This window comes from Nesoenas mayeri, assembly GCF_963082525.1.
Source record: "Nesoenas mayeri genome assembly, chromosome: 6".
In the NCBI taxonomy this organism is placed as follows: domain Eukaryota; kingdom Metazoa; phylum Chordata; class Aves; order Columbiformes; family Columbidae; genus Nesoenas; species Nesoenas mayeri.
The window spans coordinates 44135447-44423804 of NC_137545.1; the positions used below are offsets into that span (position 1 = coordinate 44135447).

Consider the following 288358-nt stretch of genomic DNA (forward strand, 5'->3'; position numbering starts at 1 on the left):
TCGCTCCGCGGCAGCGTCAGCCGCTGCAGCCGTGCCCGGGGAGCGCCGTGCGGGCGGCCCCGCGCTGCGTGGCGGGTCTCCGGGGGGCCGCCGCGATCCACCGCCGCCGCGGCCGCGGGCAGCGCCTGGCACCCGGCGGACCTGCCGCACCTGCGGGCTCGGGCGCGCCCGGCCGGGCGTGAGGGGCCCGGGGAGCGTCCCGGGCCGGCCCGGCCCGTCTGCCGGGCAGCACCGGCGGGTCCGTGTAGCCCGAGCGCGGAGCGGCCCGGCCCGCTGCTCCGTGCGCCCAGCACCGTCACCGGACACGGCCCCGCGCTGCCCCGCCGTTACACCGGATCGGACCCGGGTGACACGGGCCGTGGAGCGGGGCCGGCGGGCTGCGCTCTCTGCCACGGGTCCCTACGAGTGGTTATTGCCTGGAGAGCACAAGGCAGAACTTCTCTGCCCCATCGTACCGTAAAACTTGGCTTGGTTCGTCAAAGTTTATTTTTTCAGGCATGCTTTTACATGAATTTGTGATGTAAGTAGTTTTGGCTTCCTTCTCCGCTTTACTTGTCTCTGCCCGTCCCTGGGTTCTTGTGTCTGTGGCAGGGACAGTCGAGTTGGCCCTGGAAGCGCCTTTGAACCACCACAGGTTTTAAACCATCCCACCGGGACACCTTCCCGTGTAACCTCATCTGGGTGTTCCTGCTCCGGGAGTTTGCACTGAGTGAGCTTTCCAGGGCCCTTCAGCCCCTGTCTGGGGGGCTTGCACTGGGTGAGCTTTCCAGGGCCCCTGACATCCTGGGATTCAGCCGGTGTCCTGTGCTGGGACCTGGTTTTCCTGGCTGTGTGTGACAGGAGCCGCGGCCGGTGAGGCTGATCTGTGCCCGCGGGGCGAGCGGCGCTGGCACAAGGGAGAGGTGGTGGGAATAACGTGTTTCAGCTCTTCACTCACCGAACAAGGCAGGTTGGAGGTGGACACCTTTGTTCTGACCATGGTGTCCATAAGTAACCCCAGGATTCAACTGAGCTCAGTGCCGTTGTTTTCCGTTTGGATTGGTTGTTTTTGGGGGAGTGTGTTTGTGTGTCTGAGGGGTTTGTTCGTTTGTTTAGGTGGGGAAGAAGAAGGATATTCCTCCCTTCTTTCTTTAAAAATAGGAAATGTTTTCAATATAGAAATCAGTAAATATTTTGGCAGTTAGCTCTTAGCTATTAACTGTTAGATTACGTGGCTTCCAAGGTGTTTACAATAATCTAAAAACTGGACTCTGTGTTAAAACTTTGACGATCTCTTAGTTGCTTTGGCAGAAGAAACACACACCAGTTTTGTGTTGCGTTGCGAGGAGCGTCCGTGTTCCCGTCCCGCTGCCGCTCTGGCCGCGCGGGGGCGGCTGTTCCCGGCTCCGGGAGGAGGCTGGAACAAGTCCTGCACTGTTCCTAATTATTATAAATGACTTTCTTCTCTGGGCTTGTTGGTAGTAGACACGATTCCCAATGGGCCCGTTAGTGTTTAAATATGTCTTCCCATGTTGTATCTCTCTCTCCTTCCACCCCCAGCACCTCAGCTCCTGCTTTTTATTACACTTTGTAGGTTTAAAATGTCTTTGCCTCATTCTGGGTCTGGATCTCTGCACCCTGCTAAATTAAAACTGTAAAAAATGCTTCCGTTTAGAAATGGACAGTCCTGCGTGTGTGCTTGGTGCAGGTCCCCGCCCCAGAGTCGCGGATCTAGGGTCAGTCAAGGCTTTTTATCCACTTCCAAAACTTTAGGTGTGTTCCTATTTGTGGTTTGAGTCGTTCCTAAAATACTTGGGGTAACTAGTGCTGGTGTTCTGGATGAGCTTGTTCAAAAGAGAACAGAATGTCAAGAAGACACCAGCCTAAGGATCTTGGAATACTCCAGGGTATTTTGTCTCTGTGGTATATGGTGGGTTTTGTTCTGTTGTGGTTTTGGTTGGGTTTTGGTTTTGGTTGGATTTAACCCTTTGTCATTGACGTTTAAAGACACCTGCCATGTTGTCTCCCGCTTCCAGAGGTAAGGAGCGGCGGGTATTTAGAATCTTGTTTCTGCCCACTGGCAGATAATCAGAAATGGTTGATGCTCCCGTTTCAGGGGACACTTTCCCCTGGGCAGTGAGACCCACAGACAGTTTTGCTCAGCCTGGCTCTCTGGTGCATTCAGCGCACAATTGCGGGGACGCAGCGCCGCTCCCGCCGCGGTGCCGTTGACCGTGTGCGCCTGGGGAGCAGAGCCCGGTGCGGGTGCCGCGGGACTGCGGCGCCCTGCGGCTGCTCCGCACACGGCCGGAGGAGAACTCGTCTTCCTCAAACCAAACCCGCAACCAGGAGTGAAGGGTCAGATTTGATAGCAATGGATGTTAGTTACAGATGGACACATCTGCTCCCCCTAAAATGCCCAAATATATTTTGCGTGCTATTTAGCTGAGTAATTCTTGAAACTTTTCTCCTGTACCCAAATATCTGAGTTTGAAAACTCCAGTCTTGGTTATTCAGTATAAGAATAGGAACCTCGCTGTAAGATGAAGCAATTTCTTCAAAATAATCAGGAATGCATACAAAATGTGTTCTAACTTTCAGAGATTTAAAACTTAAAGCCCCCTTGCGAGCAGGAAGGAAGTATTGCTTTCAGCAAGGTGGTTTGGATCATTTTATATGTTCTGTGTTCGGATTTGAATTTTCTGACACGCCTTACAACTTCAATTGTTATTGTTAGGTCACCTGTAGCTTAATTAGTGCTAATTGGTTTTGTGATTGGCAGATATCTTAATAGAATATAATTAAACTTGTTAGAACACAAGTACAAGAAAAGTTTGCAGCTGGTTGTTATCGGCATTATTAGGTTTATTCTAGAATACGTGAGCAGCTGATGAAACGTTTATGGCTATCAGTGGCATTGTGCAACAACCTGAAAGTGATTAGAGGTTGGCTGGTTGGTTTGCTTTTTAAATTCAAAATGGAAGCTGTGACAGCTGAGGTTTGCGGGGGAAGAACGTGTGTAACATCCATGTCAGGGCTGACTGCAGCTGCGGGACCAAGGCCCCCGGCGCCCGGTGCGTGCAGCGGCGCTGAGCCCGCGCCGCGCAGCGCGGTGCTGCCTGCCATGTGCGTGTGCTCAAAGTGAAGCACAGAGCTACAAACTGAAAGATGATTTCTTGTTAACAATTATCTGTGTTTTTCTTCTCTAAGGACACATGATGTAATATGTAATCCTGTAGGTATTTTTACATAGATGTGTTTTCTTCTTGCAGTCAGAGCTGGAGGTATGAGAGTGTCTAAAAAGCAAGAAAATGGACTGATGGAGAAAAACGCTAAAGCTGCAGGAAAAGAAAACGCGAGGTACCGCACTGCAGGGCTCGTTCCCTGCGCCTTGGAAGGTGACGGGGAGCCCCGTGGTAGAACGACAGAGTGTAATGCCTCATGACAAGCAGACACCTGCCTGACAGTTTTCTGACAATACATGACATTTGCTCATAGTTTGGTGTGTTCTTGAGTTTCATTGTTGTTTTGTAATAACTTGTGGGTTCAGGTGAGTGCTGGTGCGTCGGAGGGCGCTGGTCCCGAGGGCCGGCGACGCGGCTGCGCTGGCGCTGCTGTCAGGGCAGTCAGGTGCCCGCTGGCACAGACAGGTCTGGGATGACTCGTGTTTGCCCGTGTGGCAAGTGATCGATTGCCAAAGTGAAATTCCATAGGAAATGCGTCTTGCCCGATCCACAGAATCGTTAACTCAACTAAAGCAGTGTCTGCTTTGCCAAGAGTCACATTTAAGGTTCCTGATTCTGTGTAAGGATCATTATGATTTTTCTTGGCTCCCTTTTAAGCTGTAGCAGTATCAGTGCAAATACTGGTATCATCAGAAAAATGTTCATTCCACAGTTCTTCCTCTTGCTGAACTTAATTATTTCACATCCACAGACCATTTGTTTGTGCAGTACTGGTAACGTGGCTGATCTTCATTGGAATATAAAGAAGTTAATGGGATAGTATTCTTGCTTGACAAATGGCTGCTGTCAAAGGAAACGCTCTCCAAAAGCAAAGGGTGAATTTCTTTCATGGGTCTAGACTGGAATCAAGAAAATTACAAAGCCCGATCTTGCACTTCTGGATATCAGTGCTCAGATTGTGTGACGCTGCTCCACAGCGTACAAAAAAATCCCTTCTGAGATATTTAGGGACATTTTAGATATCAAATTTTTGTATAAAACTATATCTAAATAAAGCAGCCTGCAACGCACATTTTGCACTGTTCTATTCTGAGACAGCGTATCTTCTTAAATATCATATAGTCTTTAACGTGATTGAAGGATTTAGCTCCAAAACCTAAATTTCCATTACAAAATGTTTTGTGTTCGGTGTGGAAATGAACGAGAGGAGTGTTTCTGTGAGCCGGAGGTGCTGAACACCTTTCTCGTTTGCTTTGCAGCGCCGTTGCCAGCGTTGCGAGGACTCGGCCCGTGGGTGTGCTGCTGGCCCAAGTGCTGAGCAAAGTAAGTACAGCTGGAGGGACAGGATACGTGGTAGGTGGGACATCTGCGTACAGCTCAACTAAACAAAAAGATCAAACCCTGAGTTGTCCTTAAACCGCTGGTATCTGACATTTCCGTGTTTGTCATCTACCACTAACTGTTCTTGAGATTCTCTGTTTCTTCAGCAGTTGTGTGGCTAAAACGCTACCCTGTTTCCCTGAAAATAAGACCTACCCTGAAGATAAGCCCTAGTGTGATTTTTCAGCATTTTTGAGGATGCTCGATATATAAGCCCTACTCCAAAAATAAGCCCTAGTTACAGTTCACAAAAAAGTAAATTTAAATAGTGTCCAGACAACTATGCGTGTAAAAAAGTAATACGTTTTGGAGCAAAAATTAATATAAGACCCTGTGTTATTTTTGGGGAAACAGGGTAGATGGTTAAAATGTACCTCACCTTCCCTCCCGGTTCTGCCGCGTTTGGTCCCATTCCCGTTGAACACTAAGTAGCCCAGGGTGGTCGCGTGGCCCTGTTACAGGCGAGTACAGCAGGGTATCAAGGTGGGATTACAACCCAGAGCAACACCTAGTCCCGAGTTCTGTGTCCCGCGGTGGCAGTAGCTGCAGCTCGTGCACGGGTCTGACGCAGGAAGCGGGAGCTGCAGCGGCGGGTGGGCACGGGGCAGGGGCACAGCGTGTTCCCGGGGAGCTGCAGCGGCGGGTGGGCACGGGGCAGCGGCACAGCGTGTTCCCGGGGAGCTGCAGCGGCGGGTGGGCACGGGGCAGCGGCACAGCGTGTTCCCGGGGAGCTGCAGCGGCGGGTGGGCACGGGGCAGTGGCACAGCGTGTTCCTGGGGAGCTGCAGCGGCGGGTGGGCACAGGGCAGGGGCACAGCGTGTTCCCGGGGAGCTGCAGCGGCGGGTGGGCACAGGGCAGGGGCACAGCGTGTTCCCGGGGAGCTGCAGCAGCGGGGCGGCACGGGGCAGCGGTGAGGGCAGCGTCAGGCTGCGGTGATCCCGGGGCAGCGACACAGCGCGTTCCGGGGCAGTGTCAGGCTGCGGTGATCCCAGGGCAGTGTCACAGTGCGTTCCGGGGCAGTGTCACACTGCAGTGATCCCGGGGCAGTGTCAGGCTGCGGTGATCCCGGGGCAGTGTCAGGCTGCGGTGGTCCAGGGGCAGTGTCAGGCTGCGGTGATCCAGGGGCAGTGTCACGCTGCGGTGGTCCCGGGGCAGTGTCACACTGCGGTGGTCCCGGGGCAGTGTCACACTGCAGTGATCCCGGGGCAGTGTCAGGCTGCGGTGATCCAGGGGCAGTGTCACACTGCAGTGATCCCGGGGCAGTGTCACACTGCGGTGATCCCGGGGCAGTGTCAGGCTGCGGTGGTCCCGGGGCAGTGTCACACTGCAGTGGTCCCGGGGCAGTGTCACACTGCGGTGATCCCGGGTAGTGTCACACTGCGGTGGTCCCGGGGCAGTGTCACACTGCAGTGATCCCGGGGCAGTGTCACACTGCGGTGGTCCCAGGGCAGTGTCACACTGCGGTGGTCCCGGGGCAGTGTCACACTGCGGTGATCCCGGGGCAGTGTCACGCTGCGGTGGTCCCGGGGCAGTGTCACACTGCGGTGATCCTGGGGCAGTGTCACACTGCGGTGGTCCCGGCGCAGTGTCACACTGCGGTGGTCCCGGGGCAGTGTCAGGCTGCGGTGATCCCGGGACAGTGTCACGCTGCGGTGGTCCCGGGGCAGTGTCACACTGCAGTGATCCCGGGGCAGTGTCACACTGCGGTGGTCCCGGCGCAGTGTCACACTGCGGTGGTCCCGGGGCAGTGTCACACTGCAGTGATCCCGGGGCAGTGTCACACTGCGGTGGTCCCGGGGCAGTGTCACACTGCAGTGATCCCGGGGCAGTGTCACACTGCGGTGGTCCCGGCGCAGTGTCACACTGCGGTGGTCCCGGGGCAGTGTCACACTGCGGTGGTCCCGAGGCAGTGTCACACTGCGGTGGTCCCGGGGCAGCGGCACAGCGCGTTCCGCGGCTGCTGCGCCTCAGGCCTCACAATACAGAGTCAAGTGTCTTCGTGACTTCTCATTTACAATTTTACGTTGCAAAGCTGTTGATGGACCCTTCTGGTCGTCATTCCAACAGCTACCGTGCAGTGTCTCGCTAGGCTGTGGGTGCAGACTCGTACACCTCTGCTTTGCAAGAGCTGATGGAATGAGCAGCTCTTTAATTTGTGTGCCTATCTGAAGGTCTGACAGTTATTATCTGTTGTTCATACACACGCAGTCTTTAGATTCTGAAGCACACAGGAGTTCCTCATCCGTAGAGCTTGGTAAAGCATCAGTTGCGTCACTTCAACGTCAACCTTTCATCAGCAGGTCAGATTATAGCTTTAGCATGTGGGCCTTGAAGTTTTGCTCAGATCGTCTGCTCAGGAGAGCAGACACAGCTCGTCCGTTCCTCTTGCACTTGCCCCATCTCTGCTCTGACCCACCACTCACTTCTGCTGGTTTCCAGGATCTCAGATGTGAAGCTTCCGCAGTACTTTAGAAAGTGATAATTAGATACTCTAATGATGAAGGTTTGAATCTGGGAAAGTAAGAATTTGAAGCAATTTACTGTTAACTCTGACATACTTTTTACTCTGCTTTCCTTCCTTTGACAGCTCATTCTCTGAACTACTATAAAAAGGGAGGGGAGAAAAATCAGTAGTTCATTGAATGTAGTGAGGCCAATAGCACTTTGAAAACAGAAGTTATAGTCACATGTACAAGTCACCGTGAGTTTTATGTATTGATCATTTGGACTTTTTGTAGTCAGGTTTTACTGCCATTTTTAAACTGCTTTTGTCTGATGGAATTGCGGAAGAGGACAGCACAAAAGCTGTATTCTGTCCCACCTTTCCCCCCCTTTACTGTCACAGATGAGCCACAAAATTCATGCAGCAGCGTTACAAGTAGCTCAGCGGAAGCCGCGGCCTGCCTTGGAGGAGTTCACACTGCCTAGAAGAATTCGCATTATTCAACAGCCATGGAAATGTTAAGATACTTATTAAAATACTCACGTTTACTTAAAATTGAGTTTCTATTCTAACTAGCACTGAGCACACTGGGGTGAAATGATTAAAAGCTGTGCCTTGTATCGTACTATATTTCTGCTACTGACAATAAAATACTTAAGAGGAAGAGTTACTAAATGTGCTTGGGATTTATTAAAATATCATGGCTCCTGTCTAACCTGCTTGTACAGGTGTACAGTAATTACTCAACGCTAAGGAGTCCAACAGCTTCACTTACTGTGTGAATTGTGACTGAAGTACTGGAATCCGTCAGCCCTCTTTATATATTCTTTATATATTTATTTATTTAAATTTAGTGATAGCAGAGCTGAAGCGAACATGACCCCAAGAAAGCAGGTCACAACCGACAGCATGGTTTGTGCTTTAATTGAGGCCGTGTTCCACGCTGGCTGTACGACAGGCTTGCTGCGTAATGACAAACCTCAGGAAGCCCTGGGAGAGATTTCTCTGCAGTGGAGAACACATTTTGTCTGGCGTTCTGTAAGGAGGCGCAGCAGATCCCTCTGCTGGGCTGCGGGCGGCAGGGAGAGCCGGGTGAGCGCAGCCGCTTGCGCGCAGCCTGCGGCGGGAGGGCGCGGGGACGCTGCTGCGCGGGACCTGAACTGCGGGGGGAACGCGGGGTCCTGGGCTGCACAGACACAGCGGGGGGAACGCGGGGTTCCTGCTGCACAGACACAGCGGGGGGAACGCGGGGTTCCTGCTGCACAGACACAGCCGCTGGAGCGCGGGGTTCCTGCTGCACAGACACAGTGGGGGGAACGCGGGGTTCCTGCTGCCCAGACACAGTGGGGGGAACGCGGGGTTCCTGCTGCCCAGACACAGCAGGGGGAACGCGGGGTTCCTGCTGCCCAGACACAGCAGGGGGAACGCGGGGTTCCTGCTGCCCAGACACAGCAGGGGGAACGCGGGGTTCCTGCTGCACAGACACAGCAGGGGGAACGCGGGGTTCCTGCTGCACAGACACAGCGGGGGGAGCGCGGGGTTCCGGGCTGCACAGACACAGCGGGGGGAGCGCGGGGTTCCGGGCTGCACAGACACAGCCGCTGGAACGCAGGGTTCCTGCTGCACAGACACAGCCGCTGGAACGCAGGGTTCCTGCTGCACAGACACAGCCGCTGGAACACGGGGTTCCTGCTGCACAGACACGGCGGGGGGAACGCGGGGTTCCGGGCTGCACAGACACAGCTGCTGGAACGCGGGGTTCCTGCTGCAGACATAGCGAGGGGAACACAGGGTTCCTGCTGCACAGACACAGGCGCTGGAACACGGGGTTCCGGAGCTGGGCTGGCGCAGTTGGCGGTGCTTGGCGCAGTTGGCAGTGCTTGGCGCGGCTGGTGGTGCTTGGCGCGGCTGGCCGGAGCTGGGCAGGTGCAGCTCCGAGCGGCTCCGCAGTGACGTACCAACCAAGGGCCGAAGCCAGCGTGCCATTTCTGACTCGTGTCAAACCGCGGCAGGTGAAACGGCAGAGAGATTACTCGTGGTATCTGGGAAGATACCATGAGAGAACTGTAACAAAATACTGTGTTGCTTAAAGCTTCTATCCCTTCCAAGCTGTACTTGTTTAGCCTGTTTTTCTGTAAGCAGCATGCACAGGTTTGCAAGTCGTTTCAAGTGCAGTGACCTCTCCCTGCTGTACAAAACCCAGAAGCTCTGGTAACAGGTACACACATAACCCAGGTGTTTACTGAGCGTGTCTTTAGTTTCAGTGGTAGAGGAGTATATTTCTAGAATGTACCAACAAAAATTCCTTGATTTAATCAGTGTCATTTGTGCTATTCGTATTGCGATGGCTCCTGTTGTAACTCCCGCGGCAGGTTCGCACTGAAGCCCCTGCTGGCTTTGGCAGCCCTGCTGTCCCTGAGGCCACGGTTTAACGTGCTGCCGTTCCTCCCGGTCCCTCGTGCATCTTCCAGATTATCCTCTCCTGCTTCACACGAGCAGCCGACCAGTTGAGCGGGAGGAACGTGCACTTCGCGCTTTGGACCACTCGTGAGTCAAGTCTTTTCCCGGGTGTGTGTTGGGATTCTGTGCAGCGGCCAGAGTTCTGTTCATGCTGCTCCCGGCCTGTTCCGTGTCCGGCGGTGCCAGTGTCCTGCGCGACCGCACGCGGCTGGACCGGCCGGCGCTGCCCTGCACTCAGCCTGGCTCGGCTGCTGGACCGGCCGGCGCTGCCCTGCGCTCAGCCTGGCTCGGCTGCTGGACCGGCCGGCACTGCCCTGTGCTCAGCCTGGCTCGGCTGCTGGACCAGCCGGCGCTGCCCTGCGCTCAGCCTGGCTCGGCTGCTGGACCGGCCGGCGCTGCCCTGTGCTCAGCCTGGCTCGGCTGCTGGACCAGCCGGCGCTGCCCTGCTCTCAGCCTGGCTCGGCTGCTGGACCGGCCGGCGCTGCCCTGTGCTCAGCCTGGCTCGGCTGCTGGACCGGCCGGCGCTGCCCTGTGCTCAGCCTGGCTCGGCTGCAGGACCGGCCGGCGCTGCCCTGCGCTCAGCCTGGCTCGGCTGCTGGACCGGCCGGCGCTGCCCTGCGCTCAGCCTGGCTCGGCTGCTGGACCGGCCGGCGCTGCCCTGCGCTCAGCCTGGCTCGGCTGCAGGACCGGCCGGCGCTGCCCTGTGCTCAGCCTGGCTCGGCTGCTGGACCGGCCGGCGCTGCCCTGTGCTCAGCCTGGCTCGGCTGCAGGACCGGCCGGCGCTGCCCTGTGCTCAGCCTGGCTCAGCTGCAGGACCGGCCGGCGCTGCCCTGCGCTCAGCCTGGCTCGGCGGCTGGACCGGCCGGCGCTGCCCTGTGCTCAGCCTGGCTCGGCGGCTGGACCGGCCGGCGCTGCCCTGTGCTCAGCCTGGCTCGGCTGCAGGACCGGCCGGCGCTGCCCTGCTCTCAGCCTGGCTCGGCTGCAGGACCGGCCGGCGCTGCCCTGTGCTCAGCCTGGCTCGGCTGCAGGACCGGCCGGCGCTGCCCTGTGCTCAGCCTGGCTCGGCGGCTGGACCGGCCGGCGCTGCCCTGCGCTCAGCCTGGCTCGGCTGCTGCCAGCGGTGAGGGCGCTTCGGCTTCCCTGGAGAAACCAGTCACGCTTGCCCTTTATTCAGCAAAACCACACAGAGAACAATGATTCAACATAATAGCATGTTTATTGTTCTTGCCAAACTTGGCACAGACTCTACTCCCGGCTGTTATTCCACTCTTGATTAATTTTAATGACAAATTTTAGATCATTTTATTAGAAATTTCAGTCTGGCACTTCATTTATAGCAGGCTGCCACTGTTAGCTCATTCTTCATTGAAGAGGACTTAAGATTCAGAAGTCCGAGAATGGCCAACTCTCTAACTCTCCAGCTGTTTGCTAACACTCAAGATTTTATCGAGGTTTGTGGTTGGTATCAAGAGTAGCTTAAGAAACGTCGGTGGTTGTTTATTATTCCGCTCAGCCACAAGAGGCTGCTGCGTGCCCGCAGCCCGCGCAGGCTCTGCCCGCCCAGCTCTCACAACACAGGCTCTTTGCCTACAGGGACCTGTATCGTAATCTGCTCAAACGGTTTCAAAGGAAAAATAATAACTCCTTTATGAAAGCATCATTTGGTGTTTCACAGAGAACATGACTCCCTGGAAGTTGTAAAGATACAAAGGGCATAACCCGATGGTAACAAAAAGTGGTTTCTGATTCCGTGTCCTTCCTGTGTCCTCTGCGTTCACAGCTGTAGGCAATGACCCCTGAGAGCAGCACAAGGAATGGGGAGAAATGCGTACTGTACTGGTACCAGGTGAGTTCAATGAGCTAATTAAGATTGGCTGGTTTTGTAGATGTTTTCTTATTGTGTTTCTAAATGTGGTCTCTTCAGAACGAATTCATTGCTTCATGAGCAGGGAACACTGGAAGCTGGATACAGCATTTCCTACCCAACAGTCGGGTGAGAAGGGATGGGATTTCCCCAGCTGCCTTCAGTTACACACACCGCTTTTCCGCCTGGGTTTACAGCTGGTGATTAAGTCAGAAGTTGTTTTTATATAAAGGAATGATTAAGACTTTTCCTAAGCTACTATTAAACATGTTTTATATCATAGCCATCATTTGAGTTGCACAATATGCATTTAGTGTATACTGAAATAGAACAGTCACTAAAACGAAGATTGACTTTAAAATTTAAATCCAACCTTCTCCTTCCATTGTTGATAACTCTCTTAAATTCCTTCTAGTTTTAATTTTCCGTATCTGGTGTGTGTTCTCAGAGTTAAAGAGCTGGAGCAAACCGAGCTATCCGTAAGCTACAGAAGCCTGTTTGTTCTCACGTTACTATCAAGAAACATCAAAAAGCAGTGAAATGCAAGATTTCTATTGAAAAACACCAGCTGAAACTGAAAGCTTTTAACTTGGTTTATTCTGTGGACCTTAGCCTTCAAAAGTCAAAAAGCCCAGTTTAGAAGGAGCTGGTTTTGTTAGAGCTGTCCCAGGCGGGTGTGCACCTGAGCCCTGTGCACCACGGCGTGCCAGGGGTCCTAGGGACAGCACTGCGGAACGGGTGCGAACTGCAGCTGCCGGTCCTCTGGCGGCAGCGTAGAACTGGCCTTGCTGCCGTGAATTGCAATGAATGAAGAGAAAAACCTGTGTGGGGCGGGAGAGGAGCGGATAGCAGAGTGTGCCAAAGCTCTGTAAGGATTCAGAAATGTGGCTGACAAAACTGGACACACTGCAGGCATCTCCTGGTTTATATGCATACGCTATTCTAAACTAATAAGTTCACACTTCACAAATTGAAGAACCTTAAGGTTGAAGCTGGTAGGGATGATAGAAGGCTCATACCTTTAAATGTTTCATATCTTTAGTCCTAAGTTCTTAGCATCTACATGTATTTGTGCATAGGCCAGGAGTGGCTGCTCACTCGTTTTCGGTCACTGCCTTTAGAGCCACCTCAGTTAAGGGGGCGACGTGAGGAACTCCGAATTAACAAGAATTCTCTCAAGTGACTTCTCACTTGTCCTGTGGTTTCTTGGATTTCAAGCTGGAGGCTACGTGAAGTGCACTCAAATTCCCACATTTTCACTAAAATGCGACAGTGCGGTACTGCCGCAAATCCAGGATTGCGGAACGCCCGCGGGGTTTGGCCGCTCGCGCTGCGGCGCGGAGCTGGCGTGCGGTGAGCAGGGCCCGCGCGCACGGACCCGCGCACCCGCGGGAGGGAGTGACGACACGGACCCGCGCACCCGCGGGAGGGAATGACGACACGGACCCGCACACCTGTGGGAGGGAATAACGACACGGACCCGCACACCTGCGGGAGGGAATGACGACACGGACCCGCACACCTGTGGGATGGAATGACGACACGGACCCGCACACCCACGGGATGGAATAACGACACGGACCCGCACACCTGCGGGATGGAATGACGACACGGATCCGCACACCCGTGGTATGGAATAACGACACGGACCCGCACACCTGCGGGATGGAATGACGAGACAGATCCGCACACCTGCGGGATGGAATGACGACACGGATCCGCAAACCTGTGGGAGGGAATAACGACACGGACCAGCACACCTGCGGGAGGGAATGATGACACGGACCCACACACCTGCGGGAGGGAATGACGACACGGATCCGCACACCTGCGGGAGGGAACGACGACACGGATCCGCAAACCTGTGGGAGGGAATGACGACGCGCACCACCCATCTCTTGTTGGTTTTCTGATTCACCGGAGCAACAGAAGAGGCCTAATCTCCCACACAGCCTCCACAAACCATGCAGAAGTTAAATAAGGAATTAACGCTTATCTGCAGATGAAATAGAAAACTCGTTGGGTAACTTGGATCTACTCTTGCAATGCTTTAGTCTTCCGTGTGTGCTGTCAGTCCAGCTCCTGCAGTGAGGCAGCAGATGTACTAGTTACCTTTTTCTTTCTTCTCTAAGCAACATCTGGTTCAGTGCAGTGAAGCCATGTGGATTTCTCTAAAAAGTAATCCTTAACCAGAAAATGTACACCTTCTCGGACATCTGCACATTCAGCAGTCACAGAGCTATTGAATATAAGGTTGTGTTGATTCTAGTTCTAGAACAAGTTGTTTTCTTAAAATCAGTAAATCAAGGATTTTCTATGAAATTATTATTTTGCATGAGAATGAATCTGACAGGATAAAAGCAGCTGCATTGAAAAGAAGCTCCTAAAATTTACAAAATTATCTTATTTGCAGAAACACTCCAAAAACAAGAATTGAAGTATTAGGCTAAGACTAGAAGTCCAAACTAACATAAACAGCCCTGGAGCTGAGCAGAAGTGACAGGTCTGGTTTCTTATTGCCCTAGTCCCCAGCATTACAGTGAACACTGCTGCCATGGTCTAGGATTCCTGATTTCCCCAAAAAATAAATAAATAAAAAGAAGCTTTAAAAGTATGAGAAGCTTGCATGATAAGTGTGAGACTCTGTGAGAGAAGGAAAAGGAATAGCTGAAGAATTTGAGCGTCTGGGAACGGACAAATCATGTGAACAAATGAGTGGAAGGAGCAGAGGGCAGAACAGTTAAAGTAGAAAAGCAGCTGTGGGCTGAATTCTTCCCTAAAGGAAAGCACTGGTGAGAGCACAAATGTTGCCCTTGCTACTATCAAAAGCCTTGCTCTACTGAGACAGATAGGGAAGCAGCAAAACCATGCCCTAGTTAAAAATACTTTGATTCTGAGGTTTCCTGTGGAACAGCAGGACCCAGATCCAGCTGGCTGTAAATACTGCTTCAGAACTGGGGGTTCATATCCAGAGGGAGGGAGCACTGGGCCTGATGAGGAATAGGTCACGGAACGCTGAAGTCATAGCTCTGGTTTTTGTCTTGGATTTTGGAGACAAAGACAAAATCATAAAATGCTGCCAGAACTAAGACGTTTCCTCCGCGAGAGACAGAATTCCGCTCTGTGCAGACATCCGCCTCGTCACGGGGCAAGATGGGGGGAAGAGAATGTGAAGAAGAGGGTTCTCCCTGGCAGACAGGAAAGCTGCTGGCTGAGCCGCACACGGCTCCTGCCCTTGTTTTGGGACACGGCTTCTGCTCCGAAGCCAGAGCCGGGAGGGGAGGGGAGAGCGGCTCCGGGCGCACCGGGAGCTCGGGCTCCTCCGGCGCCGGGCGAGCCCGCGCTGCCGGAGCTTCTGGGGGGCTCTCCGGGTGAGCCTCTCGCTTCTTCCTGAGCACTTGGGTGGATTCTCTGTCCTGCCGCTCACAGACACGTCGAGAGACGTGTGGGAAATGCCTGCATAGCACAGAAAAGGTGCTGGAATACTGGCACTGTAATCATTATTTTGCACTTAAATTCATTTTTAGTGTTCCATGATGAATTATATATGAAAATAAAGGATGGCTTGCCCAGCAAACTTCAACTATTATTTATAAATGTATTTTGGATTGTCCCTACATTTTCCTTTTTTGGTGTGAGGAGGATTCATTTTTTTGAAATTAATTATGTGAAACTGTACTGCAGAAGTTACAGGTAGGGAAGCTAAGCGCTTCGGCGTCTACGCAAGGAATAGCTGGAGTGCTGGACATCTGGGGCAAGCAGTTTGAGGCTGGAGAGAGAAAAACACATCAGAGGGGTATTTCTGCTACACATTATCAACTGTTGTGCTCATAATGATGGCGTTCAAACCATCACCGCTAAACTTAGTCTTCTTCCTCACCCCCTCACTTTATCACTAAACCCATTAATGTGAGACGGTTATTGACATGTGAAAAGCCAGAGAGGTGCTCCGAGTGGCTGCTTCGGTACAGCTCATCGGGGTTACACAGGTGGTGGTGATCTCAAGCGCACCAAAGTGAAAATACAACTTTCTTTCTCATAAGCCCCCTGTTGAGCCATCTTTTTGAGGAAATAAATACTTTAAGACAGTTACTGCGAGGCATCATCTTGAGCCTTCAGATCACTTTTGCAGTTCTCTTCTGTACCCTTTGTAATTTTTCAGTATCTTGGAAAATATGAATAGAGAGGCTGCAAATAGTTTTACCAAAGCTCTCCTCAGAGGTAATGCCACCTCTCTGCACCCCCTTGCTCACACAAAGAATGAGCTAGCTTTTTTCTGCAGCAGCATTCACGTTGCCTGGCTTTACAGGCCCGAATCCTGCCCAAGGTGCTGCTCTTTAGTGCGTCCCTCTGTGCTGCTGGGGGCTGTGTCCCTCCTGCACAGAGCCATGTCCCTCCTGCACAGAGCCGTGTCCCTCCTGCACAGAGCCGTGTCCCTCCTGCACAGAGCCGTGTCCTGCACAGAGCCATGTCCCTCCTGCACAGAGCCGTGTCCTCCTGCACAGAGCCGTGTCCTGCACAGAGCCGTGTTCCTCCTGCACAGAGCCGTGTCCCTCCTGCACAGAGCTGTGTCCTGCACAGAGCCGTGTCCCTCCTGCACAGAGCCGTGTCCTCCTGCACAGAGCCGTGTCCTGCACAGAGCCGTGTCCTGCACAGAGCTGTGTCCTGCACAGAGCTGTGTCCTCCTGCACAGAGCCGTGTCCTGCACAGAGCTGTGTCCTCCTGCACAGAGCCGTGTCCTGCACAGAGCTGTGTCCTCCTGCACAGAGCCGTGTCCTGCACAGAGCCATGTCCTCCTGCACAGAGCCGTGTCCTTTTGCACAGAGCCGTGTCCTTCTGCACAGAGCCGTGTCCTGCACAGAGCTGTGTCCCTCCTGCACAGAACCATGTCCTGCACAGAGCCGTGTCCTGCACAGAGCCATGTCTTGCACAGAGCAGTGTCCCTTCTGCACAGAGCCGTGTCCTTCTGCACAGAGCCGTGTTCCTTCTCCCTGAAGGTGCCATTTCCAACCTGCCTCCTAAGTGCCTCGCATGGCCCAGTTCAGCAAGTGATGTGGCTGCTCTGAGCGATCTGTTGTCATTTTTATTTATAATTCACCCATCTTTTTGAAGACCTTACAAGCCAGGATGTAGCTAAATTCAGGTTACCGATAAAAAAGGCTGCACTGCTTGAGGTGGGATCACGGCACCTGTGCTGCGTGTGCAGCCCCGGGACCGCCCGTCCCCGGCGGGGCTCACAGCGCCGGCCGGGCTGGGGGCGTTCGCAGCCGGGCTGGGGTCACCGCAGCCCCGCACGCCGCAGCGCACGCGAGCAGGAGGCGCGGGCACGAGCAGGAGCCGCGGGCACGAGCGGGAGCCGCGGGCACGAGCAGATGCCCAGGTGTTCTCGGCAGCCTCGTGGCCCGGGCGCGCGCGGCCCCCGCGGAGTTCCTGAGGTGTAGAAACATTCTGCCCCGCGAAGGCGGCGGCTGCCGGGCCGTGCCGTGCCGGGCCGTGCCGTGCCGGGCCGGGCCGGGCCGTGCCGTGCCGTGCCGCCGTGCCGTGCCGCCGGGCTGGGCCGCCGGGCCGGGCCGCGCGTTCCTCCGCCCGCCGTGCTGCGGGCCGGGAGCCGCGGGGCCGCGCCGAGGGAGCGGCGGGAGCCGCCCCGCCCCGCCGAGCCGTGCCGCGCCGGGCCGTGCCGCGCCGGGCTGTGCCGCGGGGGCGGGGCCTGCCGCCGCTCCTGAGCTCATCCCCGGGCCGCCCGCGGGGGAGCGGAGCGCCGCGCAGCGCCGCCTGGGCCGCCCTGCCTGGGCCGCGCTGCCGGAGCCGCCGAGCGGGGCCGGGCCCCCGGGCCGAGGTGAGTGCGCCTCATGCCCCCCGCTCCTCTCTCCGCCGGGCCGGGCGCGGCCCCTCCGGGCGCTGCGCGGGGTCGGCGGCAGCGGGGGCGCGAGTGAAACTTTCCGGCCGAGGAGCGTGTGCCGGCATGTCGGGCTGGGGCCGCGGGCGGGGGCCGCGGGGCGGCGGAGCCGGGGCGGTGCCTGTCCCTGTCCCTGTCCCCGGGCCGGCGGGGCCTGGGCCGGGAGCGCGGGGAGGCCGGAGGGCCCGGGGCCGGCGGAGCGGGCGGAGGCTCCCGCAGGCCCGGCCCGGAGCCGCCTGCGCCGCGGGATCGCCGCCCCGGCACATACCGTGCGCGTCCGCGACTGGCGCCGTTCCGTGCCCTTATCAGCAGAGACTGGGGGAACCCCGACAAACAAAACTTCCTTTCGGGAAAACTTGATTTCTTTGTGGTTACTGGTTCTTGATGGCAAACGTGAGGAGCCCCGCTGGAGCAGGCAGCGCCGCTCTCGGTGCCGCGCAGCTCAGCGGACGGACGTGGCCCCCGGGCCGCGCTGTGCGGCGGGGCCGTGGGCCGCCCGCGGGTGTTCGGGCCGCGCTGTGCGGCGGGGCCGTGGGCCGCCCGCGGGTGTTCGGGCCGCGCTGTGCGGCGGGGCCGTGGGCCGCCCGCGGGTGTTCGGGCCGCGCTGTGCGGCGGGGCCGTGGGCCGCCCGCTGTAGTGACCTTGTTCTGGTTCACAGAACACGAGGTCCTGCCCTTGTGCTCATCGCTGTTGCCTGCTATGATCTGAATAATACAACAATAATTTGTTTTGTCTTTTAACATGTGAGTCACTGATAATGCATAGTAACTGTGCATTTTGTAACATGCTTCCTAAAGTTTTCTGATTTTGCCAGTGTTATTTTAATGATTTGTTTGTTGTAGCCCCGTAATGCATATTTATTGAACAGAGAGTAAACTGAGTCCTAAGTGGTTGTTTTCAAAACCAGAATGTGACTGAAGGCATCTTTCTGTGAGGATGAGCCTTGGGGGGAATGGGGGTTCGTTTCTGTTTCAGTGTGACACTGAGGGGTCCCCTCAGCCCCGTCCCCGCTCTGCACCCCCCGTGAGCTGGCCCTGGCACCGGCGGGGCTGGGAGCAGGCGCTGCGCCCCGCGTGGGCCGCACGCCGTGCGCGTGGGAGGCTGGCGCTGGGTGCGGGGCAGTCTGCAGGAGCTCTGCTGGGTTACCGTGTGGTAAATGTTGGGCTCATCCAGGCTGCTGCAGAGTTTTGCAGGACTATTCAGAACATGTTAGTTGTTTGTGAGTCCTGTGTTAGCTCGTGTTTGGTAGCTGTTGCTTAAAAATAACCTGATGCTTATAAAACTAAAAATACCAGGAAATAAGGGAAATGAGTGTGATACCTTGGATCCTACAGAATTTCCTTCCACTGTAGTTTGATATGCAGCTGCCCAGAATGAGCCTTCCCCATTTGTTCTGATCTGACAGTTAAGTGCTCGAAAAATAGCATTATTTCATTAAACAATGCTGGTAAATGAGGTAAGCACAAAGACAATAGCTTTTTGCTATTTCTAGGGCAGTGTATTTACAGCTGGGTGTACATGGATGCTCTAAGTGCTGATTGTCTCTCTTTCTCAGTGTAGCTAACCATTGGAATGTCCAAACGGTGAGGAATTATGTCTGCTTTAGAGCCAAAACATATTTGGTTCATGGCCAAAGTTGCTCAGCTTCCCATAGCAGTCTGTAGGAAAAAGACATTTAGTGTGTGTAGCCACAGTCCTGAGGCGGATGCCATAGCAACTGGGTGATGTGAGCGGGCACTGCTAACGCAGCTGAGCGCTCTGAGCAGACCTGGCGTGTTTTCCTGTAGCTGGACTGCTGTCGGCTGGTTTAAGCCTTTCTTTGAGGAGGAAAGATTGATCAGCAAGCCTTCCAGCTCTCGTGTGTGTGGGAACATCAGCCTGATCTGCTGGTTGTTTGTAGTGATACCCATAAAAACATCTGTCAGTCAAAGTTTACATTAATGGTTTTAAAATTGAGGTTTTTCTGTAGAGATGCTGTTTTGACCACAAGTTGGTATTTCAGGCTCTGTTAGGAGGTAGATATTTGTGTTTTGCAGGGAAACAAAGGAAGGTCAGCTTTGGGTTTTGTGGGTGGCTCAGGTTTGAGAAAACTGGGTTAGTTTATGTCTTTTGGTTGCTTAAGGCTCCCAAGACTTAATGTGGAGATTGGAGAGTTTATTTATCACAAAGCTGTGGCAATGGAAGGGAAAAAGTGTGTGGCCTAACAAGTGTCTAAGGTGCTATTTTTCTGAAATACGTTTGCGTGTAGGAGGCACTGCTGTTAGAAAAGGGGCTTCTGGAGAAACAGGACAGTGTAACACCAACCTGAAAAACAAACACACACCAAAAGGCAAGCACTGAAACAGCCTGATCCTCACTGCGTTTGGGTTTGTATTGAACTTCAGTCTCAAAAACTTAATTACATTAAAAAAAAAAGTTTGTTGGAGCCTTAAACTGTCTGATCTTGTCCTGAATGGCAGTGAATAAAAGGATCATTTGCTCATTAATGCAAAATATCTATTGTGTGGCCTAATATTAATGCATCTACTTCCTATGCAATCTCTTACAACCTCTTTCTTTTAAAATTCGTTGCTTAGCATGGCTGATTAAATCCTTTAGCATTCATTGTATGTAGGAAGTTGTGTAAGGATATTTCAGCATGCTCACCTGGTTAGATTGTTTCCCGCAGTGTAAAACAGGCCGGAGGTGGCGAGCTGCCCTCCTCTCTGGTTAGCCTCGCCACGGCCCGCGGGACCCCAGTGCAGCGTACCCGGCCTGCTCACTGAGGACGGGGACAATTTTAAGTAGTCTGAACCAGAACCTGGTGTTTTGCCATCCAGTTCTGTGCCTCGGCAAAGTCTGTGCCTTTGATCTCCTTATCGTAGCTGAAAAATGTGCCGTTGCTTCCCCCCTTTCAGCTTCGTGAAGAGGGTAATGCCCAAGAGTTTGCTTTGTAGTTATTTCGGGTTTCTGTGCTGTATCAGGGACGCACCACTGTATAGACTTCTTTTTTGTCCACTCCTGTGTCTTGAAATACATGCGTTGTGGGTCATGTTAATGCAATGACTTTGACTTTTAAAGTGCTGTTTCTCTTGCCATGTTTTGGCAATTCTGTTTGTATTTCTTCCTCTCACTGAGAGGGGTCCCGTTAAACTACAGGCTATAGGTTTGGTCTGTAAAGGCACTTGGTACTGGAATAGTAAACTTTGTAATATCTTGAGTGTTTGGCTTCCCTGTATAACGTGTGGAGATGCTCCGGTGTGTAAGTAGTTCAAGAGTCGGGAAGCAGAAGGCCAAGTAACAGAAAGTGTCTGTTAGAGTTATTTCTCTGTTTTGTGCCCAGCAGCCGTTGCTGGGATATGTGCTTTATTTCCAATCTAGTTCTTCACTTATTTTGTTTCCTCTTCTTGATCTGGAGCAATAATTTCTGAGGAGGGTTCCTGTTAGGAAGCAGAAGTTCCCCGTGTGTGGGTGCACGCCTTGCAGAGCAGCCAGCCCGCCGGGTTTGCCGTGTCCCCCCGTCGGTGCCGTGTCCCCCCGTCGGTGCCGTGTCCCCCCGTTTGCCGTGTCCCCCGTCGGTGCCATGGGACGCCAGGCCCCACGTGTTCGCAGAGAACACTTCTCTGCACGATGCTTTCAGCACGAGAATCTCGCTGGCTCTCGAACAGGGAACAGTTCCGTGGTATCAGTCAATGAGCTCTTGGTGTAGCCATTAACAGATTTTAGATGTCTTTGAGGTCAAATCAAGAGCTGCCTTTAGGACCTCGATGTTGCTGAAGTTGGTGGCAATGCTCAGCAAGTTATTGCACATTTGACCTTTCTGTGTACATACTGTGAGGCAGCAGGCGCAGGGGCTGCGGCTGCTGGCGGTGCTGCGGCGGGGCGCTGCGCTGCTCTGGGGGTGCTGCTCAGGCACTCTGCCGTCCAGATGGCCAGAGTAGTTTTGCAAATAGGGCCGATTTTGAAGTCACCTACTTCTTCCTCATGTGCCTTGGTGAATTCAGCTGTCTCTAGACGTGTGTGAAACTGGAAAACTGGATGGAGCACAGAGTTGCAGTCATCTTAAATATTGTAACAGCAGGAGGTACAAAGCTGCAGATGTGTATTTTGAATCTCTCTGTGCATTTTTCTTGTCAGCCGCCTTAAATTTATGGTGTTGCTTTAAAATTAGAACTTGTGAAGTATCAATAAATGCAGATTTCCATGTTTTAGATTTCCAAAATACAGAGTGATGCTAAAAGAGAAAAAACTCCATAACCTGCAGTAGAGTTGTTTGCAGTCTCATTTTAGCCCACTGTAGAATTTCCCCTCTGATCAGTGGTCCAACTATTACTGAAATTGAACTGCCGTATTTTTTTGAAGCAGCATCGCCTTGCAGCATGGTAAGGATGGACCGGTCAAGGAGCCGTGTGCGGCGGTACCGGCGGTGCCTGCAGGCGGGCGCTCCAGCGCGGAGCCACCTTCCCTGCTGCCCGCCTGTCCCCACACCTGGCGCTGCCAAATCTGCCCTCAGAATATTCCAGAATTAGCATGTTTGTAACAAAGTCTTAAGACTCGGTAAGGACTCGGCTTGGCTTAGTCCTGCTGCTGCTGCTGCGGTCAGTCCTGCTGTTCAGACAGTAAAGCCGGCCCTGCTGGGAGCCCTGGCTGCTGGCTGACTCCTGCCGTCCCCAGCGGTGTCACCGTTGTGCGCCCACGGCTGACTCCTGCCGTCCCCAGCGGTGTCACCGTTGTGCGCCCACGGCTGACTCCTGCCCTCCCCAGCGGTGTCACCGTTGTGTGCCCACGGCTGACTCCTGCCGTCCCCAGCGGTGTCACCATTGTGCGCCCACGGCTGACTCCTGCCCTCCCCAGCGGTGTCACCGTTGTGTGCCCACGGCTGACTCCTGCCGTCCCCAGCGGTGTCACTGTTGTGTGCCCATGGCTGAGCTGCTGTCCCCAGCGGTGTCACCGTTGTGCGCCGGTGGCTGAGCCCTGGCTGGTGTGCGCGGGCCGTGCCGCAACACACGATGCACGCTCGGGAGCGCGCAGGGCTGAAGGGCTGCTGCTGCTTTGCTGTGTATTTCCTATGTGCCTGCAAAGTGTTTGCTGGGCTGCATTCCAGTTCCATGGCGGGGGGGTGCGTTCTTTAGGGGTTGGGTTTGGGTTTTTTGGTTTGTTGGTGGGGGGTTTTTTGGTTTGCTTTTTTTTGGTTTGGCCTTTGTTTTTTGAGACTCAGTCTCAGTCTTGGTTAAATTTAGATCCAGCGGGAGAGAAGCTGGAACTTGTTAGCAGCGCAGGAAACGCCCTGCGAGCGGGTCTGCGGTGTGTCTGTGTGCCAACGGGAGCGCGGCAGCTGCACGCTGGAGCGGGGCCGTGCGGCGCTCTGCGCGGCTGCGGGCAGCTTTGCACCTTTGAATGTTGTCTTGGGTTCTGGTGGGACTTTGCTGCTATGCTCTTAATGTAATTAAGTATTAAACATACATGACTTGCCAAAAGCCAATAGTTTTAAGTCAGATTCAAAGCTATTGTGCCTAAAATAGCTGAGGTGTTTATTTGCTGAAAAAGCCAGAGTCCACATTAAACTGCTTTGGTTTCTCTGAAAAAATATTAGAATTTGAATAGTCTAAAGACTGTGCTTAGGCTTTGAACAATATACAAATAAGAACAAACAGAAGCAAAATATAACCTTTGCTTTTTGAAAGTCAAATGGGATGGAAGTTTCTGGAGAGTTCAATGTGTGGGGTTGAGTTTGGTTCGGGCTTGGTGTTTTGCCGTTTTTGTTGTGGTGGGTTTTTTGTTGTTGTTTTGATTTGTTTTTGAACAAAAATGAGAAAACTCCAAGTCCTGTCAGTGTGCATTTTGGAGGGGGACGGCTTTGTGGTTTTCGCTAGAAACGCCTTTGGGTTGAGTTGGTTATTTAGCTGATGTGGTTCCCGCTGGTGTCACAAAGGGATCTCTCTGTGTTGGTAAAGGACTGAGCTCCTGGATTTTTGTACAATCTTTGCCACAAACTGGAGGTTTGAAGACAAGAGGGAGGAATGTCAGTGTCACAAAGCGTGGACGTGGTTTTACTGTGACAAAGTGAAGTTTTCAGCACTGCCCAACCCCTGATACAGAATCTCCGTGTGCACGCAGGAACTGCTCTGAAAAGTTCAAAAGGAACAATGAAGAGATATCAGGGCAAACTTTGCATTATCCTCAGATAAGTTACACTTGGCGAAGGCGAGGGCAGTGTAGGAGCACTGTGCCCTCCCGTGTGGTGCGCCAGACTAAGGCGCAGTTTGGGGGTTCACTGGTGCATGTAAAACTGGGAATACAGGGCTGCTGTGCACAGGGCTTTGTTATTCTCTAAGTCGTCATTTGTGCCACTGTTGTATTTTCTGTATTTTCTGTAAGGCTGCGGTAAGTCAGTCGGCGAGTGACGGGTGCACTCTGTGAGGAGTTACACCCAGAGGAACTGGGCCTATTTTGACAGTCTGGGGGAAAAAGATCTAATTAATGGTCGCGTTTTTTGGTGGCCGAAAATTCTAAAGCTTGTCTTTAAAAGCCAGCATGGAAAGGAGGGCAAAAGTGACATTGAGCTATTCTGGAGCTCAGACTCTGTGGAAGCCTGCGCCGGAGGGAGGCAGCGGCAGGTTTGCTGGAGGGGGCTTGCTCCCGCCCCTGTGCCCGCGGGGGCTGCGCGTGTGCCGCCAGAGCGTGTCCTGCGTGGCGCTGGGAACGCGCTTCTGGAGACCTGGCGCGGCGGGGAGGGCGCTCCGGAGCGCGGCAGCGACCGAGGAGCCCGCCGCTGTCCCGCGGCCTGCTGGAAACAGCGCTGGTTTCTTCCTGTGCTCATCTTGTCTGCTAACAGGAAAAACAGGTGCTTTTCTCCTTAGAGTCTTGCCTGAGCCTCCTTTCTTTCTTAGCTTGCTTCGGGAGAAAAATGCAATGTTGTTTCTTTGCAGTTTTTCTTCTCTCTAATGGGTTTTGAGCCAAGTGAATTCTTGTTGGAGTGGTGTCTGTTCTCTTCACAAGTCAGTGAACTTGGCTCGTTTGATTTACATGGGACCTGCGAGCGTCCCATTACCGGATTACGGTGAGGCAGTACATGCTGTCTTGGCAAACCTGTAAAGATTTACACAGAATTAAGATTTTCATTAATTTTTTTTTGAAGGATACAAGTTTGCGTTCCACTGCGAGTTAAATTCTGGTTGTGAAGATTTAAATTTGGGGGTTTTTACACATTTGCCTGTGGATGGAATGTTTTCTGGCATCTGAATTAGAGGCTTTAGTGGTGCTTGGCTGTTTAATTACTGAAAGCAATAGACCAACTGTAAAATTGTAATAAATATGGGCTTGCCAGATATTTCATATTTTTGGTAAGAGCATGTAGGAGCTTGTCTACACCAGGGAGTCAGTGCAGAAGAGGCAGGGTGTGAATGTGAAGCACTCCTCCCCTTGCATAGACAAGCCTTTAGTTTTTCTTCAAGAGCAAACTCCGGGATGTCCTTGTCCCTGGTCCCAGCTCCGTCGGGGACTGACGCTCAAAGGGACCGTACCCACGGTGTGTATCCCTTCCCGTGAACAGCCTTTGGCTCGGCGGCTGCTTGTGTGCAGCGAGCACGCGCCGCGGGCCCGCGGCAGGCGGGGGCGTGTGGTGAGCCTGTTGTGGTGGGCGCTGCTGTCAGTGTTCAGACAGCTCGCTTTAACACCGCCACAAGGTCTCTTGTGCTATGGCATTGTACGTTAAAATGAAAAGTGCTTTAAGGGAAAAACAATTGGAAGAATAGGGATGTTAAGAGTGTTTACTTGTAGTTTACACTATAGAAGAATGCCCAAGTCTTATCCATAGCATAATGAAGTAATTAAAAAGGGAAGGTTTACATTCACAAGAGACAGCCAAAGGTGGCACAGCACGGTGTGAGAAGGGGAGTCGGGAGGGTGGTGTTTCTGCCTGGCCACGTTCCTCTGGGTGAGGGAGGTTTCGGGAGACAGCTGGGACAACCTCACGGTTTGGGGTCAGCCGAGGGAGGGGTTTCGGCCCATGCACCCACCAGGAGACGCTGCTTGTTCTCCTGTGTCACCTGTGCAGCTCTGTGTGTGTCACCTGTGCTGGCCGGCACTGCAGCTCTGTGTGTGTCACCTGTGCAGCTCTGTGTGTGTCACCTGTGCAGCTCTGTGTGTGTCACCTGTGCTGGCCGGCACTGCAGCTCTATGTGTGTCACCTGTGCAGCTCTGTGTGTGTCACCTGTGCAGCTCCGTGTGTGTCAGCTGTGCTGGCCGGCACTGCAGCTCTGTGTGTGTCACCTGTGCAGCTCTGCGTGTGTCACCTGTGCTGGCCGGCACTGCAGCTCTGTGTGTGTCACCTGTGCAGCTCTGTGTGTGTCACCTGTGCTGGCCGGCACTGCAGCTCTGTGTGTGTCACCTGTGCAGCTCTGTGTGTGTCACCTGTGCTGGCCGGCACTGCAGCTCCGTGTGTGTCACCTGTGCAGCTCTGTGTGTGTCAGCTGTGCTGGCCGGCACTGCAGCTCCGTGTGTGTCACCTGTGCAGCTCCGTGTGTGTCACCTGTGCAGCTCCGTGTGTGTCAGCTGTGCTGGCCGGCACTGCAGCTCTGTGTGTGTCACCTGTGCAGCTCTGTGTGTGTCACCTGTGCTGGCCGGCACTGCAGCTCTGTGTGTGTCACCTGTGCAGCTCTGTGTGTGTCACCTGTGCTGGCCGGCACTGCAGCTCAGCACACACGTGGTGTGTCTGAGCTTTGTGTTCCCGCTTGTTTGCACGTTTTAGCATCACTTAGGAGTTGCATCTTGCTCCTGTCTTTCTTTTTTTGGGGGTGGGTAGAGGGATGTGTTTGTCAACAGACCCATGTGGGCAGTTGCATCCTCTGAAGGAGATAACTGTCTGCATTGCATTTTCAGTGCAGGTTTCCAGCGTTTTCTGGTAGGACTTGCCCTCCTGGGGCAGGGCCTGGACCAGACAAGCTCCCGAGGTGCCTCCCAGCCCAGCCGTTCTGTTGCTCTACCCTAATCATGGAAGTCTTAACGAGTGCGGTTACTTTAATTTTAGGCCTGTGAAGCAGGAAGTATCTGATGTGTCCTTTGTACAGAGTTTGGATGGAGCTCTGAATTCGATTTCTTGCTAAAGTGAGGGGTTGTGATTCGCAGCCATTTCAAGATCAGGTGTTTTATGATTAGGGATTATAGGAAACACACTGTCCTAGAATTTCTAGGGATAGCTGACATGGGAGGGGGGGAAATAGACCAGAACATGTTTTTCAACAAATGAAAGAAATGCTGGAAGAAGCCTTCACTTCTAGACACTAAGCATGTATTTTCATAGTACGTCCTACCGCATTCTCCCTGAGTTGTATGCATCTGCTAATCCAATGCTGCCATGTTTCCCTGGTACCGGCTTTGGCTTGGCAGCAAGTGATTTCAGTTAGCGTTTGGGGCAAATCTGTTCTCTGAGGGATCGTCAGTTGGTCTGTTGAAGGCGTTGGAGTTCAGAGGGTGGTGCCACCGTCAGACCAGATGCAGTAGATGCAGGAGGTGACATGTTGGGCGTACAAAAACGTCCCCTCTTTAAAACGGTGACTGCGGACAGCCATGCTCTGTGTTGGTCGGTAGTTTCGGGCACAATCATGTCATTTGAGGTACAGCAAAGATTCTTAAAATCCGGAGCTGCTTAGTGGTTTCTTCCTTTGTTTTTGTTTTGTTTTCTGGTTTGTTATGTGTAGACAAAAGGAACAAATACGGACTTCAGTGTGTTCGTTGGACCACGTGCTATTCTAGTACGTCCAGCAGAGACCTGTGGTGTTGGATCACTTTGAAGTCACTTGGTTTTGATATTGCCTAGAGTTGTGTTTTGAGAGCTGCCTTCGCTTCCCGGTGTGCTCCACCGCCATTCACAAGACATGACTCGTTTTGGTCAGGTCTAGTTTGGGAAAAGATAGTTTGTAATTCCTTTATTTATTTATTTATTTATTTATGTTTAAATATTGAGGCTGGTAAGAGCTTGGTTGTTGTTCTTTGGATTGAAAAAGAATGAAAGTGGCTGCTTTGCAAGAACTGAGTTACAAATATACATCTTAGATGTGAAAACAAGACTCAAGGTTCTGCTTCCCCTCTGCTCTGCCCTGGGGAGACCACACCTGGAATCTTGTGTCCAGTTGTGGCCCCTCAGCTCCAGCAGGACAGGGAACTGCTGCAGAGAGTCCAGCGCAGCCACCAAGATGCTGCAGGGAGTGGAGCATCTCCCGTGTGAGGAAAGGCTGAGGGAGCTGGGGCTCTGGAGCTGGACAAGAGGACACTGAGGGGGGACTCATTCATGGGGATCAATATGGAAAGGGGGAGTGTCAGGAGGATGGAGCCAGGCTCTTCTCGGTGACAACCAGTGACAGGACAAGGGGCAATGGGTGCAAACTGGAACACATGAGGTTCCACTTCAATATGAGAAGCAACTTGTTTGGGGTGAGGGTGTCAGAGCCTGGCCCAGGCTGCCCAGGGGGTTGTGGAGTCTCCTTCTGTGCAGACATTCCAACCCGCCTGGACACCTTCCTGTGTCACCTCATCTGGGTGTTCCTGCTCCGTGGGGGGATTGCGCTGGATGAGCTTTCCAGGGCCCTTCCACCCCTGGCATTCTGTGACTCTGTGATTCTATGCAGGCGTATGACTCGATAGGTTTATGTAGGATTTTTTTACGTATAGGATTTCTCATCTGCAATATTTGGCAAGTTGAAAGTGAAACTTAATAACTTTATCCTCCTTGCTATTGGTTTAGCCTCATATTTCCTTCTAATAAAGTCTTTTATGATATTAAATCCTTCTATGTGGGATAACTTCCTTCCCTTGAAATTTTAAGGTGGTTGAAATAAACAGTGATTTATTTGAGAGCTATGTGAGCTGTAGCTGAAAAGCCACAATGAACAGCAGATGGTGGTTCGCCTGTCTCAGCTGCAGTGGCTCATTTGCTAAGCTTGTGGATTTTAGTGATGTTTAGTAGGTCCAGGAAGGTGAAGTCATTGGCACTCGGCCGCACTGGCAGACCTTGGAGTCCTCTCAGCAGTGACGTGTGAGGGACGTGTGGCACTTGGCTCCTCACCCGTCATGGGACTGGGGGACATGTCCACCCTCAGAGGGGACTCTGAGTAGAAATGGGGTGACTGAAACAAAACTGAGTTCTGGTTGAGACGATTCTGTCCAGGGTTATGATAGCAGATGAATCTTGCCTGTGCTATCTGATGAGGAGGCGCTGATGATCTTCAAAGAATGTTCTATAATAAAAACTGGTAATAATTCAACTGTCATGATGTCATTTTGCTGCCTGCCAGATGAAACTGGGTCTTGTTCTCCTGCGGAGGAGTGTACAAAGATGGCATGTGCAGCTGGAGGAGACAACCGTGCGCTCTAAGGCGTGACGAGTCCCATCTGCCAGGTAGTGCTGTGGCCCAGCGGCGGGCGGCCCCGCCGCGCACGCAGGGAGCTGCCGCCGGGCTCAGGGTCCTCGTGTGCCGCAGGTGCCGCTTCGGTGCCGTAGCAGAAACTCTGCTTGTCCCTCCGCTGCAGCACGGAGGAGATCCCTGGTCAGTGGAGGTGGTGTGGCCGTTTGAAAACCCTGCCCAAAATGGTTACAGATCTGGGGTGTGGCCCATCAGTTTGGTATGTGAAAGTTTTAGTCTGTCTGTAGTAATGTATTTTTGTAAAGTAGGTATTATTTCTGGTTATTGCTTGTCTTTAACACTAAAAATATTTGTTACAGCTAGGTGGATTTCTTCCGCTTTCTTCCCCACTTCACTTTCTAGACCAGGGTGGCTCCTTCGGAGTACCCGCCGTCCAACAGCAGCAGAAGCAGCTGCGTGAATACAGGGAGCGAAGACTGACACAGGCTGCCTGTTGAGCCTTTTTTCGGAGCGGGGAACCCACGACTCCGGTGACGGATGTACTGGAAACCGCATGGTGCCCGGATCGTGCAGAGATCCCATCCCACCTGTGAAGCGTCGTGGTCACTTACAGAGGACGGTGCTATCCTAACCCAACCATACAACTGTGCGGTGAAGTAAGAGTTGATTACTATGAGGGTGAGATTTTGGTGAGCAGGATTTATCTTCATTTTCTGTACACTAGTAAAGCTGAAATGGCAGATTCTGATATAGTTTTCATCTAGTTTTAGGCTCTGGATTTTCTGCCGACAGTGTGTGCAAGGCATTGCTTCTGCCAGCGGAGAAGTGCTGAGTTTTCTTGTCCAGTGTCTTGACCCTTTCATAATCCATTTTAAAGTAGGGGCTTTGTCACTTTTTCTATGTTTAATGTGGGAGGATGGAGAGAGATGGGATGAAAACGGCCGTTACAACAAAGGCAAGAAAAAATACACTTACGGTTATATTTCATTGTCCTGTGGTCGCTCCTGCCTCAGCACAGACTCGTCTGTGGCAGCCCGGCTTTCCTGGGGCTTGCTGGCTGAGGTGCTCGTCATGGGGTTTCCTCAGGACTTTCTTTTAAACCTCGTGACCTTATTTCATTCTAGAACGCCTCTCTAAATAGGGACCTTCCACTTAGAGGAGGGCCAGCTTCTTTTAACCTTTTATCGAGATGCAGATTGTAGCTGCAGACAATAGCGAGTCTTCCTCTCAGCCGCCCCTTGTATTTCTGCTCCCAGCACACCTGCCCACCTCCTGCCCAGGAGCACAAACTGATTGTGTGGCATAATCCATGTACGCTGATCCCTGTCTTGCAGAGCTGGGGAAAGATAATTCATTCAACTGAGAAATAAGAGGCAGTGGGGTGATAGAGGCTTTGCTGGTTGATACCTGAAGCCAGCGGTTGGGTATACTGGCATACCAGTAAACCAGGGCTGGCTTCTGTGACGCCTCCAGATAAAAACTGAGGGGGGGAAGCAGCGCTGTTAGCCACTTAGACAGTCACGCTTGGGGAGGTGGGACTAGGAAAGCACGCGGCAGCTTTTGATCCTCCGAGGAGCTGGGCAGTGCCGTGTAAATGCCGAGAGCTGCCGGGGTGGTGTTCCGAAAGAAGCCTGAATAGAAAGGATACATTCAGTAGGGATGAAGAGCAGGGTGTTTTTTCTGGGTAGTTGTTGGTTGTTTTTTTGAGGGGTTGTTTGTTTTCAGTTTTTGTAAGTCATGAGTGAAGAAAGGGCAGATTCTGTAGAAAATGGTAGAAGGCTGTGGTCTTGGCATTTTCTCTGGAGGGACTTAGCAGAATAGGAAAAGAAGGTGAAAAATAGTCTTGTCTGCACCTCCTCTGTGGTCAGATGTTTTTCTTACGAGAAGCAGGTGTGAATTTTAAGGTTTATGGCTCCTCTGTTGACAGCTGCTGCTCTTTCCTCAGTGTAGGCAGGCGATAGCTCGGCCGATGACTCGTCATCTGCATCACCGCTGAATCGCCAGGTTGGCTCACACGGCTGCTCATGGCCATTGCCGTTAATACTGTGCCTGGCGAGCGCTCTGCACCGCGCGGCGGGAGGGCAGTGTGCAGTGCGGCACGAGGCAGTGTGCAGTGCGGCACAAGGCAGTGTGCAGTGCGGCACGGGGGGGTTGTGCAGCACTGCAGAGGTGTGTGCAGTGCAGGGGAGGTTAGTGCAGCACTGCAGGGGTGTGTGCAGTGCAGGAGGGGTTAGTGCAGTGCTGCAGGGGTGTGTGCAGTGTGGGAGGGGTTAGTGCGGCGCTGCAGGGGTGTGTGCAGTGTGGGAGGGGTTAGTGCAGCGCTGCAGGGGTGTGTGCAGTGCGGGAGGGGTTAGTGCGGCGCTGCAGGGGTGTGTGCAGTGCAGGGGTGTGTGCAGTGCAGGGGTGTGTGCAGTGCAGGGGGGGTTAGTGCAGCGCTGCAGGGGTGTGTGCAGCGCTGCAGGGGTGTGTGCAGCGCTGCAGGGGTGTGTGCAGTGCAGGGGTGTGTGCGGCGCTGCGGGCGGTGGGAGCAGCTGGGAGCAGTAACCCTGCAACTGATGAGCCCTCGTGTGTGCGCTGTCTGGCACCTGAGCGGGAATGGCTGGTCAGCAGGGAGATGAGCAGACCTTCCCTTGCCCCGCGTTAGCTGTGCTTATAGACACGGGTGAAATGATGAGTGACAGGTAAAGGAGCAGAGCGGAGAACAAGGTGGTTCAGGATAGAGCTGGGGAGTCGGGCTTGGAACCAGACCGGTGGGAAAAAGCTCCTGCAGAAGCACATTCTAATAACTAACACGATAATGAGACGTTTCTCACGCTTCCTCATCTTTCACCTCTTTCATTCTATTTTAGTAGTGCTTCAGGGCGTAATTCCGCCGTGGGGAAGCGAGCAGTGAATTGGAGGCTCCGTGTTGGTTCGTAGTCTCCTGTGGCATCGCTGGGTGGCTGTTGGAGTGCCGGATAAGGGGCTTGGGAGTATCTCCTAGGTGAGATTAGTAACAATTAGCTTGTTCAATGAGCAACAAATGAAACAAATGCAGTATAGCTTGTCCGTTTAATCTGTGTTGATCTTCCTGCATAAGAAATACCTACAAAGGGTAAAGGCCACAATTGTTTAGGGTGTTGTAGAAAAATATTTCAGTAATAGCTGTTTAACTTCAGTGAATTTGTTTAGGTTTGGTTAAGTACAGCCCATTGGAAACATACCTGCCATTTATTTTTGTTGTATGAAGTGAGAGAGGCCTCGTCAGTGTGTCTGGTCTACCAGTTTTGTTCATGCGTTTTAACAGTCACATAAACGTATCTCATAAGAAGTGGAACCTTAAAAAAAACAAGCAAACAAACACCATTCTCTTTGTTTCAAATGTTTTTGTTCATTGTTGAATTAGGAGTCTCTTAGAATTAGGAATACTCCCTCTTTATTATAAAATGTTAGATATAGGTGACTCAGTGGAGTAATTGTGAAGGATTTTCACTTACTGTCTTGCCTTGATTTCTGTTACATCAGTAACCTTGCTGCTTGAAGTGTTTTTGTTGTTTTCCTCTTGTTTGGAAAATACACTTAAGCTTAAGGGATTCAAATTTGTCAGAAAAGGGAAATGTTTAAACTTTTCTATGTGTAAAGAACAATATTCTTAATGCATTTAAAGGCAGTGAAAGCAAGTGTGACTAAACGAAGTTTTCTGCAAACCTCGGGACGAAATATTGGGGTATGAACAAAATACACTTTTCAAAATGCTACTTTTGTGAAGTATATGCTTAATAAATCCTACACTGAAAGGCAGTAAGTCCTTAAGTACTTGTGTGCATGGCAGAATGACTGAGGTGTCCCACCCTTTATTTGTTTTCAGGCAGATGAGCTGTTGTTCAGGATTTGTCTGTGCAGGAGGGCACAGCACGGTGCGCGTGGACGTGGAGCTCACGGGCACCATGTCCGTGGTTACACCGTGTGGGGGGGTTGTCTGAGCTGCTGTGGGGGTCTGAGTGACCCACTGCTGGGTAAGGGGTGTGGAACGGGGGGGTCCCTGAGTGACCCACTGCTGGGTAAGGGGTGTGGAACGGGGGGGTCTCTGAGTGACCCACTGCTGGGTAAGGGGTGTGGAACGGGGGTCTCTGAGTGACCCACTGCTGGGTAAGGGGTGTGGAACGGGGGTCTCTGGGTGACCCACTGCTGGGTAAGGGGTATGGAACGGGGGTCTCTGAGTGACCCACTGCTGGGTAAGGGGTGTGGAACGGGGGTCTCTGAGTGACCCACTGCTGGGTAAGGGGTGTGGAATGGGGGGTGTCTGAGTGACCCACTGCTGGGTAAGGGGTGTGGAACAGGCATTCTGCAAACTCTCCGGAACGTGGGACAGAAGTTGGGGATGGGAACAAGCACCGTGAGCCGTCTCGTTGCTGGTGCCCATGTGTATCGGCAGTGGCTGTACACGGAAAGTGTTCTCGTGCCAAGCAGGTGCTCAGTTCTAAGGGAGACTCACAGGCAGAGGGAAGGTGTGGGGAGATCTTTGGTTTTGTCTTTTTGGAGGGGATTCCCTACGTGGTGAAGTACTTAGCTTGTAAAAGATGATGAGTGAAGTAAACTGGTGTGTATGTCTGCCCTCCCAACTCTTTACATAACCTTGCATTTTTGTTTTATGAACCTGATTTTGGAGTTGCTCATTTATAAGAAAGCTAATTGTACACATTCTTAAACCAAGGGACTTTGCGCCCCCTCCCTCCACGCTGTGGAGGTGCGATGTGCGGCGCGATCACGCGGTGCGGTGCGATGTGCGGCGCGATGTGCGGTGCAGAGGGGCAGCACCGCAGGAACGGGCTTCGGTGTGAGCCGGGCTGCGGATCCTGAGCTCCGAGGGCATCAGCAAAGGGTTAGTGAGGGACTTTACTGGCCCTTGGACAACAGGTCCACATCTGGTATCTGTTGTAAAGATGGAAGCAATAGTTAAATGTTTTAGAAGACCTTAAAATCTTAACAAAAAACCCAGAAAACAACAACAAAAATAAAGCCACCAAAAACCACCACAAAAAACCCTCACCGACCAGAAACAGGTGGTTTCAGGGCAGAATTTAAAAATTGGAACCAGGAAAATCTAAAACTGAGTTGTTTATCAAAACAAAACCATTTCAGTGGCTGGAAGCGCTTCTGAAATCGTAGTCGATGAATCATTGTATTCAAACTTGGCGGTGGGGAAGGAGGAAATGCAACGGGCTCAGGAAAGACAAGGCACCAGCATTACTGGAAATATCCTATTAATCTAAATGTTCTCAAAACAAAGCAAGGGCCAATACGCCTTGTCTGTTTCAAGGGATGAGGAAATACAAATGCACAGTATTGCTGTTCAGTTTGATCAGTCTTTTTGAAGTGGGAAGGATGGGTATGATACCTTTTATCTGAAGCTGGAATGCTTTTGGCTATCTGTCAGCTTTACCGTACGTGTAGGCAAGTTTGGGGTTTTTCTAAATAACACATAGTTTATTTGTAAGCAGTATTTCCAAGCAGTAGCATTAGGTTCATTTCCTAAACAGTTCCAATACCCACCTTTGTGGAGTTTGAATGAGGATGGAAAGTAACCGAAGTGTTGGCTTTAGGATTAAGAAAGCTGTATTTTTTGTACCGCTCAGCTTGTGAATGAATAGTGGATTTCACTGTGTGCGTTCCTGCTGGGAGCTTTGCTGGTTGGGTCTCTCCTCGAGTGCAATTTGGGTGGCTGAAAGGTGTGTTTCTTTGGAAGCGATTGTCTTTCGTTTTTGCATATCGTTTATGGGGAGACAGAAGGAGGTGGGTTTTGCTTCCAGGTAACAGCAGCTTTTGTATCTACGCTGGATGTGTGAACAAGCGACCGCCTCGCGTGCTGTGTCTGTGCTAGAATAGATCTGGGAGCACCGAATGCACAGCAGGGAAGTTGCCCTCAGCTCCAAAGAGAGAAAACCTGGGATGGAATTGTCCTTGATTCCCCCTGTTTGATCTCTTGTTGCCCCCTACCTGTATCCTAAAATAAGAATGAAATTTACTGTGGAATTTCAGTTCTGTGTCAAGCTTCTCTGTTCTCATTAATTGAAAATTTATGCTTGTCATGTTTGCAACAGTGCCGTTGCCTTCACTTGCAGTGGCTGCCCCATCATCAGCTCTGTGAAACCAAACTCTTCCACTATTACCCTGGTGTACTTTTGGTTCTGATTGCGTTACACCACTAAACGGTGTCGCTTTTGGAAAAAGAAACAAGGTGCGGTGGTCTGTATAGAGCAGAGCTGGATTAGACACGCTCTGGGAGCCCCGGCAAGGCTTCAGGTGTGCTGTTTCTTCCTTGTTCCTGTGATAACACCAGCTGAATTTTAATAAAGTCACTGCTGCTCTTCAAGACTTATGAGGCTTTTAAATGCTGGTAAGTAAAATTTATCATAGAATATACCAACAATATGCAACACTGCATAATTTTAGAGGTAATATTTACGTTCCAAAGCCAGGCAGAAGTTAGGGAATACCAAATTAGGAATGTGTCTGCAGCTCTAATTAGACTTGTCATTCCTCTACATATGCATTATGTTTCAGCCTTAAATTACATGACTGAACACTGTTTTCTTCACCAAATGCTCTACTGAACCTGTGAACGCCTGCTGGTAACGTTAAAAGCTACAGTTTCCTTGAGTACATTTACCTCAATAGCAATGTGCTGAAATGAGCTGAGAAATGTTTCGTTTCAAGGACCTGTAAACATATAAACATATAAAAATGGATTCCAAAGAGCAGAAGACCTTCAAATTGTAATATTAAGGTGAAATGTACATATCTAGGTTTCTGGAACAAATGACCAGTGTCTGAATAACTCACCACGTCTCTGTGAGTTCCAAGCTCACGTGTGGACCAGTGTCCTGCAGTGTGGAGTGGCTGGGAGGAGTGGAGATGAGTCACAACAGTTGTGTTCAGACTTTTGCTTCTCCCTGGGGGTTTTGTACGGCATCCCAGCAGTGCGGCACAGGACTGCGCCTCCAGAGACCCCGCGCTGCCTGGCCCTGCAGCGGACACCCCTCACTGCAGCACCGCGGTGGCCCGTGTGGCCCTGCAGTGCACGCTGTGCCTCCAGAGACCCCGCGCAGCCTGGCCCTGCAGCAGACACCCCTCACTGCAGCACCGCGGTGGCCCGTGTGGCCCTGCAGTGCACGCTGTGCCTCCAGAGACCCCGCGCAGCCTGGCCCTGCAGCAGACACCCCTCACCGCAGCACCGCGGTGGCCCGTGTGGCCCTGCAGTGCACGCCGCACGAGTGGGCGTTTGCTGCCGCTGCAGCCTACGTGGCATGCACAAGGAGGAAGCTGCTCTGCAAGAATACTTAATGAACTTGGGAAGTGAGTCATGCAGATGGTAGGAAAAAGCACGTTCAGGGTGTTGAGCAGTCGTGCCTCGGGATTGCGACCCGTCCCTCCGGGCCGCCCATGGCTGGTTTGCTCGCGGCCGTCCTCGCCCGCAGCGGCGCACGGGGCTTGCTGAGGTCATTAGAGGTTCTAGCACCGTTTGTGCACAAATTTGGATTGCACGGTCCAGCCTTTGCATTTCTGATTTCCTAATTTTTTGCTGCTTGTCCTCAACAATTTGGCATCATTGATATTTGTTTAAGCCTTTTTGTTTTATCTGCAAATTTTAATCTTTTGGTGTCATAAGTAATATTTTAAAACACTTTTTTTCCATACTAGTAAAGACGAATATTTTATAGGGATTTTGTAGAGGAAAGTTAGCTGCCTGTAACATTAGGGAATATCTGTAATGACTCAAATAATGCTTTTATACAGAATTTTCAATGTAAAGTTACTCTAGCTCGGTGTCTATTTCAAGCTGTGGAAGATGTTCTTAGTCTCTTGATTTGTTAATACTATTGGAAGATGAATTGGATTTCCAAAAATACAAAGTGGTCACATGACTCTTCCTAAAAAAAACCCAGACTCTATTATTTCTCATGGCCTACATTTCGGTAGGAGATACTGGTTGTTAAAAAAAGTGAAACCGCTTACATCTTCAGAGTTGGAACCCTTTTTTTCTTCAGTGTTTTCTGTCTCCCGTGCGTGTGGCAGCGGGCTGGTGAGCGGCCGCCGCTCTGCGCCGCGGGCCGAGCCCTCCCCAGGAGCGCCTCGTCAAACGGACTGTGAGAGAACTGGGGAAAAATAAGCTTTAAAGTTTACAAACTTCTTTTCATGGCAGAAGAAGGAGCTGGTGAGGTTTGTGCTTTGTCTGTGGGTTCTGTGTTGTTCTTGTCCCCGTCGCTGACTCCTGTGTCACACGCGTGGAACCTGTTGCTCCGACACGTCTCGCTCCAGCCGCGACTGCTGGTGTTGGCTCTCGCAGATGGCTCTTCAGAGAGGAATATTGCACTCCTGTATGGGCCAGCAGTTCTCCTGGTGTTCATGTCTACACTATAGGACTAGGAAGCTTTTTCTCAGTGTCTAAGCTAAATTTTGGCTGCTGCAAAGCAGACCCATGTTCCTTGGTCCGTCGAGAGCTGATCTATAGGGTAGATTGTTCCCTTCTGTGTAACAGCCTTAAAATACACACCAGGCTGACGTAGTTAGGCCTGTCCTCAAGTCCGCTTTTCAAAACCAGCCCCGTTTCTGGTCTCTCGGGTTGCAGTGTCTGGGCCGCCGGCCGTGTCTCGCGCCCTGGATTCTGGTGTCCCCAAAGGCACGAGGGCTCCTCCGGGGGCCTCCTTAGTGCCAGATAGATTGGATTGATGACTTTCTTTGTTTAAAGGCAACGTTGGGCTTCATGTGACTTAATAATGTAGTTGGTTGTATCAGCATGTGGGCTGTTTCCAGCTGAGCAGTCTGAGTCTCTCAGAAAAGTTACTCTTCCCTTTTTGCAGCAGTGTGCTGAGGACGGGACTCGTCCTTTTTCCTGGTCACTGCTCTCCTGGAAGCTGTTTGGGGGAGGTGCCGCCTTCTCCCTTAGCGAAGCCAGCAGGCGTGCAGGCGGGGAGGGGCAGCGTGGGGAGCACGCGACGCAGCGGAGATCCAGACTCGCCTCTCGTCCCGCGGGAATCAGCCCCGGGGGAGCACGCGGTATGAGGTATTTCAAAGGAAGTAACCAGGGCTGCCGCTAAATTCTGGCTCAGGCGTTTCCTTCTAAACTTCTTTTTGTACTTGTCAGAGCCGTTAGTGAATCTCAGAACATTCTTTGCTGGATTGACTCTCTCCAGGTCATCCAGACAAGTGAGGAAGGGGAAGTGTCTCCTCATGTTGCGTTTAGTTTTTCCTTCTCATGTTCATGTGGTTGAATTTTAGGAGATATTTTCTTATTTTCAAAAGACAGCGTTGTTCATGGGGGTGTTGTTAACCGTGTTCTTTCAGTCCAGCGTTTTATGCATTGCTGGTCAGATGTGCTGAGAACTGGCCCATTCCCTTTGTCTACAGAACACGATTGGTGCTGAGCCGCTGATTTCACAAGCACATAGAGCGTATGCTTAAAAAAACCCAAAGCTTTCCTCTTCCCAGTTGCCATTCGGCATTGTATTGCAGTACAGCGGTGCTTATTTTCAGAAATCTATTTATGGTGTGTATTCCGCAAATAGTCATAATTTGCTTCCTTGTCATTTATTTGATTTTCCACGTAGGTGGCCCAACTGAGGGGGTGTATTTTGTGGGCTTTTTCAGTCTTTTTTCAGTGCTGAGCTGGAAAGGGCTGCTTAATGTCCATTCTGTGTGAAACACCTGAAGATACCGCGGATCTTGTAGTCCTGCAGCTGGCAGAGGGGCAGGGTTTGCCGTGTGTGCCGTGTGTTTTTCCTCTGGTGACACTCGGCAGATTCCTCCCCGAGCTGCGGAGCCCGGAGGGGGCGCAGTGCTGCCGGCTTACCCCGTGCTGCGGGGGCTCGCGGTGTAATCGTCAGTGCGGCGTGCTCGAGATGTGTGGGGTGCTCGGGGTGTAACCGTCAGTGCGGCGTGCTGGAGACGTGTGGGGCGCTCGGGGTGTAACCGTCAGTACAGCGTGCTGGAGATGCGTGGGGTGCTCGGGGTGTAACCGTCAGTGCGACGTGCTGGAGACGCGTGGGGTGCTCGGGGTGTAACCGTCAGTACAGCGTGCTGGAGACGCGTGGGGTGCTCGGGGTGTAACCGTCAGTGCGACGTGCTGGAGACGCGTGGGGTGCTCAGGGTGTAACCGTCAGTACAGCGTGCTGGAGACGCGTGGGGTGCTCGGGGTGTAACCGTCAGTGCGACGTGCTGGAGACGCGTGGGGTGCTCGGGGTGTAACCGTCAGTGCGACGTGCTGGAGACGCGTGGGGTGCTCAGGGTGTAACCGTCAGTACAGCGTGCTGGAGACGCGTGGGGTGCTCGGGGTGTAACCGTCAGTGCGACGTGCTGGAGACGCGTGGGGTGCTCGGGGTGTAACCGTCAGTATGGCGTGCTGGAGATGTGTGGGGTGCTCGGGGTGTAACTGGTCAGTACAACACGTTAGGGATGTGTGGGATGCTCAGGTTGTAACTGGTCAGTACAACATGTTGGGGGTGTGTGTTGCAGTGTTTCAGGGCATTATCCGTCTCTGGGTGTGGGTGTTGTGGTGGTTCGGGTCATTGTCCGGCTCTGGGTGCGGGTGTTGTGGTGGTTTGGGCGCATTATCCGGCTCTGGGTGCGGGTGTTGTGGTGGTTTGGGCGCATTGTCTGGCTCTGGGTGCGGGTGTTGTGGTGATTCAGGGCATTGTCCGGCTCCAGGTGTGGGTGTTGTGGTGGTTCGGGGCATTGTCTGGCTCCGGGTGTTGTGGCGGTTTGGTGGTTCAGGTCATTGTCCGTCTCTGGGTGCAGGTGTTGTGGTGGTTCGGGGCATTGTCTGGCTCCGGGTGTTTCGGTGTTTCGGGGCATTTTCTGGCGCTGGGTACGGGTGTTGTGGTGGTTCGGGGCATTGTCCGGCTCTGTGTGGGTCAGCGCGTGTCCGTGCGCGGGCGCAGCGGCCGTGCTGGCTCCGTGTCCCTCGTCACCGCGGGGCCGATGGACTGCAGGCGGCAGTTAGACCTTTACTGGGTTTGATTTTCACCAGAGTGTCTCAGTGACTTACTTGGGTTTAGCCTTATAACCTTCATTATATGTGGAATGTGGAGAATGCTGCATTATTTTTCTGTATAAGAAGACAGTGAACTCTAATTGCTTAGTTCAAGTATTAAAACATTCCTTGTGCATCAGGACTTTGCTTATGTTGTAAAAAATGAATGTCACTTCCCAAAGGTTTCTTCTCATTACCTCACTGTTTTATTTGTGTTGATCTTGTCTTTATCTTATTCAGTTTTGTGAGAATGGACATTATTAATGCTATTTTTGTTTCTCTGTTATCCTTTAGGAGCGACACTTAAAATGTTAAAGGCAGTTTTAAAAAAGAGCCGAGAGGGTGGAAAAGGGAACAAGAAAGACTCAGGTAAGACTACTAATGCAATGTTTTATAACGTGGGTGGGTGGTGCGTTATAAATGGGGCAGTTAAGTACATTCTGTTGCAGCAGCGATAAAAATTATTCAGCATAGACGTAGTGAGAAGTTTTTAAGTTGGTTATCAAACTTCTGTCAGAAATTCCTGTGGCGAGGCTTTTGTTGGGACATTTTTCTTTAAAATACTGGATAGAAACTGGTTTGAGCCCAAACGGAAAATGAGGCTGTTTGGAGTGGAGCGTTGACCAGGCTTTGATTAAAATCTGACGCTTGAAAAGCCTTTTCCTATAGGTCGGAAGACATGGGTTTTTATTTTAGGATCTCATTACATCAGCTGCTCATTCTTAACTGGTTAAAAGTGCTTAGGAGGTAGATTTGTGTTAGTATTTCCTGTTGGGTTTCTATGCTGCCAGCTGCTTTGCAGTGTATAATTATGTTTGTTTCTTTAAGTGCCCCAAAGCCAATGACTTGCTGCATCCTGGGAATCTGCCTTTTGTTTTTTACTTACTAAGTGAAAGACCATTCAGTATAAAATACTTGTGTTTCAATTGAAAGAGAAAACGAAGTCCCGTGTATGCAGCTTGCGGAACACGCTGGCTTGTCGGGATGGAGTTTGGTAGAGCGGCCGCTCGTCGGGGTGCAGTTGCAGTTTGGTGCCGGAGCGGCCGCTCGTCGGGGTGCAGTTGCAGTTTGGTGCCGGAGCGGCCGCTCGTTGGGGTGCAGTTGCATTTTGGTGCTGGAGCGGCCGCTCGTCGGGGCGCAGTTGCATTTTGGTGCCGGAGCGGTCACTCATCGGGGTGCAGTTGCAGTTTGGCGCCGGAGCGGCCGCTCGTCGGGGTGCAGTTGCAGTTTGGTGCCGGAGCGGCCGCTCGTTGGGGTGCAGTTGCATTTTGGCGCCGGAGCGGCCGCTCGTCGGGGTGCAGTTGCAGTTTGGTGCCGGAGCGGCCGCTCGTTGGGGTGCAGTTGCAGTTTGGTGCCGGAGCGGCTGCTCGTTGGGGTGCAGTTGCAGTTTGGTGCTGGAGCGGCCGCTCGTGGGGGTGCAGTTGCAGTGTGGCGCCGGAGCGGCCGCTCGTCGGGGTGCAGTTGCAGTGTGGCGCCGGAGCGGTCGCTTGTTGGGGCGCAGTTGCAGTTTGGTGCCGGAGCGGTCGCTCGTCGGGGCGCACTTTGGTGCCGGAGCGGTCGCTCGTCGGGGTGCAGTTTGGCGCCGGAGCACACTGGTGCTCCTGAGCCGGTGCCGGCCGGGCTCAGCGGTCGCGGCATCGTTGCGCTGCCCCAGCCCCAACCTCAATGTCACCTTTCTTGTGTTGTATGTCGTTAAACGTTTCTGCCTGAGGAATGTGCTTGTAAGCAAGCTGAGAGCATCAAGAGCTTCAGGTACCTGTCTGGCAAAGTCACAGGCTAGAAATCATTAAACAAAGTGATTTTGCCTTTTAAAACTAAATATGCAAATTTAGTTGGCTTTTTCTGGCCAAAATCTCGATGATCTAATGATATAATTTGGAGTGTGAAGGGACTTTCTGGTGCATTAAGTGCACACCCGCTAGCTGGATCGCTGGACTTCTACCGGAGGACTCCAGCATCGACTTTTTGTTGTTACTCTAAAAATATCTCGCAACAGCAGCAGCATTGTTTCATGCTTAAAATATGGAGCTGGTTTTGATTATTCTGTGTTGCTTTGCCCAGTTTCTGCGGCTGTTGACAGTTACTTAAGAGTTTAAACTCCTCTTTTTGCTGAGCAGCAAGTATTTAATGTGGTGAGTGTCTTTTCCCAGGAGCTAATTCCAGTGAGACATCCCGTGTACACATAAACAGAAAAAGAAAAAAGGTCCTGCCCTTGAAACACATAAATAGAAGTTACTTCAGTGCTCCTAATAAACCTCTGTTTATCACAGTTTTCTTTAAAAAGTGGTTGTTTTCTTAAGTAAGCACTGCAAGAGAACATTAGTATTTTGTGTACTTAAAAAGCATCCAGAGCTCAGAACTGAATGCCAGAAGGTGAGAAAGCAATGTCAAGTACAGGCGTAGCTGGCAGAGATCGTCCGTCTGGACCCTCCATCCCGATTTTCCGTGCCTGTTCCTCACTCGGTGCCTCCGTGCTCCCTCGCTCAGGCTCTCAGGAACTTTCTCCCCGGGCCAGGCGACTTTCTCCCTTTTTCTGGTCTCCGCAGAGCCTCGAGGAGCGAGAGGGTTGAACGCTGGTGTTCCCGCTGAGCGCGTTGCGGTGGAATGCCTGTCCCGCCGCTGTGCTGCCGGCAGTGCCCAGCCCCGCTGCCGGGCTGAGGGCTGCCCGGGTCGCTGGTCCTGTCCCATCACGCGGGGCCGTGTGCAGGGACGCGCACTCGCGGCGTTCCGCTCGGAAGCACACGCAGCGCTCGGAGGACAGTCATCGACTAAAACAAAGGACCTAGTGCGCAGTGTCTGAGCTGTGCTGCCCGGTCCCGACGGGCGATTCTGTGGAAAAGTAGGACGGGAATGGAATGTAGAAGAAAACTGGGTTTTAAAGTATCACCCCCCTGGTTTTGGTGATCCTGGAAGAGTTTCTTATTACTTAGATACAGTGGTGCCTCCTCCTGGGAGCCGCAGCCCAGCTGCACGGCTCTCCTCATGCCACACACCTCACTGCCTTTTGCCCGTTCACAATTTCCTTCTGAACTCGTTTGTAATATCTCATCCCTTCTTACCGTTTGTTAAGATGAAGCACATTCAGCAATAGCATCCTGCAGTGGTAACACCACTTCTTTGGGTTTTGGTTTTTGTTTTTTTTTCCTTAAATCATCTTATGCAGAAGCACAGAATTTAAGATTTCTTCTGCTATAGCGCAGTTCTTCATCAGTTCTGTTTTTCAAGTGGTTTGAGGATCTCAGCAGTGCACGTTGAGAGCCCGGGAATGCCGTTCCGCGGTTGCGGTCTGCGTTGTCACCGTTCCGCGGTCGCGGTCTGCGTTGTCGTCACGGTTGCGGTCTGCGTTGTCGTCACGGTCTGCGTTGTCGCCGTTCCGCGGTCGTGGTCTGCGTCGCGGCCGTTCCGCGGTTGTGGTCTGCGTCAGGGCTGTTCAGCTTTCGCGGAAGGAACAGGGCCGCAACCTCCAAAGCAGTCTGAATTCCAACATCTGCACCAAACTCCACTTGGTGCATTTTGGTAGTTAGTATTCTTCTGAGTTTTAAGCGACTTGTATTGAGTGAAGTGTTAGATGTGGTTTATTATGTTTCATACTGAAATATACACTATAGAGGTTTTCATTTTAGTTATCCTCACTAAACAGAAGGATTAGTTTAATCTTAACGTTCAAGTTCTCTTTTAAGATATTTGGCTCCACAAATCATTACTTTAGGCAGCCATCCTTGTATCTTTTTGTATTTAAAGGGAACAAAAAACATAGTGTGTTAATCAGATGATGCCTTTCAGTTTCATCCCTAGTGCAACTAAACTGGGATTTGATTTCCGTTCTCAAAGCTTTTTGTGTGTGGTTTTTAAAGCTATTAAGTTGCTTCCATGGTTACTTTGACCGCTGAATGAGAACTCTGGTGCTGACCGATGCTTGTGAGACTTTGCTGTCCAGAGGGTGCTTGACGCTGGAGGTTTTAAAACTAAGAAAGTGATCTCACAGGACCTTTCCTTGTGTTTTAGTTTGACTGTATTAAAAAAGCTTGTGAGATGTCACCTTCCTCCTATTCCAAAACTGATGTTTGTCTGGTTTACATTGGGATAGGGACCAAGAAATGTCATGCAAGTTTAAATAATTGTTCTGGTAGCTACAATATTTGAAAGAACTAACCTTTAGGTTAGGAACAGTTTTGGTTTTTTGCGTGCATCAGTGTGTGCATCCGATTGCACGTGGGCACTGTGACCAGTCGTGTTTTGGCAGCTGTTGCCAGGCGTTCTTCAGGTCGTGTGGGAGCACCGTGTTCTGCTCTGTGGGTCCCACAAGCCGCTGAGTTTGGGTCTGTCTTGTCATGTATGTAGATCCAGATGTCTTATGGGGATTTTGCTCTAGGGTGGATGAAATGTGTACATTTGGTCAACAGCACAGTTAATACAAAATAGCAAATGCAGGGTTAGGTTAAATTAAGTATACAGGCTGGGTTCAGAGACCCAGGAAAGCGTGCTATGGGCATGTGAAATGGAGCTTGCCATCCCACACTGTGCCCGTGGCTGGGACAGTGTCGGGAGGGCTGCGGGGTGTGTTCTGGTGGGCCCCCCTGTTCCTGGGGTGTTGTTGAGGTGTCACCTTTAGCTCACAGTCTTCTGGCGAGGTCCCGGAGGAGGACCTGTGCGGTTTCTGCTCTCCTGGAATGACCCGTGTCTGTGAGCTGGCCTGCTGGTCCATTGTGTCCTAACTGTTTTTCCTTTCTAAGATGCTTTTTCCTGCTTCAGTAGAATACGTGGCTGTTTAACGTGTTCCGACACCACCCAGACCTGGTGTCCTTGTAGGTGACGCCAGCACGGTTGGGCCTCCTCAGGGTGTGATGTGTTTGCTCTAAAGAGCTCTTGTGTCTGAACACCATGCGTACGTGAGTAACAATAGGCAAAAGCTTGTTGTAAGATGAGCAAAACAGGCGATTGAAAAGAAATCAGAGCACTAGCATAAGAGAAATTGCTAAGATACAGTGGCATGTATGTATAGACTCTAAAATACCTTTCAAGTTACTCTCATGAGGAAGTCATGTGAATTTACTGATTAGAGTCGTGCCAGTGGTGTGTTCAGCCCCGTCCAGCTCTGTTCCCTGGTGGAACATTGCATGTGTAAAATATAAGAATAAATTAAAATTAAGTCAGTATTCAAAAGTCTGCTAAGAAGACCATGACTTAGATGGTGATTGCTCGTGTCGCAGCGTCATCTGACGAGGACACCCCGGCAGTTATTTCTGCTGTCTTCAAGTCTTTACTGGGAGCAATGCATTTTTTGGTTGTTTTGAAAAGATATTTGTGATTTAGCTGAAAGTGTTTTTCCTTCAGCAGCAGGAAATGTCTCCATTTTGAGTGCATTTCCCCGTTTTTATATGCCACTTGGTATGTTGTGAACCAGTAGCTTGTTTTTCCCTTAGACAAAACCACTGCTGCTGTCAAACAGCACGTAACTGGATGGACTCAGACTTAGAAAGCGGGAGCTCAGACTGTCCATCTATGGTGTGCTTTTCAGTGACCCGCCTTGTAATTGAGTGGAAGGGGTAACCCAACTAGATTTCTCCTTTAACTAGTTCAGCAAACAACATTTTCTGATGATTTTGATTTTCAGGACATCACAGTGATTGTAAAATACCTTTTCAGCTGTAGAAATACTATTATCTTCATAGGAAACTTTATTTGTAGCTCCAAGGGTGACATCTGAAAAGTACTTTGTTGAAAGTGAGGCTTTTCTTCCCCCTTGCTGTCTCTATTACAGTAAAATCCAATCTCGCTTTCAGTCTGTGTGGATTTTCCTGGGGGTTGTCTGTGTTCTGCCCCGCAGGCTGCGCGGTGGCGCCGGTCATGCTGAGTGGTTGCTGGCAAATAGTTTTTCCTCTGTTGAACACCTGTATTTCAGTGCAGGTCTATGATGTTATGTCGGTGTCTGACGGATGCCCGGTTTTGTTTCCCGCAGGGGAGTGCTGCCCGGAGAGCGCCGCGCAGGTCGCTGCGCCGCCGGTGCCCAGCGCAGAGGTCGCGGTGGGGACGCGGCCGGACCCCGAGGACGCGCGCAGGGCGGCCCTGGCCAGGGGGGTGTCCATGTCGCTGCCGTCCTCGCCGCTGCTGCCGCGCCAGCCCGGGCTGCTGCACAGCAGGGCCTGCGCCAAGTCGCCAGGTGAGTCCCGCGGGGCAGCTCGCGCCTTCGCAGCCCTGCAGCAGCTGCGGCTGCGCTTCGTGTGGAGGTAGCGCGGTTAAACACGGTTAATCCTTTGCAACAAGAAAAAGAGCAGTGAATGCTTTTTGCGTGTTCCCAGGGGAAGAGGCAATTGGTAAATAGGTTAATCCATGTGGCAAATAATTATTGTAAATGGTATCACAAATACCTAGATTGAAATGTCTGAATATGTTTAAAACTGGTTCTTTATGATTAGTATATCAGTTAAGTAGAAGGCAGCCGCAGAGACCTCTGTTTGCACATATGTTAGTGACTGCGAGAGTGGATGTTGTTTGTGGCTTTTATGCTTCATTTATTTTACTCATATCTACATACATAAATGTATTAATAGATAAGTTGTTGCTGAAGTTGTGACAAGAAGCTCGTTCGTTTTCAACAGTTGTGCCCTTACTAATGACCGCTCACTTACGAGCGAGCCTTGCTAAATAAGGTGCTGTGTCTGGTTCCCTCTTTATCAGCATTCTGGACATATAGATCATTCCAACACGCCAGCGTCACTTGGGTTCGTTCAGGTCAGAGCGTGCGTGTCCAGTGAAATTGTCCATGTTCCTGGTACTTGTGGAGGTACTCGACGGTTTTGAGGTTCTTTGTTGTAAAGTTTATAAGGTCCAGGAAGAAAGTGTCAAAAGTCAGGTTTTGTCAGCACCAAGAAATGTCTTGGTTAATGACCCATTTTACAGAAAACTAAAGAAAGAACATTGCTCAAAGAATTGCCACAGCACAGTACATATAATTTGTAAAAAGCATGGTTGGTTTAAGTTGCCCAGCAATATCTACTTTCTCCTTTTGAAATTTAAAAATAATAGTCTTGGTTCATGTTTAAATAATTTGGGGTTGATTTTGACAGTTCACATAAAGATTTTGAGCCAGAGAATGTTATTTTGTTGTTTTATCCCTTACTGCGAGTGGCTTGTGTGCTAAACAGCTCTAGAAGGTAGAGAAGTCCTTGTAGGGAAGAAGGAAATGGGGTTTTTGCCATGGAGCGGAGTGAAGGCCGGGCTCTGACTGGTGGCAGCAGCTGCGCAGGTGTGCGGCAGCGCGGGGAGCCAGAGCAGGGCTGCGGGTGGGCGGCCGCGTGGAAGGGCTCTCGGAGGAGTCGTTTCAATGGATTGCGCTGGTGTTTTTCTGCCTGGGAGAAACACAGTTGGTGGGAAAAGGAGAGAGTACAATTAGTATTTCACGCAACGCTGGGTTGACTTGCAGATAGTGCAGGCACTGGCAGAAAGGCCGGGGTAAGTTCTTGGAAGGAAAACGCATGCAGAGCTGTGGAACAGAAGGTGACCAGCCGGGAAACGGGACCCACCGAGCACAGGTCAGAGCAGGGCCCGGGGAGGAGCGGCTTCCTCAGCTGCGATTCTTCTCCACTCTTTGCTCCCGCCGGATGAACCTTTTTCAGACCCAGTTCAGCCGTCTTACGCTTTAGGAGAAGAGCTGCCGTTGTGCAGACACAGGTCACGTTTCAGTGGGTCCCTTTTCGTCCACGTGTCCTGCTCCAGATTAGTGCATGAAAATAAACTCGCCATGAGTTTTCCTAGTTACTGCAGCGTCAGGTACTGCAGTTGCAAGAACTCTAAGTCACTTTCCCATTATTTTGTGAGGAAGAAAATTCAACAGAGGATCTCCTCCACAGTGTTAAAAATACATGCTGAAGATATTTCCATTCTGATCTGTTTTACAGGACTGCTACGTGTTGTTCTGGTTCTTTTAGAATGGTTGTGTTTTGCCGTTCAGCTTTGGTACATCTAATTGTACTTCTGCTTACAAATGACACATTTGGCTTATTGTCTCCATAAAGAATGTGATTTTGTTTCAAAGGAAGGTATTTTTAGCTGCTTTCACCAAGGCCAATGCCCCTTGTTTTTGCTCTGGAACAGCACTGAAAGAGCACCCTCTGGTGATAGTTGGGAACTGAGCTTCGAGTTTAGAAAATGGGATGAGCTCATAGTTTCCAGACAGGGAGCTGAACAAACGTTCATATATGACGTACATCAGCTGGGCAGCGGCGTTCGTGGTTGTCTCCCGCATACTGGTGTGCTGCTGCCGTTGCCGTGGTAGAGCCGGGGAACCTCGGGGTGCTGAGCAGCACCGCGTGCTCCGTGTTCCACCTTCTGCAGAGTTGGTCAGAGGTGAAAAACATGCACTTTTTGGAGTTCCCAAAATGAAATATTGTTGCCATGTTGTGGTTGCACTTTCTTCTTTCTCTTCTTTTCCCATCTAGCACTTGAGAGAGCCAGTAGAACACAGTGTGTGCGCTGAGCTCCAGCATTTCGGCTTGTCCCGTTTGAATGGGACAGATTTCAGCCTGGAGGTTTTGTTTGTTTGTTTGAAGAATGGAGTGACAGTGTAACTGTAAGTTCAGGATTCTGTGGGGCAGCACAAGAAATGCTCTTCATGAAAGGTGCTGAGTTCTGCATGCTTGCTTTCGAGACTCTGATCTTGTTGTTGTTAATAAAATCATAACAGTAATACACAAAGGTGCAAGATGCACCGGTGGAATGCAGTAGCGTGGTTTCCTCTAGTACTTTGTCACTGTACATGCTTAAGAGTCATTTGACTGAAGCACGTTGGACATACTTTGAAGTGAGGAAACTTTCTTGCTGCTCTCAGGATGATGAGAGGGGGAAGCCGAGACTGCAGCTCGGTGACGTGGCAAGAGGTGGCACTGAAACAGGAAAGGAAGATCGCTGTGGATTGTCAAAGCTGGGGAATCCACAGAAATAACTCTGGCTTTGTATTTTGTTAGCCCAGCCACTGACTCTGTTTCTGGGGAGTTCCAGGCAATATTTAGGTTGTTCTGCATGAAACATTGGAATCACCCACCACACCTCAAGCTCACTAAAACTTTGCAAGTTTGAAGTGGTTTGTTACGCTCATTACAAGGAATTGGGTTTGTCTTAACGGAAATTTAGGACAAGAATTTGTGTTTGTTTTCAGTACCAGTGCTGATGATGTTTCCATTCCCCACGCCATTTAAATATCTTAGCTGTAGAGGCTATAACTTTGCCAGCTTCCCCCTTCATGCTTCTCCACAGCTGCTTGTGTTGCAAGTGCCTTTGTTTGGTCGGCGAGTCCCAGGACGTGGCTGGTGCCCGGCGCAGCCCCAGCCGCGTGGCCCACGTCAGCAGAGCGGCGTGCCGGCGCGACCGCCGCTGCTGCCCCAGGCCCGCGCTGCGCTCTGTGCGCGGTGCGAGCGCGTTTGGATGCAGCAGTACCGTGTACACGCCTTTTCTGGTAGTTAACGGTTCCTCTGGTTGCCACTAAAACGTGTTGAGCAAAGAATAGGATCATAAAAAGCCTGAAACCAAAGCATGAATATAAAAGCAGAAGAGTGAATAGGTTGAATTTTAGAAAAGTATGCGTGTGCATGTGTGAACATACCATTCTTCTTAATACTGAAGTCGATATGTTTGAACCTCGTATGTACGTGAACTGGGAATGCTGCTGTTTAATAAAACCAGAAACCATTAGTAGCTACTAATGCTTCAGTTTGTTGAGCTCATCTTCACCATCCCGTGTGATCAGGCCCGTGTCGTGTGTGGAAAAGTGCGCTGTAATGTGAAGCGTCACGGGTTTGAATTATTCAGCGTGTTGATGCTGCGGGCTGTCTGCCCGTAGTCTCTTTCTCCTGGCGTCAAAGATCCGATAACAACATTGTCTTCCCGTTACGATGGAAGATGAAAGCTCTGAACCAAGGAGGCCCAGGAAGGTTGTCTGAGCTTGAGCACGGAACACGGCACTTGCTGCACATATCAGGAGCCCTTTCAGGTTCGTCACAGCAAGCAGAGGGGTTTGTTTTCCAGCAGGCTCTGCGTTCCGAGGAGCCCAGGGAGAGTATTTGTTTATCACAAGAGGGAAGTGCAGCAGCTTGCTGGTCTTTACAGTAGCAGCTGTGAATGTAAGAAATAGTTCCTCTGCTTGCTTTGTGTCGCAGAGGATAGACACTGTAAATGTGAAACCTGCGGTGCATCTGGAAAGAATTAGATACACTCAGCTCGTTGCCATTGCAGGTCCGGCCAGGAAGCCCAAGTATGTGGAGAGCCCCCGGGTGCCAGGGGAGGCAGCGCTGCCGCCCAGAAAAGGAGCGGAGCACGGAGAGCCCGGCCAGAGCGGTAAGAACCCGCGCTGGGACGCGTTGTGTGTACAGCAGCTGGTCATTCGGACACTGGTACAGAGGAGCCTGCACAGTAAGACAGTAACTCTTTATTTGTGAGAGTGTTTGCAGATTTCAGGTGCCCGTGGTGAGGAGGCGCGTCCCTTCGCCTGCGGGCGACCTGTCCGTTCTGGGGCTGCAGCAGCGCGGGGCCGGTGTGGCGATGGCCACGTGTACCAACGTCCACGTGCACCTGCGGACTGCTGGAATTCCTCTGAACTTGTTTTTAGTGTAAATGGGTTCTGAGTTGGTAGCTCTGCGCTGGGTACAGTGCTTCGTTTCAGAAACATAAGGCTTGCTAAATAAGAAGGCAGTAACTCCTGTGTTGGCGAAGCTGGGAAAATTGCTTTTCTATGGTTAATTGGTATTCTTGGAAAATACAACATTTGTTAAATTTGACTAGTGTGTGACAGTGTGGCTTTGACAGTGAATGTCACGACCAGAGCAAAAAGACCCTTACGTTGCTGTGTGCCTACATGCACTGTAACAGGGATTTCATGTGCCCTGTGTTTTTAGATGAATTTTCAGTTTAGCTGATCTCATTGAAGTAACTGCACGTAACTGATGAGGTTCTACCTGAACAACTCTGTTTCCTTTTGCTTAAATTCTAAAGGAAACTACAGTTTTAAAAGCAAATATCTTCTTTTTTTAAGAAGTGGGGTTTTTATACTTGGTGAAAACAGAGGTCATTGTGGTTTTCCCGGCTGTGCTGCGTGCCCTGTTCAGTGTGCCGTAGTTCCCCGGTCCGGCTCGTGTCTCTGTCTGCTAAAGGTCAAACTCGCCCCGCGGTGTCGAGGGGCTGAGCGGCAGCGGCTGTGCTGAGCGCCTTGCTCTGGGCGTTATCTCTGCTGCGCGGCCGAACGCGGGGCTGCGCCCAGCGTCTGCTCACACGTGGCGAACGTGGACGTTTGAACATAACGATATCCGGGGTTTGTGACTTTGATAGAATGAAGATGTTGATTTCACAAACTCTGTCATTTCCAGGATTGTAACTTGAAAGATTAATTTAATCCTCAAAATGATGATTTTACAAAGAAAATACATTTTCTAGTCCAGTATTCTAAACCCTGTCAGCTTGCAAAATATTCTCGGATGCAAAAGTTTTTACTATCTGCTTTTAAAAAGACACCGTTTCATAGATTTCCTCCTTTTGGGATTAAGTGAGAATCAGATAATTCGCTCTTACAGCATAAAACCCAAATCTGTGCACAAAACTAAGACATATGTGTGTTCAAGTAGGTATTGAGCTTGAGTGGAACGAAGGATTGTTGACCAGTGAATTACTGATGCTTGCAAACCGCGGGGTTTATGCCACTCATAAAACAAAACATTGCTCAAGTAGTGCTTACGGTCCAGATACTCAGTTAAAATCATTGGCAAATGTTTTTCTGTCAGTCTTGGGGAAAATGTGCTATTTATTGCAAATCACAGGGCATGTCAGCTGTGTGTGTGGTTAGAGACTGTGGGTTCTGGGGAGGAGTGGATATAAATACCTATAAACACATGTAAATACTGTCCTGAACTCTGGCTTGGCGGAGCCCCGAAGGAAAGAGCGGAGCGGGGGCTGCCCCGTTCTGCACAGCGGCTCCTCCTCAGGGCCCTGGGGTGATGCTGCTTAATAAGTGACCGTTATACCTGGGGACGGGACAGCCCGACATGCTGTTCCTTTTTGGGTGGACAAAAGAACCAGTACCGTATGAACGCTGGTGCTGGGGAGGGCGCTGTGGGCGGCGGTGACGCGGGCTCTGGCGGCGAGCCCGGCCGAGGGCGGCGGTGACGCGCAGCTCTGCGGCGAGCTGGGGGCTTGGGGACGGTGCGGCCGCAGGACTGTCCTGCGCAGGCCGCGGGCGGCTGGTTTGTCGAGGGTTGCCCCCTTTGGGCCTGGGCACCAGGAGACGTTTGAAAGTGCTGTACTGATAAAATTAAATGTTTTTGCAACCAGAAAAGATGGGACATTTAGAACTGGTGTCACATCCTTTGCATACCAAGCACAACAAAAACGTATGGTATTACTTGTGGTGTTGAATGTGAGACTACAAAACATCTGTATTATTAACCTCTACTTTCCACGTTTTTAGCACTATAGAAAACTTTATAGGAATTACTGGAGCAGAATGCCATTGAACTCTGATAGCACTGAGTTGGATGCTGCTGTTGGAGAACAGCGGTGAACTTGTTCCGCTGCCCCATTGCTGGTTTGACGGGCAGGGTGGCCTTTCTCTGCCCTGGATTTGTGCCGATATGCAGAGAATCCAGGACGCACCAACAACTTAAAGTCTGGGGGACAGAAGGTTTAAATGGCTTTAGCTTCTCTATTTAGATATATTGCTGACAGAAGAACTGGCGTTTGCATTTCATTGTCCTTTTTTCTACGTCTTGTCGCAGTTTCCAGATATAAGACTCTAACCTTCACCAACCTTTTTCCCCCCTCTCCAAAGCAAAATCTGACAAAGACTCGAGCTGTTCTCCTGCGGCACAAGAACTGATGACAAGATTGGGCTTTTTGCTGGGAGAAGGGATCCCGGCTTCTGCTCACATGGAAGAGAAAAGCGAAGTCATGGTAGGATAATGGAAAATAATCTATTTAATGTTCACCCTGTTTGTGAGAGGAGTAATGTTATTTCCTCTATTTGCTAGTTGCAGTCGCTTGATATTGACCAAAATACAATCCATTTTAATAGAGATATGGTAATAGAATTGTACATTAATTATAGCAAGCATGTATTTGTTTTGAAATTGAGAGTTGATCTTGCATTCTTAAGGAAGAATGGACTCATCATTTCTGGAAGTTTAATCTCCTGTGAACGTGTGCAGCTTCTAGGGCTCTCTGCCTTTTCTGAACATTTATGAGGAACGTTGTTTTTTCCTTGTGTTTCCAGTAATTTCTGAGATGGAAGATGTCAGTGGTTTGTTACAATGAGAGCCTGCTTTTGGGGCATGTTGTTAATTTTTTCCGGAGAAGTTGGCTTCCGTTTGACAGCCTTTCTCTGTCGTTCCGGGGTTGGGGAGCAGCGAGCAGCTCCTGCCCATATGGAACTCATCTGCACCGCAGCCACCAGTCTCTCTTTCCTCCCCTTCCCCTCTCCACATTTAGTCCCAGGCCTCGTAAATCTCAGTGCATCGGTGCGGGTTTCATTGATAGCGAGACTGCAGTTCTGGCGGTTCTGACCCAAAGAATGAGTGCTGGGAGTGAAGGGGAGGGGTGTCCACTGAAACGTTTAATGGGGGAGCAATCTGCCACTGCGACCAAACTGTGAAACTCCCTTTGTTCTTCACAGGTCACTTGTTAAGCGCAATCTGAAATCATGTCGCTAAGCTTCCGCTTCTCGAAGGTTTTGCTTGCAAATGGGCTGTTTGCTGTGTTGTGGCTGTGCTCCCCGGGCGCGTGTCGCAGCGGTGCGCCGTCCGTGCAGTAACCGCGCTGTTCTTGCCCCGCAGTGCGCGGTCGCCAGCCGGGGCGTGAGCCCGTGTTCCACGCTGACCAGCAGCACCACGTCCCCCAGCACCGACAGCCCCTGCTCCACGCTGCCCGGCCTGGGCAGGGCCGCGGGCGGCCAGGGCAGCCCCGGCGGGACCCTGGGCAGCCCCGGCGGGACCCTGGGCAGCCCCGGCGGGACCCTCAGCAGCCCCAGCTCCACCCTGGAGAGCCGGGACAGCGGCATCATAGGTGAGTGTCTGCAGGACAGATTGACCTGCTCTTGACAGCACGGCTCTGAATGGCTCTGTTTCACTCCATTTCTTGTTGCCCTCTACCTTCGTCCTTTTCCGTTATATATGTCTCTACAGTACGTTTCAAAATGGTGAAGATCAGCGTACCGTGAAGCTGGTTTAATTGCCAGCTGAGGAAAAAATAATTGATGCTACTTCTTCTGAGAATAACTTAAATAAATCTGTTTAAAAACAGTGCAAACTTCTGAGTAATTGACATGAAAATCAAGCTAAAATGGGGCATCATGGAAAAGGTGAAATTGTGTGATCATCCACCAAATAGATGTCTGAACCGGAGTCCGTTATCCTCAGAGAGGCAGCTACCGTTACATAGCTCCTTTTACCAACTACCTAAATATTTCAGTAAGTCTGATCAATTCTAAAGAAAAGCTCCGAGTTCTTGGCTGCCTTGTTCGTGCCATCTTCCCTCTCTCTGCTCCCTGCCCTAGGGGGTCTCCTGTGAGTATCCCCCCGTTCTAAATGAGGTCAGAACTGGCCTCATGCTTGTGTAAAGTAGTATAAATGGCATGACACCACATCATCCACTGCATAACCTTGTAAATACTAATATTTTTAAACCCACTGATAAAAATTGCTTCTGGAGTCAGTGAAAAGGAAGAAGCTTCCAAAATAGGAGAAACATTATTATACAGGGAGAAGAGCAAATGGTGGAGTTGTGAAGTGGGAAAACTGGGGAAACCCGGGGAAAACCCTAGAGAAGACATGAGGGTGTGTGGGGAGCTCCTGCGTAGCTCCTTCGGTCAGGTTATGTGGTTCAGGGTCGTGGGACCATCAAAACTCACCTGCTGGTTCTGAGCTGTCATTCGTGTCTCGAATTCGGGAAGCACTTGAACACCCCTTGGCAGCCCACGTTGCACCCCTTCCCCTAGAAAGGCCTGGAACCAAGGAGGGAAATCAGAGGCACCTCTGAAAAATGATCCCTGGTTTTGTTTTTTAAATACAAATGTGTCTGTGCATTCAAATTTGTTAGTAGTAGCAAATAAGTGTTTTAAGTTATGTTAAGCAAGTATGTGTTTCTTAACATCTTTGACAGAGTTCATCCAACCATTACAATACCACAGCTTGCTCTTCCAAGCTACTTACACAGGCTTCCAGTGTATTCTGCTCCCACTGTGTTTTCTGGGACACAGACTCTGATGGGAAATCTCTCTTTTCTTCTTTCCTGCTTTTTTACTTACGGTTCGGGTTTCTTCTAGTTTTTTAATACTGTACTGCTGTCGTTGAGTTCTTCTTTGCTTTTACCGAGTGTGACAGAGTAGCAGTAGGGCCAGGTTTTAACCTTGCACAGCGAGCTAAGTAGGAGAAAAGGCTGGGCTGCTGGCCAACGTGTGGGCTGTTCTGGATTCCTACCACCGCTCCAGTTCGGAAATCTGGAGCAGCCAGGTTTCCCGATGCTGCATTTCACTCCAGAACGAATCAGAGTTTAAAATATTTCATACTTCAGGAGGAGGCAGATTCTTTTGGCACTACCATAAAAATGAAATAGATTTGTCATATGGAAGTACGATCTGAGCTGTGTGCAAAGGCCAATGGAATGCCCAAAAAGCTTTTTCTTCTGTTGCCTCTAAAATGTGTGTAGTTATTGGTATTTCTCAGAATGCGCGCTCTTGAGTTCAAGCTCTGGCTCTTGGACCGGGGAGCTGGAGCAGCTGTGCAAGCATCCCAGCTTTGGGAGAACTGTGCAAGGTTTTTCAAATAATGGAATTTTGAGTTATTCTTGTAAAATATTAGTCTTCAAAAATTATCAAGAAGATGCATTTAAATATTTTTCTTGCTCTAGATGCTATTTTTACTTCTTGATGAGATGATGTTGTCTCCATGTTTACTGAATGATTTGGAAATTTGCAGAGCATGTTATAGAATTTTAATTTTTAAAAAAGTTGAGATGTTTTGGTGAAGTAGGTGATTCTTCCTATAAAGTCATACGTGTCCTGGTGGTTTGTCCATTCCACCAGCCCGCAGCACAGATTACACAGATGTAAAGATAAAACTGGATTCTTCAGAACACTTTCTTGCCTCCTTTCTCAGGTGTTTTTCCCAGTCTGAGAAGCTGCGTTGTTTGGCTCATTTAGATAAATAAAACTCCTCAAGTTCAACAAAACATCCAGTGAAGAAATAACTTGAATATCTGATGGCCCAAAATGCCATTTCAGTATGGAAACTGTAACACATATTAACACCCGTGCACCATTTTCCTCTCGTGTGTACTTCAGTTGTTTTTTTCGTCTCTTTTTCAGCCACTATAACAAGTTCATCAGAAAACGATGATCGTAGCGGGTCCAGTTTGGAATGGAGCAAGGACGGGAGCGTGCGAGCGGGGCGGCAGCAGGGGCTCCACGGCCGCCGCGCGGACGGCTGCTCGCCGGTGGCGGAGGAGGACGCGCGTGGCCCCGCGCAGAGCGCGCCCCGCGCCGCCGAGGGGCCCGCCCCGTACGCGCAGGGCTCCGGATCGCTCCTGATGCCGCGGCCAAACTCCGTTGCAGGTAGAGTCCTGAGGCAGGAGAAAGGATGTTCTTAATGATGGCACGTTTCTGTTCAATATCTCTGTTGAAGATTTGTTTTTAGTATGAAAATATTTTTATATGACCAAAAAAGCATAGATTCCAAACGGAGTAGATGAGCATTACCTAAGTTATTTTAAATGTCAAAGAGGGTGTTTTATCGTGGTTTTTAGCAGGTATTGGCCAGGCCAGGACTTGTGGAACGTCAGTCATTCTAGGACTGTATCTGGCATCAGCTAATCCTTGAGGCTGTTGCTTCTGTGTGTGCTCACATTTCCTAGATCTGTAAATTCGACTGACGCCAAGACTGAAATCGTACTTGGAGCTCTGATGAACAAGTGACATGTATAATTTTTTGAAATCTATGTGAAATTCTGCCTTATAGTTGAACCATTCTTCCAGAAAACGTGAGTCTGTCAGTTGTGATAGATACAAATGGGACTTCAGCATGACTTTTTCCAAGCTGTGGGATACAGCAAGTCTCTGAAAAAGCACTTCTGACTTTAAATCTACTTGTAGAGCCCATCAAATCCTGATAGTCATGCCAATTGACTTACATAGGTAAAGCCCTGCAAGGAGGTGTTCTGGCAGTGCTCCGCAGCGTGGGTGCTATAGACGTGGCGGTAGGTTTAGCTAACTGAACATTCAAAGTTAAAAACTTGGTAAATGTGCAGTGAAGAAAACGTCTGTAATGAGGTTCGGGCTTAGGAGCTGGTGGCTCTAGGGGGGAGGATATTACACTTCCTCCCAGCTAGAAAACACCGTCACTGAAAGGGAGTATTTCTAGTATAAAACCACAGAATCACAGAGTGTCAGGGATTGGAAGGGACCTCGAAAGATCCCCCAGTCCAACCCCTGCGGAGCAGGAACAAAGGTTACAGAAAAGTGGATACATGGAATTTCTTAGCATGGTAAGGTGTGTAGGGGAAGCATTGCTAGGAAACCGACTTTGGAAATTCCCAACGGCGAAGGTTTGGCAAAGGTCGTGCCAGCAGTTTTGATGAGAATCTCCAACTCTGACAATACCACGTTAGATTTTGGAGGGTTGTGGATTGTAACATGAGCACCAGTTCTGTGCTTCTGTTGTGAAGATACAAACATGTTGGTTCAGCTGAGGGGAAAACAATGATATGTTCTCCAGTTCATTTCCAAAGGAACTATATAACGTGTTTATTCCAGAAAAGTCCTACGAATTGTCGTATATTGGAATTTCAACAAAAAGGGTACTAACACGCAGCTCAATAAATGTTCTGAAGAACTTAAGACTTGCCACTAATAACCAAAATCCAATGTTTTAAAAAACCCACCAAAACAGTCCTGTATTTAGAATGCTTCATGAAGTGTCATAAAGGTGCTGAAACACACACTGCGGTCTCAATACAGGTAATCTGAGGTTTTAAAATACATGAAAGTTACTTGCACATTGTTTCACAGTGTGCCTATTTTGCAGCCACATGCTGTGCTATGAACACACGGACGCCCGGGCTGTCCCGCTCCTCCACAAGCCCCCGGCACCGCGGCGCCGGGCTCTGCCCCTCGGTAGAGCCGCGCGGCTCAGGAGGGCGAGTGCCGTGCCGCCAGCAGCGCAGACCCTTGCCGTGAATTTGCTTCTCTCTGACTGGTTTCTGTAGTTACAAAATCACAAATGTTAGAAACAGTTCTGAGTCTGCTCCGAAAATGGCTCGATTTACCTGCGGTTTGCCCGTGTTTCCCTGGCGCCGGGCAGGTCCTGCTCTGTGTGAGCTGTCCCATGCAAAGGCAATGGAGCGTCTGATTTACGTGTTCTGCTATCTGACAGTGCCAAGATTTTGGCTACAATTATTTTGTGAAAACTAGTGTGCTTTTAAGCTCTAAATGACTGTTCTCTGGCTTTGGAGTGCCAGTGCTAAGTAGCCCTCTTGAAAAACAAGATACCTGTGCTACACCCGCAAGAAGTTAAATAATTAGCCTGCGATCTCCTTGCAGATAAAGTGACTGAAGAAACTTGTGCACGAAGGTGGGGTTGGACGTTGTCACACCTGTTCCTAACACGTCTGACCTCACCGATGTGGTTGTTCTTGTAGTAGGAAGGAGACTGTATTAACATGGGGACTGTTTGCCACTTGGGGAAGTGAGGCAGACGTGAGGGCCATCTGAATCTTTAGTAAACTTGATCGGAAAGGATTCTGGAAATGTTACAACATGAATGGCTTTAACTTCTGTCATTGTCTAGAAAACTTATCTGTAAGTAGTATGTTTAGGAAAAAAACTGTAATAAATAATCTTATTCTTTGTAACTTATGCTGAGAGAAAAATAAGCTTCTCTCCTTTAATACTGCAGCAACAAGTTCAACCAAACTGGAAGATCTGAGCTATCTGGACGGACAGAGAAACGCTCCCTTGCGCACTTCGATCCGCTTGCCTTGGCACAACACGGCTGGCGGGCGGGCACCGGACAGCAAAGGTACCGTCTGGCCATCTGCTGCGGGGCCCGGCCGGCGCCCCGTCCCAGTCCCGTGACTCCGTGTGCCGAGGTGTTCGCAACACCCCGTCCCACCGCCACAGTAACCGTGCTCCTCATAGATCCCTCACCGTGTCTGAAACCAAGATGTTGCTGGCACTTTTACTGCATAACACTGTGGGTTAGCAGTTGAATGTACGGCTTTGAGTAAGAAATCAGTCTGTTGTTCATCTCAGAGGGCATGGGCAGCGCCGGTCACGGGAATGCCCAGCGTTCAGGAGCTGCTGAACGTTTCCTGGCTGCAGGTTGTATCCCGTGGCGTTCAGATAAGGGCGTGCGGCGCCTGGAGTGCTGCGCCGAGCCTGCAGCTTTGGAGAGTTCTGGTTTAGGAAGAAAACCGACCTAGTACCATTAGGCTTATTTATGACTCTGAACCGAGAAATGTTTGCCACTTCCTCATTTATAGAATTCTTAATGCATTTTCAAGAGAACTTTTGAATTCTGTGACAAATTAACTCAAATTCAATTATAAAAAGCCCTCCAATTATACTTGTATCCTCTCTCCTCTAGAATTTAATCCATTGTAGGAATTATGGAGGAGACCTGAACTGAGAAATCAGTTTTATTGTTTCCATGATGAAAGCTCTGAGGAGTCTGATGATGAACACTATTAACAGTCACTGAATGAAATTCTCTTCTGAAACAATAGTGGTTTATTGCACATCGAGTTTCTTGTAATGAGCTTTTCTCCCTGCCATCTCTTCTCAGCTCATTTCGTCCCCTATAAGCCTCAAGACATTTTGCTGAAGCCGCTATTGTTTGAAGTTCCGAGCATAACAACGGACTCAGTGTTTGTTGGAAGAGAATGGCTGTTCCAGGCGATTGAAGAAAAATTGCAGAGCGCTGATGTAGCGGAGAACAGGGGCGCAGTCATTACGGGGAATGTGGGCTTTGGGAAGACCGCAATTATTTCACGGCTGGTGGCGTTTAGCTGCCATGGAAGTCGCATGAGACAAATAGCTTCAAATAGCCCTAATTCCTCCCCCAAAAGTATGTATATTGTTTGGGTTATTGTACTGATAACAGTAGTCGGGATGTTGTTTGCTTTGCTGGTTTAGGTCAGTTGGGCCTCGTCAGCTCAGCAAATGCTTGTTTCCTGCAGCGAGAGAAGGAAGCTGCTAAACGGTGCGCTTTGATGAACGTGACAGCGCACGGCCCGGCCGGCAAAGGGCGGTACAGCCGCCCTGCGCGGGGTCTCGGCCTCCTGCCGCGCAGGGGTCCCTGCGCTCCGCCCGTGCCGCGGCGCCGGAGCTGCTTCTCCCGCTGGTTTGGAAAGAGAGAAGCGATGGGGTTCCCCTGCCCTGTACCACCCGTGTTCCGTGGGATTGCAGTAGGGGCAAGAGTGAAGCTGTGGAGAAACCCCGTCCGTCTTCTGCTGGGTTCCACAGGCTTCTGTCACCCCGGCAGCCCGGTCCCTTCGGGGACGGGAAGGACGTGAGACCGTCCTCGCTGCTGCTTCCCCTCCTGACGCTTCGAATAATAGTCGTAATAATCACAAATTGTTTATGCTCCTCAAGATTTCAGTCATGCAATAACTATTCGTTGAAATGAGTCATCACACATATAATTTTCATATGGAAACTCTTCATATCAGCATACTTTGATTTCAGTAATTGTGCAGTTTTGGTCTCAAAGACAGTTGAATTGTGTAAGATTGTAACGTGCCTGTATTTCTCAGACTAGTTGCAGGCTTCTTTTAATGCAGTTTCAGATTTTACTCTAGCAGCAGAGATCCCGTGACGTTTTCCTGTAGAACAATCTTCTGTCAGCACATCCAGTCTCTGGTGTCTGTTGTCGTTGCAGCGGGCGGTGACCGCGGCCCGGAGGCCATTCCCTTCAGCCAGCTCCCGGCCGGCGGCGTGGGGGGGCCCGTGCCCGGCCCGGCCGGCCCCGCGTGCCCGCCGCGCTGGGGGGACGCGGCCCGGCGCCTGGCTTCCAAGGTGAGCGCGGCTGCCGGCCCCTGAGCCGCGCGCGGGCCCCTGGTGCCGGCGGGGCACTGCGCGGTGAGAACGGCGCTCGGTGCCGGGGGCTCGGGATCCTCTCCTTGCAAAAGGGGCTGTGTGCTCTGTGCACCTTCCAAAAGATAACATGCTTGGCCTGTGTATAATCTGTATTCTGTGGTACAGGTTGAGTCTGAATGTAGTCTGTTTTCAATACTCTGAGAGTCTGAAATAAGCATTTGAAAGTTATTTTTGCATTAGATTATTACGATAAGTGGAGTTTTTTTTCCTAATTAGTAAAAATAATCAACATCTGTATTGCTTAGTTCATGAAATAGTTGTGAGCAAAACATGAGGTTATTGTTTCAGTCGTTAAGGTGATGGGTGTTACTTGGAAACAACATTTTGAAACCCACTGAAAACCACACTTTATGTACTGCGAACACCGTGTTTTCCGTGTGGTTTGATATAGGTCAGAAGTATTACACACCTTTGCAGTAATCAGAACAGAGCCTGTTGTCTGCTTTCTCTGTTTGCTACATGAGGGTGTCTTTAATAGCTGTTGTTTTACTTTTGCCTGATGTTGATCAAATTAGTCCTTGGGTCCCAACAGTGTGTGACACCATGTTGTTAAATTAGAGCTAATAAGTTGCTTATTCAGAGCTTCAAGTTATTTTTCTCTTGCTCCTTAGTCACCTGGCTGTACCCCTGTATCCAAATGAGCTCAAATCACTGTTTTACTGACAGAATCTGACACTTTTATTTCTTTTCCGTTTTTCATGTCGTCCTTTCTGTGTCTCTGACACGACCAGTTGTGGAGTTGTATAATTACTGTAACACTGAAAAATACCCTGTAGGGGAAATATAGATGTCGTAACGCTTTATCGTAAGTGCACTAACTAATAACCAACTTAGATGGTGAAGGAGTAACGCCTTTATTTTTCGAATTGTGCAGGTCGTTGCTTACCACTACTGCCAGGCTGACAACACGTACACGTGCCTGGTGCCAGAGTTCGTGCACAGCGTGGCGGCGCTGCTGTGCCGCGCGGCGCAGCTGACGGCCTACAGAGACGTGCTGCTGCGGGAGCCGCAGCTGCAGAGCCTGCTGAGCCTGCGCTCCTGCGTGCAGGACCCGGCCGCGGCGCTGGCGCGGGGCGTGCTGGAGCCGCTCGCCCTGCTCAGGAGAGGTACGTGAGCAGCTGACCTGAGCTGCGCAAAGAGATCTCAGAGCGTGTGTCTTAGTGCCCTGAGAGAAAGACAAAAATCAGAACGGTCCTGGAGAAAGGGACTCCTTCATTGTGCTACGTGTTTGTAACAGTTTTGGAACAGATTTGGAACAGTTTTTTCATATTTTTAAATAAAACTCTATGAAACTTATTAAGGATCGTGGAAACTTCACATTTTTTGTTTTGCTAGAAAACTCAAGGATGGTGTTGTATCTTGAAGCTAAGGCTGGCACACCTACATTAAAGGATTTAGGTTTTGGGTGCTTTTGAGTTGTTTCCATTGTTTTCTAACCTTCTGTGCCTAAGCCCCTGCAAGGCGGGCGTGCTTTTTGCTGGCTTTTGAAGCTGGTACGGCAGTTGTCCGAGGACGTGTGTAACAACACGGGTTTCCCGTTCAAAGCCCAGAGCCGGCACGCTGCTCTCGTGGCAGCGGCTCCCGGCGCGTGGCCCGGCCACGGCGCGTGGGAGGCGGTTTGTGCGCGAGCGGAGCGCGTGTCTTCCCGCCAAAACGGGTGGGCAGGTCTTCAGGTGCCATCATGGCTTTTGCAAATTGTGAACGTTTTTTTGTTCAGTATGTACCATAAAGGATAAGTTTTAAGTAAACAGCTAATAATTAAAACCCTGGTTAACTAGTGGCTTAAGCAACCTATACATGCCCTCTTCTCATATTCATGCATCTCTTATCTCTTAATGGCCTTGTTTACTCTTTTTAAGTCAGTTGAGAAATAGATCCATAAGAGCACAGTAAAAGCCACTGTTTTAAGAGCTTGCTTCCACTTCTTAGCATTTCATGGCATTGTTGTTTCGTATCTCCTAAAGTTGTTTTTAATCTCCTAAATAATGCTTAACTGCCATAGAAATGTATTGCTGTGCATAAAGATATGTTTGTATTTCTTGATGTTCAAAATTCAGGGATATGTCACTGAATAGGGGAATTTGTATTCACCCTTTGCTTTTTTATCTTCATCTTTCAGAGAGGAAGATTCCTGAGGAAGACTACATAATTTTGATAGATGGCTTAAATGATGCTGAATTTCATAAACCCGATTATGGTGACACACTTTCTTCGTTTATCACAAACATAATCTCTAAGTTTCCTCCGTGGCTGAAGCTCATTGTGACTGTAAGAACCAACTTACAGGTAAAAACACCTTGCATCGTTTTTGTTACCTCAAGCACTAAGTGATCTTTTATGTTGGTGCAGCTGCATTATTATGAAAAGTAGTAGTTTTAGAGGAATTCCAAGTAAAGCGTCTCAGGTTTTTTTCCTCCCTTCCTTGCGTATTTCTCCACAGTGCACAGGTGTGATATTGGAGGCCTTTTTTGTTCCAAATCACCTTCTTGAGCGTGCTAGCATTCATGATACAGGTGGTGCAATCAGGGTATGTTTCCTTCTCCTTCTAGAGAGAAATGGGCAAATAAATGATTGAAAGCTTCAAAAAAATGGCAGTAATTAGGCGGCCACAGTGAGCACAGCTGGGCGCTGCTGGCAGATGGCGCCAGTGCTGCTGCAGATGTGCTGACACCTGTGCTCACAGCTGGGCACTGCTGGCAGATGGGGCCAGCGCTGCTGCAGATGTGCTGACACCTGTGAGCACAGCCGGGCACTGCTGGCAGATGGCGCCAGTGCTGCTGCAGATGTGCCGACAGCTGTGCTCACAGCTGGGCACTGCTGGCGCCAGTGCTGCTGCAGGTGTGCTGACAGCTGTGCTCACAGCTGGGCACTGCTGGCGCCAGTGCTGCTGCAGGTGTGCTGACAGCTGTGCTCACAACTGGGCACTGCTGGCACCAGTGCTGCTGCAGGTGTGCTGACAGCTGTGCTCACAGCTGGGCACTGCTGGCAGCTGGCTCCAGTGCTGCTGCAAATGTGCTGACAGCTGTGCTCACAGCTGGGCACTGTTGGCAGCTGACTCCACCGCTGCTGCAGATGTGCTGACAGCTGTGCTCACAGCTGGGCAGCGGTGTGGAGCATCCGCAGGGTGCAGGCGCCGCTGTGCAGGTCCGCTCGGCGAGCTCCGGCCCTGCCTCTTGCCCCTGCCTGGACGCTTCTGCTGCCCGGGAGCCGTCGGTTCTCCGGTCCGTTGTTTGTTTGGAAGGATTTCGGAGGCAGGGCCCTTTCCCTCGGGCCGCTGCCGCTGTCATGGGACCCGCGCTAGCCTGGCGCTTCAGCTTGCTGAAATCCAGAGTAGAATAGAAAGGTCTTTTTGTGTGTTGTGGGATTGTTGCGAAGTTTGTTAAACCCTTCTGATGTATGGCTCTATCTAAGAGGTTCTTTTGGATCTTTATTCACATAAACATAAATGTGTTCAGGTGAAGCTGTTGAAGTGTCTGTGCCATGGTTGGTACTTACCTGAAACAAAAGGGGCTGTAGATGTGTGGCTGGTGCCTTTCTGGTACATGGCTACTGGAAGATGTAACAATGAGGTTATTTTCTCTCCTGTCAGTTGCAATATTTCTTAATAAATCATGCCTCCTATAAATCATGACTCCTTCTGCCTCCCCTCTTTCCCGGGCCTGTTTCATGGTCCAATTCTGGCAACTCTTTTCTGTTCCCTTAGCTGTGAAGTTTTCGCTTCTACAGCTCGTTCCCTTCGGTTGCCTTGCTGAGCTTGCTCATTAAAATATTTGAGACCTTCCAATGAAAAATGATGGGATGTAGAAATATTGTTCTGTCCGTTAGCAGGGGACAGTGTCTGTAAAGCTGTTCCATAGGTACTGGATTTCTTCTCAATCTGTCTGGTACTCATTACAGAAGAGAAATCCAGCGAAGATGCATTGTTTTCGGTGCTGGAATGCTGTAATGCCTGTGATGGTGTGTTCTCTCCTTTTTTCCCTCACAGGAGGTAGTAAGTTCGCTGCCCTTTATCGCAGTATCTCTGGACAACTTTCCAGACAACAAAGAAATTCACGATGACTTGAATGCTTATATTCAGTACAGAATAAATAACAGCCAGGAAATTGTGAACAACATATCTTTAAATGGAAAAGCTGATGCAGCTGTTATTGGGAAAGTGAGTAACCACTTGATCACGAGAAGCCTGGGATCTTATCTCTATTTGAAACTCACTCTGGATCTTTTCCAAAAAGGTCACTTAGTAATCAAAAGCGCAAGCTACAAGGTTGTGCCGGTGTCTCTGTCAGAGCTGTACTTACTGCAGTGCAACATGAAGTTCATGACAAACTCTGCTTTTGAGCGAGCCCTGCCCATACTAAACGTGGCGCTGGCGTCCCTGCACCCCTTGACAGATGAGCAGATTTTCCAGGCTATTAACGCAGGGCAGATCCGTGGCGAGCAGCAATGGGACGACTTCAGCCAGCGGATGGAAACCCTCTCGTGTTTCCTGGTCAAAAGACGCGACAAGACACGCATGTTCTGCCACCCGTCCTTCAGGGAATGGCTCGTTTGGAGAGCCGACGGTGAAAACACTGACTTCCTGTGTGAGCCGAGGTGGGTGAAACCTGCAGGAAATCGTGTCCGGATAAGTGCAGTTACGTTCTATAGAACTGGTTGCGACAATTAGTGAGAGGAGAGAGTCGTGTTAAAACACAAGCGCACCTAATTTTCCGAAATGAAAACTTGTGTATATGTAGAGGTTGACTCGACTGGAAGTATCAAAGGTTACAGTGCATAATTAACTTTGTAGAATTTGCAAATTTGCATTTGACTTCATTGCCTTCATGGGGAAGTGAGAGTATTATGTTGTTATTAATACAACAAGATTGTTAAGCATTATGTGCAGCCACACCTTGTCTGTTTAGAGTGCAGGGGCAGAAAACACAGATCGTTTGGGGTCTTCTAAACATAAATGTAGTAAGACATTGTCTTCTGTCATGATATCCATGTAGCCTTGTTTCAATTTGATCCGTCTCACCACCTTTGATTGAGAGACCACGAATTAGTTAAATTGGAGACAATAAACTGTTGTTGTTCATGCACATTCTCGCATTCTCCATCTTCCATTTTTTTCACATTCTTCAGGGTCTTATTTTCCCTGACGGGCAGAAATATTAGCAGTGTGCTTCAGCTTTGAAATTTGCCTGTGCCTTATTTGTTATGGAAAGACTTTAGTTTGTCATGGTGTGTTTCGGTAGCCTGGCAGGCGCGGTGTCGGGGCGTTCCCTCTAGCAGTGTTAACAGCAGACCTCTCTCATCCTTTGCTAGGAGCGGGCATGCTCTCTTGGCTTTCATGTTTTCTCGACAAGAAGGAAAGTTAAACCGCCAACAAACTATGGAACTTGGCCATCATATACTTAAAGCTCACATTTTTAAGGTAAAGCTTACAGCTTAATAGGTTTGATGATCTATTCATATTAATGTGTCCTGAAGATTCTCCTCTGAGTTGCTTTGATAATTTGTTAGAAGCTTACGTGAAATACTTGGTAGTGCTAACAAACACAATCGTTACTTCTCTTTATACTGATGAGATATGGATATAAATGGCATTTCTAATCCTATAGAGAGCCTTCCTGTTGTGTCACTCCTGTAGGGCCTCAGTAAAAGGACTGGGATGTCTTCCAGCCAGCTGCAGGCGCTGTGGGTGGGTTACAGCGCCGAGGGGCTGTCTGCCGCCCTGGCGTCTCTGCGGAACATCTACACGCCCAACGTGAAGGTAGGAGAACGCGCGGTCACCTGCAGCCGCTGCTCCGTCTGCTGTGCCTGTGGCCGCTGATGAACGATGGAGCTCCTGCAACCCTTTAGAAGCAGAAAAGCCACCGCTGTCATCCGTAACGAACCCCTTTAGAGCAAGTCCTCCTGTGCTTTTTCAAGCTGTTGTGAAAAGCCCAGGGCGGCTTCCCTCGCTCGTTCTGACGGAGGGTTCCATCCTGCGCCCGGTGTAGCCGCGCTCGGTGGCGCAGACGGGTGTGCGGCTGCGTTTTCGGGGGCTCAGGTGCACCCCCCGACTGCTGGACAGACTTGTTTTCAGCCGTGTTTTCTGCTATGGGGAAGTATCAAGGGAACTGTAAAAGGGGAAATACTGCGGGAGCAAAGGATGTCAGAACTTGGCACTGTTATTTGAATCCCTGGGTTGTGGATAAGGAAATGGAAGCCGGCAAGTTGCAGTTTCAGCCGACTGCTAAGCCTTGATTGGAGATGGGTGTGTGCGCACACAACTCTGCTCGTTACTGACGGCGTTCTGTGTGCAATCTGGTTCTTTATTAATGGAGTCAGCTCCGTGAATCTGCAGAGCAGTAGCAAGTGACACACATGAAACTGTGGTGAGAGAGCAGCGAATCTGAATTTCAGGGAAGCAGTGAGTCTTCTGTTAGGTGTTCCTAGTTCAGGAATTCAGTAAACTGTTTGCTAACTGATTATTTTAAACTTTCATATTGCTATATATGTGACAAAGTCGATGTCTGCCAATAAAGTCTACATCAAAATTAGAGAGTAATTATGAGTACCTGAGTCAAGATGTTAAAGTCTCTTCATAAATTCAGAAATATCTGAATTTAAAATAGGCTTTTTTACATTAAATTTTAGGTGAGTCGGCTGCTGATCTTGGCAGGAGCAAATGTGAACTACAGGACTGAAGTACTGAATAACGCTCCGGTGCTGTGTGTTCAGTCGCACCTGGGACATGAAGAAGTGGTCACTCTCTTGCTAGAATTTGGAGCTGCTGTAGATGGAGCTTCGGAGAACGGGATGACAGCCCTGAGTTACGCAGCCGCTGCGGGTCACTTGAGCATCGTGTCACTGTTGTGCAAGAAAGGTGCAAAGGTGAGCTGGTGCACAGACGACAGGATGTGCAACCAAAAAATCATGCAAAGGCATAAGAAAACCGCCCTTGATTACATGATTATATAGTTAACATACGTAGACTCGGTCCCCTGATCACAGCCTCTGGCCCATGCGCTCAGCCCGTTTTGGGTGCAGCTCGCTGCACTTACGTAACCTCGCGTAACGTGGAGTGTCGTGGAGCACAGTGCCGGAGGCCTCGCTGAGCCGGGGCAGACCCGCGGCCCTGCCCCGTCGCCACGGCACCGCCTCACCGGGGGCTGCCGGGTCGGTTAGGCGTGATTCCCCGTAAACCTGTGCCGACTGCTCCGAGCTCCTCCGTGTCCTTCGTGCGTTCGGAATTAGCCCAGGACTGATTTCTCCCCCGCCTTCCCAGGGACAAGGGCGGCTCTTTGGCCGCCGTCCCCAGCCCTCCTTGCCCCTGCAGACAGCCGGCCCGATGCTCTCGGGAGCTGCTCTCGGGGCCGTTCCCTGCGCCGCCCGCTAACTCTGCGTTTCTCCCGCTGCAGGCTGACTGCGTGGACAAGAAGGGGCAGTGTGCGCTGGTGCACAGCGCGCTGCGAGGGCACCGCGACGTCCTGCAGTTCCTGCTGGCTCTCTGGGGCGCCGCGGCCCCGCCGGCCCCGCGCAGGCGGCAGGTGCTGCAGCAGGCGCTGACGGCGGCCGCCAGCATGGGACACGGCCAGGTGCGCTGCGCTCCGCTCCGCTCCCTGGGGACCCACCCGAATGGTGCCACAGTGCTTGCAGCTATTGTTAAATAAGTTCTGCTTTTAAAAGCAGAGCTGTTGAAACTTCTGACATTTGAAGTAGTTTACACATTTGTAGCGGCTCTTTTAAATGCTGTACTTAATTATCCAATAACATTATTTGCTTCAGGATTTGTATTATCTGTAACTTTCTGTCTGCCTTTCCCTGTGCGCTCTTGGAAGCTGTCCCAGGCCTCTGTGGCAATGGTGCTGTTCTGTGTCAGCGATCCACCCCAGTGTGTCTGCGTCAGGGTGAACTGGTGTTTCAGAGTATAACAAGTTGCATATTGCACGTGCTGGCACTTCAACCTGATGCACATGTCAGGTTACAGACTTAGCTTAAGGTCACAGCAGAAATGTGGATTGTCTGCATGTTCATGACGAAGTGTTTGCCAGCATTACAAGGTGATTCAGTAAAAGGAACACTGGAAGTAAACATATGCTCAAAATGCTTTAGAGATTTAGGTAATACAAAATATGTCTTGTGTTCATTGGGAAAATAAATCTTAACCTTGATATAAAGTGATCAGTAAGTAAAGATACTTGAGTAGAGATCACACTGCTCAGGCTGGTGGAGTTTCCTGTGTGTGTTATAAGTGATGTACCACAAGGGAAGCTTAAAATCTATTCCATAAAGCCATTTAATAGTTACTGACTCTAGTTCTATTTTTTAATTGCTGTAAGATCAAGAGTCTGATCTTTGAAGTTGTTTACATTATTCAAACACAGAAGTGTCTGTGTGCAGTTAATGTATGGTATGATACATAAGCTGTTACTGTCTCACAATGTAAATTTGAGGATTCTGAACTATTAACTTGAATTTACAGATAATTCCTTCGCTCTCAGAAAAGCCCTTCTGTGATATCCACTGAGTCAATGAAAGCAGTCAGCTCCTGAGTATCAGCAAAATAGGTTAAATTAATCGCAAATACCTGAAAATGTCCATCTTTTTCCATTGTAGGACACTAAGAAGCCTAATTCTTCTCAGTTGGAAAAAAAAGACCTGTCTGTTTAATGAATTTCAAATAAATTATAGCATTTTAACTTTAGGATCTCCATACATTGTACACAACGCTTCTCAGACAGGCAGAAGACGCCTGTGGACTGTGCCCGTTCCTGCCCGCGCTTCTCCCGCGGCACCGCGGGGCTGGCGCGACGCTGCCCCCGCGCCGCAGCCCGGGCACCGCGCCCCCGCGGGAAGCCCCTTCCGAACAGCCCTAGGAGATACTGAATTCAAACATCTCTTGCTAGCAGGCGGTTACAAAGCAGAGGTTTCCTGAACGGAACAGGAGCACAGCAAAGCTTCGTTTTTAACTTGGCTGAAGTTTAAACCTTAGCAGATAACAATGCATGCTTGAACCATTTGGAAAAAGGCTGAGATATAAACCGTGTAAAATGAGAAACACAGCAATGGCCATTTTACAAGATGTATGCGAGCACTGTCTCCTTTTCCCTTTGTTTTAGACGATCTGGAGTGTTCTCGCTGAACTGGGCTGCCTCGGCGCTCAGTTTGGGCTTTGTTTGTGTGGCTGATTCTGGTGTATGTAGGTCACATAGGAGCTCATTAAATCATCGTCATGAAAACACCCTGAACCAATTAACAGAAGGGCACTGGGCTTGTTTTTAAACTATTAATAGTTGCAGTAACATTTTATCAAGTTGTACTAAAATCCTGCTGAACTTGCTTTGATGGAATATGAGCAATGTGGATTTTAACTGATTCACACGCATTGAGAGAGAAACAATCTCCCGTGCTATACGGCTTTTCCTGTGCTGTGGTGACAACGGATGGTTTTGTGACCCTGCATCTCTGGTTTTGACAGGTGGTTTGTTACCTCTTGACAGCTCAGAAGGACCATGGAATAGACATCAATGACACCGATGCCTTGTGGGGAGAAACAGGTATGTATGTTCTCCTGTTTTCTAACTGAGTTGCTCGTTTAAGAAGTAAGAGTATTACATTTTGATTTTTAACATTTTTCTGTCATAATAGTCACGGGAAAATATCAGTTTTAATAATGAAATGCAGTTTGTAAGTACAGAGGTTTTTAACTTATTAAATCTACTCATCTCATATATTGAAGAGTTATTGTGTATTAAAATTACTGTACATTACTGACTTCCTAATTAAATAGAAACCTGTCTGTGGACATACAGTGCTCCGGGCTTCAGTGCAGAGCTCCATAGGGTTACCTGTTGAGAATTTTGTAAATGTCGCTGGTTTCCAGGAAAAGCCGGGCAGGCGGTGCCCCGTCCGTGCTGGGGGGGCGGTGCCCCGTCCGTGCTGGGGGGACGGTGCCCCGTCCGTGCTGGTGGGGCGGTGGTCCCGTCCGTGCTGGTGGGACGGTGGTCCCGTCCGTGCTGGGGGGGCGGTGCCCCGTCCGTGCTGGTGGAGCTGTGCCCAGTCCGTGCCGGTGGAGCAGTGCCCGCAAGCCGTGCCTTTGGACGGATGGGAAATGCCAAGTATTTTTTACAGACAAACTGTAAACGGTGCAGCCTGCAGCTTTTTTACCTGCATCTCGGTTTCACTGAACAGCTGAGATTGCACAAGCAGGAGCAAAAATGGTCTCTTGCAATGATTGTCAGTAGCCCCTTCACATAATGGAGAAGCAGAACTGCCTCCGGCTGGTGGGCTTATCCAAAATATTCATAAAGATTCCTTTGAACCTACAAACTGTGCACATGATACAGTCGTTATCTTTGCGACTCATGTTTTCATTAGCCAGAGAATGCCTGTGGCGTATTGATCCAACTTGGTTCCGACCGATGTGAGTCCCAGAGCAGTTAGGAAAGCCTGGCGCAGCGCAGTTGGAGCGCGGGGTTTGGGTGACGCTGTGTGTGTTCAGCCCTGACAGCCGCGGCGGGCCGGGGGAAGCTGGATGTGTGCGAGCTGCTGCTGGAGCGCGGCGCGGGCGCGGGCAGGAGCAACCGGCGCGGCGTGCCCCCGCTGTGCTGCGCCGTGCGCCACGGACACTGCCAGGTCAGACCCGCGCCTTCGCGAAGCACCCGCGTTCCGCTCGGCCTCTCGCGGGTCCCTGTGCGGTTTCTTACACGCGTTTGCACCAACCTCTAAGGATCGTGTTCAGAAGCTCACTTTGTATCACTTTAAATAAGTTAAAAAGGCTTCGAACGTGCATAGGCCACACGACAACCTTAGTTACAGAGTACCTGAAAAACAATACATGGGAGTTTAAATACTTTCCAAGAGCGAGAGCAGAGGCAGTTCCAGATCCCCCGCACTGCTGTGTTAGCGGAGAACCCGGGCCCGGAGCGCTGCTCGCGCGCCTCCTGCCAGGACGGCCCCGGCTGCCCGCAGTTTAGGCCTGAGCTGCATGGGATTTCCCAGGGGTTGCTCTAAATAACACCTTAGTCCTCCTCCTTAAAAGATCTCGCTACTATGACTGAAATTCAGATGTGCCGGTTTATTTTTAAATGGCCGTTTTCCGTTCCAGATTGCCCAGCTCCTAGTGGAGCACGGGTCTGATGTGAATCTGAGCGACAGGCAAGGCCGAACTCCGCTTATGGTGGCTGCTTGTGAAGGACACCTGAGCACTGTGGAATTTCTGCTTTCTGAAGGTAGGAAATAAGCAGTGGTTCCAGGCAGCACAGCTGTGCTGGAGACTGCGTGAGCTGGGTCATTTTGCCTATTAAACAGGACATCTTCATAACAAAAGTTGTTTTAATTTTGCAGGCGCAGCTCTTTCGTCTGTGGACAAAGAAGGACTGACAGCGTTGAGCTGGGCCTGTCTGAAGGGGCACAGGGACGTGGTTCAGTATTTGGTTGAGAAAGGAGCAACAACTGATCAGACAGACAAAAACGGACGAACGCCCCTAGACCTGGCAGCGTTTTATGGAGATGCCGATATCGTAAGTAGAACCAACAGTAGAAAAACTAAGCATGTATGGAATACAAAACAAAGCTTAGAAAAAATATTGCCAACCAAACAGAAAGGAAATTGGAAGGAGTCAGCACTGTGAGCATCGTGAGTGCAGTGCAGCACTTACTCAGAAAAGCATTTTCTAGATCGGGTTTTAGTACCGAGGTAGTTGTGGTAAAGTCCAGCATGATGCTGTTGTGTTTTACAGTGTGCTGTTGCACTTCATCATGAGTTTTAAATCTCAATAAAAAGTAGCATTTACAATTCCTGTGTTGGATCAAACTGGAATAAAAACACAGCCTGTGGGACATGAAAGGCAAATAAGTGTCTTGTTCGGGCTCCGTAAAGCTGCGCAGGTGACGGAGCTGACAGGGCCCGCCGTGCGGTGCGCCCTGCAACACAGGCCCTGAGGGGGAGATGGAGCAAGAACAGTGCCAGAGGAGATGAAATGCACAAAGATTTTGCTTCCCGGTCCCAAGGCAGCATTACTTGTCTTTAATAGGTATCTTGCGTGCTTTGCATGATGGGGAGAGAACTGTTAGAAATCCTGACGCTTTTTGTCCTGCAGAGATGGCCCTGAGCACGTCCCGGTGTTACTGTCCCCTCTATATACGTGCAAACACGAGACCCGAGGTGTCAATGCATTTTTTCTCAGTTTGTTCCACAGGCCATTTCAGAAATGGGACAACAACTGAAGTTCCTTTGTCAGTCCTGTACCTTTCTCACATACGAACTTCTTCCTCTGTAATAAATGTTACAAGAATTTAAGGCATTTTAGGTGAAATGTTTCTGAATCTGAAATGGACCATGCATGCAACTGACATCAAAAGTATACAATAAGTTTAAAGCCTGTGATTTAGAATTCTCTGTATCTTTAAAATCACAGATATTTTAAGTGACGGAGTGTTTTTGTTCTCCTGGTTCAGAACTGCCGTTGGGCACGGTTCAGAAGCCGGAGCAGACGGGGACGCGGTTCCGCGGGGCGCCTGGAAGGACGCGCTGGGGCGCGCCGGCGCTGCCGGCAGCCGGAGCTCCCGCTCGCGGGGAGAGCAGCGAGCGCGGGCTCTCCGTCGGCGCTGCGTGGAGCCCACGGACACAGCGCCCTGCTGGGAGCAGCAGCTCTTGAGCACACCTGCTGTACAGCACAGCTTTATAGCACGTCAAGTCCCGTTCTCCCTTAGTCAGAATTGACTTGAAGCTGTAAATAAGCCCTTAGATTTGGTGCTGCCTGTAACTGACTTTTGCCAGAAGTCACATCCCGGGGCTGTTCCTGCGGCCGGGGGTGTTTCTGGGTGACACGGGTGTCCAAGCAGGAACGTCTGTCCTGCTGGGGAGCGAGGGACGTCCCGACTCCCGGACACCCATGTCTGCAGTGGTTTTAAAGTGGTGTTAGCGTACTATGGGCTCTGTGCTTCGAGGAAGATGAGGTTGTAGCTTCAGTATTTCACTGTTCTGCCTCCCCTACCAAAACCAGTGTCTCAAGGCTGTCCTGCTTCTTCTCGCAGGTGCAGTATTTGGTAGAGAAAGGAGCAACGATCGAGCACGTCGACCACAGCGGGATGCGGCCGCTGGACAGAGCCATCGGCTGTCGCAACACGGCGGTGGTGGTCACGCTGCTGAGGAAAGGAGCCAAACTGGGTGAGTAAAGCTGCCTGTGCTCGGAGAAACCACGGGGTGCGTGCGCTGCCAGAGCTGCTGCCGCGTCCGCAAAGGAGGTTGAATGTGTCTGGAAACACAGAGCAGGTGTTGCAGGGCGTGTGGACTGCAGGTGCCACCCAGAGCAATCCGTCTCTTTCAACGGCGGGCACTCAGGACTCGCTTCAGAAAGGAGGAGATGCAACCAGTTGTATCCTGTTCCTTTCTCTGATGTGCCAGCGAGGAGGTCTGGAGGAGTCAGTCTTATGTGGTTGCTCTACCATGATATAGTTAAACAAGAAAATGATGTTAGTCATATTTAATTCTGACACTATTAACTATTTAGATTAAGAAGATTTACACTTAAATAAAGTATAAAATTGTACATTTTTGCAAAGGGTCCAAGACCTGTATATATGTCCAAATCATGTGCTATCAGTAGGCAAGTAGATGGTGCAGCTGTGTACATGATAATTATTGAAATTGTAGTACCTTTAAATCATCACTTATTTCTGTTTGGGTGCTACATAAGATCAAATATGGGTCCTGTACTTAGGCCTGAACTTTCCCAGGGCAGCGCTGGCGTCTGTCCCTGGAGGGCTGGACAGACGGACATGGGGTTCTCAGGCACGGGGCAGGGACAGGCTGGGTTATGGGTGGACTCCATGATCGTAAAGGTCTTCTCCAACCACAGCAGTTCTGTGATTCTGTTCTGTCTATACTGGCTTTAGAGCAGGGAGGAAACGAATTGGACCATGTAACATCCGGCTGCTGTCTGTGTGGGGCAGGTATGGATATATATGTATTTTAAATACATGCGCACACACTCATCATAGTTCCATGCAGGTGGAGTATCTACAGCAGTAGGATCGGGCTTTCTAGCGCAAACAGATAGAAGAAACACGCTTGCTTTCCTTTTGTCAGAGATCCTTAAAATTTAATTTGCAGGAAATGCAGCATGGGCAATGGCCACCTCAAAACCCGACATTCTCCTTATTCTGCTGCAGAAGCTGATGGAAGAAGGAAATACGCTGTACAAAGTAGGTAGATTTTTATTTTTTCTAGTATCAGAACATTATAATTGGACTTTTGTCTGCAAGTAGATTTAAGTTCTTTATAGCTCCTGTTCAAACAAGATGTGTCCTTGCATATCCTCTCATGTTGGGGATGAGCCCAAGAAATCTTGAGAACCCGAGGAAAGAATCATTGAAAACTTCTGTGTAAAACAAATAAATAAATAACAATTTAAAGCTGGATAAGTACATTTTCTTCCTGCTGAGCAAGTCGCTCTGAACGTTTGTAGCAGTCAGTTGCATCTGTAGAGCAGCTCCGTACATCAGGTGCCCGTGTGGACGTGCCTTGGTGAACTAAGTGACCTTTGGGCATTTCCTTTTCTTCAGAGTCGTGGCTTTTTGTATCCACACAAACAGTCCACCGGAGGACACGGTCCACCAGAAACAGCTGGGCCTTAGAGTCTCAATCAACTACACCAGCAGATATTTGACTGTTCTGTTTAAAAAGTAGAGACAGATGATACAAATAATTAATTGTATCATGCAGGAATTGTGCATACGTGAATATTTCTGGTGGAAGTACGGTGTATTAATGCAAATGTTATCCTGGTGAAAGGTCCGAGTTTAGAAGCAAACACAGCTCTAGTTAACACGCAGGTTCTCTCGTTTGTGCGTATGGGCGATCCACGCTGTGAGTCCGGCTCTGTCCTGTTTGCAGAGCACCTGTGGGTAGATGTCCAATCTAAATGCATTTTCGCAGCAGTGTGGCAGTGTTGAGTGTGTGAAAGCGTCTCTCTCCCCGCATGTGCAGAAAGGCAAGATGAAGGAGGCGGCGCAGCGCTATCAGTACGCCCTGAGGAAGTTTCCACGGGAAGGATTTGGAGAAGAAATGAAAGCGTTCAATGAGCTCAGAGTTTCATTATACCTGAATTTATCACGGTGTCGCCGAAAAACAAATGTAAGCTCATGCTGTTCACCTGTTGCCCCTCTGGTCTTTGGTTTAACCAACAATTCACTAAACTCGTATTCTGTGTTCTTGTTAAATGAAGAGCAGGTGCATTGCACCTGGTGCAGTTCTCTGGAAGCCTCACATACCTTATCAAAGCGAGCTCTGCTCTAGTCCAGCCCATTCCCCATTTTCTTGCTTTTCTCTGGATTCCTGGGGCTGTAACTGCTCTTGCTGGCTGGTAAAGGTGACTTTGATGCTGCAGAAGCTATCGGTGCCTTTGAAGCAGTGCCGTGGCTAAGGAGCGTGCAGCTTGCTTTTACCGGCACTGTGTACTGAGTACCTTTGTTTAAATTATCAGGACTTTGGTATGGCTGAAGAGTTTGCTACCAAGGCATTGGATCTGAAACCCAAGTCTTACGAAGCCTATTATGCCAGAGCCAGAGCCAAGAGGAACAGCAGGTACCGTTTGATTCTGTGCATCTGCCTGCGCAGATTTTTTATTTAACTTCAAACACTTTGAGTAACTGTTTTTCTTTTCCACTAGTTGTATTTGGAATTTGCAACAGAAGTTGTTTTCCGCGCGCACTTTCCACTTGCATTAGGTCTCTGTATCAGTTAAAGCAAACCAGTCCCAAAAAGCAGTACTGAATACTCGTTTGGATGATTATTAGGCAGTCCAGAAAGTAACTCCCTGCAATGCTGAGAACCAGATTTGCCCTGGGTTTTTATGACATTTATTTTTTGTTTTCCTAACCAGAAAGCTCCTTGCTGCTCTTGCTGATCTACGAGAAGCCACGCAGCTGTGTCCCAGCAATCAAGAGATAAAACGCCTCCTGGCTCGAGTGGAAGAGGAGTGCAAACAGTTCCAGAGAGCACAGCAGCAGAAGCATCAGCCCCCACAGCTACTGCAGCAAATGCACAGCTCCGATAACGAGGAGGAGAGCCCTGCACACGGTGTGAATGACACTTGCAGTCTCCAGGACAGGGAGGAAGAACTGCCCCAGGCTGAGGACCCTGTTTCCTCCCCACAACGGCTGCCGCGCGCCGTAGCGGCTGCGTCGTGCAGCAGGACCCCTCAGGAAGGTGCTCAGCAGAAAGCTGGAACTGCGTCCCCTCAAAGCAGAGCCGGCAAGAAATACCTGAGAGAGCCGGGGTTGATCGTGCAGCCGACAAAGCAGGCACAGATTGTTAAAACAAACCAGCATCTGAGCTCCAGCCAGCCCGGAGCAAGAATGGGAAGCAGTCAATGTCATACAAAGACACAATCGTCCTTCCAGCATCTTCCCCAAAGTCCCTTGCCGGTCCGACACGCTAAAATTCAGCATGTGGAGGGGACAAGCACGCTGTCATCTGGAAGTGTTCCCACAGGTGCTAGTGCTGAACTGTACAACGAGTTTATCCCCAGCCAGTGTTCCTGTTCGCAGCACGATGAGAGTCTCTCCTCTCACTCTTCTAGAACTGCGGACAGGTTAACAGCCCCTACTCAAAAGAATTTCAGCGAAGGGAGGCAGCAAGGTCCAGGAACCATCGCAGTCTCTGCTGCGTCTCCGTCCAGTAGCGTGATTCTTGCCAGCTCAGCCAGCAGCTTAACCTCGGCCGGTAGCTTTCCAGATAGTGTTAAGGGCCCAGATGTTCGACTCAAGGAGAACATTAACCAAGTTCAGGGTTCCATGGCTGAGCACAGACCTCGCAGCACCCCGTTCATGGGGATCATGGACAAGACTGCGCGGTTTCAGCAGCAGAACGCCCAGGCCAGCCGCACGTGGCACTCCCAGGCGGCTGATGGACCGTCAGCAGCTTCTGGGGGCATTCAGTCCTCCGGCTTGGAGCAGCTCTCAGTCAGACAGCACCAAACGAAAACCGCCTCGGCCGGCGCTGCCCCAGGAGGGGGCAGCCAGAACGGTGTGCAGGCCAAAGACCGCGACGCGCTGCCGTGCCAGATCTCTGCCCGCCCCCCCGACAGCACAGCTCCCAAACCAGCTGCACACATACACCCCGATGCTCTGAGTGGTAAGGAAGCCCATCTAAGCCATCTCACGGCTGCAAAACCAAAGCGATCATTCATTGAATCAAATGTATAAGTATATTTTTTGTATATTTACAGGATTGTAAAAAACTTAGCTCATAGCATCATGGCCTGTTATTGTACTTCTATACAAATTCCACCTGGCTGGTCACTGGTTTGGGCAGCAGCCCCTGCCAGCCAGTGCGTATGGGGAACAACCACTTGAAACTGTACCTGCCGTCGCGGGCCAGTTCAGTAACTGGAATGGCAAATCCATGCAGGAGAGTCAGTCGGGATCATCAGGCCACCAGACTGGGACCTCAAGCAGAAAAATGTTACCTTTTACCATTAGGTAAGACTTTCCTTCTCCACAGGGCTTTCATCTTGGCTTTGGCTCTAGTCCGTCTCACCACTTAGATAATCATCGTGCCTCTATAATGCTTGAGTGTTTACTGCTCAAAACAGTGTTCAGGAAGATCTCTGCTGCTTAATACTCAGATCTGTATATGTATGGGCTTTTTTAAAATCAGATATAGAGTATTTTATCACTTTTCTAGTGGGCTCTAATTTGGGTTGCATGATGTACATTTAGGAAGCATAAATAATTTGTGTATGAGTAAATATAAGCAGCCATGTTTTGACATGTAAATATAACTATTTTTCGTAACTAGGAGAAATCAAGTAAAATAAACAGTGACATTTGCATGTGTATTGAAAGGCTTTGACCATATTGGTTATTGCACTGAAGAACACAATATTATGGCATATTAACAATAATCGCACTTTATATAGTTTATCTAATCACCTTTGGGTGCTATCTTAAAGCAAAATGATTTATTTGTGAAAATGTTTATTTGTGAAAAAGGTACAGCAGTGAAACGCTTAGTAAGTGTTTTCATGGGAAAGCCAAGAGGTGGAGGGAGTGAAGATGGAAGTCTGAGGAAAAAGTGTATGTGCGGTTGTATGGCAGGATGAGGTTGTGAAGCTGGTTGGGAGGAAACAGTGTTTTGTATCAGCAAGAACGTTCTGAAAATGGGGCAGTGACATTCCCAGTGCGAGTCGCAGCGGGCACCTGCCAGAGTCACCTCGGGTTTGTATGCAGTGTTTTCTGTGCATTGTAAACAGCCGTACCCGTTTTTACAAATTGAGTTTGCATCATTATGCTTTAGCTTATTTATTGGTTACTGTTTCTTTGATATTTTGTACAAGTCCTATATTAGTCTTGCCCTCTAGTTCTATTTTTGCACAGCTACTGTATTTTTCCCAAACAAAATAAAGATTATTAATATACCTGTGGTATGAGATGCAGTCACTGGTGGTTACAAATCTCTCCCAGTTGTCCCAACTACATGTTCGGTCATGGGGACCAGAGAAAGACACAGTTTTGTTTTTTAAATTAGAAAAAGAAATACAGATGAGATACTTTGCTTATCTTCTGAAAGACTAACTTGGCAAAATCAAGACTCAAAACTCATAAATATAGTGAAAATGTTAAGAAAACTTTACTGGAAAAAGTATGAAGCTGAATACTTCATTTCTTAAACAGAAATAGCACAAAGAAAAATCAGCACTAACTTTAAAAGCTTGTCAGTAATTTTCTAGGCACTTCCACAGGTGGACGTTTTCTTTCCAACAGACGTTTCAGTGACAGCCACAGATCAGAAACACAGTTTTTTCTTTCCAGTTGTTTCCGATAGGGTTATTTCCTGTAGCTACACGTGATCTCATTTCAGCTGATGTTACCACACACCTTCAGTCGTGTTTCTGCTGCGTCTCCAGCCAGCGCCCGATGGCCATTTTCAGAGTCCTGTTGGGCGTGAGCAGCAGCGAGGGCAGCGGCAGGTTCGTCATGGGGCTGGAGCGCCGGCTGGTGCTGATCCAGCTTTCCATCGCCTCCTTCTCGTAGGAGTAGCCATCTGCAAAGCAACCACAGGGGAAGCGCTGAGCTGAGGCTCCGGCGCTGCTCCGCTGTACGGCGTTCAGCTGTTTCAGCTGCAACGGTGAGGGAATCAGCATCTCCAAACAGGAAAGCTGAGATACAGGAACATCAGCCAGCCCTGCCCCTCCCGGGATGGTCACTGATTAACTGCGCTTGTGCGTGACCCAGGTACACAAGTGCTGAACAGCACCACAGTACATCAGTTCTTCCTGGGTCCTTATTTGTCGTTACGGAATTAGTTCATTATGAGGCTGTAAAAAGGCATCATCATGTTGAAGACATGTAGAACAAATTATTCTGAAGACACGGTAATAGCCATTGTCAAGCATCACCAAACATTGGCAAGTAATGTACCCCCTTCCCTGCCTCACAAAAATATATCACAATGTCTAGACCTGCTAGTTAAGGACAACGGGAGAGGAAAGATACAGGATACTGAACCCTTATGGACATAAAACACAGTTGGTAATAAAGTACCAGTTGTTAGTTTTAAAAAAAACCAAATGAACCCCTGTGCTTCACCAAAAATGCATAAAGGGCATATTCGTGTGAGAGTTGCTGCACACCGTAGGTTAATACAATGATTAGCATTTCATCACAATTTCAACACTTCCATTTAGGTGGATCTAAAGTTGTTGAGCAACGTCTTTTAGAAATTTCACTTCAGGAACCCTTTATAGTGAAAAAACGGGCACCGAAAGCTGGCAGTGAACACGAACAGTCCAGGCCACCTTCCCGTCTCCCACTGAAGTACCAACACACTCTGCACACACAGAGGGAAAGTGAAAGATCTTTCTCACCTGGCTGACAGAAATCAGCACCCAGCATTCTACATTCTTTTTTCTTAAATTCTACAGAGCACAGAGCCATAGAAGTTTTACTTACCTCCGATTTAGCTTACTGATCTAATCAAAATACCCAACTCATGTCAGTTAGTTCCTCTCTAATGTCAGAAATACCTGAATTCCTCCACTTTCACTTTGCAGACCTGCCCTCGTGCTGCAGTGCTCTGCGCTGCAGGATCTGTCCTGCGGGCCGCGCAGCAGCTGGGGACCGGGGACAGTTCCAAACACAACTGTGTTCCGTCTGTCTCGCCACACACCCACCATCCTCCTGCTGCAGGCGCTGCCCTGCCTGTCCTCAGCCATCAACGGCCAGCAAAATAAAGCGGTGCGAGGAACTCCCAGACCTGCCCCCTGTGCTGAACGCAGAGCAGGCCCGCGTCCCAGGCCAGCGGCGTGCCGCGCCAGCGCGGGACGGCTCGCTCACGTTCCAGATCAGCGGCGTGCCGCGTCAGCGCGGGACGGCTCGCTCACGTTCCAGGCCAGCGGCGTGCCGCGCCAGCGCGGGACGGCTCGCTCACGTTCCAGGCCAGCGGCGTGCCGCGCCAGCGCGGGACGGCTCGCTCACGTTCCAGGCCAGCGGCGTGCCGCGCCAGCGCGGGACGGCTCGCTCACGTTCCAGGCCAGCGGCGTGCCGCGCCAGCGCGGGACGGCTCGCTCACGTTCCAGGCCAGCGGCGTGCCGCGCCAGCGCGGGACGGCTCGCTCACGTTCCAGGCCAGCGGCGTGCCGCGCCAGCGCGGGACGGCTCGCTCACGTTCCAGGCCAGCGGCGTGCCGCGCCAGCGCGGGACGGCTCGCTCACGTTCCAGGCCAGCGGCGTGCCGCGCCAGCGCGGGACGGCTCGCTCACGTTCCAGACCAGCGGCGTGCCGCGCCAGCACGGGACGGCTCGCTCACGTTCCAGGCCAGCGGCGTGCCGCGCCAGCACAGGACGGCTCGCGGGCAACACTTACGAGATCATAAAAATACTACAGCTGGTCACACACACACACTGTGAACATCTTATTTTAAAAGGTTAACAGTTTCTCTTAAAAAGGCCCATTTGATTGTGTAATCTGCATGTGAACAGCGACCGGCAGTCATTTTCAGATTTTTCAACAAGATTAATCTGCTCTAAAACTATATATCCTTATTTCAAAATTATAAGAAGAGAAAAATACATGCAAAACTGTCCTCCTGCTATTGTTTAGAAGCTCGAGCCCCCTTAAGTGCGATGCTTACCACTCTGACAGTCATCAAATGTTTTCATGTTTGAGTGGTTTTTAATTCCCAACAGCCTGTCCTGGTATGAAGGGGTCAGTCACTGCAGAGCACCAAGAACAGACACTGGTGATGATCTGCCCCCGAGATCAGCACTATAAAACACTAGCTCTGCATAATGTTTCACTACACAGCACCTTCTGCTCCTTGCATATCTCAGTTCCAAGGTCTTGCTGAATTTAAATGCATTTAATTCTGCACAAACCTTTAAGTTCCACATATATGGTGTGCTAAGAGCAGCAATGGGCTTGTTCTTTTGTTCCCATCCCCCAGGTGCACAACTTCACTTTGCACATGCCAAGACAAGTCTGTAATTACACTTGTAATTACATGTGCAAAGGTACATAAACAAAGGAACATTTAAAACAAACAAGGAACACAAAAAACCCAGAAAACACTGTACAGCCTCAGCAGCAGAGCTGACACTGAGCAAATCGCTTGATACAGTATTTTCCTCCATATCAGAGATGTAATTTGACAAATTAAACATTTACCACAGTTCTATTTTGTTTCAACAGCTAATTAGAACAATTTATCTTTCAACAGCTAATAAGATATGCCCATTTTTGTGTTCCTCCACCTATCTTTAAATTACGTTGACTAAAATAAATGACTTAAGTGAAGACGTACCTGCTGCAATGACAGGATCCTTCATAAGCTCCCTTGTTATGGGACATAAGAACTCCTCAGGGACAGCAGCAGAAACAGAGGCCATCTTCATCCTCAGGTCTTCAATCTTCTGGAGGACTTTACTGCGCAGGCCCAGAGACTCTGAGAAGTTATTTGTACATGGAGAACACAGACACATAAGGCACAGAGATTAGTTCTCTCATTAATCAGCAGTTGTGTGACAAGAGACATAGCTCTGTCTCGCCAACCCACCTCATACGGAACAATCTGCAGACATCTGGCCCCCGCTACCAAGAGCTCAATACAGCCGCTCAGGAACAACGGAAACACCGTAACCAGAACACCTACCCCCACAGCGCCCAGGTGAGGCGGCTCAGAATCACAGCATGTCCTGAGGTGGAGGGGACTAACAAGGATCAAGTCCAACTCCTGCTGCCGTGTAGGACAACCCTAAAATTCACTCATCACCCTTGGCCCAGGTTTGCCCTGCAGTCTGGCACAGGGTCCTCTTTATGCCACCATTATGGCCATGCAGTGCTACATTTGCCACACATCCGCAGGGAGGCATTCAGATGCTGCTTCATCTCCCAAGAAGTCTGACTCCAACCAGGCTGTGCACGCAGACCCTGCTGCCGGTGCAGCGTCACGCGGCACGCGCGAGGCACGAGATGTGGCCCTCGAGCCCTTGGACAGCTCACGGCAGGACTGCCCACGCTGCCAGGGGCTGCGCTGCAGCCGCGGCACCACGGCCACGCGGCACCATGGTCACCCCGCACCATAGACACCCGGCACCATGGCCACCCTGCACCACGGCCTCACAGCACCACAGACACGCGGCACCACGGCCACCCGGCACCACGGCCACGTGGCACCACAGACACCCGGCACCATGGCCACCCTGCACCACGGCCTCACAGCACCACAGACACCCGGCACCATGGCCACCCGGCACCACGGCCACGCGGCACCACAGACACGCGGCACCACGGCCTCACAGCACCACAGACACGCGGCACCACGGCCACTCCGCACCACGGCCTCACAGCACCACAGACACGCGGCACCATGGCCTCACAGCACCACAGACACGCGGCACCACGGCCACCTCGCACCACAGACACGCGGCACCACAGACACGCGGCACCACAGACACGCGGCACCACGGCCTCACAGCACCACGGCCACGCGGCACCACGGCCACCCTCCTCACAGCCAAGTCTGTGCAGCAGCCACACTTGCAGTAGAACCTGACACCAAGCAGGACAGGAAGGTGGGCCCCATGAAGGACCACAGGCTTATTTAAGTATCCCCAAACTGATCAGAGTACTTACTATTACTTGTTTATTGAGAATAGACAACAGCTGTGAATCTCAAAAAAGAGGTACCTGTGCTTGAGCCAGCAGCCGTTCTTCCCAACTTAATTGTGAGCACAAGAGGAAAAAAGAAATCTGATAATGGGAAAAGTAATTTTACAGTTCTATAAACTGTCACACTACAATTTTAACCTGTCAAGATTGGAAATGCATCCCAGATACCAGTAATCGTCTTGCAGCAGCACAAAGCATTCCTCCTTTTAAAAACTGCTCTGTGTCAAAAAAACGGCAGTGCGATGTGTCACAATTGTGTCCTCCCCTCCAGCAGTGGTACATACCACTCCGGTTAATCTTCCATGTTCAGTACTACAACAAAAAGTTGGTACAACAGCCTTCCCAGCACTGCCCGGCTCTGCTGCCGGCGGACACGCAGCTGGGCCCAACACCAGCGCCCCGCACCACTGAGCAGCTGCCCCGCAGCAGCCACGCTGGTACACAAACCAGCAAAGACAAATACTTGCAAAGACATTAACCTGCATTTCCTTAATCGGGGTTATGAAATAACGTACGTAAAGATAAAGGCAAGGTAAGAATTGAAATACAGTATTGAAATACAAGTTCGTGCTTGTTCTTAGGAAGGGTTTGCACGGAAATTTTGTAAAAATCTACAAGATCAGTTTGTGATCAAGAAAAATTAAAACTATAACCAAATGGAAGGACGGTAAAAAAGAAACCAAATAATTCTGCAGAGGTAACTGAATTTTGAATTTTTAATCTTCATCACATGGGCAATTTTTCCTAAATTCCCCTCATGCAAACAGATCAAAAATATTGCATCCAGTTTGCACTTCAATTAACTACCTCCTGATTACATCTCTAGTCAGGGATTTAAGAATTATCCGTGACACGTCATCTTTGAAAACTAGTTATAAAGAACACTTAAACTAAGATTTTGCTGATATAGGCAAAGCACGTGCCATTTTCTGTTAATCCATACTGAGCAATCCCCCAAAGCTTACTCCTACCTCAGTATACGTGTAAGGCATGGTGAATCACAAGTGATTCAAATTCTGCCCCAAAATGTTGGTTTGAAGCTCATTCTCAGACCCAGAGTTTCTTGATGAAGATGTGAAACAGGAAAGAACTTACACTTTATGTACGTACCTAGAGCAAAACCTGAGAAGCAAGAGGAAGACAAAAAACCCGCACACCTGCGAGAGCACATCACTGACAAAGACAAACTCAGCCTGATCGGAGACTGCAAAACTCAGCGTATTCATCCCTGGTTTACGTTACGTTCCAAGGACGCCCTGTAGTGAGGAAAGGCCTGAATCTGCTCTTTACTTACCCAACCTAAGTCCGGAGCCACACGGAAAGACGCCTCTCAACGTGCTGCAGAAGGGAAAGCGTTGGGAATGCCTCCAACCTCTTCACAACTTGTGATCTCACGGTACAAATCAACTTTGTTGGGCATTAACCCCTAAACTAAGGGCTGGTTTTACAAGAATTAGAGCTAGCCTTTCCTCCTGCAAACGAACTGCAGCCAAGACTGACCTTGCGCTGACACATCCAGCCCGGCCCGAACAGCGAGGGTGCGGGCACAGAACCACGTACCCGCTGCTACCCTCAAGTGGAACAGGATGCGCGTTGCTCTGTTTTCTGACTCAACTGCATTGCAGAATCGAATGAATGTGAGAAACCCTCAACTTTGCTGAACATACACAAGCTTTTCAGCCAGAATGTACATAATGGTCACTTCACTTTTGCTCAGCATCTCAGAGTTTAATACAGTGTTATTTATATTGTATGACAATTGGGCTGGAAAGAGGCAAGTTTCATTTGCATGGTAATGAAGCATTCTTTCAAAAAGCTGTCAAAAACAATCAAAGAAGCTAATGAAATGTTATGTGAACCACTTCTTGTCGCTTTCCCTTAGATTAAATGCCTTCAAAGGCGAGAATATACCCTTTTTATTAAATGCAAATCAGAGCTGAACCAAAGACTAACAGGACAAGAAATAAGCAGCTAATAAAAATAACAGAGGAAAAAGCTCCTATCCTATCAATCATCAAGTAAAATAGTCTTAAAAAAACCTCTCTTTGCAAAGACTGTAGAAAAACTAAAGAGTTTTTTGGAAAGATCTTATGGAACTGTGAAATATTGGGTTTTTAGAGCGAAGAAAACAGATTACCAAGGAGAGAAAAGACGTGCTCATTCTAGTATTTTTATAGTGATAGATTCCTAAAATTTAGTTAAACTGGAATTTGAATAACACCAAAAAGCACTCAAGTTTTAGGCAGACAGTATTTTCCTATTTTGTAAATGCTCGAGCCATGGCAGATAGAGAGAAATTCCTCAAGTCAAATAGATCAGGCTGCGGTTTCTATCCTGTACCAATTATAGCTGTGGAGTGATACACAAGCAGAATCACAGCATTTACCACTTCAGAGCTGATCGATTTGAATGATCTTATTTGGCAACTTCGAGCAGCATATTTCATTATTTTCTTTTTAAAACATCTTCCATATGACCAGTAAAGTGGAACTCATTGCTTCACATCGTATATATGCTGGCTCGTATTTGTGGAACAGTAAGTGATCTGAGCTAGAGCTTTTTACAAAGTTTCTTACAGCTGCCCGACACCAGTGAAAATCTGTCTCCTTATCCCACAATTTGATGACGGACGTTAAAGCACCCACTGAAGAAAAAGCCTGGCAAAAGACCAAAGTCTGGAGAACACAGGCTGAGCAATGAGCATTTTATCTGATAATGGGAAGAACAAGCTGAAGGTACTTCAGCTCACCCGTACAGTCCATCCTCACCGCATGCCGGCACAGCTCCCCACGAGCTGGAAAGCAGCAGGTCCCCGTGACCAGCCTGTGTTCTACACCTGCTCTGTCTAGGGCCACATCCACTCTGCACCTTCCAGCCTGCCTTACAATGCACAACTCCGGTTTACTTTCTTAATTGACTTTGAAATGGTTCTTGATGGCATCATTACAGATCTACCAGGCAACACATGCTTTTGTTGCTTTTCTTCTCCAAAGAGAATGCTACAGTCAGCAGGTAGTTCTCACCATTGCATTAAACTCTCACATCACTTTCTAGCCAGCACTATTTGATGAGCCTCAGCTGGTGATCACTGCAACAGAGTTTCGGGCTACTCCAAGGAGAAAGAAAATGTGTGCAGAAACAGGTGAGGCCGAATGTCTTTCATGGATGACAATTGCTGACAGATTCCCAGCATCGCTGTTGGTCTCTAGAGTTCAACAAAGCTAGCTGTAACACAGATACTATGAGCTGATACAGACCAATGCCAGACACACACACACAGCAAAAAAGGAAGGGATCGGTCTTCCTAAAATGCAGGATACTAAATTCTCAAAATAAAATCGTGCTTTTTAAAAAGTTTCTTAACTCACTCAGCCTTTTACTATACTTGATCTCACTTTGGCAAACACACCAGCACCTGATTTACACCTAAGTTTTGCCATCAACATGAATAGAGAACTTATACGCAGAAAGTTCCAGTGTAGTTCACCATCCTTAAATTTCTTATTTGAGAATTACCCCTGTGGAATCATTACTAAAAAGGCATTTCCTTGTGATTCCTTCTAAAACATAACCGCAATTCTGCAATAAAGCAACAGGACAGTGTATTCACTGGGACTCCTGATGAATTATGCAGCCTCTGGGCCAGGCAAGCTTTGCTTGATCCTCACTAAATGGCAACATCAGATCCTTCAGCTCCAAGTAAAAACTAAAACCTTGTGGTTTTCTATTACAGTAACAGTACACAGAAGAATTTCACTGCTAAATTCAAGAGAGTTGACCACCCAGTATTATAAACATGCACTTTTGCAGACCGATAGGAAAAACTACCGAGTACCCTATTTACCAAAGCCAGGATCATTAAGTATGCACAAAATATGGAATTCCTTTTCCACAACTTAATGAAAAAATATCTAAAAAGGAAAACAGAAACAAAAGCAGGTAAGACCATTTAATATGGTGTTGTCAGCGGAACTGTATTTTATGTCCTTAGGTATAAGCAAACACAAAAGAGTGTTGTGGATAATGTGGCATTAGGGTTTTTTATCAGCCCTGGTAATAAAGTAAAAACGCATTTCAGAGAAAGAAAATCCATGTATGGAACTTCTAACTCACCGTCATCCCAACATTTCACGTGCACTCTAAAGGTGAAAAACTATTTGGATTTCTATACTCTTACCGATTTTCAATTCATTAGTCAGACTTTCTTTAGTAAGGTTGAGTAGTTCCTTGCCATCAATGTTGTTAGTTTTGAAAAGCCCAACGAAGTCTGGCAAGCCCTGTGCACGAAGCCAGGCTGAAACATCGTCCTCTGACCAGGCCTCGACAGCCGCTTCGGGCTCATCTTCTACTGGAGTTCCTGTGGAGAGGAAAGAGAAAAGACAGTTAAAAACAGACAAACAAAAACACATCCCCAAACAACAGTGAAAAAAAACAGTTGTAAGAGCAATGGCAGTAGCAAACGCTGGTTTTCAAGTGTTCCAAGTACTAAACATTCCCCAACATCTAATAAAACAAATGCTTATTAAACATTACTTCAGTGGGGGGCAATGTGGGTTTGTCTTTTACTTATGGATATTCAAGGTTTAGAGGAATTTAATCTCTCAGATGCCTGCCCTTCTACCAAATTTGAACTGAACCAGAAGAACGCAAAGCGTCAGCAGACAGTGGAACCGAGTCTCAGACTTCCTTCGAAAAGCCGACCAAAGTCCAGGCTTGTGCTATGAACAAATGACCGATGTACTTTTGTTCCACCACTTCAGGTGCTGATATACTTTGTAACACTAATTATCCTGGTTTTCTCCACCTATAACGACTGGTAAGCTCTATTTCTTGGTGACAGTTATGTTTGCAGTTAGCATATTTTCTGTGTAACTCTTCACCAACGATACTTGTCCAAAAAGTCTTCCAGCACTCTGGGAATAACATTGATCTCTTAAAAGCTGTCCAGAGAGTAAGAAATGGTGAATATCGGAAAAGAAGATATAGCAGTAAAAAAGCAAAAATATTTCTAATGTATCTTTACTTTTCTGAAAAAAAAGTACCTCTGTGGGACATTAATAAGATCACTTCACAGAAAACATAAATATCATGCACATAATCCTGAGGTTACAAACTAACTGCATGAAATAAAAAGTGGGATTTTTGCATCTTAAGAAGGTGTTCAACAATATTGCGCTTTAAATTGAAGGAACAGATCACAAATACTTGACACACTAACCTGCACAGGGTTGCTTAAGGTCAAACTGCCATATGTTCACAGTTTTATCCATTGAACCCGTGGCAAGTAGGGGACTATATGGTGCAAAAGCACAAGTTGTAACATATCTACAAATAAAAATACATGTGTGAATATTCACAATAATTTAGGGGTTTTTATTTATTAACAGTAAAACAGAGTAACCATACTGGACTCTTACCTGGTATGCTGAGTCAAAGTCTGAAGGGTATTGCCAGTACTCTGTAAAAGAATTTTTGTCATTTCAAATCTTAAAGAATAACGCATTCATTTCTACACTTTCTTTCAAAATAAGGAATAATATTGTTTCTTGGAAGATGGCAGAGGTTACCAGCAGAGCAGGGACACAACCGTGCCGAGCGGAGCCGCGGCAGAGCCAGCAGCGCCGCCCGTGCTCCCGCCCCGCCGAGCACCGCGCCCTGCACGGCCGGCGCCGATCCCGAGCACAGCACGCCAGCTCCACCGGCGCCCGCCACTGCCGCCCGTGCGGATAAAACACCTCATCTGCAAACCCAGCGTTAGAAACGCACAAAGGTGAGGAGGGAACTGAAATTCACATAGGACCTCATGCTACAGTCCTTCAATTGGGCCAATAAGTAACCGCACCTGTGCTTCTACGTGGCCACCGGATGCTACTAAAAAACAAATTCCTGAAGTTCTGCTAAGTTTTAACTTCTGATTGGAAGTCTTCCTTCTACTGAAAGGTATTGTTTCTTTGACAGGTACAGACAGACTGGAAAGACAAAGAGGACTGACGGGTCTGAAGGACTGATGGGTCAGCACTCCAGTTTTTAGAGCTGTCCCTCATGAGGGAAGTGCCCCATTTTAGCTTGAAATCCTTCTGCCGCCCATGAAGGTTTATTGTTCCCACTTCTTATTTGGTGAAAACCTAAGGCCATGCAGCTTACAAATACTATTAAGAAATACTTATGCTGTGGTTGTCTGCATCTTTCAGTTTTCTGGGGTTCCAAAAATCTCGGGGACTTCTTACGTACCTGTCGAAGCAACAAACTACTAAAATAATTGGACCAAAAATTGAGAAAGTATCAATTAGTGATTTTGGTGAAAAATTTTAACCCTAATGAAAAATTCTATCAGTATAGTATGTGCAGAGCAAGGTGGAGAAGCTTAAAATTTGTTCAGCCTTCATTTTCAACAAAATTAATATAGTTTTTAATACTATAAAGTACTAAAGGTAAACACCACATAAAGGTGAACCATGAAGAATGTAATAACAGTATTATGGAAAATGTCCAAACAATATGTTTAAATAAAAGACAACATATTTAACATAAAAGTTCCTTTAATTTTATTATTATGCTTCTATTTTATGGGTACTTTATTTATAATTAACTGAAGAATTTTACATCAAAAGCTACAGTCCTTCCTGCTTTGGAAGCTAAGATAAATTAAGGGTAACAAAAAATCTACTTCAATATGAAGATAACACGTAAGTGTGGAATTCTTTAGATAATACTTCACTGTAGAGAAATCAAATAACAAACCATTCGAAGAAACATAACTGAAGTGAGAAAGACCGATCAGTTCTCAAGAGATATTTTTCTTCGAACTCCTTCCCCACCCAAGTGCACAGTAAATATTGTGGGCTTACATAGTTCCTGCTCTTTGACATTTCTTTACCCTGGTAAGACACTGCAGAAAGAGTGCTCAGATTTAAAGTCAACAGTCCAATGAACAATCTTGCACTATGCTCTACTTACCGTTTCATATATTATGACACTCTTGTCCACAGACCTGTTAAAAAAACAAACACATACAACACATTGACATTAAAAGAATGCAGAGAGGAAAAACTAAACTATTTTTAATTAAGAAGAGGAAGAAAACAACCTTTTCCACAACGAAAGAAGAGCAAACAGATTTCTTAACATTACTTTATGAAAAGCTTAGATACCTAAATCCCCTCCCCTCATGCTCACCTTGAAACACCACCCCGATGAGCTGTACCTCCAGCGGGAGCAAACGCAGCAGTTAAACGGGAAAAGCGCAGCTCCAGCTGGGCGCACAGCGCCCGCACACCCGGCTCCCACCCGCCTGCCCCGCGCCCGCCCCGCGCCCACCTCGCCAGCCGAGCCTGCGAGGCACTGGCACACCGACCATCCAGATCCACTCAGCACTTCTGTAGCTTTTGCAAACATTTCCGTTTCTAAAGCAAGCAGTGCAATGCAATCAACAACATCCCGTGGTGCAATGCAATCAATACACAAAATATTCCACGAAATACGAATTGCATAGTTATTTACCATGACAGCACTGCTTCTCGAAAGACTTAATGGAAGAGACATTTCACTTATGACAATGCAAGCGCAAACAATCCACGTCTAATGGAAAACAAAATAGCTCTAGATCACAAACACTATTAATGACCTTCAACTACTGAAAAAGACTCCCTTAAAAGTAACAAAACCCGAAATGTGAAAGCAAGCTACTGTCTCCTGATGTTTGTATAGTTTTCAGTTTATTTGCCAGCTATTGTCTTTTCTTCTTCTTTTGCAAGACAGCAGTTTTTCTGTTTCAGATTAGAAAATCTTCATAAAAAAGACAATTAAAATGTAGAGTTGAGTCCCACAGTTACCTCAATCATGCACTTTTTATGGAAAAAAAGGCTTATGTTGCCATATTCTGGGTGTGGATCGGTGAGGAAATTTTCATAGTAACTTCAACCAAATCTATCAAAGACAAAAACCTCGAGATATTTACCTTTCTAAAAAGTTCCTGAAAGTACATAAGTGAGAAGGAATCCTAAATGATGTCCCAAAGAGACTGTAAGATCACAGTGGAGATTTGTATTTTCAGTAGATCCTAGGATCATTTTGGTTGGAAAAGACCTTTAAGATCGAGTCCAACCGTCACCCAACATTGTCACCTCACCTCTCCGCCCTGTCCCTGTGCACCATGGCTACATGTGCTCAACCCCCACTGCCCTGGGCAGCCTCATGCCGGCGCATCCGCAGGAAAGGCCACAGAAATGCCCCAAAACCGGGAAATCAATCTCATGCCAACACTCCAGAGAACTGAGCTTGCATCCTACATTTCAAACTCAATCACCCGCAGGCGCAGACCAACTGGAAAGGGACTTCAATAGTTCTGCAGGTCACACAACTGCTCCTTAAATATTGGAAATATATTTTTAAGTCCCCAACTCTTCTGAACTTCCTGCTTTACAACACTGGAGCCTGAACCCAGACAGCCATCGGCGTGACATTTAAACAAGTAAAAGATACTGCTCACCCTGAAACCAGCAGCTGCCCGTCATAAGAAAATGCACAAGCCAGAACTGGAGCAGAATGTCCACCCAATGTGCATTTATGCTTTAATTCAACACCTGAAAGAAAAAACTAAATTACTACACATGCACATATTTGACAAAGTATAAAACAAGCTGCTTTAGATGAATAAAGCTGCAGCAAAGATCCAACTCTGTGACATACTGCCTACAAAAAAGGGGATAAAAGATCAGAGACAACTTAATTTTAACATCTCCAACTTCCTCACTTTGTAGCCTTAGCAGGTCTAACAATTTTTTAGATCATTAAATGTGTGTCTGTAAACAAAATGTTCACCCTTACAGACTTTTGTATAAAAGAGATTACAAAAAAATACCCGCTGCAGATGTTCTTGGCCACCTGCCTGGTCTCCGCACAGCAGCCACACATCTGCACTGCAGTTTTAGCAGGAGTCAACACTCTTTTCAGTTCTCCAGCTCTTGTACTGAAAGATGAAAGCAAACCTCTCCCTGGAGTGGTAGATTAAGAGGTTTCAACCTATCAACCTGCGCAAAGGCCACAGTAGAAATGCTACTAGTTACCAAAAACTAAAGATGCTGACTAAAATGACATGTTTATCATGACACTAAGTTTGAGAGAACTGGGGGAAATTTAAAAAAAATCTTTTCCAATTGTTGATAAATAGATCACTGAATAAAATCAGCAGGGCGTGGTGTCACAGAGTGCCGCACGCCTTCACCGCTCTCCTGCCAGTTGTTACGAGAAAACTTTCCACTTGCGCTTAGTTTGGCTGTGAATCCATGACAGCAGTACAGATGTGATCTTAGATGTAAACTGTCACTTAAAGACTTAAGACATTGGAACATGAAAGAAACATCACTATACACACCTGAGAAATCTGCAACCAAAAGAAGCCAGAGCTTGATCTGATTATCTTGACCACAAGAAGCCATCTGGAAGTATCTGAACCCATGTTCACCATCTGATAAAGTTCAAATACATTAATGGGGCTTGGAAGTACTGAACATAACAGCACATCAGTGAACCACATCAGCATTCTGACACTGGAAAATGGTACATCTCCTTCATCTCAGGACTAATTTTAAAAGAGTGTTAATTAAAATAATTGCAGAAGTTCTAAAACCATTTAGAAGAAAGAAGTACGTACCACTGCCACACTCTTCCTTGAACCAGTAGATACAAACCAGAACTGGGCTCCTATTTGAAGTTTTCTTGATAGTAAACGTTTGATTCTTCTGTCTACTGAGGGCAACAATATACTCTTTTAACCTAAACTATATGGTTATATCCATTGCTTCTACAGTTCAGCTGTTCTCAAGCTTAACCACTTAAGAATGTATAAAATGTGAGAGTATCTGGCAGGCTGTTTTCATAATTTTAAATGCTCGAGTTTTCATTTTTATAAACTAAGTGATGTTTCATGACTGCACTCCAGCCAACCACTCAAGAAATACTGCATTAAAGATTAAATACAACAGTAACAGTTCTACAGCTTTCCCCTCTCTGTTCAGCGGATATGAACATTTCTGAATTATCATGTTCTATTCTGCATGAGTTGTTTCAGCTTTTTTTTTTTAATTATTATCAAGTCCTGTGCCAAACGATTCCTGCTGTTGTACTCCACTGAGCTGGCACAGCAGCCTGGCACGAGCTACGAACAACCCTTCGTGGCATCACCTCTGCCCGCACCAAGCCTTACCATTCCTACAAGAACCACAGGATTAAAGCTGGAAATCAGAGAATCACAACGGGCATTTTAAGGGCTCCTTTTCCCAGCTCTGTAGTTACCAGGAACATCAAAGTATTTACTGTCACGTGTCTTACAAAATAACCCCAGAGACTTTATCTCTATTTTTCCAACACACAAAGTACATTTTAATTTTACAGGGTTATTACAATAAAATCCTAGCATACATAGACCTGTTTGTTCACAGGAACAATCAGAGCCACGACGACTGTGGCAGATCTCAGGACTTGCCTCAAATCTGTTAAACATTAAAGCATCAAAGTGTATCATTTTTGCACAGTACCGCATGTTTGTGGGTCACAGGAGATTCTGGGCTTACTGCTCCCCCAGATTCCTTCAACTGAGAAAGTCAGGTGCAGGAAAACAGTGTGTTCACATCCCGCAGCTCAAGCATTAGCCTCTGAGGTTTACAGTTCTCTGCACTGCCATAATCCAGCCCTGCTCTTTGGGGAACCAATGCATTGAAGAGCAAAGCGGGAATGGTCACGGAGTGCTGCACCTTGCAGGGCCCCCGGCAGCCTCCGCTCACAGACCCTGCCCAGACCGCTCCCGAACCCCGATAACGAGCGACTGAAAGCTGCCATAAGCATGCTAATCCCCTTGGCTGTGGACCTGGTACATTCCTTGTCATCAACCTGACCACAACTTTTACTGAAGAATATTCAGAATATTGCAAAACGTCAGCTCTTCCCAATGTCATTTGTATCTCAAGCATTGATTACAAAAAAATGTGAAAACAAGAGCTTAAGAGAAAGAAAGTAATTCTTCTTTCCATGCTCCTCCCCTGACAAGTCAAGTAACTAACCAGAAAGTGGCTGTGAAGAAATATCGCAGCAGGTAACACCAAGATCATGTGCTTTTTCATTATGTAGGCATCTCATTTTATCATCCCAAATGGTTAAATCACCACATGATGATCCAGTGACAAAGAAATTTCCATTAGGAGAAAATGCACAGGCCACCAAAGAACCATCTTTAATATTTCCAGATCTGAAAAGCAAAAGTACATCGGATATGAATTTAGAAAAAGTGATGTTCTGAAGAAGCGATCTCTGAAATGCAATCTGATACAACCCGCCAAACTGTTCTGGTTTGCACTTTGGAATCTGGTAACAGAAGGGAGAGAAACTCCCTCTAACAGTGGAAAGAGATGCAAATGAGCACGGCTGCAGGAACCAGGACCCGCTCTGACGGCAGGAGGCACAATGTGAGATGGTGCGCAAAGGCAAGGTTTAGCGGAGAGAGAAAATCACTTTCAAACTAATGACAATCTGCACGGGCTCACGGCTTGAAAAGCACAATGCACTGTTAAAATCCTGTGGCAGGATATATTGTAAAAGTCAAAGATAAATATACAGCTATCATAACACAAACAGGGGAAAATAAGACACCCACAATTTCTCTGTTCTGTTTTGAAAGACAAAACAGAACACCTGCTAACCCATATGATAAGCTGTAGCTGAGTAGAGTACCCTGTAATTTATGATACAGGGTTAATTTTGGACTACTCATACACAAACGAATGCAATGTGAAAAAAGAAATTCTATATTTTAACTAAGTCAGCCAAAGCACTTTGTAAAACTGATCTTAGAAGAAAATTCCTTGCAGATATGGAAGTGTGGTCAATTCTCGGGAAAGAAGTGAGGTCCATCTAACACTCTCCAGGTTACCCGGTAATAACCTAAAGTCAGTTGGAAGTGTCCCACTCCTTTTAATGGACACTAAATCCTCCCTCATCCTGTGCGGAACATCTCACCAGTTCCCTCAAATTCTTAATTTCTTTCCTAACTTTAGACAGATGTTATACAATTGCTGCTCTAAAACCTAAATGATGTCTTGCCTAAGTACAGATTACAACAACCAGACTGAAGACTTTACTGAAAGACTTTGAAGATCACCCTGTGGTTTATGCCTTTAACTGTGCAACATAACTAAAAATGCTCATCTGCTTTGTTTCAAATGTTTATTGGACACCCACGTGAAATGTTGACTCTCACACTTAACCCACTCAGCTCCAATACTCCTCTCTGTCACCGTTATATCTTAAACTATACGGTTTCAGGATACGTCAGCAGCTCCCAAACTCTTTGACTGCTAAATTACTATTAAGCTTCTAAAACCTCCCTGGACTCCAAATAGCCTTGTAACTAAGTATTTAATTAAAACCCACTACGTATAGTCCAATATGAGGTACACAGCACAGTCAGGGTACACTAACAAACTGCATATTACGCATCATAGTTTGCTGACCCACTGCATGCAATGCATAATGCATCCTGATTTCACGTTAAATCAACAAAAACATTTCCATGAACTTAAAAAAGACGCAGGATTTCGATGAAAGACAGCTTAGTAAAAATCAAAGCTTGAGTTTGCATTGTTTGACTTTCAAAAAAGCAAACTCATCACTTCTCCCTCTCCTATTGAACATCTTTTGGTCTTCTAAATCCTATTCCTGTTTCTCCACGACACCAGTTCAGTGGTGTAAGTCTGCAAGCCTCACACGCAGAACAACAAACTACTCGCATGATATCCCTGTCACTGTAAACAAGGCTGTTAAAAACTATCTGGCACTCACCTGTGCAGTTTCAACGAGCGGGTGTTCCAGAGAGCCACGGTCCCGTCCGCCGCCCCTGACACCAGGTACGCGGCCCCGGGGGAAAAGCAGCAGACGCGGACGGGGCTGCCGCCCGGCTGCTCCAGCACCGCCAGCCGCCGGCCATCGCCAGCGTCCCAAACCGCCGTCGTGCCGTCTGTGGAACACGAAGCCAGCACGTGGCCTGACGGAGAGAAGCAGCAGCAGTGGACAGCATAGGCGTGACCTTTTAAAGGTGAGTACGGAAGCTCAGTGAAGTTGTTTAAAGAATAAACGCGAACTGTTTTGTCCAAGGAACACGTAGCCAAGCACGATGATGAGAAGGCACAGCAGTTGATGTCATCACTATGATCTGCTAAAGTGTGAATTAAGGTTGCCATTTTATCTACTTTCAATGAAAATATCTGAAAAAAAGGTTAACGGTTAGACTTATCTCTTTTATTTCATAAATGAAACATACTACCTTAGCAAGACAAATTATCCAGGAAAAACATAATAATAATATTTGCAGAGGCAGATATTTCATCTAAGCGTTGTTTTATATTCAATTTAAATCAGCAATTAATCACAGCAACAACATGGGGAGTTTGTGACTTGATGAGAATTAACGTATCTAAACATTTAATGTCAACTTGCAATTCTGCAGCGTAACAAGCAAGATGACATTGTAATGACTTGCTCTTGGATCACCAGCAAAACAAGTTATTCTAGCTACTTAATTTATGCTAAAAAGCTCGCTGTTCAAATTTGTTATTATTTGCATCCACGCTAGACCCAATGGAGCAAATGGCCCCTACAGAAGGCAGTCACAGCATTAATTACGTGACACTAGGAATACAGAATGACAGCATGGTTTGGGTTCACAGAGCACCCAGACCAACCCCTGCCCCGGCTGCTCAGAGCCCCGGCCCCGAGCTCTGCGGGATGGGGACCCGCAGCTGCGCCGTTTCAGGGTCTCACCACCCTCGTGGTAAAGAATTTCTTCCTCACACCCATTTTAAACCTACTGTCTTTCAGTTTAAAACCATCTCCTCCTGCCCTGTCACTGCAGGCTCTGGTAACAAGTTCCTCTACATCTTTCTTATGGTCCCCCTTTATACACTGAAAGGCCACAATCAGCCAAGCTCTGTCATTTTCATCTTCTGTATTCCTGAACTACCACAGAGGATGCAAGCAGGAGGAGGCCTCGTTGGCTTGAACATAATACAGAAAAAAGGTAAGCCTTGTACTAGCCAGCTTACAAAGTTACCTAAAAAGCAGCAGCAGAGATAACAAAAATAGAATAACTGAGCACAGAATCAAGGGATGCCTGTTCAGAATGTTTCATAGTAAAATGTAAATATTAGGAGAGCCCAACAGAAGTAAACAAAGATACTGTTCGCTCTTTAACTGCCTTAATTCATTATTAGGAGACCTGTCTTCAACTATCCTTTCACAGAAAACACTCTGTGGTTCTGTGAATAGGGAAGCATAAAGCAAAGGGAATTGCCTACAGCTCTTACAAGTTGTTTGTGCTGAACGACAGCAGCAATGCTATTTATATTGAGTTAACACATCCAAGACAGTCAGCTATTACTATAGCGCCTCATTATGAACAATAATTTCAGAGCTAAGAGGCAATCACAAAAAGGTTTGGTTTTGTATATATACATACACACATTTGTCTTTACATGTAAATATATACACACACGTTTATATATATGTGGACACATAAATGTGTATGCATAAACGTATGCACACATGCACAAATATATATGTATACATACAGACACAAAGGTATATTAAGGGCAAAACAGCTGTTCCTTTCAGGCAGTATAAGGCATACCAATTTAGTTAAAGATCAGATCTTTGGATACTGTTTTAGTGTCAAGATTCTCACAGTTTTACTGCTATTGTCTTTAAAACCATTAAACCGATTAAGAAAAATCAACGTACTTCTCTCGACTACGAGAAATTAAGAGTCAGGCAAAGCTGGACACCTGGCAAGACGAGGCTGAAAACGGTGCCGTAATCTCGGAGTTACGAGACTTCCAGGAGCTCATTGCAGAGAAGCAAACTTCAGAACAGGGGGTTTCGGCATCATTAGTCTGAACCGGCCGAAGGGTGATCCGGAGTGCCTGTCCCCAGAGCCGCTCAGCTCCACGCCGTTCCCTTCTCTCGCAAGGGCAGTTTCCTCCTGACCCCCGGGCCAGCCGCAGCCGCTGCGGGAAGGGCCGCAGCCGCTCCGGGAAGGGCCGCAGCCGCTCCGGGCCCCGTCCCGGCAGCACCAACGCCCCCGCCCGGAGGCGCGGTCAGGGGGCTCGGGATGCGGCCGTACCTCACCGGTCCAGCGGCGGCTGTCGGGACGGCCGGGAGGACCCGGCCCGGCTGCCCGGCGCGGCCGGAACCGCAGCCGTTCCGCACCGGCGGCGCCCAGGGCACCGCGGCGGCCGCAGGAACAGCGGCTCGCCGCCTCTCGAGCCGCCGCTCCCGGCAGCGCCGCGGACACGCCCGGAAGCGGAACGGACCGCCGCCGCCCAGCCCCGCGGGGCCCTCAGAGCCCCTCAGAGCCCTCAGAACCCTCAGAGCCCTCAGAGCCCTCAGAACCCCTCAGAGCCCTCAGAGCCCCTCAGCGCCCTCAGAGCCCCTCAGGGCCCTCAGAGCCCCTCAGAGCCCTCAGAGCCCCTCAGAGCCCCTCAGCGCCCTCAGAGCCCCTCAGAGCCCCTCAGAGCCCTCAGAGCCCTCAGGGCCCCTCAGAGCCCCTCAGAGCCCCTCAGAGCCCTCAGAGCCCCTCAGAACCCCTCAGAGCCCTCAGAGCCCCTCAGCGCCCTCAGAGCCCCTCAGAGCCCCTCAGCGCCCTCAGAGCCCCTCAGAGCCCTCAGGGCCCCTCAGAGCCCCTCAGAGTCCCCCGTCGCGCGACCTAGGCACAGCGGCCAGCGCCGCTGCGCACGCGCAATGCCCCCGGCCCCCCCCGCCTCCCCGCGTGGTGCGGTCCGAGCTGGCGGCCGCGCGCTGGGCTGCACCACGGCGCGAGGGCGCGGGGGTGTTGCTGCGTTAACCGCTCAGTGCCCGGCAGCCGCGGCGGGTGCGTCACCTTTACCGCGCCCGGTGCGCCGCCTTTACCGCGCCCGGTGCGTCGCCGTTACCGCGCCCGGTGCGCCGCCTTTACCGCGGCGGGTGGTGCGCCGCCTTTACCGCGCCCGGTGCGCCGCCTTTACCGCGCCCGAGCGCCGTGCGCTTTGCAGACAGGGCGGCCCGGGCCGGCGTGCGGCCGCCGTCGCTGTGCGGGCCGCGGGGCGCTGCGCTGCGGGCCGGGCCGGGCCGGGCCGGGCCGGGGAACTGGTGCAGAGTTCTCCCAGCGAACGGTGGTGAGGGGGCCAGGGCACGCGTACGGGTACCTGCTATTGACAGTGTAACTGAAGTAGCTTCAAACAGTAACTTCCCCAACCCCATCATCGCTCAGGTAGTTTGCATCGTTTTTCACATCCAGATACATGCTTCGCAAGTCAAGCGAAACAAAGGGTTTATCACGGCACCTACCTTTTTGAGGAAAACAGTCGCCTTCTTGAGTCGCCCTGTGCCCAGGAAGCGCTCCGTTCGGTGTAAAGGGTCTGCCTCCCACGTGCGAATCAGGATGATCCCGCGTTGTTGTACCATACGTTACCCAGCTGCACACCCCCAGCTGATGACTGCTGCTGATGATCCTGAACCCGGCGGTGGCGGGGACTCTGTCCCTCTCACCTGTGCGGCACTGATTTAGCAATCCAGCGGTGGCTGGGACTCTGTCCCTCTCACCTGTGCGGCACTGATTTAGCAATCCAGCGGTGGCTGGGACTCTGTCCCTCTCACCTGTGCGGCACTGATTTAGCAATCCAGCGGTGGCTGGGACTCTGTCCCTCTCACCTGTGCGGCACTGATTTAGCAATCCAGCGGTGGCTGGGACTCTGTCCCTCTCACCTGTGCAGCACTGATTTAGCAATCCAGCGGTGGCTGGGACTCTGTCCCTCTCACCTGTGCGGCACTGATTTAGCAATTCAGCGGTGGCTGGGACTCTGTCCCTCTCACCTGTGCGGCACTGATTTAGCAATTCAGCGGTGGCTGGGACTCTGTCCCTCTCACCTGTGCGGCACTGATTTAGCAATTCAGCGGTGGCTGGGACTCTGTCCCTCTCACCTGTGCGGCACTGATTTAGCAATCCAGCAGTGGCTGGGACTCTGTCCCTCTCACCTGTGCGGCACTGATTTAGCAATCCAGCGGTGGCTGGGACTCTATCCCTCTCACCTGTGCGGCACTGATTTAGCAATCCAGCAGAGCAGGCATTACAAAACAAAAAACACCTGCCTTACACGAACCTTGTACCAGTTCTTAGAGACTTCCTTACTGAAGAGGGCAGACAGTTAATTGTGAATACCAGACATCAAATTCTGTGGATTATGAATACCACACCAATACACTTAAAAACTCAAAATTACTTGCTAAGTTGTCATGAATCAGTAACATGCCCAGAAATTTAGCCACTATCAGTTAGTGATGACGGTTTGGACAAGCAACAAAGATAACACATTCATTTATCTAAATAAACATACCAGTTATAAAAATGTCTGGTTAACTTTGAAGCGGTAACCTCAAGGTAGTTCAAAAATAGTTACATAATCAAATAGCATAACTGTGGTGTTCCCGATTTCAGCCTTTAGCCCTCTGTTTGCAGGCATGTTTTCATAAATCCAAGACAGCTAAGAATGATACAAGTTTAATAAAACAAGTCCCCTAGGCCACCCATTCAGCATATTATATAAAGTGATTGTCCCTCAGATGTCTGTGCCCATTCTCAGGTAACAGAGCACCTCTACCCTTCTAATTGTCATTAGGGAACTGCAGAAACCATATACAAACATTAAAGGAAAAGCTTTAGACATCTTCCCAAAGACAGATCTTTCGTCCAAGACAACTACAGCCTTCTGACTTTTTGTTCAACAAAACCTTTGTTAAAAAACAGGCACCGACAGTTCCTGCTCAGCAGAGACAAGACACATAATGGCGAGTATATAAAACAAGGCTCTAAGACTAAAACATGGCAGGCCTAGCTTAAAAACAAAAACCAGCACCCCACCCCCCAAAGAAACCCCAAAACATTATGTGATGAGGGAGCTATGGGTATCGGGGTTCCACAACATTAATTTGTAATTTCCTTCCGTCAGAGCAAAGATTAAGACTTCCGCCCCTCCCCAGACCGGAGGAGGACAGACCCTTGCACGGACAGCGCTTCCGCGGAACAGCACACGTGCCGTGTATTTACATGTATTTACATTACCATACGCATCCACACCGGAACAGCTGTGAGCAGGACTAGCAGAAACGGGTCACACAGTCGGCAGCCCAGTGTTCCACCTCACGCTATTTACGCTCACTCAGTTATTAACAGGTGGCTGAACTGCGGTCTGACTGCTCGGCAATCGCTTCTTTTCGAACTACCGTTAACGGGCCAGGAGAATTAGATGCATCATCATTAGAACTGAATGTTAAATGCAAGACTCCCAAGATCCTATTAAAAAAATTCCTGCAGACACAGGATCTGAGGTATTAAAATCGCCAAGAAAATCTGGTTTGCAAAACAGTCTTTTATTGTATCCGTGCCACACATACTAGTGAAAAATAACACTCCTAAAAAGGCAAAGGAAAAGAATGCTACCTTTCCACAACATTTCTTTTAAATAAAACTTCAAGTACTCTTACATCAGTACAAAAAGAATCTGATCTATCTGCCCCAGCAGGCCACCACAACACACAGCAGAGACACAGTGGTTACAAACGGGTCGTTACTCCTGTGGCAAGGCAAATGGAGGGAAATGTTTCTATGAAAAAATACTGTGTGCGTAGGAAATTGTCACAATTTTCTTCCACATGGATACAAATGATTATACTTGAATTTGAGGCCGTGGTGGCTTGAAATTATATAACAAAATAGAAAAATGGAAAACTAATATCCCCTACACCCTGTTTTGAAGGCAGGCACTACCAAGATTAAGGAGACTCCACAGTGTCGGTAGAGGATAATTACTGTACAAGCCATAGAGCTATAATTACCTTAAGACTAAAATAAAATGCTACCGCCCTCCTAAGGCATAAACAATAATGTCTGCAAACAATATGTACACATCATACATATTTAAAACAAGACTTAATATAAACAATAATGAACAGTATATACATGTCTCAATTTTTCTTCACTGTCTTGAAATACAATTTAACTACACAAGTGATGCAGCAACATATATATATAAACGTACTTGTAACTCTACAGTAAAGTTTAATTTTTAGTGCTTTTACAGCACATCAGTGTAAACAGTTTTACTTGGCTTTGTTTTATATTTTAAAACATTCCTTGTTGTATTTTCAAGATTTAAAGCAATTTTCTAATTCTTCCTTTTCACAGAAAACGAAGATTCTGAATGCTGTATAATCATAAATAATTCATAAAATTAAATACATTCACTAAAAAATGAACTACAAAGTAAAAAAAAAGAAAAATAGATATTTATTGAAAGGGAAAAGTGAACCATTTCCCCAAGTAGAGCTCTGGTGGTTGAATATTCAGTGCGATTTGATATATTTTAAATTGCTATTGCACTATAACACCCCTTTCTTTGAAATTCTTTGGGTGTGCTTCCCTGTTCTACCTAAATTAGTTTGTTAAAACACACAAACCAATAACCAAGGGGCCACGGTTGCTGTAGGAGTGAAGCCTTTCGAACTAGTATCACAACTCTGTGACGTTTTAAAGGAGAGAACAGTCACTAGTTACGCGTGTGCCTCGCACTTCCACGGAAATACAGTTCACATTGCTGGTCTCATCAGTCCTCGTTTAATGACAGAAAAGACAGACAGGGGGGTTTGGTAGCTTCAGCTCACTTTGAGAACCTCAGTCCATTTCCTCTCGAAGTACCGCCGCATGCTGTGCCCGGCCCTGCCGATGTCCGAGTCGTCTTCGTTGAAGGTTTCGCAGTTGTCGAAAACAAGCCTGACATCCAGCGAAAACGCTTCCAGGTTAGGATACCTGAAAGAAGAAAAGGGTGAGCCATTTTGGAACACGGGGAGTCAAAGGGGACATGACAAAACCGCCTCAACATCGGCGAATTTACAACCAGCCACAGAATACTCAATGAATGCTCTACATGCTGTAACGTCTCTGGAAGGAAACACCCTCGTCACTGTATTTGTCACTTCCCTCAAGAACTCCGTAAGGCAGAATTTCAAGCCTGTGCTGGAAACAAACCTTTTATAAACCAACCTCCCCTTCAGTTGATTGCTAGTTAAAATGCTATGACTATTTTCCATTTATTCATGCATTCTTGAGCTCAAGACCTTTCAAAGTAAGTGCTGAGTACAACTGCATTTACCTACAAGAGGAACAATCAGGTACAAAATAGGCTGCCCAGATCAATCCTGTGACATCGCCTTTGTCATCCTGTTTCTTGTCCTTACAGGTGGCCCAAATAGTGCTCCAGTATTCACAGGAATTATTAAAAAGAAAGACAGCAAAAGTTCCAAGTCTGTCAGTACCAATGAGCGTGTGTGGCATTTAAACCAAAGATTCACGGGACAAAAAGCCCCTTTGTTATCCTGGGAACCGTCCTGTTGTGGAGCTGACAGACACTGGCCAGGGTTGATCTTTACGGATGACGGGTTCTCTTTGGTGGCGGGGAGTCCTTAGAGCACGGGGGTGGAAACAAGGAGGCGAACACAGCCATGCAGTGTCTTTTCTAAGAAGTTGTGCAGTCTAATTCTAATGTCTCAATGAGAAAAGATGAGGAAATACAGCTTTCCTGTTGGTCAATGTTGTGCATTTGGCCTGGCAGTTCCACTGGTTTTAGCCGGTTCCACAGGCTCTGCCGCCTGATGTGCCACTGAACTTAGACATGGCAAAGACAAAATTGTACACTTCAGAATGTTTATCTTCACTGTAGAAGTAATCACAGATAAAAATACTGTAACTGATTTTTAAATGTGCTGCATTTCAATGTTTAAATGTTTTTAAAATGTAAAGTAAAATTCACAATAGGTTTACTTACTGTCCACTACTTAGCTTGTCTCTAATGGTGGAAAAGTCCATAGGTTTTTTAATAACTTTCTTATAACCAGGAACAAGTTTCAAGTTCACAGGGAGCAGGAAAGGCCAGGCATCTTCATGCGTTTCCAATTCCGAGAGAATCATGCTGAATAAAATAAGGTGTTAAATCAATATTTTTAACATGTTCATATATTCACAGAGGTTTTTCACTGTTCCATGAATTCATCATGTACTGCCAAGCTGTTCCCTTTATAAAAGGAAAGCACTTTATTCTGTGCCCTGTGCAAGGCTGAGAACAATGTCGATAAAGACAGATGTCTTAACTGAGTATTTAAAAGAGCTTTACGTTCTCTCCAGGCAACCTATGGAAGATGAAATTCCAGCAATCAACATTCTAAAAGAAAAACACGGCCCTGCAATTTCAGTACTTTGAACGTCAATGCAAACGGATCACACGGGTGCGAATACTGGCTCTGCAGAACTGTGAGAGACTAAACGATGTCACTTCTGCCTGACCAGCAATACTACACAAGCAGATACATCCCTATCACTGTCTCCTCTGCAATTCGACACCTTCTGGACACAGTGGATTATCATCCTTGCTGTGAGGGAGCGCGGCCGGTGGGGCCGCAGGGAGCGGAGCCGGCGGGGGGAGCGGGGCCGGAGAGGGGGGGGGAGCGGGGCCGGCGGGAGCGGGGCCGGGGGGAGCGGGGCCGGGGGGGGGGAGCGGGGCCGGGGGGGCTCCTTCCCCGCACCCTGAGAAGGGCAGGAGGGACGGTCGCACAGACCAGTGTCACACCGGGTACGGCCGTCCTGGGCTCTGCCAGCACGCAGCAGCCACTCGAGCACACACTAAACCTCCATCTAGACTCAGTTGCCACCACCTCTGTGGCACAGCCGACAAACAACAGGGTTCTTGTTTTGCAGACCCCACTTGTTTCAACAGCACCTAAGTTTAGAGTTTGTCACGTTACCTGCATATAGCCAAGTCCTTGGAGTCATCTCTTCGGGGTTTCTTAACAGCTGTGAAATTTTCTTGCTTTAACTGGCTTACAGAAACATTTTCATCCATTTTTCGTTTTTTAGGGTCTGTTTTTCCTCTTTTTAAGGAGGCGCTCGTGGTTGCAGAGTCTTCATCCTCTGTATCACCTGCTAATTTCCTGCTTCTCTTTTGTTCGTTGCTTCTTTTCCCTTTGATTTGAAGTTTTTTTATTTTCAGAGTCTGACCACTTGCCTAAAACAGACAGAACTGAAATAAGCAATAACCGAGAAACTGCAGAGTTTCTCTGTTACACTGTTACACTGTTACTCTGTTACACTGTTACACTGACAGACAGCAATGCACATCAGACAAGCAGAAGGACCAAAACAACTGAAATACTTCATATCTGAGATTATTCGCTTTTTAATTTTCTCTAAAGGCAAATAAGGCTGTAGAAACTCCTGTTACTAGTGACTTCGGTTCTCAACTTCTGACAGTATAAAACCTTCCGACTGGTGAAACAGCACCTGCCGGCAACCCAGGCCTGGCGGCTTTGGACATGTGTTTGTCTGCTCCGAAAAGACCGACACAGCCACGCCTGGAATGGTATACTCGTTTTCAAGCAAGATGTGGAAAACTGGAAAAGAGGTTTTAAAAGCCAGAGAGGGAATCAACTGTTGGGTGGACAAGGAACTGGCTGGATGGTCCCATCCAGAGGGTCCTGGTCAATGGCTCCGTGTCTGGATGGACACCAGGGACAAGTGGTGTCCTCGGGGTTCCGGACTGGAACCAGTGCTGTTTGATGTATGTTGTGCATAGAATTCCTTTTGCTTACTACAGAACACTAACAAGATTTGTAAATACTTGCACTCTCAACACTGCTCTGTACTTGACTGTTCCTGGTCCAAGGATACAAAACCAGTCAAGTGTATCAGTTCACATGGCAATTGAAGAGGAATGTGGATTTTCAGCCATTAGGTTAAAATCACAACTAAGGCAGTGAAACAGATGAACTGTCGTCACCTCAGGCCTGACTGAGACATTCTGTGAATGTTCATTGTAAGCAGGTGGGAATGGCCGCTAATTCACTTACTGAACAGAACTGTCCCAAAGTTCTACTTAGAATATTTTTCTTGGGAGTGCACAAAAATAAGCCTCACGCAGGAAACATAAATTGCTTCTCTCTCAAATGTACTGTGTAGCAAACAAATGAAACTGAAGTATGCTACAAAAATGACAAGAAATATTTATCAGGTGTTTTCTCCAATTTTTCTTTTCAAATGGAATCTAAGACATTGGTCTGTCAACAATGAACAACGAAGCTCAACAGACAAATACTGAAAAAATTCTAGAAGAGAAAAAACTATGGCACTGAATCAGCAAGAAAATTCTGTGCCCGCTTACATTAAAAAATCCAGTTTAAAACAAATAAAATTAGACTTCACTGCCACTACAATCCAAGTTAAATAAACCCATTGACCTCATTACTTAACGGAAGCCCAGCAGGAACCGTTTCCATTGCACAAAGCACCGGTAGGCCTGTCCTCCTCCCACCCCCGCGAGGTCCCCATCAGTCCCCTCGGCTCCGGCCCGCGTCACCTTTGCTATGCAGGCGGGACAGAACCAGTCCCCGTCCGGAATGGTGCTGATCCTGGGCCGGTGGCAGTAGGTGTGACAGCCCTTGTCACAGCCATCACACAGGAGCAGCAGCTCCTCGTTATCTCCCTTCCGACAAATTTGGCAGTACTGGAATACATGAGAAACGGCTTTAATTCAGGTGTAAAAATTTGAAACACAGGAATGGTACCTAAGTTACCCTTCCCCTCCAAACACACTAATTCACTCTCAAAATTGTCCTCCTTTCATTTTACCACAAGCAGAGTCTGCTAATGATCACACTTGTAAAAGATTACATGTAGAAGGTGAGGAACTCACCTGCAGGCTACATTTGCGAACACACTGGAAAAGCAATTCACTATAAGAAAGATGCTCTACAGCGCACAAAACTATGAACAGTTCTTATATTTCATTAGTGTCCATGAAAAGTAAAGGTATTTTATGTACCCATCAAAATCAGTTGGCCCACACATACCATCTCAGGAGCCCTCTCTTCATTTATGCCCAAAATGCATAGATAAGTTACTATTTCATAAAAATAACCTGTATTTTGTTATAGGATTTTCAAATAATAATTAGTAAGGATCTTATCCGAAGGCCACCATTAACAAATTCAGTAGGGAAAACCAAACGACCCCAGCACTTCCTAAAATTCACACTCACCTAAAAGTATCTATTGTACTACTGATTTTCTGACACACATGGTGTGATTCTGATACTCTCCTAGATCTGCACTTCTTTTTCAGGAACTTCAAGATCTCCATATGTTTTTACCAAATACTTACTATTTCATTAAATGTATAGAACATTTCAATTAAACGGAGAATGATACTACACATTTTTTCTGGATAATAAATTACTACACCTTGAAACATTCAAATGCCTTTTCAGGTGCTTCTACTAAATTAATACACTTTTTGCTCTAAAGATACAGCTTTAACCTTACAACCACACAAACTTAAAGGTACAGCCTTACACTATAGTTTTATTAAAATCATCCTTTAATTGTGCAGATGTAATTAGAATCTGTATAGGACTGGTGGAAATGAAAACACGAGGGAAAACACCGCTAGTGGAAGAATCACTTTTGCCACCCACTACGTAGCACTGGCCGTACTAACTCCCACCATCACCATCACTACTGCTGCAGCAGCCGTTTCCCAAAATTTGAGGGTTGAAGGTCGGTGCAGTTTTGACACCCACTTTTGACGCCTGCTCTGTACAGGCGGTTCACACAGATCTACTTGTCAGCTGTACAAGGGAACAGGGATTTCAGCCCAGTTTGCACGTTCGGCTGTGAGAAGCATGCAAAGAAGCATCTCCACTTTCTGACAATGACGTCCTTAATTGGGACACGTGATGCTGAACCTCCATAAAGCTTATGTCAGAGGTGGCATCACAAATACTTCATCAGAGAGCGTATCTTACATCAGAGGGAGCCAGAAATCACTCTTTCTAACCAAAATGTTAACCATAAAGAGTAATTACCATCTTAAATAAAGCAACCAGTTACATTTCAGGGGCTTTTTATCTCAGAAAGTTCAGGATGTTGAATTTGGCAAGAAAGGAACAACGTTTTCCATCAGGCTTATATGTATCTATGCACAATGTACGGTTTAACCATATTAAGTTTTACACACAGTAATAAGAAATGCATTATTAACCACGGTATCTCAAAACGTCTAAAGTGGGAAAATAGGACATAGCAAAAACAGTTTAGCTACAGTATTTAAAAATCCCGCCATACTTACAACTTTCATAATGGATTTCTCCCAGGCTATGGCTTTCTGTAGCTGCTGAATGCACAGCGCCAGCTGCGCGGCGCTGCGCGCCTCCGACAGCGCCCTCCTCCACACGCGCAGCCCCGGAGCCAGGTCCTCTTCGGTTCTGCATTGAAACACGGAGAATTCAGGACGTCACTTCCTTTTGCCGATGTTCAAATGTGGAACAATCATCGTCACATTGAAAGCCAAGCAATGACAAAACGCACACAGTCAATAAGTATAAGGTTTAAGCAACTAAATTTCATGTAGTGCACAGACTGTGGCTACGTGCCTCAAAGCTTAGTCACAACCAGTTAAATGTAAGATAACTTCGCAAGATTATCAAACGGAACAAAAAATATCTTTACAAAGCACCATGCAGAACAGCATGATCCATATGGATCACAGACATACAAGAAAGTACATAGATAACAGGCAATAAGAAAATAGGCTCCAATTAGCAAAGAAGCACAATAATTTTTCAAGTTAATCTCAATAACCTACCCGTCACCATCACCACTAACGGATGGTGCAGGAGCAGGGACAGTAACTGTGCCCACATTATCCAGTTTGATCTGAATGGTGGTACTTAAGGGGCTCTTCAGATACCTTCGCTCTATGTTCCGCTCCAAGTCAGCCAGCCTGGTTACAGCTATATCTAGAGGGTTGTCACTCCTCCGCTCTAGAGAGCTGGCACTGCCTTCTCCGCCTCCAGCACAATCGCCATCGTGCTTCTTGTGCAATCTAGTAATTGACTTATGCTCGCGATATACCAAGTCGTCTCTCTCTGACGCAGGCTCAGGACACAGCCAACCCTATGTCAATAGAAAGGTTTGTGCATTTATTGGTTGCTGTTCACTTAGTGTGGAAACAGACGAACTGCTTTATGGAATCAAACTAAGCAACTGAAGTGCTCTTTCCAGTAGATCTTGGTTACTTGTAATCCATCTGTAGAGACAGTTTCCAAAATATCCAGAGAACTAAAATAATTAATCAAAAAATACAAGCATTACCAGACTTTCTGAAGGGACCTTTCTGCAACAGTCTGCATTCTTATCTCCTTTTGAAGTGCCTATTTTATTCGTCAAAATGTCACAAACAGGCCTGTCTGTCCAACAGGCTCAGGAGACAGTATCAATTGGTCACACAGAAATAACATCCACCTCTAAAACTAGATCCCAAATATTACATCTGTACTACAACCAAACATAGGCAATTTGACATCCCTACACCCACCTTGCAATATCCCAAATTGTCATGGGAGCCATTGAATTCTTAACCTTTTCACACGCACAGCACCACGTGTTCTCCATGACTCTACAACACTCGAGCAAAGCATTATGATGTACACGCAGGCTCTTCCCAAAGCATCAACAGCGACAATCACCCAACCAGGCACAGCTGTGGCAAAACCCACTACAATTAAGCAGGGTATACGCAACAAAACGTATGTATTTGTGGAAGGTTAACAAAACGCGCGTGGAACTGCACACTGTGCAGGAACACTCTTCAGGAACTGCCATTCTGAGCATCTTCAGCTGAAGATTTAACTGCAATAAAGTGTTTCAAACACAAATATCCATTACGTTCCTGCAGAGATCTATTTGCAGACAATCAGAGATGGAATAAGAAGGCACTTACCAACAGCAAAAAGACTGCTACCATCTACTTTAAATTCTTACCACTTAAAGAGACATTTTACTAAAAGTGGGTTTTACCTTAACTTGTAAACTAGCTGATGCAACTCTCCTCTCTAGATCTTCCACCTGCTGAAGAATGGCAAGATCCACCTCCATTGCTTGTTCTTCTACTGACCAGTTTTCCACAACATCTCGAGTTACCTGGTTATCTTCATTTTCATTGATATCAATAATTGCAACTGTATTTGAGAATCACATTTTAATTATTTTAATTAGTATCATAACTTCTCTGAGTAAATTCAAGCTGATTTACCTGTCCACTGACCAATGCTGGAGAACTGCTGTAAAGTGTACTACTCTTAAGATACCCAATACAGACAACAAATTCTGCAGATTTTCAAACTTGCAATGTAAAGGCAACAAGAGGAACGAGGGGCTGAGCCAGAGCGTTACAGGGGTGGGAAAAGCTTCACGGTTACCCGCACTTACACCACTAGAGCCACTTATATTAAATGGGATTTCTCCAGTCCTCTAGTTCTCCAGAACAAGGCTGGTGAAAAAGCAACTACAGACAAGAAAATCTTTACCTTTTTTCTCCTTTTCTTGCTCTGTATCTGAACACATCTCAAAGAGCTCTATGCCAGCCATCTTATGCCCCCACACCACGTGTAACATAAATATCGATTACATACCATCCTTGTTTTTTATGCAAGCCAGAGTGATATAATCCATGTGTTTCTGTATCTGCTTCTGTAAGGCCTTTTCTCTTATTCCCCTGAGATGCAGCACTTTGAGCAAAGATTTTAGGTCCTCTGGATCAGTAATCCTCCACCACCCATACTGCATTTCTAAATCGGGACAAGCACAGAAACACATTGCAGGCATTTTTTATGTGACCACACACGATCAGATTACAGAAATCACCTAGCCGAGTTCAACAGGCAAATTATTAAAAAAAATTGTAACATCGTAGCAGGACTGTCAAAATGATCCTTCACATCGCTCTGTCTTATTGCTGCATTCCGCTTACCTTCCGGTATAGGCTTTGGGCTGGGATAATCCACCGGCTTGGCTACTTCGACTGCCGCAGGAGGGGCAGGGGCTGTTCTCTCACTCTGTACCGCTGGCGCTTCGCTTTTACCCGCAGGAGCACCAGATGCCAAGAACGAGTTCCCATTCACTTCTGACAGTGCCAACGCGGACCCAAGGGCGGGTAAGGGAGATGAAAATGGAACGTTTGAAGCCAGAACTCCTGTAGGCCATCCACAGAACTGAAGTCCCATTATAGGCAGGCCAGTCTTCATCGGCTACACAGAACAGATTGTTAACACAACTACCATCAGTAATGATCACCGAGAAACATGGACCATGATTAGAATATTGTTTGTCAAGCAATAAACAAAACATAAATGAGGCTTTTACTCAGTAGAAAAACTAACATAACACTAACATGTAAGACTCCTTATTAGGGCCCTGTTAATGCTTAAAAAATAATAGCTTTTAAAGGGAGGGTGTGGTATGTCACATTTCTGAAAACTAGTTTTTACTCATTTATTTGTTTTTCATTTAATACTGGTGGCCAACCTCCTAAAAGCCTAATTGAATTATTAAAATACACATACAAAATAGCATACATTGGCTTACCTAATTTCACCTTAAACATTTTATCAAAAACCTTCTAGTATCACAAAACTTCTATAATGTGGAATTAGTTATTAACATTATAGAAAAGAAATGATAACAGTTCTGTGAAACAATTGACCTAACCAGCAATTCTGCCCCAACTCGCCCAGCAGCCCGAGCGCAGGACCCCGGCCCACCTGCAGCGGCGGCAGCGCGAAGGGGCCCAGCGGCACCGGGCTCTGCGCGGGGGCCGCGCCCACCTGAGGCGACGGCACCGGTGACGGCGACTTCGACGGGGGCTGCGACGGGGGCGTCAGCGCCGCCGCGGCGCCGGCTGCGTCTGCGTGGGTCACCGACAGGTCGTCACAGGGCGTTCTCGGCAAGAGGCTGAACCACTGCCGGCTCTTCTCGGTCAGAGTCTTCAACAGCTGATCGTTCGGAACGAGCGGGGCGCTGTAAAACTTCCCCGGCCCGCCGGCACTGGGGCCGAAAGGGTGGCCGGCATCGGGCTGCTCGGCGGCACCCTGCGCCGCGGGCTGCAGGCTGCATAGGGACGGCCTGGAGCTCCCCGGGCACGCCGAGCCGCAGCCGTTCGCCGCGCTGCCGTTGGGCTTCGCGGGCGCCACGTCCGACTCGGGCGGCATTTTCGCTACCTCTAACAGTTTGCTCAGTTTGGAAAACGACCCAGGCTTTTGTAAAAATAAATTAGTGTTGTCCTTTTCTTTCAGATCTTCCTTTTGCTCACAGTGAGTTGTATTTGAACAGTGCAATTTTTCTTCTGTCTCAAATTCTTCTTCTTTGATGTGCATGCTTTCTACTTTTTTTAACTTCTCTTTTTCTTTTGCAATTTCTTCTAGGCCTAGAAGTGTACAAGAAATACAGATGAAATATAACAGACCAACTAATTTAGACCATTTTTATCATCACAGTTAAATAAAAAGTTACTTCACTTTTGGCTCAACACATGCTAGATCACAACGTCTTTTTTCACCTTACAGAACACTTGGCACAAGGAAATGGGCTCCAAGGCACACACAGATTTAAACCCTGCTGAATACCTGGAGGAAGAACCTCCGCGTAGTTAATGCAGCTATAGTATCCTCCCTTACCATGCACGTACGTTTGAGGTCGTTTGCTAGTGCAAAGTCTGAAAAGGAAAATCTTTTAGCAGCCTTCTTTTTGCAAGACTCTCCGCGCTCGACTGAAAACCTCCGTTTGTATCAAGAAGGTAAAATGCTTATAGCCTTAAAGCTTACGTTTATAAAAGACCATTTCATTAAACTCACAGCCAACTACAGAAAGGACCACAATTCCTGTTGTGAAATCAGATATTGCCCTGATATCGAAACACAACATTAAACACGTCACCTCTTCCAATAAAACTCATGAACCGATGGCAACGCTCTTGACAGTTTAAGCCGCCCCCCGGGACCCTGCGGAACGCCCGGGACCCTGCGGAACGCCCGGGACCCTGCGGAACGCCTGGGACCCTGCGCTCCCTGAGCGGACGCGGCAGCCCCGGGAGGCGCAAGGAGCAGGAGCTGTGGCCATCGCCGGCCTCCTCAGGCTCCTTTTACGAACAGGAAGAACTTTCTTCTCTTTTCTTTGCTCTTAGTCGTTCTTAACCATTTCTCCTCCACCCTGTTTCGGATGCGTCAGCTTAGACTGACAGTCTTGAAAGTTTAGGGTGGAATGGAAAAACACCAGGAGAAAGGGAAGTAGGTAGAAAATCCCACATTCCAACCTCTTAAGTTATTTCATCAGATACTGCAATCACAAAGAAGCCAAGGTCCTGCTTGTGGTTCATGGCCCGACCATCCACTACAGCTTACTTGCTCGTTCCGGAAAATCATCATTTTTGCAAAGATAATTCATTAAATAAATGAATATCCCTTCCCAATAAAACTTAAAAATTTGTCCACAGTTATGGCATATGTCAAGACATATAGAACTTGAGTTCAGCATAGGAACCGACACGACTACAGGAGAGGGAAGGAGAAGTATTTCTAAATGGACAGATCATGCTGCAGTTCACAACTCGTAATTCCTGTGTCTAGAGAAAGGAATTAGGAATGGATAAACTGTGGAATTTACTTAAAACGGGGCAAAGTAAGAGCTGAGGGGAAGAGGAAGCAGTTGAGAACTTTAGAGCATGTCTGTTGCTATTCAGGGATATTAAACTGCCATTAAAATCTATTAAATATATATATTTATTTATATAAAAATATATCTATTTTAATATCTATTTAATAATCTATTTAATGATATTTTATATTTATATTTAGTAATATAATATTTAGTACTATATAATGTATATATTTTAATATATAATGTTTAATATATAAATATATTAAAAACCACGGGTTGGCCCTACAGCTCTTGGCCAAAAACTTCCATGTGTGTGTTTGCCTGTCTGAAGACAGGCAGGTGCATTCCACTGCTTTTCACTGAATTTCCGAAGTGTGTGGGGATTCACCTGGTGACCAAGCGGAGGCGAGCGGTGCAGCACGGGCACTGCACCTCCTGCACCCACTGCTCCTGCAAAGCGGTTCCCGCGGCACAGCACAAGCCAGTGCAGAACGGACGCGCAAGAAATGCTTCCCATGTTAGAAAGATAACGTGAAGACCACGATCAGATCCAGGAAACGTTTTACAGCCGACCAGGGGGGCCAAGACGGGGCTCTGCTTTCATACCATGCCGTAGCGCGACAGCTGTTTTATGCAAACAGCTCTCTAGAATGACGCGGCTCTCGTGAGATCACGCGATTCTAACGCAGAGCAGAGATCATTTTTTATTTTGGGGGGAAAACTGTGAGAGTAATGGGGTTTAACTTCATCTACATTAGAATTACAAAGGATTTCTCTGTGACCAAAACGGAGGCTTATGTTTAAAAATTCTCATATCTACAAAGAGGCCAGACTAATATATGTTTTCTATATCTATGCAATTTAAAGTGTGTGTAAAATTCAATCACAGTTAGTATGCAGCTGTCACAACCACAAAATGACATCTTAATTTTAGCAAAAATTACTTCAGCATTTGCTAGATTGGAAGAAAGATCAGCTGGTATAATACAGAGACTAAATCATACTGTTGGTTAGAAAACACAGTACTTCACACTGTGTGAAACTAATTTTCATGGTTTTGAAGACATATATCAAATCCTCGAGCACAGAACAGTCTGTAATTCTGCACAAAATGTAACAACTGAAGATGAAAATAGGGTTTTTGGCATTGCATGGTTATCATGGTTTTCATATGCAGAGTTCACTACCCAGGGAAATGTGACAGTTCATAAACAGCCAAAAAATATCCCACATGGACAGATACAAAAAAGCATAACATATAAAACCACACCAACTGAAAACCTGAAAACGTTAATCCTCATTTGAAAGCTATTATGGTGAAGCCTCAAGACCCTGCTGTACAACGTTCCAGCCTCCAGAGGAGGGCAGGACGCCTGGCCTGACACTGGGACGCTGCGCCCCCTGCGCCGGGACGTGTGCCGGGACGCTGCGCCCCCTGCGCCGGGACGCTGCACCCCCTGTGCCGGGACGCTGTGCCCCCTGCGCCCCCTGCGCCGGGACGCTGCACCCCCTGTGCCGGGACGCTGTGCCGGGACGCTGTGCTCCCTGTGCCGGGACGCTGCGCCCCCTGTGCCGGGACGCTGCACCCCCTGCGCCGGGACGTGTGCCGGGACGCTGCGCCCCCTGCGCTGGGACGCTGTGCTCCCTACCTTCGCCGCTTTCCATGCCCTCCACAAAAACACCACCACACTGGGGCAGGATCCAGTACCGGCGCCTGTAACGGTCTTGACCAAACATCATGGAACGCAAACAGTGCGACGCCTCAAATAACTTCTTCCTGTACTGGCTCTGTTGCTGTTTGGAAAAAGGGAAAGTGTAATTCAACAGGGGAACAACCACGTCAGAACGGAAAGCACTTCCTGGCCGCCAGACTGCAGGACAGGTCTGGGACCACCTGAGGAGGCTCCAGAGATCCCGTGCGTGTGACGTGATATTCCACTCACAACCGCTGCCTCCGAGACTTTACTTACAGAGCTCCCTTTAAAACAATCAATTCAGTCCCCTCTGGGTTCAGCTTAAGCTTATCAGTCTTCCATTCAAAAAACCCACATTTTGTGATGGCAGGTCCTGTCTTTTTAACGCTGACTCTCAGAGGACAATAGGATCAAAGATTTCATTGCACAAGAACAGCTCAAACCCAGCAGTCACACAGTAACTGCAGCTCCTGATGGGACACTAATGAGATATTTCAACTGCTTCGTAAAAGACTGAGAACAATACTGTCTGCAAATAAATTCCTGATTCAAACACAAACAGTTCTCTGAGGGGGCCAACAAGAATTCAGTACATTTACTCAATTCTTGCTCTGCTGAATTTAGGCTGCTGAAGTCAGGTGTAATTCTGGACTGCTCATTTATTGCAATTTGGAACATGAGAGAAACCAAGAGATAAAGTCTTAAATGATGACTTTTCAAATAGGAAAAAACGTGGGCCGTGAGTACACCTATCTACAGCATTCCTTCCTGTTTATGTTTCTCTTCCTATTCCATCGTTTCTTCGTTCAAAATCTGAAGCAGATAGAGTTCTCTGCACTGCCTGGAACACAGCTGCAGAAATCAGGCAGCTGTAGAGTGAATGAGAGCTGCCACCATTTGTAGAATGGAAAATTCCTTGCTTCTCCTACACAAAATTTATCATCACTTTCTAAGATCAACAAACAGAAGCATATCATTTAGGTCTGGATAAAAATGATATTACTTTTTATTCTGAGACGTGCAAATATATTGCCACCAGCTTTCCAACTATCTTTTGAGTCATGTCCACTCAGGGCCACCAGACTAAACTCACAATTCAGGTGTCATCAACAGCAGCATCTTCCATATTTTCATGAAAGAAAGGCAGATTCTTATTTCAACTGATATTAAGTTGGAGCGCTGAAGATGATGGTTAACATTTAACTCATGGCATGCGATGATCAAATTTGTAGTATAACAAAGACAAACGACCTCTCACCTTTGTCAGTTTTTCAATCTGCTTCTCTAGCTCATCGACACTTGCTGTCTGGTCCCCATCATCCTACAACCACCAAACACACTGTCAGGCTGTAGTTATTTCAGGATAAAATCATACTACCACATCTTATTAATATTACAGTAAAAAGATGTAACAGAAAATAAGAGGCAAATTCTAAGGGTAAAAAAGGTTACGATTTGATGCTTGTTTAATATATTTGGCTAGGAACGATGTAGCTGCAAAAAGATGTGTCTTGAATCTTTCCAAACCATCCCAGATGCACACGAAGGAGAAAGCTTGTGGCCAGATGTCTGCTGAAAACACTCTTTTACTGGAAGAAATAATTCAGTTTGTGCATGAACACTTATGACTATGGAATTTAATCTTTGTTTTCTATGAAGCCTTTTGGATATTCTAATTCATTTCTAGGCATTCTTCATGTATGGAATAATAACAGAATCTGTCAAAATCTTATCAATCAGTCTTTGTTTGGTGCACACTTGCATTTTATTCCACAGTATCACAGTATGTTTGGGATTGGAAGGGATCTCTGAAGCTCATCCAGTGCAGTCCCCCCATGGAGCAGGAACACCCAGATGAGGTTACACAGGAAGGTGTCCAGGCGGGTTGGAATGTCTGCACAGAAGGAGACTCCACAACCCCCTGGGCAGCCTGGGCCAGGCTCTGCCACCCTCACCCCAACAAGTTGCTTCTCATATTTCAGTGGAACCTCCTGTGTTCCAGTTTGCACCCACTGCCCCTTGTCCTGTCACTGGTTGTCATCAGCAGAGCCTGGCTCCATCCTCCTGACACTGCCCCTTTCCATATTGATCCCCAGGAATGAGTCCCCCCTCAGTGTCCTCTTGTCCAGCTCCAGAGCCCCAGCTCCCTCAGCCTTTCCTCACACGGGAGATGCTCCACTCCCTGCAGCATCTTGGTGGCTGCGCTGGACTCTCTGCAGCAGTTCCCTGTCCTGCTGGAACTGAGGGGCCCAGTTTCCGTATCTACAAGAAATTGCAGAGCTCCTTTAAAGTACAAGTCTGCTGCAAAGGTTCCAGCATTAATCCTGCTGTTTTTTGAGAGGAATGCACCCATGATTAAACTATAGTTCCCTTCTTCTTGACACCCTTTAAAAGTGAGAGTCATTTCCACAAAGAGACTTCTAATTTAGTTCAGGAAAGTCTTGAATACAACCAAATCCTAGGAGCTCCCAGTCACCTGCACCGTTAGATAGAGGTCTCATGTTTCCTGGCTCTGTCCAGGTACAGCAGAGCGCAGCCGTGTGAGATACAACATACAGCACGAATGCAGCGGAACTTCTTTTGTACCCGTCTCCTACAGGAGTTACAGGACTCTAGTCTATGAAATGTCTAGTGCACCAAAACAGGAGATTGTAGTAAAGGGAAAAAGAAAAACAGCACAAGGGGCTGTTCTTACCCTAGAAACTAGCTGGGGTTCTAATGAGAACTGTCTGAACAGATCTGAGTTCCCACGTCACGCTGTGTACACGCACTGTTCAAGTGGCCGTGTCCACAGCACCGTAAGCTCCACTGTGAGCACCCGTAACTTTGCACAGATGGCTCGTTTCCCGTGTGCTACAAGGATGTACTGGGTGTTGCTTGTTTCTTCTATCAGGTTTCATCCAGCAGAGAACCCCAGAGCTGTACAGAGAATTGTACGGGGCTGTGGCACTTCTTGTAAAAACTCTTTTGACTCTTGAGATCACTTCAGCTCAACAGGCTGAACTGCTTCACAGATCCCTCCTGTACCCTGCCTGGTACTGACTGGTGAGACCCACCATCCTGAGGCAAAGTGCAGTCAGAACTGACCACCCAGAGCACTTACAAAGAAACACACCAGAAGATCATGGCAAGCTTTGTAATGGTTAACGTTAAATGTAACTTTACACTTCATTAGTGTTTTGTTAACTAATAAACGACCTTCATTCTCCTCCAAGAGAAAACTACAGTTATGCTCATTTGCTAACAAAGCTTCCATTCTCTGGATCTGGTACCATCTTTCAGAATTTTAGAGAAATTAAGAATAAGTCAAAACAAGTAAGCAGAAAAACCCCACACCATAGTACAACAGTTATTAAAAAATACTCTGGAAAAGGAACTTATTACAAAAAAATTTAAATATTGGAGGTAAGTTACTCTTCCTTCATTTTACTGTGGGAGTTTGGGAGAAGAGTGCCATATTGCAGAGAAACAGAAGGAAAACAAGTTGTAACTTCTAAGTTAATCAAGCTCCACTATACTTAAAGTCCCTCACCTCATCCTCGCAAACTTCTGTCTTCTTTCCTTTTTTATCTTCCTTGTCCTCTTCATCCTCATCATCCTCATCTGCCTGGTCATCGCTGTCGTCATCGTCATCATCGTCATAGTCGCTGTCGCCCTTCCTGCGGCGCCTGCGGCCCGGCGCGGGCGCGCCCAGCGCGTGCTGCTCCTCGCCGCCGCCCGCCGCCTCCCGCCTGCCCGTCTTCTTGGCGTGGATGATCCGCAGCCTGAAACACAACGGGGGTGCAACCGTGGGGCGCAATGCCGCAGCGCGTCTGTCCGCCCACGTGACCGGAAGCAAACCGCACATTTAGATTCAGATGAGCTCTTCTGTTCTAATACGACATTGCATTTGCTCAATATTAGTGCCATTAGTCAAGAAGAAAAATTCAGGTTGTAAAGCCCCTTAAGCCTCTAACTCAGTTATGAACAGAACTTCTGTTTTCTCCCAGGTGAATTTTATTGAGTAACTGTTCAGCAGAAATGAAACGCAAGAGGGACTTTGAAAAGTCAGGAAAAACAACTAGAAGAAAGAACCATTTCGACTTCTTCATCTTTTGTTTTATGCATTTAAGAACACAATCATAAAATACCTGTGTCTGAGGTGGGGGAAAAGGGCAAAAATCTTTACTTGGAAGAGTGATATTATTTACATTTGTGTGGCAACAGCAAGGTTTTATCTCCATTTCAGATCTGTATGCATTTTTAATCGATTACATATCATTTGACTCTAGTTCTTTTGCTGATCTTTTTATTCTAGGACATGCTTTCTTTTCTGAGAAATCTTAACTACCTAAACTACCAGGAGATTACTCAATCAAACTCTCATTTTTCCTTTTATGAAAGAAAAGGGAAACTTACATACCAGTAATTATGGTTGTAGTAGACCTTCTTCTTCTATAAAACCCTATAAGACAAGATTCCACACAGCAACAATTACAGTTCCAGCCTATCAGGGAGCTGGCAGGCAAACATGCTGAATCACAGGAGGTATCAATAGCCAGGCCTACCCAGTCACTTACAACGCAGACCGAAAATGCAACTGACTTAGAAGAGATTCACAAACGGGTAGAAAAGACAAGAGATTTTTGTAAGAGATGACTGGAAGAAGGTAGGATGGGAAAAGTAGAACGGTAACGACAAACACAATTACCAGTACGTAATTCTTCCTTGCCGTACTTCTCTCTCTTCCCATCCTACAAAACAAGATTCCATACAGCAAGTGCCTACAGGTCTGGAGTGCTGCACGAGAACCGGCTCTGGGCACAGGACGCACGTGTGGGCCTTGGAAAGCGCGGCTCAGCAAAGCCAGGACTGCACAGCACAGGCCCACGGAGCTGGTACTGGGAGCAGCGCTTTAAAAGGACCATTAGTGATATGTCATCAAGGGACCTTCTGTCCGCTCAAGAACAGTCCGGCTGTGGTTTGGTTTGGTTTGGTTTGGGGGGGTGGCCTTGTTTTGTTTGTTTAGTGGGTTGGTCTGGGGTTCTGTTTGGTTTGGTTTCTTATTGCCTTTTTTTTTTGCTGCAGTGGTGAATCAACTGGAGAATTTAGACAGTTTTATACTTTTATCTTTCCAATATAAATGGATTTTTTGTTACTTTAGTGATTTTTTTTTTTTTAAATATAAAATACTTGTCGAGCTGTCTGGTGAATTTGGAAGCGAGTAACATTTTCAGGTCTGGTGCAAAAAGCCTTCATCTCCCCGAGCATCCATCCTGCTCCAGGGTGCCACCCAATTGAGTCTGTTAGAAAAAAGTCCTTTTTTATAAGAACAACTTCAAACTATCAAATCCTGTTCATCCGGACTGGAAATTCGGCCGACGCACAGGAATTAACTGTCCGGCAAAGCCACTAGTCAGTGACTGGACTGGCACCCGCATGACTGGGCGCTTCTACAGACAAGTAAGACTGAGACCACCTTGAAGACCATTCCGTAGTAAGGCTGGCAGGCTGAGTTCAACAACCAGCAGACACCTCTTCCGTACAACCTAAGAGAAGCAGCCCAAAAGTCTCCTTTTGGTGAAAGCAAACCCAGAGATCTACCGCGGCCAAGCGCTGGAAGACGCCCGCGCGACACAACTCAGAGGGGCGGGAATGGAGCAGAGATGCTCTTGGGCAGCATCACAAGCGCGAGCCTGCACCCCAGGGAGCGCAGAGGAAGAAACCAGTGAGAACAAAGCTTTGTAAACGCTCGGGTGTTTCCAGAGGCAGCGCCAGTTTCCCGCTGCTCCCCACGCACACGGCTCACCAGAGGGGAAAACCTGCGCCCAGAAAACCCTCCCATCTTTCTCACTTCCAGGCGTACACCAAACAACATCTGCAGCTGCCGAGGGAATTCTAGAGCCTGTTGGCCGGTGGAAAGAGTGGGCGGCCCATCCGACAACCAGATGTGTCACTTAAGCCTGCTCTAATCTAATCTCTAATTTTTACTAGACCGCAGAAGGAAAATCCACCTTTTGACTTAATTTTCATGCCTTCCTCATAACTTTGCACATGAATATTAAGGAGTAGCAAGGCAAGGGAATTCTAAACATCGCACATTTAACATACTTCAGCTTGGGTCTCGAAATATGGAAGTTTCCCAAATCAGCATCAGCAGCTGCTGCTCAAACACGGGCTGTAACCCCCGCTCTCGTACCGCTGCTCTGCACGCCGTCATTTGCACCCGACGTGGCCTCCCTGGAAGTACACGAGCTTACACGGGGCATGCCGTCATACTGGCTCGGTAAAAGGAACATTGTGACAAACCCTGCTCTGCAGTGTTCCGAGTCTTGTACAGAAACAGGTATTACCTGATCCTTCAGCTGATTTATGTCATTTTTATTCCCTTTCATATTGACCAAGCTACAAAAGACACGCCAGGGAGAAGACATTTAACGGAGAAAGAGATACTGAGATTCTGATTATCTAGTTGAAAACCAGCTGAATCATCTTCAGGCGAGAGAGTCCTCTGACTGCAGCTGTGATACAGAAGGCACGGGGAGAAGAATCGATTTAAGACAGGTGCCTTTACAAAAACGGTCATTAGTGTCAAGATTCACATCTAAATGTGACAGAGAAGGAATCAGATGCAGCCTCTCACTGACAGCCAGCCCAGCAGGAACAGTCCAAGCACCTCACAAGTCACTTTCCAACCATGAATATTATACGTATAAAGGAATTTTGTTCAATATCCTTAAGAGGCCATTACAAAAATAAAGCATCCCTATGGGCTTTTATACATGATTCCCTTTTCCAACCTGGGATTTTAATGTTGACTTCTATACCTTACAGGTTTCATATTATATTTTTGGCCCTCCTTCCCCCTCCCCCCAATACCCAGTTGAGGTGATTCATAAAAAGTGAGAACGTAAGCATAAAAAACCACTTAGTGAAGATGTGGCACAAGTAGCCCCTTTTCTCATCCCACCTGCATGTATGTCGAGGCAGTCTGGACACAGTGCTGTGAAGATCTACCACAGCAAACACTGGTGAACCAGGCTGAGATTAAATAAACTCACCCCTCAGCATCGTTATTGTACCACTATGTGCTTCCCAGGCACAATGGGCTTGTGGTGAGCGTCACACACAGGTCTGTGTGCACAGGAAGAGCACACGTCCACTGATCACACCGCGGGCAGCCAAGAAACCAGGTATTCCTGTGCAAAACTGGGGCTGGGATGCTTAACAACCAGACTGAGCTTCGAAATGGATGGGGAAGACAACATGTACAAGAATGAAGTCTGGAGCAGAAAGAAACATCAAACAGCAAACTGAAATGGACAGATTTCTGTTCAGAGAAGCCCCAGAACACTTGTAAGACTTTATGAAAAATGCCAACTGATATAATAAAGAAGAAAACGTAGTTTAAAATTGATCAAAAAGGCTCTTCTAAGAAGAGAGAAAAACAGAGAGAGATGAAGCAAGTTCAGAGAATTCAAAGAAGTGAAAGAATAAGGTTTCTGAGCACTCGCGCGCTACTGATGCGCAAAAATAGGGACAGCGCTATTGGAACCTGAACTCCAGATGAGGGGAAACAGGAGCAATAGCAACGACTGTAGAGGGGCCGGAGACTGCAGGTACTGTGTGCGCTATGTGGAAGGGAAGAGAAGAAAGATCGCGAGGAAAAGGAAGGATCCTGCATCTACCAGTACTTACAGTTTGATGGAGGGAGAAAAAGACCAAGCAGCCCCAAGGAGACAAGGACAGAAAGGGCCCCATTCCACTAACAGGCACTTGGCTACATCAGAACTCCGGTAACGCTTTTTAAACTATATCCCATAGAAGGGATACAGATGAAGACAGGAAAAGGCATTTGGATTGTCCTAAAAGATAAAATATATTAACCCTGTGCAGACTGGGATCTGCAGTATGAGTAGGTAATTGCTTTTTACTGGTCTAATTTTTTCATCTACCTCCCTCGTCGTCCTTCTTTACTTCCTTCCTTCTTCCTTCTGAGATAAATTAAAGGGAAAAAAGGGAGACACATCATTAGAAACACAAGTACCTTGAGCAAGGGCGAAGAAAGGAGTCACCATTCCTAGCAAGAGGTAAAGATGACTAAGGAAAAGAAAGAAAGTAGAGTCTGGCTATGTATTTTACCCCCTGTGATTCATGAACTTTATGCCTTCGAGCTTCCTGGTAGTTGGAGCCATTACGCTTGCTGTATGGAATTTTGTCTTGTAGAATGGGAGAACAGTTGATATGAAACTGAAAACCCTTTAAAAGTTCCAATTTTACCTTAAATAAAAATATAAAAAATATCTTAAAGTTTGCATTCTACACACGATGCCTAGCTATAGGGAACAATGCAACATACAGATGGGAAACACTAAGATAACATCATACAAATTAGCAAAATTCTATTGGTAATTGTATGAAAATCACGTCTTCTTAAACCACCTTTCAGAATGAACACTGGTAATTATGGTAGGTCCAAATTGACTTTGATAATGTCAATGGCAATTTGACAGCTTCTGTAACACTTCAATTAAAAAAAAAACTACTTTCTTGCAAAGCATACAAAAATGGCCTTGACTGTGTTCCAGTTTTGAGGGACACCAATCCTCCGAACCTCATGCATCTTCAGCAGATTGCAGCAGACTGGTGCTGCGCCATTCTAAATCCACAAACGGCTTTGTTAAGCAGGTCAGTTACTGACTTCTTGGTAAACCTGTCACTGTATCAGCTAAATTTGTCCTTAGAACCAATTGTCTATATAGCAACACATCTGAATAAATGCAAAAAAGCAATATATTGTAATAGTTAAGGAAACAAAACTTACTTCCGAAGTTTGCCTTCAACCATCCATTTATCTCTCCTTAAGTTTGACATATAGTCAATGTTTTTATCAATTTCACTGTCAAAGACAAAATAATCCATTAACTGTGAACTTACATGATTTTTCTGACAGATATTTACATACAGATACTTTGCCTCAAAGAACTATCTCAGAGAGACGTTTGCAATTCAAAACAACCTGTGCTAAAGCCAAGAAACCCCAGCACAAGGAGCCCTGTCGCGGCACTGCCGTCCTGTCCTGCTCCTCGGCCAGGCTGCCGCTATGCACAGTACCAGGGGAGCTTTCCTTCCACAAGAACCACGGCATTCGAACAATGTCACACTCCCCTCCAGAGCCCCAGCTCAACGTCGAGCTGCCAGAGGTATCTGCCCTGCGCTGGAGACAGACCGGCCGCCGGCCCGTCTGTGCTGTTCCCACCGGGAGCCACGGGACCTGCCAATCGACCTCTACCCTTCGCTGCAGAAACTGCAGACCCAAAGTGCTTCGGTACAGCGGCCACGTAAGCCCACTTCTGAAACAGCCCAGCCCCAACAGTTCAGCAGGTTAGAGTTGCTTCTATGATGTAGATATAGAATCTCCAGTTCTGAATGATCATTTCTACAAATCTGACTTAAGAGTTGGTCACCTGCAATAGCATAACGCTTGAAAACAAACCTAGAGACCAAACATGGAAACTTCTACTCTTCCATCGTATCACAAGTACATAAAGGTAAGAGGCAGTAACGTAACCAATTTCAGCTTTCATTATAGGTATATCAAGAATTCTCCTGTCACAGAACACAGTGTATACGGTATTTCTGAACTGTAACTTTGTTATACTTGTATTTTTACACACCTGTCTGGGAAGAGCCCTTACCTCACTACGCTCTTGCTGCACGCTAACTCGTTGACAAGAAAAGCAAGTACTGATGCTTTCTGAGCTGGCGTGTGCGCCTGGAAAGCTCTCGTCTTCAGGCTCTCCGTGAGCTCCGTCTGCCCGCAGTGAGCCTCCATGAAGAGCTGCAGAATCTCGGACACGTTGTCGCGATTGATACCAACGTTCAGTAAGTGTTCCCCAAGAATAGTTTTAGCCTAAAAAGAATGAAGACATTCTGACCAATCACATTTTAAAATATTATTTTCCTCTGCAGGCTATATTATTGACTATAAAATGATGAAGTGGGTTTGGTTTCATTTTTACGCAAGGGCTTTCATCACGATTTTTCTTTAAAACTATTCAAATGTGAACATTGAACAGAGTAGCAACTTAGAATGTCTTCACCTCTAAGTTTTTAAGAACAGAGATAATATTCACAAAATCGGCTAAATGAAAAATACATGGTCCAGCTAGAACCTGGTGAATATTGTTTTGAACAATCATGCTCTGTGCAGTTCTAGAATAGAAAAGGGATATTTTGGCTTGAAAAAGAATTATATAAGAAAGAGAATTATGAATGAATCAGAGTTTTGATGAAGTGACGTACAGAGCAGACTTTGGAGAAAGAAATGGCAAGATTCACTGAGTACAACACGGGGTGAGAATGAAAGGAGGAAAAAGCAAGAGTTGAATGACGTGTGGCAGTGCCTCAGTGCCGCACACGAGGTTCCAGCGAACACGCGGGAGGCCACGGAAGCTGCCCAGAAATATAACCCTTCTGGAAAACGGGAAGGCTGACAGGGCACAGAAAGTCTTGGAATGACATGAGAAGAGTGAGACTGAAGAGCAGAGTTAGGAAAGAGAACTGAAATCCAAATCAGAGAGGTGTCAAAGGCACGTTAAGAAAAACGCATTCAGAAATACGGGGTGTTTACTACGGGGTTTTTTGTTTACCTTGCATCCTGTAACGAGTCCTGGATCACAGACAGCTGCAGAGACGAGCTTTACCAGTAAGTCCTGTACTTCTCCCATGCTGTCCCCTACGTTCAGCAAACCCTCCTGAAGGACGCTCAGGGAAGGGACATCCACGTTCACATCAAAGCCAAGAACTTTGCCAAAGTTCCGCAGGAACTGCACTACCATGAGGCAGTCTGAGAACGCGCTGCCACCAAGAACGAGGCCTGGGATGCGAGGCAGCTCGGGCAGAGGCTGGAAAGCCGAGAAAAGCAATGAAAGATTCAGCAGAGTATTTCAGAAGAACGTTCTCATGATACTAGCTGGGGAAACTTGCGGATGTTTCCACGGGACCTACAGCATGGCAACACTAGAAGGTAAAGACTGTAGGGAAGCTGACCCCCCCGTCCCATCCAGTACATTTAAACCTGAAGCACAATTACCTTTTCACATGTTACATGAGGCAGGAGATTAATAAACACCTTTTGGCCAGGAGACGCTCTCACGCCCTATTCTGAGCCAAAATACTACAGGAGGTGGTGTAAAAATATTTGGGAGACATAGGGAGGGGAACTCTCTGGAAGAGAGCGGCTGGAACCTGAGCTGGAGCGAGTCCTGAGGGACAACAACTAGAACACGGGAGGCTGGGAGAGTCACCTTCTTGAGTCGCAGCTGCACAACGAGAAAAGCTCTACCTAGCACCTGTGTACTGAAACACGACACGTATCCCTGCTGTCAAAGTAACTCAGAGTTATCGCATTTTTTGAAGCAAACATGCAAGTGCTTTTTGGGAAGCAGGCCACTTCTAAACAAAATGCTTTTAATTAACTAAATATATGCTACTTCAGTGTTCATAGTGTCTTGAATTTGTACATATTTCAAATAGTTATCTAACTATCTAGACCAAAGCTCGAATGCTTTGGGAGTGGCTGCAAGAAAAGAGTCATTTCCACAACAGCAAAACACAGAAACAAGAAGCAAGAGAAGTTTTCACTATTATGACTACCTTCTGGTCTGCCAAGCACATATCTTCATTAGGCTTCTTCAGCTCCTTTGCCATTTCCAATTCCAGTCTTCGCTGTTCCAGTTTACGTTCTTTATTTAATCTTTTTTCATCGCGTTTCTCTTGTTTTAACCGTTCTTTTTCCTTAAATAGAATTTAAAAGGCAGAAAATAAACCCCACGTATTTTACTTACAATGGAACAATCTAAGAATCTGAAAAGCACTACTTATGCAATCTTAGTAATTACCACAGCAATTAAGGAACCTGTATTCAAGCAAAGGGAAGGGAGAAGCTACAGAAACAGAACAGAAACATTGAATTTGTGAGCAAATCTAAGATTCTGCTTTTTCTCTCCTGTCTACGCAGAAATGGACGCTGAGTACGTTTACACTGTGGAGTGCGATTTCAGAACGATGGCCGAGTGGAAGTACGGTAAAAAACGCCACACGCGCAGAGCCGCTCACGCGCCCAGCTGCTGCTCCACGGCCGCGCCAGCGCCGCTGCGCCGGCACCGCTGCACCCGCACCTCTGCGCCGGCACCGCTGCGCCGGCACCGCTGCGCCCGCACCTCTGCGCCAGCGCCGCTGCGCCGGCACCGCTGCACCCACACCACTGCGCCGGCGCCGCTGCGCCCGCACCTCTGCGCCGGCACCGCTGCGCCAGCACCGCTGCGCCCGCACCGCTGCGCCAGCACCGCTGCGCCCGCACCGCTGCGCCAGCACCGCTGCGCCCGCACCGCTGCGCCCGCACCGCTGCGCCCGCACCGCTGCGCCCGCACCTCTGCGCTGCGTCCTCTGCGCCCGCGCCGCTGCGCCGGCACCACTGCGCCTCTGCGCCAGCACTGCTGCGCCCGCGCCGCTGCGCCAGCACCGCTGCGCCAGCGCCTCTGCACCCGCACGGGCCCTCGCCGCTGCGACGCCCGCGTGAGAGGCACGCTGCTCATTCACGGCTTCCTCCCTTTACCAGCGTAAGTCGTGTATGGAAAGTCACACTAAAGCAGCACACAAAAGCAGTAACTTTAAGACACAAAATACCCCTGGCTTGTTTCCTTACACGGGATGCTGTTCGCCACTGCAGGGAGAAAATTAGTGTGGCCAAAGCTCACTTAGAGTTCAAGCTGGATTGTACTGTGGAGGACAACAAAAGGAGTTGCTCAAGTATGCTAAGAGCAAAAGGAGGATCAGAGGTAACGCCGGTTTGTCACTTGGTGAGGTCAGTCGCCTCACACACAGGAGCACAGAGAAAAGCAGAGAGGTTTAATGCCTTCTGCGCCTCTGTGTTCAACACCCATGCCGGGCCCTGGGGCCACCGGACCCCGAGCTGGGACACTGCGCCTAGGAGGCAAAGAACTCTGCCCGCGCTGGAGACCTGCTGCTGCAGCTGCACCACACAACCGGGACACGAAAGACGCTGCTCTTGTCCAGGTCACCGCACAACAAACCGTGACAACTCAAACCTGCCGAGGCTGGTACTCACTTCTGCTTTTTTCCGTGCTTCCATGGCCTTCATAAGCATCATGTGTTGCCTTCTCCTTTCTCGTTCCTATTGAAGCAGGTAAGATTAGAACAGAACTAATCCACATTTCCAAATCAGTAAAGAAGCTGAGTAACAAATTTAGCATTAATAGACAAGTCACAGTAAATACTAAATATAGGACAAGAATGGCCAAGTCTGTGCATGTTTTAGTTCAGGTTTAGAAAGCAAATACAAGAACAATCAAAAGCAAAAAGGTAAAGGAATGAACATGGAGACAGTGTAAAAAAGAAGCATACAGATTTACTTATGGGCAGTTGTGATGCTCCTTCATAAGCTGGCAGAACAAAAAGCATAATGGTTGGCTGGAACAGGTCAGTTACCTTACATCTGCTATCACACAACTTGTAATTTACTTCTTCAATAGCCAATTCGGCAGAAATTTTCAACTGGTCATTTTCAGACATCGCAAATATTCACATTTTTGTAACCAAGCAACAAATTCATGATTAATTTTCTGAGCTCTAGATCAGTTCTAATCAGGCTAGTGGTGGCGCATATACATACGCAACAACACCTGCGTTTACTGATGCCGGTCCCTCAATAAATTATGTCGCTAACTTTGAATGCATGGAGGAGCCGCATTCTAGAGCGTTACATATGGGATTGCTGCCTTAAAAGCTGCAGAGTAAATCTCGGCCCAGAAAAGGCTACGAGAATTTCATCATCTACTCCAGCGAGGCCAGGGTCACATTCAGTGTTTCACTCTACACTTGTGACGTGACATATTTAGGACTGACTTACAGCTAATTTCCTCAGTACCTTACAAACCTACAAAAGACATCATCCTGATTTCTAAAAGAGGTTAATTCAAATTGTATTTAAAATGCCTGGATTCATTCCCAGTGAATGGGACAAGGCTTGCAAAAATTATCTAAGTGATTACCTATTAATTTTGCATTAATTATTCCCAGATTTTATAGAGTAGTGCAGTTTCTATGGGGACATCAGTAACATAGACTTCTCGTTAAAAAGCTCGTGTATTCATTGACACGTTCAATTTATACACGTGTTCAAAACATGCCTTTTTTCCTGAAGAGACGAGACAAGCAGATGTATGCAATGCACTGTGCTGTAAAGCCATGCAGCAGTATGTAATATGACAGCAGCCAGTGCTACATTTTATGCATTGCTATGACAACCATATCACAACCAAATCACAATGCGGTGTTAGATGTACAAAAATAAACATACCCATACCATATCTAGTCTATGCCTCTCCAACTCCTGGTAGAAAGAGTTGGCACAACATTATGAAACAGAAATCACAAAGTCATAAAACCACTTTATAATCCCCCAAAAGACCCCAATACCAAAGCAAAGCAACAAATCATAAGGTGAAAGAAAATTTGTGCAGGAATCAAACCCAGAAATTTTAAAAGGGCATATCTGAAAGGACCCCCCCCCAGCGTCACGGCAGCTGACAACTGGCACCCTGCCTGCTGGGCCAGCTGAGGTTCACCAACCTGGTGCTTCAGCAGAACAGCTTGCTGCCTTCGCATCTCCTTCTCCTTGAACACAACAACAACAACGCAGTTAAAACAGCCATCAGCACTTACTGAGCCATTTCCTTACACTTTTGCCACACTAAACAGCACATCTAAATTAAATTCTTACTTCCTTGCCCACCATAAACGGACGACAGAGAAGTACAGATGGTATACGTGACAGCCAGTCTACTGAGCTGGGAGTTCCGTGTTAAAATACACCAAGAATGCTACAGCAGTGACAGGAGTAAACACAGAAACTGCACTTTCCAACATTTGTAAGAGTTCTGCAGCTCTGGCTACGCGCGGGCTAGAAAACACTACGCTTGCTGAGAAGCAACAGAGGTTTCTGCTAAATTGTGCTTAAAAGTACATTGTGAATTATGTTCTTGCACGAGGTTTTCACGTTATACAAACCAAGCGTCGTACGAGCAAAACTCAGGTAATGGCACACAAAAAATTACTGTCTATCTCTATATTCACGTGTGTCTATATGAATGCAGGTATGTTTGTGTTTGCGTATGTCATACAAACACATGCTTCTCTGTTTATGCTCCATGTATTTATATAAACATATGTACACATTATTCATATGCCATATTTACAATTTCATTATCAATTAATACTCTTCCAAATGTACTGCCTTTACACATGAACATATATTATGCACAATAACACAGTTCTTGTTTTGGAGCTCCTCTAAACTAACCTTTATTCGCTTTTCGGCCTCCAATAATTTGGCATTTGCTGCTTCTTCCTTCTTTTTCTTTTTTGCCTGTGCATGCAAAACAGGTCACACAACAGCACCATCACACCTTGAAAACAATCTGACTAGAAATCAAGTTACATGCCTTCAAAAGTTCAAAACATCATCACATATTGTGTACATTGCGACAGACGTCTTCCCCAAAGCAGCTTTCATAACCAATTCACAATTCATTTCCTTTTTAAAAATTAAGTCAGAATGTCAAGTCCCACTCAAAATTGCTTCACCTGGCTACTATAATTAAGACAGTAAGTATACAGAGAAACCATAACATATACATGGCAAAGAGATTACCATTAATTTTTCCAAGAATGGAGCCTTGAAAACCAGCTATCCCTGCTATTATACTAGAAATCAGGGTAGTACACCCGTATATTCTAGCACAGAGGAAAGCTCAGTACTTCAAACCACTGCACTTCATAAAGAGCAGAGCGTGATGCTGCTTTAACATCCTTCTATTGCAAACTTATTTTCTCACAAAGGAATAGTTATGCTGTTAACTTTAACTTTAGCAAATATAAAACCATTCGTGTGGAGAGTTGGGAAATCAAGTGAACACGGCAAGACTGGGGATGCAGTAATATGGATTTTTTAAGAAGAATATTGTAAGGCCTGTTTTTGAGCTAGGCTCTGGAAGGCCAGCTTGTTAGAGCTGTTAGATTTAGTTACGCACCTAGCGGCACGTGTGACTGTGAAAATACAACATTCTTTAAAATGGCAACACAAAAATGGTATTTGAGCCATTATTTTTACCTCTAAAATTTGCTGAGCTCGAAGTTCTTTCTCCATTCTGATTTGCTGGATTCGCTTGATTTTTTCCTACATGGGGAAGAAAGTAATTTCTTTTTAAAAATCTTGAGACAATAATATTAGTTTTATATTTTTTAAAATGACCAAGTTTATACACATATACTTCTTGTTCCCGCGGCTCGCACCCGTTGCAGCGGATAGCTCCCGCACAGCACGCCTGCTCAGCGCTGTACACCTCTTGTTGCAGCGGATAGCTCAGCACGCCTGCTCAGCGCTGTACACCTCTTGTTGCAGCGGATCGCTCAGCACGCCTGCTCAGCGCTGTACACCTCTTGTTGCAGCGGATCGCTCAGCACGCCTGCTCAGCGCTGTACACCTCTTGTTGCAGCGGATCACTCAGCACGCCTGCTCAGCGCTCAGCATGCCTGCTCAGCGCTCCGCCAGCACGAGGCGAGCCGGCGCGGCCCTGCGGAGCCGCTGCTCACGTTTCAGTGGCCACAGTATTTTAACAGCCTTAAGGGAGCAGACGTATTTCATTTCTGAACTGTGCAGTAACTTTCATGCAGAACAGAACAAATATAAAAAACCTACCACACAAATATACTTTTGGGTGCCAATTATTCCTTTTTACAAAGTTTCAGATTCCAGACATACATAACTTTTCACTAATTTGTTTAAAAAAAAAATAAATCAAAAGTCTCCTGTAATAGCTTCATTTGGTAAAGTTTCTGTGGACTCCCTTTTCGGACATATTTGCTCTGCCAGTATTTAACAATACTCGTATGTTTAAAAACATGTACAAATTGACTGGTGTACTGAGACGCAGCCCTTGGCACACACCTAAAGCCACTGAGAGCAGAAGCGCTGAAGAAGTTAATTATGCTAGTCCGGTATTTACATGAACAGACATAACATTGCTTCCACTGAACCAGGCAAAGGCAGCCCCCACCACCGCACTTCTGTAGTCTTCTACATTTCCTCCTGCTATCGACAAGCAATTACATACGTTGGGTGGTTTAAATCAAGACAGACAAAACTGCGATGTCCTGACAACATGAACAACAGCTGTAGAGTTTAGCTTGCTAAATAATACACACTGTCTGCTCTTTAAACCTAGATTTAAAACATTCACATAGTAATCCACATACTTAATAATTTACTAAATAATTAAAATGCCCTAATACAATAATTTGAAACAAAGTTAAAGAGCTTACTTAGCAATCACAAAGTTTACCTGCTGCTTCATGATCTTTATCTGCTCCTTTTGCTTTCGCTTTTCTTCAGCTGCCATAATAGCTAACAAACCAAAGCAAACAATAAATTAACATCAGCAGAACACAAGAGACAGTGACATCAATTTTCAGCGACTCCTCCCAAACCACCTGCTCGTACGCACAAACTTGCGCCGCTCACGCTTACCTTGCTGTTTTTTCGCCTCTTTGGCAGCTCGAGCTTGTTCCTGCTTCTGGAGTTTCCTCAGCAGCTTTATCTGTGCCGCTTGCCTCGCTATTTCTGTTACAAAATGAAAATACTAAGTCCATAACACCAGTGCTGTCCAACAATAAAGACACAGCTCATGTTTCAGACGATTGCATGAGGTAAAGACAGAGAAAACAGTGGATTTGGTTTTCACACATTTATCTTGACATTTCACTATCACCATGTATCAGTAACTACATAAATAGCACAAATGAACACAGATACTTTTTCTTCTATAAAATGAACTTTTTTGGAGTTATCTACTAAGTTATCTATTAAGTGATAGCATCAGGCTAATAATGCTGCTTCATTTCAAAACTGATTTACTCTTTCTTTTTAAAGCAGAAAATATTTGTCTCAGAGTACCAAATCAACATTTTATTCAGAATATAATTATATAACTATTTAACCCTTTTTTAACAGTGCAGTGAGAGCGAACCCATTCGGTCACACTCCTCTCTACAGCGGAACCTACAGCAGCCACTCTCCCTCATCAGTGACCTCCCGAAGCATCTACCCCACTGAGAGCACCTATGGGGGCCGGATTCAGCCCCCCAAGGGCGGAGGCTCAGCACCTCTCTGACAGCGCGCTCACAACACCAACAGCTCCTCGTGCAGCGACCACGGCACAGGCATGTGGGAAATCCACGGACAGACAAGATGACGCTGTGGATAGCAAGCGTAGTGTAAATAGGTACCGACAACAGGAAAGCCTTCAGGGCCAAGGGTAAGTTACAGAGGAAGTTACACCTTAATCGAAACAGAACCGGTAGCTGGAAATCACCATTTATGTTATAGAGGAGAACTTAGAACCGTGAAACTATGGAAAGGCCAAGAGGTGCAGAGGACTGCTCAGTGCAAACAGCGCAATCCGCGAGCAGGATTCAGTGAATGTTCAGCATGCATTTGAAAGAGACAGATGGGAAACAAACACCTATACTGCAACAAGCAGGGACAACAGATCCCACGACCTGTATTTCCAGTCACTAGTATGTGCTGTACCGAGCACAATTTACGGGCTTCTGCATCGAGCCAAGAAACCGAAACAGAAGTTAGGGAAACCAGAACTCTCGGCATGAAACGATAATCAGGACGTAATCGGCACAGCAGAAGGATAGTTAAGAATCCGTGGTGTTGCCAGACACCAACACCGGTGTGCAGGCGGCAGAGCAGCTTCCCGCGCAGAGCTGCCGGACCGCGCCGCGCGGTGCGAGAGCTGCGGGTTAGCAGGCGGCTGCACAGCCCTCTGCGCGGAGTCCCCGAGGACGCTGTGCCAGAGCAGTACTCGAGCACGTTTACTGCAAGTGAGCAACCTGGAAGCAGTTCAGAACAATGTGCACCTGCCCAGCTGAACACTGAGCCACATCCAAAACAGGTAAAAGGTAGTCCAGATGTGGCTCTTCAGAAACGGAGGCCACCGCAGGAAAATGGTGAGCACGTGAAAACCAAAAGCTTGTTCAAATAACAACGGCAAAGCCTATGACATGCCAAAATTAAAAGTTAAAAAGGCCAGAAAAATAATTCGAAGAGCACCTCACAATGGATGTCTGAGCACACAGTAAAAGTTCTTTACATGCATCACGACAGGAGGCCAGAAATGCCATCAGTGGGACCTAACGATGAACGGGATAGAAAACAGAGTAATACAGGGAAAGGGAAGATACAAAGTGAAGCAAAACAGCTTAGTGACCAGGGCTTGTCCTTTTTCACTGAAGAGAGGAGACTTCTGGAAGTCAGTTACTGAAACTCTCAGCGAACGCTACAATGCTTCAGCAGGTGACACTTGCAGTGCACTGCTTCTCAGACTGAATAGAAGGTGTTGGCGACCTTAGCACACAGGTGGAATGGCTGTACAGGACACACAGCCGCCTCCTGTCACCGCGGCACGCCTGCAAGCTGTCCACACAACAGCCGTCTTTGCAGGCAACACGAGAAAACAACGCTAAGAACTGCACCAAGACGGGTATTAAAGGCACAGGGACAGTTAACAAGGACGTTACGCAAAGTGTAAAGCAGCCACCCAAACACACAGTCAGAACAGGAAAGAAAAGTTAAGTTGTAAGGTCAAAGAAACATCCTGACTCCCAGTCTGTAAGAATTTTTCATATTGGATTAGATGCATTCAGAAAACACGATACATTTAGGGACTAAACAACTGAAATTCAAGAGTCACGTACCTGATGTTTATTTAAGATAAGGCCCTCATGCTTTTGACATATTGTAGGATCTGATATCATGAAAAGTTCTACTGTCAGCACTGGTACCACTTATTATAGGATCCTATTCAATCTTTTGGGCATTTAAATCTCGTCACTACCAGGGGTTTCACAAAAAAAGCATTTTCCCTGGAACAGCCAAAAGCTCCTCAGAAACACTAACTCCGGTGGTTCTCAATTTCAATTTCTAGCTCCACTGTTGTTTGAAATAAACATCTGTTAATTTTTGCCAATTTAAAACATACATCAGTGGTAACCAGATTACTGGATGTCCACTTCTTAAAATTTTATAAATCTAAATAAACTAACTATGGAGTAAACTAAGACATGCATTTACACACACACTCCTTCCTTTGAATCATATATACATCTACTCATTTTGAAAAAGGCTTCAAGAACACCATACACATTTCCAAAATAAAACGTTGCATACAACATCCTAGTGAAACGTATCAGTCCTCTTGGAAAACACAGGGGCGCCGTCTGCCCGGGCAGCCTCTGCTCGCGAGAACCGCAGCGCAGCGCTTACCTTGAGCCTGGAGCTTCCGCAACAGCTTCGCGTCAGCGCCGTCCAGGAACTCGGAGCCCCCGACGTTGGGGGGCCGGCCCTTGCGCCGCCGCACGCGCGTCTCGTCGCGGGACAGCGGCCGGTCGGGGTTGGGCGGCCGCCCCCGCCGGCCCTCCATGGCCCGCAGCCGCGGGGCCACCTCCTCCTCCGGCAGCAGGCACCACTGCACGCCCTGGGGCGACAGGCAGACACCCGGTCAGCGCAGGCACACCGACGTGCTTGCGACTATCAACAGCAAGAGACTTCTTTATTCTCAACAAGTTACACACATAAAGCACGCGAGAGCTGGTATGCACCACTTGGGTCGTACAATGTTTTGATGATGCACAGAAGACACATACTGAGAGCTTTTGGAAACTGCACTACTGTGCAAGGTTGTGAAGACTGTGCAGCGACATACACGAGTGCTACCCAGCAGGTATGCCACTACCATGTTGTTTCTGTCATTTCTGACCAAATTGCTTATTGCTCAATCCTTTTAAAGAGGTGAAATAGATTCTTCCTTATTACGTAAACTAAAAAGTAACTCCTCTGCTGGACACGAATGACAGCACGTGCCAGGCTGCCAGCCGTGCCCACAGGCGTCCTGACAGCACTACGAGCACAGGCAAGGGTCTGTTTTCAAATATTGCTTTCTGGAGCGTTGTACATCTCAACAATCAAGTTGAAAAAACACAAGGCTCACTTTAGTCTTGAAGTTTTATTTAGTACAATTTAGTTCTCTCCTCATTCACTGCAAGAAAATTCATTTCTGCACCAACTTGAAGCAATAAGAAGTTTGTAACTTTTAAGAATCCCTCTATCTCAACTAGGAGTTACGTTAACTACATTCTATAACCACACAAAGTATGCAGCAACACATTCAACTGTTTCTTTCACTATTACTGCTGAGTTTTTGAAATCTCAACAAATACTGAAGCACTTTGTTAATACAAATACCCAAGTTAGCCCTCACATAGATACAGCTTTACTTTAACTGTTAAAAGGTCGAGTTTATCGCGCCTACTGAGCAGAACAGGAGTACAGCATCTGATCCTGTTTGACCGAACACAAGGTTTTCAACACTGTGACATCTCTCATCATTTTCCCAAGTGTTTGAAGAGCGCAGGGGACAAACGAGGCTACGCGTCCCACGGGACCACTGCACGATCTGCCTCAAAACATTTTAAAACGTTTTGAAAATGTCTGCTAAAGCAAGAATGGAAGTTGACAACTTATAAAACCCATTAATTAAATAACTATACACATACACAAATACTGAAAACAAATTTGCTGTACCCATAAATTTTCACGAGCTTATTCTGTCAATTTATCTTTTAATCCTTTCTGATCATCCTTTATAATTACAAATGTTCGATAAAGGACTCGACAATGAAATGCCATTTTGGTAATGAAACCTGCAGAGTCCAAGAAAGCCACCAGCACCGGCAGAGACACGTTTCTGCGGTGTGCGTCACCACCCCAGGAGCTCACCTCACGCTTGCTGACGGCATGCCAAGGGCTTGTTATCAGTGACGTTCCTGAGTACAAGCTGCTCCCGATCGCGACCATCACACTACGTGCACAAGGACCTTCAATCCAGAGCAGTCGCTGCTACCACGCGAACAGAAGTTAATCCATATTCTACCTCTAAGAGCACTCCTCAGGCATACGCTTGCGATTCACTGCCTAGGACCTGCCTGATGACTGATCCCAGGTCCAGTCCGATGAGTAATGTAAGCCAGGTTTAATACAGCGATGTAAGCCAGGTTTAATACTATACTTCTCACCCACACCAGCCTCCAACCTGTGAGCACCAGAGGCGAGGAGAAACAAGAATGCAAGATAAAATTCAAAGAAAAGGAGGAGAAGCAGCCATAGTTCTAGAAGTACCTTAGATCCTGCAAAGGAAACTGTTCTCGCTCTGTTTGTATTTTCTGTGTTTACTGATAACAAATAGGCAGAAAAGACAGAGGCCTACAAGATCATGAGTGCCACAGAGACCATGGATGTGTATTACATTTTCCTAATGACTCCCAAAAGAGGAAGCAGAGGCCCCCAAATGCAGCTAGAAGGTTCAAGAAGCAAAAGGAGCTGGTGTTTCAAGGAACGGGAGAAGAGCGTTTTCCTTCCTGCCAAAGGACACCACGGCTGCAAGAACGTTCCACCAGTTTACGAGAGGACGAGACAAACCAGTCCAGAACAGACCCATTAAGGGTTAAGCAGGAGTTAATGGACCATCTATATTCTGTGCTCAGATATCTTTTAAAATCTGACCCAAAATACATTTCTGTTAAAAGAAAGTACAAACTGGTATTCTGTGGATTTCCAGTATTCCAAAGAAAAAATATGGGGGTTGTGCCCCAAGCTAGGAGAATCAGGAACTTCCATAAAATATACGCTTCACTACACAAACAGGAAAGAAAAAATGGGAATAACACTGAAATGTTGTGTTTAATTGTCAAAAGTAATCAAAATAAGAATTTAATACAACTTCTCACCTTTGGGCATCTACCATCTATTGCAACATCTATTGCACTTTCCTCCTTCCCTGTTCCTGAATTCCGCTGCCCCCCAGGCCGGCATGTGGGCTCTGGGAGCAACAACAACACAAGCATAACTTTCACAGCTTTATGCAGAATCTTACTGGGGAAAAAGAAAGGGCATGCCATGTTTAGCACACTTCAATGATTACTCCCAAAGAGCTATATCCAGATTTAAAAGTCTGTATTTTGCCCTTACTGATGTTTCATCTTCAGTTAAAGTGGATCTGGATGAAGCTGCATGAAGAGTCAGGTTTTCTGTGCTGCTCAGCGACTGCGAAGGAAGCGCTGAGAGCCGGCCGGGCTGGGGCGCAGGGCTGGTCAAGGGCTGGGGGCGCAGGGCTGGCCAAGGGCTGGGGGCGCAGGGCTGGTCAAGGGCTGGGGGCGCAGGGCTGGTCAAGGGCTGGGGCGCAGGGCTGGTCAAGGGCTGGGGGCGCAGGGCTGGTCAAGGGCTGGGGGCGCAGGGCTGGTCAAGGGCTGGGGCGCAGGGCTGGTCAAGGGCTGGGGGCGCAGGGCTGGTCAAGGGCTGGGGGCTCAGGGCTGGTCAAGGGCTGGGGGTGCAGGGCTGGTCAAGGGCTGGGGCGCAGGGCTGGTCAAGGGCTGGGGGGCTCAGGGCTGCTCAAGGGCTGTGCCAGTCAGGCTGGGGGGCTCAGGGCTGGTCAATGAGATGAACACCCGGAGGGAGCTGCCCAGAGCACAGCGCCGGCTCTGCTCAGAGAGGACAGGGATGGGACGATGGCCGCGGCACAGACTCAGACACCCGAGGTTCGCCCTGAACATCAGGAGACGCGTCTTCACCATGGCAGGAAACTGGGAACTGGAAGAGGTGACCCAGGGAGGTTGTGGTGTCTCCCACCTTGGAGACTTTCAAGAGCTGTCTGGACCTGGTCCTGGGTAACTGGCGCTGGGTGAACCTTCCAGCCTCAAACATCCTGTGATGCTGTGATGGATACTCTTGCTGTTCTATATTAATAAAATCCAGCAAGATGCAATCCTAGGGCACAGCTCCGTATCACTCCACGACGTTCTCCTCCACCTACTACTGGACACAGTATCCCTTATCCATACTACTCCAACTCGTACGGACCCGTGCCCCCTCCACCACCCCAAATCACAGTCACATTTATCTTTTTAATCACAGTACTTTAAAGCTCCAGGTCCTGTCTCTGCATTTCTACATTTGCCCAAGTTCAAACATTGCTCTAACCCTACTACTTCACAGCCAATTCCTACCATAGACGCCTCTGCTAAAGCAGTCGATTACAGCTTTGAATAACCCACAGCATCTGATTGCTGGTGTAGCAGGAGAGAGAAACATAGGCACTACCAAGGAGCAGGTAATCCATGGTGCAGATTTGCTGTAGGTAATTCTTCAATGTAACTGGTTTAGCCTTTGAATAATTTCCTTTCCATCTTGCTCCACCTTCGAGTTTTGTGAAACTTACCCAGTCTTTTTGGCTGCACGTCTCCAAAGATGACAGAAATAGATAACAAAGAACGGGAAGAGGAACTACAAAAGGCTATACAGAATAATCAAAATTACAGCAAAAGCCAAAATAAAATTCCTGGAATTACCTCTAGACATCCATGAAGATACGATTATCACATATCGTTTTGAAGCTGGACAATTAAAAAAATCTCAGTAAAAAGGGTACAAATTATCTTAATGAAGTATCAGTATCCCTTCTGTTAGTGCATATTATCAGCCTGAGTGTAGTTCAGCTGTTGACATTATAATTTTCTCATTCAAAATAGCATACATAAAATGCAAATACATTTTAGCACATCTGAATTAGCTGCCCTTGGTCCCTTCGTTTTTATGAGTAAACTCTTCCTTTGTCCAACCAAGAACAAACAGAACCTGCCACAATCTGGACCGGTGGGAACTACCGTGACATGTACGGTAACTCAGCATCCACGCTGCAGCCCTTCTACAGAAACCGGCCCTTCCCGACGCCTCCATTCGGAAGCTTCACAGTATCAAGGAAGGGCAACATCTGCAAATCACCTCATTAATTAAGGGGAAAAGAAAGAGATAACTAGAGAAGGGGACAAGACTAAAGAAGAAACATGGGCAACTGGCACACAAATGGTAACGGGCTAAAAAGAAAGCAGATCTGCTGATGTGACATGGTGTTCACGGGACAAGGCAGGACTTCAGTCAAGCCATTCAGGTACTCAATGAAGTGCACAACTACATGAACTTGCAATGGTTGTTTGATGAAGGCCAAACATGAAGACAGTTTAGCAATGCTTGGCCCTGTAAGCCAGGAATCAGTAAGCACCACCTAGAAGCACGCCCTGCTATGAACTTAGTCTTTATTGCTTTCAGATCTATGCTACATAACCCTTGTGTATTTCTGTGGGGCATCACAAGGACATAAGGCTTCACCAGAACTTGGATCCAAGGTTGCTGAGAGCATGATGTCTGTCCACACTCCTGGAGTAACGTATTCAGGATTCTAATCTTTTAAAGAAGCAAATATATTCACTGACAAAAGTCCAAAAACTTTTGTGCACATCCTGAAAAAATCTTAAGATGACCAAAATACAGTGACACAGTATGGCACAAACGCATTAGTTTCCTGAAAAGTATAACTTCATTTATCCTTGTGTAGTTTATCTACAAAAAAGTCCAGCAGCTGTACCAGCACAAAGCACAACTGGCGTAACCCAGCATCCTTCCGGCAAAAACGCCACGCTCCAGGCAGCTCAGACTGCTTTCTCTATACAGGAAACACTTCTACTGGAACACGTATTTTATACATATTATGTACACGAATACACAAAAAGTGTGATTTAATGCACACACATAAATTACTATCAATATTAGGCTTACACAGTAAAGGAAGAAATGGAGTTTTAGTCAGAAATACCTGACCACTAAGATGAAATAGGCAGCTCAGAGCTGCTTGGTACTGGGCAAAGCCAGGCCCGGAGCCGGCCACGGGGCACGCCGAACTCCTGCAGCACCCCGGTAAAGTCGCCCAGCAGCAACCTTCAGCTCTGCCCAGGGTCGAGCCCCCAGCATCTCAGTGTAACTACTATTAACAAATACGCACCATTTTTAGAAAGAATTAGTGAAAAACAGGCAATGCTCCAGACTGCAGCAAAAATCACTTCACCTAAATTTAAGTTAATGTTCCTTGGATCAAAGACTTTACTTTTTAAAAAGCAGATACCTGCGGTCCATCTCTGGCTTCATAGAAGTCACCCACTCCTATTTTTGCACTGAAGCTGAAATTGTCCCTTGAGATATCCATTATTCCATTTCTGCTGAGGTACTGAAAAAATCACATATTTTTCCACTTCAGCGTGTAAATCATGACAACCCAGCTTTGATGTACAGCTGACTTTGTGAGTGTAATGCTTTGCATTCTCTATCAAAGGGATATGAATTTATAGGCGATCAAATCAGTAACGGACTGAGATACGTTACGCCTTGCATGACGGGACATTTTGAAATAAGTATCTTTATTGGAGGGAAAAAAATGGCATATTTTAATTGCAAGCATGCTCAGTAGCATTAGAACACAGGAGTGAAAGAGAAGGAATGTACCTTTACTACTTCAGGATACTGTCTCAGCTTCTTTCCACAAGGTGCAAAATATGCTACTTCTCCTTGAAGACGACCACCAAAGTTTCTTATTCGGGTTTCTCTTTGCCAGCTAGAGTAACAGCAAATAGTTGCATAAAACAATACATTTCTTAAAAAACAAGTCATTAATGTCAACTTAAGATTTTTACATAAAAAGGCACATGTCTCAAATGTGACAAGAGTAGCGTACGTCAAATCGGCAAAACCAGAAATGGTTATCATGTACACTGTCCAAATTTGGACTCTATATGGATTTATAATCAAGCTACTTACATATTACCAGATTTTAAATGGCTTAGAACTATATTTGAGGGACTTATTTGGAGTCTGCACTGGCTCAGATCTAACCATCAGGATCCATTTCCAGTGGTAAAAATGCTGATGGGTTGTGTTTGCGAAAGAGTAAATTTGCTGCACAAGAATTAATATGACACCTGTTGACACTTTTTGTTAGAGAGATCCACAGCCACTGTGGTTGGAAATCTCAGCTGCCGAAGCCCTTTCCTTATCATCCATGCCCAGAAAGTCTTAACCTGCCATTTCTTTACCGCCGGCTAGAAGGCCGCGCCTCCCGCCAGCGCCGCCGGGCGCACACGTACCCGTACTCGAGGGGAACACGCAGCTCGCGCTCGTCTGCCACTCTTCGTCTTTTTGAAACACCTGGGGGAGAATTTCTGATTAACACTCGAGAGAACTTAAAAATGAAAACATGTTCCTAAAATACACCTTTTATACTTTTTATCCCCAAACTAAAAGAGACATCATTTTTACATTCTAGCCATTAAATACCTCAAGAACCAAGAAAATTAAGGTAACTATTCTACTTCTGAAATTGAATTGAAAACTGAGCTGTCCAGCAAAACAGACACACAGAAGAGACAGAGACCTCTCTGGTGACTGACCAGCTCCCGGCAAACGGGACACACGAGGATTTGAATTGTGCCATGGTGATTCTGATTAGGAAACAGCGCTACACCAAAGCAAGGACGCCAATTTAATTTATTCTACTTTCCACCCAGCGAACAGACAAAGATCTGCTACTGGTCTGTTCAAAGCACCGCAAAGCACCAGACTACCGAACACAGAAAATGAACTCTGCACTTCAACAATCCGGATTGCTCCTACGCACGGCAACTCTTTCAAACTGCTCCGGCCCGCTCCTGGGAAACCCGGAGCAGACCACGCTGCTTCAGTCACTGATGTGACAGCACGGAACGGAGCTCCTGCTTCACTAATCCAAACAGAGAACAACACCTATGAGTAGGTGTCCCCATCCACAATCTACCCACTTGCATGTCGATTAAATATCAGCTTTCTAATTCAAAGTAATAAATGCACAATTTCATTTAATTTTTGCCATGCAAATTGAGAAGTGACTTTCAAAAATGCATTCGTTCTTTTGTAGCAGCAGTAATTACTAAATGTTGCATTATTAGCCGTCAAATGAAGGATTATATCAGGGAAATGCTAAATGTGCTCTTCATGAACCTTTTAAAAATAACGCCTTGCCCGTAATCCATAGATCCTACTAAGAATTTTGAAAGAATAATGAATAAAAATATATTTTAACTAAATACAGTCATTAAATTTGTTGGGAAGCGGGCAGAACTGGAAGATCCAGAATGCAAACTATAACGCATAGAATTAGAAATAAACAGGAATACCTGGGTTTAGAATAAAATGGTAAAGAACAAAGACTAAATAATTAAGAGTTTCAATGTAATAAATACCAATTCTGGCTATTTCATCCTGGCTTCTTTCAAATAATTATATGAGCTAAAACGTCCTGGACTAAGTGCAATATTCATGTCTCAAGAACGTGCGATCTGCTGGCTCGGTTTAACATGCGCTGCAAGCCCCCGTGAAAAGACCACAGGGCAGCCCGGGCTGGAAGGGACCTTAGAACATCATCTGACCCAGCCTTTCGCAGGAAAGGGAAGCTGGATGAGAGGATCCAGTGCCCTGTTCAGCCACAGCTTAGGGAACCTCCTTGGTGGGGGCCCTACCACATCCCCGAGGATGTTGTTCCAGTGAATTACTGTTCTCACTGTAAAAAACGTATTTCTTATATTGAGTCTGAACTATTTCTATAACTACTTTTACAACACATGCCGCTGGCCGTTACGTGCGCTACAGTAACAGACGTTCAGGTACCACAGTGAGTGCTTGTTCCGAGGGCAGCCGGTGCTGTTCCGAGAAAAACCGCGGGCTGGCTCTCGGGACATAAGGCAGCTGGTGCAGAGCTCGGGGTCTTTGCGACTTGGAGATTAAGCGGGGTGGAGTGAGCTGCAGGACCAACGCAAGAGCCCTTCACAGACGATGGAGTCTTATTCACTTTCAGTGGAGATTTTTCTCCCTCAGTGTCTGTATCCGATTCATCTTGATCTTTATCATCATCATCATCTTCATCCTCAGACCCTTCTGTATCTGACTCAGAATTACTGTCAGATTCTGTTGAAAAACAAGTGTGGCAAAAGGCACATTATGATTCCATAATTAATGGCAAACACATTTCAGTTCTAATACTTGCAAAGTCTTTTGTCTTATTAAATATGCTTTTTTGACTTATTTTTTAATAGCGATCTCTTGAGTATATATAGATGGTTATAATTAACTACCTAAATTTTAAAATGACTACAAATACGACAGCACGAGGTTATTCTGCATGATAATGCACTGTTGTTTCAGATGGAATTCTTTGGCTTTGCACGAGGAGGCGAGAGACGGAAGCTGAAGCGTGTAAGAGACTGTTGGCCCCAGCAGCCGCCTCGGCTCCAGCACCCCCTGCCCACGCTGCGGGCCCAGGGCGCCCCGCAGGCCGGGAACCGAGCGTGGGGGGCAAACGATGGAAGGCTGCAAGGTGGCAGGACTGGAAGGGCAGCCATCTGGGCAAAGGAAGGGCCAGATAAGGGTGGACAGGGTAAGGAACTGAAGATGGGCCACAGCTGTGAGAAAACAGAGAGGATTAGTACAGGGTGTGTGGAGGATGGTGAAAGAGCCGGGCCCAAGGAGGGGCGGAGGGTGAACACCTGGGAACACAGTGAGCTCCTGAAACGGGCCTTACCCTTCCGAACGGCCTGAGAGCCTTTAGAATAGTAGTTCCTCTCTACCAACACTGGGGCCCTTACCACAGCCCTGGCATTTTCCTCTACTCTTGCTCATTGACCGCCGCGCTCCCGAAGGAAGCCTAGAAACGCCTCTCACGACCATGTGAAGGCGCTGTTAGCCCCTCTTGGGTGGAAGCCTGCGGTGCAGAGGGCTCTGCCAGCAGAGTGCCACCGACCCAGCCCGCGCCCCGCAGCCCGGCCCGGCGGGGGCCGAGCCGCCGCACCACGGCAGCCCGCGGCGCCATCAGCCAGCACCCAGAGCGCCCGAAACGCGATCCAGGGGCGACACAACAGGGGGCTGGGAGACCATGTGCCACTGTGCAGGACACCTGCAGGACACCATGTGGGCCGCGCTACTCCCCAAATTCCTACCCATTTTTGAATACGGTGGGAAATAAGTTTTCAACACTCAAAAAATAAAGTTTCTGCTTTTCCTATTAAAAAGGTTAAAGCACCTGATTGGCTATCATCAGAATCATCATCTTCATCATCCTCATCCTCGTCTTCATCGTCGTCATCATCGTCATTTGAGTCATCAGAGTCCTTGCTGCTGGGGGCGTCCGAGTCCAGCCCTCGGAACTGCTCCACCACCAGCTTTGCAGAGTGAAGGCGGTGTTGGGTTTTTACTGCATTTCCTGCGTTATTGCTGACGGGTTTCTCCTTTCCTGAGCCGGGTAACACAGGAGAGGTAGAGGGCACACCAGGTGTCCGGGTGCCAGCTGGCTTTTTCCCACTTGCGCTCAGGTTCACTGGCACAGAAAAGGGGGCGCTACTGGAGATGGCTACACTGTCACTGCTCTTGGTCTGGGGCTTCAGCTTCGTAGTAAGTGCAAGAGGAGCCTCCTGGATGACGCTCTGAATAACTCCATTGGGGTGGTGATTACCTAAAAGTGCATTTGTCAGGAATGGATTGGAATGGTTGTTTTCCAAGGATGTGAGTTTTTGATGAGCTGGTGAACTAGATGTTGGTTTGGGGCTTGACAAAGCCGCAATAACCTTCTTCAGGTTCTTAGATGACTCCTGTTTCTTTAGCTGTGCTGCTGGGAATGTCTGCTTATATTGTTCCTGAAGAAATAAGAACACACAGGAATAAAACAAATAAAAACTCCACGTTTAAGTATTCATGCAGGTGAACTCTACGGGATCTTGACGATCCACTCAGCTATTATTTAGAGAACGCTCTTGGCATAGAAAAACGTTATTAAAAACAACATGGAAAAAAGGTATTAGTGAGAAGTGCTGTGAGACGCCAGCTTGTGAACTCTGACAAAGCGGCACTTGCCAGTCAAACACCGGCAGCGGCTCAGGAGCCGTGTACAGCTTACCTGGCCTTTAGTCTCGAGACTCTTCCAAGGAAAAAGAAAATACACCATCTTTGACAGAAAAAAATTACAGAATGGAAAAAGATGGTCCATTTTAAATCAATTTCTAAATATTAAGTCAAATACAATACATTCTTGAAGTTACTCACATTTAAAACTCAGTATGAAATCATGGAAACCTACAAACTAAATATTCAGAGAGTACAGGTTTCCAGCTCAAGTTTTAAAGAATCCGAACCACTGAACGGCTGATGTGTCACCAGCTGGAGCCGCGTAACCTGAACGTGACAGCGGGAACATCTTCCAGCGGCAAAGGCATATGTTGTCATAATTACCATTTCTTTAACCACTCCAGAAGAATGAGGAACTTATTTGAATTTGACAAAGTAACCGGGAGCTGAAAGGAAAACAGTGTTTCTCTTCTAATCTAGGAACACAAACTTCGCGTGACAATATTTTCCAGCGCTCCATGAGGACGGAGAGTTAGCCGAGAATCTGAATTGAGTTTACCCTCGCCTAATACTACTCAGTTGAAAACAAAGTTTGCTTTTCATAATGAAACTTGCCTTGGGAAGTGTACTTTTTAATAGATTTATATATCTCTCTCTTTCTCAAGACTCAGCATTTCTAAAATGCTAGATTTTTATTCTCTTCTAGCACACACTAAATCTAACTGAACAGAAATGAAAATTCATCACTAGTCACCAAACTCACTATTAACAAAATCAACTACAAAGAATTTTGGTAAGCTATGGAAGGGCTAAGACACGTGTAAACACATTGTAGTGTCCTGCCCAGGAAGAGGAAGATCAGATTCACTGCGATGGCCATACTGAGCGTTAACAGCTATCAGAGCATGAATGTTCTCCTGTCTTCAAAGAGCAAACAAAGCCCAAGATTAAATCAAACATGGTTTAGAAAAGGCTTTCAGCTACTTTGTTTAAAATAATGATTGGAATAGGTAATTTTAATTACTTTGACTTAAACCAATCCACTTTGAAACAAAGCGAAGCCACGCTTACGCACTACATATGGAAAGTGTTAAACCAGCGTTCCAACTGAAACCCGGAGAAGCACACAAAGAACTGTTCAGGCTACACAATTTACCCATGACTACTTATTTCGATATTGATTTTAGCTGCTTATTTGCCTTAAGAGATGCACGCCAACATCCTTTGCTGTCTCCGCACCCGCCGCTCCCGCCAGCACCGGTTCTGCCAGCAGAGCTCCAGGTTCCACCACGTGACGCGCTGGAGACTCCAGCCCGGCGTTGGTGACAGGAGGCGTGATCCTCACCGCACACGTACAGCACCGCACACACACACACCCGGCGTCCGTGACAGGAGGCGCGATCCTCACCGCACACGTACAGCACCGCACACACACACACCCGGCGTTGGTGACAGGAGGCGCGATCCTCACCGCACACGTACAGCACCGCACACACACACACCCGGCGTCCGTGACAGGAGGCGCGATCCTCACCGCACACGTACAGCACCGCACACACACACACCCGGTGTTAGTGACAGGAGGCGCAATCCTCGCCGCACATGTACAGCACCGCACACATACACACCCGGCGTTGGTGACAGGAGGCACGATCCTCACCGCACACGTACAGCACCGCACACACACACACCACCACGGAGAAGACTCTTCTCCAAGATAAAGGTGTGGAGTAGTTCTGGGCACTTGTAAAGTACGGCAAATCATCTCCAAAATTAGAGCATGACTATTTGCTACTCTTTACAAAAAAACCCAAACAACAAAAAATCCCTCCCAAAACAACCAGCCGCCACAGTTCAGAACATACACTACCCACACAATTCAGTTAATTTACATAACTGTGAAATCCATGTAATGCTAAAAACATGTCAAAAAACATTATATGAAAATAAATACATACATCATTTTAAAACATTATATTTCAAAGAGCTTGACAGCACAATGCTGTCTCTTGTTCAGCAGGCAACGCACGTTACAAACAGTCAAACAAACCCAGTGATTTTTCACTCACCCGTCTTGATCTCACATCGCTGGGCACAGAGACAGACTCTTCAGAGGTATTTTTACTCCCTGCTTTGAGTAGATCAGGGGAAGGAACTATGAGTTTTAAATAGGTTTCCTTTTTGGCTTGATGTACCAAGGACAAAGGTTTCACATTGGGAACCAGTCCCGTAGACTGTATTACACTTGTGTGTTTGTTCACAGATTCCTCCTTTGCCTGAGACCTTTGGAAAATAAAGGGAAGCTGCTGTGACAAAACCTGAGGCTGCTTCTGCTGGGACTGGAACGGCGAGGGGGTCTGGGGATCAGACACGAGAGGTATCTGCTGGTGTGTTCTCTTTTCTTGGGACTTTTCATGTGGTTTCTGGCCATCAGTTTTCATATCGGTTATGCCACTATGCATTAGCACCTGCAAAACAGGTATTTTTGACAGTTCACATCAGATCAGTTAAAGATCCTTCAAAAAAAGCCTACATCAGCTTCCATTAAATAGCTACACAACTGTACAATTTTTAGCAGAGGATAAACAATAATAATTTTAAAATCAATCTTGTCATAGGTTTACTGTTTAGGGATCTTTCTCCCCAGATAGTTTCAGCATGCAAAGACACCGTTTAGTAGAGAAGAAGTACTAAACTATGGTCGTTTTAAAACGTATTTTTGACTGTAGAGCTGAGAGGAAACTCAAGATTCCGACCTTGGTTTTCTACTTCTAGGAAAAAAGCAACTGCCAAAGCATTATCCATAGAAAGACACGTTTCCAACACGCTACCAGCACACAGCACTTCACTTCTTTCTATTTCCCACTATAACAAGAGTAACAGTCTACCAACCGTTAAACTCCTAGCCAGCAGAGAACAAAACACACACATGCACACACGTGAGGGAAGAAAAAAAACCCAGAAAACCCTGAAGCGAAACCAAATTCTTAGCATTCATTAATATGTAGTTAAATAGTTGCTCATTGGTACAAACATGAGCAGGTGGGCTTTTCATAACCAGATTCCAGCGACCAGACGGCAAGCAGCAGAGCGAGCTGTCGTACCTTGTTCTTGGTTTTGTGATGTGCTTCGTTTTCAGAGTCAGATTCATCATCCTCACTCTCCTCAGCACTCTGATCCTCCTCCTCATCCTCCTCCAGATCGTCGGAGTCACTGCTGCTTATGCCCTCGCTCGAGGTGTCTGACGAGGAGCCCGAATCGCTGTCGCTGTTACTAGAGCTTTCCACTGCCTTTTTCCTGGGCTTCTACCAGGAAGAGAAATCTCTATTCACGGTTCAGCTTTAATCTGTTATATCGTATTACTATGCATACTCTTTAAAACACAGTAAGACTTCAGAGTCATCTGCAATCCTGGAACACAACCGACTGTCTCGCAGAAGACTAAAGAGAAGGGTACAGATCTTGCTTTAACAAACAATAATAAGAAAAACCCGAAACATTTTGTACTTGGAGAAACATTTTAAAATGCTGCTGTATGCACAATCAGAACACTTACCATGTCAAGTTTTCACCTGAATCTTAACTTTTTTTCTGTATATTTACCTTATCTTTGATTTTGTCAGCTCTGGCGTCCAGGAGCTGGACTTGGCTTTGCTCCTGGTTGTACTTGCGGCCTCCTGCTCCTGCGGCTGCAGCTTTCCCTGGTCCTGCAGATGCTGCAATGCTGGTGGACAGAACAGATGTGCCGACAGCAGACACTGCAGGGGTGCTGCTCCCATTCAGCGATCCATTTATACCTGAGGGTGACAGATTACAAATTGACACTTGAAAAACTCTGAAGCTGCAGATACTATGAGATGTTCCAGTCACACCAGCTTCCATAAACACGTAACAAGACACCAACATATACCAAAAATATGCCATCCAAGAGCCACTTCGATTTGCTCATGGAGCCATTTTAATTAAAACATGCAGGGCAGAGGACAAACACATTTAACGCTGTAAGAAGACCAAAAAAATCCTCAATTCATCCATTTTTAAGTCCAAACTATCCTTGAGTTTAGTCAGAGGCAGAAAAATAAGACTTCAAAGAAAGAAGATACAAAAAAGTATACATTCCAGTAAATATCACACAGAATAATTTGTTTCCAAGTTTGAAGTATCAATCAGCTCCAAAGTAAAGCCATGAAGCCCAAGATATTGTATGAGTATTGCCGCGTGTAACAAGAGGTGGAGAATTGCGGGAATACTATTGGAAGTAACGTCTGCTTTCAAGTTTACTAATCTGTCAAGAAGAGAGTTGTTTTCTAAGACAGCTACCCCTATTCACACAGACTTGCTGCTCTGCAATCCCAGGTCTATTATCAGATTGATTCTGAAACACGTATCAGGTCCTAAAACCTACCAAAAGTATTTTAAAAAGCTTTGCTCATACATCATAGAATCACAGAATAGAAGATCCTGAGTGGGAAGGGATCCACAGACATCACAAGCCCAGCGCCCGGCTCCACGCAGGACACTCAGAAGCACTGTCCAAGCAGCCCCCGAGCACGGCCGGTCCGGGACCACGTCCCAGCGACACGCTCCCAGCTCCGTGCCGTGTCCTGGCGGCCCAGCACCGCACGTCAGCGCGAAGCCGCCGGCCCCTCAGCAGGGCAGTAACAAGGTCACCCTGCAGCCGCCTCTCCGCTGAACAATCCTACTATCAAACATCGAACACACGTCTCCTACATCCCAAAATGTGTGCAATACCACTACATAAGATACTGGTTTGAAATGTAAGAAAATGTTCTAACGTCACTGAACTATTTTCACTGAGATCCCGTAGCCGTAGCTGTCCTTCCCTTCATGCTCCCAAACAACTACCTGATGCCTGCTTCTTATCTGCAGAGGAACGGTAGTCACTATGAAAGTACAAGGCCTCCTAAATAAAACCACAAACTTTAAAAGAAAAGCTTGGTAGAAGGAGTATTTTGTTGTTGAACGTCCATACTTTCACACCTCGTGCTTAGCTAACAGAAGCAATTTTTAAAGAGCTGTTTAGGAACGGGAAGAACAATGAAAGGTAAAGCTCAAATTCACATCTATACGCACGTGCAGGAGTCCAATACAGTTATTCCCTATGCAACTTTAGCCATTACCTTTCTCCGTACTGCTCCGACTACTTTTTCCTGTGGCTCTGGAGTGGAACGAGGCAGCATCGTGATTCTGTGCAGGAGGTGCAAACAGCGGTGGAATTCCCAAGAGCGGTGGGAAGAACGCTGCCCCCGGACGAGAGTGTGTGTCCGCCGCTCGCCACCATTCTGCGCCGAGAGGAAACAACAAACGTCAGTTGCTCTAACAACGTATTGAAATGCTCCTTTAAACACGTTGTTGTGCATCATCTAGAGCAGATTTACTAAATCTGGGAGTAAGAAGAAAATGCAACACTTTGGAACTTTAAATGACATGAATTTCCCACAGCAACTCTGGTCTTCAGTCATTAAAGCCATTCTGGTAAAGATTGCAGCGCAGCTTCCTTTAAACGCATTCTGAAAACAAATACTTAATGGAAAGCTAGGTGACAGCAATCAGCCCGAAACGAAACTGTTGGTCTTTCAACCAGTATCAGTACTCACAGGTCACTGTGAACCCATTCTTACCTCAGTCTTCCCGCACCAGAACTAGAAAGCCAACAGCTTTAGTGGCCGCGGCGGCCTGGAGCGCTCCCAGCCCTCCTGCGCCAAGCCCTGCCGCGCTGCCACGCGGCGCCGGAGCCGCGCGGGACGCCGGCCGCCCGAGACGCCCCACCTGCAGAACGACGGTGCCGCAGAAAGGCGCAGGCTCTATTGTTTTCCTGTAAATCCCCATTATAATGGTTGTTTCACAACCAGAAGCAGGGCTGGTCTGTGCTGCTTTGTTACAGAAATTCAAGATGTTGAGCAAGAAATAAAGATTTCTTATTTTAAAAACACTATAATACTCCTTTTAATTTTGTTGCTGTTTTAAGCTTTCATATTAAATGGTTATTGATATTTGTTTTCCAGGAAAATAAACTTCAAAGGAGTCGATACAGACCCTACGACTTTCAGTTTTTGAGGTTCTTCACTATAGCAGCAACTATTTAGAATATTTATGCAACCCTTACGTAATTCTTTCCTGCAGATTCTTGAATTCTGCAAGACAAACCAACTATGTTTTTAATAAGGCACAGCTAAGCCTGAACGGGCAACACCCATCGTCCCGCTCTCGCCAGCGGCTCCTGTCGCGCCGGGAGCGCGGGCACAGCGCGGTGCGCAGCGCACTCCGCGCACCGGGGCCTCCTGTACGAGATACTGCAGCGCCTACGACGCTTGGTAACACGTTTGCTACCCAACGACTGAAAATAGCCCGCAAAGCGTCATTAAAGAAGAAACTTTCAAGTCCATCTAAAGGGAACAAAGATCCTCTGTGTGAGAGAAAGAAAATGTGTGTCTGAAAAAAGAAATGCAGCAATACTTTGTGAGGAAAGAAAAATCTCTTCTCTTAAAAGTAACTCTTCCCACCCACCAATCAAAACACAGATTCTATCACATTACCAGAAGCAGAAGGATCAGAAACATGACACATCAATGCCGTTGTGCCAAGGGCTAGAAACACAGGCTGGGTCTACACGAACCCGACAGCAGACAGCCCGGCGCGGGCGCGGGTCCCGGGGCCCGGCCCCGCGCCCCCTCGGCCCTGCGGAGGGCATGTCCCTGCGGCCCCTCGGCCCAGCGGAGGGCACGTCCTGTCAGCCCCACGGCCCCTCGGCCCAACGCAGGGCATGTCCCCTCAGCCCCTCAGCCCCTCGGCCCAGCGGAGGGCACATCCCCGCGGCCCCTCGGCCCAGCGCAGGGCACGTCCCCTCAGCCCCACGGCCCCTCGGGCCAGCGCAGGGCACATCCCCGTGGCCCCTCGGCCCAGCGCAGGGCACGTCCCGTCAGCCCCACGGCCCCTCGGCCCAGCACAGGGCACGTCCCCACGTTCTCGTGGCCCAGTGCAGGGCACGTCCCCGCGGCCCCTCAGCCCTTCGGCCCAGCGGAGGGCACATCCCCACGGCCCCTCGGGCCAGCGCAGGGCACGTCCCCTCAGCCCCACGGCCCCTCGGGCCAGCGCAGGGCACGTCCCCGCTCTGCTGTGCCGCACTCATTAATCAAGAGGAAAAACACAGGGCTTTTTTCTTGGCCTTGTTTATGCTTACAGTACCAGATGTGTGAGTGCACCCTCCTGCCTTACAGCGAAAACTTCATTAGGCAGCACTTAACGCTGGAAGCACTGGAAGGCACAATCCACACAAGTTACAGGACAGACTAGGGGGCAAGAACGTCTCTTCTCACTCCTGAGACTGACCTTTTCCTTCTCTTGAAAGTGATTTCTTGAGGGCTTAAGTGCAATTCTGATTCTTTCTGAACCCTAAAACATAGACTAAGTTGCGGCGTCCACTCAGGACAAGCAGTTTTGCACAGTATCCCTGCAGCCAGCTGAGCAGAGCAAGGCCTGCGGTCGGGCCCACTGGCATGCTTCATTTCTTAAAGTGAAAATATAAAGTTTGTACATAATGAAAACTGTGCTGTAAGTATAGGACTTGTGCTATTTTATACATTAAACCATATAACTGAGCAGGATTTAGACTAACACATTATAAGGTCGTTATTTCATATTGCTATAAAACACATTAAGAAGGTAAGGAAAGTAAGAAACAGCTACGTAAGTACATGGACGTTACATACAGTAATTAAGACTCTTAATTAATACATAAATGAAGCATGAACAATGCTAACAAATAAATTTTAACCTGCCAGTGTCAACAGACACTGAAATTCTAAGAACGTACATCACAGCAATTTTAAAATGTTATAAATGCGAGACTCTAATTGCTGGGAAGACAGCAAATGTGGTGCTGACACGGGGCACGGAGCCCTGCGCCCAGGGCCGGTGAGCACCCGCCAGCCCCGGCGCCGCCCTGGAGCCCCGCACAAGAAACGTCTCACACAGCTCCGCGGTTTAGGCACTAAGTCTGATCTTTCTCAACACGTATTTAAGGAGCTACATTGTCATTCTTCTATAAAGACCAAGATACCAAAAAATAGCTGCTGTTGAGAAAAAATAAAGTCTTACATCTCAATCTTGTCACTACAAATCAAAAAATCAAGCGGAAAAAAACACTTTTCAAATTCAAGCAATCCTGCCACTTTGTGCATTATGTCCACGATTTCAAAATCCTCCTGGGCTTCACTTGAGGAGGTCGCTGCTCAGAAAGCGCTGAACGTTTTTGATTTCACACATGCAGCTTCTGGTTCAGAAAATAAGGCTTATTTTTTAAAAATAATTTCATACAAAGTTAATGAACTTCCTTTTTTTGAAAATTAAAAAGTCTTAAAGTCTGATAACACTAAACCAACAAGAATCTCTTGTTCAGCTTTGGACAGTTTCACATGCTGGTAGTATTGCCCCCCATAATGACAAAACACTGAACTATTGTATCATTTACTCATGTGAGAAAAGGCCATTGATTTATATTCCTACAAAGCTGCTAACTTTCTCATGAGGAGGAATTTAAGCCTCTTTCCAGATTCGATTTGCTTCTCCAATGTGCCTTCTTATTTTTAGCAATTGGTGAATAAGAAGCAAGTGAAGTATCTGTTTACTTGACTGGAATGCTTCAATTATTCAGAAACTAGTGCTGCACTAACCAATTAAACTAATGGTATGTGATGTATTTCATAATGGTTTCACACAGGTGCTTTGTCTATTTGACCTGGGAATATGCCAAAATAATTTACCTGCAGTGTACTCTCCTGGCAAAGCACCACGGACCCGCGGGTACGCCGCCGGGCTGTGCGGAGCAGACTTAATAGGCTATCGATTGCTGCACTGAAAATAAATAGATGAATTGGAATAAAAGGAGCCCCTCCGATTTAATGCATAGATTAAGATGCCTTAACCTTCTCTTGGCAAGAATAATTGTTCATTCTTGATCATTTTACTAGATGCTAGAGAAATGCATTTTTAAATGTGAAGATAATTTAATTATCAGATTGAGATAGACAGACATTGTCATAATGTTTTTATTTAAATATCACAGAAGTGAATAGCATCTCCGCTTAGGAAGCAGCTAGGATACCAGCCTATTCTGAGTACCCAGCACCCTGTAAACTCAGCCGCCGCAGCGCGCCGCGTCAGGCCCAGAAACGGGCAGACCCGTCAGTGAACTGATGGACAGAACTGAGAGCAAACCGCACGCCAGCTGGTTTCTAGGAGCACAAAGTGTCCTTGAGAAAATATATATACATTATACACACACACAGATATATATATAAAGACTAGATGCAGCCACGCAAAGGATGTGACCACTAAAAAAACCTAAATGGAAACAACCCGGGAATACTGGGTATTCCGATCAGTCTTTATAACTATCAGCTACCGGACACAAGTAAAGCTGCTTTTTTTCCTTTTTTTTAAAATAAAAGTTGAGAATAAAATCCTAAAACCTATTTAAGAAAAAGACTACCGGGATTTTCTAATGAAGAAAGGATCTGACAGTTCATTATCTTTACTACATTGCTCACCTGCTTTAGTCTTCCAGTATTTTGATAGACCAAATATATATCCTATACATACACACAATGTTACAGGAGACAAAACTACTTGCTGTAGTATCCACAAAGTAAAGAGAGTGAGTAGAGCTAAGTGAGTCACACAAACCCTCCATTCGGGACTGAACATTTATAGCCATTTGTAAATTAACTCCTACTACATTCTGGGAGCGACCATTAAAATGGCACAGGCTAATTAACACAGACACAGAAATCTTTTGGAGTTGAATTTGTGGTGGGGTACTGAAAAACCAAACGCATTGTTATTCCGTTAGTTTTAGCTAAGAACTTTTCTGGCTGATCTCAGAGTAACTACAATAAATAATTCTCGGTGTGCGGACGTTCTGGTTTCCCTCTCATCCCAAGACAGCCGCAGATGAGCAGACGCTGGCTGTAGCGGGGCACTGAGAATCGACTGTTCTACAGCGTTGGGGCACAAGAGTTGTTGGGTTTGGAGAACACACGCTCGCTCACCCCGCTGCAAGAACCACGTTTGCTCTGGCAGCGGTGGGTTACCATACATAGACTTGTAACGATAACTGCAAGTGCTGACAAACAGGAAGATCACACTGCAATACACGATGGAGCCGTTCTTACCACACGTGTTGATGGCGGCGCTCAGCGCCGCAGCCCCGGGGGACAGGCCGCCTTTCGCCACGGCTGAGGCCACCGGCGGGGCAGAAGGCGCTGGAGCGGAAGCGGCTGCCGCGGAGGAGACCGGTGGTGACGCTAACCGCTCTGCAGACTCCATACCTGCCAGAGAGAAGAGAAGAGAAATGCCCGTCAGAGGCAGCAAACGAGGTGCCAGGGGCCGCAGGACCAACCCATCCCGGCTCCACAGAGCTGTCCCCACGCCGGCAACTCCACATCCCGGCTCTTCGTTTAGGAAAAGACCCCGCACTCATGACGAGACCGTACAAATACGAGGGCTATGAGCTTTCAGAATAATAGTAAAAAACATGGAAACTATTTCCCTTCAGAGAATTTACCAAGGCAAAATATTATTAAACGTTTTAAATTTTTAATTCAGGACTGCTAAATACATCCTTTTCTCCAATAAAACATTTTCTATCCACAGTTAAAGAATACTTCATTGATTTTAGTGATATATTATAACTCAGCTAAACCGCTACTCAGTGGAAGCAGACCACTGAAAACCACCATATGTACTGCAGACTTCAAATGCTCAATTATGTCCATTAAATGCTATAATTATTCCTAAGGATAATAATTAATAAAAATCCCTTTCACACAGGATTATGATTTAAGTCTGTATCTGTGGATTTAAGTCTGTAGTGTTTGCAAACAAGCATCATTTCACACTACAAAAAACCTGCTATCTTTAGTATAAATGTAGAGACGGATAAATAGACACCAATGAATACAACAAAGCACATTCTCTGGGCACTATGGATGACGGAACTCAGGGGAGGCCAACAGGCAGCCCTTGTACAAAGACCTATGGTTTTGCTGTATTTTAGTATTTGTTGTTGTATATGGCCATGGTGATTTCACTGTATATACACATGGCATAAGGGACATCAGAAGCACATCATAATGGTATTATTACAGTAATCACTCATAAAAGGGAAGGTGTTTCCAAGCTTTAATGCACTGCATTCAGCACTCAGGATTGAAATGTTGTATTTTATGTATATTTCCTGACAGAAACACCCAGAACTCTCCAATTTCTAAAGAAAATTGCTGCCATGTTGTGCGTCATAATATGGCATTAAAATAAGTCTTCCATTTAACGTGTTTCACAAATAAGCACAGTTAAGAACCAACTACAAGCAATCCCAATTTGTGTCATATCCTTGGTAATTCAATGCTTTTCAATACAGAAATAAACTCATCTGTGCTTGCAAGCTCTTCACCACCAAATGCCGTATGTTTGAACTGTAACACAGCATCAGGTAAGAACCGCAGGAACAGTAATAAATTGCCCTTTTAAGGCTCCTCTTCCCCCTCTCCCTCTTTTTATTTGGGGAGGGGGCTTGCCAAGGGAGGGCCCTTTTCCAGCCTTTACTTAAGCTTGTTTAAAGGGATTAATAGAAAATTGCAATATCACTGTTCCCAAATGATTCTGAACTGAAGAAATTACATTCTCTTCCTAAAGACACACACACGTTTGCTTTCAAACGCAGTCGACCCCTGACGAGGCTGAGCCAGCTCCCCGCTCTAACCTCAGACGGCTGACTGCACGCCAGACAGCCCCACAGCAGCCAGACAGCCCCACAGCAGCGAGACAGCCCCACAGCAGCGAGACAACCCCACAGCAGCCAGACAACCCCACAGCAGCCAGACAACCCCACAGCAGCCAGACAGCCCCACAGCAGCCAGACAGCCCCACAGCAGCCAGACAGCCCCACAGCAGCGAGACAACCCCACAGCAGCCAGACAGCCCCACAGCAGCCAGACAGCCCCACAGCAGCGAGACAGCCCCACAGCAGCCAGACAGCCCCACAGCAGCGAGACAGCCCCACAGCAGCGAGACAACCCCACAGCAGCCAGACAGCCCCACAGCAGCCAGACAACCCCACAGCAGCCAGACAGCCCCACAGCAGCCAGACAGCCCCACAGCAGCGAGACAGCCCCACAGCAGCCAGACAGTCCCACAGCAGCGAGACAACCCCACAGCAGCCAGACAGCCCCACAGCAGCGAGACAGCCCCACAGCAGCCAGACAGCCCCACAGCAGCCAGACAGCCCCACAGCAGCGAGACAGCCCCACAGCAGCGAGACAACCCCACAGCAGCCAGACAGCCCCACAGCAGCCAGACAGCCCCACAGCAGCGAGACAGCCCCACAGCAGCGAGACAGCCCCACAGCAGCCAGACAGCCCCACAGCAGCGAGACAACCCCACAGCAGCCAGACAGCCCCACAGCAGCGAGACAGCCCCACAGCAGCCAGACAGCCCCACAGCAGCGAGACAGCCCCACAGCAGCCAGACAGCCCCACAGCAGCCAGACAGCCCCACAGCAGCGAGACAGCCCCACAGCAGCCAGACAGCCCCACAGCAGCCAGACAGCCCCACAGCAGCCAGACAGCCCCACAGCAGCCAGACAGCCCCACAGCAGCGAGACAACCCCACAGCAGCGAGACAGCCCCACAGCAGCGTTGCGCAGGATGGGCGGTCATCATTACGCCGCAGACCTCATGTGTTCTGTGACTGAGAAGTCCATACCGGCTACAGCAGATCCATATCCTTTTTAACCTCCAGTTTAAATCAGGCATTTGCTCCATTTCAGTGTATTTTGCCAGTCAATACTTGTAAACTTTTATGACTGGTTTTTAAACTCTCATATTTGTAAATTAAGTAAGTAAAACTAGGGAAAAAAAGGCTTTTAAAATTATCTGTGTACAGTAATTTGTGTCAGTTGCTCTCAATGCTTTGCTCAAAACTCCAGTGATTTTCCCAGAATTTCCCATAGTGAATAATAATCATGAATGTAACTGAATCCAGTGAAAACAGAAAGCAATGTCTCTACAAAAGGAACAAAGGGAGGTATGGGCAGCTTTACACAAGGAAAACGACGCCTTTTCTGAAAATAAAATTACTAATGTTGAATAAGAACACTAAGAAGAGGTAAAGGCTTACTACAGGAAACAACAATCTAGTCATTTTCACATTTAACAACATGAAACTCCTTTAAACTAAATTACGTACCAATTCCATGCTCAAAAACTCTGATGAAATGTACACTAACCAAAAAAAATACTTTCTTAAACAGATATTAACAAATAACTCCCCTCAAGAGATAATAGTATGTAATAGCATCCTGTCAATGACAGTTGAGATGCACAAAAACGAGATAAAGTGGGTCTTGAAACACTGTGACCAGCAGACTTACCTCCAGCGTGCAGTGTAACCTCTACACTCCCAAGTGTTGCTGCATCATTCAATTACTACCCCTAACACAGTGAAAAAGAAGCGGAAAGTGATGGGGCACACAAATACTTCAGTCTTCTTCAATGACCGGGTGAAATTTGCAATGACTCTTTGACGGCCAACTGCAAGAGGGTCCTACAACATGGGGTGTTCTCTTGCCTCACAGCCAGGTATTCAATCGCACTGATCCATGCTGCTGCCCGTGGGCGTCTCTCGGGGGGAAGCGAGCGCTCTGGGGAGCAGCCCGGCGGCTCAGAGCAGCGCGGCACAGCCCAGCACCACCTAACAGCTTCACAGCACGGAGCACAGCTCACCCGGCCCCGCGCCCCCGGCGGGGCAGACACACCGCATCGGCACGGGGGCGACGCCGAGCGGGCGCTGGGGTGACCCTCACGGGACGTGACGCTGAGCGGGCGCTGGGGTGACCCTCACGGGAGGCGACGTCGAGCGGGCGCTGGGGTGACCCCAGCCCGGGTTCCGCGCCGCCCGTCACAAAGGCCGTGGAACCAGGGGAGCAGAGGCAAAAGCAGCGATGTGCCAAGAACCCACAAACAGGTGCCCTGAGCAGAGCTGCCCAGAACGGGGCAGCTCACGGCAGACAAGCTGTGGGCACGGGCGGCTCCCAATGACGCTCCTGCTCTGGTGGCACAGCCTGGTCAGACCTTCCCACATGCACACCCTGTGGCTACGGTGCTTTACACACCTGAGGTTTTTAAACTCAAATACAAGTGTCAATATAATCAATGAGAGTCACTTTACATGGCTCAAATGCTGTACAAATCTTAGAGGTCAGGTTGAGTACTAAGTAATTCAAGTTCTGCAGAACTTCACTGTAATTATGTCACTTTGGATAATTTACATTAAGCATATTACCTAGAACTCACTAGGGAAACAAGCCACCGTAAATCAACCACCACAATAAAACTTGTTTTAGTAAATCAACAGCAAGATTAGCCTGTGTTTCACAAGTATCAGACCAACTACAAGACCCCAACGATCCATTACTGTCAGTAACACTGTGCAAGGCACAGGGCACATTCATGCATTATACCCCAAACCCTTTATAGCCCCCTTTCTAGTGCCAGGCCAGGTTCAACCAGGGCTGTAACAGCCATTTATTGCGTCAACTATGCCCTACTTATGCACAAAATACCTATTTATTTCACAGAGGTGAAGATATGCATTTAAAACTCATGAAAGTATATTATTTCCTTTTTCCTCACCTACCAAGAAGGGACAATGAAGAGTACTGTTATTTTCGAAATCAAGGTATGGGGATGACCAGGGAAGCGGAGCAGCTCCGTCTCTTCCGATACACTTCTCGAGCAGGTCTCTGAAGTAGCAAAGCCCGAGTGCTGAAATAACTCCGCTGACACAGAACGGCTTGAGCGACTGGAACAGGAAGGCAGAGGAAGGGAGCGCCCGCGAACCCGTGGCAGACAAACCAAAGAACCTGGAGCGCTCTCCCCAGCACTGCGTTAAGGACACGAGCCCCCCCGCAGCAGCAGACAGATCTACACCCGCAGCTCCAGAGAAGGTCCTGGGCCTCACATCACCGAGCACTTGGGACTTGCTGCCAAGAACCACATTAATTGATCTTTTTGTACTTTAATGCATAAACAGCTAACCGAACTCCTGTTACCATTTTCACTCCAACTTCAAGTATGCAGTAAAATCATAGTCCAGTAAGAATAAAGAGCAAAGAGAAGAACATTGCCCTGCAGTAAACGCCTTCTCCTGTTCCATTAACGCCAGGGGCTCCTGAGCTGTTCACTTCCATCGGATACACGGGCCAGCTGTGAAAAAACAGCTCCACTGCTTGACTGGTAAAAACACCGAAAACTTCTTCCCCAGTGACGCAAACCTGTTTAACAGGGTTGTACACTAGATTAAGATATGTATCCTTTACTGAACTAATGCTATTTTAGAGTCACGGTGATCCAGCCAACTTTTGACACCACCTCCTTTTCTAATCGGCCTGACAGCTCCGGCCCGTCGGGGTGCTGGAGAGCGCTGTGCGTGTGCAGAACGGGGTTCGGCCTTCCCAGCGCCCCGCTGCAGACACAGCGCCCAGAACCACCCGGAGGAACAGGTGTCTGCAGACAGAACCACGGGCGCTGTGACGGTCACCTGTGTACAGAGGGCAACTGAAAACAGAAAAGGTTCCACAGTTTACATACAGTCATTTCACCAAAGTGCCCGTGACACTAAGTCCTGAAAGTGCCTTCGTCTCCAATAAGTACAGACCTAAAGAGAGGCCTAACAAAAGAGTTTATCTTCCCTCTACATCCTGCTTTCTCCTCAGAGATAAATATTCCTCCCTTTGGCGAGGAAAGCCTGAAAGTTTTGGCACCTTGACTAAAAACTTATGATCGAGGAATGCTAATTCCTCTGTTTTGATCTCCTAAAGCTCCTCGTGCTGTCACGAACAGGAACGTAGTGGTTCCCACTAACGCCTGACCCGCAAGGCACAGGGGAATGGTCTCCACATCCTCCCACTGCTCCACTCACGCGGTTCTCTGCAAAACCAGCCCAGTCCTAGAGGGATTCTGTGCTACGCCAGCCACCCATTTAAGGCAGCTTCGCCACTGGCATCTGCCCCTATTTCCAAGTATCTTTCTTAGGTTATTTGTTTCTTACACTTTTAAGGCATTATGATCTTTTGAAAAAAAATAATAATTAAGCAAAACAAAACCAACTAAAATAAAACAGTCCACTGAAGTTTACCTAAACAGAGTAACTAGCAGGAATAATATCTGGGTTCTTAAGATACAAAGAAATAAACCCGAGCCTGAACAGAAGCCATGGCAGATCTTACCATGTCAGACTATCCTCGCTGACTTCATCCACAAAACCAGACAGGTGCAAAACTGACATCCCAGTGCTACTGACACACCTGAAAGAAGTGGTTAGACATTAAAAACCTGACAGGTTGCACTCCTGTTTCCACATACTGCAGAGAAAGCAGACAACAAACTGTTCGTATTTCCATCTACAAAATCAAACATACATGTCAGAATACCTATCTAGATTTCAGGCTTTTAACAAAGCCACATGCTAAACATTACATTTTCCTACATGATTACAGAACACCCGTTAAAATACAGGAGTCCATTTTAGCTGCACCAGGTGGTGTTTCCTTGGCAAAGCCTGGTTATCATTTAAAGATTAACAACGATACACGGTATTCCCGTAAACCATTGTCCAGCAGCACCACCAGGGCCGTCCCTCCTGTTCTACAGGAACCCAGTTCTGCTACATAAGCTGAACTGAAGCTTTAAACAAAGAAACTCAGCTGTGAGGCACTGAGCCCTGAGCTTAAGAGGCTCTATAGACATGGAGTATGGAAAAGGATTAAAAATAGTGAGGGGCACATCTTTAAAACACCAGGACTGCAAGACACAGGACAAAAAGCGAGCAGGGGTGCGGACTGCCGGCCTGCTGGGAGATGATTCGCCTGTTCTGCTGATAAGAAGTTTTATCTCGTGAGAGGAGCAATTCAGTATTTTCTTAAAAAAAGGAGTCTTGTTTTGTAAGAGGGATTAGTACGGACCAGTACTCCAGGTCACTGGTGTTCCAAGTTACACTCCCGGTGTCCCGGGCCGGTCAGGGGGCAGCGCAGCACGCCTGCGACAGGAGGAGGTCAGTTTCGCAGAGGACCTGACTGGCGCTGGCTCCTCAGCAATCCTCACAACACGCGCCTGAGTATTTGGGGGAAAAACAGCGCAGATCAACAGTTTCCAAATGGCAGGTCTCCACCTCCAGCTGAAAAGAGGAGCCGTTTAACGAATTAACGTAGGTTGGATCCCCCTTCCCTTCCCCACGGCGCCTGTCCTGCCCTGTGCCCACGGGTCCCCAGCACCGGCTGCCGACCCGCTGGGAACAGCCCGTGCTCCTCGCCTGTTCCGCCACAGTGGGAACAACCGCAGATCCCTTGTATATGCCGTTTACTTCACAAGTTCTTTAATAATGGCTATTAAATTTGAAAATATATATTCTTTTAACTATCTATTATGAAAATATTTACTTCTTTTATCTGAGTCATAACTTTTCTCCAGATTCCAATTTTGGTTCAAGTATCTGTCAACATACATAGTGGATACAGTTTCATTTAGTAACAGGAGGTAAGTCATTTTATTTCCATAGTAATGGAATTCACAATAGGTGTTTTTCAGACTCTAAACAGCTTATCCAAAAAAAGGACAAGAAGTCTTTGGTACCGAGAGCACAATATTATTTTAATACAAGTTTATATTGGAATGGCAAAATTTGACTTCACACCTTTCTAAACTTCCCTCAAATAATCAAGAACATGCACTGGTATTAGCTGGTACAGAACTTCAGTAATGCTTATGACGGTACATACAATGCTATTGCAAATTCTATTACAACAACAACAACTCATTGCACACCCGTTTAGCAGAGCAGAGTGAGCCCCAAAACTCACTGCAGCCATCGCTTCGCAGCACGAAACCGGTTAACACTGACCCTCTGGAGCACCAGGACCCGGAGCTGAGCACCCGCGACAGCTGCCGCGGCACCCGGCCCGGCCAGCAGGGGCCCAGCAGCCCCCCGAGTACAAACACATCAGCTAAACAAACATCCAAACAGCAAACAGTCACTGCACCTGTAAGAAAAGCTGACGAAACAGCTGTTTTATTTGAAAACTTAAGTTCATTGGACATGAAACAGTTCTGCGAGTGATAAGCCATGAAATGAAACACGTGCATTTTATGTCACTGTATTTGTCCAGCAAGTATTCACCAGAATTGTTCAGAAAGTTAATACTAGCTCTCTAATACCTAAATAGTCTTTAATTTGTTTTAAATCTCATGCAAATCAGCTATTTGCTCATTACTACTATCAGATAAGCATTACAAAAAAGCAGTAGTTGTCTGTCTCAGAATATCGAGAAATTCAAAGTTGCATCTCTCTATATTGTGTCTCGAAGCTCTAAACATTCCAAACTGTTACCGCGGGGCGCAGGGGGGGGAAGGGAGCGGAACACGAACGGTGCGGCTTACTGTGCAGCGCAGCTCAGGCACAAGGAGCCATTATCCTGTCGCTACCGCGCAGTGACAGCACTCCAAAACAACAGCCGCGGCTTTGCTCTTGTTTTCTTCTTTCTTTCAGGCAAGAAGAAAGAACACGAGCTACCGTGCCCCAGCTCTGCCGAGCCCGAAGGTCACCAGATGTCTGCTGTCAGAGCTACCCCGAAAACAAAATTCAAGCGAGCGTCTACAAACCGGACTGGAGGAAACATCTCAAACCCAGCACAGCCTCCCTGCGTGCTCCACACCAAACATGGCCGTCTCATTCAGAGATTAGCGATTATTGTAATGAGATCCTGCCCGGGGTCAAACGGCGCTTCCTGCAGGGACAGCCCGGCTTCCTGGGAAACAGCCAGGGAAGCGGGGATCCCAACACGCGCGGACCGGGGATCCCAACACACACGGACCGGGGATCCCAACACGCACGGACCGTCGGGCGGGGACCCCAACACGCACGGACCGGGGATCCCAACAGGCACGGACCGGCCGGCGGGGATCCCAACACGCACGGACCGGGGATCCCAACAGGCACGGACCGGGGATCCCAACACGCACGGACCGTCGGGCGGGGACCCCAACACGCACGGACCGGGGATCCCAACAGGCACGGACCGGCCGGCGGGGATCCCAACAGGCACGGACCGGGGATCCCAACACGCACGGACCGGGGATCCCAACACGCACGGACCGTCGGGCGGGGACCCCAACACGCACGGATCGGGGATCCCAACAGGCACGGACCGGCCGGCGGGGATCCCAACACGCACGGACCGGGGATCCCAACACGCACGGACCGGTGGGCGGGGATCCCAACACGCGCGGACCGGCCGGCTGCCGGGCATGCACTGCTAATTACACCTGCCGTAATTAGCTCAGCCAGCGAGGCAGCAGGAAACTCGCAAATAACTGAACCACAAAGGACATCTTTCACAATGTTACACAATGCCGTACTTCCTTGCCTTCTTTTTAAGCCAAGCCCAACAAAACTATTGTATTGTCTTTTAAATAATGCTTATGTACCTACCCCAGAACAAACTGCTATAAAAGTTGTTTTGGTATGAGAAAGTGCTATGAAATGATAACCTGAATCAACCCTGGAAAACCCTGAAACTGAGGGCAAAAATAATGCTTATTGCTGTGTTCAGAATTTAAACATCAATCTCCAAAAAAGCACAATTAAAGAAATCTAAAGATATTCCAAAATGAACAAAATTAACTTACTGAACACAATTTTAAAAGAGAAAAAAAAAAAAGCCTTTTTATTTTTTTTAAACTGCCTAACGTTTTTGCTCTTGAAAAGAATTAATTACATATGGCTAGATACATGGCAGCGATCCAGTGAGAAAAGGTGGTTGTTTCCTACCCAATTTTTCCAAACACTCATTTCAACAAGCTCCAGTTTAAAAACAGATTCTCACAGTAGAACTGAAGGGGGCCCCCGGCTACTATGAAAATTAAAATAACCACCTCCCAACCAACAACCAACTCTCCATAACACAGCCCTCGACTAGTGAAAGGAAATCCTGCTGCTCCTAAGCAGCTCAGTCTTTGGTCCGCCGACAGAAGGCAGAATCTCTTCAAGGGGTAAATACAGCCAACCTACTACACAGCAGGTTGATGCAAGTGGAACTGCCACGGTGCCCTAAACAACAGCAGGAGGGCTGGGACTTCAGCATGGAATGACATAAGAGACCATTTGCATACTAGAGGAACTATGTCCATCAATTCTCCCTCTCTCAGAAGCACAGCAGCAGGAAACAAGAAACCCAGGGAACGCGCCAAAGTAACGTGACTGAAGGAACAAATCAAGGAACAGAACAAAAGCTTCTAATAACAATGTTTTAAATACGCTGCAGCCATTTTTCGCACTCAGCTCAAGACAGGAATGAAAGAAACTAGGAGAACAAAACCTGCAGAAGGCATTACCAGAACAACCGTGACCCCTGGCAGGTTGTGTGCGCACCAGCAAACGCGCTCCTGGGATGCGCCTGGTGCCAACGCGAGGGGCTCTGCACCCAGAGCACACCCAGAGCCGGGGCTCTGCGAGCTGGGCTTGGCACGATCAGTACAGCCACGGCTTCCTAATCAGACACAGACACAACTCCTTCCTTTAAGGAAAAAACACATCAAAACTTCAGCAGCATTTCGCTCATCCCGCCTCTTATGGCTACTCATCTTACAAAAAAAAGCACTCTCGTCAAACCATCAAATCAGAAAATCCTTCTGCAGAGACAAGGAGTTATCAGCAGAACTCTTCACAGTAGTCTTGAAATAATTTTAAAAAGCAATATATGTTGTACTTATATTATTTGTAGTAGTATCACTGCAAACAAGCTCTCACAGCAAGATTTACACGCTCATGATCTAAAGGTTTCTATACCAAGTTCTAACTATAAATATGGGTATTAGATACAGATCTAGCTATATATATGGGTATTGAAAAATAAATCCAATGAAGTTAAAGAATTTTTAAATGGTACATACAGTAACAGTGAGTAAAATACTTAAGTGTTCTTTAATGAGATGTCAAACATTGCCCAGGATTATGAAGGATTATGAAGGATACTGAATTTATTTTTTCAAACACATCAGCAGCTTCTCATAGAGCCTCGTGTGCTGTGGTTGCCGCCGGCGCAACTTCACCACGAATCGCACCACCACAGCGTAAGAGCCACGTCAACCTGCCCCAGCCCCAGGAGAGACGTGAGCCTGGCTGCACCTGCGGCGCCATTCAGGCAGCCCCGCTCCAAAAGGAGTTGTCATTTAACACTTCACAGCTCACCTGTGATAAAGAAATAAAAAAAACGGTTTAAGCTATGAATGTTGCTTATGCTCATCTGAGAACACATTAACTCTATGCAACCTCTAGAGAATGCCAGCAAAGCCAGAGATCTATATTTTGCATCATATCTTGATGCGAATATAAAAACTGCTTCAAGAAACGCAGATTACTTCACAGCAGAAACACTTGCTTAAAACAGTAAACCCTGATGAGTATAGACACTGTGTAAAACCCAGCACCACCTGTGAACGCAGGCTGCGGCAGGGCTCCGGCAGCGCCAGCTCCTGCAGGCAGCCCCGCGGTGTGTTCAGTCAGCACGCCTGCTTCTCCTGCAAGCGCCAGTCTGTCTGCAGCAGCTGCGCGCAGACCCCTCGGATGCGGGCTGCATGGACACACCGGGAGGGGACACAGGGGACACCACCCACAGAAATCATCTGCTGCAGTGGGACGCCAGGAGTTCTCAATCACTTTTTACTGAAGTTAAGAGGTTAACAGAAGTGACCTTTCAGCAGCGGCCCTTCACACGATGGCATCCCGAACTGGTCCTGTTCGTGCCCCTGTGAACGGGATGACGACACTGCCAGCCCAGCGCCGCCCGTCCGAACCCCGACCCGCCCAGCCCCGGAACGCCACGAGCACAGGCTGCGCGCCCTGCCCGCGCGGGCGGACACGGCCCGCACCGGGACCCACGGGCCCGGCCCGGCCCCGGTTCCGCTCCGCCCCCGGTTCCGCTCCGCCCCCGGTTCCGCCCCGCCCCCGGTTCCGCCCCGCCCCCGGTTCCGCCCCCTGAGCACGCTGCCCATGATTTCACCTTCGTTTTGAAGGCCCTTTGGTCCTCACAGAACTGTTAACCGAACGCACGGACGCTTCATCTAAAATAGTATCTCGGATTTGCAGAAACATAGTAGCTACCACTGAGCTACCATCGGGAAAGAGCCGCGTCCTGCTGTTACCACAGGTGCCTCTGACAGGAGCGCAGCAAGGACAGCGCGGTTCTGGAGCGCAGCAAGGACAGCGCGGTTCGGGGGCTCAGCAAGGACAGCGCGGTTCGGGGGCTCAGCAAGGACAGCGCGGTTCTGGAGCGCAGCAAGGACAGCGCGGTTCGGGGGCTCAGCAAGGACAGCGCGGTTCCGGGGCTCGGCAAGGACAGCGCGGTTCAGGAGCGCAGCAAGGACAGCGCGGTTCAGGAGCGCAGCAAGGACAGCGCGGTTCAGGGGCTCAGCAAGGACAGCGCGGTTCTGGAGCTCAGCAAGGACAGCGCGGTTCTGGAGCTCGGCAAGGACAGCGCGGTTCCGGAGCGCAGCAAGGACAGCGCGGTTCAGGAGCGCAGCAAGGACAGCGCGGTTCAGGAGCGCAGCAAGGACAGCGCGGTTCAGGAGCGCAGCAAGGACAGCGCGGTTCAGGGGCTCGGCAAGGACAGCGCGGTTCGGGGGCTCGGCAAGGACAGCGCGGTTCGGGGGCTCGGCAAGGACAGCGCGGTTCCGGGGCTCGGCAAGGACAGCGCGGCTCGGGGGCTCGGCAAGGACAGCGCGGTTCCGGGGCTCGGCAAGGACAGCGCGGTTCAGGAGCGCAGCAAGGACAGCGCGGTTCAGGAGCGCAGCAAGGACAGCGCGGTTCCGGGGCTCAGCAAGGACAGCGCGATTCGGGGGCTCAGCAAGGACAGCGCGGTTCCGGGGCTCAGCAAGGACAGCGCGGTTCAGGGGCTCAGCAAGGACAGCGCGGTTCGGGGGCTCGGCAAGGACAGCGCGGTTCGGGGGCTCGGCAAGGACAGCGCGGTTCGGGGGCTCAGCAAGGACAGCGCGGTTCGGGGGCTCAGCAAGGACAGCGCGGATCCGGGGCTCAGCAAGGACAGCGCGGTTCGGGGGCTCAGCAAGGACAGCGCGGTTCAGGGGCTCGGCAAAGACAGTGCGGTTCCGGGGCTCGGCAAGGACAGCGCGGTTCAGGGGCTCGGCAAGGACAGCGCGGTTCGGGGGCTCGGCAAGGACAGCGCGGTTCGGGGGCTCGGCAAGGACAGCGCGGTTCCGGGGCTCGGCAAGGACAGCGCGGTTCCGGGGCTCGGCAAGGACAGCGCGGCTCGGGGGCTCGGCAAGGACAGCGCGGTTCGGGGGCTCGGCAAGGACAGCGCGGTTCGGGGGCTCGGCAAGGACAGCGCGGTTCGGGGGCTCGGCAAGGACAGCGCGGTTCCGGAGCTCGGCAAGGACAGCGCGGTTCGGGGGCTCGGCAAGGACAGCGCGGTTCGGGGGCTCGGCAAGGACAGCGCGGTTCCGGAGCTCGGCAAGGACAGCGCGGTTCCGGGGCTCGGCAAGGACAGCGCGGTTCCGGGGCTCGGCAAGGACAGCGCGGTTCGGGGGCTCGGCAAGGACAGCGCGGTTCGGGGGCTCGGCAAGGACAGCGCGGTTCGGGGGCTCGGCAAGGACAGCGCGGTTCCGGGGCTCAGCAAGGACAGCGCGGTTCGGGGCTCGGCAAGGACAGCGCGGTTCCGGAGCTCAGCAAGGACAGCGCGGTTCGGGGGCTCGGCAAGGACAGCGCGGTTCGGGGGCTCGGGGAGCCGCGGGCTCCTCCTGGCATTGCCGCGGTGCCCACGAGCGCTCTGCTCTTCATGCTGGCACACCGATCATAAAACTACTCCAAACACCACATTAGCGTTCATTTAGTAGCATTTCATACACTTGCTACTAGATTTTGACTCCACAAAGTTCATATACGGAATAAATTCTGAAAGAGCACAGAAAAATACCGGAATTCAATAATTTCAGTGCATTTTAGTTTTTCTGCATCAAAGCCTTCTGGTCTGTTCCCTCATTTTGGACAGTGTGTTTGTAAGTAACCACTTGGAAACGAAACTAAAGCCCCCCAGTATCTTAGGGAACCCCTGCCCTGTGTACCAGAACAGACCATTGCTAATAAAGTTGATGTAATTCACAATAAACAGTTTTTCGGTATTTTTCAGTATATTCCGTTACAATATACAGAGCGATTTGACTCTGTGAGATTTGCGATGATGTGTGTTTCAATGCTCTATAGACATCACTATCAGCCATTTAAAACGCATTACAGAAACCAACCTCTTAAAATGGAATTTCTGTTTTATTATGTGGTAAATTCAGTATCAACTGTTACTCAGTCAGACTGAAGGTTCTGGTGAAAAGATCACACGGGTGGCAAACACAGCAAAGAAACGCACAGAGGAGGAGGGTTAAACTGCTCTTTCCCATACAAGTAACCACTAATTTACCATTTTATTAGAAAATTGAAATATAAAATTATTTTGAAAGCAAAGATTTCTCAGTTGTTTTCAAAGGTTAGAACAACCGTAACTATATATTCTTTATGTATCACCACAATACACACATGCTCACACACGCAGCCCCTCTGAGAATACACTATTCATTTTGCTGCAGAAGAACAGACATTGCATAACAATGAGATTTGCTAATGAAATCAGCCATCAACCTGGAATACATATGTATTAAACCAGGACCTCAGTGTCATTTTCTTTGTGCATCGTTTGTTCTCTCTCCCATCTTCCCTCGACCTTTCGGTATCTTGTCCTCCTCCCGGTCTCAAATGCAGCAATACTGCAAAATACTTTGTTAGCACTGTACGTACAACACCTTTTACTTTACAAAATTTATTTCTCTCCTTATTGCTAAATGTAGATTCTAATCGCATGGGTTCTATCAGCACTGCTAGCGTAGCCCTGAAGGAAAAATAAACATCAATGGGTGCTGAGGAGACAAAGGAGTTTTATTCCTCGGTAAAACAGCAGCAACGTCCGATAAAAACTGGGCGGCACTTGGAACAAACTACACCCGCACAGATGAACTTGCACACCAGTTAATACAACACCACCACATTTAGGAAAATCTCCCCTAGATTTATCTAATGATTAAACAGGAATAGAGTTTAGAACCATTACATGAATAAAAGTGCAATTGCTTTGCACAAACATGCAAAACCATCATGAAACCAAGTGAAACAAGCCAGCCGGTTCAGTACCGGTGTGCACAAGCCAGCATCAGCTATGCAAAACACCTAAAAAGAGAGAAATACTGAATGGAATTATTTATTCTACTGCTCAGAGCTGGCCATAAAAATTAAACACTACCAAAGCATTAAAAACTGGGTTTTTTCCCTCATTATGCTAACATCATCTTTTGGTTTTGTGGGATATATGCTGCCTTCTACTTCATAGACAAAAAGCAACCTATTTACACAGCTAGCTCCAGGAGTGTCAGAACATGGCTTGGATTCACCCCAAACTAGTAAAATTAATAATACAGCTGAATACATTTGTCCACTGTTCTCATTTGACAGAGTTTTTTAATTGAAATAATCCAATAAGATACTGTTACTATAATGCCACTATCAAGTTAGCGGTTTTGTTGATAAGCATCAAAGTTCAAGTCCAAAAACTAGTATAAACCAGTAGAAAATAAATGTTTGCTAGCTTGTCTGGTAGGGTTGGGGTTTCTTTGGTTGTCGGTGGGGTTGGTTTGTTTGCTCTTCTTCCTTTTTCACCCTAATTCCATTAAGCCAAACCCCAATTAGTCAGTTACTTTTAGTACACAAATCGCATACAGAACTCCTGCGAAATAAATCAAAGTAATTTGTCATTTATTCCTCATTTTATCTTGAGGCCATGAGGAAGTCATTCAGTCATTCTATAGCTACGATGGCCATCACACCACCAAAGGAACAGGAGGCACAAGAGACCACTGAAAAAGAGAGGAGAAAACTAATGAAACGTCATACCCAACGGACGCTGCACAACCCGCGAAGCAAACAGAGATACTGGAGGTAACGAACTAGGGAAGTCATTAAAAGCATCAAAAAGTCCATAAGCTCTGTCTATACATGCCCCAGTTGTTCCTTTTTAAGTTAACAAGCACTTCTGCCATTGGGAGCTTTGAGAGCAGGTGCCCCACGGCCCGGCCTTCCCTCGTGTCCCTCACTCGCACAGACGCAGCTACACGACACAGACAGCCAGATGCGGGCTCTTACTCTCACGTGTACGTTGCCATGTCCTAATAAAGAGATGCATGAAGATTATTTTCAATCACATTATCTAAAATGCTTCTGTTTCAATTACAAAGCACTCGTCCTTCTGCAAAAAAAGCCATCCACGTTACATCTCAAGGCGGCTGCAACAGAACAGTTACTCCGAGCGGGCTCACCTTTGAAAGCAGAGCCTGCACTGCTCCTGGCGTTTGAGAGACTAATGCAACAACCTTGACCCCCAGAGCGCTGGGTCGTTTTCTTTTGTGATGAACACTGATTGCTTTCTATAATTCCAACAACTGCCAAGTAGACTAAAGAGTGTGGCTGGCAAGTGATGGCTGTGAAATGCTTGCACTTTTAACAATGACTTATTACCCTGTAATATAGGTCAACTGTCCAATTGAGCATCTTCTACAAGATGTTATAGGCTCTGGAAGCCATATACTACAACAACTGACGTGAATGGATTTATTAGGGATCAAACTAGTGGATACAGAGAATTGTGAAAGGACATAGTCTTAATTCAAACAATTGAATGAGAAGGACTTTAAGAGATCCAAATCTACTGTACACATGAAATATGTGATTCCGGTACACAACTTCACACTAGACAGCCTTGCATATATCTTAAGTACAGGGCAAAATTCACAAATCACACAACCTGGCACAAATTTCACTGTTAGGAATGAGAATATATAAACCAGTTACTCTACAGATAAAAGCAAACCTTTGTTCTATAAATATGGACTCAACCTCATAGAAGAACACAGACGAAACCATATCAAGGGTACAGAGAATTAGATGGTGCCAGGTGCTAAAACACACCTGAATTTTCAATCGGTAAAGAAAAAGAATGAACTCAGAAATGAGACTGAATTTATCAGCCACATTTAATCTCTCCGAACTAACCAGAAATAGCTTCCTCAATATGCAGTCTAAAATTATGTCTTTTATTGGGATAAATCAAACAGATATAGATGTCCACAGTAGGAATATGTTCTAAAAATCAACAGTGTCCAGTTTAGCACATTTTGTTGTGGTTTAAAGTCATATTCCAGAGGATCAACAGCTCACACCCCAGTTTCAGTACTGTGCTGTACAATATCCATGCACACAAACACCTTTATTTCCAGTACCACACAGCGCTCAGCTAAAGCTGTTCCTGGCACTTCAAGCACAAACTGCAAGCATGCTTCAAAGCTTACGTGTAAAAAACTGGCAATGAATACACCTTTTCACAACTAAATACTCCAAATTGTACTGAATCACGGTGACTACTGTTTATCTACTTCTAAGGAATAAAAGCAGAGGACAATTTATCAGAGCACAGGAGAAACCCCCGAACACTGAAGGTCACAGCCTGTGTGCTGAGCTGCCGAGCAAAAACATCCATGATGTTCCAGAGCTGCCATTTTTCTTCCTTGACAAAGACTCCATCTGCCACAGAGCCATTTACAGCCTCCGAGTCAGAATATCAATGATTCCCAACCATTCTGCACGCCTGCGTTCACCTTGGCGTCACCTCTGCGCCAGCTAAAGGAGACGACGCACCCGGCCCCCTCCACAGTGCGACCGCCGTGCGCTCAGCTGTGCTCCCGCGCCCCGCTGCTCCGCTCCCTCTGGATCACGCGAGGACACTAAAACGCTGAAGTCTACATCCTTTCCTGTGTTTCAAACCAAAAACCTAAAAAGAAAACCTTTCAAATATTGACAAAACACACAAAAACATTTCAAAAACACCTGTTAATTTCATATTTACATTATGTACATGAACACAATCTCAATTTATTTCTTCTTTACCAAATAAAAACATGCCTAACAAGATACTCATTACAGACCACCATAGAGAATAAACGATCGCAGCGTCACTGACACCAACAGAACCGCACTGCGCTCTAGTCTCTTGACGTGTGTACAAACTGACGAAAGATTCCAGGTTAGAGCTGGGACGAAAGGAAAGAAAATCTTGCCTTACTGAACAAATACCTGAAGACTTTGGTCCTCAGATAAAACAGATTACACATAGGTCAATAAAGGCAGCTTTTGATAGGTATATATCCATATATACACATACATGTCTACGCACACACACGCTCTCCAACAACTATGAGAATACACAGTCCATCCTGAGGCTCATCGCAACATGACCTCAATGAATGTACTCCTTGACGGCAGCTCTTGAAATTCAGGCACATGTTGGTACTCTACAGAAATTTTAAAACATGCAAACGTGTAGCTTGATTTTACAGTGAAAATGGAGCACAGCAGAAACATTTTGTATTATGAATAGGTAATATGCAAACACATAGGATCACATAGCTGATGTCCAACTACTGCCATACAAACCCTTGATATGTTAAATATTTGGAGTAAAGCATTTCAACACTAGTCACAACTTGCAAGCACCTTTATGAAAATGTACTTCATAACATACGTAAAGTACATATTTTACAATCTCAGCTTCACCTCCCATCTGTCTTCTCACTGCCTGTGTCTTCACTTCGTCCCGTTGCAGCAGCAACAGTATCAGACACTTGATAAATTTGATCTGTTCTGTTCTATGTGCTCTCTGCCCACTATTCACTTTGGTCAGGCTGCTTTTCATATCCCAAAAGTAGACACAATTTAAGCCAAGAATATTTTTCTAAATCCATGTGGAAAAAACGTCACTTCATCCTCAGAACACGTTCCCCTGCGATGTCCCTGGCCAAACCCCCGCACTGCAGGACAGGCGGAACTAGCTCAGGCGTTACCTCTGTGCCTGGCTCAGAAAGAGCAGGATCAGATATACGCTGATACATACCCAACATGTTTATTTTATGACTTATACATATTCACCTGACACTCTCAGATCACATCTCTCACCCAAAGAAAAAAAAGTCCACCAAACTTGTACAATTTTCCATCTGCTAACAGGATACATTTCAGCTGTTTCTTTCATCTGCAATTCAACTACCTCTGCCCATCTCCTCACTACTAATAGCTAATTACTTCGGGGTTTTAGTGGTGTTAAAGGAGGTTGGCAAACTATAGAATGCAAGGGAGCGCCTGCATGAAACGTACTTGTCTCAACCACGGACCTTCATGGTTCACTGTTTTGTGCCTCTGAAGAAGGGCACCACGTTGCATCCAAATTGAAAACAATTGTTCCCAATCTGGGGAAACCCAGGCCAACAGAAGAGCAAAGGAATGTGTCTCCGAGAGGATGTACCACAGTGCAGCAGAGCTAGTGAGGCACCCAGGCCAAGGGGTCAGGCACGGCCCGGTCTGGGAGACAGCACAGCCCTGAGAGAGATGGCACTGGGGACGCGGAAGGCGCCGGCACAAGCAAGGGCCAGTCGCTGTTAGAAATCCAATAGCTCTCCAGCATTACCCGAGGGCAGCTACCTCCCAGCCCATTTTCCCTGCTATAGAGCACTGACTTGACTCAACAACTCCCTGAACCACCGCCTCTTTCTAATTCTACCTTCTTCCTGTAAAAACCCTAGGAGGAAAGAGACAAAGCGGAATAAAAGGAAAACACTTAAGATCTTTCTGGTTAAGATAGAATCAAAAAGTTCTTGAGATTGGAAGGATCCTAGGGAGGTCATCTGGTCCCGTCTGCTCAAGGTACAGTTAACTGCAAAGTCACATCAGCTTGCACAGAGCCTTGTCCAGTAAAGCAGCAGATTTTTGCAGGCTGAGCACCCATTTCAGTGTTTCATAGAAGCACAGACTGGGTTGGAAAGGACCTTGAAAGATCATCTAGTCCAACCCCACGCTGTAGGCAGGCACATCTTATACTGGGTTAGGTTGCTCAGAGCCCCATCCAACCAGACTTGACCACTTCCAACGATGGGGCATCCACAACTTCTCTGGGCAAACCTATTACAGTGTCTCAACACCTTCATCATAAAAAATTTCTTATGTCCAATCTAAAACTACCCTCTTTCAGTTTAAAGCCATTTCTCCTTGTCCTGTCACTGCTGGCTCCGGTAAAAACTTTTTCTGTTTTCCTTATGATCCCCCTTTATACATTGAAAGGCCGCACTCAGGTCTCCTCGGAGCTTCTCCTCTGCGGCTGAGCAGCCCAGCTCTCTGACCTGCCCCAGCAGAGCTGCTCCGGCCGCGGTCCCTCCTGGGGCTCCCCCGGCCCCTCTCCAGCAGCTCCGTGTGTGTCTGTGCTGGGCACCCAGAGCTGGACCAGCACTGCAGGGGCTCACCGAGCGGGCACAGGGGACAGCGCCCTCCCTGACCTGCTGCCCGGGGGCTGGGGACACGGCGCAGGGTACAAGCGGGTTTCTGGGCTGCAAGCGAACGTTGCCAGCTCATGAAGTTTGACAACTTTCACTCTCAAAATTTTTTCCCTTTTGTCTAATCAAACTTTCTCTTTGCAAAATTTGTCTTTTGCCTCTTCTCATTTCATGGCACACTGCCAAGCAGAATCTGAGTTTTCTTCTCTCTAACGCCCTCAAGGCAGCTCAAGACAACCATCAGCTCCTCTGATCAATCCCAGTTCTCTCACACATGGTATTGCATCCCCTGCTCCTGTTCCCGCCCGTCTCAAGAGAGCTCAGCACCGCCTGTCCCTGGGACACAGCCCCTGGTCTCAGCAGGGCTCGGGCTGCCCCTGGACACAGCCCCTGGTCTCAGCACCGCCTGTCCCTGGACACAGCCCCTGGTCTCAGCACCGCCTGTCCCTGGACACAGCCCCTGGTCTCAGCAGGGCTCGGGCTGCCCCTGGACACAGCCCCTGGTCTCAGCACCGCCTGTCCCTGGACACAGCCCCTGGTCTCAGCAGGGCTCGGGCTGCCCCTGGACACAGCCCCTGGTCTCAGCACCGCCTGTCCCTGGACACAGCCCCTGGTCTCAGCACCGCCTGTCCCTGGACACAGCCCCTGGTCTCAGCAGGGCTCGGGCTGCCCCTCGCCCCCCGCCGTGGCCCGGGGTGACTCCCGTCCCGCTCACTCTCTGCCAGGCCCAGGGCCTCTCTGCTGCTGCCCCTCCTGTCCTGCGAGGCAAAAGCCTCTGGAAAAAAAATAATCTTTTATTCTGACTCACCCACTGTTAAGATAAATTATTGAATGATTTATGGACTTCCAAGCAACACAAGACAGAGCTACAACCACAAATGAAGAACAAGCCAAGGCCTGGTGCCCCTCACACGCGGCTGCACAGAGATGCTGATCAGCTGCCGCCTCCTGGCACAGGGCTGTTCTGTTTTCACATCCGTCTCCCAAAAACACACGTGTAAACTCTCCAGTTGCCAAGCTCAAAATTAAAGAACTCTAATTGGTTTTTTTTCATTCAAGGATGCCGGTTGCCTTATCAGTTTTGACTCTCTTGATTTCAGTATTCCAATTTTCCCTTTACTGCCACAGGATCTGCTACCTTCCTCAAAATCAGAAAAGAAACTAAATAAAGCCAATTTAGTTTTGCCTAAGGATTTTTAAGACTTTAAGAATATAACCAAATATCAAATGATTCACAGTAGTATTATGAATCCCAGTCACAGCACAACAAGCACCACGTACAGCACATTCCCTCGCTGCAGCCTCACCCAGACCGGGGCTCTTGGAGCCTGCTGGGGTGAGCGGTGAAGTCCCACCAGAAGCAGCTTTCCGGCTGAGGAAGGAACACAATACTCACATCAGCTACCACCAGAAAAGCCCCTGAAGACGGAGATGCAAAAGATAAAGCTGTATCAACTTACACAGGGAAAATTATCTTTTCAATAGTTGCCTAGAAATGTCCTTTTAACCTAAACATCTAAATTACAGAGCTACTGTATATTACAACTCTGACATTTAATTAGAAGTGAATATTTCTTGTTTCCCATAAGCAGACAAAGCTTTGTATGCAAATGCTATGAGCACTTCTTCCTGTAAGAAAGTCAAAGCAAACAAAGTGAAAACTCTAATCATATGTGCTTTGAAGGACTTCTGAACTTCTAAACTTCTGAAGTAACTGCAAACAACAGTAACACTTGGTGCAAGCAGATCACCATCGCTGCGAAGAGAGAACCAGCTGCTCTCAGCAGTACGCGGATACTACCTAAAATTCAATTTGCATCGGAGCTTCTCCAGTTGCCATCTGTACAGTAAAGCTTAATAAACCACTTATTCCTCCTAACATGCTAATCCTGGATTGACAATACGTAATCAAAAGCTGCTCATTAACCCTTACAGAAAATAACTGTTCTTAAACCTGATTTGCAGCAGCAGCATTAAAACAATTTGGACGAACTATTACAGCAGTTGCATGAGTATTGGTGGTTTGTTTGTCTTGCTAATCAAAACTGCCTTCCGATTATAAAATACAACACATCAAACATAGTCTACTAGTTTAAAAGAAAATTGTAATAAAACTATGTATTTCACAGATAAATACGTAGTTTACTAGTTCTTTCTGTGAAACTTTCAGTCATTTTAAATTTTACTTCCATAATGGTTTTATGTAGCATGTTATTTTTTTTCCTTGACAAATAAATCTAAACAAACACATCCAAGCAAGCATATGCACGTATATACACAACGACCATATCTGCAGACATATCAGCAACTTACGGCAATAAAATACTTCGATTTCAATTTTTTAATGAGGTGATTTTCTAAAAGTAGCTGCAAAAATAAGTAGAAAAAGACATAATTGTCTTCTGCCTTTTATTTACACTCTGCAGAACTACTGTAAGCATATAAAATTTGAAGTCATTATTTTCAGTTTCTTAGTCAATTTTAACTGTTATTCATTCTACTGAGGTAAAGACACAATTAGACCTGTAGGTGCTACACACGTGTGAAGTGACCTGTCACGTTCTCCGGGGCCGCACTGCCCTGGAAGCTCCTGCGTTGTCCTGAGCCGGCCAGGGGCACAGCCACCCGCGCTGCCCAGACCAGCCGCCGCCTCCCGTGCCCTGACGGGGAGCAGGGGCAGCGTGTTCACAGCCCCACAGCGCCCCAGCCCCACAGCGCCACAGCGCCCCAGCCCCACAGCGCCACAGCCCCACAGCGCCCCAGCCCCACAGCGCCCCAGCCCCACAGCGCCACAGCCCCACAGCGCCCCAGCCCCACAGTGCCCCAGCCCCACAGCGCCACAGCGCCCCAGCACCCCAGCCCCACAGCGCCCCAGCCCCACAGCGCCCCAGCCCCACAGCGCCACAGCGCCACAGCCCGGGCCCCGCGCCACGGCAGCCTGCGCCAGGGCCTCATCGCCCACACGGGGAGGGACGTCTTCCTTACATCTAATTTAAATCAAGCCTCTTTCAGTTTAAAACTATTTCTCCTTGTCCCGACGCTGCAGGCCCCGGTAAAAAGCCTGTCCCGCGGAGCTGCCCGCCCCTGTCCCGCGGAGCTGCCCGCGCCTGTCCCGCGGAGCTGCCCGCGCCTGTCCCGCGGAGCTGCCCGCCCCTGTCCCGCGGAGCTGCCCGCGCCTGTCCCGCGGAGCTGCCCGCGCCTGTCCCGCGGAGCTGCCCGCGCCTGTCCCGCGGAGCTGCCCGCCCCTGTCCCGCGGAGCTGCCCGCCCCTGTCCCGCGGAGCTGCCCGCGCCTGTCCCGCGGAGCTGCCCGCCCCTGTCCCGCGGAGCTGCCCGCGCCTGTCCCGCGGAGCTGCCCGCCCCTGTCCCGCGGAGCTGCCCGCGCCGCGGTCACCCCTGGGCCCCGGCAGCTCCGAACTTGCCTTCTGCTCCAGACCCCACGACTGTTTGAGGGACCATGAAAACAAAGATCCCTTTTCCATAGCCAAATGCACCTTCACCTGAACTCTCTGCACCCTTTTGAGTATTTACATGACAAAAAAAGGCAAATACAGCTATGTATGTAGACACTTCTGAGGAAGGACGGTAACAGCTGTAGGCAGGGAGCTAACGGAACGTTCAAACTGCCATAAAAGCATAGAACCATTTTTGTTAACCCGCGTTTGCCAGAGTTCTCTTATTTCTTTCCCCCTTACTCCTCTGTACAGTGTGTTGCAATTTGTTATTAGTAGTTTCTCATTAGTTGCCAGTTCCCAGACTTCTTATCGAATTCCACTTACAGTTCAACAACCACATTTTTGTGCAGTTTTTGCTCTGAGACACAGCTGCTGGCAGGTGATAAAGCACGTGTTCAAAACAAAGCAAGATGCGCGTCTAACTTGCACGTTTCTGCACATTTTACCTTTACTGATTATAATTTACCTCTGGGATAATGGCACAAAGGACACTACTGAAAGATAAGACCCCACTGAATCACAGAATATCATGCCTGGGATCTAAACAAGGCTCTTGTTAAGCTACATATTTCATTACTGGACATAAACTTACTAATTTAAGTACGTTATTTGCTGTTTTCAGGGTATATTATCACAAGCATATGAAGAATTGATCGTTAACATGAGGAGTATAAAAATAATAAACTTGATAATTCATGTCAAATTCATTTCCAATTTCCCTCTCTTACTTCAGGTACCCGACAGACAGCAAGTGCCACCGTACAGTCAAGAACACGCCTGAAAGATGCACCCGTGACCTGAGCAAAGGTTTAAATCTGTTTCAGTTCTCACTGCAGCTTTGTCTAAAGCCAAGTACCGGAGTACGACACAAACACCTTCTCTCTTTAGCTATCCCGAAAAAACGCAAGCAAATTGATGTAAATGTAAAATTATTGATTTCATAATCATCTAGTAAGCTATCTATTAATTAAAAAAAAAAAGATAATTCATGCTCACTCATCATGTAGTAAAATATCACACATTCTCTGACTATCCAAAATATTTTTCAAAGTTGCTAAAATGGATTTTGGAATCAAAATTCTCAGCACAACCTCTCAATCAATTTTAAATATTCCCTGAACTGTATACCATCAGATATCAAAGCTACTAAAGGCATACTGAAAACGTGCAACACACTAAAATTACATTCTATAATATTTATATTTCAAGCCTACACACAAATAGATCCCGAAAGCGCGATACCACTGTTATTATGGACAGCACTGCTACCGATCTACTCAACAGTTAGCCTGAGGTCACAAAAGTAACTGCAGATGTGGACTAAGGATCTAGAAGACTTAGTTAAGCTCGTGCTTAATGTCTTGTGGAAAAATCAGGACCTGGATGCAGATTTAGCACTAAGCACACAGTGCATAATTCTCCTTCTCCCTGCACAGCTCACGCGTCTCGGAACATCATCACAGCGGCTCTTGCCGCAGGTTGGTTACTTACTGGGTTGAGCACGGTCAGTTCTGGGACATCGCTGGTTTGCAACCTGCAAACAGAAACAACCGTCAGCGGAGGAAACAAAGCGTCGTGTCCCGAGCCCCCTCCCGGGGACAAGCACGCCAAACGGGGCAGGAAACGCTGGCGAAACCTGTGCCTGTGAACGGCACGGGACCACGTGTCCCTTTGCATGGACACGTAAGTCAGAGGAATCTGCCTGTTAAAACGCACAAAGAACGCCAGCCTCCCCGAAATCAATGGGAATTTCAATTTCGTTTATCCAGACCAGTCTCATTCCGTTGCTGAGTCTCCCTAGCATGAGGGTCCCAAATTCTCCTCTCGTTATGAGGACTGAGAAGCATCACTATGTCAGCACAAAATCCACACACATTTCACCCAATGTAAAACCAGCTGTTGAAGACTTGTCCAGATTGCTTTCTTCCCAGATTCTCTGTTCCCTGGGTAGATCAAGTTTTTCTAAACACATCGTTCATCCCATTGTATACAAAAGAGAAAAAAAGCGTAACAGATGAGACATTTGGAATACAACCATTTCAGGAAAGTATTACTTGCTATAATAGTAGAACACTGATATTGTTGAGGGCTTCTAATGTTTTTTCACTGAAGACCAGTCAAGAGTCAGTGAAATTTCACATATCTTATGGTACTATGCAAATCACCCAGCATGACCATGTAAGCATGACATACTTTAATTAGGCTTAATAAAAAGTCTGTATTCAGTAGGTAAATTTTAGCAGCCCATTGAAAATTACAGGTAATAAAACTAGTATTGGTGCTGAATTAATCTAATGGAGTGGTCAAACAGTGTCAACTGCACATATGATGTTAATGAAGGTCCAAATCCAGGAGTTTTACAGACTGGGAAAGCAACCCCGGCTTGATGTGCACACACCACCTCACCAACCCCGGCTCGATGTGCACACATTGCCTCACCAACCCCGGCTCGATGTGCACACACCGCCTCACCAACCCCGGCTCGATGTGCACACACCGCCTCACCGACCCCGGCTCGATGTGCACACGCCGCCTCACCAACCCCGGCTCGATGTGCACACGCCGCCTCACCAACCCCGGCTCGATGTGCACACACCGCCTCACCAACCCCGGCTCGATGTGCACACACCGCCTCACCAACCCCGGCTCGATGTGCACACACCGCCTCACCGACCCCGGCTTGATGTGCACACGCTGCCTCACCGACCCCGGCTCGATGTGCACACGCCGCCTCACCAACCCCGGCTCGATGTGCACACACCGCCTCACCAACCCCGGCTCGATGTGCACACATTGCCTCACCAACCCCGGCTCGATGTGCACACACCGCCTCACCAACCCCGGCTCGATGTGCACACGCCGCCTCACCAACCCCGGCTCGATGTGCACACACCGCCTCACCGACCCCGGCTCGATGTGCACACGCCGCCTCACCAACCCCGGCTCGATGTGCACACATTGCCTCACCAACCCCAGCTCGATGTGCACACACCGCCTCACCGACCCCGGCTCGATGTGCACACACCGCCTCACCAACCCCGGCTCGATGTGCACACGCTGCCTCACCAACCCCAGCTCGATGTGCACACATTGCCTCACCAACCCCGGCTCGATGTGCACACACCGCCTCACCAACCCCGGCTCGATGTGCACACATTGCCTCACCAACCCCGGCTCGATGTGCACACACCGCCTCACCAACCCCGGCTCGATGTGCACACGCCGCCTCACCAACCCCGGCTCGATGTGCACACACCGCCTCACCAACCCCGGCTCGATGTGCACACGCCGCCTCACCGACCCCGGCTCGATGTGCACACGCCGCCTCACCAACCCCGGCTCGATGTGCACACGCCGCCTCACCAACCCCGGCTCGATGTGCACACACCGCCTCACCGACCTCTTCTGAGGAGCCGCGGCTGACGGCAGCTGGACAACCGAGTACCGCTCACAGCGGACCCACGGATGTCCTGGCTATCCAACACTGTCTGAGGGAAAGAAAAGTGCATCTTGATGCGACTGCTGTTTCCCAAGCTAATAAATTCACTTTTAGTAACAAAAATAGAGTTGTCTGTTATATGCGAATCTAACTTCCCATTTCTTACTCAAGTAAACAAAAGCAAGTACAATGCAACATATACCAAATGCATCACACATCGCCCTATTTCCTTCGCCCATATGCTGTACATACTCACAATCAACAAATTAAAGACCATTATCCATTCTTCATCAACAAAGAAAAGCAGATTGAACACATGGTCTTATATAACTGATGTTGTTTATTCTCCTTCCAAAGACGAAAGGTTCCATGGTTCAGAGTTTAGTCCCTTGCTGTAAAAGCTACCTCGATACATCCGTAACACTCGCCACAGTTAGCAAATAAATAAAGGCCTCTAAAACAGGCGGAGCAATTCCTGTCCCTTTGCAAAGGAGAACGAGCCTGTGGAAGCGCCGGCTCCGCCACCAGCACGTCTCAGCCGACCGCGCGCCCGCCCCGCGCACGCCGCCCCTCCTCCCGAGCCGCTGCGGCCGGCTGCGCCCCGATCCGCACGGGCGCCGGGGAACGCCGACGTGGAAAAGGGCTTTTGGAAGTAAGCTCAAGGAAGAATACAAATTTCTACATTTACTGAAGGCTTTAACAATAAACTGTAAAAGAAAAAAAAAATCATTATCTACAAAGAGACCCAAATTTTATTTATATGGTAAAACTAGGGGAAAAATGACTGACAAGCGACTGTGAGGTTCCAAAAATCATATCATTTGCTGCAGATTTGTATACACCAAGACTGAAGCTTTGAAATTCCGAAACTAAAAACAAAGGAAGCATCTACTTCTATAAATACCACTACTAATATGCTCCTTACATATGTCAGTGTTTTTCTTCTCCCTGACTAAAAGCACCCAGGCCGGTTTTGGTCCCAGCACACACACCACAGCAAACAGGTGCCGCGGCCACGCAAGCACCAGGCTGAGCCGAAGGGCGAGCCGGGGCTCGCGGGCGCCACCTGCAGGACGTCGCACGTCCACGCTGCCCAGTCCAAAAAGCATTCAAGACCACCAAAGAATATTGTTTCAGATTAAATATTCTCTTCATGACACAACTGCACACCCGCACAAACGTGGAAAGCTCGGGATTTACCATTTAGTCGTGCAATAACAGAAGTCCTTGTGACCAGTCTGTTCTTCTCCCTCTTGGTACTCACAGTTATCGCACTAACAAAGCCCACAGAAAAGCATTTTATTGTGGTTTATTGTTTAGGTTTGCTTTTAGAACTGATTATTAGAAGCATAAAACAAAGTAGCCTTACGTGCAAACAAAATCCTAATGAAATCCTAATGCAACTTGAGAATAAAAGGCCAGAAGAGCCAACATTCCACACTCAGTGCACACAGGTGGCATTTGAAAATGTAAAAGAACAGAAAAGGCAGAGTGCCTGGAGAGGAGACTGTAAACTTTCTATCGTGTTTATACCACGCTGCTTCCTGTTCACGTCATGTCTCTGTGCCCTGGAGTCCGCCTGCGTCCCCTGGCTGCAGAACCGCGGGTGCAACGACCGCCGCTCATGGCAAGAAAGGGACGGTTCATGGACAGCACAGATTACATTGTTTTGCATTTTTAAATGTCATCATTAACTATGCAACATTAATGGAACCTCATCTTTTCCCCCCCTACATTATTTCCTTATTGTGTACAAAGTACACAATAAGGAAGTTTCTTGCCCTTATTAATAGCATATGAATGGAGATAATTGAGGTTTTAAGTGGGAAGACAGGGTGGGGTGAATTCCCACCTTTGTTACTGTTATCACTTTGCATGGTGGGTTTTTTTTAAGCAAGACTAGAATAACTGGTTTACATCCTTGCAATAGCATCTTCTTAATTAAATCAGAACTTAAAATCTGAAAGCACTGCAGAAAGCAGCAAAAACTGCACCATTTTCATCAAGCCATGGGCCAAAATGTTTTCTCTCTTGACTGCAATTTACTTCTTTCTCCAACGCAAACACACTGCAAAAGGTACGCCTGCCTTTTAAAAACAGACTCGCTGCCTGGTTTAATTATATTGCAAACAAGGGTTGAATGAACATGAGTTTTCAAGCTCATTCTTCCTGGTTTTCATGCGTAATTCAGGTGTGTGTGCTCTGGAACTGCTGGGACAGGAGAGTTCACCAACTCACGGTGTCGAAAATTACTGAAAAAGTGAGATGAGGGCAATGTTAACCTTTATAACCGGCACTTCTTGAAAATGTGATAGAATATTTGATCAAATGGGGGCACTTCCCTAAAACTCACATAAATACCTGAAAAAGCTGAAGCAAGTCTCCCTGAGCCAGACAAGACATGGCACTGCTGATGCATCTGACGTCTCAGCAAAAGAGCCTGTGGTACCTATTGAAGACTAACGCACGACAACCCGCTTCTTGGAAACCCTTCTGCCCAACGGCCGGGGAAAGAGAAGTTACGGCCCTCGAACACACAGTTTTGAGAAAGTGAGCTGATTTTTAAAACACATCTTTTTTAGAAATAGTTGTAAAGGCTTCTATCTCCTTTGATGAACTAACATGTGGAAAAGCAATACCTAAAAATATTAATTTAGAACAACAGATCAACAAAAAAAGTCTCAGTTAACAATATAAGCTTTGTGCAAATACATAATTTCAGAAAGATTTTAATCTGCCGAGGCAAAAATACCTGTTCTGATTTTGGAGACTGATAATTCAACAGCAGGTCAGCACTTCAGCAGCAGATTTCAGCAACGCGCACATCGGTGCTAGCAAAGGCTGGGCATCAGTCACTGCGAGGTACATTTAGTGCTCTCCCGAAGAGCCTGGGTTCTGGGTTTAACTCTCTTTAAGAGACTCCTGTAGTCAGGTTCTGGGTTTAACTCTCTTTAAGGGACTCCTGTAGTGAGGTCCCGCCTGCTTGCAGTCCCTCCCTGCCCCCCTATAAGCCAGCGCGGTCCTGCTAAAAGACTTCACGGACCAGACCTCCTTCCGTCCCGTCCCAGCTCACACAGCCCCTCTTATCATGGATCAAATGCCATTTATACATTTACTTCCTTCTCCCGTCTTTGCATCCCTCAGCTTTTCACCCTAAAATTGTTCTTTATCAGCTTAAGCCCATTGTTTTGAGTCCTACATTTTGGTGGTTTTTACACTGTTTTTCTGGAGTTTGTGGCCCATAGGGCAGGAGTGTGCAAGCTCTCAGTTTTTAATTTTGATAAATGAAACCAGCCTAGGTTCTACCAAATCCTTCAGAAAGCCTCCAAATTACCATCAGAATCCCAGAATATATTCTTCTAGATCTTCTGGTTTCTTCCACTAACTTGCAATTACGCATTCCTAACTCCGTTAAGTATTTGGAAAGAGAAAACCAAACATAACTTCAATTCCCCCAAAATCGCAGGATCATTTAGCTTGGAAAAGCCCCTTGAGAACATGGAGCCCACCCGTTCCCCACCCCGTCCCTGCCCCACGTCCCGAGAACCTCCTGTCCGTCTGTCCAACCCTCCAGGGCTGGCGCCTCCAGCACTGCCCTGGGCAGCCTGTTCAATGCCCCACAGCCCTTTGGGGGAGAAATTGTTCCCACATCCAACCTCAGCCTCCCCTGGCACAAGACTGTCTGATCACGATCAAGTAAACACCCTGTAGACACAGTTACCATTCTGTGAATTGTTATCCTTCCCCCTAAATCACCATTAATTTAAATTTGCTGGTCTGGCCATTTTCAAATATTCTAAAAATATTAAATCTTATACTTCCAGTTCTTCTATTTCCAAATGCTGGAAATCTCTATATACACTGTAAAGAAAAAAGATCCTCTTTTACACTTATTTCTTTTTCAGTGCAACGGACCACAGAAGTTTAACGACTGATCTGAGGTTTTATTTAATTCAGTAGTACAAAAAAAAAATTCCCAAGTCTTCTTCGCATTTTTCAGGTAAAACATGTCTGAGAAACACAGCGGTTTCGTGGCATCGTTATCCTCCCACTGAGACAGAAACCCGGCTAACAAATGGGAGAGTTCAGAACGCCGAGGCACAGTTTTATTCCCGTTGCTGACTGTTCCCCACAGCCTGACCAGGCGAGACTCGCCTACCAAGACAAATGACCCCTTTGGGAGGAGCGGGAGCCGCGCGGGCCATCCAGGCTCTGCCAGCACACCAGCCCCTGCCACGCCGCGAGCCCTTCCAGACCAGGAGCCCCGCTGTTCTCAGGGATGGACACAACAAAGGCAGCAACGACAACGTCTACATCAGGACTGGGTATTTGATCGGGATTCAAGACAAAGCTTGTCTAATAGTGCGGAAAGGTTTTTGCGTCATTTCATTAGTTTTCACCAACTCCCACACTCCAGAGCCAGCCCGAGTTTCCTGACTCAGCGCTCGCCGGACGCGCTCCCGTGACCTCCCCGCGTGTCGCCTCCGCACGTTCCACGAACACGAGCGATGTCACGGCCGTTCCCAGCAAGCGGAGACGCGTTGATTAACAGCTCTGTCCTGTCAGTTTAGATGGAAAAAGGAGCGCTGTCACTAAAAATACAACACTGATCCTCTTCCTGCCATCATCATTGGGAGATCAAGGAAAATGTGAAACAAACTGAGTCCTTCTTCCAGCAAAGCAAGTGCCATTTTATACTTTAACATCCATTTTGAGCTGAACAAGAGAAAATCTGAGTATTACTGCACTACGTGGGCTGTATCTTCATCCTCTGTTCAAAGACCAACCACCACCTCGAGCCTGCACTTTCGCTGCAGAACGTGTGCACCCTGGCAAACAACGGAGCTGTAACTTCGGCATCCGCGGAGCTGCTTCCACGGCCAAAACCAGAGTTTTGCGTTCTGCCCCATCAGACAGAAACCCCAGACACAAACACAACTGCACTGCATTTTGCTTCACTCAGGGAACCGTGCACAGCGCTAAAAAGCAACAATCGCACAGACAAATACAGCTGGGAAAAGAGAGGAAAAAAGGATGAGAAAAACAGCTAAGGGAAGAAAAAAAAAACCTATGAGAAACTGGGAAAGCCCTTTAAAAAAAAAAACAAAACAGACGTAATAAATTAGTTTACTTATTGTACTTATTGTAATTATTAGAACTGCGAATACAAATAGTTGGAAGTTATTTTGGTTTTTGCAAATCCTCACCACTGATCTAGGTACCTTTATTATGCACGTGTTCACTGGCACGGCCAGGACAAAGTTGAGACATCATATTTAAAAGGCCAGTAAGTCACTTTTATTTATTAAGCCTCCCAGCACTGCAATCTCCTGATAACACGTTTAGATGAAGTCGGAAATATAGACTCAATTCCAAATTAAATTATATCAAGTACATAAATTGTGGCAAGCAAATATCAAGAATTCTATTCTGCACATTGTAACAAGAAGCCACTTCTTTCCAAGTAAACATCTGATTCCCACGTCCTTAAGAAAGAAAGTAGTTTGATGTCTAGAATTTGAAATTTGGGCTCCCTCTGATGTGACAAACAGCCTGTCTCTCCTCTAATGAAAGCAAAGCACTTTAACAAATTAAACTGGAAGTTAATTGGTTATCAAGTATAGCTACATTTAAACATCCTTTCCATCAGATCTTGTGTCTCTGTATTTTTATATCAATGACAAAAACATTGCCCTGCCTGCTAGCAAAACCAATTAATCCAACCTGTAAAAAAATATATATACATATCTATATAAATATATAGAATCATAGAATATATACATATATATCTTTCCTACTCTTAATCATGGATTCACATAACCACAGCTGGTTTGTGCTGCAGGGCCCTCCCCAGCTCCCCAGTGCCCCCCCTGCCATGGGCAGGGACATCGTCACCAGCTCAGGGTGCTCAGACCCCGTCCAGCCTGGCCGGGGGTGTCTCAGGGATGGTTCAGCCACCACCTCTCTGGTACCTGCCCAGGCTCTCACCACCCTCAGGGCAACAATTCCTTCCCCGTGTCTAATTTAAACCTGCCTCACCAACCAGCTGCCATGAGAAAAAGACCACTTGTGTTGGGTGACACTGAAGAGTTAATTTAGACCTCATGCAGAAGTACTACTTTTGAGACAGAAACACAGTTACTTTTAACATTTACTTGTAATTGTTCCCTTGATGTGTGATACATTTAAAAAAAAATCATTTTTAGTATTAAATATACAAGAGATTAGATGACCTGAAGCAGGTAGGACAGCATATTTTCATAAAACGGGGAGGGGGATGGCGTGGAATTCTGTGCCATGAAAGTTTATTTGGCAAAGGACTACTGGAACCCAAGAACAAAGCCACTTCCAGAAAAAGCAATCTTAGAAACTGCTAAAATCATACTATCTACTATATAACAGTACACGTGTTTTATAGACACATCAGAAAAAAACAATAATAGATTTAACAATAAAAGCATTACAGGAATGGAGACAATTTTTACCAACAAATATGTATTAAGGAACAACAATAATCTACTGTAATTCTAATTCACTCTTCCCCAAGGTAACATTATCTTCTTTAAGCACAACTGTGGAACACTTTCAGGCACGGGAATATCCTACTGATGGGATCGTCCCACACACAATGTTCAAACCCAGCCCTCGGTCATCGGGCACCAACACCACAGCTCCTGCACCAACACTGTCCTACGAGACACCGAGTGACCCCAGCTTCACCTGTCGCATAGTCCCCGGACAGCACCATCGCATCGCCTGCTGTATTCCACACACAGACTGTTCAGCGCTGTCCTGGAGACCCACAGCCTGCTGCTCTTACACAGGAGCAGCACATACTCAAGCCAGTTCCTCAGCTTTGTACAGGGAGGAGCCTTTAACAAATACCTAGTAATATAAATAGCAGCAATACATAAGAAAAATGTATCAGGATATGAAGTAGCTGTGATAATAAAATAATAAAATATATTATTCAAATATTGCATCTTCATTCTCATTTAATACTGTTTAGTAAAATATTTTGAATTAAAAATCTTGTAGTAAACTTTATTCATTTACATCACTCCACTACAGTGAGAGCGCTGCTCTTACTCGTAACAGTGAGAGTTAGAAGACAACGGGTCATACAGTATGTTTCCTTGTTACGTGTACAGTGAAGGCAGCATACTTTTCAAATCCAACACAAGATGTAAAAATGGCCTTTGTTATTGTAGAGAGATTTTTAAGTATTTCTTTAGTTTCTGAAGTTTACTGTCTTTCCAAAAAAAGGCACCCAAGTCAGTAAGCTAACTTCAGCACAGCACAGAACAGGGGGAAACACCCGTGTTCCGAGTTTGTAAAATCACGGTACCTTTACACATTAATTGATGTCTTTGTACTTGCAGAAATGGAGAATGAGTATTAAAAGGTGGAACTACAACCATAAAAAAACAAAACTAGTGAACGTACTTTATCGAATTAAAACAATTATTTTAACTTGGGGAACAATAAAAGGCTTCGAATTGGTCAAAGTGCAAATAATCATATCACAGGCACTATAAAAGCCTGCATCACAGAAAAACAACAGCACTAATGGACATCTTGGGTTGTTTATGCCACACGACAGGCGTACCTCGACGACTGACACGTCACTTGTACAGGTGTACAACACGGAGCCTGAAAACAAAACCACAGCAGGCTGCCGGGGGAGGGCTGCTCCAGCGGCCCCTGAACGCAGAACCCGCTGCAGAGCTCGCTGCTCTGAAGCCGAAAGGCAGAGCAGACCAGCACCAGCACAGCTCTGCACCCAGGAGGGACCCCGGCCACAGGCGCAGCGCAGGCGCCGGGACAGCTCGCTCGCGCACGGCGGGAGCGCGGACACGCACCGGCTGCACTGCCGGCCGAGGAAGGCATGTTCCTCCCCTCACAGAGAAGATAAATTCCACTTCAATTTATGCCAATAGTGTCATTTATACTACAGCTCCGTAATGCTTGGTTAAGGAAAAAAAGCAGGTAACAATGATTTACATCTAGTTGGACTCAGTAATTATTTTATTATAAGCTTAGTAACAAGTTCTTCAGTTCTATCTCTGACAGATTACTGCACATATTTACATTGCTAAGTTCTCTCTTACCCAAAACCTAAGGTGAAAGAGAGAAGAGTTGATTTTTCTTTTATTAATATTAAAATTAGCTCCTTTGTTTTTCCCTGAAAAATGAGGATTATCTCCTTTCAACTTCCTCCAAGCCTAAACAAAATACACAACTTCCTCGTCTGTAGCTCCATTCCATTAACATACAACATTTGTATTATTCTGAGGAAACGCACCAAGAAGAACGGACGCTTAACCTATAACGCTCAGGCTTCACTGTACTCAGTTTACCACAAAGTTACTAAGACCTTCGTTGTGCCGACCTTCCCTCACAACATGAAATAGCAGCAGGATTATAAAAAAGCCATTTCTGTGCTTTCCACATTTGTCCCTTTCCTTAAGGCACACTTCCATGAAGTCCTTCTCTTCCAGGACATTGTGCATTGACTGTCAAAACAGTATAAACTACGAAACAACAAAAAGCTAACTTTTCAAAGTTCACATTGGGTAGACCGTATTTTAATCCTCATGCATCTTATTCCAATGAAACTTAAAGACCTCTGAATTTTAGAATACATTACTTTGAGACCATAGCAATATTCTACCCTTCTGGTCAGAACTTAAGACCCTGCATGTGCTCCTAGCATCGCTCGGACACAAAATCAGTTTAAACAATTCACCAAAACATCCTAAAATATAGAACATCAGGATCACCCTAACATCCTACAATATAGAACACAGGATCACAGAGTGGTCGAGATTGAGCGGGAGGTCACCTCACCAAACTCCCTTGCTCAAGCAGGGTCACCCAGCGCCAGTTGCCCAGGACTGTCCCCAGATGACTCTGGAGTATCTCAGGGGTGAAGGTATCACGGCCTCTCAGGGCAGCCTGTGTCCGTGCTCAGTCACCCTCACGGTGAAAACGCGTCTCCTGATGTTCAGGGCGAACCTCGGGTGTCTGAGTCTGTGCCGCGGCCCTCGTCCCATCCCTGTCCCCTCTGAGCAGAGCCGGCCCTGTGCTCTGGGCAGCTCCCTCCAGGTGTTCATCTCACTGACCAGCCCTGAGCCCCCCAGCCTGACCGGCACAGCCCTTGAGCAGCCCTGAGCCCCCCAGCCCTTGAGCAGCCCTGAGCCCCAGCCCTTGACCAGCCCTGAGCCCCCAGCCCTTGACCAGCCCTGAGCCTCCAGCCCTTGAGCAGCCCTGAGCCCCCCAGCCCTTGACCAGCCCTGCGCCCCCAGCCCTTGGCCAGCCCTGAGCCCCCAGCCCTTGGCCAGCCCTGCGCCCCCAGCCCTTGACCAGCCCTGCGCCCCCAGCCCTTGACCAGCCCTGCGCCCCCAGCCCTTGGCCAGCCCTGAGCCCCCAGCCCTTGGCCAGCCCTGAGCCCCCAGCCCTTGGCCAGCCCTGCGCCCCCAGCCCTTGACCAGCCCTGAGCCCCCAGCCCTTGGCCAGCCCTGAGCCCCCAGCCCTTGGCCAGCCCTGAGCCCCCAGCCCTTGGCCAGCCCTGAGCCCCCAGCCCCCAGTACTTAAAAGGGAAAGAGCCACAAAGGAACCTCCTGTGTAATTAGGAGTAACCAGAAACATTATGGAAGCAGATCAGCTTTATCAGAAATTTCCCATTCCATTTCATAAACAGCATTTGAGTTCCATTTCTAAACAGAGTGTAAACACAAGTTAATCTGCAGCTCCAAGGCTAATGAGGCTCTAGATCCATGACAATAACTATTTCAGGATTCTCAAAACTCTGTATTTTGTAGAACCGGTATTCAAACGCATGTTTCATTTTTTAACTAATGCCATCCTATGTGTAACACGCAGCTTTTTAATTGGGATGGTACCTCACATCATAAGGACCCACAATGTGAATAGTGTATGTGCACCAAGGCCTTCCCAAAGTCCAGGTAAACAACACGCACAGCCCTTCCCTCACCCAACAGGTCACCTTGTCACAGAAGATCGGGCTGGGCAAGCGGGACCTGCGCTCTGTCAACCCGTGCTGGCCGGGCTGGGTCGCCTGGGGGTGCCGTAGGTGCCTCGTGGCGGCTCCGGGGAGGGTCTGCCCCACGGGCTGCCCCGGCAGCAGCCTCACACCCATGGGCCTGCGACTCCTCCTTCGCCCTTCCTGTACGGGGCACATTTGCCAGCCCCGGGACAGCCCCGGCCAGCCCGGCCCGCCGAGACCAGCCTGGAAGGGGCCGAGCTCCCTGCTCCGCCGGCCGGCCTCCCTCCGCACCCTGGAGCGCACAGGGCCAGGCTGCTCCTGCGCCTCCGCCGCCTCCTAAAGCCTTTGCTGCAGCGGAGCATAATGTATTCCAGCTCTTTAGAACCAACTACCCAACTATCACATACAATCTTTCACATTCCTGGCACTGCTATTCCTCTGTTTCTTGCAAAGAAAGTTAAATGCAGTATATCCACATGCAGAACAGCCAGCCTAATACTTAAGCCTGTTTATGACAACTAATACACTCAGGCTTCTGTGTTTAAGAAAAATGTTGTTTGCTATTAGGAGCAATGTCATAGCAATTATAACTCTCAGATGATGTTATTTTAAAAGCTGCATTTCAGCAATTTCCACCAAAATGCGGTTATTAGTACTGTGTTTCCCACCGAAAGCGCGCACAGGTTGCCTGTCGCGCTCAAACGAACAAACCAGCCGACAGGTTCCTGCGAGTTTCTGGTGAGTCCCGCGCTCCTGCTCTCCCGGGACCCCGCGGGGACGGGCCCGGAGCCGCGTGCCCACGGCAGCGCGGGGCCAGACCCCAGCGCCGGGAGCGCCGCGGGACGCCGGCGCTGCCCGCTCCCTCTCCCCGCTGCAGCCCAGCCAGCGCCAGGCCAGCCGCAGCTGCCTGCGATGCTGTCTGAAGTCTTCGGGACAGGACATTTTTCATTTCCATTTAAATTAACGCTAACAATATACCTCGAGTTGACACCTACCACAGTTTCTCTTTGGGGTGCTTTTTAGATGTTAATTCACAAGACTTTGGTACTTTTCATGTAACAGTTTTGTTGTTTACTACACTGCTACCACATTTTTTTCCCAATGAAAAGAACTTTTATTGACTAAGTAACTAACCTATTTATACACTTTATACATTTTTACTAGTAGTTTCACACTATTTCCATTCCTCAAAGTTCCGTTCAATGTTGAACACCTTTTCAGAGAGTTCTTAAAAACATATTTAAGATAGACCCAACACGAAGTTTTATCTAAAAACTTTCTTGTACATAAAAAAACAACCCCCCAGTTTTTTCCGGAAGTTCTACCATCACGCTGCGAGGACTTGCCCAGACCCCTTCGTGTAGAAACGTCACGCCAGCACCGCCGCTATTGCTTCACGTGGCTTGGGACTTTCACACTTGTCAGGGAAACTCGAACTCCGAAATTAGAAAAGAACTGGATTTTCTTGTTATTTTTCTCATGTATGCTTTAGTTTGTATCTCTAATATGCCAATTGCTACATCTTAGCTATAATATGCATCATGCACACTAAAACTGTTGTGTTTTGTAATTCTGTCATCCAACTATTGAAATGTTCATATATGCTAATATACAAACACCTACACACTACCCAAAGCTTAACTAAATCTTCTAAAACTAACAAAGGATCAGGTCCAGTCAAAGAACAGTCACACAGAACAACAGCTACTCAAATGCATCAAACAGTTCATAGTTTCAAGAGTTCTCTTAAGCTAAGAAAAAACATACAATAGAACTATGTAGTTGGTGCTCTAGGAATTAGTAGAACTAGTACCGGATTAACAGTTGAGGCCTGTAAGGATTTGCTCATGGCCCAAACTATCAACACCAAAGGAACTGGTTTAATGGCACGTCCCTGGTTTTTAGAATGCTTTATTTGACTAAAATACATGTTATTTTGCCTGTCAGACACCTGTGCAGTTTCGTCTGAATGAAATTTACTTGCATCTACCAAACTTTTGTGAAATCAGTGACTGAAAGGCAGTTATGGACACATGCACTATTGTCAAAATTGTTCATTTTCAGGATTTAATGGAAACTTACACAAATTAAGACAGAACATACTTGCGTATCAGATCCCAAAACCGTTTGTCAAATCCAAGACTGAAGCAGCTCTTCAGCTCTGTCTTCTGCTGACACGTTACCCTGACTGCTCACGGCCTGCTCCTCAAACTCATAGAAGAAAACTCCGTTCTCATGTGCTTTCTCCCAAGTCACAAAAAGGTGAAGCAAAACGTGCCACAGTAATTTAAGTATTTGCTTTATTATCCCCTCTAAAACATCTGTTCCCGTGAAAAGACAAGGAGAAACTAAGTCAGGCAGTTCTGGCACTGGCTGCTGGTTCTCGGGTTCTGCTTCTGTTCCCTCAGCAACTGATGTGGGACAACGAATCCTACAAAAAGGGTAAACCACAGCTGGGGGTGGGAGCGACCTCTGTGCTCCAAACTGCTCCTGAACATAAATGACATCATTAGGGGCCCTGTGCTGAAGCCAAAAAGCAGTCTGCGAAAACAGCCACACCAGTATGATCTGAAGCATCAAACTCTGCATTTCTAAAAGGATCCGCACAACAAAGAGCTCTACATCATCCAGCAAAACGGCCTATATAAGAACACACACACACACTGCCGTACACGTAGCTGTCATTTATTCGCTCATGCATATCTGGCACCAAAATAAATGAGCTTGTCCCAGGCTTATTTCAGAAGAGAAATAGCCTCTGGTTCCTCTCTCCTTGTGTTGGCTGCACCCCATCAAACCCCAGGCACTCTGGGCAAGTCCTGCCCAGCCACAGTTACTCTCGGGCACTGTCTCCAGGGGAAGCAACGAGGCTGCTGATGGGACAAAACTTTAATCACGTCTCCGAAGTAAAATATGGCAAACTAGACGGGTTCCTTTGGCCTGCGCACTGGTCCTTCGCTCTGCCATTCCCTGGCCAGTTTTTCCTTCCGAACGCTTTCCTCTTTCAGTCCTGGAGCTTCTGGTCTGTTTTTCCCTCTGCTGAAACCTGACAGTCAGTTACAGCCTACAGCCTGTGACGATCTTATTTTTGCCCCCATTTTTCCAGCTTAAGCTAGGATTACATAAACCAATATACATTGACCATAAGCAACACTGCAACAGCTAGTTCAAGGCTATTTCCCAAATACAGAAAACATCCGCAACAGGACTAAGGGCTAGGTACAGAAGGGACTCCCTTCAACCCTCCCCTTCCAGTTTTGACAATATTTGAGATCCAGACCATTTCAGAAATGTATGAGCCTCATCAGCTATAGTGTCAGGAGAATTTATTCAAGAAGCAGAATGAAAATATCCTTTTCCCCAAACTAAGTTTCTAGAGCTGTAGAGAATGTAAAGAAACTTAAACAGCAGGGGTGGAACAACGACTGAGTTTACAGTTATCACAGGTGATATACCTGAAGACTAAATATACACACGGGGACAGAGAAGGAAAGGATATGGGAAAAATCTGTAAGGCTGAAGTTACAGTACATAGAATTATTCTCCATTACACTATGTTAATGGAAGAACGCACGTTAACAAGCTGTGCAAAAGGAGCACAGTGCGGAACCAAGGATGAACGGCAGGATAATCAACCGTGCTGAACAACCACAACCTAAAGAGGATTACTTTTCAATACCCACACAAGAACATGACAAAACCTCTATATTCTTGTATATCTTACAAGAACTTGTGTATTATTTGCATGTTTATTATTCCATCTATACAAATTATCAGACACAAAACATCAAATATTAACAAAACCAAAACTAACTAATTCAGAATAAGGTCCATCTACACAAGTAATAAACATTCTGAGAAAGAATAAACGTACATACCCTTCTCTCAGCAATCGCACGTATGAAGGTGTAACAAACCCAGTGCTGATTTCAATCGCCATGTTCAGCAGCCATAATAAGCACATCTTCCAGTAACATATCTCGTCATTCTAAGTGTGTTGCAATCTTCCTCTCCACAGTATCCAAGGACTATTCCACAATTTAACCCAGCACTAAGTGAAAAGCACTACTTACTGGTTTATGTTAACAAACTACTGGGTTCTTTTAGTTCCAATATTACACGTCAGTCATAGCTGAAATGCCAAAAAAATTGTTCTCTATTTACTCTACTATTCCAAGCATGACTTTGTAGCATCTGGTCACAGCCCAAGGTGAAGACTTCAGTATACTCTAATGTCACATCGAAAGTGTTCCAAAGCTGATGATTCTTTCAGGTTTATTTGTTTTTTATTCCACTTGACAGTGGTGCCCTGAATTAATAACACAGCATCCTGCATGCTTCTGTTTTGTCCTTTTTTCCCTCTCCCGGTACTGTGTCAGACTTGCTCTGTGACGGCTGCTGCTGCAGCTCCGGCACTTCTACCCGATGGCAGGTAATTAACTCAGAACCCATCACTGTACGTTTGTTTATTCCTGTTCTTCTCCCTGCTCCCCTCTTCTCCACGTGCCTTTCTTCAAATTCATCAGGGCTTAATCTTGTGCAGCCACTTAAGTTTCCTGAGACATTCGGTTTGATCTTTTATAAACACGGTGGGGTTTCCATCGTGGTAAAACTCTTTCTTGTTAACAGATAAACTCAGCCTGTTCCCTACAAGGTCCTTGGAAATCACATCGTATCAAGAAAAATATCCTGCATTGTAACCAACCCATTAAAAATCTGACAGCATTCACGGTAAAAGGGTCTTAACTTTTAATCTGCATGTCCCTACTGCTTGAGAAACTGTAAGTCAGAATTCCAGTAAACCAAAATATATGAAGCATTTGGTGAATTTGTGCCGAAAGTGAAATTGTCTTACAAAATTAGGTATATACATGAAGAAATCTGATGCCCCTCTGTCTAATTCATGCAACATTTTAGAGTCAGTTTTGCATTTTTCTGTCCATAAACACTAAAATGGATGTTCAATAATCCAGTAATATCTTAATTTTTATTAAGATACTGCCATGGGACAGGTTACAGCCAACGGACTGAGGCTGCAGACCAAACCACCACTGACTGCAGAAGAGAACTTCCTTTTGAGAAACCGAAGGCCCGCTATGCCCCTTTTTCAGGGAAACAGTTTAGGTTTGAACAGTTTTACCTGAAAAACGGGCCCGCCCTGCCCCTGTGAGCGTCTGCCCGCGGCTAGCGAGGCGGGCAGGCACTCAACCACCGCGACCAGCCCGCGGGCCCGCGCTTGCCGCTGCGCTCCAGGCCGGCGGCCCCGCCAGCCCCGCCAGCCCCGCCAGCCCCGCGCAGCCCCGCGCAGCCCCGCGCAGCCCCGTCAGCCCCGCGCAGCCCCGCCAGCCCCGCCAGCCCCGCCAGCCCCGCGCAGCCCCGCGCAGCCCCGCCAGCCCCGCGCAGCCCCGCCAGCCCCGCCAGCCCCGCCAGCCCCGCGCAGCCCCGCGCAGCCCCGCGCAGCCCCGCCAGCCCCGCCAGCCCCGCGCAGCCCCGCGCAGCCCCGCCAGCCCCGCCAGCCCCGCGCAGCCCCGCGCAGCCCCGCCGGCCCCGCGCAGCCCCGCACAGCCCCGTCGGCCCCGCTGGCCCCGCCGGCCCCGCCGGCCCCGCCGGCCCCGCGCAACCCCGCGCAACCCCGCGCAGTCCCGCCAGCCCCGCGCAGCCCCGCCAGCCCCGCACAGCCCTGCCAGCCCCGCGCAGCCCCGCCAGCCCCGCCAGCCCCGCCAGCCCCGTGCAGCCCCGCCGGCCCCGCCAGCCCTGCCAGCCCCGCCAGCCCCGCGCAGCCCCGCCAGCCCCGCAGTCTGAAGTTATTATTATAAAGAGAGATTTGAGACTTGGCACTCAAACAGCTCTTTAAAATTTAAACTAACTTCTAACTAACTAACTAACTAACTTTTGCAGATTATTTATTGATTCATGAACCACTAAAATTAAACATGGAAACAGACACTTGTAAGGGGCTGCTGAACTAAAGAATAAGATTCTGCATATAAACAGAACATAATACAATGGATACAAAGATTCGCACACATCACCTAACCATCCTAGCACCCCAATTATCTATTATCGCCTGCGCTGCTGGAAGCAACAGGGACAACAACCTGCGAGGAACAAACCCTTCCCTCAGTCCAGGTCTCACAAAACTAACAGAACGCAGGCCAGTTCTGCTGAGCTCAATGCAGGAGGCAAAAGGGGAACTCAGCTTTACCAAGAGTGTTAGAGACCCCACTTTCCTGCATTTCAAACGTCTCCTGCAACATGTAACGCAGATCATTCCCTAAGATGATTGCTCGTGTATTGATTTTAAGCACTTCACAAGATACCAAAACTACAATTGTATAAATTAAGCACTTAGAGGCAAAGAAATTTTAAAAGTGATTGCCCCCCCTACACCCCTGGTTTACTACAAAGCCTTTGCACTATGAACAGATCCCTCAAAATACATCATTAATTTCCATGACAGCAAAAACACTGTAGGCTACATTTAAAGGCCACTCTGTATAAACCACTTGTATAAACACAATAAACTTTGCAATATGCTGTATGTCCGTAACTGTTAACACGGAAAATTTACTGGTATCTGCAAGAGTGCAAAGATGATAAATTTACCTCAGTGATAATCAAAACCAGCTTGACATACAAAGAAATGTGTCTCAAAGAACAGGAGAATATTCCAACCTGCTCTGTTTCTTTATCACACACAAATAAAAGGAAATTACCTGCATAATCTGTTCCTTCTACTTCCTAACGTCAGGAGAAAAAAGGGCATTTTGTAACAGTTTGCACTCACTAGTGCACCTATCACTACGGGTGCCCCCAGACAGGAGCGGGCTCCGCTCCTTCCCGCGTGCCCGAGCGCCGAGCGCCCTGCCGCAGCCGCGGAGCCCGCTGCGCAACCAGCCCGCGGGCCGGGCTCGGCTACCGCCCGCTCCAAAGCGCGTCTGGTTCAGTGAAGACCATTTGCTATACATTTAAGCCTTAGCGGGAGAAAACAGGGCTTGAAAAGCACTTCTAGAAAAGAAAAAAGATATGACAGCTGCAGAAAAACATAGTGCTAATATCATAGTTAAATGCCAAAACATAGCGGACTTGTCATTTTAGGAATATATTCTTTCCTTACGTCTTTTTTCCTTTCCTAAAATTTGCTAATTTGCTTCTCCAAACACTCTTAAATGAAATAAGCAGCAAGTAAACTATACAAACCCTTTAATATTATTTTTATTTGGTAACTCCTGGCAAGTTTGAAAAACAAACCAACAACCGATCCAAGCCCCCCTGACCACAGCCGCCCGGCGGAAGGCCCCCAGCACGCCGCCCAGACTGCAGGCAGGGACGGCCCGTCTGGCGTTCAAACACCCACCCACGCCGCTTCAGCTCCCCCCTCCAAACCTTTCCCCAGTATATTCAAGGTATGACAAGATCCAAGGGCTTTCTCTACTAAATTGCCAGGAAGAGAAAGAGAGCAATGTATTACTGTGGGGTTTTTTCCCAATAATCTACACCCTTTTGTTGTCTTTTATCGGGACTTTGGGACAGCAGCTTTTGCACATGGTCCATTTGACACCACTGCTGTTCTCCGACTATTCCCATTCAGTATCTCAAGCGGAGGGAAGACGGGGTGGGGGCAGGAAAAACATGCATTTACTTCTTTGGAGTTCCACTTAAGGTAACTTCTCCGAAAGAGCCAAAACAGGACTCAGGATTGTTTCTACTATTAGGCTTGGTGAGCAGAGCGCGGAGCAGCAGCGCAGCGGATGCTGCAGCACGGCCGAGCGCGGGCTGGCGCCCGCAGAGCCCCGCAGTCTCAGCTCCCGTCTCTGGATCCAGCACTTCCAACAGCATGGAAAAGCAGCAGGGAGGTCGGGATGGGGAACCGCGAGGATAAAGAATGATCAGAGCTGCAATGGAAAAAACACCGGTTTGCATTTCTTACTGTTTAGCCTCTTTTAAACTGCCGTAACTACTTAGAGAAGACCACAGCTGTAGGGAGTGATAATACCTTTTACTAAATCAACTGATACAGCTTGAAAAACTCGACCCTCACTCATGCATGTATGCCTGATATTCTTAACTCACTAACACAGTAAGGAACCTTCTTAACAGCTCCATGTTCCTGGATCCATTCATATGGCGTAAAAATCAACGGACACCTTTCCTTAGCAATACTTTCTATTTACGTGCCAGATTATGAGGTAGTAACTTATACTGGCTCAAAAGATGTGTGAGAGTGGGAACTCTGGTATCGTTCTCCTTTCAGAAGCTCTGGTCGCTAGGGCAAGCAAAGACATTGAAAAGTTGTCAAACTAAGTGTATAAACTAGTGGAAATGCTTTGCTTTATTTCTAAGCTGGAAAGGCAAAACTGAAAAAGAGAGGGGGAGAAGGAGAATCAACTTTACTAGCACAGCGTAGAAATATTGCTTAGTAATACATATAAGTCTGGTTTTTTCTAATTATAATGGCAGACAAGCTTACCCATGTAGGAGTAGAGTCATTTCTAATACCTCCATCCTTTTCCCCATGTGATACTGAGCAAGACTGTGCTCACTGCTATCTTACCACACCACCATTTTGTGTAACATAAGCACATTTTATACTTCTGGGTTTTCCTCCAAAAGCACTGGGCATACGATGCACCAACACCACAAATCTCAGCAACTACAGTTTTAGCAAGGTAACCTTGGGTAAATCATAGAACCGTAGAATCTAAAACAGATTTCTTATTCAGAATAACAAAAGCTACCAAAGGACTACAAAGGTTAGCTGATGTTACTCTTTCAGGCTGTTGTACATAACAAAATCTTGTATTTAAGATCTATGTCACTGCTCACCCTTTCACTTTGTTCCTTCGAAGCTCACAGTTTATTATTTTATTCAGCATTTAGTTAAAATTAAATATTTAATACTGAGGCTGTTCCATGATGCAAGCACAGCTAAAATGAAAGGCCTCTGCGGCTGCGGTGACCAGATTTCAAATGCAGGTAGATCAATAAAGAAGCTCAAGCGCAGCCCCCATGTGTGAGTGGAATGGTTGATAACCGCTTGCAAACGACTACATGCTCCTGTTCCCAGCTGTTCTTAAATTATGAATATGCAACCAACTCATGTTAAAGCCAAATTCCAGCACTATTTCTACAGGGAAATCCCAGTAGTTTTTCCTTGTTCTACATGTTAGTTCTGTTAAGGATACAAATAGCAGTAAGCTTCAGAACAAACAGGACCAAACTATCAGCTTTTCATGCACTAAGTCCATTATCACAGCAGGGGTTGTCAATCTCCAGATCCTTCCTGCAGCAGCTCAGGTGATACAACAATGATCCGCCAGCCACAAAAACAAAACGCACGTTAGAAACGGAGATTTCCAGCACACAGGAAAGGGCCGCTCGGCTTCAGCCAGCCAGGCCGCCAGCCTGCGGGAGAGCTCGCGCCGAGCCTCAGGCACTTAACAACATCCATCAAAACCAAAGACAGGACATTGAATTATACAGTATTAACCTCCAGGCTTTGCATACAAAGACCTCAGATTTATTTATGTCCTAGTACATTAAGAGCTTCAGTACACTGTTCTTTACACCACACTGGCTGCCAACGTGATGAACCTTCCTACCCTCAGCAGGAGGACAGTGTCTGATTAATGAGGGCATGCTTGTGGGAAAGTGTAACAACAGAAAATGGGGCAAAATCCACACAATTACGTCCCTGCGCACCCCACAGACCGCTGCAATATGTTTGTCAAACTGGTTTTCTTTTGTACAAGAAGAGACTGAGGGCTGAGAAGGGGGTTGTGGGGTTATCTTGCTGATTGTACTTGGATACCACACACCGCTGTTCTAAAATAAGTATCTGATAAAATGTAATGCATTGTTTATTAAAGAATCTTTCTGTGTTAGAAAAACATGAATTCATTAAAACAAACCAATTAATAAATAGGGTCACAATCCAAAAACCTTAGCTATGTATCCAAAATGAAGGAAAAATACTCCCTAGAGGATTTCAAAGTTTTAGCTTGTCATTCCACAGCCCCATGACCGAGATCCGAGCTCAAGGACAGCTGGGCAGAGCATTTTGTGCCTTTGTATCACCATATTTAATGAATATCCTAAAGAAAATCTAGCTTATACTCCCTGCAATCTGCAAGAAAACACAAGTAGGGTTCTCCATTATCCAAAAATTACAATTCTTCATTATCCCTCCCAAAAATTCCAGAGCAGTTTTGTGTGAGGCTCCAAAAAGAAGACATTATCAGATGGTCACTGCATTATTTCTAGACCGACCATCTTTTCCAAGGTTTTATACTGCAAACATTACCCGAGATGAAATGTGTGTACTCAGCAGCCCCACTGATTCAATGGGACCATTACTAATGTAAACTGTCCAGGAGGTGGACCAGTTTTTCAGATGGTGCCTTACTCTTCTAGTAGTTTGAATTTTCAGGTTTTGTGTGATTCCTCCCTCAGGGACTAGAAAAATCCCTGCAATCTCTTTTCTTGAACTACCAAGGCTTAACTCATTCAGCTCTTGACAATGCCTGACCCACATCACATGAAAAGAGCCCGATGTCCTTTGCACACAGAGAACAAGACACCGAGGGGCCCTGGAGGGTGTGAGCAGGGAGCCGATGGCAGAGGGTCCGGGCAACGGGACACGAATCGCCCTTCCGAGAGAGGGACGGGGACCCCGATGAGCCCGGCACAGCTTCTAGTAAGACCCAACTTTCAGACACCATGTCTGAGAGATCATCTGTCGCTAGGTAAGGTTTAAAAACATGTACTTCCTTTCATATTTTCCCCATTGATCTGAAAAACATTCACATAAAAAGAGAATGTCGTCAAATGTTTAAATTAATTCTGTTAAAGTACACCGAGAAACCCCTGCATCCTCCGTTCCTCGCTGTCACATTACAGAACTGAACCGCGCAGCCCCTCGCTCTCAGGGTGCCTTTCACCAGGTGGCCTCATCCAACGCGAACACCGCAATAAAATAAAACACCATCTCTATTCCTTCCCCCAAAAAAGAAACAAAAATCTAAATGCTACTGTAAAAATTACTGAGTTTTTCTGGTTTATTTCCATTTAGATCTCAAAGGAACTTCTGGATAAAACTTTCAAAAGTCCACTGATCTTTTTTCTCTTTAAGGAATAGCTCAGCACCACAGCAGCATGTAACTGTAAATTTAAGGGCAATAAAGAGATAAACACAGCTGGTATGTGAAACTGTGTTAATTGGATTAAATGTTCTACATTTTTTTAAACTTAAAATTTTATTATTAAGAAACAAAGTAACAGAAATTACTGCATCTTGCTTGGCCCTTTTGCAGACCCTGGATGCAAACACGGTCTCAGTTTCCCTAAGGACTCTGTGCCCTCAGCTCAGCACTGGGGTGGCACGGGTGCACAGCACCACCCTCGGCCATGGGCAGGCAGCCGGCCCTCCCGCCCCAGCCGCCCGCTCTCGGTGGGCTGGGAAGACTAAACCCTTCGTCCAGAGTCCTCCCCTGTGCCACAGTGAAACTGATACATTCTCACCCTCATAAGAAGGAAGGCTAAGAAACAGAAATTTAAAAAAATCAAAGTGAATGTATTTTCCTTACCCAAATCTTCCAGTGACTCCTTGTTGATTTGTTTGTTGCTTCTTTCTTGCCCCCTTTTTTTTAATAAATAGCCAGAAATTGGGGAGTGGGGTGGAGTGGGATCTATTCTCTCTATTCTTACTAACACAGCCTCCTTATTTCTGTTCCTCACTAGTAAAGAGCGCGCAGGGAAGAACTCCAAGCTCTGCCACTCGCTTAAAACAAAGATACACTTTCATTCTACCATTACACAGAAAGAATACAATAAAACTAGTTTTAAAGTTAAAATGTAGCAGCATAACCAAAATTTTTAAAAGCATAAACGCCAGTCACAAGGCAGACATCTCATCTCCTCCTGTGACGCAGCAGGGAAGTTCATGGGTACCTGAAGTCGGAATTCTGCACAGTGTTATGCTCCCCACTGACCGCCAATTTCTTTGCAATATGTTGACTGACACATACGCACTACCTGTTCGGGATGTTGTGAACTCGCAAACAACCACAAAAACAATTGCCATCCTCGACACCTGTGTCAGTGTTTCTTCTGATGGCAATTTACCACACCAAACTAGTTAATAATGTGGTATGACATAATTTACTGAATGTACTGTAGTGAAACAAAGTCACCTCAAAAGCTGAAGCACACTTGGAAGGAAATTGGTAGACTTTGCAAATCTTTGTTGGGTCACATTAGCTACACGACAAAAACACAAAGTACCACTATTCTGCAATCTTCTATTAGAACAAAGTTATAAAGTCGGCTGTTAAAACAAACCAACCAACTGCTATTCGGCTTTATTTAAAGACACCTGTACTAGGGACTGGGGAGTGGCAATCGCATGAGCAGCTTGCAGCGTCAATGCCCTTACTGGGGCGGGGGTGCAGCAAATCGCATTTTTGGTAGTGTTAAATCTGCCTCCAAACAGCTAAAATCTCCTCATCCCGCAGCCACCCCTAGAAGAACATTATGAAACTAAAAGCAGCCAAGTACTAATGCCCGGTTTCCCTGATTTAGGAGATGAGACAGAGAGCGCAAACTTCCCTTTCTTTGCAACGGTGATACTCTCCGCCTTGTGCACGCCGAGGAGCAGCAACAAAGCCCGGAACAGCTGCCGCTGGAGCGGGCAGCGCCGCCCCGGCAGCCCTGCCCGCCCTGCCCGCCCCGGCAGCCCTGCCCGCCCTGCCTGCCCCGGCAGCCCTGCCCGCCCCGGCAGCCCTGCCCGCCCTGCCCGCCGAGCCGCGCTGCAGCGCGCCGGGAGCGTTGCACAACATCTGCGCCTTACGCTGCAGCTCCACAACCAACACGCAAACAAAGAAAACGGGGAAGAGGGCAACAGCACCCAAACAGAAAGACTTCCATTACTTTCTTATTTGCATTTGCAGTGTTTCCCGAAAAAGACAATTCAGTCTCCAAGCACTCCTTATCATAAGGTCAGTGTGAAGACTAAACAAATATACTGCAATGCTCAAACAGGGCTTATTCCCTCCATAATATAAAAATGCTAATTTATCTGCTGAAAGTACAAAGCATCTTATTCCATGTTCACAATAACTAACTATTTCCCACCAAAAGGTACAAAGCATGCATTTAGTTATCTTTCCCCTAACACTATTCAAATAATTTTGCAATGTTATTGACAACCTACAATAATCTACAAGAACAGATCTTAAAAAACAATTACTTTTTGTTGGAACACCGACTTGTAAGGAACTTAACACAGTGGTATTTAGTTAAAAAAATAAATAGGATGAGAAATACCAGTACCAAAATGCCAATACACATTAGTCATAAAACATTATTTTGTGCCACTCAGAACAGACTTCGGGTCAGTAATGCAAAGGGAACACTTCCTGATCTTCCGAATGAATATTTTTTACTCTCCAGAGACTTCTATTTCTTAAGAACTCCATTACAACCTGATATTAATACTCCATTGCATGCAAAGAATTGGTGCCATCTATGATTAAACAAACGTCCCCTGCATGAAATTAACATAAAATTTCAAATGAATCCCTTAAAAACTCCTAATGCTTCCTCTATACACACTACAAAAGTTACCTTGGCTATCGTTTTCTTTATATTACGTAGTTTATTGATTTTGCAGCATTGTGACAAACACACGTACGTAGTTTATCACAGGTATGAGATGTCACGTATACTATCATTTTCTGAAACTACTTATCCTGTGTTGTTCACCATTTATACTGTCAAATCTTCCAGACCTTTGTTGCACGTATAATTCAGAACCATATGTTGTACATGCTTTCAGCTACTTAAACATTTCCATCTACCAAATATCCATGTAGCTGGCAAAGACTCAATTCAACCCCTCTTTATGGTGTATTAAAAAAACCACACACCACACACACACAGTCCTCGAGGTAAGCATCTGACATTTGTTCCAACGGTACCTTAAGGACACTTTGTTTTTCTATCCAAGTCAATATTGAATGATGTACCCAGTCTTGATGTACTAACAGCTACTCCTATGACTTGCTACATTTCTACATTAACTGCTGTCCCAACCCTGAAGACAAAGAAAATGCCAATTAAATACAGGCAGTTCCACGTCCATGTGACTGTAATATGCAAGTAAGACAAGTACAGGAAAAAGAACGGAAGACCAGAACTCCGCTCACACTAGTTACTCCTCATCCAGTACCCCGTGTGTCACCATGTGACCAGAAAAACTTCTGTGAGATTTCAAAAGAGAAATATTAGTGCAATTGAGAAGCAAATTAACAGAACAGTGTCTTCTACTGGTTCCCTTTTCACAACAGCCGACACGGAGCTCGTAGCCACAGGTACAGGGATTTGGGGCTTGGGGGTTGTTTTGGGTGGGGTTTTTTGTTCGTTTTTAATGAGTTTAGCACAGTGACTGTGTTTTGCCACCCATATAATACAGTATTTGGAACACAACCCAAACTACACGCAACACCTCTTAACAACATAGTTTAATAAATTTGTTCCTCCCAAGTATGCCCCCAAAATCTGTCATCTACAAATGGAATAACTGTGTATTTCCATGTTCCTCATCCCAAGCAGAAACTGTTTATTCCTCAGGGAAGAGAGTGTATTAAGTGTTTCATATAAACTTCATGACAGATTGTGACCTGCTGTAAACAAAAATAATGCAAATCTCCAGAGGATTTGTTATTTAACATAAGAACTTCAGAATGTTGGACTTTTTTTTTTTTAAGTAAAGTGAGCATTAAGTATTAAAAAGCCAAAAAAAAAAAAAAAAAGCGCCGGGGAGAGAGGAGAGTCACTCCAGAGAAGAGTTATTTCTCTCCCTGTTACAAAACCAGACACTGGATAAAGCAGCATATTCTACACGTCCCCTGCAGTCTCAAGCAGGAGCCCTTCTCCTCCGGGTTTGCCACAGCTCGATGAGGAATGCCGGGGAAAGCACACTCTGGGAAAATTCCCCTTAAACTTTACATGACGTCACCATCCGTCCCTGTAACATTTCCCAAACTTCGAGTCTCATCCAAAAGGGCTTTCGGGATTTCCACCCGCTCCCTCACTCCACTCACGGACAGACTTGGGAATAAAAATTTGCCCAAGATGGCGAAAGGCTCGTTGTTTAGAGGGCAGAAAAATGGAGGATATTGTAATATACACAAAGGGACAAATTTCAACAACTCGGCCAAGGGCTGCAGCTGCTTGTTCCTGTGCACAAGGAAGCGACACGCACAAAAGATAAAGGCGAGGGGCCCGCAGGACCCGGCTGCTGCCGGCCCGCGCCGCCTGCGCGCCCCGCGGAGCGAGCGGCCCTAAGCGCCCGCGCACACAGGAGCGCGCAGGCCGGGCGGCCCGGCGCGGGGGGGACGCGCTCCCGCCCGCTCCCCGCGGCCCTGCCCAGCGGCCGCTCCGCGCGGCGCCGCCGAACGGCCCCCGCCGCTCCGCGCCCGCGCACCGGCCCGGCCTGACAGCTGCAGCCCGCGGGCCGCGCCGGCCGGGGAGAGCGGAGCGCGGGCGAGGGGCAGAGAGCCGGCCGGAGCGCCCCGCCACACAAAAGAGCCGCCGCGGAGCCCGCGGGCCACGGCCGGCAGCGACGGGCCGGCGCCGCCCGGCCCCGCGGCGGGCTCCTGCCGCGAGTGAAGTTTAAAATCGCTCGGGACCCCGCCATCCCGCCAGGAGACACCGGCCGGGCCGCCCGGGACTCGCCTCCCCGCGGCCTCCGCGCCTCCCGGCCGCAGCCGTGCCCGGCAAGGGCCCCGGCGGGACCCGGCACCGGCGCCCGGGGCCGCGGCCGGCCCTGCACAACAAAGGCGGCGGCAGCGGCAGCGGCGGCCGAGCGGGCGGGCGGGCTCCCGGGCCCGGCGCGGCAGCCGCGGTACCGCTCCGGCAGCCCATCCCGAGGAACAACTCCGCCCGCCCCCCGCGGGCGGCCGCGCCGGCACTCACCTGGCCGCGGGGCCGCGGGGCTCCAGGCCGCGGGCGCGGAGCGGCCCTGCCCGGCGCTCTCCGGCGCCCAACGCAGCCGGGGGGCGAGCGCGCGCGGGTGCGTGTGCGCGCGGCGGGCGCTCCGCTCCGTGCCCCGGCCCCTCCGCGCGGCTCGTGCTGCTGCGCCCGCCGCCAGTGACGTCAGCAGCCCGGCCCCGCGCCGCGCCGGGAGAGAGAGCGGAGTGCCGGCGCGCGGCGGGCGGGCCCGGGAGCCTCTGGGCGCCCGGACTGACCCACGGCGGCGCGCGCGTCCCGGCGCCCCGCGTGCGGCCGCCGTTCCGCGGTGTTCGCCGTTCCGCGGTGTTCGCCGTTCCGCGGTGTTCGCCGTGCCGCGGTGTTCGCCGTGCCGCGGTGACCGGCGTTCCGCGGTGACCGGCGTTCCGCGGTGGCCGCCGTTCCGCGGTGTTCGCGGTTCCGCGGTGTTCGCCGTTCCGCGGTGTTCGCCGTGCCGCGGTGTTCGCCGTGCCGCGGTGTTCGCCGTGCCGCGGTGGCCGCCGTTCCGCGGTGTTCGCGGTTCCGCAGTGTTCGCCGTGCCGCGGTGACCGGCGTTCCGCGGTGTTCGCCGTGCCGCGGTGTTCGCCGTTCCGCGGGAGGAGCGCGGCTGGCCGCCCGGAGTGCGTGAACTGGCTCTTACGCTCCGTCCTAGTGATTAAGTTCTGGGAAAAAAAATAGCAACAAAGAATCTGTAACACAACAAATTGCCATCTACCGAAGAAAGGGGAAAAAAGGCGACCCATTTCCGAAAGAGGAGACATTGTAAAGAAACCAGCAAATCAGAAATTCACACGGGAAGCAACATCCAACTTTTATCTTCTAGAACTAGATAATCAAAGTAGAACAGGCAACAGGGTGGGGGAATTAAGTTGAACACTGAAGTATGAAAATTCACCAGGTATTGACACAAGAGTCTAAAATAAATACAGGACATCTTTTAAGTACCAGTGTTCCTGCCCTTCCCTATACAGGTTGTTTGTGCAGAAAGAAAAGCTGTGCTTTCCTACCCACGTACGGGACCCTCCTCTTCCCTTTCTGGGCACAGCCAGGCCCGGGCAGGTTAAAGGTCACTGGAGGAGCCCAGGACTGCGCCCCAGAAACCCTCACACCATGAAGTTATACCGCAGCGCAGCCGAGAAAACGTAAGTGATTTCAGAAGGAGCTGCTAAAAATCATCCTTGCAGAATTCAAAAATGTGTATGGCTTGTTAACCTTCTTCAATGCTACATACCAGCATTTTTTAAACATTATTTCTAAATAAAGCTGATCTCAGCATAAAGAAATATGTATACGTAGAAAGATGCCATTGTTTTCTGTTTCCTCTTCAGCCACTGGCTGCGATTTTAATTGTGCTGGAGGATCTTCATTAGTATTAACACATGGGGAGATTTCACAAAGCTGCTTCATTAGGAAAAAAAAAAGCCTGGCAGCCCAGCTCCTTTCGCATGCAATGAGAATGTCAGCCTTACCTCGGTCATTTGTAACATAATAAGTGCAAGCACAATGATTGCAATGCAGGAACACTGGGGGAAGGGCAAACTGCTGCCTGATGGGGCAGGAGGAAAGAAAGCTGCTCATTACACAGTAAAATGTATGCTAAAAATTAGTGAAGATGATGTCTCACGAGACTCACGCTAAATACATTAATGTGCTGGTATGTTTTTAATTATTATTTTTGTACCAATTTATTTCGTTCCCAGCATTCACATCCAGCAGCAAAGGTTTACTAGCATTTATTGATTTTTTTGTCTGCCACATTCCCGGAATCCAGATTTTAATCATTTCACTACACCACATTGAGTAATTTCATTAAAAACTGGAACCTTCCATCCCCAGAAAGGCATTTAATTCCAATGACACACAATTCCTTTCAGCGGCAAACTGTCTCAACAGCAAAAGCTGGCCTAAGGTTCAAATGCATAATTTAGTCCTGAGTTCTCCATGCTCTGCATTCCTTTGAAGCTATAATTTGACTAGCTACCTAATAATTGTAATAAGGACAATGATTTCCTTATAATATGTTATTAACCCATATTTAATTAACTCGGAGGCCAAGCTCTGTACATGTTTGATTGGGTCAGTACCTCTCTAACCTCAAAATTTACTAATAATGGTCTCAGAAAAAGAGTGTAGGATAAGAATGAGTACGGGTACAATAAACAGCTGGTTTGCTCAGAATGTTATGCATCAAAAGCTCATGCATTTTCCAAGACACAATATAGTCACTCAGGAGATAACAGGACTTTATAAGGGGAAACAATGCGTGTAGATAACACACTATGAAACCTACTGGCTGTTATATACATATTTAATATCACTGCTTGTAATATTTAAAACACATTCTAGTATCTATGATTATTGCGGCTCCTCTAAATATCCATTCTAAATCTATTTTCTGCTGTTAATAAGCCAAAGCATAGTATGTTGTGAAAAGTGAAGAGGCGTGCATGTCTGGACAATGTTATGTAATCTTTGTTTTCTATAATGCTCAGCAGGACAGAATTTAATCGACTTGAGTACAGAACCACAGGCCCCAACACGTCCTTCTCCTCCTCACAAAGTTCAGCCAACTATCCAGATTCAAACCACTGGGACGTATTTGACATCAAAATACAAACCATATCTTTCTCATTGTGCTGAATAGTAATTTGGCCTTCAGTCAACAATTTAAAATGTTTTTAGGTCACTACATAGTATTTTATAGTCTGCACCAAAATATGTTTAAAAGTTTATTATTTTTCCTTCGGTCACAAACAAATCAGTTTTACTAGCACAAAACTTACAAGGTTTAAAAAATGTATTAATAATTCCTTTGTTTTAATATGGTTTTTCAACAGGAGCGGTTGTTAGTGGACACCACTGATGCCCTTAAAGTGATTAACTATTACATCAGAAGGGTTCCTGGCTTTCAAATTTGGCTGTTCTCCCCCAGGCAATACTAGAGCTGTAATTCTCGATTTAAAAAAATGCAGATTCCAACTGCAGCATGTATTCTACAAAAATAGGATTATCGTTTCTTTTGTTTTCTTTGTATGGTGGATTAATTCCAAATGTAGTTAGCCTTTGCATTCTTTTCAGGCTTCTGGAGTAAGTGCCATAAAAATACATATATATATATATATATATATACATACCATGACAGAGTATTGTTTTGTAGTTCCCTTTGTCTTTTCTGCTATGCTTTTGGACCCTATCATTAATATTTCTTTAACTAGTTGCACTCACTGACAGAAAAACTTAATTGCTGAATTGGACGAAAATAGAAATAAAATCAAGTAAGCTCCACACTTACGGGCACGTAACCCTACATGTCTGAACCCTCACACCGGTGCCACCGGTGCCACCAGTGATGCGCCTCACACCAACAACCGGAAGGCCAAGCCCAGGATTTGCCCGGGACGGAGCGGGTGAAGGTCACGGTGGGGTCTCCCAAAGGCAGATGCGGTTCCGAGGTTCCTCCGGAGGGTCCCCCGCAGCCTCCGCAGCCACCAGCCCGGTTCTCAGCCTGCGCCTGGAGCCGTCCGGCTGCTCGTGCGCGAGCCTGAAGCCACACACAGGGCCGGACCCGGGCTTGCAGCGCGCTCTGTTCCAGGCAGACTTGCTTATCCACCTAAACACACAGAAAGTCCTTTAAAGCGTTTTAAAAGGCCATGCGGTATTCACTGGAGGCTTGAAACCTTACTATATACTTCTCTTAAGAGATGTCCCGGAGTAGTGTTTGCAAGGCAGGTATTTTATTATTTTAAAATATATTAAGACAGATTGGACACACAGTAAGGACCAGTAGAAAGCTACCATCCAAGAAAAAAAATAACAAAGCTTCTGCAAGGTTAGTAGAACTAGTCACTCTTCTAATGAAGGGTAGAAACAGTTAGCATTTAATGCATGCCATTAATTTTTTTTAAAAAGGTCATTTTTAATAAAAAACGGAATACATAACTCAATTCTTATGTGTAATCTACGTTTTAGAAAATTACATTCAAAAGCAATAACAGTGTAAACCAGTCAAAGGCATAGCTTTTTTGCGGAGTTTGCTCTGTGTTTAGGAGGTTCATTCTCATCACAGGTGCCTGTTGACCCTGCAGAGGGGACACTGGCACTCACAGCCGTTCATACCAGCTGACGTGTCTCAGTACTCCTGGCTTTACACTCCTACTCCGCTGGTTTTATTACGTCATCCCAGAGTGGCCAAAGGAGGATCTACGTCCCACTGCAAGAGGTTAGAAGCACAAAAGGCCAGGGCATCTTTAAAAGCACAAACAAGTTTATGTACAATATAAACCGAAAGTAATAGCTTTGCAACAGGATCGATGTGTTCGCCACTAAGTTGGTTCCATTAAGAAATGCTGTTTAATTGCTGAAAAATCAGTATGTAGGTAGCTTTTCTTCTGCAGCTTTGCAAAGGTGCTGAAGCAAATGAATCCCCAGAAGAACAGCCGTTAACTGTTTGCAGAAAACACAAATTTGAAGTCAAATGACTGGAACAAGGGACAAATAAGAACTTCCAAAGGATGGGAAAGAATCTAGATAAAGACTGCAGTTTCACATGGATTATCAAAGTCTGAAAGTCTTCCCTGAGGAGCTTCTGCACCAGCGTGTGTGACAGACAGCTTCCCAAAGACACTCGCTGGAACGTGCGCTGCGCTTATCACGCACCCCTCTGGGAGAGACAACACTAGCTGCGAGTTATTTCAGCTCCCTTGCAGTCCTGAGCTGCCAAAGGGCTCTTCACTCTTCTGAAAAGACAGCGAACTCGCATTTGTCCTGCCGGCCCCTTTCAGCGGCCTCGTCCGCCAGCCAGCCCGGGGCTCCTCCAGCTCCCCCGGGGCTCCGCCAGCCGGCCCGGGGCTCCTCCAGCCGGCCCGGGGCTCCGCCAGCCGGCCCGGGGCTCCGCCAGCCCGGCCCGGGGCTCCGCCAGCCCGGCCCGGGCTCCGCCAGCCCCCCCGGGGCTCCGCCAGCCGCCCCCGGGCTCCGCCAGCCCCCCCGGGGCTCCGCCAGCCCCTTCCATGTCTCCTCCCACCTGGAAGCCCCAGGTGTCAATAAACGTAGTATTTTTGTTAGCCAGTTGAATCCCTAACAATGTGAAAGATCAGTTCATTCTAAACAATTAAATTATTAAGCCTTCAAAGGTAGGCAGATAAAACATTATTCTTCACTCTGTTCCCTCTATCCTGCTCCTCTCATTCCGTTCTATGGTTAAAATCCACAGCTCTGAATGTTTGACCCTCAGTACTCGGGGGCTTTCAGTTGCAGCTTATTGGGGCCAGGTACCCAGGGTGTCATTTTGACCTTCCAAATGAATGAAAACTAAGCTAATTTTAAATTTTTCAGTCAGGTGATAAAATACTTCTACCTTAGGAAAGAATTAGGCGACTTGTTTCTGATTGACTGGAGAAACACCAGCCTCGCCAACAGGAGCGTCAGCAATTACGGCACTAAAAATCCTTCGCTACCATGAGACCTCACCTTGTTCCATCAACATCTTTGTAAAATAAAGTGACCAAAAGAGATACATAAAAAACAAAATATCAGGATTTTTTGGTATCCTTTTTTTACAAGTCCTTTATAAGAAATAAGACAGGGAAATACTAACTTGCAAATCCCGCTCATTGTTATCTTCTTCCAAGAAAATCAGATGCTTTTTGCTGTGTAGGCATATTTAGCGTTTCCCCTTCCCTGTGAAACCCTCTGAAACACCTTATAAAATAGCTTGGTTAATTTTCTTTATGTCGATGAAGTTCTCCTATTTCTGCATCAAAACAAAAACTGAGTTTTCTCTGATCAAAGGATGCAGTGGGTTGGGTGTTGTGGCTTTTTTAACTCCTGTTGCTTCTTTAACCACAAGGATTCAAAAATCCAGCCTCAATATTTTTGATGTGGATCTGTAGCAATTACATCCACAAGTGAAAGAAGCTTTTTCAGGGCAAGCACAAGAGCTGTTGCACAGCAGACAAGACTGCACAATAGTTTAGGACAGGAAGTGATGGCATCTCTTATTAGCAGGAAATAACCTTATATAATTAGCCAACTTGGAATCTGGCCAAGTCACGAGGCCTGAGAACTCTTGCAAAAAGTTCAGCACACTCTTCGTTAATTGTCCATGAACTTAATTTGAAAGCACGGCGCATTACTGCTGCGTATGTAACACAGTACATACCAAAAGAAGCTATGACAAACTATTGTGTCAATATTTACATATTCAAGTTGCACTTGGGTTATTAAAGGTAAGTTACCTCTAGTGTGCTTTAAATAGCTTTATCCATAAAATGCTACGCAGCTGGCTACCTTTAAAGCTACATCAAATTTATACATTTTGTCCAGCTGATTTTAGTGTATTAAACCAGAGTAATGCAGAATTTCTTTTCCATACCCACCAATACTGTGACACAACAGCGAAGTTTTCTGGTCGGGTTTTGGTGTTTTGTTTTGTTTGTTTTTTGAAGAGGTGCATACTGGTTAAATTTTATTCAATGAAAACTGCCGGTGCAGTTTTGAGGCGCAAACTGTCTTTGCTTCTGCAGTTCAGATTCTACCTCTTCTCTTAGTCCATACTTACTGTGTTTACAAATAATGTTGCTGAAGACATCATAAACACTTTTCTCTTTCAAGAACATCCATAAAATGGAAAATGTACAAAACCCAAAAAGGATAACTGCAAGAAAGCTAACCTGGAGGATAAACTGGGTTACTTTAAAAAACACGCATTCATAAAGAAAAACAAAATAACATGCTAAAACACTGTTCATCTGACATACAGGTGTATGTTTGACCAAATTAGCCCCCAGTACTTTTCAGTTACAAAAGTCTCTATTAACTGCTTCTTCCCAGAAAATGATTTCGCTTAATCTGATACCGTACCATTGCAGAGAACTTCACCGATTCGACTAAATATTGTGGATACAATTCAAGACAAAGGACGCCATCCGCCCAAGCACTCTGAGTTACCTGCTCAGCCGTTGGGACAAAGACTTTTCCAACAACACCGCTGAGTGAAAGAGACACAGAGGACATGGGTCTGGTGACCAGAGAATGTCCTTAACTTAACAGAATCAACCAATTAGTGAATCTCATTTTCCCCTATCTCATAAGTGCTATTCCAGATGACAGCTAGATTCAAGCTAAATTATACAGTGATGCTTAAAAGTTATATTTACTTGTTATTTCTTCATTGCCTCACCAACAGTAACCCTTAAATTTGAAAACTGCTAGTGACCGTGTCCTTTCTATAGACGAAGACTGAGGCAGAACAAAGAGCTGGAATTGTAAGCTTGTGATTCTAAGTCTTACAAAGCTCCACCTTCCAAACACTAGATAGAAGCTTTTCAGAAAGAGTTTTGTAATAAGGTTATTTGTACATGTTGGTAAAGAAATGCCCATTCCAGAAACAGATGGTTTTCTAGGAATTTGGTTTATAATAATACAGTTTGTAGAAAAGTTCAGAAGTACGCTCCCCACAAGCAACACTGACTACCGTCAGGTTTCTGTAACATTTATCCTGTCTCCATGCCTCCAGAAACTCTTGCTAATCCACTATTTCTTAATATGAGCACGTGTCCCTCACCAGCAGTTCGGTTCCGCGCCTCACGCACCGTCGGCGCGCGGCCCGGGACCAGGGCTCGTCCGGCGCCGCGCCGTGCCCGCCGACGCCTCCAGGAACCACCACTGCAGCTACCGGAACACGGGCGCTCTCCCAAAGTGTTTCTGAAAGGACTGAAAGATGCATTAAGGAAATTTTACAGTGTTTCGTACATCGAATAACCAGCGATGCTTAATATGAAATCAAGTATGAAAAGGACATTTTCCTTGCTAGGGAAAATTGGAAGCACCCTCGGTTAATTGTTATCTATTTGGGGCATCTTAGGCAAACAATTGTAACAAAAAGCTACTTACTGTAACTGGAAAAGTAGGAACCTGACACATAACATATTGGTAACTCAAAACTTTCACACTCTTGGCTGTCCTGCTACCTTTTCCCTTCTTTTCTGCCCCAAATTACGCTGACTGCCTTTGCTGGAAGTCGAAGCTGCGCAGATTCGCTGCTGTCCCTGCAGACCGGGGGCTCCGTGGCCCTGGCCCGGGCGCTGGCTGGCCGCCGGAGCAACCCGCGTGTTCTGGGAAAGCACAGAGGGATCTGCATAGATGGGAACAGTGTATCGTGTGCGAACTTTTTATTACTGATAGATATTGTCCTCAAGTTAACTATGGCAATTAAAATTTTGGCTTCTCAAAATTACTTTTCTGATGGCATTTTGATTAAAGAAATCAGTAAAGATTAACTTGATGCCTCACATGCCATTTTTAACATAACGGGGAAATACTAAAAAAAAAAAAAATATCCAGGTGTCTAGTCTTGAATTTCAACATTAAATCATACTCAGCAAATATAAATACAGCTGCCTGCCAAAGGCTGCATACATTTATAAAATGCAGAAGTTAAAAATAACCTTGATGCTTTCCCCAGCACTCCTAACCAGCTACACGTACTAAATCCAGCCGCTTTTCCTGCGGCACGTCAGCAGTTTAACCGAAGCTGGGACAACGACCAGCAGCAGCAGAGCCGCGCCGGCCCGGCTGCCCCGCGGCCCCAGTCTGGCCCGGCTGCCCCACAGCCCCAGTCCAGCCCGGCTGCCCCACAGCCCCAGTCCGGCCCAGCTGCCCCGCGGCCCCAGTCCAGCCCGGCTGCCCCACAGCCCCAGTCCGGCCCAGCTGCCCCGCGGCCCCAGTCCGGCCCAGCTGCCCCGCGGCCCCAGTCCGGCCCGGCTGCTCCGCGGCCCCAGTCCAGCCCAGCTGCCCCACGGCCCCAGTCCGGCCCGGCGCAGGCTGAGGCCCCAGTCCGGCCTGGCTGCCCCGCGGCCCCAGTCCGGCCCGGCTGCCCCACAGCCCCAGTCCGGCCCAGCTGCCCCGCGGCCCCAGTCCGGCCCAGCTGCCCCGCGGCCCCAGTCCAGCCCGGCTGCCCCACAGCCCCAGTCCGGCCCGGCGCAGGCTGAGGCCCCAGTCCGGCCCGGCTGCCCCGCGGCCCCAGTCCGGCCCGGCTGCCCCACAGCCCCAGTCCGGCCCAGCTGCCCCGCGGCCCCAGTCCGGCCCAGCTGCCCCGCGGCCCCAGTCCAGCCCGGCTGCCCCACAGCCCCAGTCCGGCCCAGCTGCCCCGCGGCCCCAGTCCGGCCCAGCTGCCCCACAGCCCCAGTCCGGCCCAGCTGCCCCGCGGCCCCAGTCCGGCCCAGCTGCCCCGCGGCCCCAGTCCGGCCCGGCTGCCCCACGGCCCCAGTCCGGCCCAGCTGCCCCGCGGCCCCAGTCCGGCCCAGCTGCCCCGCGGCCCCAGTCCAGCCCGGCTGCCCCACAGCCCCAGTCCGGCCCAGCTGCCCCGCGGCCCCAGTCCGGCCCAGCTGCCCCGCGGCCCCAGTCCGGCCCGGCTGCCCCGCGGCCCCGGTCCGGCCCGGCTGCCCCACGGCCCCAGTCCAGCCCGGCGCAGGCTGAGGGCCCAGTCCGGCCCGGCTGCCCCACAGCCCCAGTCCGGCCCGGCTGCTCCACAGCCCCAGTCCAGCCCGGCGCAGGCTGAGGGCCCAGTCCGGCCCGGCTGCCCCACGGCCCCACCGGCTCGGGAGGCCGCAGCCGCCGCAGTCGCCGCAGCCGCCGCGGCCGAGCGGGCGGTCCCAGCTGGAGCGGGGCCTGGCTGGTGTAACGCGGGCTGGACGTGACCTCACGCTCAACCTGAGTGGTTATTGCGCAACTACATTTCTTGCTTACCTCACTCCTCGGCAAGTATCCTTCTAAACGCAGTGAAACCCGGTCTGCGCCCCTTTGTTGACACCGTCTGCAGGTGTCACGCGGGGCGGTGCTTCAGGGTGAGTCGCTTCGTGCACATGAAGTGTTGGGCAACAGCGAGTGAAGTGTTTAATGTCAGATATGCGAGCGTTTTGAGTAGTTGTTTGCACAGGAGTCAAGGCAGACAACGGGGGAAGTAGTATCCACCGACACATACTCGAGATGGAAAACATTCATTAAGCTTTTGTTTTTCAAAGCAGTTACACATACGGGTGAATAGGTGTTCTTGCTGCTTAAAAGACTGCACCTTTTATGGAAGACCATGAAAAGCTGGACTAGGCATATTTATCAACATTTTTCGCTGCTGGGTGTAGCTCCGGTATGGAGCTCTGCAGTGAAGAGACTGGCAAACACTCTTCTCAATCTGCTAATAACGGCATCTGAACAAAAGGCCCGGGAAGCAATTTGTAACATTTTGAGGCAAATATATAAGCTTCAGCTCAAAAGGAGATGTGTAGATGGTCAGAGAAATGAAGCCAAGTACCCTGAGCTTTAAGACCATCAATGTAAAGGTAATAACAATGCCTCTGGACTAATCTTGAGTGCAAGTCTTCTATTTTACAGGGGGAATAAAAGCCTAAGCCAGTTTTGGACCTTTTTCTCTGAAAACATATAGAAAGAGAGGAATAATTATTCCCCAGAGATAGCAATGTAGAAACTGAACTAAGAATTTCAGTAAGAAAGAATTATTAAAAAAACCTTGATCTGTATTAGACATATTATCTGCTGTCAAAAATAGGTGTTGGTAGTAGGTGCAGTTCAGCAGGTTTGTCCGGAGTTGAACATTGTTTAAGGGCGAGGACAATCTGCCAACAACAGGCTATTTTCCCACTGCAGACTAACCTCAAATGATTTCATTCCGTATGATTCAGGGCAAGTAGGAGATAGCAAAAAAAATCTATAGATACTGCTGACTGCAAGAGAGAAGATCAAGGCAAGTATTGGGCAACCTTTACAGCAGCCTCACCAGCATCCATACAGCGCTGCTGTCCAGAGATCGGGATGCTGGCTGGAAACTGCGAGCAGAGAATTCCTGTAGTGACGTTTGGGACCTGTCACTAAGCAAATCCTCACGAGTCTTGTCCTTTCCTCCATGGGGTATTTATTAAGAAAATCTGTTCACTAAGGAAACACTGAATTTCTGAACCCATTCTCACCAAGCATGGATTTTAAGTCTTACCAGATACAAAAGGCTATGCTTCTGCTCTAAGACCTTGAGCTATGCACTGTTTTTTACAAATATTTTTCCACTCACTCTACTGAAGAGTTCATATAAAAACAAGTGGTTTTATTTTCCCCAATGTCAAACATATTCAGTTCTCTGAGACATCCTGACTTCCACTAATTTGTATCAAGTCAAATTTATTGACAAAAGTAATCTAGTTTTTATTTCTTTGCCCTACTTTGCTGCAAAATATTAATTGTAATGTTTACACCATTTCTTTCATAAAAGCCTGTGTTCTATAAGCACACCAGCAGGTATTTACTATTAGCTATTAAGTTACTTCTTAAGGTTGTCCAAGACTTACCTGGATCTTCCTTCTTGCAGTCATCAGCATTTATAGATTTCTTGGCTGTCTTCTATGTGCATTTAAGTAAATGGAATAAAAATAAGTTGGGGTCAGGTTTCACGGTGTAACAAGCCAAAGCTTCACGCACAATTTGAGGAAGCTGAGAACTGGGCAGACACGAGGTGGGTTCCGGCTGGGGCTGAGAACTGGGCAGACACGAGGTGGGTTCCGGCTGGGGCTGAGAACTGGGCAGACACGAGGTGGGTTCCGGCTGGGGCTGAGAACTGGGCAGACACGAGGTGGGTTCCGGCTGGGGCTGAGAACTGGGCAGACACGAGGTGGGTTCCGGCTGGGGCTGGGCTGCAGGCGCCGTGCAACCGGCCCACCGGGACCGGCCCACCGGCGCCGTGCGGGTGCTGGCAGCTGCGGGCGCACCGGCCCCGGGATTTCTGCCTCCCACGCCTGCCCGCGCGCTCTTGAGTGGGCTACAAACGGTGTCCCTGGGACCCCTTCACTCTGATCCAACTGCAGCTATGGTGGCTTCACATTCCGTAGCTTCATTTACATATTTTCAGTGGTGTGCACTGTTCATCATTGTTGAACTTTGGGGTTGTCACTGGTTGTTTTTTGTGTGTTTTGGTTTTGTGTGTTTTTTGTTTGTTTTATGTAAGAAAGTAAAGATTCCAAATACCCCTCATTCATGTGTGCTTGAAAATCCACACCAGAGGATAATACTGGCTTTAGTTATATGCACAAGAGCTTTGTCACAACAGACAACTGTACGCTCATGTATATGTCTGTAGGAACAGGCTGGTGTGTCTGGATTCGTAATTCCTGGCAACTGAGAAAGAGAGAGAGAAAGAAAGAGAGAGAAAGAGAGACAAAGACAGAGAGAAAGACAGAGAGGAAAAGAGGGGAGAGAGAGAAGGAAGGAAGGAAGGAAGGAAGGAAGGAAGGAAGGAAGGAAGGAAGGAAGGAAGGGAGGGAGGGAGGGAGGGAGGAAGGGAGGGAGCAGTGAGAACTGACAACTTTGATTCCTATTCCATTGGTTTAAATTTTTCAGTACACTGAAAAGATGATCTCAGGTTTAGCTTCCTGTCAGGACTACAAAATCGACAGCTGTTGAATGCCAGTCATCTGTGAGCTGAGCAGGCCTAAGGACCGAAAATGTACATGTATTGTAGAAATAATCCTATACCTCTTCATTGGCATCACATTTCGCTGTTATGTAAAAAAACTCTTGTCAAGACTGCAAGGACAAGCCCTCAGAGTCAAGAACGAACAGAATGAAAGCTGCACCAGTTTGGCCCCCTGGTACTCATGAGTTCACTATTCTGTTGTGGCTGGTGGGGTAGCGGGGCTGTATATGGAGGCAGCTGCCTATTGAATTCCAGTCTCATTCGCTGCAGGAGTTGGAGCACAGGATTAATGAAATACTGAGCTGTTGGTGTCTAAGGTAAGGAAAAGGAACACTGCACGGGAGAGCTGGCTTTCTAGCTCTAGCTCTGACATGAAATGGTTTTTCCTTAAACTGATTTTTCATAGCTGGTCAGTAATTAATCTTCATTACCTAAATAAGCAGTTTGACCAGCTGTTTTCTGAAAGCATAGGCTGTTCACAACTGCGATTGACACAAATGTAGAGTTGTTGTTTGAGCATAGGTGCTTGACCTGAGTATCCAAACTGGCCAAGCCAAGTTAGCAGATATGTATTCCACTAAGCCACATAGCAAAATGAGAAAATCATTCATAATACATACTGGTATGCTGAATGAGGACTACTTACTTGAGAATAAACTATCATGTAAACAAGGTCTTGTGCATGGCCTAATCACCACATTGTAAAGAATCTACTTTAAATTCATGTCTGCTCTTGTTCCAGTTTAGCTTTTACCTGTAAAAAATCGTTACTCACAGCCTGCTTCTTGCCTCTGAATTGATATATTCCTCATGTGCCTTTCTAGCAGCTGCATTGCTACAGTATAAGTAGAAGCTGCTTGTGCTGTCTTCATTTTGTACACACAAGCAATTACCAACATAATTTGGCTTTGTAGTTTGACTTCTGTTGCTTTCAAACAGAGCAATTGATTCCTGGTCAGTGCAGCAACAAGCATATGAAGACTTGTCCTACAGACCTCCTTGTAGTCTGATGGGCATTGCCGTGCTGAGGGGCACAGCAGCGGGCTGCGCCTGCGGCTGCAGGCGCCTTGGTTACAGCTTCCTGCTCCCAGAACGCTGGCGCTCTGACAGTGATTGACTCCATTCCATTCCATTCCATTCCATTCCATTCCATTCCATTCCATTCCATATTAACATTTTGTTAACTACAGAAGAAGCTGCAATATGTTCTTCTGGAAGAGGGAAAGGAAACTTGGCTTTGCTAGTTCCACTAGTCATGGAACTGTTTTAACTTGCATTTATTGGTGTACTTAAAGAAAACCATCCAGCTGAATATTTATGTTTGCTCAAAATACAAGTTTTCAGCGAACAGAAGAATCAGGAAAGCGTTATTTCTGTGGATTTTTGTCCGCTGACTCCTTCTTTACTGCAGTAGTCCAGTTTACCCCGAGATCCCTTGGATATCCTTCCCAGGGAAGGACACAGCGTGTGTTATGCGAATGTAAATTTGTATGAGTGTCGACTGGCAAGAAGGCTTGTTCCAACCAGAACATACACCATATGTATCCTGCCCTTCTTTTCCTCTCTTAAAAGTGTTAATTCATACTGATGTTCTTCATGCCTGGAAAGATCAGCTACCGAGACCTCCGGGCGGGCCCAGGACCTTCCCCAAGCAGTTCAGTCTCAGCAAGAGACTTCTGTCTGCTCAGGCTTAGGAACCTCTGCTCCCATGGTGCACTGAATGGCTCCTATTGGTTTGGCATTCATCTCTGTATAGCCACTGATTTTCAGAAATCACACAGTTATCTTTGAGATTTCTGTTCATCTTTCAAAATGGTTAAAATTGGTCAAGATGTCAACCGATGCACCTGGTAAGGCGTCCGTTTCAGGGCCATTTCCTTGGGAAAGCCCAGAGGAACTGGGTCTCCCAGCCCTGCTGGTGGGAGCAGTGTAACCCACGCAGGGAACGAGGAGCCCCAGTGACGGGGCGTCAGAGGGACACGGTTCTCTCGTTTGAGAACACAATTCTCTCCATTGTGGTCTGACCACCAGGCCTGGGTGCATTGCTCCTGGGGTTTTACAAGAAGCCTCTAACAAAACACTGGAATTTACGTATGCTAAACGTTTAGATCACACAGACATGTGAAAGAGAAAGCAGTCGGTACATGACTTACAAAATTATTCCTGCATTTTTCAAATCCAAGAAAAGACGATAACCAGGAATGGCAGAAGAGCTGAAAGAGCCCCGCCGGACAGGCAGCAGGAGGCGTGAGGAGAGAGGCCGAAGGCAGGAAAACCACATGGGGATTGCGGGGAACCGTGAGTTTCTGACATCTGCAGAAGATCCGTCTCAATGCAAACAGGGGCATGCTGGAGGAAAAAAGTATCTAGGGGCTATGAAAAGGAATCTGTATCAAAATTTGTTTCAAATACATTTTTAAGATTGACTCTGATCTTTACTTGAAGTTCATGTTCTAAGCAGGAGCAGGAGCCTGCCAAGATGTGCTGTGACATGGCGCACTCAAACCCTAACTGGCTCAGTATTCAAGACCACGCAGGTACATTGTCTTTATGCAAGACTCAGGTGTAAGGCTCTTGGCAATCTTCTAGACAAAGCAAACCATTGTCACACACGCACTAGCTAACAGTTTCAGAAAGGTTTCATTTTAAGTAAGGAGGTGGTGAGAAGGCGCAGCCGATCCCGGCACGCGTGTGTTCCAGCAGTATGGGCTGACTGGCTTTTTCCCGGGTCCTGAGTGGGTGCGCATGGCTGGCTGCAGGTTCCTCCAAGAACGTGCGCATATTGCTTTCTGCATTTTTTATTGCAGAGTATTGGAGAAGATGCTGGGATAGATATGATCTTTAGTAAAATATTTTTAATACAAAAGGGAGGAAATTTCCTCAAAATAATATGACTCTTTTTTTCAACTTTTTGCATTATTCCTATACTTTCTTACATTATCTTTATTTCTGTGCTTTCTTCCATTAGCTTTGTTTCCACACGATAAAGTCACAAGTTTCTCATGTTTGTTTGTTCTTTGCTCTTTGACGATAGTTACTGTTTCTCATGAGTCTTGTGCTCTTGGCTGTAACAGGGTACTCTTTTGTGTCATTATGAAGTACCAGTGGAAAGCAGCATATATTTGGCAAAAGTGGACAAAAAAGTAAAATACGTATCTGGTCAAGTGTGATGTTAGAAAAGCTACCCCACTTCATATTTGGAGAACTCCCAAACCAGTCGCTATGTCTACGCAGCACAGAGGAAGCAAAGAACACAGACCCATTTTCCAAACTTCAGAAAGAGATGCGCAGCAGAAGTTGGGTGGAATGAGTAGACTATCATTGAGTGAATTACGGGTTTAGTGGTTCATTTTTCCCCTTGTCATACGTCGTCTCTCCCTCCGTCGCTCGGAAGCGATCCCGACAGACAGCAAGCAGCCGTCGCGGGCTGCAGCTCGACTTCCCGAGCGCCGCACCAGCCGGGACTGCAGTGTCTGCGCCCCTCACGGCAGGCGACGGGGAGCACAGAGACCCCTCTCATGGCCACAGGGCTCATTGGCACCAATATCTCAGGCCACAATAACAGCCACCCGTCTAATGAAAAGACACTGCAAAAAGCACCAAGCCTATTAGTAAACAAATCTTTGGAGGGCCACAATATAACCTTTAATTTAGTTTTAGACAGAAAACAGCAATTTGTGTTCATGTAAAGCACTTAATATCATGCCAATCAAAGAGGCACCCGTGAGCCCCAGGCTTTGAACATCAGTTTTATCCAGACTTCTAGAAATCCTCAGCGAAACTTCAGATGGCTCTGGGCTTTTAAATGTCTAGAACTATTGCCTAAATGATTTCTGACAAAACTGCTGCAAAGGTGTAATATGCGAACGCCCTATTCTGGTCATTCATTTTTCTTTTGTGTGTTTGCTTGTTGTGGTGGGCTTTTTGTTTGTTTGTTTTTTAAGGTCAGGAACTATTTGGATTCAGGACCATAGTCAATGTTAATTTTGTACGTTTGTTTTGGATTATGCTTGGATTATGGTAAAGTAAACACTACCCTTACCTAGTTATTTCAGAGCTGACCACGGCAAATGCAGACCGATTGTTTTAAGGGAGTACTGTATCTATTTTCACCTGTCACTTGCAGCTCATAGAGCTTGGTGCTGGGATTAAAACCATGTGTTTTCTTTTCCCCTGCACTATCGCTTAATAAAAACTGTTAGTTATACTTATTTATTAGGGCAAACAAAAGAACCTGCAGTTTTGGTATCAAATAAGAAGTACTAAGTGATTTAACGAATTCTAAGGATCTGCCTTGAACTACGAGGAATTATGAGTATTTCTTACCGTATTTGTTCTTTATCTTATGAAGTGACAATAATGCAGAGGCTAAATGACACCTTCCAAACAAAACACATTCTAAATTTAATTATGTCAAGTGTTATCACAGGAATCTAAATATATTAGCATAAGAATATTATAATTCTGTACAGTAAATAGAAGACTGAGTTATGTTATAAAAAAATTAAGATATAAGCTTTCATTTTGTCAGACCCTTATTTTGCTCTCCAGAGCTAGATTCAAATCCAGGGTTTTTAACTTCACAGATAAGCAATAATCCGTAATTCAATCTATTTTTCCTCAAATGCAACTATTTTTCTTACTGTATCTCCATCACTCAAATTCCAGACAACACGACTTGCTCAGCGATATGCTAAACTGTGGCGGCCCGAGCTACGAAGACAGACGATCTTGAAGGTGAAGCAGGAGGCAGCTCAAAGTCCATGGCTGATTTCAAAACAGACCAACACTCAGCTGATGGAGACCCAGGGGCAAAAAGAACATAACACCAGCCTTTACGATTGTAACTGAATAGAAAGTCTCTGACGTATTATAAAAAGAATCTCTAACATTGATAATGACATAAAAAAACACAAGGCTGGTGGTTTTGCATGCAGTTACATGGGTGCAAGTCTCATTTGCCAGGGAGACAAAGAAAGGGAGTAAATTTATTAAAAGATGCTATGGTTATGCTCAAAACTCAAAGATTACTTATCCCCAGCATATACACTCAGCCTTTCAGTGGTGTAATAAGTGACCTTATCCTTCTCCCTTTACATTCAAAACGTATGCATAAATTACACAACAAAGCAGCATAATGTCTGCCAACAAAGCGATTTCTCAAAGGTATTAAAGGCAGTTTGAGAGTATTAGGATTGGGGTGGCACATTTTGTCTTGCTGTGTGGTCTTGCCCCTCTTTGTACATCGCTAGGATACGTTGATCAATAAGAATTCAGTTACAAAATTGCTTCAGTGTGTGGCTTTCCAGGGCAAGTTCTACCCGTCTGAACGGTTTTCCTCACAACAGGAAGAAGAAATGGGAAGAGTACATCAAAGTCAGTTTTTACCGCAGCGTGGGGTTTGCGATGTGACCGGTCAGCGTTCCTGTGCCAACCGGTGCTGGTGAACTCCCGTAGCACAGAGGAAAAGATGTGCAGCACCGTGAAGAACGTGGATCCTGAGATACAAAAAAAGAGAAGAGGAAGCACAACGTGATGTGTGATCACACAACTGAGTCACTGAGACCGGAGTATGCTTTAGAAACCTGTTCTACCTACAGATGGGATCTGGTATTTTAAGGTTAATAAATTATGGTGAAAGCCTTATTTCTGCTTTGTCAGTTTACTATTGCTTGCTTTATTTGCTGGAGATTACATTTTGGCCGTGTGCAGTTTCGGTGAAATCTAAGGAATCTAACAAATGACACCAGTGCAGTTGTTCACAACCCCACCTAGCGGCCCCACGCATTTCCAATGGATTTATGTAGTTCGCAGCCTGTACGTTTAGAACTCTCTCAATTTTTTCTTGCCATGTTCTTCAGTTAAAAACTAAATGCATTTTATTGACCCAAGGTTTGCAGTATCTCTATCACAGCAGTAATTATTTTACAGATATTTAGCAATTTTCATCAGGAAGAGTCAAAATATTTTATGACCACAGCGTGACAAACCAAGATGCAAACTGTGTGTAGGGGTCCTGTCACTCAGTGACAACTGCACCCATTCTCAGAGTGGAACTCAACACCTGTTTGACAATATGCAGCCACATTACAGACCGTTTAAGCCAAAGAGCAGTAGTGTTAAATCTAAAACTGCAAAGAGTCAGATAGAGGCTCATACTCCCTGAATGAAGATATAAGGAATACGCAAGTACCAATATTTTAGCTCTTGCAAATAATGACCTCGAACACGTGATCGCAAATGCTGAGGATTTTGATCCTGTATCCAAACTGGGAAACAAGCGCCGGTCACCCGTAGGAGAGTGCTGTCCCGTCACGCTGCGGGACACGGGACGTGGGTTTCTCGGGGGAAAGGGTGCCATCTGCTGAACTGGCAACGTGCATAAGCAAGTTATTTCCCAACATAACCCGAGAGAGAGAATCTTGCATTTAGAAATCTTTAAGCACTTGCATCTTAACCATCTTTACATCAGTCCGCTGCAAACAGGGATTAGTATTCAGTCTTTAAATATATAATGACCTTATGCTGAGACCGCTGTCTATCTAGTGAGAAATATGCTCTGATTGTCCAGTGTCCCATTTCCTTCTACTTATTTCACATGCTACTGGGGTTAAGACCATCTGTTTGGGTTTGTTTGTTCTTTTCCTTTCTTTCTGTATTAGAACAGCAGCTATTTCAAAAAGATCCGATATGTTGCTACAGCTTATGTGCTTCATGCTGCAGATAACACAGAAGTATCACTGGGGTGTTGGCTAAAACCGCATGGACCACATATGAAGTGTCACTAAGGAGTGAGAAATACATGCATTACAAAACTGTATTTCTTAGAAAAGAAAGCAAACACAATAATTTGGGAAAAGAAAAACATGCCTTTGCAATAAGCAATTTTTCTAATTGGATTTAGGATGAGGCCTTCATAAATGCATTTGCCCTCTTTAACATTCCACATAGACCCTTAACTTTTAAATAATGCCCTAGATGTGAAAATCTATATGTAAAAGTTGTGTTTTCATCCAGAAGAATAATTTGTTTCTGTGAAAAAAAACCCACACAATTTTGCCGATGTGATTATGTCTGCTTATTAGTGGTAAGGGCAATAATGTTTTAAAAGCTATAATCTTATTTCCTGGTGTCGAGGGTTTAGATTGCGGGGTGACAGTAACACCCTGGCAGACGTATTGTTAACCCCCTCTCCCCCACTTTGCCTCTCCCTCTCCCCTTCCCACTCAGCACAGGCGATCGGGAGGGAAAGAAGGACAGAGAGAAGAGAGTTGGAAAAATTAAAGATGTTTTACTAATGCTACTAATAAGAACAGAGAAAATAATACAAAATACACAAAACCAACCTTGAAAGTCTCAGCAACTGCAGAGCCGGCACCCGAAGTCCTGGACTGGACTCTGCAGCCAACCGGAGCTGGATTCAGTCTCTCACTAGGCCTCAGTTCGCAGGGACGACTAGCAAGGTCCTCTCCTAATGTCGGTCATAAGCAGAAGGGAAAAAGGAAGGGATCCTTGTGATCTCCCATTTTATATGAAGTATTCACGTGAGTGGAATATTATACACCATTGGTCAGTTTCTTGGTCACTTGTTTCTTGTCGCCCCTCTCGCGAGATGTCCATCCATGCTTATCAATAAGTTTCAGTCCATTGCTAGGTTTACCAAATCTTGTGTCTGGTTCTCCAGGAAAATGCAGCTAATACGAAGCTTTAGCTGACAGGCAAATTCACTAAAAGAGAAACTTGTTTTTAATAAAACCAGGACACCTGGTTTCATGGTTATTGAATTATTTTTAACACTTTTCTGCATAGTAGCTTCCAATGACAGGACCCATCCTTCTCACTTTTTCACATGCACAGCCTAGCCCTAGTGTAATATGAGGACATTTCATAGAATAGATGAGTGAGTATCTCCAGAAGGAGACGGAACCTGATTTGCAGGTCTCCTGGGCAAGGGTTCAGCTGACCACAAAACAGGGAGATTCTTTTACAGATCCAAGTCGTAGTTTGCGTTTCTGATGACCTGATATTATGTAGGAATGATCTGGAGTTTCCTTGTTCAGTTTCCATGGCAAGTTTCCTGAGTTCCTGACTGTAAGGATTTGCATTTGTTTTCCTTACGTTTGTGTTCCAGCATGAACAGCAATGTTGTCCGTCCAAAGCCACCCACGGGGGCCACACGCAGATGGAGCGATGGTTGGCAGCAGCTCGGGAGGCGCTGAGGGGACACGGAGGCGCTGGGCTCTTGTCCCTGGGATCCAGGGACAGGATGTGTGGGGTCAAAGCTGTGCCAGGGGAGGTTTAGATTGGACATTAGGAAGCATTTCTTAACGAAGAGGGTGGTCAAACACTGAACAGGCTTCCTAGACAGGTGTTTGGTGCCCCAAGCCTGTCAGTGTTTAAGAGGCATTTGGACAATACTCTTGCCATGTTTGACTTTTGGTCAGCCCTGAACTGGTCAGGCAGTTGGACTAGATGGTCATTGTAGGTCCCTTCCGACTGAAACAGTCTGTTCTATTCTAAACCTTTTGCTTAAGTTAGTTGTACAGTATCTTTGTTTTAAATTATCCATTCAGTTTATTATAACCTGGCTGATACTTTATCTCATTTGTCATTAAGTGCAATACTACTTGATCACTGATCTCTTTTAATTATTGCCTTAAACGCAGAAATGAGTTTAAGGCTGTGGTTCTATTAGACACTTAAGCTGATTTAATAGATAACTACAGAGAAAAAAGGGAGATACCATTCAGCTCACGTCTTACTCCCAACTCCCAGCTATTTACTCTTACCCTTAACTTTTACTGTGACATTATTTTGACTTAATTAAAGTGAAACAAAACAATCCCACCCCCCTGCAAACAAAGATTGTTTACAGCAGTTTAGTGCTATAAATTCAAACATGTACGAATCACAGAGGAAAATCAGTATACAGGAAGGGTATGATCTGTGAACATCCAGGGCCTAAGGGGGAGCAAGAGAGGGGCCGGGTGGGGATGGGCAGATGGAAAAGGCAAGGAGATTACAAAACCAATAGTCATGGGCCACTGGGTGAGCTCAGCTGCCCGTGGAACCTCCTAAGGACAGTAACACAGTGAAGAGTAAAAGGCTGTGGCCAGGTCTGGTCCTTGGAGCAGAACATCAGCAGGCTGCATGAACACGGGTGACTCTGCACAGGCCTGTGAACCTGGAACGAGATGGAAGCTCCAATTACTGGAATTTAACTGCATATCAGGTGACCTATCCTAACGACCTGTGAGTGCTCCTTACTCATAGCAAACTTGAGGTTAATTTGGCTTACACTGAAAGGGAAGAGGCTTGAATTAGGATACGTCACCTAATATTTACCATGGTCCAAGACTGGGCCCTCTACCAGGGTGCACATGGCGCAGCAAACAAGCAGGATCTTGTTTAGCCGCAAGAACCTGTTCCCGTGGATACGTCCTGCCCTGGTCCATCGCACGTGTCCATCTCCCAGCACCTAGACCACAGCACACGTGTGGTCTTGAGAAGCTTTAACATGAGCTGCAGCTGGCGGGGTCCAGGTGGCTGTTGCTGGAACTTCATGCAGCCGTAGAACTCACTCTCATTCCCAGCTCCTGCAGCGCCTGCTTTGTATATCTACACCCCCACTTACGTGTAATAAGCAACATATTACACCACCATTACAAATCCATCAGTGTTTCATTATAATAATTCTGGTAATGGTCTGTTCTTTCGATTCAGATGTACTTTAAAGTGCCTGCCTTTACCATATTCAGAGTGTTTTCTCCTATGCAGCCCTTTTGCTTTTTAACTTCCTTTTAAGTCCTTGCTTCAAAAAGGTCAAAGCCATTTAAATTCTTATTTAAAAGTGATTCAGTTGCTTTGATAAGTCAGTTAATTATTTTGCAGTTTTGCATAGGATCTTGTACCTTGCATTTACATATGTTACTTCAAGAGCTTGGCAGAAATACACATATGTATATGTAAAAAAATAAATACGCACTGTAGCACCTAATCCACTTTTATATTCGGTCATAAGGTTTCTGCAAAACAAAACTGCATTCCTATTTGGTGAATGCAGTTCTGCACATCCATAGCTACAGGATGGTGTCAGCTTCATCACATTTCAAGCTTTTGACACTGCATTAAGCAAATAGTAGCTTGTATAAATTTGTTTCCAAAAGTATTTGGGGATTCCGTGTTTAATCAAGGTGAAGAGCAGAAGAACCACATGCTTGGCAAAGGTCGGGTGGTAGTCACGGGCCAGCAGGCCGAGGTGCCCGAGGGGATCCCAGCGCGCTGCGGCTGCCGCCGGGGAGACGCTCGTAGCCAACAGGTTGGCAAGTAAATGTTTCATGGCTTTGCCGGTTTGAAATGGAGCCTTCAGAGAAAGACACAAATTCAGCAACATTGCACAGTAACGTTTTTATTGGAGTTTAGATTCATTCTTGGGTGGATACTGAGAAGGTCACCAAACACATGGTTATGTTATTTTTGCAGATATAATATGATTTGAGAAATATATAACTTCATTTAGAAAGAAAAGTACAAGCTACAAAAGAAAACGACATTGTAATAAGTGAAATGAGAGTTTGAGAAGGATGCAAACTATGACCTGTTTACCATGATACTTAGTTCTCCATATTATATTTAAATCCTTTTCACTTACCACTCAATACATAAATATTTACTGAAGTAAGGTGGCTATTGAAATTAACTCCTTGTAAATTCACGTCTAGGTCTGAAACAAACTTCAGTAGCAAATAATCCTCACTCTATCCAAGATCACTTTGATATTTAATCTCAAAACGATGAGCTGCAGCAGGCTGGACTCTTCTGTCACTAGTGAAACAAAATGCAGCTTGTCAGATGGAGAGGAGTTATGCACACAGAGCCGAGGGAAGAGCACGAAAACCATGCACGCAAATGATCACCGAATGGAGACGTGACCAAAGGAAACAGATTGCAAGATTTTATACAAGGAAACACTTTTCAGTGTGTATTACTAATGGAATTCTAATTTGGGCTGCCAAAACATTTGCCAATGTTAAATCCAGGACAAAAACCTTATCTGCTTGAATATCAGTTCTGAACTCACTGAATCTCACTGTACCAAAATATATTTCAGTCAAAGAAGTTGCAAGGATCTTGATGTAGGCAAATGTTTGAAAGATTCCAGAAAGTATACAACCCAGTAATGAGATCTAATATCTATGAGAAAGCTTCTGTGAATTGCAGGAGTGTCGTGTCAGGTAAAAATGGAAGTTGATAGATCAACATCAGTTGCCATGAACTATTGATTTGATCCTATTTATTGTAGGGCAAACATGTTAGCACAGAATCATAGACTCACAGAATCATTTTGGCTGGAAGGGACCCTCAAGAACATCAAGTCCAACCATAACCCACCCTTGTCCCTGCCCCCTGTCCTGAGAACCTCATGTCCATCTGTCCACCCCTCCAGGGCTGGTGACTCCAGCACTGCCCTGGGCAGCCTGTTCAATGCCCCACAGCCCTTTGGGGAAGAAACTGTTCCCACATCCAACCTCAACCTCCCCTGGGCAACTTGAGGCCGTTTCCTCTGCTCCTGGCGCTTGTTCCTGGGGAGCAGAGCCCGACCCCCCTGGCTCCAAGCTCCTTTCAGGCAGTTCAGAGATCAGAAGGTCTCTCCTCAGCTCCTGTTCTCCAGCTGAACCCCCAGGTCCCTCAGTCTCCATCACATTGTGCTCCAGCCCCTCACCAGCTCCGCTCCCTTCTCTCCACTCGCTCCAGCACCTCGAGCCCTCTCTTGGCGTGAGGGGCTAAACCAAGTTTGCATTCTGCAATTGTCGTATTGTACAGCTGCCTTAAAACCAGAAAAGCTCCACCGGCACAAAACTGGACTTCTGGGGAATAAAAAATCATCTTCTGCATATTTTGATTCATGTCATTGCACGTGTAGGGAGCTTCACGTGAAGGAAAAGTGATATAGAATTCCAACTTGCTATAACATAGATGAAAAAAGGGTATGATAGCCCTGTGCTAAACCATATATATTCTGAAACTGCTTGCATGAGGAACTCTGTCTTCCCTGAAACCCAAAATAAGCCATGTTAATGGTGCTACCAGTAGACGCAATTGGTCTTAAATACTAAGTAATACATGTACCAGGTGCTCTACAGCTGCCAGAGACCTAAGTATAAATGTCACAGGCTGTTACAGAGAGGGTGTCAGTAATATTAACTTACCAGTTGCATATACAAAGCTTGTTTATTTGAGTGAATTCTGTAGGACCAATTCCGATATATCAGCAATCACTCCACTAGCAGATACTAGAGGCACTACTGGTTTTTACTAGACTGTGAAGAGCATGATAAGATCTCAATATCTGCACAGGTCAAACCCAAACCACATACTTGTGATTCCTTGGAGAATATATGAAAAATAAACCACAAAAAAGGCAAAACATAATATATATGTTAATTGTTTAACAGATAAGACAATAAATATACTATGGTAAGTGTTATTCCATTTCTACAACAATGTGTTACACACATTTTTATAATAAAAGTGAACGTATTAACTACATTTTCTGTAACATTGCTTACATCTGGAAACGGTTACAGCTGAAAATGGAGCTTACGAACCCTAAGTCTGGACGCACCGGAAGGAGCTCCAGCAGCCAGGGGGACGCCCCGGAGAGAGCGGGGGCCGTGCCCGCCCCGGCCGGCGCGCAGCCCGCCGCTCCGCAGCGCCCCCGCGCCCCCGCGCGCCCGCGCCCCCGCGCCCCCGCGCTGCTCCGGGCGGGCGGCGGGAGGGTCCTCCCGACTCCGCGGTGATTTGTCCGCTTGTTTGTCTTGCACATAAAGGAAGTTAGAAATATTGCAAACTATCATTTCTGGAGATCGTGATCTCTGACCTTTATCTGCATTTAACAACGGCTTAAATGCCACGTTTTGTTCAAAATAGCATTCACACGAAACCCTTCTAAATAGCCCTCTGCCAACTGCTATTCGGCGTGTGAGAGCCGCCCTCATTGCAAAAGCCTTTTCTCCCACATTTCGTTGTTTAGGAGTAAATTTTACTGGTTGCATTTTTAGGTTTTTTTTCTTTACGTGGTTAACGAGAAGTGAAAATGTTAATAGTCTGACACGCAATTTCTTCCTGTGACTTTCTGCCAAGTACAGCTGAACCAGCAGTCAAAATACTAACGGGTTTTATGTTAACAATAAGAATAATATAATAGTGGTTTCAAAGCTGATTGTTTCACTAACACTTTGGTGATTTCCATCCACCCAGCAGACATTTACAACGAAAGCAGATTCTTCCAGCGGTGATCATTTCTCATTTTCACAGCTGGTGCCCAAACCCTCCCTTGACTACTTTAGAAACAAACAGATTTATTAGTAATCTCAAGCTCCAATAATGAAAAGGTTAAAAAGTGCTAAATAACAATATGGAGAATATGATTTAAAATGTAAGATCTAATTTTTCTTATTCTATCTTATGAATGTGATGTTATATATTTGTTACTCAGGCCACAGAGTTTGGATAAAACCAATTTATTATTTACAAAACCAAAACATGTACAAAACACCTAGATGGAAGATTTTTATATTGTATTTGACATGTAAGAGGAAGAAAGAAACAGAAATAAATTACTCAAAGCTAGGGGAAACAAAGACATTCTTATTTTCCTAAAAAGCAAGTTATAAAGTTAAGATGCGTATGAAATAAGAGGAGCCTGTATTTAATTATTCCTGAATATTCGGTCCTAATTTCCAGGATGAAGAGCACAGCCCTCCGAGTCACTGGCATGTGTCCCAGCGGAACAGGAGAGTGACGGGCCCTGTGTTCAGCAAGGACTACGCGCTTCTCCTGAGACTTTGGCCAAAGCCCCGGGACAATGGCTTTGTTGGGTGGGAAGGTGCTGCTCACCCGCTGCCGCGTCCCGAGAGGCCCTGCTGTCCCTGCTGTCCCTCCTGTCCCTGCTGTCCCTGCTGTCCCTGCTGTCCCTGCTGTCCCTCCTGTCCCTCCTGTCCCTGCTGTCCCTCCTGTTCCTCCTGTCCCTGCTGTCCCTGCTGTCCCTCCTGTCCCTGCTGTCCCTCCTGTCCCTGCTGTCCCTGCTGTCCCTGCTGTCCCTCCTGTCCCTCCTGTCCCCTGCCCACGCCGCTCAGGCACAGCACAGAGCTTCCTGAAGCCGCCAGGTCACACGTGTGCTCGGCGTGCCGGAGAGGACAACACGTGGACTTCGAGACTGCGCGTGAAAAGAGAAGGCACTAACAGCTTCCTTTGTGCATGTGGATAAGAGCTACATGCACTACAATAACTGAACAGAAATTAACACATGTAAATTCTATAAATTCACCTTCTCTGGATCAAGGCAGTACAATCAAAAATTAATCCCTTTTTATGCAAGACGCTGCATGTGAGACACCCAATGGTTTTAGATACAGCATCAGGAAGGAAATAATCCAATTAGTTTCTTTCAAATTTGCCTAATTTCATGTAAGCTTGCCTTAAATGAAAAAGGCCATATATCACTAACTGTAGATTCTGATTTCAGGTTTGGTCCTTCCAGGCAGGAAGATTCAGGTTTATTTAGGGGCACATGCGGAGCAGTAATTAAGTCAGCTAATCGTGTGGCTGTTTTGTAAGGCAGTGGAGATGCTGCCTCTGCCTCCCGCTGAACCAGACTGCTGGTGTGCTCTGTGCTGAATGCGTTGTCTGGGTTCTAGGTATGCTATCAAATCTGTCATTAGAAGTCCTACAGATGCCTTTTTTGTGTATGCAAAGAGACTTTGTCCACCCGTGGCAGTCTTTAGGCACTTACGCTGGCAGAATAGCAAGTGCCCACAAAATGCCAGTGGAAAAAACATGTCACCTACAGACAGACACAAAAGAGGTTAACTGCTTCTGTTGTTTTGTTTTAGCTTTTCTGAGCCCTACTCCCAGACCTACAAAATTAAATTCCACTTCAGCACTTAAATGTTTCTAGAAATGAACCTGAGCAAAATTAGTTCTGAGTTCACCGTATCATGAGATTGTTCCACAGCTCGGTGTTTTCAGCTTGCTGTACTGAAATCTCCAATGACCGTACAACCGCAGACATAGCGGAAACAGTAAAGATATTTGCTGTGTGACAGCTACATATCATTTTCCTCTAAATCTCTTTCTGTCAATCAACTGTCTGGTCTAATTAAGAGACCTCTCCTCAGGGTGATGTAGAGTCATCTTGCCAGTAGAGCTATCAAACTCACACTGCAAGAAGGGATCAACTCGGTAACTGAGAGAGATTTAGTTTGACACCTTTCCCACTTATAGGACATTAAAAGAATGTGAGTAAACACACAAGTCCACCTATACAGGGTCAGAAAATGAGCATATCCAGGCCAGTATCTTGTTTCAGTATCTGTCAGACTGGTACTAAGTCCCAGATCACAGTCTGCATGTAGGAACATACGCTGGGTGTTGGCTTTGTTCAAAACGATCGGCTCGGCCCGGCAGCATGCCATGCCCAATTGTGCCAGGGCTAGGACACATGCTATATTTTTGTTGAAGTCGTAATCTGTCCTGTTTTCTGCTGATAGAGTTAATTTTCTTTCTAGTAGCAGGTATAGTTCTGTGTTTTTGATTTAGTATGAGAAGAACGTTGATGATACACTGATGTTTTGGTTGTCGTTAGATAATCAAGGACTTTTCAGCTTCCCACACTTTGCCAGGTGCACAGGAAACTGGGAAGGAGCAAAGCCAGGACAGCTGCCCCACGCTGGCCACCAGGCATTCCTGACCGTGAGACATCATCCTCCGCAGGTAAACGAGAGTTGCCTGGAGGCAAACACGGCTGCGTGGGAATGGGTGCACTATTGGTGTCGCGGGAGGTGAGCATTGTCTATCACTTGTTTTGCAGAGTGTGTTGTTGTTATTACTATTATTATTATGTCTTCCTTTGCTGCCCTATTAAAGTGTTCTTACACCAGTGGTTTGTTTTCCCTCTTTGACGCTCTCCCCCATCCCACTTGAGGGGCATATTGAATGAGCAACTGCGTGGTCCTGGTTGCTGGCTGGGGTTAAACCATGACATATTCCTTTTCAGAAACAGATGGAAGTATAGCTCTGCTCACATGCAAAGCATACTGGCCTATACCAGTCATGGTAGGCAATGTGGAATGCAATTGCACAGGTATGCTGCCCCTTACTATTTCCCCTTCATTAGTCAACTAAGTATTAACACCCATGACTCTTATTTATAAATGTCCTCTCCAATGCACACACAAACACACTCCACCCAGCTCCCTCTCATTGACATTTCTTTTTATGGAGGTCAGAACAGCTTGGCGTGATTCAGCACACAAAGAGCCAGGGATGGCACAAAGAAAGGCCGGACCTGCCCGTGGGGCTGCACCCTGCACACAGGAGTCCACGGCGCGAATGACCCTGTGCTGTCTGAGATCCCCCCCAGCTCATTCAAATCAGACGAGCACAGAATTCTGCTTCAGGTAACTTGCTTATAGAAAAAAAGACACGAAACATTAAAACCAGTTGTGTTATTCCTTGGCCCTTAATGACACCTGAGAAGGAAAAGGAACCTTGCAGCATCAGTCTGTGTCTGTGAGGATAAAATAAACAGTCATAGAAATGAAGACTGAAGATGTGTTTTACTGCCCATTTTCAGCGTGTAGCTCTGGGCTGTAAGCCTGGTATTTGGTGCCTCTTCTACAAACACGGTGAGTGTCCAGTCTCACAGTCCGTACAACACTGGCAGTGTTTATCATCACATCAGCAATAAACTCAACGACGGGCAATGGAAACGCCTCGGGTGTCCAATGTCCCGTGGAGTCAAGGAGCATCTTTACTCCCCGATCTGTCTCCGGCATTGTCTATGTTGTCTATGTCTGTTGTCTATGCTGTCTCTGGGAGGCAAAGGTGAAGATGTGCTGCCCACGGGGGCCTCCCTGATAAAAATCTCCAAGAGCACCTTACACCAAAAGCAGAAGCGTGACCTCATCTTCTCTCTTCTCCCTTCCCTGGAGGTTTTTAAAGTGAGGTTGGACATGGCACTTAGTGCCATGATCTAGTAAACAGACTAGAGTTGGACCAAGGGTTGCACTCGATGATCTCTGAGGTCTTTTCCAACCCAGTCGATTCTGTGATTCTGTGATTCCCATCTGCTGGCTGGTGGGTCCCCATCCTCGGTCAAAACAAAATCCTCTTGTTTCCTCTTTAAATTTCTTAAGCTGGTATAAAATGGACACGCTAGAGAATATGGTTTGGTTCTTTAGTGCAAATCACTCATTATCAGGTAAACTCAAACTAGGCTTTTGTTCTATTAATGTACATGCCCTTCTGTTTTAAATCAATAATTGTATGTTTTTAAAAAATTACATTAGTTCATCTCCCACGTCTGAACTGTAAAGCAGAAATCAGGCAGCCAGGGAATAGTTGAGCAGCTTTTCCACAGGTGAAATGCACTTCATGTACATACAGTGAGTGGAGATGGCAGCGGGCGATGGCAAAGTTGAGAACCTCTGGGTAAGGATTAAGGGTCAGACAAATAAAGCGCATGTCATTGTGCATGTCTACTACAGGCCACCCAACCAGGATGACAACACTGATGAGTGATTCTTTAAGGAACTAAGCCTTTAAGGAACTAAACTGCCCTTGTCCTTGTTGCCACAGTGACCACGACACAGTGAGGTTTGAAATCTTTGCTAATGGGAGGAAAACTGTCAGCAAGACCTGAACACTAGACATGAGGAGAACAGACTTCAGGTTGCTCAGAGAACTGCTCAGTAAGGTCCCCTGGAAAGAAGCTTTTGAAGGTGTCATTTTTTACTACCCATAAAAATGATGGACATAATCTACCTTAAGGAAAATAAATAAATAGATAGATAGATAGATAGATAGATAGATAAATTCAAGTAGCTATTTTGAGAGAGAGAGAGAGAACTCAGCTTCAGTTACTGGCAAAGGACAAAGACCCCCTTGTTGTGTGTACGTGCCACTAACCATTCCTGATGCTTTGCCCCTCCCACTTCCTTCTCTGCTTTAACATTAAATTAGTCACAAGAACACAACAACAATAATTATGTTGTTCTTGGATTCCAATCCATTCTCATCAACGCAGTGGTAAAACATACTGTACTCCCCACCCTAGTTACACACTGTCCCCAGTAAGAGAGCTCAGATTGATTTCAATAACATTTATATTGCTGTTCGTTTTGTTAAAAATCTTCTTAACCCCATTTTATGTATATATATAATATATCTGTGGCTTTGTACAATTGTAGGCACAGAGAAAGATATGTTAAAGATATCCAAGTTTTACTAAGTTGTCAGTAGCAAAATTTTCATCCTAAATGGCAATAAGCAAAGACATTTTAATCTTCAAAGGAGTAATTTCCACTGCTCTGGGCAGGGTCAATCGATAGAAATTACCTGAACCTGCAGAGATCAGGTTTCTCAGATCGGCAAGCACTGTCCCTAACTGAAGACAGCATCCTGGGCAGGAAGATGGAAGATTCGTGTGGTTTAGGGTCTTGTGGTTTGAAAGTCTTTTCATTTCAAAGCTTCCTGTATCAAAATTAGTTTTTATTTAAACTAGTTTCCTATACCAAAAAGTTTAAGAGCAGTGATTTTGACCTTGCCTTAAAAAATTACTCTGTTCAAAATGCCTGCATTGTAAAGGCTGAACATATATGTTTGATAAATAATTTATTTCTATAATAATTATGAAATATTTCTGGCTGGTATTATTACAGTAGTTTCTCTAAGGTTTTATCTGTTCTAAATTATTTTGTGTCTACGTCCATTTTTGTTTCTTCTTTTCCATTTTCCTACTGCGTGCTTTCAGTTTGGGTGGTTGGAATGAGCCTTTCGCAGCCACTGCACTTCCCGGGTGTGTTCCGCTGTGGACTGTGATTTGCATTGTCCTCCGAGGGCAGCTTTCTGGTCCACTGTCCACCCTCAGAAACCTTTCTGTGTAACGTTTACCACAGACCTTCCTGCTGCCATTTCTCACTGAAAGGAGAGGGTAAAAATTGTTATGATATTGCCTGAAGTCCTTCATAACAAATTAATATTCAAGATGCAATCTAAACTTCATTTAAAAAACCAAACCAAACCAAACCATGAACTGGTGCTCTCTAATAAAATTCTTGAAGTCTGGTCAGAAATGTTATGAAAACTCTTTGGAAAGTGTCTATCTCCAGATGGGTATTAGAAATTAATTTTACTTAAGTATGACTTACCAACATGGGTAGATTAAAACTTGACAACTAAACATCAGTTTCAGTTTATCTTAAAATTTCAGACAACGATCTGCTGAAGCTAAGGACAGACTCTACAAAATTTCAGTCATTTGTGGACAGTTTCTGTCAGAGGGTGTAAGAATGAAGAGTTAGGGATAGTAACTCTGACTTGAATCTATTTCCATATTCTTGCTGTGGTTATGGCATGATGAAGCAGATGTACTCTAAACCTGCTGCTCTGCCATTTACAAGCACGTTATTACACAGGCTTTCGTGACTTCAGCTGTTATCACTCAACATTTGGACGTTTTCCTTAAGGCAAATCCCAAACTGTATTTCAGGCTCATTAGATTCTGTCATTTTAGCAATGATTCACAACGCAGAGCAGTTTTTGTGCAATGTGGTGATATTGGTCATTATACCTTAAGCTTTCCTAATTTTGTATATTTGTAATGGAACTAATTTACTTACGCAATATTACAGGGTAGATCTTTGACCATTATGCAGATTAGAAAAAATATGCAAGCCTATGAGCTCCGGTGATAGCATCGGTTTTTATTCTAAGAAGAGGAACAAAGTTGTGACAAGAGTATGGCCAACAAATGGCTCATAGATGGCTAATGAAAGGGATATTGCATCAGCCCTCAAGTAATACAGATGGTGCATTGTATTGAACGGGGCTAATGAATGGAATGGTATCACATCTTTCTGAGCAACGCCAGTAAATCCTCTTCTGATGACAGTGATACTGACTCAAAGAGCTCTGAGGTTTTGTGCTGGATAGAGCTTACCCTACTCACCTTCTAACTCGCTGTTAAAAATAAAGGATAACCGACCTGCTTCGTGGTGGCCGCGATCTGCTGTGGCTGAGAAGGGCTGTATGCTCCGTGCTACATTCACCGTGAGTTCGCTTGATCTATGCATTGCAGCTGATCTGTGCATGACTATGAGACAGAATGCCTCCTTTAAGTGTTGAATTTAACACAGATCTAACTCTTTCTAGAAGTGTTCTTGTTTGCTAACCAGGAGAAAGGGCAGTTGCTACTGCGGGAATGATTCACGAGGTCAGCTCGCCACTGTCCTCCGTCCCTGCAGACAGAGAGGCCAAACGAGTGGTCCCGGCAGGGGCAGCAGCCTGCTTCTGGCTGCTAGAGACAAGATTTTTCCATGGCCAATAAGCATTGCTTCGGGCATTCTGGTGAAAGGCAACATGCCCATCAGCAAAAAACCCAGCAGCCTTTCTCTCCTACCAGTTTTTGTTTGATTGCTTCTCTCTCTACTTACAGCTGTTCCCAGTTCTTTGTCTCCAATTCACTGATACTTTGCCCAACATTTCTCTATGAAAGAGAATTGGTGAACAAACCCTGTCACAATCTAAACATATGGAAAACCACATTTAAAAGCATAAATGAGAAGCAGAGTGAAGGATATTGCTAAACATAGGACTGCCCTATTATTTAGGGATGCCACCTGGCCAGTTTCTAACCAGCCTGGCTGGTCCTACACGTGTCCCAGATCTGTCAGAGCTATTAGGCACGCATGCATTGAATTTCTATGTGTTGTAGCCCTGTGCCAGGGTGCCTGGTCATGTTTTCTGGGGTTTGTTTTTGTTTTTTGCTTCCCTTAAAGAATGAGCAGCCTGGTACTATTGCACACCACTTTATCTGAATTGCAACAATGCAATTGAGGACACTCATTATAATATTGGGATTTGGGAAAGCCCTGCTGTAGACTGGTGACAGATGGATATTGAATCAGTGAAATACTGAGATTTGTGACTGCAGTGCCAGAAGCCCACACTCCACAGTAACAACACATCTTCTTCAGAGCCTGGTTCAGAAAATACAGCGGTGTGAGCTCTGCGCCGTCTTCTGTAGTGGGCAGGGACGCTGGAACCATGGCTTGCTCAGGACTGACAGGTTTTGTGAAGGCTTGGCATTTTCAGTGTTTGACAAGATTATCTCCTGCTTTCATAGAGTCATGCGAAATCTTCCCCTGCAGTACAAATGTCTGCCAACGCCAGTTCAGGAGGATGAAGCCGAAGTCTGAACACAATTAAAACGCAGGGCGTTTCCGTCACTTTGCAGGTGGGGAGGCTTCCTCCAGCCTCCTCATCCAGGAAGCCGAAATCAAACCCAGGCTCACGGGAGGCAGCGAGTCACTTATAAACAACATCGAAACCGGAACACGGAGCGTAAGGAGCAGACTCAAATCCTCTGCTTGCAGTTTTAAGGCTGAACGTTGAATATGCAAGCCGATTCAAACTGTGGCTTTTGGGATGTTTCTCCACAAAAAGAAACGCTGTATTTAACACGAGGGGTTTCCACACCGCCGGCAGTTCGCGGGGCGTGTTCGCGGCCGCCAGCGGCCGAGCGGAGCGCTGCCGCACGGCGCCCCGCCCCCGCGGGCCCGCCCCGCCCCCGCGGCCCCGCCCGCGCTGCTCCCGCCGTAGCTCTCGCGAGAGCTGCGCGTGGGCGGGGCGCGGGCGGTGATTGACAGCCGCGCAGTCTCCGCGCGGCCGCCATTGTGCTGCAGGGAGCGGCGGTGGCCGTGGCGTGTCAGCCGGCGGGGCGGCCCGGCTGGGCCCTTCGGGGGAGCCTCCGCTCCTGCGTGTCGGCGTCGTGAGGGCTGTGCCGCGGCAGTGAGTACCGGGGAGGGGCAGGTGTCCCCACACGGCCCAGCTGCCGCCTGCGTGCGGGGCCGGCGGCACCATTTTGTCTGGGCTGGCGCCCGGCTCCTCCGCCAGGCCCCGGGGGGCCGCTCGCCCCCTCCGCAGCGGAGCAGCGCGACACCCCTGTCCCGTGCCCCGGTCCTCGCTCTGGGGGTCCTCCGCCCCGCGGGGCCGGGCCGAGCGCTCGGCGCTGACTCGCAGCCTGACGCGAGCCCCGGGTCGGCGCTGGGCAGAGCGCGGCTGCGGCCGGAACCGGCGGCCGGGCCTCTCCGTGGCGGCCGGGCCTCTCCGTGGCGGCCGGGCCTCTCCGTGGCGGCCGGGCCTCTCCGTGGCGGCCGGGCCTCTCCGTGGCGGCCGGGGTAGCGCCCTTTTCAGCGGCCCCGCGGAGCGCCCGCTGCGCGGAGCCCGCAGCCCCGTCTCGAACAGCAGCCCCGCGTCCTGCAGCGGCTGCTCCTGCGGACGGTCGACGTCGGTGAGTGCTGTTCTCGCTTATGGCACTCCCGAGAGGCTGCGGAGTTTTTGGTCAGTCTTTCTTGGCTGAAGGTTGAAAAAATAGCCTGAACAAATAATTGTGAAAACTGAGAGAATTGTTCCTGAACTCCATCTTGTTTGTCATAAAAACATTGATTGTGAGTAAACGCTGAGGAAGATTCATGATCACAAGTTGCTTGGGAGAAATGAGCAGGTGTATATCAAACTGTACAAAAACTTGCAGTCGTAAGAGCTCGAGGCACAGGTAGGAGTGTCACCACGTAGTTCCAAGGTAGAAAAGTGAATTTAGGAGCTGAGAGCGAAGCGTGTGGTTCTTTCTGATTGAAGGTACCTTGAGCTGTTAGCAGAAAGCGTGGAAGTTGGTAAAGGCTTCTATTCCTGGTGGGCAGGACTGCCTCCCATTGCCCCTGATTTCTCAGTTGAGGGGGTCAGGGCAGAAGAGAGGAGTGCTTGCTGTTTGTGTTATTTTCACCTTTTGAGATTACACTGCTTTCCTGTAAAGACTTCTTGGATCTGTTATCTCTGTCCCGTGCCTATGTTAGGTCTAGTTGGTCTTTTATAATGTAGTTGGAGGGGTGACAGATCAAGAAGGGCAGGACACTTGAGCTGTGTACTCAAAATAGGCTGTTCAGCCCCAGCTCTCCTTACAAGCTGGTCATCTGTTTCCCAGGTACAACCTGGAACTTGAAGTTCTATTTCAGAACTTGGTTTCTTTCAACTCTTGAGAGGTATGACAGGTATCCATTATTCCAGTAGACACAAGAATTATTTCCAGATTTTTCCATGAAGGTTTGCTACGTTGTGTAACATGACATGAGCTGAAGAAATACATTGCATTTTTTTTTTTTTTGTATTTGTTCCTCAGAGAAGTAATTTCAGGGGTTTTTTTGCCTTACTACCTTCTGTGAAAATTGAGGTGACTACTTTGTCATTGTAGAACTCATTACAGCATGTTAATTACCACTTGGGATTTGTTGAACTCCAGTGTGGGTAAAAAAAGATGTTCAAGGTTTTAATTTGAGTGTCTTTGTGCTCATTCAAAAAGCCCCTTAAGATGCTGATACTGTAAAAGGGAGCCGTTCTCATTCCAAAATATCTATAAAAACACAATATTCCTCTTGCAGAAAAGTATTATTGTGGCTTTAATAATATGATTTCTTTTTAAATTGTGAGACCACTGTCCAATTCTGCCCTGCCTTCTCTGATAGCGTGTTCACCTTGGCCACCTCCTCGTGTCACCGTGATCAGCATTAGCCTTACATGTCTGTTGTGTGTGTTCAAGCCAACTATGAAGACAGTTCTCAAGCTTCAGAGGTGCAGTGCTTAAAATGGTTTTCAGAAAACTCTGAACACAAAAGAACCCAACAAAAAAAAAACCAGAAGACCCTTACTAGTGTTGATTACCAAAGTGGCGACACCTAGTATCTGGTTTTATCTATTTAATATATTCAGGTCATGGCTCCATTCACTTCAGTTGCACATACATGCTTTCATGATTTCTGCTAGTTGGATTCCAGGTAAATTTTATGATGGATGCCCAGAAGTTGAAGAGCTCTTGTGTAGTGGGTTTTTTTTTTTTTTTAATGATTAATCTGAATTACATGCTTCACAACACTGAATCTTTATTGAAAGGCAAAGATAAAATCCAGTTTCCTTGAGCAGAAGTTATTTGCCTAGACCATAAAGCCCTTTTTGGGTACCTTTCCACCTCTGCATTGAACAAGGCAGCGTTCCTCTTGTCAGATGCCTGTTCTTATACAACTCTGACTCATCTTGATAGCAGATCCTTCTTGTTTACTGGCTGAGGCCATGACTGCAGAAATTAATCATAATTTGTATGCATAAACTGACACTAAATTTTGTATTTTCTAACATGCTACCTTTAGTTTGTTTATGAAGTCATTTTTTGTGTATAGCTTCTGCAGTATTTCTTCACTTAGAGAAAGAAAATACTATATAGATAGGATCATCCTGACATATTCAGGTTGAAATCTCAACCTGTGCCGATTTACAAGTTTAAGATGATTGATAAGAGTGTCCTCTTGGAATTAACGCTGGAGGAGTCTTTTGCCTTTTTATGTATGTTTGTAGAAGCGATTTGCTAATCTTGGACTCCATTTCAGCTTCTAGAGATAATTGGCTCTGGTGTCCACAGGCTTCTACCCTGTCCTTTCCTATCAGAATGCTCATTTTGTCCTGTGGCTGGTGATAAGTATTAAATTATCTCTAGTCTTGACGTTGTTATAAATTCTTACACTTCCGTCTCTTCCTTCTCTTCATCCAGACATCAGTTTCTACTGGTAGGAGCTTCCATCCCTTCTTCTAGAACTTTTGCATGTTCTACACATGTATGTGTCTGACTTTTATCTATGTTCTTTCATTCATCTGGTTCCACACTTATCTGAAGCAAAGTTATCCAGAGGCAGAATGATCCGTAACTAAAGTGACAGCGGTAGCGCTGGTGCTCTTTGTCAAGTACTTAGTAGTACAGTACATTATTCTGCGTCTGTCTCTTATATTTTGTATCAGGGTACAATGTAGATTAGCAGTGTTTTGGATGTCAGTTCTCATCAAGACCCACAACTGTCCTGTCCAGCATATATCCTAGTGTATAGTACATTAATTTAGCCTCACAGTTTGCAACTTGAATAGTTACTTTTTCACACTCAGTGCAGTTTCAGACAAGTGCTAGATTTGCAGTGCACATTATGGCAGATTACTCTAAATCTTAAATTAGCCATCGTTACAGTGTCATATCTAATGTTACAAATTAGAAGTATGATTGTTACATTTTGTTACATTTTGATGTTACATGCACGAACAATCCACTTGAAGTGTGTAGTTTAGGTTATTAGGTTTGTCCTTACTGAGTTTCTTGTAAAGTTCCATGATTGACTGTGTTCTTCTGTACTTCAGAACACTGCTTAGAGCATTCTTACCAATACAGCTTTGACAATTGCATACCATTGCTCCATATTTACTTCGGGGTTTAAATGTAATCTGAGAAATGTGACCAATTCATGGTTTTCAGGTTCCTAATCCAAAATTGGGCAAGTGGGAATTTTGGATTCTTGAATTGATCTTTTTTAACTGGTGATGTCTCTGGCAAAGGCAAATGTGTTGCTAATGTCTGGAGCGTGGTCTAGAAGCTGGTGTGCTTCTCTGTAATACAAACCAGTAGCTCTGTTTTACGTGAATGTAAACGTTTGCCTAAACCTGGTATGCTTAGTGGTTGATTTGTTGTTGATTTCCCCCCCACTTCCCCCACCCCCTTCCAAATTAAAAAAGTCCTACTTGCAAGATGAAGCATTTAGGCTACTTTAGGTCGTCATCTGTGTTTTAAAGCTATCAACTGAACATGCACCAGAACACTGGTTAAAAACCTTCCATTATGGAAAATTAACCCAGCTGTCCAACTGTTTGGTCAATAGAGTTCTGTAGAAACTGGCATTTACCAGGTAGAGTATGTAATGCAGAGTGACCTCCAGCTCAGATTAGAAGTCCTGAGTATGTGAACTCAACTTGAAACTGCACCGAGACATAAGGTACGTCTGGATGGATGCAACAGCTTTTTGCAGGCTGTTGCTGGTGAGCATGGCTAATGTGTGGAAAAAAAAATGTGCCTTGCTCATTTTTTTCCTTGATATAACTTGTTCTCAGATGGTTAGGCCAGAACTAAAAGTGGTTAAATCACACAGGTTGTACCACTTTACCACTTCCGCAAAATACCTTATAGCACTGGAGTTCTTGGCTGCCTGTTTTAGAGTTGTTAGTTATCATGCTACTCTTCCTGCATCCCACCAGTGAGGATACCCCAGTTTTCTTAAGTTTCTTAAGAGATACCTTTTGTGGTCTGATTCTGTCTGTACTATCCTGAGGAGGAAGAATCTGGGAATGTTACTAAAAGGGTTAGGTATCTCTCTGGAGCCTTTGAGCAACATTAAGTCAAAATATCCTTTCAGGGACAGGAATGACTATAGGATCACTTCTCATGTGGAAAAGGCATCAGCATTTCTTTTGAAATGCCTAGAAATACCAAAAGAGCAAATAAACACTCAGTGACAAAGGTAAATTTATATATGTGTATGTGAGAGATCATGTGCTCTTTTGTATACATTAATTTTCATGGGAATTGTCTTTGGAGAAGCTAAATGTTTGTCTGAGGCAGGGAGACAGGAAATGTATTTTTTTCATGGGAGAGTGAAGCTTCATAGTTCTGACTGAAGGATAAGTCTGAGTGTAGTTCCTGCAAGTGTTGAGATGTGGTTCACTAACAGAAAAGTAATGTATGAATTTAGGAAATCCGAGGACTCTTTCCCTGGCTCCTGGCTCGTTTTCTGTTAATACTAGTGCTGCAGAGTTCTTAAGGGAGTTCTACTTGTAGTACAATATCAAGAATCTTAAGAATAGCAAAAGGGGCTATGTTTCTAGTTTTCTAGTATGCAATGGGGAGGACATGTAAAGAAGGGGTTACAAAAACTAGGGTAAGAACTCGTTTCCCCATCTTACTCATGCACAGTCAGACCACAGTGCTGTGTAAATATTTGTATGTGTGAGTCATATTTATGATACACTCAGAATGACTAGTGTGTGTTTTGCATGTAGGTCCCTGCTTCTTAAAGAAAAACTAAGCGTGTCCTTATGCAGGATGCAAAGAATGGAGTCAAAACCCTCAAGAATTCCTCGAAGGATATCTGTTCCGGCCTCCAGCTCTCCACTAGGATCTAGAGCATTGACTGGAAACAGTTTAGCTGGTGCATATAGTGCAAGAGAATCTTCACGGAGATTAGAATCTGGATACCAGGTAATATATTTTGTTGCTTTCTGTGAAGTGTAAGTTAATTTAATATCTTGTTTTTATCAGGAAAATCCCTAAAATCCAGACAGAAAAGGGAAATATAAGGAAAAACCCCACCCATGGCCTTGCATTTGCGAACGAAACCCAAGATTAATTCTAAAGTGCAAGAATTTAATAACCAGGCCAATTACAGTATTCTGCAGTGTAAGTGGGTAGTTTTAGGTTTGCCATCTTTACTTGCTTTTGTTTGTAGCTGTACCTTTAAAAATCATCGGTTCAATGAGTGAAGGTCACCCTGATGCTATGGGTCTGTTCTGGCACAAGGCACTGCAGTCTTAACCCTGGGTAAATGGGGTTTTCTGTTGAGGGGCAGTGAGGATTTCATCGGAATTTTGATGTGTATATCACACTGAAAGCTGTCGATGACAAGATGAGTTGATCTGGTGCTGTGGAGTTAGATGTGTTACTGCTGTTCTGAAGTTAAACCACAAGAGAGTTATGTATTTCATTTATGACATGAACTGCAGTGTATTCACTGCACTGTGTATTATTTTTTGATTATTTCCTGTTGAGCAAAGTGCCTCTGAGGAATGATCTTGATAACACTTTCAGGTTAAAACAGAAGGGAAAATAATTGTATAGAAGATCATGTTGTATCCTGTCTTTTCACTCAAATTCATAGAAGGTAGACTGAGAGCTTGTTACCCAAGACTAGTGCTTAGTGATAAAAGCAGAGGGAAGCTGCCTTTCTCGGCTAACTTTTGGTACTTACAGAGCTGGTAGGAGCAAATTCAATTATTGCTTGCAGTTTAAGATTACAAGTGGCTGGAACAAGAAGAAACAAATAGTCTAAATGAGATTAAGTTTGGTCAGATAGGAACAGAATGGGCAGGCCTTTTTGCTTTGTTAATACACTCAGAAGCCTACCTTAAAATAGTAAGAACTGCTTCAGTTCCGAAGCATGTAAAAGATCTGTCGTTTAGAAGAAGAAGTAGTATGACTGTCAGTAGTGCTTTGGGTGTTCAGAGGCAAGAGAACTTGGAGCCTTGCTTTTGTAATATAGCCATTTCTACAGCTAGAGACCATGGTTATAGCTTAGCTCAAAAACTTTTGGCGACTGAGCAGTCAAACCTCAAGTGTTTGGTTTTGACTTGGGCCAGAAAAATAAAGGTTTCTATCAGGGGGGTTTGTTCCTCTTGCCCTTACCTTTTTTCATATAGGTGTGAATTCTTGTGTGTCATACACTTTTGAGATCAGTGCTTCTGCTCATCTGAGGAGGCATAACAAATGGGTTGATTGTAAACTGTATGATCTAATGTATGTGACATAGTGCTGTTTCTAGGTGACTTAAAATACAAAAATCGAGTTAGTGCAATGGCACGAAGAAAAAAATGCTTGTACTTTATGATACAACATTGTTAAGCGTTTTGTGAGAAATGAAATGGAAGTTTGTTGGTTTTTGGTTTTGTCTTTTTCTTTTTAATCGTGTAATAGTGTCAAGTGTAATATATAAAATTTTGAATGTTTTCCCCATGACATTTTTCTGCTAATGAAAATAGACACCAAAAATAGAATACCTTTATAATGCTTCAATTATTAAGTTCTGATGAGGGATGTTTAATAGTCCTACCCTTTTTAAGTTTCAGATATAGTGATTAGGTTGAGCTTTCCTCACGTCATGCCTGATGATTACTTTCTCTTAAAGCCACTTTTTGGATACCAAATATGTTGCTTTTTTTCTTTCTGTTTTGGCTTTGGGACATCTTTACAAGAAATGAGCACCGTACAGAGATGCCACAGCTCCCAAAATCTGTGTGGACATTAGAACGGTAGACAGTGTAATTCCATGAACTGTCTTTTAGAGCTCTGTGAATGTGCTGTTCATGGATTAAGGTCTTTACTGTGGTGATCCAGACACTTAAAATAAGACAAAATTTGAAGATCTTGAGAATCTTAACAGCTGGAGAAAAAGGAAAGGCACGTATTTCAAGACCAATTAAATCTGCAGGCATGGCTCTTATTAAGAATGTTTTAAGAGAGCTTTACTTTTCTCTTGAAGTTGTGGAGCCTTATGCTCATGGGTAGATCATCCATGTAAGAAATAATTTGGAAACCTGATGAATCCTACTGAGACTTTGAAATACGAGAAAAGTTACTGGCTGATACTTTATTTTCAGGTTTGGTTTTGCCTGTGACAATGATGAGCATGAACATTCCTTCAGCTTTTTACATCCTAATACTACAACTTTTAAGAAATAGTGATAGAGACTATGGTAGTTGTAGTATTAATAGTTAATAGGAAGAGGATGGACAAATAGTCACCTAGGAACTCTGCTTAGCTGTAATAAAACGGTTGGATTTCTGTTATTTCTATTAATTTTGCTAAAATAAAAAACTTAAACAGTGGTAAAAGGGAAGTGTTTAAGACTGGGAGAAGATACTGTGTCGTCTGCAGTACTATGCTATGTTTTTTAAGGAATAACGACTTGATGACATGCTTTGCATTTCTTGTACCATGTGTTTCACTAAGACAGATCACGCTGCTTATGTAAAAATAATTATCTGTTAATAGACCTGAAATTGATTTTTTATTTCCCACCCCCCACTTCCTCTTTGCAGCCACTCTTTCCCACATTAGAACCGATGATCAGGACAAGACGGACAGCTTGCTTTAGTGGCCAAAAAGTCACTTTTGCTGTGGCACTTTTCCTGTTATAGACACTTTTTCTGCACGTTGGGGTTTCTTTACTTAACATTTTAAAGTGAGGTCCTTAATTCTGCCCTGCAGCTGGAGTGTCTAAGTTGCGGTAATGCCACAAAAGCCTTACATTTCAAGTTTTTGTTGTCTGCAGTCAGATATGAGGACAGATAAAGGAGCTGATAATTGCTAGAAAGTAATGTAAAAAAAAAAAAAAATCTTTCCTTTTGCTAGTGGTTCCCTCTCAAGCCTATTTAATTTTTTGTTGGGTATCCCTTGAGATTTCTTACGAAAGGTTTCCAGATGTCTTAGTCCCTTCATGTCTCTGTATTTTAAATATTCAGATCAGACAAGATGCATATGATAAGCATGTTGTTCTTCAGGAGTCTGGCGTGTTGAATAGTTCCCGTAGAGACTGGGGAATTGGAGAAGGAGACACCCACGAAACTCCTTGGAAGCTTACAACGTCCTCTCCAACTCGCTACTCAGGGACACTTGATCATCCACATGCTGGAAGATTTTTGGGAAGCAGAAGCAGACTGGTGAGGATTGCTGATGTGTAATACTTAAATAAAAAATCAGAGGTTTACCTTACCCTTGCCAATCTGAAAAGCTGCTAGCAGGGGCTCACTGTAATGTGTCTAGGTAAGTAGATCTTGTTAAGTCAAGATGAAGGGAAAGCAAGAAGATAGTTCAGAGGATGAAAATAATAATGTATATTAGTTTTACAAGTATTTAAGAAATGGATTTGAAGTGAGAGTGGCTCTGCAAGTATCCATTTAAAAAGAAAAAGTGAGGGTGATTAGAATCTGATGTTGTAGTCCTATGGAGGGCAGAATTAATCTAGTTTGTACTCAGGTTGTTTCATCATGAATTTCTAGGGGTTGTGGTTTTTGGATGGTATCAACTTTGTGGGTTAACACGAAGTTCATGGTTTTGGCCACCTGCTGTAGTAAACTTGCTGTGGAGGAGCAGTTTCTGACTGTGCCTGCTGGTGTGCTGGTCTCAGATACCCCGAGAGACAACGAGCTGCCGTCTGACTGAGCTCCAGGGCTCAAGCCCTCACAGCTTAACTGGGCTCTAGAATGTGCTTTCATAACTCCGAAAAGAAAATAGCTTGCTTCTTTGACATGCTCATGCACTAAAACACTTTCAACTGCAGTAGCAATAGTAGGATGGGAAAAGCAGAAAACTCTGAAGATGCTTGGTGGGAAGGTAGTGAACAAGTGAAAATCCTGCTCGCTTTGAAACAGAAAGATATTTTGTACTTGAGAGTGCTCTCACCTTATCTAGGCAATTTACTGTGACTCACAGGTGGAGACCCTTTAATTAGGGGGAGTGAGGAACTAGTGTGGAGTTGCTGGCTTCAGGGGAAGTTAGACTAGGTGTCTGCACATGGGTGAAATACAAATGGAGTTTGTGGTTTTAAGTGGCCTCATTATCTAGTTAAGTTGGTGCTGTAGAGTTTTCAAAATTACAGAGTTTTTCACATTGGGGTTAATTTTTCTTTTAAGTTCTAATGCCAGTGAACACTGCAGAAGATACTCTGAAACTTCCACTTATCGAATAGCAAATGATTAAAACACAAGTTACATGTTGAAAAGGTGATTTGTGAGGGAAATCAACCTGGTTTTGTACTTGGTTTGTGACATTTGTTTCTGTATCTCCCGATCTGTCTCTTATGATGGGATAAGAGAAGTACTTAATACTTCTTAGTTTTAAAGAGTAAAAAGTAGTGACATGACTTTAGTAAAAAAAACATAAAATATAAATAAAACACAACTATAATGACTACTATAATTTGGTTCATACTTAAAGGATCCTGGTTGTAGGTACTTTGTGGGAACTCAGCTGAGCTTTTTGATTGAGCTCAAGGGTTTTTATATTAAAAAATAAATCAAAACATTTCAAATAGAAAACAAATTCCTTGGCTGCGGGTAACCAGACTAACAGCTTTATAGGCTATCCCGATTTCTAGTTTTTATTTTAGTACTGCTTCTGAAAACTGGTTTATTTCAGTGCTGTATACTGCAAAAATTGTTTTGTACCCGTTCTTCACTCTGAACTGTTTCACTTGCACTTAATATAATAAAAATATATCTGGTCTAGATAGCTTACCAGAAGCTAGAGCTGACTCCTTAGTATACTATTTTAGATTAGTAAAAGAAAAGATGGATTAATTAAACTACTAAATAACCTAATGAAGCTGGTCAGTTTTGGCCATTTCTGGACAGCAAAATTATGTTTCCTTGGAGATCTGTAAAGCTATATTTGATCATGTTTATAGCATTTTACAAGTCAGGAATATCTTTTTCCACTGTAAGCTACATCTCTCTATAAAGATAGAAATAATGCTGATTGTAATAGAAACCAGCTATTGTTAGTAGGACTGTCTTGAGTAAACCTGGTAATACTGATTGAGAGCACAAGCATAAATCCTATGTTATTTTTAAATAATAAGGCTTGCATCTTAAAGTTGTTCTTTACTATTTTTGTGAGTCTTGCATTATGTACACTTTTGTTCAGTGTAAGCACATCTCAAATGCTGTGTCTGTATTTTTTTAATGTTATTTCAGTCTACGTCGTCTTCCTCTCATTTTACATCTGTGTGTTATGGTGAATCTGAGAGAACTCAGGGAGCATATTCAAGACTGCACAGCCAGCAGCGAGATAGCGATTCAAAGAGACCGAAGCTGTCTTGTACATCTACCTCTTCTGTGAGAAGTAATGGCTTGACTGCCTTTTCAGGTGAGAAGTTGATTACTAGAGCTTGAGTTACGTGAAATTTGTCTAAGTAGTAAGATGAGGTTTTATCAAGTTTTTAAAAACTTACTTTGAAATGTTATGCTTTTGTTACTTTTAAGTATTGAAAGCCTCTACCTAACAGGAGAGTATGTTGGCACTGGTAGCAGCATTGGAAGTACTGAGAATGCTGTTAACGTGGTCTGTTGAAAACCCAGTTGTATGCATGTCATTTTAAAATTATTACCTGTACCTATTCCATTTGCAGTAAAGCTGAACTTTGTGCCGCAATTCTATCTTAATTGGTTGAGATGTCAAGGAAAGAATGAGTACAGCTGCTGTTATGAGTCAGATTGTGTTGGTGCCAGGGGCAGCAGAAGGGGTATCTGCATCGCGTAGCTCTGTGTTTCCAGAAGCACAGTGTTGTGGCCTGTTAGAGCTGGAAGAAGGTTCTTTTTTAGCAGCAGGGCCTAAACTCATTCTATAGGCCAAGCGAAAATAAACATCCCACACTGAGAATGTTTATTTAAAAGTGAGATTCTCATTGAAGCTCTAACTATGTGTGTGATACTTGGATAGATGTAGGCCAACCAATATGCTAATGGCAGTCGAAAGGTCAGGAAATAAGGGTCAAAAACTTACATTGAAAATAGTTCTAGAACGTTTTGAAACAGACTGTTAGATCCATTCAGATTACCCTTGTGAGTGTGGATCAGCGTTCTTTTACATCCCTGTGTGGAACCGCACAGACATCCAAATAAAAGTGAATAAATTATTGTTCAAAACCCAGTACTGTTGATGCTAAAATGACCATTAAAATTTCTCATTATGTTGTAGGACTCAGTCTATTTCTCGATTGTTGGTCATCACACTGCCAACCAATGAATGCTTAAATTTGGATATATAAGTTAGCAGTAAAATGAAATCAAGGTGGATTTTTCAGAGCTGTTGAAAAATACTGTTTTGGAACAAGCACTTGGTTCACAGCTGAAGTATGTACAGTTCCCTGTTTAGTTGTTGGAGCTGTTAGCAAAAAAAAAAAAAAACAAGATCCCTTTTTAAACCGAAGTGGTTTACTCTGCAGTATGAGCAAGAACAGTATTCATCGTTGTTCTTAAAGTCGTGTCTAAGTGGCATTTAAGCTTCAGCTAACTCTCTGGAAAATTAGTTTTAGGAGCATTTAAGAAGCATCATTAGAACAGCAGCATTTGCTAAGTCTCAAGCTGCTGTTTTGCTGTATTGTGAAACCTATTTAGTAACTAGCTAGCATCAGAAAGCAAGATGCTATTTCTTTTCCTCCTCCTGTCCCATGTGAGTGTTAATGGGTCTGACTCTTCACAAAAGTATTATTACTTTTTTGCCAGTTTAGGTTTCCGAATTAACTCACTGCAAGATTAAATAAGTGCCAGCGTCAGCAGAGTGCTGCTTTGTCTTGGCTTTATGCTGGTGGCTGACACTTGATCAGCTTAGTGGTATTGTTAAATTCTCCTTGATATGGTATAACCAGAATGCATGCGTAAGTACCAGCTTTAATGGATTTTTAAATGATGACAAAACCAGGGAATGTATTTACTTTTTCTTTCTAGATTCCTCTTGGAGGTACAGTAGGATTCCTAGATCTTCTTCAGTGATGCTTGGCTCCCTTGGAACTGAGCTGGCGAGAGAGCGAAGAGAGTTAGAAAGAAGAACAGATCTGTCTGTTAATAACCTGGTGGATCACAGCTACAGAAACAGTGACTTTTCATCTTCAACATGTATGTATTGTACAACTGAAAGCTTGTAAACCCATAGGTTGTGTACCTGTTGGTTTCTTCACATGTTCTTTTAATAATTTATTCAAAACACAAAGCCAAAAGACATATTTAATTTTAAGGTTTCCTTTTAAATAAAGTTGGTTGGCTGCATTGGCTAAACCATCAAAGGATGCATGAATGGTCTAGCTTGCAGATGCATTCGGTCATAAGAAAATGCCGTATTGGTGTTTGCCACTGGAACTGTGTGAATAGTCAGCAAGCCTATTTTTTCTTGTTCATCTTAAGATCTCTTTGTGTTTAGCTATGGGGAAAGAAGTAACTGTAATTAAAGAAAGGGTTTTCATGTACGTTCCCATATTGTATTCTCCATTTCCCTTTGGGTTCTTGAGTGGTTAGTAGGGAAAACTGCTAGACCACTGAAAATAAAAATGAATAAACTCATACTTCACATGAGGTGAGAGGTTTGTTCCAGGGTAACTGCTAGGAGTAGTACAGACTTCTGCACTCTTTTCACTTTCCATTCAGAGTGTTGTGGCCTTTTAGAGCTGTCTCAGGAGAAGCCCGTCATCAGTCGTGGTCTGTCACCTTTTGCAGATATATTAGTGATATTTTATAATATGGCATTTAGAAAAAAAAACATATTTTTTTTACGATTATAGAAGATAAGCAGAAAAGACAAAAACTAGTTCCACGTTTCATCTTGCAGTTTTGCCTTTCCACAAGAGTGTGTTTAACATCATCATACTCTACATTTCTTTAGTAAGTGGATGGTTGGAGGTTGCCTGATCGACCCTAAAGGCTGAAATGGATGGGTGGACAGCCTCGCTGTCCGTGCTGCATTTCTAGGAGTAGTGCCACTGTGAAGTGCTGTGTAATCAAAGCCATTTGACAGATTCTTGGCATCTATGCAGATGTTTCTTTAGTAAGAATCTGCCAGGTGCATAAACCTCAGCTTGAATGGCGATTGCATTGCAGGAGCTGTTCAAAAGAACAAACCAAAACAAACCTACAAATGTGAAAGGTTTCAGTTCCAGAATGCGTTGAGAAAGCTTCAGCCTCCTACCTTAATCTACTTGTGCTTGTTAAGTATTTGAAATATTCAATAACTTTCCTTTCCTACAAGGTTAGCAGGCTTCAGCTGTGTCCTTCCCCCTCCACACCCCTCAAATCCAGCCATTTGAGTAAGGAGGCTGGCTGATGTTTGCTGCCCCAGCTGCTTCAAGTAATGGTAACTACAGTTCAGCTACAGTAGAATTCTTCTTAGTGTGCTGAGGTACTTAAACAGTATTTACAGAAATGTGCTTATAAGCATCGTAGAATGGCTTGAGTTGGAAGAGACCTTCCCAGGTCCCCCAGTGCCCCCCCTGCCATCTGCACCAGCTCAGGTTGCTCAGCCCCATCCAGCCTGGCCTGGGATGTCTCCAGGGATGGTTCATCCACCACCTCTCTGGCCAACCTGGGCCAGGCTCTCACCACCCTCATTGTAAAAAAAGAAAAATGTCTTCCTCGTGTCCAGCCTGAATCTTTGCTCTTTTAGTTTAAAACCATCACCCACAACAGGCCCTGCTGTCTGTTCCCATCTTTCTTATCAACCCCTTTTAATAAGTACTGAAGGGCCGCCATCAGGTCTTCTTGGAGCCTTCTCTTCTCCAGGATGAACACCCCAGCTCTCTCAGCCTTTCTTCACAGGAGAGGTCTTTGAGCCTCTGATCACTGTTGTGGCCTCCTCTTGATCTGCTCCAGCAGGTCCATGTCTGTCTTGTCCCAGGGACCCCAGAGCTGGACGCAGCACTGCAAGGGGGTCTCAGCAGAGCGGAGTAGAAGGGAAGAGTCTCCTCCGTCCACCTGCTGGCCACTGGGAAACACTGGGTGATCAAATGTAGGCTCTAAAAGCAGGAGAGGACACAATGTAGTGACAGTTATCTAATTGGTTATAGGTAATCAAGGTAATGGGGAGAGCAGACAAGATTACTGACACAGAATGGTGAAGTCTGATTGTGCTGAGCCAGTTGCATAGTTGAACATGTGAACTTGCTTAGTCATTCCATCGATAACAATAGCTAGATAACCCTTTGGGGCTGGAGCAGTTCAATTCGAGTATTTCTAGGGTATTTTTATGTTTGAGGTTTTGGTTTCAAACATAATAAGAATAGGCATCTGATTTAGATACTATTCCATTTCTGTTATCCAAAGTAAATATTTTTATGCTACCTTTAAGTAGTGTTTTTAGCTGCAGTTTTTGATGTTCTTATGGTGAGAAGAGTAAGGGGAGCTTATAATAGATGAGGAACATATGTGGCTTTATCCATGTGTCTGCTTCAGGTGCCCTGGTGTCTGCTACATTGCTGAAATTTTGATTAATCCATCTTTCTCAGTCTACAGGCAGAATGAACCTTTAAGTTATAAATAATATCCTATATAATTTGCTGGTTTTAATTCAGATGCTGTTATGTGGCTTCTGAAAGATGGTCAAAACCTTCATAGTCGCATATGAGAAAGTGAGTCATACCTTGATAATCTGAAGACTTTGGGGGTGTTATGGTCCAAATAGATTTACCAGACTGAAACCAGTCTAGGTTTTAGTTTAAATTTAGAATTCTGGTAAGTAAATTTAAACTTAATGCTGCTCTGGAATCTGCCTGCCAAATTTGAAGCAGTTTTGAATAAGGATCACGAAATCCCTAATTTTTGCATTTACACTTTAGAGTTATTCATCTGGAATGTAGTTATCAGAGAGCTGTAGCATTATCCATCTGGAATGTAACAGTTGGAGCACATCTTTTCATAGTATTTCCTCTGCTCTTCTGCAACAGATCTTCAAGACAGACCTGCCTCTTCGTATGCAGAGGGAGCAAGACCGAAAGAGAGCTCATTAAGCACTTTGAGGCTGAATGCATCCATGAACCGCCAGTTGCCTTCTGATCATCAGCCATCCTTTTTCAACAGAGACTCTAACATGAGCTCTTCAAGATCCAGCTATTCTTCAAGACAAAGGAGAAATGAATTGGAATCTCCCCAGAGGACCATGCAGCCAGCATTTTCTCTTACTGCCATCAGAGACGAAACTCCTTCCTCAAGTGGTTCTGAAAGGGTTTTATCTTCTCGGAGGCCGTTGAACGAGCCTGCAGCCGACAGCGAGGGGAGGCGCACAACCAGACAGCTGCTGTCTCGTTTAGCATCTACTATGTCATCCACATTTTTCTCTCGACGGTCTAGCCAAGACTCATTGCACACAAGATCATTAAGCTCTGAAGAGTCAACAGTAGTCCCAAGAGTTCAGGCTTCTGCCTTATCAAGTAGTAGTGGGGCTGTGACTCCAGATGTTCCAGGACTTCAGACATCTGAAGCTTCTCAGGGATTTAGTTTTCTTAGACGAAGGTGGGGTTTATCAGGAGTTTCACAAAATCATAGCTCTGATTCAGATGGGGAAAGTTACAGGCCAGACTCTGAAAGCAGGAGCACAGGATCTTGGTTGTCATCATCTTTGAGGAACAGATGTACACCTCTCTTTTCCAGAAGAAGAAGAGAAGGAAGAGATGAATCTGCAAGGATCTCTACCTCCAATACAACTGCTAGGTCACAACATGTCTTCAGAAGAAGAGAGCCAGGTGAGGAGACCTCTCTTGAAGCATCAGATAGCTCTCCTCGGGCTTCTGTTAGCAGATCACCAACGCCTGCAGTATCTGATGTTCCTACAGCTACTGCCTCCCCACCGGACTCGGCCCACAGCAGGAGAAGTTCTGGAATTCTGCCTGGCTCTCTCTTTCGCTTTGCAGTGCCTCCAGCATTAGGAAGCAGTCTGTCTGACAATCTTATGATAACTGTAGATATTATTCCCTCTGGCTGGAATCAGTCTGATGGACAAGAAAGTGGCAAGTCTAAAGTACCACCTTCAAGAGATCCAGAAAGGCTCCAGAAAATTAAAGAGAGGTAAATTACTATGGGTTTTTTTGAGATAATATAATGTACCCGATTTGCCGTGAGAGGGTTTTCTGTAACCATGACATTAGAAGGAAAATTTCCTTCAGGGAAGGTGACAACTCAGTTCTCTGTCATCTGTGTTCTTACTTTTGTCTTTGGAGAAACTTGTTTTAAATCTTATTGGTTTGAGAACAGTTGGATGAATGGAATTGTCATTATAAAAAGTCTTACATGAAATGTGTCACGGCATTTGTTGATATTCCTTCCTATTCAGCCTGCTTTTAGAAGATTCTGAAGATGAAGAAGGTGACTTATGCAGAATCTGTCAGATGTCCTCTGCAAGTTCTGACAACCTTTTAATAGAGCCATGCAAATGCACTGGAAGTCTGCAGTATGTTCACCAGGAGTGCATGAAAAAGTGGCTGCAGTCAAAGATTAATTCAGGTAAAGCAGACTTCCAGGTACGCTGGGAGGCTTAGCAGGAGATTACTAACATGGAGGTATTCGTTTGAAAAACAAGCAGTTGGGGACAAACAACAGTGTGGCACTTCCAGGCTTATTGTCATTACACCGCTTCCCATGTTAGTTCCAAGAACTGTGTTTGTCATTCAGATAATTATATTTTTGGGATCGTCTACTAAAGATATTAGGCCAAATATAACCCTGCAGAGGTGTGGCTTTAGAGTTACTCTACCACTTTGGGTGAGCTTGTTCCCCACCATTCCTCATGCTTGTGCTCCTAGTTTGTTAGACTTTTGTGGCCAGGCTGCCTGTAGTAGAGTGATAGGAATTTGATAATCCAAAAATGTTTTTCTGTTGTAACTATATTTAAATATATATACTCTTTTCTTGTTGTGGTTTTTTTTTTTTTTTAGGATACTAACACCTGTTCAAGGCCATTAAAACTGCTTGTTCAAAAAGTTACTTCAGAGGGCATATAGAATTTTTTTTTAAGAAACACTTTAGAAATCGCACACTGTACAGTTGTTTTTGTAGTAGATTGACTGGTTTATAACTAAGTTATCTGTAGTGTTTTTAAAGACTTAAAAACAGGTGGCTTGGTAGAAGACATGAACATCATGGTATACTTTTAACCAAAGGAAGGTGCTGGCATCTGGTTACTTTTTTACTCAGTATCAGGGGACTCACAACAGTGTAGGGATGTATTAGAAGCCCCTGCCTGCAGGCGAAATTAATATGAGGTATTTAACCATGTAAGACATAGATCTACCATAAACTTTATTCATTTTTTTGCTTATGGAGCAGCTTGTTTTAAACCTTGTACTCTATGACAAAATATTACTCTAGCAATAACTTTAAGCTATTCCAGTATATTTATTGTAACTTTTGTGTATATTTGGGTTACACTGTAAAATTCAGACAGCCCAAGCAGTGATTTTATGCCAGACTTGCAGTAAGATGCATATCCAGAATGAACATGAGGCAGAGAATAAACATTCTATAGTGTTTACATTCTGACACTAGCAGATAGTCACTGCATTCATATTAGAGGCTTGCTTTTTTTCTAACATTGCTCTGCAAAATGAAGTCAGGAATTAGTTACGGTTTGTAATGCTTGTCTGTCATATGTTAGAGATTATTGCAACTCCACACTGACTGTCCCTCTGTTCCTCTCCACCAGGTTCTTCTTTGGAAGCAGTAACAACGTGTGAGCTGTGCAAGGAGAAGCTGCACCTGAATCTGGAAGACTTTGACATTCATGAGCTCTATAGGGCACATGCTAATGAACAAGTTAGTATATTTTGCGTAGCTTGGTAAGTGTTGCTTTTGTGCTGGGAGGGCGCTCTTCTTTAGGGAAGGAAAATGCGTCTCCTTTTCAGAAGGACTGTTATGCACCCAAAGTAATGTCAACATGGAACAGATATTTTTTTCCTCAATATGCAGGCAAATTCTATCTTCCTGCTGTGCTTCCTATAGCTGAGCTTTCAGTAAGTGTCTCATATCTCTTATCCATTTCTTACTTGCGGATCTGTCATCGAGCTTTGCAGTCCAGTGTCTCTGCTGCATAGGCGCAGTGGGAATACTGGTATGGTTAGATTGAATTTCACGTCGTCATTAATTTTCTTTGCTTTGAGCTGTTTTTTTTTTTTTTTTGAACGCATTTAAGCAGTTGTTTTAAACATTTAAAAACTTTTGTTTCATCAGAGTGGTAGAAACTAACCTGTTTTCTAACAGCTTCCTGCTGCTCCTTCAAGTCCTTTCCTAATTTAGAACAGCTAAAGGCCATTAGTATTACTACTGTTATATAAATACATTGTCTTGGAACTACTGGATTGTTAAGTATTTAAAAGTTAATAACAAAAATATGGTGTTTTAATTAACTTAGTTCAGGGTTTTTTCCTCATTTTCTGGCTTGTATTTTGTGAATATAGAAAGACTAAACATTTCCCTACCACAGAAGTTGAAAGAAGATACAAAGTGACACCAGTTTTGAGGGCAAGCATCAGTGTCTAATTTTCCTATTATTTAGAGTAAGCTCTTGCCCTGGTACTGTTGTGCCTGTCACTTGCGCCAGACTATGCAAAGTCTTTCTAGAGAGTGCCCTCACCTTATGTTCTGGCGGTGGTTACTGTCATTATACTTCGATAGAAATAAGAGCTTTAAAACCTTTTCTTAAAGAATTGACTCTAAATGACCAGTTTGGCAGTAGCATCTTGAAAGTTTATCTTATTAGGGAAAATAATTTCTAAAAATATTTGTAGCATCATAAAGTTTTTTACAACATTTCCTTTTATTTTGGCTTTCTGTAAAGCTTCGGGAGCACTGAAAAGAAACCAGAACCGTTTGTTGCGGTTTTTTGGTTTTTTTCCCCAGTGGTAAATACTCTGAGTTTCAGATTCCTTGCTGTGAACTAACCATGGTGAGATTTTATTTACAGAACTCTGTCTTCAGAGATAACATGTTACATCTGGGGTGGGTGGGAGGAACCAAACGTATAAATACTTTCAGTACTTAAAATTGTTTTAAGTGTCACATTTCCCTAATTTTCTTCGAACAACCGGAGATCAAATACATGTTTCCAGTAAAATTTAATTCTTATTCTACTTCTTGAATTGTATATGCGGACTTAATACTGACATCTGGAATGTCTGTTTTGGTCTCCTTTAAGGCAGACTATGAACTCATCAGCTCCGGTCTCTACCTTGTAGTGTTGTTACACTTATGTGAGCAGCGCTTTTCTGATATGCTGGGAACTGCCAGTGAGGCCAGCACACGTGTCAGAGTAAGTACAGTGATTTTATGGCAGGAATTGCTCATACAGAGAACTTGGAACTAGAATGTTACCTTGAGTGACCTAGGAGCTCGATATCGGGGAAGCGTGCTTATTTAACAGATTTAGTTCTAAAATGTTCTGGGTTTGTCAGTGCAGTAACACCATGTTTGAATTGAAACTGAAGGTGCTGCTTTATTGCAGTTACTGTGTTGCAAAATAATTTTTTGTCAAGGTTGTTGGTAATACGTTGCTTTGTACATGTGTTGTTGTGGTTATTCTGAATTTATGTAAAAATGGAAGATTAACCTCCCTCTGTACAGGACATGCAGTTAGAGAATGTTGGACTGTCTTACTCATTTAGCTTTTCTCATTATGTCAGTCAATATTGCAAAGATCTGGACCTTGCAATGCCTGTCAGATGGATTGTGCCTAAATATGTACCTTCATATTACATTCTGAATCTGAGTGGCTATGATATGATTTTCTGGCATTAGTCAAAACTCTTATTCGTTGTATTTGACTAGTTTCTTGTCACTTAAATGTCTTGGCTTAGAAATGCAATAAGTACACATTTTACCAGTAAAAGCTCATCATACACAATTATTTCTGCATAGTGGCTCATTCAGAAATCCTATATTCTACATGTTTATTTGATACTAGATAATGAAGTGGTGCTCTTCCTCAACTAAGCTTCTACAAGCCAATTTGTTTTCTTAGTTACATACAAAGAATAGACCGTATTAAGTTTGTCCAACATTTACTGGAATGGTTGAGAGCAGGTACTTAGGTCCCTGGGGCAGGGGCAGGACTGTACTCTAACCTCTCACTGTGTTAGAACAGTGGTTCTCTTTTCTGTACACATATAATGTAGAGCTTGTATTCCATGATCCACAAATAGCATGTCCGGTTTTCTCTGCTACAATTGTAGAGACAAAAAAGACATATAGTCTAATAGTAGCCAGCCTCAGTACAGGTTATTATATTGGGTGTATTGCAGAAATAAGGTGTTTTTACTGTTTTTCTGTCAGATGTGGCACTGCACAGTTGTGTGCCAGTGCATTTCGAACCATTGAGGGTGCTGATGTGTGTTCAATACTGAGCATACAGCTGAGCTATGGAAACTGTAGTAATCTTGTTCCATTTCATTTGTGTGCCTCAACATGTACACTAGCACTGAAACAGGTGTAGATTGTCACTGACAAGAAACACTTGGTTGAGACTTTGGAAGCTGCTTGAGGAACCTGTATTCCAAGGCATTGTGGTACCACAGACTTCTAACACTGAACTGCTACCATTGCCTAATAGTAATCCTGCACTCGAACTTTTTGTTTATTATAGCTAAAATCTTAAGTGTATGTATGCATTTTTCATTATCTTAATTCAGAGGACTGTGTTTTGACATATTAATGTTGAATTGAAAAGATCCAGCTAATGCCATCTGTACAGATTATGGTTTTCTGCATTACAATTTCTAGGAACGGTTTTCGTAAAACCGGCGCTTGCTTATGTGTGCTGCCTTCAAAACGGATGTGTTTTACAGACTGTAGAACGTGGAGATGATGCCACCAGCTGCTGCCAGAAACATTTGACGTAGAGTGGAAGCTGAAATAACTCTGCAGTAGCAATTTGAAGTCTTATATGTGGGCATTTGCATTAAATTTTGCACTGATTTTTCTAAGTTGGGCAAATGGGTTAGGATAATCAGCATCTGGGACAAAGCTGTGGGATGTAAAAAGTGAAGAAAACTGTGCTAACTTGTTGCAAATTTCTGCAGATAACTTTGCAACTTTTAAACTACTTTCTCTCTGCCTTGTTTCTAGTTTATTAACCTTGCAAGAACTCTTCAGGCACATATGGAAGATATTGAAAGTAGGTGCATCCCCTCTTCCCCTCCCCTCCCATTAGAGCAACTCAAAATTAAATGAGTACAATCCTCCTTGCCAAGATTCATAATACTGAACTTAATTACTGAAAATTTGACTTTACTCAGCAGTCCTTTTTCCATTATCAGTAGCATTATTGCAAGAGGGAACTGGTTTTAATTCTCCATGATTAATTTCCCAACAGCATAGATTTGTTTAGACCATAGAAGTGTTTTCTGCAAGCGATAACGAGGTTCATGACTAGTTACAGCTTGGTTATTTGAATTCTAGCAATATGAAGTTACGGAATTGGTGGTGACCTTCAGCTTGTAGCCTTTTACATGAGTCCTAGCAGGAAAGAAACATTTGAAGTTGAATTGCACTTCAATTATCCTACTTCTCCTGCCATTTCTTCTTCTCCCCTTTTTTTTTTTTGCCATGTTTTCTACCACCTGCTTCTTTTTTTTTTTTCCTATCCACACACTTTTCAGTTGTGTGCATCACTCGATCAGACCATGCACTTCCGGCATGGAATTGAACAGTTGCCAGCTGTGGCAAAGGACCACCCTGCTCTTCACCTCATGGCTTCTTCAGTGTGCTTGAATGAAAAACTAAGTGCTGACTTGTGGTGCATGTACCCAGGATCTCAGGCACTAGATGAACAGGCAGTAGAAGGGTACTTGATCCGCCTTTTTTGGTTTTCCCTGTATTGTGCATGTGAATGTCAACGTTCAAAGTTTGTATATGAATTTTCAGTGCACGGGACGCATTTGGAGTACGATAAGGAACGGTGTGGGTGTGTGTGTAAGTTTTAGTTCAAGGAGCAGATGATTATTTTTACAATCATGGCAGCCAAAGGTAGACTTGAGTTTAGAATTTATTCCTAAATTATGTGCATCCTTTGAGAGTAAAAAATAAAATCTATATTTGATTCAGACTTTATCTGACTTGCAGATGAGGAATACTGAGTTTTAGATTTATTACAGATACTATTTTATTCACATTTCTCTTTGAAGAACCGGAGAAGTGAGGAGACAGACCTTGCTGCTTTCTGTGTTCAGAGATGGAACAAGTTACTCAAGTGGAAATACTTTCTTGACTGCAGAGTTTGCTTAAGAGGACAGATTAAACTCCTGTTACAGACAAGCTAATGCTTTGCAAACTTATTCTAGTTGTCTGTACTGACATTATTTAGTTGACAAGGGTGTATTTGTCTTTTAGTTCACCTTGTGACAGTAAAATCCTATGCATATGTGGGCTTTATGTTCCTTTTGCATATGTTGAAAGAATGGGGGTGGAGAGAGGAGCTGCTTCCAAGTAGGCCTGGCTTTACTGTATTAAGCAATGTATATATGAGAATTTAGGAGTCTCTCTGTAGTTTAGTCTGCTGAACATTTCTAGATATTTTAGTATCCGAATTGTTACCTTTGTGAGCCATTTCTTTCCCTGTGCTGGGTTCTGCTGTCATGGATTGAATAAACTCTCCTTTGACTACTGTTGGAATTAGCTGCTGTAAACACTACATAAAAGTTGAATCTCTGGCGTAATTAAGTTTTCTTCCTTTTATGTTGAGGAAGGACAGCAGGAGGAGACTGCATTTTGTAATGCTGAGTTTTGATTTGGAAATGCCATATTTTTCAGACATGAGATGCATTTAAAAATTAATTACACAGGGTTTGGGCAAGTATTACAATGTGCTATTTAACATTATAAAACTACTTTTATTTCCTCTACTGATCTTAAAGTGCTCTAATTTCACAGACCTTTGTCAAGGCTGCTGATTATACTGTGTTGTTCAACAGTTTCTGAGGATGATTCTGAAGACTGATGCCGGCAGAACTTTGATACTGCAAGAGACAAGTGGAACTGCTGCAGAAATGCTGAACTGGCAAGAACAACATCAAAATACATTTGTTTTTTTCCTCTCCTTAGTAAAAAGTGCATTGATATTACTGTAGTATCTGAAGCATTGTTGAATTCAAAATCAACTGCACAGCGGAACTCAGCGGACTTGAGAACTACTCAGCTTGTGTGAGGATTAGAGATGTATAAAGCAACTTGGCTTTTTAAATGATGAGGATTATGTGCTTTGTTTTGGAAGACATCGGATTTCGAATATTTAAGGGAGCTCTATATCTACCTTGATGTTTCCTCCTTATTGTAGTTGGCTTTCTGGTGTTGTCTGTCGAGCTGTGCTCCTCTCCTGGCACTAAGTGGTGATCGTGGGGCTCAGGGTGAGGGGGGGCAGGGAGGGCGGGGGTGTCCGTGGACTGGAATGAGTTTTGTTTGGGGTTTTTTAAACGCCTCTGTTGACACATTGTATAAAAACTGATTGCTGCAGTGTTAATGAATGAACAGGAGGATGAGCAAGAGACTGTAGAGATTGTTTGGGTTTTGGTTTATTGGAAGATTATTATTTAACTCAAAAAGCAATAAGATCTTGCAGTGGTCTTCTCATACTTAGTGGTAGCTTTTTAATGTACTGGTTTGGAACCTTGAGATTATATTTGATATTAAGTGGCTGTTCCATTGTGGAATATTGCAGGGGTAAGCTCTTGCATTTCAGCATTCCTGACAGATATGCAACTTGATAAAGACCTAAGGTTGTTTAGTTTAACCAGACTTTTGTAGATCCCACCTTCACTGTTCAAAGCACTGGCCGTCAATGTGTTTTCTAGCGTTGTCACTTCTTTCTAAATAAAGATGACAGAGGTACGCAGCTCTACTGGTATTGTCTGTTTTATTTAAACGTGGATATCTACAGGAACTTTAACTTGAAAGCTTAGAAAGCTGTGGTCTGTGGTATATCTTTACTGATGTTTGTAAATTCTTATGCAGATATTTACGATTGCTTCTGATCAATTTGAATTGAAATGCTTTATTTTAATGGTGGTACAATAAGTTGTCATACATATGTTAGAATTGTATTTGCTATAAATATTTATATTAGCTTTTAAAAATTACTACAGTAACAATGTATCTGCAAAGAGTGAGGTATATTGAAACACCTTGAGTTCAGTTTATTGTATGTAGAACTAACTTAGGCGGAAGAAAGGGTGTGCCTCAAGAGCCAAGATGAACTTGTGATGTTAAGAGTTACCTTTGCTGGTGTTACACGAGATGGCCTGTCATCAGGCTGGAAAGAAGATGGAATTTGAAGGAAATGGCACATTTTTGTGCTCATTCAGGTAACCTTAGGGCTGGATGTGCAGTGCCCACACTCAGAAGTATCATTCTAGCATGTAGTTGAAATACAGCTCTCTTTTAGACATTAATTTGAAAAGTGAAGGTCCAGGCATTCATGAAAATGTTTCTAAGGCATTTCTGAAGAAAGTTAATTCAGGTTTATAATAGAAGTTAAATGTTGAATTCTCTCTGAGTTAGTTGGTATAGCTTAATAAAGCATTGTACAGTGAAGCGGACAGTATTTTATATGTGCTCAACACATTGAGAGTTACAAGCATGAGCTCTGATATCCTTCAAGTCATCAGTTTATTATTTTTAACTTTTTTTCCTGTCCTTGTAACAAACGTTCCATGGAAGTGAGCAATTTCAGTAGCTGCAGTTCCATGTATAAATTTGATTCAAGTGAACCGTCACTTCATCTTGCAGCCTTGTTGAGCTCTGGTGCAAATGAAGGAGGGACATGGGAATATCGTGGTGGGGTGGGCCAAGAGCAGAGGGTCTGGCGCACCGGGCAGAAAGCTGCCCCAGGAGGGCGGTGCCGAAGGGCAGGGCCGGAGCACCTTGGATTTGCTGTCTCGCACGCACCCGTGCTGTGACATCTCTGTCCGTGGCAGCGTCTGTGTCCACACACGTGGCTGTCCGAGCAGGCGTTGGTCTTGTCTGCTGGTGCTGTCTCGTGTCTGCACCATCCTCTTTCTCTGGGTTTGGAGACGTGGGGAATGGCCACAGTTTGTTGCTGGCCCCAGCTGTTCCCAGGTGTACCTGACCCTCAATGCCGGGCCCAGATCTCCCCAGTGGGGTCAGTAAGGACTGAGCCAGGTGTGGACGGCACCAGGCTGATGGGAAGCAGCTGCAGAGCTGAGCACCTCCTCATCTTGGGGCAAGTTACGAGCTGCGGGGTTGATATGGCCCACGGGGGTTGCTCAGTGCTGTCGAGAGTCCTTTGGGCGGGAGCTCCCTCAGATGGAGATGCTTCACGTGTCCATCCTGGGGTTCTGTGTTGCAGAACATGACTTGCAGGCTTAACTTTAAAAAAGCATATAGTGGAAGTTAATGTGATTTGGAGATCATCCATCTGATGCTGTCTGTTCCCTCCAATGCTCCCATTGATGGACTGTTCACTGGAAAGCCAGTGACATCTACAACAAGCTGGCAACTTATAAACTCAAAATCAAGAGGAGATACCAACACGGTACTATCTTCAGAAATTCTAGAAATTTATGTGTTGGACAAATGATTTATCAAGCTCTTCCTATACCATCTCCATTCCCAAACAATTTGGTTCTTTAGCAACAGTTTTACCATCATATGGCAACATTTCTGCATGTGATCTTAGGTCATTAGTTTAGAATCTGATGGTACTTGTGTTTAGTTTTCTTCTTTTTTTTTTTTTTTTCCCTTGTATCTCTCTTAATTTTATTTTTGCAATTTCTGGGACAGTTGCAGGTGTATTTATATTGGTATTACGCTTTGAGGAATTTCTGGCTAGGTTGTTTGAGATTTTCAGTATTAGATGCCTCATAACCACATGTATTTATTTCCTCAGCCTTAACATATGATTCCAGGTCGTAATTAGTGCCTCGATGTCAAAGTGTACCCATAGGTCTGTAAAACACAGCATATGGATATTATGATGAAAGGAAATTGAGATATTGCTTTTGTGAACCTGAGAGCTGCAGAGCAGGTATGGAAGGAATGACCACAAAGAATCTCAACCGGCGTATAAAACGGAAGCTGAAGTTTGTTTTCTTTTTATGATAAAAGAAAGAACCCTTTGCTAAGGTCACACAGAGCTGAGTTGTGCGGGACTGGCTGTGCAGCTGTGTGCGCTGACGTGACACTTCATGGAACAAGGTTCTTTTCTTTTAAATATTCAGTTCTAGAACTTTACTCGTTGATTATAAAACACGGGGTTTAACAAATCTACATTAAATTTAATTATGCTCCCTTTTGGGTGAGACGGCCATAATAGGTATTGCAAAGTTGATGTCCTTTTTTAATCTCCTGAGCGAAGAGGAAAGCAGTGATCACTCGTGGCGCAGTACGACCGTCTGGCTACTTACATGGGAAGTCCTGGTCACATATACTCGTTTCTGAATAAGCACAAGTGTTCTCACACAGTCCCGTTCTCAGCACCTGATCAGCCAGCTTGACTTCGTAGCAAATAGTAGATTGTTACCTACTTACCTTCTATAGATTTCAGTAAAGCATTGAAGTGCCTTCCAGGCTAAAACATGGTGCTATAACAGTGCTCCAAGATTTTTCTCCCTTTATTTTCCTTTTCAATTAATTTGTTAGTGTAATGCTACATTAGAATTGCAGTGAATTACTATTCAGTGTGAATTAGTATTCATGACCTTTCAAAATAATTTGGGTAGACAATGGACTTATCACCTTTTCATAAAATGACTGATTAGAGCATTCTGTTAGTTGTTTTTCATTCCATTATTAACAGTTCTGGAAAGAAAGTTGATGTGGCAAAGCCATGTGCATCTTTTACATCCCTCAGTATTGAAGGAATTACGTTGAATTTATGTATCAGTCAAATGCTGCTGGTAGTGTAACCGTATGTTGCTATGACGAGCAACATGTACATGAGCACAGTGGCAGCAAAAGTCAATATATTAACAGGACCACGGAGGAAGTTGGTCTGAAAAGTGGATTGCTTTTAACTGTAAGATTTCAGAATGTAATCTGCCGTCACTGATGGGAAGGGTGGATCCTGAAACGTATTAACTGTCAGGTGTTTATTATTGATCTTTTTATTGGTAATAGAACCAAGTGTCTAAATGGTGGGCGAAGCAAGATCTTTTGTTACAGGTACAGAATGCACATGTGCTCACAAATGCTGATCAAAGCTGGAAAAACCAACAACCAAACCTCCACCTAATAATTGGTGACACACTGGAATATCTGAATAGTCTAATCATGTTTTCTTTATAGAATTCATTCTATAAATAATTAAATAAAGATTAAATAAAATTACTGTTTAATTACATGTTGGAATCTACTTCAATAGCTTTTAATGAGAAAAACCACAGCATTACATTCTCATTGAGAAACTAAATTTGAAGAAGACACAGGAGGGACCAGGCTTTTTTAAACACTGGTGTGTGGCTGGGGCTGCCCAGCAAAACCAGGTGGTCGCAATAGCAAGTTCCAGAGCTTTACGGAACCCACAAGCCTGTGATCGGGGAGCAGGCGCCCTGTCTCGTGAGCTGCTGCTGCTCTTCTTCAGTGTGCTCTTCCTGCTTCTGTAGATCTAAACTGCTCCATGTGCTGCTGTATCACAGAAACAGACAGTGCTATTAGGGGAGGCTTTTGGGGACTGGACAGACAAGGTATGGAAGTCCTGGATGTGGGCGTCTCCATGTCGGGGCTGAGCTCTAAAAAGGGGGCAGTGTCTGCCGGGACCCCGGTGGGATGGTGCTCTGGAGGTCGTCCTTGCTCAGCTCTCTGCCTCCCATAAACCATCCAGCCAGTTTCTTCACCTCTGTTCCTGTTTTTATTTTCTTTTCTTTCTGCTTCACATAATGTGTGAGTCCTGTGAGGGAATGGGCTATGCGGAGGCCAAGGATTCCTGATTACTGGAAAGGCAATTATGGCGTAATGACTTTGTTTCCTTGTGTGAGACACCACCTACTGACTGGTTCTTCACTTTGTGCACAGAGATGCTGAGGAAGAGGAGACAGCGATTGTGGGGGACTGCGCTGGGTGGGTGGGTTCCCTGACGGAGGGCACGGGAACGGAAATCAGCCTGGAGGATATGAAGGCCCACCCGTGAGGAAGGTGGGGGTAACGGAGTATCCGGAGATGCTAAGGATGTACTCGTGAGAGAGAAGGGAGTAGAAGAGTAACGTTGATGACAGCAAAACCAGCCAATGAGATGTCACTGCTGTAACTTGTAACCAATAGTGAAGAGACACGTGACTGGTAAAACTGCACAAAAATGCTCTTGTGGCAATAGATGGCATCTGCTACTTTCATCCTGGAAGAGCTTGGTCTATGCCGTTTGTCCATCTCAACCGCAACGTAGTAGTTTATTTTTAATGCATCATATTAAATTTATTTTAAAACATTATTTTTCTACTCTGTGAAAGTATGCAATGTGACTCAATGTTTGAATTTTTTAATGATTTGTCAGGTGACACGTAGTGGAAGTAATCTTTATTATGATAGTGATGTTTTTTTCAAATATTTTGCTAAGAAAAGTGAATTTCTCAGATTAAATGGGTAGAAGTCAGCCAATACCTTTTTCAAAGATTGTGAGTTTGTCTCTACCTCTATGACTAGTTGGAAGTATTCGAGTGTACGTAATGTATACATTAAAAACAAATAAAGGCATCACTGATGTTATACTTGTTGTGTATGGATATTTTTTCCTGTTGCTTCATAGTGGTCCAGACAAACTAAACAAAACACACCAGCAGAGTGCGTGTCAGTGCACGTGGAGCTGGATCGTGTAATCTTGATCTTTATCACAAGAGACGTGTGATTCAATCAGACTAAAAGAATGCTCGAATTGATATATGTCCACCTGTAAAATAATCGCTGCATGCTTCGGTACAATCTGTATAGTTATTACTGAAAATATGGCAAGTTCTTATTGTTAGTTTGAATTCCCTGTAGGTCACTGAAATGAAACACACATACAGCTTCATTTCAGCAGGTTTAATAAAAATTAATGGAAGATGTCAGGAATCCCTGAGGGAAATGTATCACATGAACTACTTGTGAGACCATTTAAAACTATTTATTGTGTGTTAACTACACTTATTTTGTCCAATTAACAGCTAATTGCATGCTTTCCTAAAGCTATCTTTCTGTTAAGTTATGGCTACTTACAGAAATAATCCAAAGCGACGTTGATTCTGTGATTCTGTCATCCAGTGTCCTCCTTGAGTCAAAAAACCCTCACAAGGTGTGTGTTGTACTAAACATGACTACAAATATACAGGCATTTATTAATAAGGGTGACCTTCATATTTACAAATTTTTATGGGTGAATTACCCACACACAGTGACACAATGCGTTAATTCTGTAATGCAGAATTGTTACTGTTAGTGCATTCCTTGCATTTCCAGCAGAGCTGTCTATCCTGTGCTGTCCTTGCTGCGGGTCGGTTGCTCTGCTGTCTGGTTCAGGAGACTCACTGAGTGAAATGTTGCACGTCAATTTTATGGACATTCTTTCTAGAAACTCTGTGGGGTTTTTATTAATGTGAGGGCCTAGCGGAATTAGAGTTGCATTGACGTATTGATAAAACACACTTGATTCCATAGCTGTATTTTTAGTTCATTCTCTTGTGAAGCTTTCTTATGAGCTGTTGGCATTTGAGCTGCGTGTCCTGTGTCTGATAGCAGATTTTGACCTGAGATGACGGTATAAGATTGGAATTTGCTTCAAATAAATATATACATTTGCTTGTATCTGGCAGAGATGATTGCGTTTTATGAGTAACCTCCTATCCTGATGTACGGAGTATGAACATTATGAGCTTGCTTTGTTTCTCCAAGTTGTATAAAGTGACAGTATGTACCGTGCAACAATTAAATCGGTGTGTCATTTCAGAATAGTGTGTAAACTACTGAACAAGACCCGTGAGCATGTTCATTGTCTGTTCATTGTTCTGTTTTAATTACTTTTCCAGTTTGACTCTGTGTTTTTCTCTATCACTGGAGCCCAACCCCACTCACTGTCCCGCGACCGGGGACTCCAGACAAGGGGACACAGACGTGGGGGCGGCTGCACAGGGAGCTCAGCGGACCTGGGAACCGCTCAGCTGTGTGAGGATCAGACACGTACAAAGCAACTCAGCTTTTTAAATGATGAGGATGATGTGCTTTGTTTTGGAAGACATCAGATTTGGAATGTTTAAGGAAGCTGTAACTACCTTGATGTTTCCTCCTTATTGTAGTTGGCTTTCTGGTGTTGTCTGTCGAGCTGTGCTCCTCTCCTGGCACTAAGTGGTGATCGTGGGGCTCAGGGTGGGGGGGGCAGGGAGGGCGGGGGTGTCCGTGGACTGGAATAAGTTTTGTTTGGGGTTTTTTAAACGCCTCTGTTGACATATTGTATAAAAACTGATTGCTGCAGTGTTAATGAATGAACAGGAGGATGAGCAAGAGACTGTAGAGATTGTTTGGGTTTTGGTTTATTGGAAGATTATTATTTAACTCAAAAAGCAATAAGATCTTGCAGTGGTCTTCTCATACTTAGTGATAGCTTTTTAATGTACTGGTTTGGAACCTTGAGATTATATTTGATATTAAGTGGCTGTTCCATTGTGGAATATTGCAGGGGTAAGCTCTTGCATTTCAGCATTCCTGACAGATATGCAACTTGATAAAGACCTAAGGTTGTTTAGTTTAACCAGACTTTTGTAGATCCCACCTTCACTGTTCAAAGCACTGGCCGTCAATGTGTTTTCTAGCGTTGTCACTTCTTTCTAAATAAAGATGACAGAGGTACGCAGCTCTACTGGTATTGTCTGTTTTATTTAAACGTGGATATCTACAGGACCTTTAACTTGAAAGCTCAGAAAGCTGTGGTCCGTGGTCTATCTTTGTAATGTTTGTAAATTCTTATGCAGATACTCTTATGCCAACGAGCACAGAACGTTTGTGAGTGTGAACTGCTGTGCAGGTAGAAGGAAGAAAGATGTGTGAGCTAAAGCAGCAGGAAGGCTGCAGCCGTGTAAGCCGGGGGTGCAACCGGCACGAACCGGGCTGCAGCGGCGGAGCCCTCGGTCCCGGGCCGTCCCGGGCAGGCGGCGGAGCCCTCGGTCCCTCGGCGGGGCGGGCGCTCCCGGCCCCGCTGCCGCTGACCCGCCGGGGCCGGGGGCGGGGCCCAGTGGCGGGCGCGGACGGGATTGGCTCCTGCGCCGGATGGGCGGGGCCACGCTGCGTAAGTGCGGGGGCGGAGGAGCGCGTGCCGCCGGTGCGGCGGCGGGAGGAGCGCGCGAGGAGCGGCGGAGCCGGCGGTGAGCGAGGGGCGGGCGGACACCGGGGAGACCGGACGGGGCCGCCCCGGTCCCGGCTGAGGGGGGAGGCTGGAGGGGGAGGGACGGGCTGGTTTGGGCAGGAGGAAGGCGAGGGGCAGGCAGCCGCAACAGCGCGGCCCCGGGCCGGGCCGAGCAAGGGGCGAGGGGGAAACACGCGGGCGGCTGTGAGGGAAGGGAGCCCCGGGCTGAGCGCTGCGCGGGGCTCGGGCGGGGCCGTGGGGCGGAGGGGGGAGCCCGTGGTGCCACAGGGCAGAGGGAGGAAGGCGAGCGGGAGGGGGCAGCGCCGGGTTCGGGAGGGGCCGGGAACGGGGGGAGCGGCGGGAGCGGCGGAGGAGCCTGCGGGCGGGACGGCGGGGAAGGAGCTTGGGCGGGAAAGGCTGAGGGACCTCAGGGAGGGGGTGACATCGGGGAGGCTTTGGCGGGAAAGGCTGAGGGACCTCGGGGAGGTGACATCGGGGGGGCTTTGGCGGGAAAGGCTGAGGGACCTCGAGGGGGTGACATCGGGGGGGCTTTGGCGGGAAAGGCTGAGGGAGCTCGGGGAGGGGGTGACATCGGGGGGGCTTGGGCGGGAAAGGCTGAGGGACCTCAGGGAGGGGGTGACATCCGGGGGGCTTTGGCGGGAAAGGCTGAGGGACCTCGGGGAGGAGATGGCGTCGGGGAGGCTGCAGGGGGCAATGCTGAGGGAGCTCAGGACGGGATGGCACTCAGGTCTGGTTTCAAAGGGAAATGCTGAGGTACCTTGAGGAAAGGACGCTGGGCTGGGAGCTATGAACACATCAGACTGGTTAAGAGAGTGTTCATGACAGAAATTTGTGCAGTGAAGTATTCCAGCAAAGAGCGGGAGAAGAGCCAAACTTAGATCAGGCCTCCTAGGACGCCTGCAGGTTTGGGGACAGGGATGACGAGGTTGTTAATCCGGTCCTAACTGTTTCTTTCTCTGTCCCTCTCTTGCAGCACCTGACTGAATGGAGGAGCAAGTGGACGGGAAGTTCCTGCGCCACAACACAGATCACATTTATCGCTCTTGACTTTAGAGGCGTGGAGATCCAAACCGTTCGCATCGTGCCTTGAAGCAGCCTGTGCTCATGCGCTTCTCCCAGGGAGAAGGCGGAATGGCAGTGACTGGCCATGTTAAGCCACAGGGTGCACACTGTGCAGCTGTCAAGCCCAGCTCTGCGTTAGCTCACACCTGCGGTTTTGCGCCGCACACGCACATTTGAGTTGTTGCTGGTTGTTGCAGCGTTTGGCTTTGGTGAGGACAGGTGTGTTTGTCAGCAGTTGGTGTAGGTGGGATCTGGAGGAGAAAGCGATATTTCCGTGCCAGAACTGGCTGGTGTTTGCCTGGTATTGTGGCGGTTGTTCCTGCAGGCAATCAGTGCTGGAGTATTATTGCAGGATGAGGGGTTTTTGGAGGCTTGTCTGTGAGATGCACTAGAGGCAGCAGTTGAAAGGGAAAGGCTGAGATTTGGAGGGTTTGTCGGTGGATTTTGGGCGGTTGTCAGCTGAAGAGTTGGCTGTTTGCAGGGGAGGTGTAGGGCAGAGGGTGAAGCTGACTTTGCCTGGGCGGCACAACTGGCTGGGTGTGCAGAGCTGAGGAGAGCGGGCTGCTGCGGGTGACCCTAAAGCTGGAGAACCAGCCGGCAGCTCCAGCCGCTCCCGCTGCCGGGCAGGGCCGTGCAGGCCAGTGCCCTGGGGCACAGCGACGTGACCCTCCGCAAGTACCAAAGAGCAGGTGAGGACCGTGGGCATTTGTACTGAGCTGTGACATCTCTAACCCGTGACATTGGGGTCCAGCAAGTACCAAAGAGCAGGTGAGGACCGTGGGCATTTCTACTGAGCTGTGACATCTCTAACCTGTGACACTGGGGTCCAGCAAGTACCAAAGAGCAGGTGAGGACCGTGGACATTCGTACTGAGCTGTGACATCTCTAACCCGGGACAGTGGGATCCAGCAAGTACCAAAGAGCAGGTGAGGACCGTGGGCATTTCTACTGAGCTGTGACATCTCTAACCCGTGACACTGGGGTCCAGCAAGTACCAAAGAGCAGGTGAGGACCGTGGGCATTCGTACTGAGCTGTGACATCTCTAACCCGGGACAGTGGGGTCCAGCAAGTACCAAAGAGCAGGTGAGGACCGTGGGCATTTGTACTGAGCTGTGACATCTCTAAGGCATGTGCAGGGGCCGGGGCCAAGGCAAGGTGGGCGCGCTGTGGGGTGTGGGGAGGTGTCAGCCCCCAGACTTGTCCCCTGTCTGACTGTAGTGCCCTTGGGCTGGTGTAGCTCAGTCCTTCGTGTGTTTCTCTTCAGGTGGAGCAGCGTGCAAAGGAAAAAGGAGGCAGAGGAAGGTGGTGAGGCTGTGAGGAAGAGTGTAGCGAGTCTGGCGTGCACTCACGGTAAGGTGCCGTGAGAGGCAGTAATTACAAACTCAGGTTTGCATTTATACTCGCTATGATGCTTGCTCAAGCATTTGCTGATTAGCTAAGTTAGACATTACATAAGCGAAGTATTTTGTGTTCACACCAAAGTTACTGCCAATAACACATCTTCTGTCTATCATAATCTGTCCCTGCTGGTGTAGCTCAGTCCTCCATGTGTTTCTCTTCAGGTGGAGCAGCTTGCAAAGGAAAAGCAAGGAAGGAGGCGAACCTGTGAGTAAGAGTGATCGAGAAAGAGGGTTGGAGCGCACCTGCCAGTCAGGAGGGATCAGGAAAGAAGACACCGGTGGTGGAACCGCAGGTCAGGAGAGCTCAAGGAGGGAGAAAGGTGACTGTAGCCATATGGGTTTTTCTAGCTCACACACCAATGAAAACAGTTTGGATAATAAAAGAAATGTATGCAAAACCGATAAGTAAAGGCAGAGAATGTTTATGTGCTATGTATGGGATGGACCTGAAGGTATATTTATTCCTACAACAAAGGAGAATTCGCAATGGTAATTGAGGGTGTGAATTTCCAGATTGCATTGGCAACATACGCAGGCAACATATCCGTTTATTACCCTCAACATAAACTGTGGGCTGAAATTGGTAATTTACCATTGTGCAGCAAATGCTGCTGTCAGCAACGACCAGTAAGTGACAAGACTGTATTTACTGATGCCTCTGGTCGCTCACGTAAGGTTGTAATTACATGGCTAAACTCAGATACCCAGTGCTGCAAACACAAGGTAGAAAAAGAGCCCAAGGGTCAAACAAGTTCTTGAGCTGACAGCTGTTAGGATCGCTTTGAGGTGTTCTGTAACAAACCTTTGAATGTTGTCACTGACTCATATTCTGCAGCTGGCATACCTAACCGCCTGGAAGCTTCTTTTCTTAAGGAAGAGGATAATCCTCTTTCGATGGCTGAATTGAGAATGCTATGGTTTCTAATAAATCATAGACATCATGGTTATTATGCAATGCACACTCGCTCTCGCACGGCCCTTCCAGGACCACTTGCGGAAGGCAGTAGGAGGGCCGATGCACGAGCTGTGCCACTCACTGTACCTAAAGCCTTGGAGCAAGCTAAATGATCACATAAATTCTTTCACCAGAGTGCAAAGGCGTTAAAACGACAATTTCAAATGACAGTGGATCAGGCCAGGAGCGTTCTTATGTCCTGCCCTGATTGCCGACAGTTGGCACCCGCGCCATCCACAGAGGGTGTTAATCCAGGAGGGGTCACTACCAATGAAGTACGGCCAGCGGATGTAACGCATTGTTCTGAATTGGGTAAATACGTACGTGTTTCTGTAGACACTCATTCCAGATTTCTCGTTGCTGCTGCACGCGCTGGTGAAAGAGCACGAGACGTCTGTAACATTGGTTGGCAGGTTTTGCTGTTTGAGGAGTTCCACGGTCTGTAAAACCAGAGGAAAGCGGAACGCGGAACGCACGCTCGATTAGAGGAGCGATCCCCCAGCGTGCTGTAATAAAAGTGCCTGCTTTTTAACACTTTCAAAACAGTGTTAGAGAGTCTGTTTGCCGACTTTTTGGTATAATTTTCTGGCAACGAGGATGGATAATGTGCCTGACCTCCCGTGGATCCCAGGATCTCTGGGACCTTGTGCCGGCACCGGGGAATTCCCGGAAGGGACCACAGCTCCTCGGACCAGCTCGGGACGCGGGTAAAGCCCCATCAGTGAGATCAGGCACTTTCGTTGTCTGGCTGGGTTGTGACGCTGCCTGCGCGAGACGTGGGCGACACCGGCGCGTGGGGTCTGCGCATTCGCGTCTGCGCATTTTGGTAAACTGAGTAACTTAAAAAGAAATAAAAAATTCAAGAGGAAAATGAGAAAACAATAAATAAAACAGAAAAACGAGGGAACAGTAATTTGGTAAAGCTACCTTTAGTGATTTTGCTGGTTTTCCCTTAGCAATTGTATGATTGTGTCTTCAGTGACCTGTTGTTGTTGTTACTTGTGTCTTGGATGATTTTATAGTCCAGTACTTACGGTTCACCAATTGTCTGTTACCGTGGTTGTGAAGTAGGTGGTGGTACAATTGACAGGAGGGATTTGGAAGAAATCCCCCCCAGGTTGTATTTCATGACACTGGAAAAGGATCGTTTGACTCTCTGGGGAACAGCAACCGGGGGAATCTGATTAAATATTGTAATTAATGGTGGCCACTGTAAATAATATTTATATGCTGAATAGGTCTAGGTGGGTGTACTTTGGGATGTGTAGTATAGTACTGCACTACATGTAATATATAATAAGATATATATTTTAAATCATATATTGCTTATTACATAATGTGTATTACACAATACATAATGTTACATATGCACTGTATTTATCCCCATCAGATCCATTTGTTTTGAAAAAGGATAATCAGAAATTGAAACCAGTACAAGGTTTGTTGAAGAACAGCTATTGGTGTAGAGTACACAGAGAACATGAGATCAGAATTGTCCCTCGGTCAGTCCAGGGTGGGATCCTGATATCCTTATATCGGGGCACAGGCTGCATTGGTATCGCCAGTGCATTTTATACGGGGTTAGACGCGCTGCGCCTAAAGCTGTAAATACACCAAAATCTTCTGAGATTAAACAGGATCGTGAGGAGTCGCCCACGGAGTTTTTACACCGTCTTAAACCGACAGCTCAGAAATATATTAATATAGATCCTGACTTGGAGAACAGAGAAATAGAATTCTTAGTTGACTGGGAGCTCATTATTCTGTGTTAAACACTATGCAGGGAATATTCAGTAGCGATTCTGTAACAGTTATGGGAGCCACAAAAATTGCGAAACACGGCCCTTTAACCCGCTGCTTAGAATGTTTGTATGTGGAGTCTGTACTTATTGATTGTGTAGCATGTGTCTTCTCTTGTGCACAACGAATGGTTGAAAAAAGCTTTAATGGTGCAATGGCTGTGCGGTTACACGCTGCTGTGGCTGCAATTGTTAAACAAGAAGGGGAGATGTGGCAGGGTTGTGACATCAGGCCTGAGAAACTGCAGGAGTCACAGTGTGAGAACAAGCGCTGGTGGAACAACAAGCAGCAAAGACTGTGTGGGACATGAACCATCAGGGACAGAGGGACTGATACAGGATTGGTACATCAGGGACAGAGGGACTGATACGGGGTCGGTACATCAGGGACAGAGGGACTGATACGGGGTCGGTACATCAGGGACAGAGGGACTAATACGGGATTGGTACATCAGGGACAGAGGGATTGATACGGGATCGGTACATCAGGGACAGAGGGATTGATACGGGATCGGTACATCAGGGACAGAGGGATCGATACGGGATCGGTACATCAGGGACAGAGGTATTGATACGGGGTCGGTACATCAGGGACAGAGGGATTGATACGGGATCGGTACATCAGGGACAGAGGGATCGATACGGGATCGGTACATCAGGGACAGAGGGATTGATACGGGGTCGGTACATCAGGGACAGAGGGATTGATACGGGGTCGGTACATCAGGGACAGAGGGACTGATACGGGGTCGGTACATCAGGGACAGGGATTGATACGGGATCGGTACATCAGGGACAGAGGTATTGATACGGGGTCGGTACATCAGGGACAGAGGGATTGATACGAGGTCGGTACATCAGGGACAGAGGGATTGTTACGGGATCGGTACATCAGGGACAGAGATCGATACGGGGTCGGTACATCAGGGACAGAGGTATTGATACGGGGTCGGTACATCAGGGACAGAGGGATTGATACGGGATCGGTACATCAGGGACAGAGGTATTGATACGGGGTCGGTACATCAGGGACAGAGGGATCGATACGGGATCGGTACATCAGGGACAGAGGGATCGATACGGGATCGGTACATCAGGGACAGAGGTATTGATACGAGGTCGGTACCTCAGGGACAGAGGGACTGATACGGGATCGGTACATCAGGGACAGGGATTGATACGGGATCGGTACATCAAGGACAGAGGGATTGATACGGGATCGGTACATCAGGGACAGAGGTATTGATACGGGATCGGTACATCAGGGACAGAGGGACTGATACGGGATCGGTACATCAGGGACAGGGATTGATACGGGATCGGTACACCAGGGACAGAGGTACGTGATGTTTCAAATGCAAACCTGAGTTTGTATTAAATGTCTCTTTGCATCTTAAAGAGAGTCTGTGCCTCATCTGCTACACCTCTTTATCTGTTTCCCAAATTACGATTTAAACACCATTGTAAAAATAAAGCTTTCCCCCCTTAATTTTTGTCACATATTGTAATTAGAATTAATAGAGATCTTGAAGCCTATGCTAGCTAAACTGGAGAAAAGACAGCAGCCATGTATATGTTTAAATAAAGGTTAAATCAAGTGTGCTAGCTCATTATCTTTAAGCGTTTCACTGTGATCACCTCCCTCCCAAGGTTTTGTGTCTGTTGTATCAGGGCCTGACACCCACGGCCACAGCGGATGAATCACCACGGGCACAGCACCAGAACCCGCCTGTTCGTGTCCAGGATACCCACTGCAGCAGACACTATTGGTAAAAGAGCACATCATGGAACTGAAAAACCATCTAATTGTGTCATTATGCACATTCACTGCTCTTTTTTCTGCTTTATACCCTTTGTAGCACACGAGCCTGATTTTCCTTCTCTGGGGCCTTTCCCCCGGTTCACCGCACTCGTGTGATCATTGCGCTGCACGTGGGCAAAATCAGCCGTGCCCTGTGTTTCTCTGTAAAATAGTAAGAACGCTGATATAGTCGTGCCAGGAACTGCCTTCACAGTGAATATTTGAAGGAGCCCACTGGTAAAGTATTGTTAATTGGTACTTGCATTATGGATTAGATGCAACAAAAATCCATACTTTCTTTTATCCTTTGCTGTACAGGAGGTGGTTGAACTTTTCTGTAGCAGATTCAGTCACCTGTTGTAAAGCAAGATGCTCGTCTCCTGTGGGAACCAGGGTAGATTTATCCATACTCTACAAGCACCATCGATGAGCTATGTAGAGTGACAGCTTAAAAACAAACAAACCAACAAGAAGAAGATAAGGATAAAAACAACAAAAGAGGCAAAAAGCCCCACACAAACCAACCCCAAAGCGCAGAGGCTCCTGAACGCCCCCTCTCAGTGCTGCGATGGCCGTTTTCAGGGAGCCCGCAGGGTGTCCCCAGAACCACAGACACAGGTGACCCGGTGGGTGGTGCCGGCAGAGAACAGTCTGTGTGACCCAGCCCATGAGCTGCCCGGGAAAGCCGGGGACAAAGGGCCGGGGCAGCAGGAGGCTGGTTCCGGCTCACGGAACAGCCCGAGCCGGGACGGCCCTGGCCGTGCCTCCTGTCCCGCCGCCGCGGGCTGTCCCGGCGCTGGGCATCGTTGCGCAGGGTCGTTTGAGAACCGTTCCTGAAGGATGCGAAGCGCCCAGAACAGCAACACCTGCCCGGCTGCTGCTCAGCCGTGGGGAAGGGCTGGAACGGACCCCGTAACAGCCCCAGAGCTGCCGCAGGGGAGGAGCCGAGTTATTGCTGCAGACGAGACACGGGCACAGGCAGAGGCAATGTATTTTATTAGGCCAGAAGACATCTTGAGGAAAAATAATACTTTATAAACGTCGGGGTCTTATCTTTTATCAGCGTGTCTGCCGTGCCCGCGGCTCCGGGAAAGCGCGTTCAGGGACCCCGGCTGCCCGCGGGTCAGGAAACAGCGCCCGCGCTGCGGGCCCGGGGGCGCTGCGGGACCGCGCTCGGTGCTGCCGCCTGGTGGCCACAGCCCGGTACTGCAGCTGGGGAGCGGCGCCCTGTGCCCGTGCCGGGGGGACGAGGGGGCGCTGCCGCTGCGGGCGGGGTCGTGCCGGTCAGAAAGCGGGGGGGGCAGCGGTCGGATGAGCCGCCGGGAAACAAAGAGGCCCCCGGCTCCCCCGGGGCAGCCCCGCTGCGAGGGGAACGGGCGAGGCGGCAGCAGGAGGCGGCGGCGTCTCCTCGGTCCCGGGCACAGGCGAGACAAACCTGCCGGCCGGAGCTCCTCAGGGCTCTCTCTGTTCACAGTGAATTTATGGGTAGGAGACCACCCGCCCCCCTTCCCAGTGCAAAGCAAATGAGCGCGGTTTGTTCCCTTTTAAACACGGCTGCTGGAAGCCGCGCGGCGAGCAGGGGGTGAGGATGCTGCTCCCAGCTGTGCGGTTGTACCGGCGAAGGGCAATGCAGGACGGAAGGGCTTTTTGTGGTGCGCGGACCCAGCCGCCCCTTGTCAGCGTGAGGCAGCGGAGCGCGGTTCGTTGTTCCCTTTGACACGCGGCTGCTGGCGCGGGAGGGCTGGAGGGCTGGGAGGGCGGAGCGCTGGTTGGCTGCTACGCACGTCAGTCGCCACTCTGTCCGCCTATCAGGTGGCGAGAGGGGCGGGCGTTGAAGTCTCCGTACTGCGCATGCGCCAAAGAGCGAGCGCTGATAGGCGGCGAGAGAGGTGATTGACGTGTCCTAGGCAGCCAACCGGGACGCGGCAAGGGGCGGGTGCTGCGGGCTCCCTCCTGCGCATGCTCAAAGCGCGAGCGCCGATAGGCGGCGAGAGAGGTGATTGACGTGTCCTAGGCAGCCAACCGGGACGCGGCAAGGGGCGGGTGCTGCGGTCTCCCTCCTGCGCATGCTCAAGCCGTGGGCGCCTCGCGGCGTTGGCGGGGCGGCGGGGGGGGGGGGGTAACCGGGAGCGAACGGGACCGGGGCGGCTGCGGAGCGCTCGCTGCGGCCGGCGGCCGGGCATCTGGAGGCAGGCGGCTCCGGGCCGCCCTTCGTGAGGCTCCCCGGAGGCGGCAGAAGGGCAGAGGGGAAGGAGGCGACAGCCGGGGACCTCCCGCCGCGGGGGTCTCCGGGGCGCGGCGGGTGTCGGTGCCCGCGGAGCCCGGCGGGAGAGCGCGAGGGGAGCGGAGCGGAGCGGCGAAAGAGGCGGCAGGTGAGTGCGGCCGCGGCGGGGGTGACCGGGGTGCCGTTCCGCTTCCCCCCCCCGCCGAGCTGGCGAAGCTGGTGGGAGGCGCGTGTGGGACCCTGCGGGCAGGTGCGCTGAAGGCTGGCGGTCTGGAGCCGCGTCTCCCTCCGGCGCGGCGCCCGTGCCCGGTCCGGCGGTCCCTCCGGGAGCGGCGCAGCCCCCGTTAGCCGGGGGGACGTTGAAAAGCAGAGCTAAGGCGCGGTTGCAGGCTCGGTGGCGTGGCGAGCGGGGCGCCGCTTCGGCGGGAGCTCGGGGCGAGGCGCGGCGCGGCGGGTTCTGTGTCCCGGTGGCGCGGCTGTCGCGCCGCGGCTGTCTGTGCGCTTTTTTGTTTGGTGGCGTTTGTTTTTTGGGTTATTTTTTGGGGATTCCCGCGCCACGCGGCACGAGCGCTCGGCCGGGGCTGCCGCGGCGGGTCTCAGTGTCGCCGTCCTGTGGGCAAAGCGCGGTACTGCAGCCGGCCGCCCCAATGCGGTGCCGCGGCGCGCCTCAGTGCTGCCGCCCTGTGGCGAAACCCCGGTACTGCAGCGCACGGCCAGGGGGCAGAGACGCCGGTTGACCCGAAGCGCTCAGAAGTGCCAGGTAAGTGCCAGATAAGAAACACAAGCAGTCCGAGGTGCCCGATAAGAAACAAACGTCAGAACCGGTAGGAGCTGCGGCTCCACAGCTCTTTCAGCGTTGATCGTATGACGCTGATTTTGATGCTAGTCATTCTTACTTGCATTATGCTACAGTGTTCTGTTTGGTGCTGCTCTTGCGTAACAAATTAGTTTATATCTATAGTAAAAAATAATGTGTGCTACTTAATCCGCCTGGTAGTAATGTAATGATAAAAATGTTAAAGTGGAAAGAAGTGAAATTATTTAGGCGTGAGCAATAACTAAATTTCATTTCAGCTATTACTTGGTGAACTAGGCAGCGGTTATTCCCAATCTGAATCCTAGTTTAAAAAGCGCATTGTTTGGAATTCCTTTTAAATGATAAAGGCGGAAAACTGATGTGGAGTCATTGGTAGCTACATTTGAACAACCTGTACACCCACAGTACTGCCCCACAGCACCATATAGCTCCTGTACTCTGCCCCATACATCCACAGCAGTGCCCCACAGCACCCCATAGTGACTCTGTTCTTCCCCATAGACACACAGTGCTGTCCCACAGCACCCCGTATCTTGTTCACTCTGCCCTATAGACCCACAGTGTAACCCCACAGCACCCCACAGTTCCTCTGCCCTACAGATCAACCGCACAGGGCTTCACGAAAACCAACAGTGTCTGGCAGAGCCCGACAGGAGTGCAGGTGCTGTCACTTCAAGTGAGATTCCAGGTGATTTGATCGGGGTGGTGGGTGGGCCTGGGGTGATTGATCCCTCCCCTTCCCAGGGGATTGTAGGAAGGGGTGGGCGGGGCTCAGGGTATTTGAGCCCCAGTCCCCGGGGAGGGAGCTCATTCAGCTCCAGGACCGCTTGGGTGCCGGTTCTCTGCTGCTCTTTGGGCAGTCGGCAGCTTTTGACCTGTTTCAGCTACGTGGGCAGACGTCTTAGGAGAAGCGGAGCTGTCCGTTTGAGGCAAGAGCTTCGGGCGCGGCAAAGGTTCAGTAGCAGCTGTAGTAGAAAGGTTGTTTGTCATTATGTTTCATTGGCTGATTCAGTTCCGGGTGCTTTGCATTTTCCAGTAATTCCTGACTACGATGAAGATGGAGTGTTGTGTTTTGGTTTGCATTGCTGTATTAATAGCTGTTAATATAATCTCCTCTCCTAGAAGAGCGTTTTGTTTCCAGGACCTTTGCAGCGTGCAGCGGCCCCCGGTAGATCGTTCAAACGTACCTCCCGGAGCTCAGCCAAGGCGAGCAATGACTCGTAGACGGCTACCGATAAATATTATTCGGGTGCCTAATCGTAGGCATGTCCTTGCTTTCCTTATTGTAGGTGATGATGGAGAAAGTGAGAGCTGCAGGAAGATCCCCGTTAGCCCACGTCGCGTTTTCCTCTGTTGAAGATGGATCTGGTCCCTTGTCCCTCTAAAAGTTAAGTGGAAGCACGAGGGCTGGGAAGGGGCTGGGAACTGCAGGGAGGGTTTAAAGTTCTCAGGCAGAAAAGGGCAGTCCAGGAGCAGTCCCCTTTGGGCAGATAAACGGGGTCAGGGAACTTTACAGCGCCACGCCAGCGTGCGCCGGGCAGGGCAGCTCCAGCCCGCGTCTGTTGTCGCGTAGTTCGGGAAGCGCGCCTCGCGCCTGTCAGACGATCCTGGGCTACCGTTGCGCTCCAGGGGCACGAAAGCCATTTCAAGCGGCATCCCGGGGTCTGGCAAGCCGGTGCCGATCGGGGTAGCACCAATCGGGTGCTGGTTTTCTTGTATCGACAGCCGAAAGGGTGCACGGTTCTTGCATCTTGAAC

At 47.0% G+C, this 288358-nt stretch overlaps 4 protein-coding genes across 31 annotated transcripts; 2 read left to right on the plus strand and 2 right to left on the minus strand.

Moving 5' to 3' along the window:
• Positions 1–39838: 39838 nt before the first annotated feature.
• On the plus strand, positions 39839–77856 carry TANC1 (tetratricopeptide repeat, ankyrin repeat and coiled-coil containing 1; the record flags this gene model as incomplete). The annotated part of the gene is made up of 25 exons (XM_080346981.1): positions 39839–39923; positions 45514–45714; positions 49782–49883; positions 52363–52484; positions 53363–53591; positions 55891–56136; positions 58475–58597; positions 59363–59644; positions 60458–60594; positions 61550–61781; positions 62795–62961; positions 64661–65268; positions 65983–66091; positions 66308–66430; positions 67300–67536; positions 68064–68240; positions 70124–70202; positions 71147–71280; positions 71753–71876; positions 71992–72167; positions 73684–73816; positions 74762–74853; positions 75638–75784; positions 76134–76234; positions 76533–77856. The coding sequence occupies exons 1-25, from the start codon at positions 39863–39865 to the stop codon at positions 77854–77856; spliced, it is 5466 nt and encodes a 1821-aa protein (XP_080203107.1). The 5' UTR covers positions 39839–39862.
• A 1676-nt stretch (positions 77857–79532) lies between these two features.
• Positions 79533–98686, minus strand: WDSUB1 (WD repeat, sterile alpha motif and U-box domain containing 1; the record flags this gene model as incomplete). Its single annotated transcript, XM_080346982.1, has 11 exons — positions 98603–98686; positions 96650–97071; positions 94876–95060; positions 93192–93284; positions 92307–92400; positions 90776–90809; positions 89236–89276; positions 89037–89143; positions 87996–88175; positions 82452–82592; positions 79533–79696 (listed from the first exon to the last, which is right to left on the minus strand). Exons 2-11 carry the CDS (start codon positions 97045–97047, stop codon positions 79533–79535), a joined length of 1437 nt encoding a protein of 478 aa, XP_080203108.1. The 5' UTR covers positions 97048–97071; positions 98603–98686.
• A 3566-nt stretch (positions 98687–102252) lies between these two features.
• BAZ2B (bromodomain adjacent to zinc finger domain 2B) lies at positions 102253–210754 on the minus strand. Of its 8 annotated transcripts, none has more exons than XM_080346326.1 (37): positions 165568–165629; positions 163362–163439; positions 157249–157404; positions 152197–152358; positions 150659–150852; positions 150160–150360; positions 149125–149523; positions 146238–146847; positions 144830–145126; positions 143275–143335; positions 142637–142745; positions 142260–142361; positions 136517–136727; positions 133712–133804; positions 133527–133588; positions 132296–132361; positions 131486–131551; positions 130756–130800; positions 130490–130516; positions 129233–129298; positions 127759–127899; positions 126753–127007; positions 125799–126013; positions 124925–124999; positions 119654–119885; positions 117380–117442; positions 116077–116221; positions 112600–113198; positions 111747–112023; positions 111409–111564; positions 110795–110955; positions 109581–109891; positions 109065–109200; positions 107296–107442; positions 105689–105948; positions 104716–104859; positions 102253–103700 (listed from the first exon to the last, which is right to left on the minus strand). In XM_080346326.1, exons 3-37 carry the CDS (start codon positions 157400–157402, stop codon positions 103547–103549), a joined length of 6396 nt encoding a protein of 2131 aa, XP_080202452.1. In that variant the 5' UTR covers positions 157403–157404; positions 163362–163439; positions 165568–165629; the 3' UTR covers positions 102253–103546. The 8 variants fall into 8 exon arrangements, with proteins under 8 accessions (XP_080202452.1, XP_080202454.1, XP_080202448.1 ...); XM_080346328.1 differs by having other exon boundaries at positions 109686–109891; positions 112537–113198; XM_080346322.1 differs by having other exon boundaries at positions 112537–113198.
• Positions 210755–244697: 33943 nt separating this feature from the next.
• Positions 244698–269093, plus strand: MARCHF7 (membrane associated ring-CH-type finger 7). Of its 21 annotated transcripts, none has more exons than XM_080347285.1 (12): positions 244849–245394; positions 249970–250168; positions 253244–253402; positions 255437–255608; positions 257189–257356; positions 260170–261286; positions 261552–261721; positions 262920–263029; positions 264408–264521; positions 266333–266381; positions 266866–267050; positions 268177–268306. In XM_080347285.1, the coding sequence occupies exons 2-11, from the start codon at positions 250013–250015 to the stop codon at positions 266910–266912; spliced, it is 2262 nt and encodes a 753-aa protein (XP_080203411.1). In that variant the 5' UTR covers positions 244849–245394; positions 249970–250012; the 3' UTR covers positions 266913–267050; positions 268177–268306. The 21 variants fall into 21 exon arrangements, with proteins under 21 accessions (XP_080203412.1, XP_080203409.1, XP_080203413.1 ...); XM_080347282.1 differs by lacking the exons at positions 244849–245394; positions 266333–266381; positions 266866–267050 and adding an exon at positions 245415–245557 and having other exon boundaries at positions 250012–250168; positions 253205–253402; positions 260170–260734; ... (1 more) ...; positions 261055–261286; positions 268177–269093; XM_080347291.1 differs by lacking the exon at positions 244849–245394 and adding an exon at positions 245415–245557 and having other exon boundaries at positions 250012–250168; positions 253205–253402.
• The last annotated feature ends 19265 nt before the right edge of the window (positions 269094–288358 follow it).

Coding starts and splice junctions, on each gene's coding strand:
- BAZ2B (XM_080346323.1), bottom strand. CDS start 157,402: ATGGAGTCTGCAGAGCGGTTAGCGTCACCACCGGTCTCCTCCGCGGCA. Junction 150,361..150,658: donor CTGACAAAATCAAAGATAAG/GTAAATATACAG, acceptor TCTTCCTGGTAG/AAGCCCAGGAAAAAGGCAGT. Junction 110,956..111,408: donor TTGCATAAAAAACAAGGATG/GTATGTAATCGA, acceptor TCTCAAATACAG/TTGCAATTATTGATATCAAT.
- MARCHF7 (XM_080347272.1), top strand. CDS start 245,526: ATGATCACAAGTTGCTTGGGAGAAATGAGCAG. Junction 245,558..250,011: donor TGCTTGGGAGAAATGAGCAG/GTGTATATCAAA, acceptor GTCCTTATGCAG/GATGCAAAGAATGGAGTCAA. Junction 257,357..260,169: donor TGACTTTTCATCTTCAACAT/GTATGTATTGTA, acceptor CTTCTGCAACAG/ATCTTCAAGACAGACCTGCC.